At 35.7% G+C, this 288,358-nt stretch overlaps 2 long non-coding RNA genes across 2 annotated transcripts; one reads left to right on the top strand and one right to left on the bottom strand.

The window, feature by feature from the left end:
• Window positions 1–13,931: 13,931 nt before the first annotated feature.
• On the bottom strand, window positions 13,932–18,871 carry LOC139083115 (uncharacterized). The gene is made up of 3 exons (XR_011539683.1): window positions 18,655–18,871; window positions 17,722–17,966; window positions 13,932–16,502 (listed from the first exon to the last, which is right to left on the bottom strand). It is a non-coding gene; the product is annotated as an uncharacterized lncRNA (long non-coding RNA).
• Window positions 18,872–26,350: 7,479 nt separating this feature from the next.
• On the top strand, window positions 26,351–168,000 carry LOC139082804 (uncharacterized). Its single transcript, XR_011539056.1, has 4 exons — window positions 26,351–26,445; window positions 38,371–38,474; window positions 159,630–159,776; window positions 167,954–168,000. It is a non-coding gene; the product is annotated as an uncharacterized lncRNA (long non-coding RNA).
• The last annotated feature ends 120,358 nt before the right edge of the window (window positions 168,001–288,358 follow it).

Below are 288,358 nucleotides of genomic sequence, written 5' to 3' on the forward strand. Positions count from 1 at the left end.
CTAGTTATATGAAACTAAGCATTAATTGATAAATTCATAAGATTCCTAAAAAGGTCCTGATCTGATAAAGGTAAATGTTTTTGAAATGCTATCATCTGTACAAGTCAATTTTCTTGTAAATTTTTTTAGTGAATGCCACCAAGATGTGATTTACCAGATTACCAGACTGCTGGAATTTGAAATTATGGATAGTTATAGTTCTGACAACATTAAAATTTTCATTTTCCTTTGAGTGTTGAAGCCATGTTTCGAGCCTCAAAAGCAACTATTATTTTTCCTCTTCATTGTCTCTAGTCTCAGATTTCCATTTGTCATTTCCATCTTCCTCCTGAGGAATGGTAGGCTCTCAGCAGCATGATCATCATGGATGAACGAATTGAGGCACACTTCGTGGTCCCCTGCCCCAGCACCCAGGACCATTTCACTACAGTTGTCTTATCAGCCTTTGATAGAGCAGAAAGGACTGTTTACTATTTGGCTAGCCAGTGCTAGAGGCAAAAGAAGCCCTCATCCTTTCTGTATCTCTTTGAAATAAAGTAAATACATTAAAAGAGATGTTTCTAGGGGAATTGTTGCCCCAAAGTAGATGGGCGAGTAGAATAAACATTGCTAATATTCTTTCTTTGTACTTCGTTGAGAACTGATTTCTGATTTCTCTAGTGCTGAAATTAATGTTCAAAAATGATTATCTTGATCATTCTTGACATTCTTTCAAAGGATATATTTAATGACTGACCCTCAAACAAAACTTTCAAAGGGGACTGTCTTATCTTCCAGTAATAACGAAATAAACCCATCTTTGGATCTATCCCACTAATAAAGAAGATGCTTGGACATTGTACTTCTGTTTTCTGTGTGTAGTGCTTTTGAAACTTTTTGCTTATGCAATACCAAGCGAGTGGATGATTTTTAAAAATAACTTCTCTCTAAATGACCAATCCATACTATTTCAAATATTTAAGAAAATTCGAATTAATTTTATTTTAATTTTCTCCACTAAATGTTGTTATCCTCTAAGTTTTTATATCATAAAAACTGGAAACTGTCATAAAACTAAAATGAGAATACTTGGTTAGTTGTAGTTTTGTTTTGTAGATGCGAATTAAAGCTTGATTTAATTTTTTCCAGCTATGATATTTTTAAGAATTAAAACATCTGCCCTACCTCCCCTGCCTCTTCTTTCTTTAGCCCTCCACAGTATCTTTTCCACTGAACTCCCTTGCTCCCTCCAGCCTACCCACCTCCGACACATCCTCTCCATATAGTGAATCAGTGAACAGAAGCATTCACCACTCTGCAGTGGGTGTGTGTAGGGTGCACACAAGTGGATGTGTGAATTGGATGGGTTTTTAGAGAAGATCTGCTTAAAGACATGAAAGCTCAATTCAGAAACAGACAATACACGGAGACAGTGACAGTGATCTCTGATTCTTTTTAATTAAGTAATTTGTTTGATGTTTAGTGTGGGTAGTCTGTATCATTAGCATTTCTTTTGCACTCTGTTTTATGGATGTAGAAAAGTTATTTTTTTTTACTTAGAAGTAATTTTAATATAGAATATATACATTAAATCCATTTGAATCATAAAGATGCATATTTTTTTTTTTTTTAAAGATTTTATTTTTTCCTTTTTCTCCCCAAAGCCCCCCGGTACATAGTTGTGTATTCTTCGTTGTGGGTTCTTCTAGTTGTGGCATGTGGGACGCTGCCTCAGCGTGGTCTGATGAGCAGTGCCATGTCCGCGCCCAGGATTCGAACTAACGAAACACTGGGCCGCCTGCAGCGGAGCGCGCGAACTTAACCACTCGGCCACGGGGCCAGCCCCTAAAGATGCATATTTTTATTGAAATAGTTATATTGGCAAATATCAAGAAATATAAAGGTGAAAATAAAATTCTATTTTGAGAGAGCTGCTGTTGAATTTGTTGTTTTTCCTTCATATCATATGTATATATGTATCTCATTTAAAATCTTATTTGTGAGAATGTTCTCTTGTCACGTTTTAAAAATCACTTAATGCATTTAAAATATCATAGAAATGTATTACAATTTATATAATTGAGTATTTAAAGACACAACTTTAAATATTAAGTAGAAATTCCTTGAAAAAAATTTTTGAAGTTTCTGACTGCTTACTTAAGATAGTTTATTGTGGGTGGAATTACTTGGTCACAGGATATTATATTTTGAAAGATTTTGATAGATATTATCAAGTTATCCTCTTGAAATGGCTTACTAAAGCTCCAAGAGTAGAATATTAGTTTCTACTTAACTGTACCCTTGGCAGCGTTGGGTTATATACAGGATATATTGAAAATAATTACCACCTGGTGTAACATGGGCACTGGACAATGAGAACCAGTGTTGGCCATCAACAATGTACATGTACATATCCACTGAGTATCCTTCCCATCTCTATTTCTCCATATTCACATCACAAAAGTATATTTTGAAAACTTTGGTTTCCGATGATGGTGAACACTACTTCGTATATATTAGTTACTTGTTTTCTTCCTCCTTGAAGAAGTTTCATGATGATAAAATTTGAAGAGGAAAAAAGGAGAAAGTGACCCTTTAAAATAGCTACTATGGTTGGAGAGTACAAAGTAAATATCAAAGCAAGACATTTTCCTCGTTTGATGTACACTTTTCTCTCTTCATTCCCCTATTCTCTATTGCCACCTTACTTACTAATATTTTAAGAAGTCAGGAGGGATATTGTGACCTCATTACGTGGTTCGGTGCTTAGAGAGCTTTTGAACTAGGTAATCAAGACAGGAAGCCTTGAATTCTGGGCTGCTGGGAGACACGATAGAAGGTAGAATGAAGGTCAGTACAGATCCTATTTTTAACATAATTGTCGCAGTATTAATTTTGAAAGATTGATACTTATTTATTTCTGTTCAATCTATATCATTATTATAGGAAATCAATACACCAAACATTTACAATCTCAGAATTGTGGTAAATTGTATATTTTTAGTACCTCCATTAAAGTAAAGCATTATTTGGCTTGTTACATGAAAGATTGCTGTCTAGATGATTCTAGGAGAAAAAGATTGTAAATATATGTATAAATAAAATGCATTAGATATTAATATATTCTAATTCATTTATTCTGGCTCATGGAGAATTTTTGAAAGTAGTAAAATATATTTTAGAAAGGCAAAGGCATCTAAAGAAGCGATAAATGATGGAATTTTAAATAGTCAAGATATTAAAACATGCAAAATTGTTTAAGACCAAGCTATGGCTTATTGGGAAGTGATAGCATACATTCTGTATGCTGATTACACTTGGAAAATGCGCTATAGTTGGACGCTTAAGCAGTTTGTCACTTCCCATGCTTACCACAAGAATTGATTGTTGCCGAACAGGATTACAGATTCATTTATGAAAACTGACATCTGCTACTGGCAAAAATAATTGGGAAATAATGAAATTGACAGAATAATTTCATAGAATATTTTTGGGAGAGCAAACCAATGCACCCTATCATTACTTATTCAATTCCATATAAACTGCGAATGTATCATGTTTCACGGAAAGAGATTTAGAATGAGAATTGGGTCTGTCCCTTATTAGCTGTGAGGTCTTAAATTCTATAAATGATCTGTAGGTCAATTTCCTGATCTTTAAAGTCAAGATGAATACATTTACGTCATACAGTAGTTTTAGATTACAATGCATTGCCTCCCAAGTTTATTTGCTTATACTCAATAAACTTATGTAACTGAACTTGACTAGTGGAGTGAAAGTTGTGCCTGTGAAATGTACAAGTTATGTTAAAAGATTTTTAAGGTTCCTTCCAACTCTGACATTTGTGGTTCTCTCATGTAGGTGCTTCTCCTCCCTTTGCTTCTCTGATGGGGACCCATTCCTTAATATTTGAGTCTCATCCCGGTACTCACTGATCACGTCTCTTCCGTTTCTGCTCATGTATGACTTGGTGACTGAATGAATATTTTATCACTTCTCAAGAGCCCTGTACTCTAAATCAGTGTGCCTCAAACTATCTGTGGAGAAGGACCAGTTGGTTTTTGCCTTTGATACAGCAGAGAATAATACATTTATGAAATACAACAAAAATTAATTTTTAGAAAAGAAAAACTAAAACAAAAGACACTCAAAATACATCTTCAAACTGTCTATTGTTAAATATAGCAGACATAGAATTGCTCTATCAAATCGTGATAAACTTTTCTAAATTCTTATTCTGAATGTCGGTAATTATCTCATTACACATAAGTAATAACAGTCCAAAGACTGGCACAGTTCCGCGGGCCATAGTTTGAATAGCACTGCTCTCAAGCCTAGACTGGTGGTTCTCAAATTCTGATCCCTAAACACTCAGTGTCAACACCACCTGCGAACTTGTGAAAAATGCACATTTTCAGGCCCCTCCCAGAACTATTGAGTCTAAAACTCTGAGCCTGGTTTCCATCCCAGCTCCTTATGTTGAACAAGTCCTCCAGGAGAATCTGGTGCAGGCTAATGATCAAGAAATGTGTCTCTCCATTATATCTCTTCCATCACAATCCTTGAGAACTGCACTGCAATCCTGTGGGACTTGACTCCTGGGAATGTGGTAATCGTTTACTGCATTGTTCTTAGGAGTGAGAGTCAGGGTGAGGGGTACAACTGAGCATTTTGTAGACAATCAGCTCAAGAATCAGTTCAAGAGTTGATTCTAACATTGAGAATTTGAGTCACTGTGTTAGTACAACAGATGTAGTCAGTTTGCTATAGGCAGCTGCTTTATGCAGCTCTGATTCTCATCTTAGGTATAGCATTTTATTCTTATTTTAAGATTAACTTGACTTTTTTAAATATATATTTTTTTAAATTGAGATTCATAATAGTATACATCATTGTGAAATTTCAGCTGTACATTATTTCTTGTCTGTTACTACCTAGGTGCTCCCCTCCACCCCCTGTGCCCACTCTCCTAACTTGACTTTTTTGTTCAAGAAATATTGATATATCAAGTTTACAGTTAGTGAAGTATTTCCTGGAAAGTGTAAATATTTATGTATTGGAAAGTGGGAGAGGACTGTGATGAGGTGTAAGTCTTTCATCTATTATATGGTGTATTTTCTATTATTTGCTTTTGTATTTGCAGTGAGATGTACATCCTTGATAATTAAAATTAATAATTTAAAAATTTTATAATTCATTTCTCAAGTTTTTTCCTGAGGACATAGGAGGAAAAAAGTGCTTAATTTTTAACATATAGTTCTTAAAACTGCTGGGTTTTATATATATATATATTAAAGGAAAAAATAAAGGCTGACCAAGAAAAAAGGAAGAGAAATTATCAGAGACTAAAAACAAAGCAAAAGAGAGAATGAGAGAAGTAAGTGTCAAAAACACCTCTAAAGGCCAAACTCAGAGCCATATAAAATATTCTCCATAACAACTGAAGAATATTTATTCTTTTGAAGTATACAACATATCTACAAACATTGAACTTGTACCATGATGTGAATTAAGTCCCAAAGAATTTATATCATTGAGACAATCCAGGCAGAAGGCAAAATAAAAATAAATAAATAGCCATATTAAAAAAAAAAAAAAAAAAGCTTGTGTGCTAAGTATTTGTTGCTCAGAAAGCTGAGGCTGAGCCAGAGCCCTCACTGGCTGTGGTTTATCTGGGAGAGCGATTGAAACAGCAAGGAAGGATTACTATTACACACTATTTATTCTCCATCCCATGGGACCTTGTGAGAAGTCTCATAAAACGTGTTTCAAAGCTATCCTCTTTGCAGGCATGAACATCCCTGCACTGTGGGTGGCCTTGTCAGGGCCTCCCTTTCCACTCCAGGCAGTGGTGTCACATCTTCATGAAGCTGGACAAAGCCTCCAGTGTCAGGTGGCTAGGGGAAGAGGTGAGGCTGACGATTTGCAGTGGAGATTAACAGGGTCCAATGGTGGTGAACATTCAGAAGTTTTAAAAAATCACTTGATAAACTTCATGAATCAAAGACAAAATCACAATGGAAATTTGAAAATGCTTACAACTAGATAATAACAAAAGAGTTGTCTCAGAACTCTTTTTCCTCTTTTCACAGATTAATTCCACATCAACTTTACTACTACTTTGGTGAACTAAAAATATTTGTATTGGGATTTAATTGAGAGCGTATTGAACCTTATAATACATTCAGGAAAACCTGTCCCTTGTTTTCAAAAGCAGTGTCTTCCTTCTAATTGTTCGTGTCTGCTTTTATGTCCTTCAGGAGAGTCTTAAACTTTTCTTCAGATATATTCTCCACATTTCTTCATTTTTTCCTAGGAATTTGATAGCTGCTGTTATTGCAAGTGGAATTCATTAACTCATAATTTCAAACAGAAAGGCTTTGCATCTTGATATATTAGTTCTGTAATCAGCCATCAATCTGGATTCTCTTATTTTATTGATGACTACTTTTTCATTCAATTCACGATCAGCAATCATATCATGTTTTCTCAGTGGTAATTTTATGGAGGAAGATTTTATGCTTTTGGAAACAGCTACCTACTGAGATCGCAATTCTTTTGTCACTCAGGTAATCAAGGAGATGATCCACGGCCATCTGGGTGTGCTATACAGGAGAATCAGACTTCAAGGACGCGTTAGTGTAGATGACATAGGTCTTGAATTCTGAGATTCAACGATTCTAAGAGTACCCGGAAATAAAGTCTTCAGACAGTTTCTTAAGTAATGCTACCTTCTCTAACATAGAAAAGTGACACTGTAAATTTTGTTTACTTTCAATATTTTATGTAACTGTTCTGTCACATAAACAAAAGTGAAAATAAAAAGCTCTATAGTAAAACTTACAGTTGTACAAGAAACTGCACATTTCTCATTTGTTGGATGAAATTGGTCAAGGTTAATGTTACCCTTAGTTTCCACCATGACAAATGAGACAAGTACCAAACTATTTGAGAATAACCAGAAGCTTTGCTAAAACACAAATGCTTCAAAATCCATTACACTTCTTACTAAGCAAACTAGATATAAGGTGTCAGAAAATAAATTTCTACACAGAATGGAATTTTTAGACAAACAGTGGCATCAATGGATTATTTCTCTTTTTAACATTAAAAAATAGAAATTATTGAACATATATTTTCATCTAGTGGACTACATGTTGCTTTATACAAGAAGCCACTTAAGTGCAATAGAAACAAAGAGTGCATGTTATTGAGAAATTTGCTCAGTATCATCCACGATGACTTTGGAAGAATACTTAATTTCTTTGGACTTGTTGCTGCAATAAATTTACAGAAATAATGCTAATTGTAAATAAAGACAACCATATTGTGAAATTCACCCCATCACTGGGGGAGATTCAATAGATGCATGTGCCTTTGTTATGTAATGAAATCCGTCTGGGCACTTAACGTTGCCTTGGGATAAAATTGGATGGTCTTGGATACCTCACACCTAATTCGCAATAAATTGCATCATCATATTATGTCAGTATCACTGCCAAAAGATGATGGGAGATGTAAAATCAGATTAGAAGAGCAAATGAATAAAGAAGTCAAGAAACACGGCTTTCCAAGTTTTCTCCTAACTGTATTTCCTGGCAATTTCTCCAGGGGAAAGAGATCACATTGGACAAATTTGAACTCAATTTAACTTTCATTTTAGTCTCCAAATTCCGCTCAGAAGCTCTGATTTTAATAAATATAAATGCTGCCCTTAGAATTACAAACATATTTATGCTTCTATTGCAATTGCCATAATTTTGATTCTTTTTAATTTAAAAATAATTCAGACACAGCATACACTTTTAAGAAATCAGGCTTATGAACCACATGCTTGCTTAAATAGATGAATAGCGATTGCCTTACCACCTTTCGTTAAGATTGTTGAGAGCAACTGACCTGAATTTGTTTTTATACGAGCAGACATGGCACTGTGATTTGGTAAAGCTTGCAGCTCTGAACACTAACTTGAGATAGCTTACAGGTTGGAGGGGAAAAGTTCCTACAGTAGCCCGTCAGGATGTGTTGGGCCTAAGCAAGTTTCCAAAGGTTAAAGGACAAGTCTTCATCATGTGGTTGCATTTAAAAACATTACTCTTTTGCCAGTCATTTGGGAGTCATTGAAATAATAATTTAAGTCAATTAAACATTCCCTAAAATATAATCTAAAATCAGATTCAGATCTTATTTCAAATACATGTAACTCTGTGGCTTAGATATTCTGAATTTATTCTTGGAAAATTACTGAGAAATCATTTCACCTCCCAAACCACAGAGGATGTACAAGTGAATACAATTCCACACCCTAATGACTTTGAGTCTGAGGAATTCCTGTAGTGCGAGCTAAGTTTTCTCCAGTGCCTTTAACCTCAAAACTCCTTAGGTGTTTACTTTCCCTGGCACTACTGTAATGATTTTGCAAAGTGGAAGGAAGTACAAAAGGTGAAAACCTCTAACAGTGACAATATTGCTATACATGTTCTAAAAAGCTCTTAATGAGCTGTTGTTCAGCCCACACACACGCACGAGTGACACCCCACCAGTGGAGTAGAGGGGGTGTTCACAGTGGGAACAATCTTTTGCATTGGCTCCCAGTAAGTTCTCTGTTATTTTTAAAGTTGTTGAGTGAGTTTTAGACTTCTTCTTGTTCTGACATGTACGTATTATCTTCTCAACTTTTTTTGCTATTTTAAATAACATTCTCAAAGTTTTAATAAAAATAAACCATTCCATATAATCCTATCATTTTGCATATGAAAATGTCCTGTAAAAATAATTATTTCTTAATTATCTAGACAATACATTTTCTATTTGGTAAACTTTTTTCAATGTTGTCTTTGTCCAGTCTTAGGCTATTTCTCTCTGTATGTCCCACTAAGCAAATCTAACAAAAACACATCTGCAGTGTTATCTCTTAATTATTGAAATAGTCTAATCATTTTTTCCATTTATTCAGCTACTATTTATTAAGTGCCTACTATTTGCCAGGCAACATGCCAGGTGCTGATATTTAGTGAACTAAATACACATAGAGTCTGCTACTGTGAAATTATCATCCAATGAAACTAACGAAGCCCTATTTAAAAGATGAGGTGAATAGATTGTGAAGGTTTATTTTTCATTCATTCCACAAATATTTATTGGTATTAAAATGTGCTAGACACTGCGCTAGGTTACAAGGGATTACAGAAATAAGACATTGTAAACAACTTACAATTCAGAAGGAGATATTAAATTTAGGTACATAGGACAAAGAATGATGAAGTTCCAGAAAGGAGATCAAAACAAACTGGAAGACTGAACTGCTTATTTATTCATAGTAACAATATGGGGTGGGTCAAATGCTGTGCTAAGGAGATAGGAATTGAAATACACATTAAAGGATGAGGTTTGGAAGAAAAAGAAGGTTAGAGTCAAACTTTCTGGACAAATAGAACGAAACATGCCAGGGTACCAAGCTGTGAGAACAATGGCCAGTGTGCCCCAAGTGTATTTTGGTAGACTGAGGAATGAAGTCCATGGTCAGCAGATGTTATCAGGTACAATAAAAGTAGAAAAGGAGGTTAGGATTACATTGTTAACGATTGTACCTACTTCTATTGGTTGTGGACTGTTTCAAAATATTTTAAATCCATAATCTTAGTTGTACTTCAGTAATATTAATTTATCTGACTATTAAGATGATGATGCGGCTCTGCAATGAAGGAACGATTGAATGTGAATACAGCAAGTTCAGTTTTGAGCAGATCTAACTTGAGGTACCAGAGAGATATGTGTTAGGATAGGCCTGGAAAGCAGTTGTACATAAGGGGCCCTCTCTCTAGAGAGCGGTCGGAATTAGTGATTTGATTCGAAGTCAGCTGCATCTAGAAAAAGCCAAGGGGGTGCCCCCTCTCAGCCACAAAGATTGAAAGGGGTCTTGTGATTTAGCTCTTGCTGATTTTTATTTTTAAATAAACCTCAGCTCATGCTAGATTTCTGTTGATCTGACACTGATAATGTCAGGTGTTTTTTGTTTTTCATTTTTCTTATTTTTATGTTTCTTCTTAATGACCAAGATGGCCTTGAAGTTCCCCTCAGCTTGACTAAACTTTAAAGGGGTTTCTTCCTGACCCTGGGGTCCAGACGTCCCTTTTCTTAGAGCATTTACTCTAGAAAACATGCAATTATTAATTCTTTCTCTGCCCCTTTGAGTTGTGAGTCTTCTCCCAATCTCTTGCTAGCTTTACAACTCGGGAATGTCTTCCTCGGGAGCCTGTGAGTCACCACTTTGAAATGTAATCATCCAGAAAGATAGGGCTCCTGCCTCCCAATTTCTGTGGGAGGGTGGGAGCCTAACTTCCATTAGGGATAATTAGCAAACACAGATGGCCTACTGCACAGGTGATCTAAGCCAATCATTTTACATCTACCTCCCTTTCTCCAGTTCATAAATGTGCAAATGTGCACATAACTCAGACTTCAGTGAGTTAGTGGATGACATTTCCTTGGACACAGTGATTATTTCTAGGTGGGCATGACTTTGCCCAGTCAGAATGAGGCCCTAACCTTTATTCAATGATTGATTGGTATGGTGAAATGATATGATCCCCATGCCAAGGGAGTTTATCAGGGTATAAGAAATAGAATGTCCTAGGGCCAGCCCTGATGGCCTAGTTGTTAAGTTCTGCATGCTCCACTTTGGCCGCCTGGGTTCAGATCCTGGGAGTGGATCTATATCACTTGTCCGTTAGTGGCCATGCTGTGGTGGAAACTCACGTAAAAAAGAAAAAAAAAAGGAAGATTGGCAATGGGAGTTAGCTCAGGGCTAATTTGAGGTAATTAAGTTGTATGTGCTCATCTCTTAATAGAGAAGGAATTTCTAATTTTGCTTTTGTTCCTTTTAGCTATATGCAATATTGGTGAGAGTCATATAACAGTGAGTAGGGAAGAGGATTAACTGGTTACACCTACCTCATAGGTCTAAGGATCAAATGAAGTAATTTGGATAAAGTTCATAGCACCACGACTGGTGTTTTGCAATTATCATCAAGTGTTAACTATTGCTAATATTGTTTTTTTTTTTTTGTCTTACAGATCTTCTATATGACAAAAAAACACATTTTATACCTCTCTGCTTTTTGGGATTTTTTTTAACTTCTTGATTTTCTTCTGTTCTGATTTCCTCCATTTCTATACAAGAATTTTCTCCAATATGCATGAATATATAAAAAATTCTGTGAGCTTTCTTCCTTCCCAAATCAGAAAAAAAGAATTGTAATCCATTTGTTTACTAATCCAGTCAAAAATATTTATTGAACACTTTGGTAGATATTGGAAATACGAACTTGAAAAGTAAATATCATGGTCCAGCCCTCAAGGAGATGCTAATCGGCCTCAGGGTTGATGATTGACTTCAGCAGGATGACGGCACTCTCCCTGCAGAGGGCTAGGACAGACCTCTTGAGGTCAAGGTTTCTTGATAGTGTTAGGGTTCTTGATTATTATGTGGGGCTGAGAAAGGCACCGCTTTGTGTGTGTGTGTGTGTGTGTGTGTGTGTGTGTGTGTGTGTGTAGGGGAGTGGGGAGAAATCTGCAGGCTGGGGCAGGATGCCAGAGCCCTAATGGGATGAGGCAGATCTGCCTTAGGAAGGTGATTTATTCACAGAATGTGAGCTTAAACAAGCATAAAGAGAATTTAGGGTGAACAGTTTCTCTCTCAACTCTCTTCCACATTCTCCCCGGTCCCATTCCTTACCCCAACAAGTAACCACTATTCTTAGTCACTTTTTATCCTTCCATAGATGATTTTTATGCATACCCAAGCTAATAGTTATTTTTTCCCTTTGCAAAATAAATCATAATATATATGCCCATTCTTTTGCACCTTGCTTTTTTCCCGCTTAATACATCTTGAAGCTTCTTCCACATCAACACATAGAGTACTCTATATTCTTATATGTAGCTCCAATATGTTTCTTTATTTCATTATTTTCCAGAATTTTTAACAACTCCTCTGTAGACATTTAAGTTGTATAATTCTTTTGTTCTTATAAATAACACTCTAGTGAATATGAATAATCTGTAAATACATCTCATAGCTGTCCTTGTAAACCCCATACTTTTTTTGCCACCCGTACATTTTATTGTGAAATCATCCTGACCTACCCTTGGTGTTGGTTAACTAACTGCTTAGGATTCCACACAGGCCTAAGTCTTAAACTGAATGTGAGTGTTTGAGTTTGAAGCATAGAATTATAATCCCTAAAATGCAGCTCCTTATTGGTTTAAAGAAGAAAGAAAAAGTATTCTCTAGAAGGAGGAGGGTGTTTTTATCTTGCTTGAAATTTTTTCTTTTTTTTTGTAGTTTTTTAAAAACAAGTGCCTTTCTGAGTTCATAGTTTATATAATTTTTAAAGTTTCCTAGAAATAACTTAGAATTTTATGAAGATTGGGTTCATCCCTGGACATTTTCTTAAGTAGCTCTGTGGATTGCCTCTTTTATATTTCTAATTTACTACATGTCTATCCTTTACCACCTCAATAAGGATATAAGCTAATCAACAGAAGGGGCAATATCCCGTCATTATAGATATTCTCCAAAAAGTTCAGAAGAGTGCTTTGCAAATAATATATTTCCTTGAATACTTGTTGGATGCTCCAATGGTTTATCTTAACCTGTTCTTCAAATGCACAAAGAGTTTGCTTGCCTGTTCTACTGTTGAACCCACGTTATGGGAGCTTGGTATGAATAAGGTTAGCTGTGACTAGAACTCCACTCTGACAGTCTAATTACTGACTCCTACATGAACTGATTTTCATAACTCTCCTCTCTGTCACTAAATTTTGCAGTCATGAAGTATATAACCCTTGATTGATAAACACACATCTTTGTGTGAAAGAAACAAGAAGAGGGCTGGACGCAACGGTGAGCTGGAGCCTGCGTGACTGTTTTGTGGGAGCCAATTGTGCTCAACCTCTTCTCAGCTCTACTGTCAATGATGTCTCATGGGGAGCTTGAAATTACACCATGGAAATCAGTAAACACTGTAAATTGGGGTTCCCCATCCCTTGGGAGTGTCAGTGGTTAAACATTTAACAGCACACCACTGGCTTAGATGGTGGCCATAATTGCTACAACCACCTTCAGAGTGTTGTGGGTGATAAAAAGGCAGCTTAAGATGTTGCTTCTGCTTATTCAAAGAACTTATAAAAGGAGATGATGGTGACAATGATGTTGTTGGTTAACATTTTGTCTCCAGCTTCAGCTCTTTTCTAACTGTTTTAAATACATTAACCCATTTAATCCTCACACCAATCTAACGAAATAGATAGGTAGAGGAAAATCCTCCTGTTAATTCCATTTAATAGGTGGCTGAACAAGGCCTAGATGAGGAACACAGCGATAAAGAACGAGGAAACCAGGACAGTTGCTGTAAAGTTAGTTACAGAGGCAAATCATCCATTTGCTCAGAGCTAGTTACGTCATTATTAACCTTTTAATAAATATTGACAGTGATTATTGAGATAATGATTACCTCAAAATTCTTTCAATTTCTCCCTTATAATTCCTGTATAGAAAATATTTCTGAATACATCTCAATTTTATAAGTGATTTTTTCTTCAGTAAGTACTTGCGTATTTTACTATTTCGATAAATGCAGAACCCAACCTAACTTCTACTTACCTATTTTGGTTTCTAAATAGCACACTGCTGACAATTGCTGCACTGTGGTGGTTTGAGAGAACTTTATTGCTTTGTAAGCTGTGATTTATGGATAATGAGAATAATATCTTTTGAATTCCATAGCATGATATAAATTTGTGTACTGTTCATTTTTTCCTTTTCTTTTATACTTGACACTCCACCAATAACATTTATGTATTGCTCACAGTAGGTGGATTGTTTCATGAAGAATTTTGAGCCACAAATAATTTGTTATTCACTTTAGTTACTCACAGATACAATATTGTTCAAGGATGATTTTTTACTTCAATAAAATAATATATAAATACAAACTTGTAAATACAAGTTTTATTTGAAAAAAAGGAATGCCAAGTTCTCTACAGAAGTGATGACAGGGCCATTGAACAGAGATATTTTTAAAAATTACCTTTTCCCAGCCACTCAATAAAAATTTCCAGGCCTAGCTTTTCTTGAGCATGAATCAATATTGTCATCTCCTCTTTGGCTGGATCCCGGATGCCATGTTCCATTCCTGTCATTGAGAGGCTGCAGGGCTTATTTGAGCCTTGAGAACTGAGAATGTAGAATAGGCCCATAAACCTAAATGATCTAGTGTTATGAAAAGGAAGCTAACACAGAATATGGCTGCACTGTGAAGTCTCTAAGTAGTCCTGTGGGAAAAACCTATTTGAGTTTTTATACTAAAATTTCACAAATATTACTCAATATGTTAACTTAACTCATGGAATAGTAATGATCTGTTTATAATTGTTGGGAAATGCTAAGCTTACAATGAAAATGAAAACCTTCCTCTTTAGTATTGGAATATTAGCTATTTTACCCAGATAGTCATTGGGTTCTTATTTTTACTACATGGAAGATACAAATTGGTATTTTCTAGAGTCATTCAAGATATGATTACCATTACACAACTCAATATATACAAATTATCTAATTTCTTTGAAGTCAAGGAGCTGTGTGCTCCAATACCATCTATGTAATGACCTATTTTATAACATATTTAATAAATATTTTAATAGGCAGACAGCTGCAATCATCTAGATTTAAGCAACTGACTAAAGGGTTCTTCTAGTAGAAACAGCTCTTACTTCGTGTAACTAGGGCAGGAATTGGTAAGCTTCTTCTTTAAAGGGCAAGGTAGAAAATATTCTAAGCTTGGAGGGAAGGAGACAAATTCTTAGGATAGTATGTAGGTAAAACCATACCTACAAGTGGTTGTAGGTATAACTACTTAAATTTAACTGTTTAAAAATATTAAAAGTATTCTTAGCTCACAGGTCACACAGCAATAGGTAGCAGACCAGATTTAGTCCCTGGGTCAGAGTAGAGTGTTGGTCGCTGGAGAAGAGCACCCCTAAAAGTGGGATGAAAATAAGATTGCTCATTCAATCCTCAGAGTGTATTGCTGTGACGACATTGCTTGGTCATAACATGAAGTCCAGAAATCCAGTCTATTCCCCTCCAATGATCAAATGTTTTCCCTTTTAAATGCTTTGGGAGCCCATGTAGCTAAGTGTACCTTAACGGACTGAGGGTGAGACCAGTTCAGTCCTATGTTACGCCCCAAAAGGTGAAGGGGCTGTTAGTGCAGACTGCGATCTGGGGTTGATGGAGTGCGTTCTAATGGTGGAGAGCAGGATAAGCCTCAGGTCCCACTGTAGCTAGGATATCAGCTTCCCTGGTCAATCTGAGGGTAAACTGTCCAATGTTTCTCCCAGTGAAGATGCTCATCTGTATATACCAGGGCCTTCAGATTAATGCTCCTTTGACTCCCTCACTCTGCCATGTCCTGCAGATATTTCAATTCACACATATTGTCACTTTCCCACTTACAAGGTGGCCACAGGAGGCTATCTGAGCAGCTAAAGTTTCTGCCACAAAGGAGACCAAGAAATACTTCTGTTTTGATCTCCGTGCTTGGTGCTGCCGCTGTCCCTCATCATTTATTAGCCCTCCTAGCATCATCTATCGTTGCATTGGCCCTTTCTAACTTCGAAAGAGTGGGTGTAATCTTTCCACTGTAGAAGGCCAGAGCTTCCTATCAAATTGGTCCACTACCTCATTAGGCCACAATTTACAGAGCAAGGAATAAGGCACTGCTGGTAAATCCCTGCAGAAGGAATGATCTTTACGCACAATGGTTGCTGCTCCCCCTCTGTTTTCAGTGAGAGCATTAGAGTGATTCTTCATGGCGTATCTACTTAAGGAGATTTTCCATTCATTGTCTAAACTAAGAAAGCTGTGTGAAAAACTTATACATCCGTAATGGTGTCAGTGCAGAGTGAGGATTGAGGAAGCACAGTGAAAAGTTTTCTAGTGAAATTTGTTTAGAGGCCCAGAATTTATATTTGTAACAGTAGATTGATATCTTCTTGTAGTTTTCTTTGTGGAATCTCTAATTAAACAGATTTCAAGATTTTCTCAAGGCCAGGGAACATAAAATGTATGTTACAAAAAATGGTACTGATGAAACATGGCACATGCTAATGTGATCACAGAATTGTAGCTTCTGGAAATCTGCAAGCCAGTTATTGAGCAATCATTCCTCGCATAGTTGGATTCAAGATATTGTGACAAATGTGTTTTAACATCATTACTTCCTCTTTTGGCCTGATTAATATGTGAAAATAATTGGTTTCTGTGCTAGTTATCATTTTGGTGTGTGATCTTTAGAATGGAAATAAGCACCTTTGCTATTCTTTATAGGTCAGTTTAGGACAGAGCAATTAATTAGAAAATTGCTATGTTTGTCGTCAGAATTCATACCTTTTATGAAATTCTTTTCACCCAAATTACTCCGTTTTGCCAAATGCAGTGCTTCAGAACAAAATCAGCCCTATAAAAGAAGAGAATAAGAATGTTGTTTTACTTTGCTTGATAATTTGACTTCTCCTTAGTAGTGATATTATGTTGTTAACCTAAATTCTATTTGTCTTTCTCTTCAATGTATAATGAAATTGTTTTCTCAAGACTGCTGACTAGATGGTAATTCTTTAATTTGTAATTGTATAGTTACTTAACGATAATCACATTCTACAAGAACCACTTTACATTTATCTTTATTAAATCTCTCAATATGAATATATACATTGCTCTTTGATTTATCAAGGAAGAATAATAGATTCAACTATTTCATCAATTTTTCTATCACTATAAATTTGATTACTGCTTTACTCTGTTTTTCAACATCCACTTGGCTAACCTTTTTCCTGGTGGTATCTGAGGGGCTTAGATGAAGCTATTTAGAAAATTGCAGAAATAACATTGGCAAAGTAAATAGCACCCTGGTGAACCTAAACAGTTAACATATTTTCTCATTGTATTAATGCACGTGTAGGAAGTTCATTACCCGCTATTAACATTTTCTTAAGATAAAATAAAAGCTGTTGAACAAATTTATTTTATTAAATAAAAAACAAACCTAGAATGATCCGGGCATTGTTCCATTTTTTGGATTCCTTTTGTACATATTAATTCTGGAATCCTCATAACAACCCCAAAGTAGATACTATTATTATTATCATTTATAGCTGAAGGATATGAAAGCAAAGAGAATTTTAAGTAATTTGCTTAAAATCAGATAACTAAAAACTAGATGAGCCAAGGTTTGAGCCCAGGTTATCAGGCTCCAGAGTCAGTGTTCTTAGCCACCAATCACCCTGCGTGCTGAAAGACTGGAAATGGTAAATGAAAAGCGCGTCACCATTTAAGTCTGTGATCATCTAAATTTTGGAATGGATTCTCTTATAAAATTGCCATATTTCTCATTGTCTACACATGTTCTTTGGAGGCCGGTTCTAAATATGTATATAAGTCTTGACTAATGTTTTTCCGAATCATCTGTAATAGGAAAACCCAGTGTAAAATCCAGTATCTTTTATCAAATACTCTTTTATGGGATTTATGTCAGTAATGACTTCTCACAGTGTATTATTTGCTTCATTTTGCTACTCCATGTCACTTGTTGGCTAAAGGCAAAACAGCAGGTGCACATAACTAATATATAGTCCCATCAGCCCCTCATTAGAATTCATGTCATCGGCGTGCTGACTTACATCAGAATATTTCAAGATTGCCACCTGGCATAAGATCTAGGTTGCTTTGACTAGATCCTGCCCTTCAGAAAGGTTCACATGAGGCAGATCCGTCCAGACGATCATTCCACCTGTTAAGGGCTTTGGTTCATGCTTCTGAGCGATTTACTCTTCACTACATTATTAATCATACCATGTACCATGTTGACATTTTCACCATCACAGATGCAAGGGTAACAGTTGACTGTTGAAATATCAGAAGACACCTGCTTGAGACATTTATCAACTATGTTAAGGTGAGATGCTGTGAAAGTCAGAGCCAATAAACAGATCTAGCTGCCTTGACTAATTACCATTTAGAGATAAACTGTTCTCTAGAGACTGACTGGAGGAAAGGCATGCCTTTGGTAAAACTAAATTCACCGAGGATTTACTATGTTTCAGGTACCGTGCTAAATTCACTATGTTCAGGATTTCATTTAACCCCATGAGGTAGGTCCTGTATTTATCTCCATTTTACAGATGATAACTCAGAAAAGAAAGTTTAATTAACTGGAACAAGAGTCAGCAGGCTCCATTGCCTGCACCACGTTTGCTAAGAGCCCAGACGTTGCAATCACATTTAAACCAGGCTCTGCATTTCCTACCTGTTGGAGACTTGACCTTTTCTACGCCTGTTTCCTCATCCTTCAAGTGGAGAATAATAACTGTTTCAGGAGCTGCAGTGATGATCACGTCCATCAGTACATGAAACAGCCTTGGAACAATGACTGCTTGCTCTCACTCAACTAGCAAACGGCCAAGTTGAAATCTGAACCTATCGGATTTCAGAGCCTGGGTTTTAACTACTGTATCATTTTATTCGGTGCAGATTTTACCTTCTGTTGTTCTGCCAACCCCATACATATAATAACTCCCTTCTAGAAACAAAATTAATTTCTACCATGCTCTTACCCCATAAAGATGCTCTGCTTTGAGAAGGATTTTCAACATGATGAGCATGCTCCCCTAGCCCACATGGCGTCATCCAGGCTGAGGCCTCATGTATAGGTGCAAAGAAAGGGAGTCTGCAGCAGCTTGGGTTGTAGTTCTGCCTTTTTCTCAAAAACCTCTCATTGCAGAATTCATTCGCTTGAACAGCTGCGGAGTTTCTAAAGAGGGGAGTTCACTGGAAAGGCACAATGTGAAAAGGAATTCAGATAACTAATTCTGCTATGGATTCCATTTTGTGAGCTTAGGCATAGAAAAGGAAGACAAACTCATTCAGGGTTTTTTTTTTTTTTTTATCTGCACTCGTAAATACCAGCTCTGTTCTGTTCTTTACTCTGGGAGCTCATTCCTGTTCTCCGCAGAGACGGGGTTGTGCATTTCCTATTGTGAGTACTGGCTCTATTTGATGAAACAAATAACATTTCACACTAATGTAGGTCACAAAAGGATTGAGAAACCATTAAGAATGTATTTAAAATCTCACAATGGACTCTAACACTTAGTTCTCTGGCACAAATTATAGTTTCTGTCACAGGAAAATTATACCTTAAGAGAAGATTCTCTATGCATTTTTCCAAAGTAAGCATTTAGTATCTCACTGAAAAAAATAACAGAAAAGAGGGGAGAGCATTTTCTACGAAAGTCGCAGAAGAAAGAAATGCCCAATTTTCTATGTAGTGAATTATTTGGCTACTTCATTACCAAAATAACGCTAGATTAAAGTGTATTTAACTATTTCGCTTTCTGTATATTAAACAAAAGATTACCTTATTCAATTCTTTAATTCCTTTTAGGAATGTTAGAATCTAGCTTGTCAGAATCTAGTTTACAAGGTAGAACAGATGCTCTTAATGAATAAACAAATTAAATATTTTCAAAACATTCACAACTTCAGATTAGAAAAATGCAGCCCAAGACAAAATTTTAAGATAGTGCTATTCTGTCACTTTTGTTTCTTTTTGGTCACCGTCTTTTGTGTCCCCAAATCTATCCTGGGTCACTAGTGCTCTCCTGACTCTCCCTGTCCATCACTATGCCTAATGCAGCATCCCAAGAGAGCCTGCATTCTGTTTAATTTCCTCCCTTATCACCCAGTATCTGGACTATACTGGAATACTGGGGAGTTGAATATGTTGTCCCACATTTGTCTTTTCAGTAAGGTCTGGATCTAGAAGAGAATGCCAAAGTGGTGAATATTAGGGATTGTTTTCGAAAAACAAAACAACTAATAAGGAGCTAGTGAGGACTTTGTGGATTCCCCCAAATCACACAGTGAGCATCTGCTGGCTTAGTGTGTGCACCAGACAAGCCCGAATCTGCTGCTGGAAAAAAATGACTTTGCTCAGGCTGCTTTGATGGGGATTAATGAGCTCCGGATCCTGAAGAGGAAATAACCAATAATCAGTTCTCCCAAGTCTTTCCTCTGGGGAATGGCAAGAAATTACCCTCCAGGATTGCTAAGAAAGAGAAATTTGGGCCTCCTGAGAACAAATCTTGATTTTGGATCAGCTGAATAAGTGTAAGTGGAAAGAACAAGAATGGGGTGTTAATTTATCAAACTGATCTAATTAGAAAGCACTTTGGTGCAAACTAATAGAGACTAGTATCCAAGTACTACGATTCAGGCTGACGATGGGAAACATTTATTAGGTGGCAATTTACTCACACTGATTATTACATATAATTGAACCTGTCCTAGATTTAACTGCCTTAGGTGCTATTAAGTGACATATGAATGTAGAAAAATTTTAAAAAGCTCCAATCTTATAATATAGCCTAAGTCATAAATTTACCATCCCAAGGATCAAGCTAAACCTATGAGAAACCATAACGCCACATATAATTCCAAATGAATTCTTTTAACAGAGCTTTGTAATCCGTAGAGCTAGCGATGCTGTCCGATATGGGAACTCCTAGCCACATGTGGTGACTGAGCACTTGAAACATGACTAGTCTGAATTGAGATGCACTGAAAGGACAAAAGACACACTGGATTTTGGAGACTCAGGACAGAAAAAGAGAAAATATTCCAATAATTTTTGTATCGATTGTGTGTCACTAGTATAGAAACAAGTACCTCATTTCTTTAGAAAATATAAGAAAAAACACTAATTGTATACTATGCCTGTAACAGAAAATTCTTAGATTTTTATGATAATTTCATTCGATTTATTAAGCAGAAGAATATTCAGGATGAGCTTTATTAGCAGAAAGTTTAAGAATATTATCAATATTAAAGTCATATTAAAAATCTCTTTCCCCTAAGCTTAGAAATAACATAAAGAAAGAACCTTTATAATTATGGGAAGGGATAAAAGCAGAAAGAAATCTGTCTTGTTCCTTGGAGAATTACTTCTGGGCTGCCTTTCTGAACACCAACAACACAACCTCCCCACAAAAGTTGGGATGCATGCAGTACTCCAGGGAAACCAGCACAGGGACTGAGGTCGCATGGCTATCTACATCTGGTCTCCACTCTCTCTGCCCTGTTGGTGGTCCCTGGGGCAGCATTTATATCCATGAAAAGATACCTTTTTTTTTTTTGGTAAGGAAGATTGGCTCTGAGCTAACATCTGTTGCCAATCTTCCTCTTTTCGCTTGAGGAAGGTTGTCACTGAGCTGACATCTGTGCCGATCTTCGTCCGTCTTTGTATGTGGGATGCTGTCACATCATGGCTTGATGAGCGGTGCTAGGTCTGTGCCTGGGATCTGAACCAGCCAACCCTGAGGTGCCAAAGCAGGATGTGTGAATTTAATCACTACCCTACTGGGCTGGCCCCAGAAAATACTTTTTATAAGTACTTATATATCTTAATTTCTAGGCCTAATATGGGTGTGTGGGAGGAAAGACACACTACATTCATCTCACCTTCCCTTCTATAAAAAGCAGAAATATGGGCCAGCCTCGTGGTGTAGTGGTTGAGTTTGGTTCACTCCACATCAGTGGCCTGGGTTTGCAGGTTCAGATCCCAGACAGACCTACACCACTCTAGTCATGCTGTGGCAGTGACCCACATAAAAACAGAGGAAGGCTGACACAGATGTTAGCTCAGGGCAAATCTTCCTTAGCAAAAAAAAGAAGAAATACATTCCCTTGAAGATTTGTGAAAGTATGTTTTCCTCTATTTTCATTTTAACAAGGAAGTAGGTTAAAAGGGTTTCTCCAGAAATAATCAGAAGTTAAAGAAGTGGCCTCATTCATTAAGTATAAGCTGTCATTTGGGTGATAGAATAATTTAGGGATGTGTAGGTAATCAACCTTGCAATAAAACAGACTCATTTCAAGAATCTCTCTAGTTAATATCTACATGAACCCACTAAAATCAGGCAATGTGCTTAGTTAACAGCTTTTTATGCCTTTCCCAGTGTATTATTCTGACATTTTCTGCAAAATTGCTCTCTCATTTCCATGAGTCTGCCTGATTCTGAGAAATGAAAATGGAAAGAGATTATAATAAGGGATTCAAATATATTGAAGTATTCATGATCGATATTTTCCTATTTCTGATAAATATATTCAGAAAAAAACCCCTGCTTTGAATTTCTTCACTATGTGAGTGCACGCTCAGGGCAGGACTATGGGGAGTTGCTAACCTTAGTTGAGACTTGCAAACAGAGGTTTTCTCATTCTAGAGCTTTCAAGCTAGTGGGGGAAAGAGGTTCAAGTACACTGATAAAAACAGACAGTGGAAACGTGTTATGATAGACATTCTGACACAGCACAGCAAATGATAGATAAGGCTGTAAGTTAATTATGACCAGGGCATTTTGTGGTCAAGTTAAGGTTTGATTTGGTCTGTAGGAGACTATGTCTGTTTCTTCCATCCTCTTCCTAGTGCTCACCTCTTAAGGGAAAGAGGAGTTGCTACTCCTAACGATAAGAATCCAAGTCTGAAGCTGAGCTACATTTGCTAGTGGTTAAAAAGTGAGGGTAATAGGTTTTCTCTCCCATTCATTTTCTGCCTTCATGTAGGAAGCAGATGAAGGCCTCAGCCGACTTCACTCTCTTCTGTTCTGTTTCTAGCAGTAAAGTTGGTAGCCTGAGCTGGGGCCATCTCTTGGGGTGCAGCCTACTAGCCTTTCTTGGCACAGTAGTTGAATGCCTTGGAGATTGTTTCGACTTCCTGTAGTATGCAAGCCACCAAAGAAAAATAGAAGTCAAGAGTTCTGACTCAACTTCCCCCAGAGTTTTGCGTAGCAGTGCTGACCACTGACGGGACTAAAGATAAAAGGTTAGAGGCAAGTTTTGTCACATTGGGCAGGGAGTAGTACTAAAGTTGGTTTTTAAGCCTAAACTTCTTTATGGTCAAAATATGCCTGAAAACCTTTTAAGTTACCAAAAACTCTGCTTTTAGGGATGCAAAAGACAAACATAATTATCCCTTCTTTCTCTTTGCTTGTCATCTATGGCCTCCATTCCCTGGGACAGAGCAGCCCAAGGCCTAGTTTGAATGGGGGATGGCAAAGAGAAAATTAAAGAAGGATCCTCCTTTTAAATTCTCTGAATGGTCATAATGGAATATACAAAAAACAAACGCACGATTCATCTTCACTATGACTTTTTTGTTTTTGACCTCTTGTGTGTTCTGAAGATCACGTGAATGATTTGAATAAGATTTTGCCAGAGAGGATTGGGCATTACTTGGTGCAACAAAAGCCCATCTAATTCCCAACACTATATATGAGATACGAGGTGTATGCAAGCTGGTGAATGGTAACAGTCCTTTTGCTAATTGATAGAAAGATTAGCTCCCCCTCCCCACAGGCTGGACATCAGTTGATTATATCCCTACCGCCATTTTCTTCCCCTACAAACTTGGTGTGAGAGTTAGATAAAGGAGGTGGTTGGAGATATGGGCTTGGCTTTGTTAGTTTGTCTATGACAGGCATGTTCACGGCGAGTTGTTGCTATCTCTAGGAATTAGCTAGTCCTGGGATGGAAGTCCCTCCCTGGCCAGCAAGCCCTCCAAGATGTCACAGCATCATGAAATACAGAAAAATTTTAAAAACATGGTTAATATACCACCCTAGTGTAGGTAGTTTTATAAGACCCTCTTCTTAAAGTTAATACATTATTAACATTAAATCTTACCAAAGTAACTTTAAAACTTCATCATCATTTTTATATGATTCTTCATTTGTAATTGAAGGCTAAAAATATTAATTTCATGTTACAACATTTTTTAAATGTTTCCTCTTAGCTTTTGAGTACTTCTTCCCCTCTCTCTAACGCTGCGAACCCACTCCTCTTTTGCACACTCAGCCACCATTATCAGAGCTCCATTTTACTGTGAAATACAGGACATGACAATGATAATGACAAGCGATGTGGAAAGGGAAACAGAGATAATTGCAGTAGCATGTTAAAGAATATACTGCACCATCTGTGCTAATAGCAGTCTTATTAATAGACTATACAGTCTGATTTATTTAAAGACTATGTAAATCAAATCAATATAAAGGAGAGAATTAATATCCTATGGAGCTTTGGCTCTAATTTTTTTTTTTAATATCTAGAGGATATTACATAAAGACAATAAATATATATCTCTTTCACAAACCTACTTGCACATGCGCTCACACGCACAGGAACATACACATATTCCACAATGTCAGCTGTCTCTATTTCTAATTCACTGTTTTTAAATGTAGACACTGCAAAACATATTCTAGGACTAGGGTTGGTAGTGAATAGAATCAAGTAAAAAAAGTTTTGAAAACTGTTGTGGATTTGAATTCTAGGGAAAATAAATATCACACAATTAATTTATATGATATGTTAATATTTAATCATTATATTTTAGTTATTAATATATATGACTATTATATTTTGTAATAATTTTGTAATATACTCCACCATACACTGGCTAATGTTTTGACTTAAAACAAAGTACTTTTGGCAAATACAAAGTTTGGTTTGGATTTAACATGAGAGGATGCAATACAGAATTCCACATCAGAAGTTTTGTTAGAAATCTCCATTTGATGGACTTCCTCATGAAATATGTATCCATTTGCCATAAGTCATGAATCTTTTTTTGTTTTACTAAAAACAGAAAATATATGTTTATTGGCTTAATTTGAAGCACTTTTTGATGTTACAGTACATCCGTGCGGCTGTTGTGTCACGCTATATAATGCATGAAGACAGCTGTGTGAGAATTCACTCAAATTTACTAGGAAAATATTTTATTTCTAGTGCTTTCTAAAAGTTGAATAACTTAAAACTACTATTATGTGTGCTTATAGGAGAGGCAATGCATCCAACTTTTTTGAGGGGTGATGCTTTTCATCAAGAGACTCTCTTGTCAGTAGATCTTACTCTATATTAGTAATAGTTTTATACCTGAAATGTCTTTGGAGGGAATGTGGAGTTTAATGACCGTGTTTTCAAATTCAAGAATTTTGTCTACAGATAATTGAGCTAAATTAAATTGCTCTCATCTGCTCATCTGTTATTGTGGTAAAGCTACTTTATGACTGTCACAGATATCAAATGTAGAAATTTAGGTCAGAATTGGAACAATGGATTTTTTTTCTATCCCACCATTTTACTTGGGAAAAATGTGGTGGAAATGGTCAAGATTAAAACAAGTTTTGGACATCTTAATGAATAAAAAATCAGTTGGAGTATATCTGTTAATATTAAAAACTTTGGGGGCTATTTTTAACCATAACCAGGTCAAGCCCAGTTTAACAGAGAGAAATCTTTCTCATAGGGGTTTGGTGCGACAGTGTCAACTAGTGGTAAAGAACTAGTATTTGCTTATTCTGTATTTATAAGTTCCTGTGGGCCACAAAAGGAATAGCTGTGATGGGACAGGCTTTGGCAAATATTTGCCAAATATTATCTTCACTTATTTAGTATCTGGGGGTCATTTGAAATCCTGAACAACTCTGCCTCTCCCCAGCTTGAAAACAGAACTAAAGTCTGCCACCAATTTGCATATTGAAGTGGATATGAGTACAGATGGGTAGGTCTGGGGACTAAAATCTTGTGTGAAAAAACATGCCTCTCTTATTGTGAGGGCCCCTTTGCCAGTTCAGGCTTATTGGCTAGTATTCCATGTACAATGTACAGAAAAGACTCTTAGAAGTTAGAGGCAGTCACAATTTAGTAGTCAAAACCCCATGTGGGGAATATCTTCTACCCTCACAACTGCCTCTGGGTGGTATGGATCTAGTTCTAAAAATCATTTAGCTCCGGCTTAGCCCTAGCAGAAAACACAGAAAATCTCCAATGTGAAGGTTACTACTTTTTAATCGGTAATTCTAAGACACTTGTGGGTGACATCGAACCGGCTACCCCCAGAACATGTGATTGTGTTCTCCTTTACCTTTCTCTGAATGCTCTTTGCAATTTCATTCAGCGCTGAGAAAAGATAGCTCACGGGACTAAATTTGGGGATCCCTGTGGCCTATCTGCAGTCTTGCTGAGATACTGCAACCGCAAGCTTGTTTGATGTTGATGTTGTTCTTTATACAAGCAATAAATTCTGGACTAGTAGGCAGGAGCACATATGTGTGTCTTTCTGTGTGCATGTGTTCATAATCATGCACATGTGTATAAAGTCAAAGAGAAAAGCAAAATGACCAAGATATTTCAGTGCTGCTCTCTAAGGAAGAATCTTCAATAGCAATGTCTTTTGTTTATCTTCCTAGGTATGAAAATGATAGAACCATAGTTAGAATTTCTATTCCTGTGAAGAGGGATGAACTTTGGACAGATGACCTGTGTGTGGATAGCCACATACGGTAAGGGTTGAAATCAGAAAGTCCTTCCCTTTTTTTCTGTCTCTCCATTTCTCACAAAAATAAAGCATGGTCTCCTTTATAATCATTGACAGAGAATAACAATGTGGCTTGAGACTAGATTCTAAACTGTGTATGGAATTATGAGACCAGGAACCAATAAGATATTAATGCATGAGTATATACAGCCCCTCCCATTTCACATCCTTTTAGAAAAAAGATGCTGAGATTGTATTATTTTTGAAGACAATGCTATCTTAAGGTAGGCTGAGAGGCAGCTCAGATTTGTGGTAATTATAAGCGGTTTGGGGATACACTATTTTAGCTTGGAAAATATTCTATAATGGTCAAATAAGTCTGCAGAAAATAAATTGCTGCAGTAATCAAAATTGATTCTGGGATGTGCTTGTGTTTTCTAAAACTGATTGTGTAGAGCTGCTGCTGTGATTTCCTTGTGTTTCTTGTTATCCATATGGAACTTTGGAAAATTAGAACGTTAGAGATTTGCAGTTTGAATAATCTAGCTTTGGATATGCTTATAAAGCCACATAAGTTCCAGATGAAGAAAGCCCTGACTTCAAATACCAGCAAAAACCCTACACTCCAACTGAGTATCTTAATGGGATCCCTCTGGTTATATTTGAATAAAATAGAAAGAAATGCTTTAAAGTGATGTTTTTCTATATGTGGTGAGAATTTGATTTTTGCCTAGGATCAAGGTTTAACATGATTAAATTTTATTTGGAGTAAAAAATGCGGAATGTTAGCTTGTGGCAATTGGACTTCACTCTCCTTGTATTCTTTGTATCACTCTGTATATCAGTCAGAATAGCTGGGTTATGCAGACTAACAAACAATTCTGAAATCTCAGTGGATTAAAACAACACGTGTTTATTTCTCCATCATGCTATACATCCAAGGGGGAGTGCCAGGCAATTCTGCTCATTTTAGTCTCCAGTGTATAGGAATATAGTCTGATATGCAAGTTAGAATAGGGACGATTTCTTAGCCTCACATAGAATGCCATCTTCTAATATCCTGGAACAAATCGAAGAAAAAGTCTTTTCCTGACCTATTTCAGTAAGTTTTGGAGGAAACATCAAAGAAACATGTGTTAAAATCCCTAAGGAATAAACATTCTTATCTCATTTATTCCCACAGAGATTCATAGAAATATTTCCAAATTTTAAGAGTAGAAATTTTACTTTCTTTCCCTGGTTGACTATTTAGACCTAGATGTCCTTAGTGACTTAACAGAATAATAAAAATTGAGGCAGAATTTTCCACTATGAGATGCTCAAAGCTCTTAGCCCTACCCTCAAGAAAGAGAAGTGGTGCTAGAGATGGATTCAGTATGAGGCAATGCATTGGTCCATCATGAGAGGCAATGAAATTGTACTGTAATGAACAGAAGAGTCAAAATTTGTCATTCTTTGGCATTGGTCTATTTGTATTCCAATTTTTTAATAGGAATCTTCTTCTTGGACTTCACTCTCTCTAATGCTCCTCTCTTGGAATTTCATGCAACCAGTGTGGCAGGGGTTCGGCTTTTATTTAAAAATAACTGGCCCAGATGTTTCTCACTTCAATCTAGTTCAGCTTGCCTATGGATTATATAAAGTTTTAGGATCAAAGTCTCAGTTAATGATAATATATATATAATATATATATATAAAAACTTTATATATATGTTATCATTATCAATTATATATATATAATTTCCCATGCAAGTAAAGTGATGCTCAAGGTCCTACAATGAAGGCTTTTTACCTTATATGGAACAAGAAATGCCTGATGTCCAAGCTGGATTTCGAAAAGGGAGAGGCACACGAGATCTAATTGTGATTATTTGTTGGCTATTGGAGTGCTCCAAAGAATTTCGGAAGAAAGTTAGTCTTTGTTTTATAGACTGCCGCAAAGCCTTTGATGTGTGCGTCATGAAAGGGTATGGGCTGCTCTGAAAGAAACGGGCGTGCCTCAGCACTTGATTATCCTGATGTGCAACTTGTATTGTGGACAGGAAGCCACTGTCAGGACAAAATACGGAGAGACTGAATGTTTTCCTGTAGGCAAAGGTCTCAGACAAGGGTGTATTTTATCTCCCTATCTGTTTAATCTGTGCGCAAAACACATCATATGAAAAACTGGGCTGGACTCAGTTGAAGGAGGAGTGACAATTGGTGGGAGAAATATCAACAATCTAAGAGATGCAGATGACATCATCTTACTGGCAGAAGGCAGCAATGACTTGAAACGACTTCTGACAAAAGTGAAAGAAGAAAGTGCCAAAGCAGGACTGCATTTGAACATCAAGAAGACAAAAATCAGGAGCAGGCCTGGTGGCGCAGCGGTTAAGTTCATGCCTTCTGCATCAGCAGCCCAGGGTTCACTGGTTTGGATCCTGGGTGCGGACCTATGCACCACTTGTCAAGTCAAGCTGTGGCAGGCGTCCCACATATAAAGTAGAGGAAGATGGGCACGGATGTTAGCTCAGGGCCAGTCTTCTTTAGTGAAAAGAAGAGGATTGGCAGCAGATATTAACTCAGTGCTAATCTTCCTGGCAAAAAAAAGAAGACAAAAATCATGACTACAGAAGAACCAGACAACTTTAATGTAAACGTTGAAGATGTTAAGACTGTTAAAGATTTTGCTTAGGGGCTGGCCCCGTGGCCTAGTGGTTAAGTTCTTTGGAAAATACAATAATGCTTGGAAAAGCAGCAGGCAGCAGGAAAAGAGGAAGACCAAAGATGAGCTGGATTGGCTCCATAAAGAAAGCCATAGGCATGAGTCTATGGAAGCTGAATATGGCTGTTCAACACAGGACATTATGGACATCACCCATTCATAGAGTCGCCAGATTTGACGGCACGTAACAACAACATACATATATTTACCCATTTGTCTGAACTTGTTCCCCCAGCATATGTCTCTCTCGGGGACTTCATGCATGTGCGTGTTGGCTGGCCAAGGGCAGCCGAGGAACTGCAGCCACAATAGGAAACTCCCCAAGGGCTCGAGATATTTCGATTCCAGATCCTGATAGTCACTTTTTCTCTCATTCTTTCAGTCTTCACCATGGAGACAAAATTAAGAACTAATCTCTTTATGTTTAAAGGGGAAAAAATTTTTAAAGTTTCAGTATTTAATAAAGATGTTTTATTTAATCTATGTTGGTAGAATTAGTTTTAGCTTACTGAATTTATAATTGATTTTGAGATAAGATTTAGTCATAAAAGCTAGTAATCGCTAGCTAATACTCATGCTTTTTCCCGTGAAGAAAAAACAGATTCAAAAGGTCTGTCTTACCATTTCAGATATATTCTACAGTATCTTCAGTGACATATTTGCAAACTTGTAAGCGGATACATTTTGGTATGATGAAGTTAGACTATAAGCAAATCAATGCCTTCGTGTTTAACTGTTTCCAGGGAAATTCAGTAAGAGAAATATATTTAGATTTCATTTTCCTACAAGAGACATAATAGTTGTTGCAGTTTCAAAATCGTATAAGGCTTACATAATAAAAATAATGTGATTTTTCTGCTGGTGTTAGAGAAGTCTTGGTTAAATTTAGAACTATTGTAGGCGGTAAAATCCAGACCACCTGTTAAAATCACAGTTGCAGGAAGAACCTTTTGCATTAGTTTGTATTGGCTAGGTAATAGAAAAAGAGAGAGATTACTCAAAATGCAATTCAAATAGAAAGGTATTATTCAAAAGGTAAACTGATTTTCCGATAGCAGTTGTGTTTTTTAAAAATTTTATCACCTCTTAATGTTTCAAAATACACTACACCTTGGCCTCATGAAACACATCTGTGCAGTCTAAGTTATGTGCATTGAGGGGATCAAAGGAATAGTTTTATGGGCTCAGCCGCAATCATACTTCATCTTCAAAATAACGTATGTGGTTGATTCTTCCCATCTCACAGAATGAGAAAATGATGTTCAGAAAGTTAAAGTTCTGTGCCCAAAGTCACACAGCCAGTAAATTAAATCACCAGTGTTTTAATAAATGTGTGCCTGATATTAAATATCCATGCTCTGTATTACTTCCAACTTAACAAGTGGAGATAAATTTATTTAATCAAGTGAGCCATTTCATCCTAATGATTAACTAGCTTACTGGAAAAGGCTAAATGAAGAATTCTTTGGACAACTTACTAGTAATATCTTCTTCATGTTAGATTGTCAATAAATATAATTAAAAGTAATTTATTGACTACTGTTTTTTCCAGTGACAACCAAATTTCTAAAAATCAGCAAATTCTGTAAAAGTTGTCCAATTATCACCTTTTCACACTGGCTTTAGGTTTTATCCATCACTTGGACCAAATGGTTGAGGTTTTTAATGGGATAGTTCATTTTTAGTGAACAAAACATGCTCTGAATCTTATGTAGATAACATTTGTCATCAGTTCATTGAAGACTTCTTTATTTTTCCATATAAATTTACTAAAACATAATACTCCTGAGTAACATATGCTCCCCAGGTTATTATTAGAATACAATATGTAAGAAGAAGCAAAAAATGCAAGGCTAATACATTAACTGAGTGTTACATAAACACATAAATTGAGTGTCGAAGAATAGCAAAGTTGTAAATCTTTATATTAGGGTACAAGTATACTAATATGATGATACCCGTTAAGGGCTCTTGGCAAAGTCCCAATATAACAATTTCTAGTTGATGTTGCTTTCTGGTCAATAAGTAAATTCCCTCTTTGCTTTTCACTTTTTCTTTAGGAATGGCATCACCACATTCTTTTTAGTAAACACACATTTGCCTACATTCCTTTCTTTTGTGAACAACTCTTTTCTGATCTATGTAAATCTGGTAGAGATGTCAATCAAAAGGGCCCCGCTTTCTCCAACACTGTCTAGACAATTAGAGTTCACCATCCTCTTTTCTACCCAACACAGCTATTAATTGAGAGGAGGGCAGGTGACACAAGCAGTGCCAAGAGGGGATGTCTCTTTCTCTTGTATAAAGCTTTAAGTTCCTGAAGTAAGCCTATAGAAAACCTGGCAAGGATATAAAGGGGAAATATCAGAAGCAGAGCCAAGAGGAGGAAAGGGGTAAGGTAACGGGAGGGGGAGAGAGACGAGGGGAGGGAAGGGGAGACACTAACGACTTTGTTTGGATGCTTGGATCTAGTTGTCTTTGAATTCAGTAACTCTCTGAGTCTTCTTGGCTATTTATGTTAGTACATCCGTCATTTCTAACTGAAAAATGTTATGGCTAATTTTTCCTTCTGTCATATTTATTTTACATGGAATTTATCTTTGTGGTGTACAAAGCTATGCTGCTCCTCTGAAATGACAATCTGTTGAATTTTGCTTGAAATTAATAATAATAACAAAATTACAATTATATTTGTGGTGGCTACTATCATAGCTAACATTTATGCAGCATTTTGCAGTTTCACATGTATTATCTCATTCAATCCTTATAACAATCCTATAATTTTGATGCTATTATCTCCATTTTTCAAGATGAAGAAGATGAGGTACAGAGAGTTCAGTGAATTTTCCCAGGATCACCCAGCTGGTAAATGTCAAAACTGGGATACAAATGCAGACAGTTTGAATTTAAAATCTACTCTCTAAACCAATGAGCAATGCTCTTTTATAACAGTTTGTGTTTACAAAAAAAGTGAGAAAGAAAGAGAGAGATCTCTTCACTGATATTTAACTTCTATGTGTAATCATTACAAATTTTCTTTAGAGTACTGCTTATCCAACAGATTTCATGGCTTTTTATATCATAGATTTGTTCTTGGGGAAAATGTGGTTATACACACCTTAACCAAGTTGTTCTTTTCCCTCATGAAAAAAGCACAGCATGATGGACATTCCCTTGTCATTATAAAAACACGTTTTCTGGCAAACTTCATTTGAGTCTCAGTCAAAAAAATTTTTTTAATATCTTTAGCAGGAAATGAAAACTTTGAAGGGCGTATGATGAATAGTACATAGCGATGCTTCTCTCTGGAAGAGATATTTAGTAGATTCTTAAATTTCATCTAGTAATGCTTTTTTTTTTTGCATGATGAGTAACATAAACATCTGTGTGTGGGCCTAGATATTTAACGAAAGTGAATTTCCACCCCCACCTGAAGAAAGGGGTGAGGAGGAAGATTTCTATTTGTAATTAGTATGGTAGAAGAAGTTTTTCTCTTCCAGTCAGCTTCCTGGAGAATGTAGCTAGGTGAAATGCTTCATCATGCTTTAATTCCTCTGCTCTGAGCTAATCAAATCTAGGACCCCCTTGGCCGACTTTAGGGTTCATAAAGATTCATTTGAATTTCTCCTTTAAAGTTGAAGAAGGTTTTAGAAATGTGCTCCATTATCATTAAGGAGAAAAGAGTCACTACCTTTATGTCTCGTACAATCTACCAAAATTCCAGTAAAGAGAATCAGACATAGAGTACAGCCTCAGAGAATGAAAAATACAGCCTGGGCCACTGTTTATGGTCATGCCTGTTGTGCAAAGCCCTATGCAGGTGTTCTAAGCGTGGTCAAACCAACCTGGGATTTGACTGCTATTCAGGTCGCTAAGCCAAAAATTTAAGTCAATTAGGGTTCTCTCTTTGCCAGCTCTACCTACTGAGGATGCAGTAAACATAAAAATGTTTAGAATAAATTTGACAGGAGTCATGTAAGACCTCAACACTGCAATCATTGCTTACAGAAATTAACACCTAAAAAAATGGAAATTAAATATTACAAAACAAATTTATATTCTGGAAGACCCATTGTTATCAAATGTCAGTCCTCACCAAATTGATTTATAAATTCAACACATTCCCAGTTACTATTCCAGCAGGTTTTGTTTTTTTTCTTTTAGGTAGAATTTGAGAAGCTAAATCTGAAATTTATATGAAAATGCAAAGCACCTAGAATCCTTAAAAAGAAAAAAAAATACTTGGAACAGTTAAACAAACTGACTTCAGGAATTGCTATTAAGCTAGAGTAACCAACATAGCATAGTACTGGTATAAGGAACGACAGATAAATGGAACAGAAAAGCTCAGAAACAGTTCCACTTGTACAGTTATTTGATTTTTGACAAAGGAGTTGAGTCATTCCAATGGGGAAAGAAAAATCTTTTCAACAAATGGCACTGGAATATCCATAAAAAATAGAACGAATCTCAACTCCTACTTTATAACATCCAATCCTAGTGTTAGTAAAATGGTGTCTTTGCAAGGAAGATAAAGCAGTTGATCCAATAAAGACAAATTCTCTTCTTTCTCTGAATAACTCTAAAGAGTAAATGAAAAATAACTTCAGGTGTTACAGCCTTGGCAGAGATGGGTCAGAGAGAAGCAGATCCTGTTCTATTTGTCAAAAGAGGACTCAATTCTGTAAGACATTGAGCTACCCTCAGAGATGTCTATTAAATTATTGCCCATAGTCTTAACCCAGCCTTTTCATCTTTACTAGAACATTAAAGGCATAGACTCAGATGGGTCAGTTAGCCAAATCAATCTAGAGAGTAAAATGCCCTTATTTTGATTATGTCCTTCTCCAGATCCATTACTAGAAAAATACAGGTGACAATGCTTGCCGTTACTTCCAATTTACTTTATCCCCCATATCCAATAAAAAGGTTTCTTTCCTTTTTAAGTACCTGGTATTGAAAGGGCTTGCTGTGATTTGGCCAGATGAGTGAATTAGCAAGGATTAAGATAACTCATCTTCAATTGTTCTAGCAAATTTAGCGGCCTTCTTTGACAAAGTACATTTTCTCAAGACACGGTGAATTCCAGGTTGACTGTGTTGAAAGGGCCAGGCCAGCAGCATTTGGGACAAGGCCCTGAGACTTACTTGCAAAAGAAACAGACACTAGTCTTGAGGGGAAGTATTCTGAGAATCCGAATATGGAATTCAAAAGGAAGAGTAACAACAGCACATAATTCCAGGACAGATGTAACAAAATGTAGACTGAGTAGGACAAAGCAATTCCGTCAGTCTGGAAGGAATAAGACACTGAAGATTACAGCCAGATGACCTCACAGAGAATAGGGAGAGATGGAGAAAAATTAGGTAAGGTGCCGGTGCTAGGAAAATGTTGGTGCTAAAATAGATACTTCAAAAAGAACTCAGGCAGCAAACTAACTAAGGCACAGACGCAATTGTTATTTAGAGATCCAGTTTATATCGCAGGGAATTGAAACAGGGTGAGATGTGGGGCAGAAAGCCTAAGGTTTGGGATTAAAACTGAAGGCATGAGTGGAGAAGACCAAGGGCAATCTTGTCAGTCACTGAACCTGAAACCGTTCAGTTTCTCTTAGATCTCCAGGAATTACAAAGAATGCATAGTCTTAACAAATTTATTTTCCTTAATTCCAAACAGTGTTGCTGTCCTGGACTTCTACCTGCTCGTCTAGCCTAGTGAAGATGGATTAAATAAAATATTTCATGATTTTTCATGATTTCATGATTTTTTTGGCCTACCCTTAAACCTTAGAACTGTGTTTTTAAAAGTATGGTCCAAAGACAATATTCATCACGTTCACCTGTCCACGACATTCACTCCTTTTCTGGATCGTGCTTTTGGTATCAAGTCTGAGAACTCTGTTCAGTCCTAGGTTAAGATTCCCATGCAGTACCCCTGGCTGAATCAGAGTCTCTGGGGTTGCAGCCCAGGAATTGACATGGTAAAAAAAAGTGTCACAGGTGACATTTAGACATAACAAATTTTGAGGATATAACTAAGTGGCATCAGAGAAAATGGAGAGATATTGACAAAAACAAGGAAAACACAGCCTTAGGACAATCTAGAAAAATGGTCTAGAACCTGGGGCTAGCCTTTCAGTCAACTAACTTCTGGCTTTCTTTTTTTGGCTGCTCCCCTGATTTCTTTTACTATTTGACAGGCAGAGTTTCACTGAAACAGAAAGACCCCAAGGCCCAAATTACTCCTCCTAAGATTTACTTCTTAACATGCTATCTCACAAGGAGAAAAATGACCAAGAGAGAATGCCGGAAAACATTAAAAATCTGTCCACCGCCCCTTGGCCCCAGAGGGATCTTTCCAAACATGTAGATGTCAAGCTAGACCCAAGGGGAGAGGAACTCTTCCAGCCTCTCTTTCTCCATTGGGTACATGTTCCTCCCTGAAAGGTGCAGGGGAAAGAATGTGAGGTTTACAGGGAGTACTAAGGTAAGCGAAAGGAAGAATCCTGATTCTTCCAGCTGAGGCCAAGTCTAGAAAGAAATCATTGCGTTCACTTAAGACAACTGGATCCTCAGGGTCAGACTGTTGGGTGAAGTTGTTGAACTAACTTCTGTCTAAGGGAGGGGTCCATTGCCTAGGGTTATTCTAGCCCAGAGGCAATAATCCAGTATTCTGTAAACTGAGTCAGAATCAAGAACTTCTGACAGGAGTCTCAGCACCTGAATGGGAAAACTATCTTAAGGAGAAAGACAGTCTCCCCAGACTATTGTAAGAAAATCTTGCTTTTTGAAAGGAATGACTCTGTTCCTAGCAAAACCCAGTATTGGCAACATTTTTGTCAGTTACTTTCGATTCTTATAACATTCAACCATTTAAATGCTTTTCTATTTTAATAACACCAATGATTCATTCACTCGTTGCCATTAAATGACAAAAGCACAAGACCAAGCTTTAAATACAGAACAATAAATCATATGATCACGAAAAAAAGCTCTCGCCATGTGGTCGGTGTGGCTGGCTTTCAGTTCTGTGCTTTGATTCCAAATCTGGGTCGCAGCAAAGATAATTATAGCAGTGCCATTAGCCTACCTAGCAGTCAGGGGAAGGGGTAATCACAATGCATTAGAAAACAGTGACCCAGCACTTCCATTACTTCTGAGGGCCTTAGCTACACTAGGCTCACATGCATCACTACCAGTTTTGGAAGAGGATGCTCTAAGGAAAACACTCGTACTCATGAGCAGTAATTATGATTATTACAGTTCACAAAACAATTTTAATGCCATATTGTCAAAAAATGATCCTAGGAATCCTCTCTAACATCCCGTGTTAGGCTTCTAGCCAGACAAACACTATGGTTAAAAGTAACTGTGACAAAGAAGCTGTGTGGGTTGTAGAATTATAATCTTAATTTTTTGCCGGTTCCTTCTGACAGGGTCTTTATTTCAGAGTGTCTGTTGCCTAGAACATTTAGGAGGTGAAATCTGAACTCGTTTCACTTATAACTCAAGCCTGATTTGATTACAATAGGTTCGGTAGGATTGTTCAACTTTGCTAGTTGTAATGGAGTTTTATTTAATCAAGAGTTGTTTGAAATAAGTGAGCTAAAAGCATAAGCTCTGTGTGTCTGTTCATGTGTGTGTGTGTGTGTGTGTGTGTGTAGATTTTCATTACAACTGTGCTACTACAAATGAGACTTGACCTGTCTTTTATCATTTTTATTTGCCAACAGTATTTGCCAGTGTCTATAGTAACAAGCTAATTTGCTTTAGAAAAAAAAATTGAAAAGCACATAAAAACTATTTTCACATTCCAAATTAAAATGCCTGCTAATGAGGTTAAACTAAACTAGTGTGGCATCTACATGAAAGCAGCGAAAACAAAACACAGTCTAAAACAGTTGCTGTAAATCTCTCTGAAATTCTGGGATTAAAATAATTTTAAGCTCATCTTTTGTTAAATAATATCTGTTGGTATCTTTTAGATAATTTATTAGAATAGTAAAGCAGTTATATTATGGACAGTAATACTGAGCTAAACATACCAATGTATGTCGTAATAATATCTGGCTTTGAATAACGTAGACTGGGCCTGAAACTCAGCTCTAGTCTAGAGGGGAGAGAGAAAGAGAGAGAGAAAGAGAGAGAGAGAAGAGAGAGAGGGAGAGATGGATGGATTCCACAGCAATGGTGGAATCCAGCAAGAACAACCATGCAATCCAAGACAGTGTCCAAAGGACAGCAAATTGAGATGAAACTCAGGCAAATGCCATGGGCATGAGTTCGGTCTTAATTGTGGGAATAGCAGCTAGCAATAGCTAACCTGAGATTCACATAGATTTGCCTGAAGAGCTTTTTAAAAAACACTCATTCCCTTGGCTCCACTATAGACAACATAAATTAGACTCTCTGAGATGGACTGTTAGTTAGTTAGTTTGTGTGTTTTTTTTAAACTTTTATTTTGAGGTAATAGAAATTAATATGCAGTTGTCAGATATAGTACAGAAAGATCTCATATACCCCTCACTCAGTTTCTACCAAGTGTAACAACAGGCATAACTATAGTACAGTACTTTAACCAGGAAATTGATTTTGGTAGAATTCATCTACCTTATTCAGATTTCAGCAATTTCACATGCATTCATTTGTACGTGTGTGTATGTTTGTATGTATTTACTTCTAGGCAAATTATTACACATGTATATTTACGTGGCATCCACCACAGTCAAGATACAGCACAGTTCTACCATGAAGGTCTCTCACACTACCCTTTTAGAATCACAGCTACCTCCTTTCCTCCTCTGCCAAGCCCTGGCAACTACCAATCTGTCCCTCTGCTCTTTAATTTTGTCATTTCGAGAATGTTCTATAATTGGAGTCATAGTGTGTGTACTCTTTTGGGATTGGATTTTTTTCACTAAGCAGAATTATCTGGAGATACATCCAGGTGTTGTGTGTATCAATAGCTTGTTCCTTTTGCTTGCTAAGTAGTATTCCCTGGTACAACATCATACTACCAGTGGACCATGGTACCACGGTATGTTTAATCATTCACCCATTGAAGGACATGTGAGTTGTTTACTGTTTGGGGCTATTAAAAGCATATCTGCTAAGATCATTTGTGCACATATTTTTGTGTGAATATGTTTTCATGTCTAAGGCATAAATGCCCAAGTATATAACTGCTGGATTTTGTGGTATTTGCAAGTTCAGGCTGATAAGAAACTAACAAATTGTTTTCCAGAGTGGCTGCAATATATTACATTCTCAAGAAAAATGTGTGATTGATAAACCTCCACGTCCTTTGAAGATTTGGTGTTGTCACTATTATTTTAGCCATTCTGACAGGTATGTAGCGATATTTCATTGTTGTTTTAATATGCATTTTCCTAATGACTAATGATATTGTGCCTATTTTCCATCTCTTCAGTGGAATATCTGTGCACATTTTCTAATTGAATTGTTTGCCTTTTTACTATTGAGTTTTCAGAGTTATTTATTTATCCTAGATATAACTCCTTGTTGTATTTGTGGTTTGCAAATATTTTCTGCCACTTGATATTTTCTTTTCAATCTCTCTTCACAGGGTCATATGCAGCAAGAAAGTTTTTAATTTTAATGAAGTTCTGTTTATCAGATTTTCCTTTTAGGATCGTGTTTTTGGTATCGAGTCCAAGAACTCTTTGCTTATTTTTGGATTTTCTCCTATTTCTTCCACCTCTGAATGATTTTGTAGTTTTCATGATGCATTTCGAGGTAATGTGAGTTTCAGGCATGAGGTTAGGTGGGGATTCATATTTATGCCTGTGGATATCCTACTGCTCCAGCACCATTTGGTGAAAGCCTTGTCTTTCCTCCATTGAATTGCTTTTGCACCTGTGTCAAAAAATGCGCCCCAAAATATGTGGGGCAGAGTTTTGTGCCTCTCTTTTCTGAGTTCTTTATTCTGTTCAATTTATCTATGTGTCTATCTTTCTGCAAATACCAGCCTGTCTTGATTACTGTAGCTATATAGCAAGACTTGACATTGAGTAGAACGATTCCTCCCAATTTATTGTTTTTTATCAAAGTTGTTTTAGCTATTCTAGATCATGTGCTTTAAATGCAAATTTTAGAATAAACTTACCTATGTCTACAAAAACTTTGATGGGATTTTCATAGGAATTGCATTAACCTATAGATTAGTTTGAAGATAATATATATCTTCACTATGTTGGACCTACCAATCCATTGACATGATATGTCTATTTATTTAGGTCTTTTATTTCTTTCGTCAGCATTTTCTAATTTTCAGCTCATGGATCTTGGGTGTTTTGTTAGCTTGTAATTAAGTATTTCATTTTCTTGCATTAATTGTAAATGGTATTCTGTTGTTAATTTTCGTTCTCACATGTTCCTTGTTACTATATTGAAATATAATTGGATTTTGTGTATTGAGCTTTATTTTTGGGCAGTGAACTTGTATCCTGTGACCTTGCTGTGCTCATTTGTTTTCTGAGGATTTTATGTAGATTCCTTAGAATTTTCTAGGTAGATGATCCTGTAATCTGCAAATAGGGACAGTTTTACTTCTTTGTTTTTTATCAGCCTGGTTTTAATTTCTTTTTCTTGTTTTGTACTACCTAGAACTTTCAGTACTATGTTGAATAAGTGTGTTAAGACTGGAAATCCTTGACTTCTTACTAACTTAGGACAAAAACATTTAGTATTCACCATAAAGCAGGATGTAAATTTTAAGTTTTTTGTAGATGCTCTTTATCAAGTAGAAATACTTCTCCATTGATTCTAACTTACTGAGAGCTTTTGTCATGAATGTGCGTTGAGTTTTGTCAAATGCCTTTTCTTTGTAGCCTGATATGATTATGTGAATTTTCTTCTTTAGTTTGTTGATATGTCTTAGTCTTAGGCCGGGTAGCTTATATAAACAACAGGAATTTATTTCTCACTGTTCTAAAGAGTGGAAATCCAAGATAAGGGTGCCACCATGGGTAGTGAAGACCCTCTTTTAGGTTGCAGACTTCTCTTGTATCTTCACATGGCAGAAGGGGGCGAAGGAGCTCTTTGGGGCCTCTTTTATAAAGACACTACTCCCACACCATCTATGCGGGCTGAGCCCTCTTGACCTAATCACCACCCAAACGCCCCACCTCCTAATACCATCACCATGGTCACTAGGTTTTCAACACATGACTTTTGGGGAGAAACATTTAGACCATAACATGATATAATGGATTAGATAATATAATGGGTGATATAAAGTTGATCTTTGCATATTGATCCAGCTTTGCAAGCCTAGAATAAATCTCATTTGATCATGGTGTATAATTCTTTTTCTACATTGCTGGATTCAACTTGCCAATATTTTATTGAGTATTTTTGTGTCTAATTTAATAAGAGATATTGGTCTACAATTTCTCTCATTTTTATATTGTCTTTGTCTAATTTTGGTGTATGGTAATAATGTCCTCATAAAATGAATTAGGAAGTATTTTCTGTCTTGTGGAAAAGACTTTGTAAACTTGGTGTTTCATAGAATTTTCCATTGAAACTATCTGAGCAGCATTGGTATTTTTTAAAAGCTCCCTGATTGTCCTAATATGTAGCTAAGGCTGCACTAGCGATTCCTTTTGGCTAGTGATAAGATAGATAACATCAGTAGAGTTTCTCCAAGATTATATTAGTTAAGTCATTCACAGAAAGACCTAAGCTGAGGTTGGGATAGAAGAGTAAGATCTAGTTTCCTGAAAGATTGGGATTTGCAAGTGGTACAGGGATCAGTCAAGCCAATTAGTGCTCAGAGGTAGACCAGGTTCTAAAAAAGACTGAAACACAAGTATACATACAAGAAATAATACATATTGTTTTGCACGGGGTTCTTTTCATTCAACAATATATCAAGAGCCTTTTTCCATTTCAGTGAGACAAATCTGTTTCATTCTATTTGGAAAATAGAAAATAGTACATGATACAGATAAGCAAAACATATTCATCCCCTCTGTTATTGTTCAATGTTTATAATATCTCCATATTTTAAACAAATATTTTACTGGTTATATCTAAGTATTTTTATTTACGTTAAATAAATCTAAATGGCTTATGCAAGTTTGCAGTGCCCATCAGAGATCTTAATATGTTGTCTAAACTTTCAGAATTACAAGATTACCATCAGGCACACTTAGTATCATATTCCCTTAGAAGGATATAGAACAGGAAACCTAATTTGCCATGAGCAGAATCAGGTGTTTTTCTTCCATTAGAATTTCAACATGCAGGCTTCTTACTATTTATTTATAGTTCTACCAATCCAAAAGCATTTCATCAAAAAGGGCCATTTTACCATTAGCAATTTGGCCCAGTAACACTGCTGACATTCTACCTTTAACAAGTTTCTAGGGAAAGAGAGCTATGAAGCTAATTGAGCCCAAGTTCAGTTCTTTATGAAGAAGGGAATGGGCATTGTCAACTTTTACCCACAATTTTAAATTTGAATAAATTCTGCCAAATTTTGCTCTAAAAAGTTTGTATCAGTTTATACTTAAGCATGAGTAAATGAGTGCTATTTTCCTCACAACTTTTCCAACATGGTATATTATAAGTTATTATAAATATTTTATTGTTTGCTAATCTATTACACTATTATTTTTATTTGGATTCCCCTGATAATAGGTAATTTTTAACATACCTATGATGGTTATTTAAAACTTTTTAGTGATTTATCTGCTTACATGACATTTTTCTATTGGGTTGTCTTCTTATTACTAATTTAAAGCAGTTTTACATTTTAGGAAGATCACATTTTGTCTGTTATATGTAACGTATGTATGTTCCTCATGCTCTCATTTGTCTTTTACCCTTTTTTTTTTTTTGCTGGGAAAGATTAACTCTGAGTTAACGTATGTTGCCAGTCTTCCTCTCTCTTTTTCTTTTCTTTTCCTCCCCAAAGCCCCAGTACATAGTTGTACATTCTGGTTGTAAGTCCTTCTAGTTCTTCTATGTGAGCCACCACCACAACATGGCTACTGACAGAAGACTGGTGTAGTTCTGCACCTGGGAATGGAACCCAAGCCGTCAAAGTGAAGCACACTGAACTTTAACCACTAGGCCATCAGGGCTGGCTCTGTCTTATACCTCTTTTAGGATACAGTTGCTGAAGATGAAGGCAAAACTAATTATGTGGTCGAATATGCCAATCTTTCCTTTATGTCTTCCGAAATTTGTATTAGGCTTATGATGGATTTTTATCACCCAAAATTCTAAACATATTTACCACATTTTCTATTGAGATTTTTATGTTTTGTGCATAAATTATTTGTTTTGTTTCATTGATCCATTTGTAGGGACTCAGTGTCTACTCTGTAATGGAAGTTGACTAGGGCATTGCCCTACTTCTCTTCCTGGCACCAAGCCCACCCTGGGAGTTCCCTAAGGCAGATCCGCCATTAAATTTAGAGCTCACTGGCTTGTGCCTGAGAGCTGTATCCTTGCACAGCAGTTCAAGGCACTTTAATTAATTACCTTGCCAATTGCCCCAGTGACTGCTCTGACTCCCAAGCTAGAATTTCTCTGATCCTGGGGAGTTTTCTGGTGTTCTATTTGGAAAACTTTCTTTTTTCAGAAGTCCCTATTGAGTTGTCAGTTGCTCACCTCTGTGGGGTTTCTTTTCCAATTAAATCCCATCTGCTTTATATCTTTAAGAAAGTTTTCAATAATCATTGCCCTCTGAAGACATTCTTTCTGCTTTTCTAGGATAGTTTCTCCTGACATTTCAATGAGTTTTAGGGAGGGAAGTATGTTAAAGCTTACGTAGTCAGTCATCTTGACCTAGAAATAAATGATGGATTTTCAAAAAATCTTACTATATGCATACTGAAGCCTAAAACAAGGGATCGATTCCTAATTGGATTAGCATTCAAAAGAGAAAATATTTAATACAGAAGATTTGGATTAGATAAGCAAGAATAATCTTCTCACACATGAAAAATGTACTTTTTATACTTTCAAATATGCAATAATGGGGTCAAAAATTTGATTCAGTTAATATTAGTTTTTGGGAAAATGATTCAATCCTTAACATGATTCAATCAGCCTAATTTTTAATCAAGATAAAAGGAGCTTAAATTGTTAATAATAATGTTTAAAATATGCCAGTTAATGACATTATTGAATAAAATTATTATTAAAATACCATGCATTGAAAACTATGTCCACACAAAAACCTGCAGATGGTTGTTTATAGCAGCTTATTCATTATTGTCAAAACTTGAAGGTAACCAATATGCCCTTCAGTAGGTGAAGGATAAATAAATAGTTGCAAACCTGATTATATAATATTATGCAGCACTAAAATGAAATAAGCTATCAAGCCATGAAAAGTCATGTAGGGATCTTAAGTGAACATGGCCAATCTGAAAAGGCTACATACTGTATGATTCTAACTGTATGACATTCTGGAAAAGGCAGAACTATGGAGAAAGTAAAAAGATCAGCGGTTGCCAGGAGTTGGGACAGAGGATGAAAAGGAGAAGCACGGAGTATTTTTAAGCCAGTGAAAATATTCTGTATGATACCATAATGATGGTGCATGTCATTATTCATTTATCCAAGCTCATAGAATGTACAACAGCAAGAGTGAACCCTAATGTAAGCTATGAACTTTGGGTGATAATGATGTATCAATGTAGGTTCATCAGTTGTAACAATTGTACTAGTCCAGTGGGAGATTGTGATAATGGGGGAGGCTATGTACATGACGGCAGGGAGTATATGGTAAATCTCTGTTCCTTTTTCTCAATTTTATTGTGAATCTTGATCTGCTCTAAAAAAAGTAAAGTCTTAATTTAAAAAAATACCATGCAGGTTGTGAGTGAAAGCTTAATTTAGTGGGGTTTGGAATAATAATTTGAGACCTAACTTGAGATAAAATTTAATTCTGAATTTTTAATTCCTGTCTTATAACTGCAGTGACACAAGCTGACACCGTAGTGGCACAGGTAACTGGCCTGAAGCAATGGAAGCACATTTTATGGAAGGTATAGTAGGATCACAGGGCTCTGGGTAACTTTATTGGGCACCAATGACATAGCAGCAATGAGATGCTCCCGAGTCATGTAGGGAGCAGTGGAAGGTATTGCCCTTTGCACATTATCAGTAAGTGCATCAACAGTGGTGGTAGAAAAAGAGCCAGAACAAGACAGAAAGAAAATATCAGAAGCCACTAAGTCATTCAGAAGATTTCATCATGAACAGACGAGACACCTCTTGATTCTCATAAAGGACTTGGAAAGATCTGATTAAAAATTCTGTGTTAGGAAATAGTTTAAAATGCTCACTTGACTTCATTTAGGCTATGTCACAGAAAGAGTATATAAATGAATCCGGAATTCTAGCCAAATCAAACATGGAAATATTCATTGATAAAAAAGATATTTAAGTAATGGGACTAAAAGAGCTCACCTAGGGTAAACGTGCAAGTAGACAAGAAAAGATGGAGCCCAGGGACACTACATCCAGACTAGTGCTTATTAAATATAAAATTAAAATTGTAGATCACAAATCTTGTTTTAATCAAGTGCCTACACCAATTTATAGAAATTATTATGTCATTAAAATGTAACAAGTTGTTAAAACAAACTATGATGTTGACTTTTGGTCTGCAATTTTTTGGGTGTAACACTTTGGAGGAGAACTCGAATTGTATGAAATCACGTATTCCTGAACCAGCTTTACAGCTCTTTTGTTCCTGTGGGAAGGATGTTCACAGAGACTTACACCAATATTGAACTGAATTAATTTAATCTAATAAATATATATTGTGTTCCCAGGAGGAATAAGACATTGAGCTTGGTTCTTGTTTTGCATAAAATAACATTAAAAGCACAAATATTACCTTGAAAGACTTATAGCCTAAATGGAGAGAAAAATATATACAGGACTAACCATAAAAACAAAAGAAATGTTGCAAAATAACCATTAAAACAAAAAAAAAGTACAGAAAAGAGAAATTGAAACTTACTGTTAGAATTTGGAAAAGCTTCAGCAATGAGCTGGCATTTTAAATAGTTCTTTGAGAAGGAAGTTGATTTCAGTAAGTGGATAGGCAGAGATAACGTGTAAGGCAAAATGAAAGAAGATCATGAGTCAGAGAGACATTCCCAATAGAAAGCAAGTCAGGTAGTATTGTGGAATAAAAAGTGTTAGTTGAGTGTATTTGGGAGTAGGTGCAGGTGGGGAGTTGGTTTATGGAAATCATACTGGAGAGTGAGTATGTTTTAATTTGGCCTTGATAGCACTCTAAAGAATAGATACCGAGCATTTGTTTTCAAGTTTGGGGAAAATGGAATATTTTAACCTCCGAATTATAAATAATGTTGTATTCTGTAATGTTCCTGCATTTAATCTGAATTAATATTTCAAAGATTGTTTTAGGGAGATGTTATTACAGGTAGTGTTTCACCCCCCTTTCTACTTTTAAATAGTTTTCTAATTTTCTGTAGTACATATAAATTGCTATTTATAAAAAAGTATTTTCTCATTATGAAACTTAGTAAACATCTTTTTGTACTTACTTTTCCTTCATTTAAATTATTGCTCATGGAAAAGATATCCCATGCAATGGAAATCAAAAGAGCACAGGGGTAGCCATATTTATATCAAACAAATAGACTTTAAGTCAAAAATTGTAACAAGAGACAAAGAAGATTATTATATAAGGATAAGGGAGTCAATTCATCAAGAAGATATAACAATTATAAATATATATGCACCCAACAGATAACGTAAGTATATTAGGCCAATACTAACGTATCTGAAGGAAGAAATAGAAAAGAATACAACAATACTAGGGGAATTCAATACCCCACTTTCAACAGTGGATATATTATCCAGACAGCTAATCAGTAAGGAAACATTGGACTTGAACTATACCTTTAGTCAATGCCTTAGACCAAACAGGCCTAAGAGATATATAGAGAACATTTCATCCAACAGGAGCAGGATACACTATCTTCCAAGTGCAAATGGAATATTCTCCAGAATAGATCATATATAAGGTCACAAAACAAGCTTTAGCAAATGTAGGAAGATTGAAAACATACCATGTTCTTTTCCAACCACAATACTATGAAACTGGAAGTCAATAACAGGAGGAAAACTAAAAAAATTCTAAAATATGTGGAAATTCAACAATAAACTCCTGAGCAATCAATGGGTCAAAAAAGAAATCAAAGGGAAATTTTAAAAAATCTTGAAACAAGCAAAAAGGGAAACACAACATGCCAAAACTTATGCAATGCAGCAAGCACAGTTCTAAGAAGGGAGTTTATAGTGATAAATGCCAACATTTTTTTTAAAAAAAGAAAGATCTCAAATAAACAACTCACTTTACACCTCAAGGAACTAGAAAAAGATCTCAATAAACCACCTCACTTTACAACTCAAAGAACTGGAAATAAAAGAAAACTAAACCCAAAGTTAGCAGAAAGAAGGAAATAACAAAGATTGGAGTGGAAATAAAATAGAGATCAGAAAAACAATAGAAAAGATAAATGAAAATAAAAGCTTGTTTTTTTAAAGATAAACAAAATTGACAAACCTTTGGCTAGACTAAGAAAAAAAGAGAGGAAATTCAAATAAATAAAATTAGAAATAAAAGAGGAGACATTACAATTCACATAGCAGAAATACAAAGGATGATGAGACTACTATGAACAATTATATACCAACAAATTGGATAACCTAGAAAAATTGGATAAATTCCAAGAAACAGGCGACATACCAATACTGAATCAGGGAAAACTAGAAAATCTGAACAGATTGATTACTTGTAAGGAGATTGACTAAGTAATCAAAATCCTCCCAACAAAGAAAAGCACAGGTCCAAGTGGTTTCACTCGTGAGTCTCCCAAATATTTAAGGAAGAATTAACAGCAATCTTTCTCAAACTCTTCGAAAAAATTGAAAAGAAGAGAACAGTGCTCTCATTTTACAAGGCCAGCACCACCCTGATACCAAAGCCAGACAAGGACACTACAAGAAAAGAAAACTATAGGCCAATATACCTGAAAACTATAGGCCAATATACCTGATGAATATAGATGCAATAATTCTGAACAAAATTTTAGCAAACTGAATTCAACAGCACATTAAAAGCATCAAACAACATGATCAAGTGGGATTTATTGTTGGGATGAAAGGATGGTTCAACATACACACTTGAATTAATGTGATACACCACCTTAATAGAATAAAAGATGAAAATTATATAATCATCTCAACAGATGCAGGAAAAACATTTGACAAAATTCAACGTGCTTGCATGATACAAACTCTCAACACGTTGGATCAAGAAGTGATGTACCTCAACGTAATAAAGGCCACATCTCACAAACCCACAGCTAACACTATATGCCACAGTAAAAGTTTGAAAGCTTTCCCACTAAGATCAGGAACAAGACATGGGTGCCCACTCTTACCACTCCTATTCAGCATAGTACTGGAAGTCCTAGCCAGGGCAATTAGGAAGAAAAAGAAATAAAAGATATCCAAATTGGAAAAGCAGAAGTAAAATTGTCTCTGCAGATAATGATCTTATATGTAGAAAATCCTCAAATTCCGCCAAAAATCTGTTAGAACTAATAAACAAATTCAGTAAAGTTTCAGGATACAAAATTGATAGAGAAAAATCAAATACAATTCTATATACTAACAACAAACTATCTGAAAAGAAATGAATAGTATCAATAACAATAAAATATTTAGGAATAAATTTAACCAAAGATGTGCAAGATCTGTACACTGAAAACTATGATGTTGGTGAAAGAAATTGAAGAAAATACAAATAAATGAATATCTCATGTTCATGGATTAGAAGAATTAATAGTGTTAAAATGTATATACTACCCACAACTGTCTATGGATTCAATGCAATCTTTATCAAAAATTCCAATGGCATTTTTCGCAGAAGTAGAAAAACAATCTTAAAATTCATGCAGAACCACAAAATACCCTGAATAGCCAAAGCAATCTTGAGAAAGAAAATATCCCACTTCCTGATTTTCAAACTGTATTACAAAGCTGTAGCATCAAAACAGTATGGTACCAGCATAAAAACAGACACATAGGGCAATGAAACAGAATCAAAAGCTCAGAAATAAATCCACTCATTTAAAGTCAACTAATATTTGACAAGGGAGCCAAAAATACTCAGTGGGGAAAGGATAGTCTCTTCAATAAACGGTGTTGGAAAAGCAATAACCACATGCAGAAGAATAAAATTGGACGTGTATTTTACACCATTCACAAAAATTAACTTAAAATGGTTTAAAGACTTAAATAAAATACCTGAAACCTTGACCTCCTAGAAAAAAAAACACAGAGAAAAAGCTCCTTGATATTGTTCTTGCCAAGATGTTTTGGATATGACACCAAAAGCACAGGCAACAACAGCAGAAATGAAGTAGGACTACATAAAACTAAAAAGCTTCTGCACAGCAAAAGAAACAATCAACAAAGTGAAAAGGCAATCTGTGGGATGGGAGAAAATCTTTGCAAACCATCTATCTGATAAGGGGTTAATACCCAAAATATATAAGGAACTCATACAACTCAATAGCAAAAGATCCCAAATATCAGATTAAAAAGTGAACAGAGAACTTGAATAGATATTTCTTCAAAGAAGACATATGAATGGCCAACAGGTTCATGAAAAGATACTCAACATCACTTATCATCAGGCAAATGCAAGTCAAAACCACAATGAGATACCTCACACCTTTTATAGCGGCTGTTAACCAAAAAGACAACAGATAAAAAGTGTTGGTGAGGATGTGGAGAAAGGAGAACCCTGGTGCACTGTTGGTGGGACGACCACTGTGGAAACAGTATGGAGGTTCCTCAAAAAATTAAAAATAGGACTACCATATAATTCAGCAATCTCACTTCTGTGTATATATCCAAAAGAAATGAAATCACTCTCTTAAAGAGAGTGTATACTCCCATGTTCATTGCAGCTTTATTCACAATAGCCAAGACATAGAAACAACCTAAGTGTTCGTTGAAGGATGAAAGGATAAAGAAAATGTCACATACATAAAAAATATTTATGTAAATAAAATTATATATAAAATTTTAAATAAATATATATAATTAAAATGTTATATATATATATATATAATGGAATATTATTCAACCATTAACAAAAAAGGAAATCTTGCCTTGTGTGACGACGGGGATGGACTTCGAGGGCATTATGCTAAGTGAAATGAGTCAGACAGAGAAAGACAAGAACTGTTTGTTGTCACTTATATGTGGAATCTAAAAAGGCAAACTCATAGAAATAGAAAGTAGAATAGTGGTTACCAGGGCCTGGGGAATGGGGAAAATGGGGAGATGTTGGTCCAGTCACAAACTTCCAGTTATAAAATGAATAAGTTCTGGGAATTTCATCTGCAGCATGGTGACTATAATTAACAATATGGTATTTTACACTTGAAAGTGCTAATAGAGTAAATCTTAAATGTTATCACAAAAAATTAGCAATTGTATGAGATGATGCATATGTTAACTAACCTTGTTGTAGTAAGTATTTCACAAAATATACTTTTATCAAATTATCATGTTGTATACCCTTAAACTTATGTACGTTATATGTCAATTACATCTCAATAAAGACAAAAGCATAAATGCTATTATATGACTTTTTTGTGGTTCAATAAACATTCCAATTTAAATCCAATTTTAAGTATATGGATTTTATGATGGGAAATTTGTTTTTCCAAATTATTTTGTTTGATGGAAACATGGGCTAAGAAGAGTAGAGCATGACTCTTTATTCTCCAATTAAGATCTTCAGTTAAAAACATGCAGATGTGTGGATTTTCATTAATGCTCTGTTCATTCATGCATCCGTTCATAAATATCATCGATGACCTACGATATGCCAGTTATTACACTAAGTCCCAAGGATTCTATGATGAATACTTCACCTAGGGAGCTGGAGTCACAGACTGCACTGATGTCTGGAAAGAAGAATTTTTCTTTTCCTTTTTTATTTTCCCCATCAGGTGTAAACCACAGCCAAGGCATGAAGGGCAAATAAAGTTCAAATATTTGCCTTGAAATTATTTATTTTCATAGAAAACCATTTGTACTCACTGAGGGATCAGATATGGAATACTTTCCTCTCCTTTTGTACATCCTGGTGGGACAGTAAAAGTGTAATAATAAAACCCATAGAATACTCTCAAAAGACAAGTATTTTAGTTCTGGCTTTATTATGGTCTTATTGCTTCAAGACTATAAAAAGATAAATGGAAAAATTTTATAAGATACTCATGAAATTACTTTAGTAGCATAACAGAGTTCTGAAGGTGGATCTTCTGTAAAATGGATGCAGCTGTTTATTTCACGCTCTTGGCGTTCTTCAGCATTTTTGCCTTGCCATTTCTCTGCTCATGCATTTTTTCTTGGAATGTCCCCTCCCCCCAGTTTTGTGTACCTGGCAAATGTTTACATATTGCTGAAGTTCAAATACTGTATATTTTCACCTGTTCCTGTAAGCTCTTGATAGCCAGTTAAAATAATAATTTCTTAATTTGTGTTAACAGATTATAGAATATCTACCACTCTTATAGCATCTTCCATGCATCATATTATTTTGCTTAGTTTTCACTTAACTGAGAGTTGCTTGTGAGCAAGGACTACTCTAAATAATTAGTAGTAGTTTTAAAATTTCAGTTTATGATATAACGCCTTGCACATCATAGACATTACTTCTGTTTTCTTTAAAGCAAATCATAAAGTTTCTCATAGAAAAATAAGTAGTAATGATTCCGATGACTGACCTTTAGTATTATAAAATAAATCAAGCTACATTTATTTTTGGATTCCCTTCAGTGTGATGTACTTTGCTTTTCAAAAATAACTTTCTTCAAGAATTTTGAAGGCAAGGTTCCTAAGTTCCAAAGCCTGACTATTCTTGTCCTATCACCTCATTTCTGCCACATCTATGAGCCAATAGTTGGCCTCGCATGCTTTGCCTATTAAACTCTTAATGTGTTTAGAATGGGTTTTTTATTTATGAGTATAGTGTCGCACACAATCTTCTTTATACTGTCTTTTCAACAACACTATTTTAGGTAAAAATTATTCAAAGTTAATCTGAATGGACCAGAATGACCTAGCGAATGAAAAATAATAATTTAATCTAAGACAAAAAGTAAAATTTGACTATCCAAATTATTGTCATAACAGAATATGGATTATCATGATGACGATGATGATAACTGAAACTTTACAAGGAAAGTCTTCAAATATTAACGACCACTACCACCACCGACAGCAAAAACAGCACCAGAGAGAGAGGACAGTGCAAACAAACACTCTTTTAAAACATGTTTTAGTATAAAATTCCAAGGCATTCTGGTCGGATAGTAGCAATATACCTCTTAAATTGTAAATATAAGTTGCCTATATAGTATTTCTCACCCTCTTCAACAAATGGTGACAAATCATTGCAATTTACCATGCTTTAAATCTAGCCAGTACTTGAAAACTCAATTAATTTAGAAGGACAAAGAAGACGACCATTCTGAGAAGCTTCCTATCTTTTCAGTCAGATCATTAACAAAAGAAATAAATATTAAAATTGTTATTGAACATCTATTGTATGCCAGGCACTGGGTACAAAGTAGTAGATAACACAGCTCCCACCCACTGGAGAGAAATATAAGTAAATAGACAACTGCAATGCTGTGTGATAAAAACTACCCAAGCTGGGGAGTAGGCGTTATCAAATCATACACCTTTTGGAGACAACAGAGGCCATAAGAGAGTTTTATGTAATGAGTGACATGATCACATTGTTTGAGCGTATACCCCTGCTCCATCTTTAGCTTACCTTTTATACTAAGACTGGAAACCATTTGAAAACATTTCTTCCCAAATTCCAGACTTTCCAGATGTATATAAAATCATTTACTCACAAAATCTTTAGAGTAAAACTATATTAATGAAGAGAGCACGTTGATGACATTTAGGTTAGAATATTGAACAAAATAGTTAGGTATATTATAAGCGGTGTTGAGAGCCTTTCTAGGATATGAATTCCTTTCAGATTCAACTTGAGGCCAAGAAACCTCTGGGTGTTTGGAATAGGGAGGAGTTCAAATGTCAGCCTTGCAAAGGTGTTTTGGAGCCAGCTCAGACTAGCTCAGAAGAACTGATTCTGTGTGCCCCAAAAAATTTTTCTACTGTTTTCTGACTAGGCAGGTCCACTTTTCGTTCCGTTTAGGTGTCTTCTCCTCATTACTAAAACAGTGACAACAGAACCACCAATTTCCCCAAATTTCTTCCATACAAAATTTGGTTTCATGAAATTGAATTTTATCCTTGAAATACTTGTAAGTTTAGATTCATCCTCCATATATTATTTGCCATTCTTCCATTTATCCTCAAACCCAGAATGTGACACAGGGTGAATCTAATATTGAATATTTTCTTCCATGTCATGCTTAATAAGATTTTAGCAGTTATCCTGGCAAGAGAGCATTTCCAATATGACTATTATTATGTTATTTATGCTTTTATTAGCTTTTAAAAATCACAAACTGAATTGTTCCATGAACACTGGTTAATTTCAATAAGCATTCTATTAGTGTTGAATTACATAGAGTTAGTGATTGCTAAGCACATCTTTAATGATTCATGTCAAAGGCAGAATAACTTGGCTTTCTTTTTGTGTTTTCCAACATTTTGAACAATTCAGCCGAATATTAATACTGGTTTACTACATTGGACATTGTCTTTCACATCCAGTCACCAAATGATGAATATCAAAGTGTCTACGTAATTTCCTTATGATTCAGAACTCATAAATTAACGCTGTTCCAGCAAACAATTAAGTTTGCTATGGACACACAGGATATTCTTGGCAAAAGAGTTATCGAACAAGGAAATGATTAGAGGCCTTTTGAGAATTGCATGCTGGTCTGCACTTCATTTTTTATGCAAATTCAAAACCAAGATTATGCAAATATTCTTTTGAGGAACTTCTGTGCTGTTGTCTACCAAGCACATTTTTCAACTCTGGTTGGTGAAATAACATCTTGCCAAAAGCAAAACTAATTTATGTAGTAGGATTCTGCTCTATCCCCTGTCGACTCGTAAAATATCATTTCTTCTGTGCTATGAGCCTTTCAGGTGGTAAAGTGGTAGCAGCATGGTGGGGGGTGGGTGTTATATTTGCAACTGCCAATAAAAAATTTTGGAAAATCTTCCAGGCTCCAGGAATCCCATTTAAATATCCCCAGGTTGATATTTAAACAGCGATATGAATTCTTTGAGGACTTTTCTCTAGTCCACTGGAAATCTGAGTAATATAACATAAAACTACATCTTCTAGGTTTAAGAAAATCTGTTACTTATAGGCCATACATTCCAAAGTCAAGAATAATAATACAATTAAAGTCCTTCTCACATCTATGATCGAAATAATTACATGTGCTTGAAAGGATTTATTCTCCCAAATCTCATACTCATTCAAGGTGAAATTTCCCAATTATATTTTGGTCATGCCTTCTCATTTTAAGAAAGCTCCAAGCATTATGATTTAACTCTCATACATTCATGTGTGAAGTAAATTGCAATGTTATCCAGGTCAACTATTCTAAAATGCTTGCAAGTAATCAGAAACACAGTAAGGATGTTTCAAAAAATTAGAGACTGCCGAATCCCTCTAGGGAGATTTTAATTCAGTGAATGCTATAGACTGAATATTTGTGTGTCCCTCCCAAAATTCATTTGTTGAAACCTAATCCCCAATGTGATGGTATTTAGAAGTGGGGCCTTTGGGAGGTGATTAGGTCATGAGGGCAGAGCCCTTATAAAGAGACCCCAGGGAATTCCCTTTCCCCTTCTGCAGTGGGACAACCCAGGGAGAAGACAGCTGCCTAGGAACCAGGCAGCCGGCTCTTACCAGATACTGAATCTGCTGGCTACTTGATTTTGGACTTCCCAACCTCCAGAACCGTGAGAAATAAAATGTTTGTTGTTTACACCATCCAGTTTATGGTATTTTTGTAATAGCAGCCAGAATTAACTGGACCACAGATCTGTGGGATATGGGAAAAGGGAGTAGGGAGGGGGTTGTGTAGGAAGGGCTGCAGGTACAATATGGTATGTGTGTGTGTTTGTGTGTGTGTGAGGCACACAATCCTGCAAGTATGTTACATAATACTCTCCAGGTGATTTTGGGAAATAAGAATCTAAGATACTTTGGCACTGTACTTGTGGAAATCTGGCTGTAAAATATTAACAGGATATTTTGCCTGCAGAAGAAGATCAGAGAAGGGAACAGAACATAGTTTCTCTCATTTTTTTTTTTCCACATGGGAATACTGCAGGCGTCCTATAAAATCCAAAGAGAAAGATCAAACACTTGAATAGTAAAAGCAGCATACCTGTCTCTTCTAGGGCGCCTTGAGGAAAGACATAAAGAAGGAAAGTGTGGGCAGCCTCTCGAACTGTACGTTGTACAATATCTAGTGGTTTATTCTTTGCAGAGATTTATGTTTAAAAAAATGCTTTTTTTCTAACTATAAAAGAAAAAACCAAGTTTAAGGAGAAACAGGATATTGCATAGTTTCAAATTATCTCCTCCAAAATATTTATCATTACAGTGATTTTAACAAATGTCCACAAATTTTTCATACTTCTCCCTAAGGAGGTGGACCGTAACTAACCTCCCTTTGAGTGAGGGCTAGACTTAGTGACTCTCTTCCAACAAATAGAAGGAAAGGGAAAAATAGCAACTTTACTGTGGAGAAAACTGGCATCCATCACTTATCCACATGATTAAAATTAACACCACAGCAATAAGTCATGTTGATATCGTGTAATCACTGACACAATGAGGGCACTTCACCTTTGAGGTGTTCCTCCCTGAAATACATAAGCCCAGTCTAATGATGAGAAAACATCTGAGAAACCCAAATTGATAGATATCTACAGAATACTTGACCTGTACTCTTCAAAAATGTTAAGCCCGTTAGAAGCAAGGAAAAGGTGGGAAACTGTCACAGTTTAGAGAGACTGAGACACGGTGACCAAATGTAACATTGTATACTAGATTGAATCCTGGAACAGAAAAAGATAATCACTGGAAAAACTGTTTAAATCTGAATAAAGCCTGTTGTTAAAACAATAGTAACTAACTAAATGCTGCATCAACTCCCAGTAAAGAAGTAACACATTGTCACATATAGGAAAACACTTAGAAAAACGTGAATAATCCTTAGTATAATTATTCATATGTAACTACTTTTAATATTTTGATGACTTCTCTCACAAAGAAAATGTATATTTTACATAGCTGGAATCACAATAAGTATGAAATGTTAAATCCTCTTTTGCAATTCACAGATATCATAAATATTTTGTCCTCTATTCAAAGTTATCAAGAATATAATTTTAACGATTTTGAAATATTTATACATTAGTGCTTTAATATCATATTTATTTGTCCTTATAAATTTCTATGCTTTATTCATTATGGCCAGTGCATTTTGTTTTTTGTGGAGTTTTTATGCATCCTATATTAAGAATTTTTTTCCCAACCTGAAATTGACGTTATCTTAATTCAGGTTAATATTTCCCTTCCTGTATGCTGCAAATATATGTAATGGAAACAGTTATGATTTTTCTGTTACTCATCTTTGAACCAGAAGGTATATTTGCCAAGAAGTGAAGTGAGTGGATTACTCTTGATCTCTCTCTTTGTTCACTAGCATACTAACAGAATTCTCTTTCCAGATGTACACTAGAAAGGGAATGGATGTAAAGATTAACTGAAGTTCTACTGTTCAGTAGGCCTTTATTCTATTAGATATATTGAACTACATAAGCTCTTTCATTTCCTTTATCTCTCTGCCTAAAATTAAAATATACTTTTATACACTCTGAATACATCTCTATTTATGTAGCACCAGCTATAAAATGCTAAAATATAAATTGGTGAGCTAATACAGGCACTCACCTGCAGGAGCAAAGAATAATAGATATCTGAAATTTACTGTATCAATCTCTTTTTCATGTTTTCCCTTGAGTGTTGTCTTTAAAAAGATTGATTTGCCTCATAGTCACATACTCCCTCTAATTTTAGTGTGTTTAGTTCTCATTTACATGATTGTCCAATAATTGAGGAATTAGTAAATTGATGGAATCTAGAAGTTTGCTGGATAATTAGGGAGACAATGTCATTGAACATGAAATATGCACAAGAGCCTTGATCCATAAGAAATTTTTCTGAAGCAAGGGGCAGTGTATAACACAAGATGCCAGGAGTCCAGAAGAAAATAGATCATAGATGATACACTTAATGATAAACAGCCATGAGTGGTTGGAGGAGGTGGGAGCGGAGGGGTAATGGCACATTTGCCAGTGAACTCCCCGCATCCTTACTGTGATATTGTCTCTGATGCTTCAAGTAGAATGTCAGCTTTTTGGCACAAGAAGAGCTTCAATATTGAAGTAAGGAAGGACTCCATGTAGTAACATTAGAGGTAAGGATCTAATTTTTCTTCAACATGGCTACCTAATTGTTCCAATATTAATAATTAAATAATCATTCTTTCCCCCACTGATTTGATATACAAAATTCATCAGTTACTAAATTCCCATAAGTATTTGCATCTGCTTCTGGATTCCCTAGGCTGTCTTTTATGCCCCAGCACCATGCTGCAGCTGTACTATATACTTTCATGTATGGAATAGATTTCTTTCCTCAAAAGTTTTATGTTTTCTTGCATTTTAATATTTTTTCTCATGGAATTTAAAATTACTTAGCTTAGTTTCTCCCAACATATATTTTTAATATTTCCATTGTGATTGTATAAATTTGGAGAATAATTCTAAGACAATTCATGTTTCATATCCAGAAATCTGGTTGATGTTAGGTCCTTTTTATGTCCTCTAACAGCATTTTAATGCTTCTTCATAAAGATATTGCATATTTCTTGGTAAGCGTATTTGAGGCTATTTTATCCTTTTAGTTAGTTTCTATGGTAAAAGGAGTATTTTATTTCATCTTCTAAGTCATTATCGTGGATATAGAAATGACAAAGATAGATCAGATTGAATAAAAATTTAAAAAAACTAGTCATATGCTGTTTAAAAAATATACATATGATACAAAAGTTTGAAATCAAATACCAATTTTTTGGAGATTCTAAAATTAATAAAAACTAAAAAAGACTTCAAGGCACAAAAACTCCTTATTTAACAGCAAGGATGACTTTATTCATACATTTTTATGAAGATGTAATGCACCTGTCTAAGTTTCATTGACAGATAATTAAAATGATAATTTCTATGTTCAAAATGTTAAATCACACATATGAACCAAATTCCCAGGAAGTCTAGGCTTAATCAAGAATAGCTTTTCCAAGCATGCTACTTGCCTGGTGACTAATGCCAGGACAATTGCAAAGGTCTGTGTATAGACCTCTCCAATCATCTACTGCCTTTTGAATTCTCGTCCTTGTATTGTCTTGTAGTTCTCACTTCCACCCAACCCTGCATTCCTTCATTCCCCTCCCCCAAGCACTCTGTAATCTGCTCTTTGGTCTTTAAACTACTTTGCTTCCTAAAATATTTCTTCTCATTTACCTCTTCACCACCTCTCCCAAGATAGTTATCAGGCCTGGTGACACATAATCTTAAGGTCCTGTGCTTTTGGCAGCATTGGTGGGTGTGGCTTTGATTGGCAGCTTTTAGCGAGAGACTGTAAACCACATGGTCCCTAACAGGAAAGAGGAGCTCTGGCAGTGAAAGGCCTGAGGAATGCCTTTCAGTCCTCTGCACTGTGTTGGCCTTCTTCATGTGTCTCTGATTAGTGTTTAATCAGTAGGACTGGCATTGGTGCCGTGGTCATGATCAGCCAGAGGTACCCCACAGTCATACTGCCACCACTACTGTTTCTTAAAGTTTAGCTACTTCAGTTCAACTTAAGGTAGCCATTTTCCTCAAGGCCAGGATGCTCATCAGGAGGGATACTGTCATTATTCACAGCTCCAGATAAAATTGGTCTCCTCTCTGAAGGGCTAGACCCTGAAGTGGGTCCCTGGAGAATAGGGACCCAATTCAAACATTCTCCCTTATTTTTTAAGGGCCCTCCCATTCCAAATGTTCTTCAGTATAATTTGTTATTAATTGTGGTCAAGCCTGCTCATCATAAATATGTTCATAGCTTTGAACTTCAAAGGTCCACGTTTCAGTGTCTCTCTTCCAAGCAACCTACGCCACTGTTATGGAAGGTCTCTGACAATCCAGATATGCTCCTAGGCGCTCCACCTCGGAAGGGGAGGCAGTTCCTCCGTTATAGTTGGAGAAGCAAATGGGTCCATTCACTTTGTTTTACTGCAACAAAATATGATCTACCTTAAATTCTGTTTTTTGCTCTAAAAGAACAAATGTGTTTACAACTTTTAATAATCATAGTTTTTCTGGTTTCAAAATTTAACAAGTAGTTTTCATTAGTGACCCAGTATTATATACTGATGAAGAAACTATTTTAGCATAAAAGTCAAACTAAAAGGGATTTGCAATCCTTTTCAAAGGTTGTCTGTGCTATAAGAATGCTGTTAGATAATTTCATGCTAATTCACTTTTAACATTAAATCTAAGTTTCTCAAACTGTTTCAGAAATTAGTTGTATTTCCTAATGTAATGGATAAAGGCTATCTGCACATGAGGACTGTTAGAGATTTTAGGCCTCCATTTATTTGGATTATGTCCTTGTGTGGCATCATTTTATGTGATTGCTGTCCCCTTTTCTTTTTTCTCCCCTTCTCCCCCTCTTCCCTTCTCTTTCACTGATTCCACCAGACCTCCTTCCGCTCTCTTCCTCTTCTTTTCTCTGCTCCTCTAGCCTTTATCTATCCTCTTCTTCCCCTTCCTTCCCCTCCTCCCTTCTTTGCTAATCACTTGTTTTTTTCTTCTGTTCTATTTTCTCTTTACTTTCTTCCTATTTCCTCTTTTCCTCCCCATTCTCTAGCTCTTGTCACTTCCTATTCTTTCCCCTCCTCTTTCTCTTCTTCCTCATGTATCCTCCACCTCTTTCTGATCACTCTCTTCTTCATCTTTCTTTTCTTTCTAAATACTAGAATTTATCTTTTGTGCAGTCTATTTTTGAAAGCAAGAAGTAACTCAGTGCACAAGAGTAAAAATTAAATTAATTTTAACATCATAGAATATATTAAATGAACCTAAATATTAAAATGCATTTTCCAAAGAATACAATTCACTTAAAAATTATCTGTATGCCCTTAAAAATATACAGACCTATATTTATTAACTATATAAATTTAAACCTGCTTGGATGGAACATTTACTTTCTCCAAAACGCTACTCAAAGTACCATGGAAATACAGAGTAAAAAACACACAAATCAAAACAACAACTATTGTCCCTTAATAATACAATTTATCATTTGGTGGGAATGGATTTGCATAAATGTATCCAGATGGTCATACCAAGTTTTGTCTAGATGCTCCGTGTGTTTTATTTTGTATTTATATAGTCTACATTCCGTTCCAGAAAAGTATTAAGGAAATTTGATTCATCTATATCATCCTCATCACTCTATTGTATTCATTATTACAGTCTGTCCAAAAGGAAAGGCCATTTCTTGCGTATCTATGCAGCTCCTATGGTCTCAGCCCACTGCCTATACATACTACACAATTATTTACTAAAGAGTCCTAACGTGCTGTGAGCCATCACACCTGGGTTAGAATTTGTGTTGTGTAACTCCCGCACTTTCAACAAAAAGTCTTTTCACCGTATACAGGTAAAGGACAAAATTTAGGACCTCCTCTGGCTAGAGTTCAATTCTTTGTCACTTTGGAATTAACAAAGGAATACATTATCTTACCCGCCCCCCACCACACACACACACATATTATGCTCGTTGTGCTCATTAGGAGCACTTCCCAGTTTTCTCTCCCTTTGATATGCAGAATTTGAGTTAAATCTCTGAACAGAGAAAGTCCCCTTTAAATTTGTCTCTGAGGCACAATTGCCAGGTCCACTAGTAAACAGCTCCATTCTCCCTGCAGATGGAAGCACTTTTGGTGTCAAACCAGGTTGCCCTCCTTTGGGCACCAGCAGAAGCTGAGGCAGAGCCTGCAGATGGTAGCGCATCAAAGAGCTCAGCATTTAATTAGAGCAGTCTTCCAGACAATATCGTCCTGGTTTTCCCATGTCCACGCTGGACATCAGCTTACAATTTGAAATATTCTGTACATTTAAGACAAGGGAGCTTGATTAAATTATCTCCAAGGTCCATTCCATTTTGAAACTACTTTTTATGAATCTATGAATAGTTAAATGCATGAAATGAGTAACAAAAGTAATTGACTGAGAAAAATTTAGCTCGCATTCTGTTTGTGGCTTTTGTGACACAGTTAGTCACAATTGAGTGTTTATTGCCCAGATGGGTGTTATCAGCTACTCATTAGCATGTATGGTCATTGTTGAACTGAATGGGGAGCAAAAGAAGGTCCACTGATAATGCATTAATCCTTTTGATTTGTACTTAAAGGAGTGCCCATTCACTGCTGAATCCTAACGTTCTCTATGGAGAGAGAGCCAGATCTGTTCCAGTGTCTCTACTAATGCCGTCAAAATGTGCAAATACAGGGTTTTTTTGTTTATGTTTTGGTTTCTATTCTTGAAAGACTAACAGGCCTATGATCAGGGTAATTATGCCTAGTTGATGTTAGAAGGAAGTCAAAATTAAATCATCATTTTTCTCTCATTTCAATTCATTATTCTTCCTACTGTCATGTTTTGATGCATCCTTCCACGGGCTTTTCTTTACTGTACCAGTGCAGGCTTTCTTTCTTGACGTTCATGGCCTCTTTTTCTCTCTTTCCCTACTTACCCTTCCTGCCACTATCACCGCCAGTTTTCCTTAGACCAGAGTCTTCTTTAATTATTATCAGATACAAAATTCATCTGCCATTTTTCCTCCTTGTGAGAGGTTTTCATGCATTCTGAGAAATCAGCTACACTGAAGACAGAGCTGGGGATGGTGAAGCAGAAAGGAAAAGCCTGCTGCTTTATCTTAATGTCTCTGTTTTCCTTTAGAAACTAGAGAGGCAGAACAGAAAGAGGCTGAGAAAAAGAGATTGTTAAGTCCTGATGAAATGTTTGCTTTGGAGAAAATTGTTTAACCCGTTTGAGTCACTTTCTTGGCATATAAAATGAATAAGATAAGGCTAAATTTGCAATTATTGAGGTTAACTGAGATGCCACATATAAAGAGTCCATCAGTATACCAACATCCCCAAGTCGGCTAAGCATATATATTATTTGCCTTTCTTTCACTAGTCTTTAAGGGCTTGATCTAGTTCGAATAATATATCACTAAAAACTGAAATATAGACCTTGTTATATGTCAGGTACAATGTCCCTAGAAATGTGGGGGCACCTTGAGGTTAGAAAGAGTTTATCACTCTGTGTACAGCATTTGTGCTGCGTGTGGTAAGGGTGAAATAAATCTTTGTTAAACTAAATTAGTTATTTTTGTTGTTTGCCATTCAGGAAAAATAAAAAGGATGTAGTTTATATGGAGCAGAGACCAGTAAATCCTTCTCGATACTTATTTAAACAGAAATTGTTCATTCTTATACTCTTATTGTGTATTAAAGAATTATTTCAGCCAGTACAATTGTTTGGTTTTAACTGTCTTGTTCAATTAGTTTGTAAAAAGAAATTGAGCCACTTGAATGTACTTTATATATGTAACCAATTAATGTAAGTGTAGTTATTCACTGTCTCTTGAACTTTGATTAATACACTAATTAGAAAGATCTACAAATCTTTAATTGCCTTTCTCACAGCCCTTGATTTTAAAGTTACCATAAGAACTGGTGAACTCAATATATTTTAGTACTACTAAATTAAACATTATACAAGCAGTTTTATTAAAAATAAGCATGTACATTTCCTCTTATTTTGAATAGTCCTTAAGTCAGCAACTTTCCAATTGGGCAAATTAAAAATATTTTATTAAAAAATAACAGATTGTCAATGCCATCTCAATCAAAATCCTAACAAGTTGTTTTGAGGATATTGAAAAATTGGTTCTTTTTTTTTTTTTTTGAGGAAGATTAGCCCTGAGCTAACTACTGCCAGTCCTCCTCTTTTTTTGCTGAGGAAGCCTGGCCCTGAGCTAACATCCGTGCCCATCTTCCTCTACTTTATTTGTGGGATGCCTACCACAGCATGGCGTGCCAAGCAGTGGATGTCCACACCCGGGCTTCGAACCCAGGCTGCTGAGAAGCGGAACGTGCAAACTTAACCACGCCACTGGGCCGGCCTGCTGAAAACTTGGTTCTAAAGTTTTTATGGAGAGGCAAAATATTCAGAATAGCTAATTCCATATTTAAGAAGAACAAAGTTAGAAACCTGACAATAGCTAACTTCAAGACTCACTACAAAGGTACAGTAATCAAGGCAGTGTGGTAGGGGTGAACGAATAGGCAAATAGGTCAAAGGAACAGAAAAGAGAGCTCAGAACTTGACCCACATAAACATGGTCAAGTGATCTTTGACAATGGAGCAAAGGCAATATAATGGAGATAAGAGTCTTTTCAACAAATGTGCTGGAACAACTGGACATCTACGTGCAAAAAACGAATCTTAGACCCAGACCTTACAGCCTTCACAAAAATTACCTCAAAATGGATCACCAACCTAAAGGTAAAATGGAAAACTATAGAACTTCCAGAAAATAACAGAGGAAAAAACCCAGATGACCCTGGGTATTGCAATGACTTTTACATACAACACCAAAGGCATGATCCATGAAAGAAAGAATTGATAAGCTGGACTTCATTAAAATTAAAAACTTCTGCTCTGCCAAAGACACTGTCGAGAGACTGAGTAGACAAGCCACAGACTGGGTGGAAGTATTTGCAAAAGACTTATCTAATAAAGGACTCTTATCCAGAATATGCAAAGAACTCTTAAAACTCAACAATAAGAAAATGAACAACCTGATTTAAAAATGGGCAAAAGACTTGAAAAGACATCTCCCTAAAGAAGATATATAGATAGCAAATAAGTGTATGAAAATATGCTCCAATAATATGTCATTAAGGAAAGGCAAATTAAAACAACAGTGAGGTACCACTACACACCTATTAATATGGTCAAAATCCAGGATACTGCCAACAACAAATCCTGACAAGGATGTAGAGCATTGGGAACTCTTATGCATTGCTGGTGGAAATGCAAAATGGTACAGCCACTTTGGAAGACAGTTTGGCAGTTTCTTACAAAACTAAACATATTCTTAGTATATGATCCAGTAATCATGCTCCTTGGTATTTACTACACAAAACCCTGCAGAGGGATGTTTATAGCAGCTTTATTCATAATTGCCAAAACTTAGACAGCCATATGTCCTTGGGTAGATTAATGGATAAACTGTGATACATCCAGAAAATGGAATATTATGCAGCACTAAAAAATAAATAAGCTATCAAGCCATGAAAAGATGTGGAGGAATCTTAAATACGTATTACTAAGTGGAAAAGTCCAATCTGAAAAGACAACATACTGTATGGTTCTAACTACGTGACATTCTGGAAAATGCAAAACTATGGAGTTAGTAAAAACATCAGTGGTTGCCAGGTGTTTGTCAGGAGGCAGGGATAAATAGGCAAAGCACGGAGAATTTTTAGGGCAGTGAAATTTTTCTGTGTGATGCTCTAGCAGTAGGTACACATCATTATACATTTGTCAAAATCCATAGAATGCACAATATCAAGAGTCAACCCTAATGTAAACTACGGAGTTTGGGTGATAATGATGTGTCAATGTAGGCTCATGGATTGTAACAAACATACCATCCTGGTGAGGGATTTTGATAATGTGAGAGGCTGTGCACGTTGTGGGCTGGGGGTGTATGGAAAACTCTACTTTCTGTTCAATTTCACTGTGAAGCTGAAATTGCTCTTTAAAAAGTCTTAAAAGGAAAAATTTAAATTCGTAAAAATAATAGATTATAAATGCAAAAGGAAAAAATGATAAAAATAAGCTCTTTTTACATTTAAGAAAATATTTTATTTAGATCACTAAAGGTCGTATTTTTCATTTTTCTGTATTAATATTTAATTCACTTTGAGTATAGAAAAGTTGTGTGCTTATTGCTAACATCATTTTAAATAAAGAAAAGTACACATTTTAAAAATTTTCCAATATCCAACCACTGAGGAAACAGGCACTGTTAACATTTTGGTGAATTCTGTTCCTTGGTTGACCCTTGCCCTCTGAGCCCAGTGTCCATGTCCCATGCTGAGGGAGGTGAAAGATGCTGGCAGTGAGTCCATTCTCCAAGGAGCCAATAAAACAATTGCTTGCCATTTTGTACACCCTTTAATTATATGAGTGGTTTTCTTGGGGCCCCATCACAATCCTTGAACTTGAACACCTGTGGAAGAAGTTTCTCAACAAGGAGCCAATAAAACAATTGCTTGCCATTTTGTACACCCTTTAATTATATGAGTGGTTTTCTTGGGGCCCCATCACAATCCTTGAACTTGAACACCTGTGGAAGAAGTTTCTCAACAAGGAGCCAATAAAACAATTGCTTGCCATTTTGTACACCCTTTAATTATATGAGTGGTTTTCTTGGGGCCCCATCACAATCCTTGAACTTGAACACCTGTGGAAGAAGTTTCTCCATGTGGTACTACTGCACTCTCCACAGTTGGGGCCCCTTGACTTCTCCTTCATTTCTCCCCTTCGCTTCCTCACCATCCTCCTTTGGGAACAGAGAGGAGGCTAATTGGTGGCTAGTGGTAGTAGAGCCAGTTTTGAGCAGTCTGCTTCCAATTATTGGCAGTTCAGTTTGGAACATTGGGTTCCTGGCATCTAATTACCCTATGCGTTGAGTCGTAGTCAAAATTATAAGGCACAAGGGCAAAGTCTCCTCAACATCCTATGACAAGGTAATTCCAAATTACAAGATAAGAGTCTGATGTATTTATTCATTCATTCATTCATTCATTAGGGTTTCCCATGTGAAATATGATTAATTTGAATTTTTTCTGTACCTTCCATTCATTTCCTCAATACTTCCCATAGGTCAAGGTTATTGTTATCAAAGTATTATTTCCTTATTAATTTTAATTTTAAGAATAAATACAGTAAATATGAGCCTTTTGTCAGTTTTTCATATTTATATAAATTTTTGGAATTAATTCTGTTTTTAGCTGTTTTAAAAAGTTTTCCCATGATAGAGCTCTTCAATCATGGAAGTCTCTCATAGCTAGTCCCTTCCTCCTTTCCTTCCATTCTTATTCCTTCCGACCATCCCTTCCTTCCTTCCATTCTTCCTTCCTTCCTTCTTTCCTTTCTTTTTTTTCCCTCTCTCCCTCCCTCCCTTCTTCCTTCCTTCCTTAATATTTTTAATTTCCTGCTTGACAACTAAGAGTCACCTTCTGTAATAAATTTTTGGTTATAGAAGGAAAGTCTCCTAATTTTTCACTATTGCTTTCCTCGAAAAATCATAGCAAAGTTGTTACTGCCTTCCCTTCCTCCACGGAGATTCACTGAATACCAATGTCAGCATCTGGTACGTAGGAAAGAGAAGGCCCTTGATAATCCTCATGGTTTATGTATTACTTAATTAACTCATTCATTCCTTTCATTTCATTCAAAATGTACTTCCTGAGTGTTGACTATTTACAAAATAGATATAAAGTTCTCTTTGCTGACAAGGAGTGTGTAGTACATTAGAAGTAAAACAAATCGAAACTCAAAATCATTGCTATTATTTTAGATCCCAAAACACCCTCTTACTGACTTATTTGCCATCCAGTTACATAATGTATGCAGTAATAGATATTATAGTGTAAATCTCCTTCAGTACAGTAACAATTTGTTTCCAATGCTTTCCAAAAAAGGAAATTCAGGCAAAGAGAAAAACTAAAATGTGGGTAATTTTTTCTTAGTTATTTTATCATTTGAATTTTCATATTTTCTTTATATATACAAATACTGATTCTATAATTAGCGAACCTTTGATGAGAAGATTCAAAAATAAATGGTGCAAAAAAACCCCACTATCCGCACAGGTGCTAGTCTGGCTTGAACTCAATTTTAATCCCATCTGGGAAATTGAGATCAGGGACAAAAAGACAAAAAAGAAAGCTTCTCCCTTTTTACTTTCTGAACAGCATGGGAGAGGATTTAGGTCAATATGTAAATGCTTGTGTACGTGAAGAGGAAGCACTATGAACGGGTTCAGAACATCCATCCGCATCATAGACAGTGAGGAAATTACTATTTTATATAGCATAAGGCTATTGTATGGAAAAGGGAAGATGTGATGATATTAGATGTTATTTATTCCTTCTACACAATTTAGCAGCATCCTAGCAGTAACCTTATGAAGAATGTAAATTATTTTTCCACTTAGACATCTGTTTCAAAATATTTCCTTTCATTCAGCCACTGACTGCTAAATAGGACCATCAATTGGTTCCCTGTCTCCTAATTCTCCTTTTATCTGCTGGTGTATTCAGTTATTGATTAAAGGTGACTAATTGTAAGCAGCACAAGTTCAAAGTGTCCTTCTAGTATCAAAACTGGAAATGAATGCCTATGACTTCCAGGGCACTAAAGAGTAATTAGTTTGGCAGGAAATATGTTTGTATTGTTTGGCATATAGTGCTGAAAAGTAAGTGCTTGATTCTTCCTTGGGTACTGGCCCAAGGTATCCTTAGCCTGATTAGAAGCTTATAGTGCTCTAACAGTCTGGGAATTCTTGTCTCTAGTAGGCTTATACTTAAAACAATCTTGAAGCAAACTCTGTACAACAGAATATTAGTGACTCCATGCACAGCCCTTTTGGAGAAAGGTGCTCAGTGCTCAGTGAAGGGTACTGGAAGGAGCCATCAGTCTTTCTTGGTAGAAAAAGTAATTGTCTTGATCTTCAAATCATTTCTAGAAGCTGCTGCTCTGCTCATGAGTTCTCTTGTACTGAGTATGGCTCAGGCAGACACTCTAAGTGTATTTTAGGTGGTTCCTAAAATAAAGACTATCTCAAAAGTCTCCACTCTCCAGCCCCATCTGATTCTTCTAGGCTTATGTAAGTCCTCCTCCTTCTAAGTTGTCTTGTCCATACGAAAAGCATTGATCTCATACTATAAATATTTCCACATTTCTCTCCCCTCTGGAGTATAATCTTCTTGGAAAAAAGGAAGGCATTATGTTTTAATTTTTGGTGACACCAGGTCCAGAACACAGAAAGCATGCAGTAAATATTTGGTATATAAAAGAACAAACACTACCTTGATATCTACTTTAAATTAAATCCATTCCTTTCACGGAAGGTGTGTGCTCATTGCCCAGAGAATCTGGAGAGTTTGAAGCTAAAGGACATTTGATAGAGACTGAATTAATGTCTGAAAATTAAACCTGTGGGATGTTATGTATGTTATGATGTCACTATCACAAATACTATAATTTGACCTTGTGAATCTAGCATGACAAAAGTTTTTGGAAGTGAGTAAATTTTAAATGTAATATATAACATAATTAGAAAATAGCTTAATTTACGTAATGTAATTCATTCACAACTTTTAGTTTCTTTCTGTTTGCTCTGGCCTCCTTAAGAATCAGAGCTAACTACTCCTTGAGATCATATTTATAAAAATATCTAGTAATACTTTATAAAATCAACTCAAATATAGTCTTATCCTGACCCTTGGTTACTTATACATTTTTTTTCAGTATTAATCTTTATAAATTACTTTAAAGATTATGTAACATTTACTTTTTGGTCCATAATTTTTTGGTAACTTTGGCCAAAAACACATTTCTCTTACAATTTCTGAGTGTACCAGGTGATTATCCATGTTGCTTTTACAATAGGGCCACCATATTCTGTTTTAGGACTGGCTTAAAAGAGTGTTCTTCTTTTATTCTAATAGATATTTAGTTGTTAATTCCCCATAAGTAAAATGCTGTTCAAACAATGTATTTTATGTTCATTATCATCACATGAGATCTAAAATACTGGTTTGCATTTACATTACCAATCAAACAAATTATTCCCTACACTAAGCCTTTTTGGCTCTGTTAAATTCTTCATACACACAGTTTGATATCCAAGAGGTAAACGATGTAAACTAAAGGCTGTAGGAAGCCAGCTGCAGTGATGGAGTAAGGCCTAAGGGGATTATTCAGTTGAGAACCGTGATTATCACATCAACAATCTCTTTCATATTTTTGAAAGATTACTTGCAGAATAAAAATTGCTCAGGTTTTTGTTTGCTTATCATATCCCAAGAACATTTCTAAGTACTTTACTTTTGTTAATTCAATCAACCCTCCCAACATTCCTATGAGGGAGTTAATGTTATTATTCACATTAAAAGGAAATAAAGCACCAAGGTATTAATGTTATCGTCTAACTTCAAAACTGTAGAAAGCATATAGCAGGAATTTGGACTCACTGGCTCTACTCTACAGTCAAAAGTTGCAGGGCCACACAGTGGCGTCATTCTCAGAAGTTGAGCAGTACACAACCTGCACAGCTATACACTGAAGTCCTGAGTGCTTTTAACCACTCTGCTATTTTGTCTCTAAAAAAGAGACTGGCATATATTTTTCCAGTAGAAAATTAAGACATATCTGGGTATTTGTAAGTATACGCTTATATCAATTGAATTATATCAATTTATATGCAGTGTTTGAAACAAATCCTCAACCAAAGCCAGCCTGGTAGTGTAGTGGTTAGGTGTGTGTGCTCTGCTTCCATGGCCTGGGATTTGTGGGTTTGGATCCTGGGTCTGGACTTACATGCACTCATCAAGCCATGCTGTGGCAGCATCCCATGTACAAAATAGAGGAAGATTGGCACAGATGTTAGCTCAGGGACAATCTTCCTCAAGCAAAGAGAGGAAGATTGGCAGCAGATTTAGCTCAGGGTCAATCTTCCTCACCAAAAACAAAAACAAAACCCTCAACCCTAACTCTGCTAAAACAAAAAACAATTAGCTCAATGCTTTTTGTAAGTGCACTCAGGTTAATTTTTAGGGGAACAAGGGAATTTTTGTGGCCTGTGGGATGGTGTGTAATCTTTCAATGATTAGGCACTCAAAGCATGAAATGTGATACAGCTATAGATGACTGAACTAAAATAGAATCATCTTTTTAAATGATTTTCACTAATCATTTAAACAGGAAATGCGTACAGAACCACACCTTCTGGATAATAACTTTCAGGCTTTCATGGCCAGGTGCAGGGCCAGGTGCTGGTTTGGCCCTGGCGACAGAGGTTGCATTATTAGCCAACGTTAACGTGCCGAGTGAGGATTGCGGCCCCTCTCGGAGCAACAGAGGATGCTCCTGCTACTGCAAATGACCTTGCAAAACTGGGTTCATGGAAGTGTTGAATACGATAGCCATGCACGTAGTAAATTACTGGTTTCAAAACATGTGCCTTGGTCTAATCTGAGCTGATGATCTATGATTAGTAAGAGAAATCTTGGTTCTAATAAAACATTTTTCAAATCATACTTCTTAAAACCTGTAATGCTTTGTACTTTCCACCTATATGTAAGTGTGTGGAAAGGAGTATATTTTTATTCCTAGATTAATTCTGCTAAGCCATTGAAATCAGAGAGAAGATGAATTTTATATTTTAAAAAGCCTTTAAAATTTATCTATGAAGGCTTCTTATTGCCCAACATCATTAATAAAAAGTCTTTTAATTTCAGTATGGACATTTCTTTCAAGCTTGTCTACTGTCTCAAAATATCCATGATTAGTACAACTATGCAGAAAAGATACACTTTTATTTGTGTTTTTGCACACCCTCATTTGATTGCACGTTGTCAAAATAGAATGGAGAAAAGCTGTTAATTATCTCAACCACTCAAACACTTCAGTCTTTAAAAAATACTTTTGTTTTATTTAGATTCAATATGGAAAAATATGAAAAAATATCCATGAACATACAGATCACCTGGAAAATATTTCAGGAGATATCAATGCTCATATTTCCATTTGTTTTTTTCTCTATTGAAACGCTTTGCAATTTCTTTTTTTTCTGCTGGAAACTCTTTCCTCTGACATCCTCATGTCTCATTGCTGTTTTCCCCTCCTTCAAGTCTGTTCAGATGTCAACTTTTCAGTAATGCTTTCTCAGACCACTCATTGAAAATTGTGACACCATGCCCTCACTCTGTCACACTATCTGGTGCTGCCCCAGCCTTGTTTTTGTCCATAGCACTTATTACCACTTGATGTACCATGTGTGTACGTGTGCGTGTGTGTGTGTGTGTGCACCTGTATGTGATTTCTGATCTCCACTGCATAGAATAAAAGGTCCATAAAGGCAGGTGTGTTTGTCTCTATGGTTTATTGTTACGTCTTCAACACTTGAAACAGTACTTTTGCTACATCCTAAGTTCTCAGTAAATACCTATTTATAACTTTGTTTTTTAACTTAGTGCTATATCTTGAGAATTTCCCCATATCTTTAAATATCATTAGAAAATAAAAGTTTTAATATCTGAATATACATCTCTATCAGTCATATAATTTTGGACATAATCCCACATTTTTTAACATTTAGTTTGTTTTGCATTTTCCCCGATATAATTTCTATGACAGTGAACATTCTTGTTTGCTGTGGTCTGCATGTGTCCCCCCAAAATTCCTATGTTGATGTCCCAATGCCCAAAGTGAGGTAGGGCCTTTGGGAGACACTCAGGTCCTAAAGGCGGAGCCTCTATGAATGGGATTAGTGCTCTTATAATGGAGGGCCCAGATGCCCCTGCTCCTTTTCCATCGTGGGATGATACAATGCAAGAGAAGGCTGTGACGCAGGAGAGGGCCCTCACCCAAATATGCTGGCACCCTGATCTTGGACTTCCGCTCCCAACCATGAGAAGTAAATTTCTGTTATTATAAGCTACCCGGTCTGTGGTATTTTGTGGTAGCATCTGGAATGGACAAGATATTGCTCAGTTACATGTTTCTCTCTCACGATTTCCTTAAAACAAATTTGAAGAAGTGGCACTCCTGGTTCGAAGTGTATGAACACTTATAATGTACTGCCTATCGCATCCATAAATGTTTCACTAGTTTAAACAATCATGAGGCGTATATGACTGTTTTCACTTTCAAACATCCTCGCTAACACTTTGCATTAAGATTTCTTTTAAATGTTTTATAATTTGACGAATAAAAACGTTTTTTTTGGGCCAGCTCAGTGGTGTAGTGGTTAAGTTCACACACTCTTCCTCGGCAGCCCTGGGTTTGTGGGTTCGGATCCCAGGTGCAGACCTAGCACAGCTCATCAAGACACACTGTGGCGGCATCCCACATAAAGTAGAAGAGTGGCATGTATGTCAGCTCAGGGCCCATCTCCCTCACACAAAAAAACGCTTTTCATTGATATTTAAGCATGTTTCTCAACATTAATGTCTACGCCAATAGTGATTGCTGGAGAGAGCAGAGTGGATCCATGAGCTCACATTATTACCTCACCTAGAGATCTTAAATTTGTATTTATCATGCTTCTAACAGGCCCGACCATACTGAACCTAGGCCTATATTATATAGAATTGCCCATCAGTACCAGAAAGAAAAAAAAAACTATAGCTATTAAAGAATGTCTTGTCAGTTGAAAGGTAGCACCCGAAGTGACAGATAATAATTATCGTTTCACTTATTATGACTATTTTCTCTTTCCAAAGGAAGATTATTACATGTATCATTTTAGGTGATGGGGTCGATACACAAATACTCCATATGCCCAGAAATGTTATGAATTTCCTTTAAAAAATAGCACTTAAAATTAAAGCCTTGGGTACCAAGATATTCTTGGCCAATAACTATTGTTTTATAACATAATATTTTGAAAGATATTTCATCTACTAAAACTCTTGTATTTTAAAGCATGCCAAGCATGACTGTATTATAAGTTGTATTTTTGTAATCAATACAATTTGGTGATGGCCTTGCCTTGCACGAATGTTGCCTTTTTGGCTGTCCCCTCCCTATGTTGGACTAATTCCCTTCTCTATGGGTTTGGCAAGGGACAGGGTTCTCTTCCATTACAGAAGCCCAGACGTCCCAGTGCTCACTTTTCCTGTCCACTTCGATGATACCAGGCAGTAGGCATGTGGTAGAAACCCATTCTTGACTTTCTGTATTAGTTCGCTTGGTCTGCCATGACAAAATACCATAGAGTGGGTGGCTGGAATAAAAGAAATTTATTTTCTCACAGTTATGGAGGCTAGAAGTCCAAGATCAAGGTGCTATAGAGATTGGTTTCTGGTGAGAAATTCTTCCTGGTTTTTGCACACGCATTTTATTGCAGATAATCAAAATAACCTTCTCACTGGGTCCTTATATGAGCTCTTCTTTATGCAAACACAAAGAGAAGAAGGATGTCTGGTGCCTTTTCCTCTTCTTATAAGGACACCAGACCTATCAGATTAGGCCTCTATGACCTCATTTAACCTTAATTACCTCCCTAAAAACCCTGTCTCTAAGGACAGTCACATTGGGTGTTAGGAGTCCAACATATGAATTGCAGGGTGGGGGTGCACAATTCCGTCCATATCACCTTTTACTTAGCACCTGAATCTACGGTGGGTGATGGGTCATAGTAAAGGATTCCTCTTAGCTGCAGTGAGCATATCAGCAAGAGATTCTCATTCCCAGTGGTGACAGTGGTGATGACCTCAGCATACCATTACTGAGATGTAATTATAGCTTAGTTCTGACTGCTTAGCTCCTCAAATCATAGGCTAGAAAGCCAAGCTGTTTTTCCTGGGTATTTCCAAGCTGTTCTAGAAGGTACCTCATTGTCTTCCAATAATTTTGCTCTCAACTTTAATTAGGCTGAGTCAGTTTCTGTTGCCGCTGCTAATAACCCTAAGTGAAACAGAATTTTTCACTTAAAATTAAAATAAAACATCACTGCAAATACAATAGATGATTGAAGGTGTGTGTCTCTGATGAGCACTTTCATCTAATACAAGGTTAACTGCCTAAAGAGAACTCTGGTAAGTAGGGTAGTGAAAATAGGGTATCATACTAAAGGCATTAATTACAATGATAGTTGGAGGTCATAACTAAAATGACTAAGGATTAGTAGTTTGAATAATGGGAGTCATTTTGAAGGCTTGACAGGCATTCTAGTCACATTCATGTGTGTATGTGGGGGAGGCTAGAGATGGCAGTTCTCATATCATCTTATTTCTACAAAACATGTTTTGACTTTCCTGTTTCACCAGTACTTGACTGCTATATTCGTAGAGCATCTTATACTAACAATACATTGGTACAATAGAACAGAATCTCTTATACTGACAATACACACCTATAAGGTATATTAAAATTCTGTTCTTGATCTTGAGTGTTTGATATTTCTTCTTTTATCTAAGATATGAACTTTAGTAATTTATTCCATTTTTCCCTGTGCTTCATGAGGTATGTTTTGCTATAGTTTTTTGTTTGTTTGTTTGTGATTTTTCTTGCTGAGGAATATTCTCCCTGAGCTAACATCCATGCCAATCTTCCTCTATTTTTCAGTATGTGGGCCACCAGTTCAGCATGGACGATAACAGAGTGGTATAGGTCTGCACCTGGGATCCAAACCCGGGCTGCTGAAGCAGAGAGTGCCGAACTTAACCACTAAGCCACAGGGGCTGGCCCGCTGATGTCTTAATATCAAAATTTCCCCCTGCTTCAAAGAAGTTATTTATCTCAGTACCACTCATTTTGATGAGATGACATTGATCTCCAAATATTTCTCCTCTCTAGTGGATAAATTAGCATAGACTTGCCTATATAGACCTTTACATCAGAGTTTCTTAGATAGAGTTCTACAAAAGGGAGGATTTTCCTATAGATTCATTTGCAGCCTATGAGAAAGCCTGCATTGCCTGAGAAGTATTATTCATAGCAGCACTTCAGAAGATAAGAAAGAGAAATTCCCTTGACTTTTTTGACTGATGACATCTCCAATTTGTCAAAGTGTACTTTTGCCCCTGCGGGAGAGCAATTCTTACTGATAGACACTAAGCGCTCATTAAAATAGAGCTTACGATCTCTGTGACAGACTATATTTCTTGTTGTGTTTGGTTTACTATTTTTGAAATAGAAAGTTTATGGCAGATTATGTCATACTTCATCTATTTTTTGATTCCATATTTATTATGTAATAATAATAGTTAATGTTTTTTATTTGCTTATTTTCTTTCAGGCACTGTACTAAGTGTCATATGTAGAACATTTAATTCTTGAAATAACTGTGATATACAATATTATGGTCATTTGGAGATAAGAAAGTTGAAATTGAGGAAATTGGCCAAAGTTTAAAATTTGTGCCTTAAACATTATATTACATTGCTTTCTTCAAAGTGATCAGTGAAAGTAACCTGAAAATTTTAGCAGGTTATGGTGAAAGTCATGATTATACATTGGCAAAAGTCAGACATTTCAATGGATATATAGCATAAGACACATATATTGTGAATGGATGGCCAGCATTATGGCTATGATTTGGCAATCATCCTACACACCACTACCAAATGCATCTTAAGTATCACGTTAATTATTGTCTTCCCAAATGTTCCATTCCCAAAATGTTCCATTATCTGCTGAATGAAGTTCAGTCTCCTAAGCGTTATATCTAAAGGTATTCATATTTGATTCAAACCAATTTTTTTTTACCTACTGTTATCCCAACATGTACCCTATATTCCAGCCAAAACAGACTACTTGTTCTTTCTGAAAATGGCCTCTGTAAGTTGGCTTGGGTGAAATTGCCATCCTCCATTTTCCCTTTAATGATAACCTATTCTAAAATGTACAATGAAATCTTTTGTTATCTTTCCAAATGGAATTGACTTCTTCCTGCTTGAAACTTTAGTTTATATTCTATTGGCATTCCTTATGGCCAGTACTAAACTTAGTTATTTCTGTATTTTCTTCTGCCTCATACTAAGTTTTAAGCTTGTCTTTTTACCTCTTGCATTTTTTCTGGGCTATAGCTTGTATAGCTTGTGAGGCTATTTTCAAACTGATGAGCAAGGTCTGAACTTTGTATTTGAACAAAAATGTAGCCCCATTGAAGCCAAGACCACAAGAACTACTTTCCTAGCTCTCCTCTCGAAACGAAATGTGATCTGTAATAGTTATTACATCAAATGTCAACTTTCAAGATTTTTACATTTTCTCATATATCATGAAGGGAATACATGGTCAACAGAAATATATCAAAAAAAAAAAAAAGGAAAACTTTTTTCTCTTTCCTTTGTTTTCATTGTTCTCCACAAAGTACACAGTCTATCCCTCCTGCATTCTTCTCGAAAACTCTTCTTTAAGCCCTATTCCACAAATGACTTTCTTTCCCATCCCCCAGTCATCCTGATTTTGTCCCTTAAAACCAAAAAGAACTGTCTGACAGTAGCATAAGCTTTATCAAAGGGAACTAAATGGACTCCATGAAATCAGAATCTCCTTTGGGAAATTTAAGAAGAGGATACCCTGGGAACATGGTTATATTAATAAATATGATTATTCCCAGTAAATATCAAGAGACTCTTAGAACATTTAATTACCTCCTAAAACCTTAACAAGAAGAAAAAATGCTTTATGAACAAAAGGGCACACTTGGTGATTAAAAATAGATAAAAGTAATAAATACATTGGCACATTAGTTCCTACTAGAACTGATGGCCTTTACGTTCTTTTGAAACCATTTTTCAAGTTTTGAAAGTAGGGTCAGTGTTGACGTATTCAAAATTGCTAACTAGTATCATGAGAAGATATTAATAGCTGTCACTGAACTATTAGAATTTAAGCTTGATTCTTCTGGATCTATAGTGTTTCTCTAGAAACTAAAGAGATAATAGGATTTATCTGTGAGTAGTCACATTTGTAGTGCCCAAGCAAGTATAAATCCAGTTTCTCAAACTCAGGCCTACTCTCCTCATCCTAACCTCCTACCTCAGGTCATCCAGGCAACGGCCTTTTCTGCATGCATTTGGACAATTCAACCCACACATCTAAACTCCATCCACATCTCCTCAATCAGGCGCAAATCTCTTGGCTACCCCTTGTATCTTGAGTTATACACACTGGCAGCAAAGTATGCCTTCTCAAAAAGACAGACCAAAGAAAGAAGTTTGTACAGAATCTAGAATAGCCTAAAGGCCCTTGGGATGGGAACTCAAGGATCCCGTGTACCTGGAACATGAGCTAGAAAAGAAGGGGCCTCTGGCCAGGGATATCCTCTTAGACCTGCATTTTTCTCACTCCGTGGAAGACTGTGAAGGTTGTCAGTCCAAGAATAATCTAATATAAAACCAGGGGGATTTTAGAAGGAAAAAAAGAAACACTGACTTCAGTGTAAATTAGTTTTGCAGTTAAATTCCAATTGAATTATTTTTCCAGTTAAAATTGCAATTCAATTAGACCTTTCATCCTAGTCATTTGCATTGGGCATCTACATGGAAAAATTCTGTAAATTAGTTTATGTAAAATTTATTTTACAATCTTCTTGGACTCCTTCTGCTGCAATTATGTAGAGATAAATAGCTTCATACTTTATAGCTGCATCTTTCAAATTTAAAAACAGCTAACAGCTTTCATGACCTTTGCCAACTTGCTTAATACATCTGTGCCTGGGTTTCCTCATCAAAGTACTAAGCATTTCCTTCTAACCATAAATACTGTTAATAAGAGAAAATGGGCGAGGTAGGACAAGACCTCTGTAAAATATATTCGGCACCAAGCAGACATTCTTTATTTGATTAGATATCGATCTCAATTTAGAAAAAGAAAATATAAAATCAAATAATTTTGGACATGTTCTCACTGATGCTGATGAGACTGCTCTTAAACTGCTGGGCATAGTGACTGTGGAAAGAGCTTCCCTCAAACGAAAAACAGTAGTTAGCATGGAAGTAACCAAAGATCCCTAAATAGCTAGAATCATTCTTTTGAACACATATGTTTGATATATTCTTCCCTGTGCTTAATTCATTGCTAAATATAACTCTTCACCTGTCAACAGCTGGAATTGATTTATAAAGGGGAAATCCATTTATATTCTGTTGACAACAAGTATTTCTCTAATGCTCAAAGTTTAACCCAGGGTAAGTCATTTTCCTTCTCTTTGTTTCAGCTACCTATCCATAAAGCAGGACAAATGATGGCCATTCTGGACCTAATTTAAAAACTGTCATTAAGATAAATTTTAAGAAGCCCATGACAAACGTGAAAATTTTTGAGGGAAAAAAATGCATTTACAAATTTATTTCTTGAGTTTTACTTCTTTTTTTTTCTGTCTATTCCTCTTTTCCTGTCCTTTTTTTAATTACTGAAATGACATTTAGAATTTTAAGTTTTCTGTTCACTTTTTAGCACTTATTTTTTTGCATATTTTATAATGGTTTTCCAATGGTTTGTAATATGTATCACTAACATAAGGATAATCCTCGTAGTTAATAATGTTAATACTTCAAGCAAAATATAGAAACCTTGCAACCTTAATAGACATATATGTCCTATCCCTGTCCTTTATGTTGTGGTTGTTATCTATAATACACTCAAGAACATTATAAAACTCACAATCTAATAATTTTAGTTTTAAAGGACTATATCATTTGAAAGCAAATTTAAGTAAAGAACACAGAAATGGTTTCTTAAATCTACCCAGATAGTTACCATTTTCCAATATTCTTCATTCTTTTCTGAGGACCCGACTTTCTATCATCTATCATTTCCCTTCCAGCTGAAGAGCTTCCTCTGGTATTTCTTACAACACAGGTCTCTGGCAACAAAATCTCCTAGTTTTCTCTCATTTGAAATTGTCATTTTGCCTTCATTCTTCAGTGATTTTTTCATGAATATAGAATTTTTGGTCCACAGATTTTCTTCTTTCAGTGATTGAAGATTTTTTTACTCTCTTCTGGTCCCCTGGCTTTCTGGGGTTTTCTCCTTCTGATAGTCTGATTACAGAGACATTTGACTGCTCGATATCATTGAACATGTGCTCTACTCATTTTTCCCATCATTTTTCTGTGTTCCTCGCTTTGGATAATTTCTCTTGATCTACCTTCAAGTTTACTTACTCCTTCCTCCCTCCTGTCCATTTGGCTAAGTCTTCCAGATAATTTTCATTTCATTCAGAAGTTATATTCTTTAGTTCTAGAAATCCCATTTGGCTCGTTTCTGTTTTTTCTGTTTTTCTACTGAGACTTTCCATTCATCTGCTGGGATTTTCCTGCCTTCAAAAACTGCTGTTTTACTTCATTGAAGATAGTTTAAAATCGACTTAAAAATATTTTGTCTGTTAGTTTCTATATCTGTTTCCTCTCAAAGTCAGACATGGTTGATATCTTTGCTGCTAAAAATGTTTTCCATTTTCTTCGTAGTCTGTATGTCATATAACTTTGTATTGTATCCTGTTAAGTTGCGGAAATTCTGGATTCCATTATTTTTCTGTGATGAGTACTGCTTTCTTTGTTTTGTCAAGTAGTTTTCCTTAGGAGGTTGAACTGCATACTTTGTTTTTCATGCAATAGCTCTATTCCTTGTTCCGACTCTTGTCTCAAGCGAGGATCTTTAGCGTCTGTTCTGTAACATACGTGATTCAGTGTTCAGCAAGAGTGGTGGTATACAGTTTCAGAATCTCACTCTGACTCTGTCCCTTTCGTGATCCTCCTGTTCTCTCCAGTGTTCATGGCTTTTCTTTTCTAACTCCTCAGGACATAGTGACTGCAGTTTTTCCACATGCATACCCTCCTTGTTCTCCAAAGTTCCCACTTCCTGGACTGTGCTGAGCCCCAGGCTAAAAGTCAAAGATAGGAACTAAGTTCTCTGTCTGCCCTTATCCAAACGAGTGTGCATGCTGTCGTGGTCTCTCTACTTCTGTTCACTATCCCAGATCTTTCGGGTGGCATCTTCAGTCTAAATTTAGATATTTTTAATCTTTGGCTGAGCTGCTTTGAGTCTGTTCCATGCATGCCTGTTAGGCAATCAGTTGGAGATATTGGTAGAAAGAGTCTGAAGATATCATCCCCGGCTTTTTTCTATCCTAGATTTTCTCTCTTTCTTCAGCATCCATGGTTTCCCTGCTTCACTTTTCTGTTTTACCAGGCCAGTGAGATTGCGAACTCCCTCCCAGAGTCTCTATTATTTGTTCACTTTTCATTATCTACAAGTAATTACCCTAGGTAGTATGTCCAGGTGAGGTTACCTGGTAGGGTCTTAGCCATCAAACCCAGAGCCTTGATTTTTGTTTAACACTTTCGCTGATATGTGATTGACTCACATTAAACTTCACATAGTTAAAGTGTACTATTTTAAGTATGTGTTCACACCGATGAAATCATCACCACAATAAAAATAATGACCACATTCATCTTCCCCCAAATTTCCTCCTGCCCCTCTGAAATTGCTCCCTCCTGCCCATCCCTGCACTGCCCCTTTTCTGCCCTCCCCAGGCAACCACCGACCTGCCGTCTATCATTATAGATTAGTTTGCATTTTCTAAAATTTTATACAAATAGAATCATGGTGTATTCCTTTTTGTTTGACTTCATTTGTTCAGCATAATCTTTTTGAGATTCATCCATGTCGTGAGCTCATTTTTATGACTAAATAGTGTTCTATTGTATGGATGTCCTATTGTTGGTTTATCCATTCACCTGTTGATGAATATTTAGATTGTTCCTAGTTTTTAACTATTACAAATAATGCTTCAGTAAACATTTATATACAAGTCTTTTTATGATCATATGATTTCTTATTTTTGGGTAAAAACCTAGAAGTACGATGCCTGCGTCATATGATAGGATATGTAAAAAAGCTTTTTAAGAAATTGCCAGTCTGTCTTTCAAAGTGGTTGTACCACTAGCAGTGTATGAAAGTTCCAGTTCCTCCATATCCTCACCAAAACTTAGTATGCTGTCTTTTCATTTTTAGTTAATCTACTAGATTTGTAGTAGTGTCTCATTATGATTTTGTCCACATGAAATAACCAATAACCAGTCTATGGATCAGAGAGATAAGGTGAATTTTACTGAGCCAGGATGAGGATTATAACCCAGGAAGGTCTTTTGCAGAAAGGAAGAAAGTATTCCAAAGAAACATCGTTTTCAGTACAGACTTATACATTTTTTTTTTGAGGAAGATTAGCCGTGAGCTAACATCTGCTGCCAATCCTCCTCTTTTTGCTGCAGAAGACTGGCCCTGAGCTAACATCTGGGCCCATCTTCCTCTACTTTATATGTGGGACACCTACCACAGCATGGCTTGCCCAGCGGTGCCACGTCCGCATCCGGGATTCGAACCAGTGAACCCCAGAATGATGAAATGGAACACTCGAACTTAACCACTGTGCCACCAGGCTGGCCCCTAGTCTTATACTTTTTTAGAACAAAGAACATGCATTAAATATCCCATATGCATCAAAGTTCAAAGAGGTTTCAATTAACAGGTCAACATGACACTGATGTCTGGAAAAGGCCTAATACAGGTGTTACAGATGTTACCTACAGGGCGGCACCAATAGGGCTTGGGAAGGGAAGTAAGTATTCTTTTCTTTTTTTTTTTGAGGAAAATTAGCCCTGAGCTAACTACTGTGAATCGACTCCTCTTTTTTGCTGAGGAAGCCTAGCCCTGAGCTAACATCATGCCCATCTTCCTCTACTTTATACGTGGTACGCCTACCACAGCATGGCGTGCCAAACCGTGCCATGTCCGCACCCGGGATCCCAACCGGTGAACCCCGGGCCTTCGGGAAGCGGAATGTGTGAACTTAACCACTGTGCCACCCGGCTGGCCCCAGGAAGTAGGCATTCTTATCTTAAGAGAGTGCATTCTTTACTTTAATGGTTAAAGCAGATGTACAATGTGTGTTTGATAGGCCATAAGTCAGGCTTTTAGTTCAAGCCCAATCAGTTTTGAACACAAATAGTTACCCCATACACCTCAATATGTGAAAAATCTCTTGTCAATTTTAATTTGTGATTCCCTAATTACCATTAATGTTGAGAATCTTTTCATGAAGCTTATTTGTAATCCATATATCTTCTTCGTTGAAATATTTTGCCCTTTTTATTGCATTATTTGTTTTCTTATTATTGGGTATAGAGAATTCTTTATATATTCTGGATAAAACTCCCTTAGGAGATATAAGAGTTGCAAATATTTTCTTCCAGGCTGTAGCTTGTCTTTTCATTTTTTTATTAGCATCTTTCAAGGAATATATGCATTTTATTTTGATAAAGCCTAATATATCAACTTTTTCTTTTAGGGGTCATGCTTTAAGTGTTATAATTAGAAATCTTTGCCTAAACTAAGTTCGCAGATATTTTATCTCCTGTTTTCTTCTAAAAGTTCTAGAATTTTGTGTTTTATATTTAGGTCTATAGTATATATTCTCTTTTGTAAACAACAAAATTTCTTTCAAGTTACACCTTTGTTCAGATATTACAACAGTAACAGCTTAATGCAAAGGTAACTTGAGGCCTTGAACTTGAATATAATGAATTCTATGCAGATCTTTTTCCTGACCCAGAAAACTCCTTTAGTTCTTCAGAGAAAGAGTGTTTGTTGATTCTTTGCCCTTGAGTCCAGGGACACAAAATGGAAGTATCACGTTCCTCAGTTCTGTGTAAAAAAAGAATCACCCCCAAAGCCCCAAATCTAGAAACTGATGTAAAGACTGGAGCAATGTGGCATTGGGCAGTGGGGACAACGATTGAGCACGGGGCTTCAGGAAAAAGTAAATGAGAACTGACCTCTTTGGAATGCTCCAAATTTCAGGGCAAGTTTAGCGCTCTCATGAATGACAACTCCAACTGAGCTCCCAGATTTTAATTATAAAGCTCATGAGGAAATGTCCCCCCAGAAGAGGCTTCAGAGTCAAAAAATAAAAATTTTCTTACTTGAGGAATTATAACAAAATAGAACAGTCTAAGAGACTCAGGCCTCAGAGTTTTATACTCTTTGACTTTTATTGAATGAAAGGACTGAGTAGTTTATTAGAGTCGAACAAAAATAATACTAGGGTTTTATTTCACCTTGCCTTATAGATCAAGTTAAGAAAAGAGGAATGAGTTAATTAAGGATTTCATAAAATAATAATATTTTCTATGCCATTCCCTTTGATCAATCAACAGATTTTGATGCAACTTGTACACACACACACACACACACCCCTGTATACACACGTGTTTATATGGGGATAACTAACTATTGTAAATTTTTAAAAAGATATTTAGTTAAGGAAGACTTGTATATCAGATTATAGGCATAATAATTTTAAAGTGTGATATTTATTTCTATTTTCTTCCTCAGCTTGCGTATTTTTTTCTGTTTAATTACTAGTGACATGGTAAAATCTGTAAGGCTTTTTTCCCAGGACATCATAATTGTATGTCCTTAAGGATACTATATATGTCAGTTGACACAAAAATGAGCCTTAGGTCCATATTAATGTATATTAATATATATGAAGACAGTTCATATTGTATGCATCAATGCATATATTAATACATTATATACATTTATTCTTTGGAATATCAATTTCCTTTATGGCTGTACTTTCACAAACATATTTTGTGTGTGAATTGAATGAATGTATGTTTAAAACATACTTTTATTCTTCTAAATGTTAACCTCTTTTGTGGCTGCACTTTCACAAATATTCTCATAGCCATCCCTGCCCTTGGGAGATTTTTAAGAACATAATCAAGAACCAAATCAATCAGAATGAGAGTAACATTTTCTATTATAATTATATGTAAACAGAGACATCTCAATTGTATCCTCTAGTAAACCGCATTTAATATTAGTTTTTAAATGTCTCCTAAGCTTCTCTAAATTTTAATAGTTACCTCTTGTCTTGGAAAAAATGATGTTAATTTTGCTTCTCAAGGAAACAGTTAAGGTGCTAGAAAAATATAATCCCCAACTTTTCTTTGGAATCTTAGGAGGTCGTTTCAGTATTCCATTCTGAATACAAAACTGCACCCATGCGTATGCACCCATCAAGTAGGCTGCATAGTCTCTTCTCCAACTAATTTTACTTTAATCAGGCTGTGTGGTTTTGAGGAATGTTAGTAAAAGCACCCTTTTTTTGAAGAAAATGTGACTCAGTTTACCTGAAGCCTGAAGCATTGAGTGGAGTCCTACAAGAGACATTTTTCCATTCTCATGTGGCAGTCTCCTGGTTAGCCCCTTACATACCCATGTCTTCCTGCTTCACGAAATAATAGCAATATCTTTCATTCATATAGTATGTTTACCTCATAACTCCTTGTCACATGCACATCTCATTAAAGCTAAAAACAACCTGAGAGAAAGGTATTATGATTTTTATTGTTTCTATGGTTAAATTGAATGCATGGAGGGTATTTGGCTTGCTTGAGGTAAAGTAGCTAATTAGTTAACAGCCAAGCAGGACCTGGATGCATATGGCCTCATTTGATTCTCTAGAGGACTAAATAGGCTTGATGTGGTTTGGGGGCATCCTTTTGGGGGTCAATACCTTCAATTTTACATCCACATTTATTTGGCATTTTCCTTCTTGCAAAGCCAATTGAATGAATGCAAAAGAAGTCAATCAACTCTATATTCAAATTATACTCGTATATATTCATCAGTTTAAGAAAATATGCAGCCAATTTATAAATAAGGAGTATCAGGTCTTTATAGATAGCCATGATAGTAGAAAGTATCTAATTTGTATAACATATTTGAAGATGCAAGAAGGCGTCTCATAACAAACTCACAGTTGACACCATGTCATTTAACTTATTTTATCCACATCAGCCTGTCAAATTGTCAGAAACACATCAAGGCCTTCAGCTTCAATAAGCATAAGAAATTGTGTGATAATTTGTCAGCAGGGGAAAGGAAAGAAAGCAAGTAAGCAAAATGATAAGTAGAAGTTGCCACTTGAATGTGTCTCTAATATTTATTATTTAAATTTCAATAATACATTAAACCAAATGTTTCCTGATCACTGAAGTGGTTATGTTTTAGAAATTAAATATGTAAGAATAAGAAAATATTACTTAATACAAATATTAAGAATACTTAACATCCTCAAACAAAAGACTGTGAAATTGTCCGTAGACAATCTTTACCTTCTGCTCCCATGTGGTGCTAAGATTTGATGAATCATTTGTATTGCTTTCTACCTTAAATGCCCATCTAGGTACATACTAAGTCACTCATTGTCAAATCATGAAACATGTTCTTGAGAAAGCACAGTGCCTAAAAAGCATATGTCGAAGTAATTTTCCCGCAAGAAAAGAAAGTGAAGATAAGGTTAGGGTAGTTCAGCGCCAAGCAGAAACACTACCTACCCCATTGTATCCTGTAGCACATTCACAGAATGCTGTGCCATTTTAGGTGGTTGAAAGGAAAAGAGTGACAGACAGAGAGAAGGTAGAAGAGTTAGCTTTATCCCCCTCACAAGCAGTGTTGGGGATGGCTTCCTTAGCATTCTGTCATGTAGGTGGTTCCTGTCCCTTCTGTATTTGAGGGAGTCTAAAGTGTCAGTTGTGTAGCATTGGTTGTCATGAATTGGGTAGATCTTTCAAGCAGCAACTGAATTATAAGGTCACATAACATTTAATATTATAACACAGTTAAAAGTCCACTTAGCACAAAGATGATGCAAGAAATCCGACAATGGATATTAGGATAAAGAGAAAGAGTTATGATCTGTTATTATTCACTATGACTAATTTTGCCCTTTGTCATTTGGTAATATCCCTGTAATGTGATAGCTATAGTAGGTGGTGTTGGTGCCCAGCCCAGATCACCTTTTCCAGGCTGGTAAAGCCTTGTGATTCCCCTAACAGCTGTGAGCATTGTCTGCTACTGGTTCACAATTCCACTCTTTTCCTTGGTGAATTCCTTCAGCTGATGAGAGCCAGCTAGCTTAGAAATTCCTATGGAGTTCTGTACATCCCCTGGGGGTAGCCCACAGCCAGTGGTGACTAATGGGGGGAAGAAGTTTGTGGTGCATTTTCCCCTCACAATTCTCTGTGGGGATCAGGCTGAAATTAGACTTTACTTCATTGCTTCCCCTGTTCCATTCTGCTTCATTCACTTCCTTATGGGCTTCTCCTGAGAGCACTCCCTCAACCAAAAATTCCTTGAACAAAAATCCTTGTCTCAGGCTCTGTTTCTAGGGAACTTGTCTTATGACATTAGCCCATGGTAGGTCTTCTTACATCTATAGGACCAAACTACCCTTCACAATGGTGGATATATGTTGACCAAAAGTCTAAGTAAAGAATTTACAGAACTTCCAAATGTGCTTGAGGCAAATGTACCTAGAACAAGAAATGCCTGTGCTCTTTGGTGCTCAAAGGTGCCTGCCTAGCACTAATATTGTCATTTTCATTTCTAAGTTACAGCTCTTGTTTCCCTGGGGATTTTCACACAAGGTTTGCATAAATGCCTACTGTTCACTAAAAAAGAAAGTTTTCCAAATAGAAACACTGTATGTGTAGTGCTAACAATTACAGTCTTTCTCACTTTTGTTGCTTGTGCAGAACTTTTCAGAATAGTATGGCAGTAATTCGTTTTTCACAATATTAGATGTTTTAAATATCAGATTCTGGTGTAATGTTGAGAAGCATTGATATTTAGAGTACAATATTTGAAGTCCTTACTATGTTGCTCCTAAAAGTTTTCCTTTTAGGGGGTAAAAAATCCTAACAGTGCTATTAGACATAGTTATTAATGGTCAAGTGGTCCTTCTCTCAAAAAATATCCTAAATTTCCCAGTCCACTCCTTTTCTGACAATTATGGGAGATCCTCCAGCTGCTAAAGTTCATTCTGTGCAAATTTTGATAAAGGATCCTGGGCAGAATTTTAGCTTGTTTTTTATTCTATCTCAATAATAATAGCAAGTATTTATTGAGTGCTTACTCTGTGTCAGGCATTGTTCTGGGCTCTTTACAGGTATTAGTTCATTTAATAATCATAGAATTTTTCTAGGTTGATACAATTATTACCACAATTTTATAGATTGGAGTGATAATATGAATGAAATCCAAAATACAAAAATACTAGGCAACTTGTTCAAAGTCACATGGCTTATGAGTGGTAGAGCTGGAATCCAATACCAGTTAGTCTGATTCCAGAGAACGTACTTGTGACTCAAATGTTACATTATCTATGAAGAATCTTAGCTGGATCCTTCATCTAATAGTAACAGGGTTATGGCGTGTCCTAAAACCATGCTATTTAGTATGTGCTCTGCAATGGCGGCTGCCATGCAAACTCTTTACTACTCAGACACATGGCATCTTAGTCTGTTTGAGCTGATATAACAGAATACCATAGACTGTGTGGTTTAAACCAAAAAAATTTGCTTTTCACAGTTCTGGAGGCTAAGAAGTTCAAGATCAAGGCACTGGCAGGTTGAGAGTCAGGTGAGGGCCTGCCTCCTGATTCAGTGATGGCCATCTATCCCTGTGTCCTCATCTGGTGGAAGGGGTGAGGGAACTCTCTAAGGTCTCTTTTATAAGGGCACTAATCCTATTCATGAGGACTCCATCCTCATGCCCTAATCATCTCCCAAAGGCCCCACCTCCAAATACCACCACATTGGAGATTAGGTTTCAACACATGAATTTCGAAGGGACACAAATATTGAGTCGATAGCTCACAGCAAGTACAGAAATTTCAAGTTGGCAGTGAGAAACAGCTATAGCAATCTGATGTTGCCATGATGTTCTAGGGCATCCCCCTCCATTAAGGTTTTTGCTTACATTATCACAGCAAAATAAATTATTTAGCATTGAATGGGAAAGGCTGAGTGATTTAGCAAGTCAAATCTATACCTCCACTATGAGGAGTTTAATGCATTAATTAAATAATACCAAAATTGAGATTATTTCTCTTGGATTAAATTGCCACCTAATATTAAAAAGCACCACACACACACACCCCCACACACACATTGGTGAGGGAAGTTGGGAAAGAGGCAGTCAAGTATCTTAAGGAAGGTTCCGCGATGCAACACAAAGGTGCCAGGCACTTGGGGGTTTAGACTGGGTGACATGGAAAAACTATTGTGCATCTATGCTTGTGGAAAAAAAACAATTGTTTTTATTTAACACATACTTTAACTTTATGTTCAGGTAAATGGATATAACTTCAAAATTCAAAGTTCTCTGGAGGAATTCGGTATTTGGAACAAAAAATTGATGGAAATCAGACTGTCAGCCTAGCACTTGGGAGTTTTTCAAAGCTAAGTTTCTCCCCTTTTCTTTACCCCAAGTTTGGGCGATATTCACCTCTTTCCTTAGAATTGGTCAAAGACAGCTGGCTGGTGTGTCAGTTCTTTCTTTGCAAGGAAAGCAACTCCCTAGGGCTCGAAAAAGAGTCTTCACCCAAGTTGAGAGGGTACAGCCTTCAACGTCCAGGGAGAAGACATCATTATTCTCCCACTTCTTTATACTTGTTGCCTGACTTCCAGGAATGACCTGCTCTACCCTTTCGATCTTTCCAGGCTGTTGGCTACAGTGTGGCAGGAAGCGTAGGTAAAACATAAAAAGTCTTCTATTTGGGTCTCCTCTTTGCATAAGGGTTTAGCAAGAGCGAAAGTTTGACTAAGAGCCTCATTCATGCTGTGGGGTCTCTGATTGAAGTCACACTGCTGGCTGACTTGGTCTTCTCCCTCACGATGCCTGCCCTGCAACTTCCCTCAGGCAAGATCCATCTTAAAACTGCAGGCACCAAAGGGAAGCATCTTAAGGAGAGGATGCAGATTTAGATTTAATTATGCACGAACATATTCTGGACCCTGCAGCATTTGGAAGGGCTGAGAAGTGACATTCACCGAATTAGCTCCCTTAATTGTAAGGACACTCAAAAATAGCCCTAAGAAAGAGACGACAGAGCATATTTTATAATTCATAAAACAGGTTCATAGAAATAAAATGGTTTCTCTGAATCCTGCAGCCAGTGAATGGCAAAGGGGCACTTCTCTTCACATCCTAATCATGTCTACTTTGCAACAGTCGTTTCACTGTTAAAATGTAGTAAGTTTAGTGAGAGTATGTTGTGCCTGGCTTCCTTAGGCATCACCAGATGAAGCCAGGGGAGAAGGGGGCATGTATTTTTGGCCTTTATAACAAGTCAAGATTTTGAGATCCTTAACTGAAGCCCATAACTGAATTAAAATGCCTTTACCTTTTTACTTCAAAGAATGACCAGCACAGAGCTGGTACTAGTTCTTTCTCAGTATCGCCCATGCCTCTCACCAGATCATTTCCCCTCAGATTGGATGGAGCAGAGCAGCTTCCAGTTTTTAAAAGATAACGATTCCTTGGACACTTTATACAGCCTTATATGTATTAATGATGATTAATGATTATTAATGATGATTCCTGGACCTCTGTGAGTAGCTGAAAGACAGAAGTGCTGTAGAGGAAAATAGAAGATTTTTGATTCATTTATTCATTCAGGAAGTCTTTTTTTTCCTGTGTTCTTGGAGCAGGTGCCATAACAGATTTCCGACAATCAGCCTCGAGGGGCAGTAGTCCTGTAGAGATATACTGACACCTGGTGGAAGAATGAAAACACAAACATAGATCGTAAAGGAGCATGTCTAGTAAAATTTAGAAGTTTATTTAGCGTACTTCATGCTTTAAAACAAATTAAACTTTTGTCTTAAATGCAAAGTAGACAAGATAAACACAGATCTCCTGGTACCCAAGACACTCACTTTCTTGCAACCATTTTCTGTCTCTGTACACTACAGTTTTCAATTGCAGCCTAATCTTTGTCTTCTGATCTATAAAATGAATGTGTCCCAAACAGATGTGGTACTGTGAACATCAGCGATAGTGTATGTAAAATATGAGGTTTCAGCCACAACTGCCTCCACTCCCTGCCTGCCGACTTGCAAAGTGCTCAATTCTTTCTCCCTTCCTGTCAGTCATCATGGACACCCGTGATGGATAATCCCCCACTTTTTGCTTTGTCCTGGGACCAATTCTTCTCCTCTCTTGGCTGAATCATTCACCTTTTCTGCTTTCTGGCTTCTTCCTATCAGGATTTAAACATGCCCAGCTTTCCCTCATTTTAAAACATTTACAACATAAAAAATAACTACTATCGAAACAACAGACGCATCAAAGAAACCACCAGGGAGCCACTGCCTTTAACTGCCAGGTCCCGCTGCTTCTCTTCTCCGTTCCCTTTAGCACCACGCTTCTTAAAAGGAAGACCTGCGCGTACTTTTCTCCATGTTCTCTCTTCACATAGGCTTAATAACCCACTTCAGTCTAGATTTAGACCGCAGCCTCCTTAGAAACTGCTTTTTCCCCCCGAAGATCACCAGTGGCTTCCTCATTAGATGATCAACGGACACATTTTAAAACTGATCTTCCTTAATCAGTGGGCAATATATGAAATTTATAGCCATTATCTAATTCTCCAGACACAGACACTCTCTTACGTTTCCTAGAAGCCACACTTTTCTGAGTTTACTCCTGCGTCCCTTGATGCTCATTCTCATTCTTCCTCTCTTGCTGCATTCCTCTGCCTAACCCTTAAATGGTTTTTGTTCCTTAGTGTTCTCGTTCTGTCTGCTTTCCCTTGCTGAGCTCATCACATCTGATGACTCCAATTAGTATCAATAGATGCTCCTGACCTCAAATTTCCATTTTGTGCCTAAATTTCTATTTTTATACCCTGAGATCCATTCTTTCTTGAATTCAGTTATTCAATGACAATGTCACTTGTTTTATGGATACCATTTCCCTGGACTTAAACACTAGATTAGTGCACCTCTTGTTTAGTTTCCAATAGCATCATTTTCAAACCGTTATCATAGTGACATCTGTAACCATATTTTTCTCTTTTTAATATAATTTATTTCTCCTTTCCAAAGTTCCATTTTGTACATTATTACAGTCTCTTGTATGTGATTCAAACATTGCAGAGGTATACAGAGCAGAACGTGAAATATCATTTTCTGTCCCCTAATTACGCACACACACAACCACACACAAACTTTCTCCTTCTCAGAGGTAGAGAGTTTACAATGCACTTTGTTTTCTTATGTTTATTTTCTATGCATTTCCATATTCATGTCATTATGTTTTAACATAATTTGTTTCAACTATGTGCATCTGTGACTCTCCGTGATCATTGAAAAAGATGTCTTAGATAACTTTCCTAAGAGAGAGACACACAAGGGAGAAAGCTTTCTACCTACTTCTATTGATGTATATTTAGATTGTTTGCTTTTTTTCTGTGAAACTGTCATCCTTATACAAAAATCTCTGTGCACATGTTGGAATCCATATGGATACTCTCCTAGAAGCTGTGCCAAGAGTACATGAATTTTGATTGATACTGCCAAAATACCTTCCCGAAAGCCTACATATTGCCAATACGTTAATATTTCTATAATATCATAAGTAATAAATGAAATATCATAAGCCTACTTTATATTCTCTGATTACTAATGAGGCTGAGAATATTTTCATGTGTTTAAATATTATTTGTATTTTAAAATTGTGATTGCTGTCCAATTTTCCCACTGAGAGATTTATCTTTTCTCTTTTTAAAAAATTATGGGAGATCTTTATATATTATTTATTTATTGACTTATTTAGTCATTTATTCACTGATTGTAAGCTTCCTATTGACTAGACACTGTGTGGATGCTTGAGATTCAGTAGTGATCAATATAAATGAGGTCGTTCCTTTCATTCATGCTTTCCAAGGTTATATTCTAGAGAGAGGAGAAAGAATAATTTGATAAAAGTCTGATTGTGATAACTGCTATGAAGAAAACAAAACAATATGGTCTGAGAGATACTGAGTGGTTTGGGAAGTCATGTTTGAAGAAGAGACATTTTAGCTGGGAATTAAATCGTAAGAAGTCACCAGCCAGGTAAAACCAGAGAGAAAAACTCCCCAGGAGAGGGAACATTGTAGAAAGAAAAGATGGGTCAGGACCAAAATCCAGATATTCAAACATTTAGCGGTTGAGCACAAGAAGAAATCCAGAAAAGAGATTGAGAAGGAATAGTCAGGGGAACTTAGAGAAACCAGCAAAGTGTCATAGAAGTCATGGTGAGGACAAAAGAATCCCTAATTCTTTTGGAGAGCTGAAAAAGACCATTTCTGTAAAGGGCTATATTAGAGGTTTTTTGGAAGCAGGAGGTAGACAGAATGGAGGTGAAGAGAGGACACAGTGACTACAGACAACACATGTTGGAAAAAGAAACAGGAGATAAGCTGCTGGCTACAGGGAGTTGGGAGATGGTAGAATGCAGTCAAGTGGAATGATCCAACAGGAAGAGAGAAATTAACTTGCAGAACAGAGAAGAAATAATGACAAGAACTAAGTCCTTGGGATAACAAGAGGAATAGAGATGTGGGGCATAAGGAAAATGCTTGCAGCCTTTGAAAGAGCAGGAATATTGTGTTTATTTTAAGAGGAGGGTTATACATGTGTCAAAGATGGTGGATCGAGGATAGGAGAATAAGGAAATTCCATTTGACTGCTTCTACTCTCTCAGTGAAATCCATGAAGCAGGACTTCAGCATAGGGGATGTGAAGATGGGGTGAGTAGGGAGATGGGTATGATGTTTGAGAAGAAAAGAAAATGTGTAAAACTGCCATTTTTTGTGAGGAGAAGAATGGAAAACACAGGAAAATACTCTGGGCAGTGTGTGGGGACCATTTAAGAGTTACCATTATTATTGAATGTTCTTTTCCCCCTCATGCTTAAGTTTCCCTTTGGTTGAGTACAGAATTAAGTCAAAATTAATTAATTAAATTAAGTAAAAAAATGGAACAAAAATTATTGTTCCATTTTCTAGTCTTCTAGTTTGAGAAATCTTGTGTAAACCTGATTTTTGCTCTTTTGTAAGTAACTTTTCCTCTTACTTCTTAACTTCACTCCTCCACAACTAACATGTTCTTGATGTTTTCACAACAGTGAGTCTAACTGTGAATTTATTGTTTAAATTCATCTTGTTAGGTATTCAGTTTGTTTGAAGACCTATGTCTGTCTTCAGCTCTAAGGAATTTTCTTTTAATATTTCTTTCTCTTTTCTTTCTTTGCTCCTCCTAGACCCTTTACTCGATGGATGTTAGAAATTATAAATTTCAAATGTCCTAACACTTTTCTGTCACTTTTCCCCTTTTACATAGTTTTTGGGAGAATTCCTTGCCTCACACTTTCAGCACAGTACTGAATGTAGTCTAATTAACTTTTGTCTGCCAACCTCCTCATCACAGATTTGTTTTAGTAGCTCTGGGAGCACCAGTGTCTTCTTCAGCCCCAGAGAAAAGTGCTTTAACCTGTGGGCAAATGCCACAGCAGCCATTCCTCAGCACAAATGGAATCAGCAGAAAGGGCTTCAGGACTCAACTGATCCAGGTGCAGTTCTCTACTTAATTTCCCAAAGGTTGCTCACAGACCTTCTCCTGGTCCTTACAACCACTGATTCAGTGCTAGAAAATTTTACAGGACTATACCCACCTTTGTAGCTCTCATCTTCCATGCATGTTGGACTGTGGCTTCTTTTGTCACTCTTTCTCATATGCTTCTGTTCTTGTCTTCCTAAATAATAAAAGCTCCATGATAACAATGAGTATATCTAGTTTATTATTGAGAAGACTCTGTTCCTTTTGTTAATATAATGACTGACTTAGATATAGTAAGTACTGTAATAATCAGTATATTAGCTGTTGTCATTAATAAGATAAATCATCAAAATCGTATCACTATTAATAATATAAATCTTAAGCTTTCAAAATTGTTTGTGGAATTTAATTGCATTCAGATATCCTGATAAGTTTATGACAATGGTAGTCACTCATCTTGCCTAGTTATGTTTTTATAATTATAATAATAATAATTATTATTAACAGTGTAAGAGTATTGGCAGACTCTTTGAGATTTTATTTGTTTTTCGTGTCTTGATCCCTTGATATATGGAGTTATAGTCTTTGGGAAAGGCACCCACCAGACGAATCTAGCAATTTGAGGATCTGTCTTTGAACAATGGCAGCATGTGGCTATCTGATCTGCCTCCATTATGACAGTGCCCAAGGTAGATTCTAATTAGCTGAGATTGTCACCAAATTTTACCCTATCCAAGTATTTTTTGGGGAAAATCTTTTTATCTAGTAAATACAGCTTGGCCATATGTAGGCACTACAATGGTTAGCTGGGGCCTTGAGCTCCCCAAAAGTGTGGATATTGGGGGAATTATTTGTTCATATCATGCTTTGTTTAGAAAGATTTACGATGGCTTGCAATATATAAATGCATGAAGAGAACATAAGTTATAAACAGGTGAAGAAAGAAGAACAAAAACAAGAACTATAAATGCCAGGGCATAAAACAGAACCAGGAATTAGGCCAATACAGAAAGTGATCCTGTAGTATTATACTTACTAGAAGTGGGCCACCCATTTGGCTGCAAGCAAAATAGCAAATATTTCATAAAAGGAAAGATATCCCATTCCATCATGCAATTTAAAGTATCCATAAATTTACAAGCAATGAAAATTATTCACAACAATCACAGAGACAGTGTAAGTACCGAAGTATAACTTATCTTGGAAGAGTCAGAGACTGGAGGCAAATATACTCTCCCCCTTTTCTTGATATTGGTGCGTCATTCATGTGTAGATTGGCTTGATAGCCTCTATCTAAAATTCTCCTCAAATGCTCCCTGGTGATGTCTGGGGATTCTCAAGGCATGCTTCAGCATTTCCATAAAATTTCCACAATTTTTCTAATTGTTGACTTGTTGTCTTTGAAAATTGCCTCTCTCTAAACTGTTATTGCTGCTGAGCACCCTGTTAACTTCCTGCCGATTCCTCCTCTTGGTGGCTCTCCCTTGGAGCCCTGATTTACTAGAGGGTGGAGGTAGTTCCCGTAGGCGGTAGATCTCGTCCCAAGTGTCCATGACTCATTCTAACGGCTTCTCTACATGGTAACAAGCCTGGTCATGCCATCAAAGCAAACCTGAACCACCTGAGCCTCTTCAAAAGATTCTCTTCTTTAAATGAAGGGATCTTTAGGTTTTAATTAGTAATTAACATGCTAATATGTAAGTATATTTTTTATATTCCAATATTTTATAATGATTTACTTACTAATGTCTCAATAATAATGTGTTTTATTTAAAATGTACTTACAAGGAATCGTTGGATGAAACTTGAAGAAAGCCTAAACTTTTAATCCTCTCAGCTTAAATTTCTTCTCATTCTCTTGAAAATGCATTTATGTTCATTGGGGACAACAGTAACACCAAACGCCTTGACTTTAACATTCAAAACATAAAGTTTTCCAAGCTGAATATTTCCTGGCTCAGTTTCATGTGATTTTCAAGCTGGAAAGCACATTAGGAATTATGTAGTCCTGTCTCTTCTTGAACAGATGTGAAAAGTGAGGCCCAGAGTGGTTAACTGACTTGCCTAGTGTCATACAGGTGTATTTTTTTAGCCTAATTAGGCCCCAAATCTTAACTTTCAATCTAGAGTTCTTCCCGTATTTATCTCTACTTCTTCTTTTATCTATAATTAAAGAGGCCATACTCCATATTTCTAAAATCTCCTCACTCTCTAAAAAGGCTATTCAATGAGAATATGTATTAAATATAATTATATATAATATTGTATTTTAATACATTATTTATTTATAGAAGTTTTTATCCTGAACTTCTTCCAGTGTACTTTTGTTCTGGCAACGTATCTCTTCGAGTAAGAAAACATGAGTACAATATTTCTATTGTGGGAAGAAAAAATAATTCAAGGTTAAGGAAAATACGCTCTATTTCTCTTATTAGGAAGAATGGTTGTCATTTTGATTTGAAAAAAAAAAAAGCATAAAATCAAGCCAATCTCTACATTTGCTAGCTATTAATCACATAAAAAAGGGAAAGACAGAATAATTTTATGCCAGTGAAATTTCGTAACTGTAATTTATTTGAGAAATCATTTACACAAACAGTCTAGAAAATTTCTTCTGTGCTCTTTTTGCAGTCTGGATGTTGACAGTTCTTTACATACTTACTAATTTATCAAATACACTTTTCTTCTCTGTTTCAACTCAATTTTCACAGGTGCAAAGGAAGCATAACTATGAAATTTGAGGAGCACATATTCAATCTCTTATGCATAAAAAACCTTTATCCATAAAGAACGTTTTCAACTTTGAAGCTGGAGCAATTAAAATGATCAATAAATGTATGAAATATATGAAAACTGTTTAGATTATTTGTATTCTTCTAAATTAGGAATGAACTCTATGTACTTTTAGCCTTTTAAGTCGTATTTCCAGTCTATAACAACTAAGTGGCAAAAGCGTCTTTTTTTAAACATTTTATTTTGAGGTAATTGCAGATTCACATGCGATTGTGAGAAGTAATACAGAATAAACCTGGGTATTCTTTATGCAGCTTCTCCAAAAGTAACACCTTGCAAAACTGTAGTACAATATCACAACCAGGGTGTTAACTTTGATGCAATTCCCTTGTCAAAAATATGCACAAAAATATTCACATGTCCCCAGTTCTACTTGTACTTGTGTGTGTGCAGTGGGTTTCATACGATTTTTTTCACATGTATATGTTGCCACATCTGTCACCACAGTCCAATTACAAAGCTGTTCCATCAGCACATCTGTCTTTGTCCTTTCACAGCCACATCCATCTCGACCTCCCTTCCCCTACAACCTCACCATTTCTAACCCTGGACCACCACTAATCTGTTGATTATCCTACTCTATAATTTTGTCATTTCAAATGTTATATAAATGGAAGTATACAGTACAAAACATCTTCAGATCAACTTTCTTCACTCAGCACAATTTCCTGAAGATTCATCCAAGTCGTTGCAAATATAAACTTGTTATTGCTAAGTTGTGTTCCATGATATAGATGCAACATAATTTGTGTAGCCATTCCCCCGTTGAGATGTTTCCATTTTGGCTATTATGAATAAAGCTGCCGTGAACATTTGTAGACGGGTATTTATGTGAACATATGTTTACATTATTGACAGATCCATGTCTAAGAGTAAAATTGCAAGGTTGTATGATAGTTGCATGTTTAGGGTTCTAAGAAATGGCTAAACTGTTTCCCATAATGGCTCTACTATTTATGTTTCCACCAGCAATATATGAGTGATACAGTCTTTCCACATCCTTGCCAATATTTGTGTTGTCACTACTTTTTTATTTTAACCATTGTGATAAATGTATATGATATCTCATTGTGGTTTTAATTTGCATTTCCCTAATGGGGAATTTAACATATTTCATGTGCTTATTTGTCATCTTTATATCCTGATCAATGAAATGCCTGTTTGTGTCTTTTGCTTATTTTTTATCGGATTGCTTGCTTTTTTACTTTGGCTTCATAGAATTCTCTGAATATTCTAAACGATAGTCCTTTCTCAGATATGTGATTTGGAACTGTTTTCTCCAAGTCTGTATGTAACTTTTCTCTTTATTCTCTTAACAGGGTGAAACATCCTCTGTCTTTCACAAAGTAAAGATTTTTAATTATAATGAGGTCTGGTTTTTCAGTTTTTCCTTTTATGGATCATGCTTTTGGAGTCAAGTCTAAGAACTCTTTACCTAGCCCTAAATCCCAAATATTATCTCTTATTTTTTTTCCTAGAAGTGTTATAGTTTATGTTTTACATTTAAGTCCATGATATTTTTTGTTTGTTTTTTTTAAATAATGTGTAAGGTTTAGGTTATTGTTCATTAATTTTTTTGCCTAGGGATGCCCATATTCTCCAACCTCATTTCTTAATAAGGTTATCTTTCCTTCACTAAATTGTTTTGCACCCTTGTCAAAAATATGCACAACCAAATGTGCTTAGATTATTTGAATTGTCTTAAAATAAGAACTAACTGTACTTTTAACCTTTTAAATCATTTCTCATCTGTAACCACTAGGTGGCAATATTGGCTTTTATAAACTTCTGGTATGAGCGACAGGTCTCTAAAATCTTCGATAGGTACTCAGTAAAATTTATTTTATAGCCAGAGCCTCTAATATATTATAGGTATTTTAAAAACTTACAAAAAGAGCTATACATATTTAACTAGGGAGAAGCACAGTATTAGTGTGTTTTGGAATGTTAGAAATCCCTTTCAATTTTAGTGGTGAATTTAGAAAATGGGATAAAAATGAGATAAATGTTGACCATAAGGTAGATTACATGAGAATCCTAATACGCCAATTTTCAAGAACTGCATTCTTTTAAATTCACTGAAAAAAGAACAATATCATAGGTCTTTTTCAAGAATAAATTGTAAAGCATTTCTTACAATTATTTATGTATTGTAGAACTGATTTCCAGAGAACATCTCTTTCAATTAAAGAAGCGATTGTTGGCTTTGAGTACAAGGAGATGAATGACAAAGATTTTTCAAGTAAATAAAGTGCAAAAGAAATCTATCAGAAAACATTTGTGTTTTGAAACAGCTCTGTTAAATGTCTACAACTTTTCTCTTTTTCTTGAGGAAGATTTGCCCTGAGCTAACATCTGTGCCAATCTTCCTCTATTTTGTTTGTGGGTCATTGCCACAGAATGGCCACTGATGAGTGGTGTATATCCACCCCTGGGATCTTAACCCTGGCTGATGTAGTGGAGTGTGCCAAGTTTAACCACTAGGCCACAGGGCCAGCCACAATGGCTACAACTTTTTAATAAAATATTTTAATTCATTAAATTACTGTCAATGTTGTTAGCTACAATTATGTCAGTAAAATGAAGACACATATTAGAATGTTCCTCCAGGTTGTCATTCTCCAAAAAGAAGTATCAGACTGGTAGTTACCTGGTGTCTTGGAGTAGCATAGAGAAAAAAAACCTGGTTAACTTAAAACGAAAAAAATTCCAAATTTTTTTTAATAGGTCATCACACTGTCCTATATATTTGCTAATTTTCAACTAGGGTTTTTACTTTTCGACATGAAGAAAGTGTTTGTTTAACACTGCAGCTTATCTAGAGTGGTATTAAGAGAGAGAAACAGTGTTCTGACACATTTTCATATACTCTAGAGAAATATGAGATATACTACATATATATAACTATTATAATTAGGTACATATACATATTACATAGTTTTTTGAGATATAATTGACATTATAGTTTTTTTAATTTAGATTTTAGTCCAACTGGGAAAGAATAAATATTTCTTTGATTGTTAAAGCTCTATTTAATTTTTCTCCTCATTGCATAAGTTTTAGAGATCTCGTTATTAAGTCAGCAACTGCTCTAAGCCCTTTCTTTGCTCAGCTTTATGATTCTACCATTTTATCATGAAGTCTTAAGAAGATCAAAGTACAGTCATGCGGTACAATGCAAAATCTTGGTTTAAAACTTAGATTCAAGACCTAGTTCTTCCATGTTAATTTACTATGTAATGAACTAGCTTGTTTGTTTCGACATTCTTGTATGTCTCAGGCACTGTTATAAGCACTTATATGTATATCTTGCTTCATCTTAATAATCATGCTACTCTACAGGTAATGTTACATTTTATAGAACAGCAAATGCTGACTCAGGAGACTTAAGTCCCTGCCTGGGATAACAACGTCTATAAGTAACAGGTGGGAGCATTTGAAGCTAATTCTTGTTCTGAAGCTCACTTTCCCTCAAATTCATCCTTTATCTGCTCTGAGCAAGTTTCATATTTGTGAAATGGACAGATTAGGGAATATGAATTATGACATCTCTTTGGTTCTAAAACTGACTCTGGTTTTACCAGGGGACATTTTCAGCTCTTGCTGAGTCTGCTGTGATTCACCGTGGCATCCATTCTTCACTACAGCAACACTTACTGGATGAGCAAGGAAAACCCTTCAGAAATTTCCAGATAAAAATAATAGGCATTTATATTTGTGTGAAAATAGCAATGCCCTCTTATGATTTGGGATAGTGTTTAATATTTCTATGGATAAAGATGAAGCTTTTTCTTCTTCTTCTGGGATGAGAACTACTCTAAGGATGTATCAGTTAGTAGAAAATAAGGAGAGCTGAACTAGTAGAATGAAATGAAAAAGGACATTTTATTGGTGATGACGCAGAGAAAAGAAGAATGAGGTGCTCTCTGTCATAATATGGATCCAGGTAGAAAATGTCATACTCAATAAACAAGCAAACAAATAGTTGATCAGAACCATAACCAAGAACCTAGTTTCCAAGAGATATCTTTTATAATCCAGGAAGAAATTCTGTTCCCGGATTCAGTTCCATAATAAAAAGACACATTTACTAATATTATATATTACATTTATATGTTACGCTGCTTTATACCTTGTAGAAATCACTTTATATACAATATTCTCATTCATTCCTGTTTCACCAAGCAATTAAGGAACTGCTCCTCTCATCAGCAAGTTGCAGGTCCCAATTTCACATACAATTAATAGGACAGAGCCCTGATCCTCTTCACCAAAATAGCGTATAAGGCAGGAAAAAACCCCACTATCATATATACGTGATTTGTTTACTTTTTAAAAGATATATAAATGTATAAAACATCAGTAATAATGAGGTAGAATACTGTGAGCTTGCCAACCACTAGATGGAGAACTTACTTTGTGAAATAGTAGGTAAGGGTGGTGAAATCAAGCCAACTTAACTTTGCTGGCTGGGCAAAATTTGCTAATTTCGACCATATATTAGACTTTTCTGTTTTAGTGGTCAACGTGGCTCAATTTCAAGCTAGGGCATAATTTGCACGATAACTAAAGTTGAAATTAATACTCAGAAACAAACCATACCCTATTTAGAACTAAAATCCATTAAGTTGTCTGCATTAGAGGAAGAAGCTGACCGATGGAGATAAAACCAATTTGTTATATTGGAATAGCTGAACTGGTGAAAAAAATTAATATAGCACACAGCAATCGAAGGATAGGATTAAACTCCAGTGAGGTCACTTTGTTTTAATTTTAACTCTTAAGAAGAGCATAATTCAACCCATTTCAAACGGCACCTGGGTTAACACTATCGTGGATTTTCTTTTGACCCAGCAAACTTGAAAGAATAGTTTCAAATTTCTTAATTTCCAGCTTTTAAACAAATTCATCTGGTCCTTAAAATTAATGATCTGTATGAATGGTAGTGTGCCTATTTTACATATGCTTGCTCACCTTTCAACTAGTCAAAATCAGGCAGCATTATAATAATAAATGTATTAGAAATTACATGATATTATGTCAAAAAATGACAAAAACTTGCTACAGCAAAATAGAGATAATTCTTTCAAGATCTGCCTCTGGCCCTCTTAGTCAAGTGTTTATCTTGAGAGTCCATATTGGCAACTCAATTATACAGAAAAAAAATGAAAGAATCTCTATGAATAGATGGGCAGAGCGGTTCAGTTTTGATGCCAGGGGAGATGCTGCGTGTTTTGGGCAGTTTTTCCAGTGTTATTGTCCAAGAATGGAAAAGTAACTCTTGCCAAGATAATTCAATGTTCTACAAGCATAACACCATATGTATATGCCAGAGTCAAGTAGCTTCTGAGTCTCTAAAATATCCCATAGTCTTGTGTTGATTGCTATTTAGTAAAGGGCACCAATAACTTCTACAGCAAAAAACACTTGGAATGCTGAAAAATATACTTGAAAAAAACGAGTCTTAAAAAACTTAAATTACTTAAAAGTGATATTTTATTATCTTTCACTTGTATGGATTTTATATTATTATCTCTCAGGAAGATGACCACTCTGAAGCATTTGGCATGTATAAGAAAGTAAAGGAGACAAAAACTTGAGTGAATTATGGTAACTATTTCCCAAATGCTAAAGTTTAGTAAAAGGAGAGCATTTAATATTTTCTTCTGTTGCTGGACTGGAGAAAGATTTCATGATTAGAAAATTACAAAAATCATCTGGAACAATTTTTTTCTTCTTTTTTTTTTAATACCTTGGATAGGCCCCTAGAGATTGCAATTTACTATATCCAGGGAGTTTCTCAGGATGTTCCAGCTTAGAAACCCTACATTAGACCACATGCTTCTTCAGATCAGGGACTAGGCCTGGCCTGCCACTGTAGCCCCTGTGCCTAATGCAAGGCATGGCTTAAAGTGGGAACTTTGTGAAGAAGAGCTGAATGAATGGCTGAATGAGGATGCTCTCCACTGTAATAGCAAGCGGATATTGCATTAACTGTGTTAGTACTTCTCGTCTATATCCTTCATTTTCTCACTACTGTATCTCCAGTGACTTGTACATGGCCTACAATACAGAAAAAGCTAATGATTGTTTGTTTAATGAATAAGTAAACATTTAGAATGCCTTAAAATGCTAATTCTCCTGTCTGAGAACAGGGACTTACACCCCGTAAATCCATAATCAAGCTTTGTTTATTCAAGGCATCATGTTTGTCAACTCACAAGAACGATTTTCACCAACCCGAGCCCTCTCTCTCCTAACGGATTGACCCTCACCCAGAGTTCCTGTAAGAGCATAATGTTCCTCAACTGCAGGAACTGGACAGACTTTGGAATACAGAAACCCACACCCAATATACTGTTAGTAATTAGAGAAACACAGTTGTAAAATTAGATTTCAATCTTTCCGTTTTATTCATCTGCACTTACTTCACATTACAATGTGCTAAGGTAGAACAATATAATACCTTGTTACATTTGCTTGCAACAGAAAAGGATGAGACCTGTTAGATTTTTTCACCTACACAATCTTGTCTATGATTTGCTCAGATGATTGATGTCTCAAACGTAGAGAAGCTGGGATTGAAATATGGATCATTTTGTGACTGTGTGAGCAGAACACTTTACGACTCCAAATCTTTTTTTTTTTTTTTGAGGAAGAGTAGCCCTGAGCTAACGTCTGCCAATCCTCCTCTTTTTTCTGAGGAAGACTGGCCCTGAGCTAACATCTGTGCTCATCTTCCTCTACTTTATACGTGGGACGCCTACCACAGCCTGGTGTGCCAAGCCGTGCCGTGTCCACACCCGGGATCCGAACTGGCGAACCCCGGGCGGCCAAACAGAATGTGCGCACTTAACCACTGAGCCACCCAGCGGGCCCCTCCAAATATTCTTATTGGATGCATTGTGTAATTTTACATTTTGCTGTTCAAAATTAAACTCAGGAGTAAAGAAACTTACCTCCCTAATCAAGAAATGAGTCTTCATCCCAATTGAAGAGACATCAACTGATAACGGGCATGAAAGTTTATTTCTTTAACTACATAGCGCTATCTAAATGTAGTTTTGTTTCTTTTGAAAGCAATTAGGAAGTTCCAAAGTCACACTTTGGAAACATAGACCACGTTCTTAAAGATTAGATATGAAAGTTTTGAAATATAGGGAACTTAAAAGAAAGCCCCATGCATATGTGTAATATGGCTTTTCAGGGAAGTGGTGGTTAGTGAGGAAGAGATTCTGTCTGAAAGGAATCTGATGCTGGAGGGGACTTTTAAATATTGGGGCTTACATTTCAAAGGCAAAGAGGCTGATTGGAAATCAGGAGGCATGATGGTGAAAACATTAAGGAGAACCGGGGTCCCTCCTGTTTGTTTTTCTGTGAATATATTGAAGGCTTTGTCGCATCAGCCCTCTAGGGTTGCGGGGAGATGGGATTATAATTCACAGTTCCTCAGTCCCACTGCTCCTTCTCATAAAAGTCTCTGTCATTTTCTCAGGCCTAATATTCCTCCATGTCCTGCTCATATATTATTAGCTAGTATTTCTGACCTACTTACAATTCCCTAAAAGCACATAGATGTTACACACCAGTGTGTAGTTGCTCAAGCCATACCTTTTATCCCAAAGGTCCTTTGCCCCAGGCTTTTATTGACCATCTCAGTCTTCAATGCTCTGTGCAGGTACCACTTCTTCGGGTGTTTCCCTAACTCACCCTGCTTGAGTTACAATACACTCCCCTGTACTTTACTAGCATCCTAAGCATACTTAACAACAATGGTTCTCAACCTTGTGCATATATTAGAATCATGTAAGGAGCGCTAGCCCATAACCAAAGAGTGTATTAATTGAGCTGGGTTGCTACTCGGGCAACGGAATATTTAAAAACTTCCAAAGTGGTGCTAATGTAGAGTCAAGATTGAAAACCAACATTCCATTTTGAAACATTCTGTTTATATGTCTGGACTTTCCCTGTAGTCAAGAATTATGCCATGTTTATTTTATTTTCCTCAGAATCCAGCACAGAATTACCACAAGACAGCTTTTAAATGCTCAAAACAGTTGATTACACAAACCAAATTAATTGAGGAGAGCCTAGAAAGAACCCGATTTGAGGAAGACATGAGATTTCTCTAAGAGGTTGAATATGAATAAAAAGAGCAAAATATTAGTGAAGTCTATTTTGTAGAGAGAGATTGTTCCTTGAGTTATAAGGTGGATTGTATATATTTCTTTGCAGAAAGCAAGTGAGAAAGAAAGCAATGGAAATGGAAAGCTGCCAGGAAGAGTACAGTTATTTTAGTAGATAAGAGGAAGAGGAAAATCTGGACTTAGAAGGATTTGAACTCATAAAGGAAGCTGAAACCCGGCGTAGTTAAAGATTCTTTCAATTTGTAAGACCAACTTACCAGACACACCACTAACCCGATGCAAAGCAGTGTGTCTTAGGGGAGGAGCGTTGCCATCGTTGACTTTTCCCAGTACAAGCAAATCCGACAAAGTATAAGAATTTATAAGGATACTTATAAAGCTGCAATGAAAACAAGTGTGAACTGAAAACCTAAGGGATGAAATCCCTAAAAAGCTGTAACCGTGTGACCTCTTTTCTTTGTTTCGTAAAGGATTTTATTCTCCATTACCTCATTATGTCTTCTGTTTTCCCTATACTCTGATTCTGCTTTTTCCTCCTTTCTTTCTTTCTTTTTAAAAGAGTCCTCTGAGATATTTAATTTGTAGAGCACTGGAGAAAAGATTTAACTGAAAATTGAGGAAGTAAACTGAAATTTAAGCAATGACCTTCCCTTCCCTCAGACATACACACATGTAACAGATTTATATGCCTTATTGTAAACATTCTGCTACATCTTTCCTCCACCTGCTACAAAGAGTTAGAGAGTCTGCTTTTAACAAGAAAGATAAATGCACCAAATGTCACTGAGCCTCGAGAGGATCAGAGATGGTAAAACAAGTGGTTTAATGTTCTGATTTCCTTTTTCTAATGCATGTACTGTGTTATATTTTCAACCCAATCTCTGAAACCACACAGCTGAGTCTGGCCTCTGCGTGGGCTAAGGAACATTTGCACCGATGAATCAAGCAGATAAATAATCATCTTCTCATTTGTAGGTATGTGAATGGTTTGGAAGGAATGATGTCAACAGATAAGGATGCAACTTCATTGTATTGAGTAAGGACTATCTGTGCACAGTACAACAATAATATCTCCATGGTACTTTTATTACTTCTAAGCTGATTTCTTTTAAGCATTGGATATCTTTGTTGGTGGTGTTTTTCATAGCTGACCTTCAACATAATTGAACAGGCTACTAATGAGCACTAATAAGCTTTAAGACACTGTAGTTAGTGTGCCTTCACAGATCTCACTACTTTCTACCATAAATGGATATGAAATTACTTGAAAATGATGCAGATTTATAACAGTTATGAATGATATTGAGTCTGACAAGAAGAAGGAAGAAAACAGTAAAGTCAGAAAGTAAAAATTGAAGTCAGAAATCCAGAAAGCAAGCTAGAAAAACAAAAGAAAGAGAGAAAGGGAAATAGAAAGAGAGGGAGGGAGAGAGGGGAGGAAGACCAAGAACCAGATAGAGGGTGGAGGATTCAATTTTAATGCAGGGAGAATGGTGGAGGCGAAATTTGAAGGAGGCTTTGAAAGATTGTGGCAGCATTTTGACAGGTGAAGAAAAGTAAAGATCAATGGCACAAAGGTGATAAGCTCAGGAAACATCAAGATTTCAGTTGTAGGCAGTGTATATCGTGCATTTATATCATCTGATCAATGTCCTGAGTGCCTAGCATCGACACTTCGGGAGTTAATGGGAGAAGCGATGCCATTGGAGATGAACGTGACACGTGAGGATAGGCATATGCTTTAAAAACTCAAGTCTGAAGTTGTCTCTCCTTGATTACTGTGTCTAAATACCGAGGCTAGGATGGTGCCATTCCTTTCAACTTTATTCTTTATGCAATAAGAGGTTTTAAAACTGTATTTAAAGAAAATATTTCTGACAGCTATTCGATGAACAGATTAGAGAAGAAGTAGATAGAGGGATATCCGTTAGAACACTATAATAAATCATGAAAATGTTAATAAGGACAAAACACTTTTTTTTAATCTACCTTTTAAAAGTTCTCAAAGAAGATTGTTCTAAACAAAGTATTATAGCTAAGTGCTATAAGTAGATTTCCTTGATATTATAGTAAACTAAGTGTATTTGAAATATATTTAATATGTTGCAATATGTTGAATTATACTCAATGGGGATATATACACATATATACATGTGTGTATGCATGTGTGTATGCATGTGTGTCTGTAATTCATGTGTATATAAAATGTTTTAAGGGCTGGATATGGAAAATATTAGGCAGGCAGACTTAATAATAATTTAAAATCAAACTCACCACCACTAGTTCTTTAACATTTCAATGCTTGTCTCTCCATAAATTAAAATACTTCAACATTTCCTGATTGCTACCATCTGACTCATTTACCTAAATGATGCTGTCATCACTTCGTTCCACTACCTTCCATGCCTCCTCACTTATTTACCAGCAAATCCATATTCCATAACTCAAAATTCTTCTTAACCTTATATTAACCTATATAAACATCTACTCTTAAAATATTCCAACACAAACCTTAGGCAAACAAACAACGTAGAATATTCAGTACTTACAGAACATGACTTTTGCTTTCTTGCTCACCCTGTGCCTAGGCTCATGTAGTTTTTTGTGCCAGAAGCTCCTGCCCCATAGTCCTGCTTGTCTTGTGGCATTTTATCCGTTTGACCATCTACAGATAAAGTGACTCTTCTTACAGGATAACTTTCTGATTGCCCTAGACCATCTTTCATAATTCTGCACACTTTATTAGAAAATCCACAAACAGTACATTAATTTTAATTTATTTAAGCCAGGATATATGTGGTACCAAAAGAGCTTTTTATAGGATGATAACCAAAGCTTTGAAAAAGGAAAAAGTTGAAGTTTAGCTGTGCTTTCTAGCCTTTTATTATTGGTGAATATACTTTAGCAGTTTCTTTGATAAATGACATTAAGCCTATTATTCCATGAAGTGTGTGTGTGTCTTTATTTGGTTGAACAAGTGCCTTCCAATGTTAAATTGTGGAACTAAATTATTAGTAAACAACATCATTAGCTGAGGATAAATATCTTGAGATTGTCTATCCTGCCATTTTAAAAATGTGCTCAATTATTGTTACCACTTTTCTTACTATCCAGAATCAACTGAAGCTATAATTGTTCAAAGGAGTCATGTAGCCTGCCTCAGCCATCAGAATTTTCATACCCTGTGGAAGCCAAGGGTTCTGCCTGGCTGTTGGGTCCATGTCCTACTTGCCTAGCACGGAAACTCTGGCTCTACCGAATGCTGAAATAGCTGAAGGCAGTGTGAACTATCCAGTACCCAGGCTCAAAAAAGTTTCTTTCCTCAATAGTTCTCTGAGAGGAGATTTTCTGATAGCCATGAATAAAATGTAGAATTGTTAGGAAAACACTGCAAAAGTGAGAGATTCCTGGCCACTTAATAATCAGTCTGGTTTTGGTGATAAATGAGAGGAAAGAATAGGTGCACAATCACTGAAAAAATAGTTTGCCATTGAGTCAGCGACATTCCCAGTTTTCCTCATGAATCAGAAGCCTCCAGTCAGCAAGCAAATACAGAGATTTCGTTTCTTCCTCAACACCATCTCCTTCCTAAAAAGAGTTTTCGTTCTTCTTCTTTCATACTACACATATTAATTGAGTCGCTAGTTTGAATTCATCATTGTGCTCAGTACTTAGAGATAACAAAAACATAGAATGAAAAAACTGTTGCTATAGTCCTTGATTTTCAACCACTTCGTTTCATAATTATGTGTGTATTTATATCATCTCTGGCTGCTTCTAAATTACTGGACACCTGGGGACAAGAATTTTGTCTTAGTCGTATTTTTTTGGCTCCCAATATCTTTTATAGTACCTGGCACATGGAAATCCATTAATGTATGTCTGTTGAAGTGAATTGAATTGAGTGGATACAATGTCAGTTTTAAAGGGGGCTTAAAATGCTTACAGAAAACGTATTGGTGTCTACTGATATATGTCTACTAATTTGGGTCAATTTTCCACATCTCTCTTAGTGCATCTTTATATAGCATAGTATTATCTAGATGATAGAATTTAATTTCAGTTTTCATCTTCATATTTTAACTGAAACTCTGCCTGCATGAATGTTTTCTTTTGGTGCTGAATTGTATATTTGCTATTCTTAAGGGTATCGGCCCAAATATTTCACAAATCCTTTAATCTTATTTATTGAACTTACCAATATTCTATGTGGGCATTTTTATAAAGCAGTGGCCACCAGGACGCATTTCCTGACTGACTAGGTCAGAGATACTTGGGGAGACTTGTACACTAAGTTCAAGTGTTTCTTAGAACACACAATTTATATTTCAAATCAGTTTCCAGCTGTTTTATTGTTTTCTTGTTCATGGCCACATAAGGGAAAGTGAGTGATACTGAACAAATTATGAAATCATGTGTCACTCTACTGGTGATGAAAAATGGGCTAGACACAAAATGTCATCAACTCTACTGAGTACAGACATTCCATCAACTTTAAGAACTGAGTAAGTATTTCTAGGCAGCCAGACTTGCTTAATGGCTGTCAGGTGTGCACTGAAAATTTGGTACTCCCTGAGGGGGTTGATAATAATCTATCAAGATTTAAACTGGTATACCTTTCAACACGCATGGATCATTTGGCAACATCCCCAGCCTGGTATACTGTCAGTTCTGTATTCCCTGGATTACAGTGACTGAGCAAGGCTTTCCTTCTGGACCACAGGCCCTAGAGGAACTTGAGGGTCTTTTATACTCACCAAACCTCTTCATAGTGGATCAACGAAAAGAGTAAACAAATGGTTACAGGAGGAGCAAAATGATATCATCCTCTTGTGGGAAAAAGCCTAAAGATATTGAAAATAACTACAACACGGAAAAGCTTCCTGACCCAGTATGAAGGAGCAAAAGATGTCTTTGGAAATATCTGCCTGTGCTATCTAAGCTTTCGGCCACATTTTAATGCTCATGAGCCTCTCTGGAAGGCAGAGGTCTCTATTTTTCCACTTATAGTTGGGAGAAGGAAGAAAGGAAGATTTAAGATCAACCTGAGAAGTGGCAATGAGAAAAGAATTTGAGATTCTGTACAACATATAGTTGTGTTTATTTAATAAAGATAGAGAAAGAAAGAAACAATGTTTACAAAAAGGCTATTCTCATGCACATCTATAAAATAAGTATTTGTTGGAAGGCTTAAGACAAAATTTGAATCCTACGCTTGTTTTATCTAATCAGTCAGTTCTACAACTCTTTTTTGCACAATTCAGATGTGATCCAAAAATGTAAACTTTAAGTAGAAAAAATTATCATGAGGACAAATCTTCAAAAATGTATAATTTATTATGATCTCACTGATAATGTTAATAATATAAAACACTTGAATATATATTCTATGTTTCTGTCTCTATAATATGTGCTATTATATTCTGCATTATTAATTCTCACAACACTTTATGGAATAGGTGCTATTCTCCTCCCTATATCTTACAGATAAGCAAACTAGGGTTTGGAGGATGTAAGTAATTTGCCCAAGTTACTCAGATAACTAGATAAAGAAGGAATTTGAATCCAGGCCATGTAGGTCTGGAAACTGTGCTGCATCCTCAAAACATAGATCATGTCTTCTCATTAATAATAATGAGAAAATCCTATTTTCCTTTTCATGTGGAGACACAGAGTTGATTATAAAACCTCTTAAGTATGCATTAATTTTTATTCCCTTTCTTTGACAGAGACTTAGAACCTACACTAAATTTCTGATATTTAGCAGCTATGATTTAAAAAGCAAGTCAGTATTTTTCTTTCTTTTATTTAATTCAAGTGAAAAACAGTTGTTGAGTGGCAGGCAATCTAACAGGTGCTAGAGACACACTGATGAACTAGAGCTCAGTGTTCGTGGCATCTCCTGGGGAGGGCAGGCAAGAGCACACATTGAGGGAAGTGTTATACAGGAAAAGGTCTTTGAGAGAGAATAACACTTGAGCACATTTCAGTGAAAGGCTCTGCAGGAAAGGCCTCTCCAAAGAGACTGCATTTAAGCTGATGTTCAAAGGATAGGTTCGAGGTAGACAGGAATTTTGGTAGTTACATGAACAGAACAAACAACAGCGTCACCAGAAGTAATTTAGCTGCTTAATTCAGTGGATGCTTGATCCGTTGGTTTCCCTGACTTCTCCAGCATTGATCATCTTTGACCGTACCCTCATCTCCTCTTCCCAACCCAACACTCTGGTTGCTCCTTCTCAGTCTCCTTGTAAATGTTCTTTCCCTACAACCACACTTTAAATATTAGTGTTCCCTAGAGTTATCACTTAGGCCCTTTTCTCCTCTCATTCTGTTTTCCCAGGTGAGTTCATCCGCTCCTATAGCTTCAGTTATCATCTCTGTGTTGATGATACACTCATATAGTCTATGTTCCATTTCTTAAGGCATGTCATTACTCAATGGCTTAAACCAGAAATCTGAGCATCATCCTTGACTTCTATTTCTCCCTCTCCCTCACTCGTATCTAATCAGTCACCACGTCCTAAATAATAGCACTTTATATTTACATAAATATTACTACTTTTATTCCCAACTGCTATTACCTATCATCTCATAACTAGACTACCACACAGCATCAAACTGTTCTCTGTGGGTTTAGTATTTTATTGCCTAATCATTACTTTCCAAAAAATCCAGAGTATTCTTTTAAAAGGACAAATCTTTTGGGGTTGCCCCATGGCCTAGTGGTTGGGTTCACATGCTCTGCTTTGGTGGCCCAGCATTCACGGGTTTGGATCCTGGGAGCAGACCTACGCACCACTCATCAAGCCATGCTGTGGTGGCATCCCACATACAAAATAGAGGAGGATTAGCATAGATGTTAGCTCAGGGCCAATCTTGCTCACTAAAAAATAAGGAAAAAAAAAAGTAAAAGCACAGATCTTTTAATGTTACAACTTGCCTAAAATCTTTCGGAGGCTTTCCATGGACTAACACATTTTAAAACCAATCATAGCTATAATAATTAGAAATATTTCAGGTATAACCTATAGAAACCAACTCAAATTAGTTTCAGCATGGTGGGGGGGGGGGGCATTTGTTGCCTATTATAACTAAAATGTTCCAGAATGATTTTCAGCCATTACTAAATTTAGATGTTCACTCAGTTAATTTGGGTTTCTCTAATAGCTCTTTACTCTGTGCTATGCTTTATTCTCAAGAAGGTCCTTCCCCAAAGAGGATAAAGATGAACATGAAAATCTGCAACCTTTTAGTCAATCAGTTTAAAATGTGTAGCATAAACAGTTACTCTCCAACTGGTTCATAAAAGTCGATCTTAATTTATGCATATGTTTTTGACCAGGCTGGGGTAAGCACATACTCCAAAAATTGGGAATGAGGATCAACTCACTTGAAACCCATACACTGAGAATAGGAACAGATTGTTCACTGAAAATAAAGACATTGTTCCTAATACATGTGCATTAATATTCAATAGCAAAATTGCCAGATGTCCACTACAAAGACCTGCAGAATTCTTTATGACCTTGTGTCTCTCACCTGTTCAGCCTGTCTCCTACACTTACTTCCATTTATCTCTTGTTCCACCCATAATGAGCTATTTGCTCTTCCTCAAATATGTCTCTTGTATGCAGATATTCACAAACACATTAATACTTGTCAGAAACAATTTTTCCCATTCCCTCAAACTCCTAAACTTCCTTTATGTCACTGTTTTCACATCACTTCCTCCGAGAAGCATCCCTGGCCCTCTATTTCTGGATTAGCTGCTTCTCTATTGCCTAATTGCCTGTCTGCCTTCCCTTCATAGATATTAAGGTCAGGTCTAGTTTCTTATCTATTGCTGCATCCCCAGCACTCAGCATAGTTCTTGGACTCAAAAAATCTGCATAAATGATGTTGGAAAAATTACTACACATTCCAGAGTTTCTTTATCTACAACTTCACTGTAACAACACATTACTAACAAGGTCGTTTTGTGCTTTTAAAGAGACAATATTCATAAAGTATTTAATGCAGTGTTTCATGTAGCTAGAAGTTGTAAAACTATTTCCTTTCTTCCTTCCTTTAAAGTTGAAATAGCTCTATCAATTCATATTGTGCAGCTAAAATCCATCTAATATGATAAAGCTATAATTGTTCTTCTAGAACAGGGTTCTACTAACATAGGTAGAAATGCAGGCCTAATTGAGCACACTGCCGGTTTTTATTTTTACATTTTTTAAATGGTTACATTTTGAATAATTGTATGTTTATCTGTATAATATCCTTGATGTTGTCTCTTGTGTCCCAAAGCCTAAAATATTTGCTGTAACATCTCTTATGAGAAAGTTTGTTGACTCTGTCCAAGAGTATAGTTTCTATGTGGTTGAGAATTAGAATTCAGCAACCTTTAAAGGGTAGGACGTGAAGACTGCTAAAGTCCCTTTTATCTTTCAGTTTATGACTTTTTAATTCACCTTAACTTACATGAAAAGTCTTAGAAGTCAAATCATTAAAAGGATATAGAATTGGTAATTGTGCTTTGAAGCAGTGGTTCTCAACATTTGTACATCATGGATATTTTCAAAAATCTGGAATTTCTCTTCATATAAATGCATGTATGGAAACACATTGAAATTTTCATAGATTTCCATCAGAATCTAGCCTCCCTGTTTCCTAGTTATGGACCTTGTAAAGATTCAGGGACAATAAATTTAGAATTTTTACTCTGTTTCTGTTGCCAAAAATTTAGTTGTTTATCAAGAGTGGTAATGAATGCAAAATTCATAGAGACAGACTTTTTTTATGTGCTTTATCTGTCTGTTTTCCTTTTAGAGAGAGGAAGCAAGCTGCCTTCAATAAGAAATTGTTTGATAGACATTACTGACTCTGAAGTTGATTTTAGTTGCAACGGCAAGATATTTAAAAAAGTAAATTATAAATATGGGCTATATAGGAAGCAATATTATGATTTTCCAATTGGATTGCCATCCTTTATCTTTCATTTGAATACCGGGGAAGCAAAATATTCATGTCAAAGTAAAACTCTTGCTAAAGCTTTCAGGATTTTACTTAATGCACTCCAACCTCATAGGTTTGGCTCCATTCTCTGAAGCTGAAAATAGCTAACAAATGACTTTCCAGCACTGCCTGAGTTTTATTGTATTTCTGTTCTGTTTGTTGGCATGCATGATATAGAGAGCTGACATCATATCTATTAAATCATTCTCTCATTAAGAAGCTTATTCTAAGTTTTTCTTAGTCAGAGATAATTTCGTTTCATCTTATCTGCAATCTGGATATTATAGGATAAAAATACAAATTAAAAATCTGTTCAAAAATGAAAGTAGTAAAAAGGTAAAATATCTGGAAAAAGTGTTTGAAGTGTAACACACTTATATTGAAGTACAGGAATAAGTCTAGGTATGTCTGTACACGCCCTGGTAGATACATAAGTAAATTTCCCAATATTAGAGTTAGTTTAATGTCTACTTGAGGGAACCACGGGAATTCCAGAGGAATGTTTCAAAATGTAATTTGCCTTGAGTTCTCCCTATCCCATGGGAGAACGCAGGAAGACAGATTTTAGGTGAAAGAAGTTTTCTAGATATAAGAAGAGATCTTCGTGTTGCAATACCTTGGATGAATAGAATTTTGGAGGCTTTCAGTGAGCTACAGGAGGGCTAATGAACATTGCATTGGCTGCAGGTTAGAATAGGGTTCAAGAGAGCACCAGACTGTGGCTCTGTCGCATTGCTCACTCACTCCCTGTCTTAACACCGTTTTAAAGTTACGTTGCTGCCTTTGCAATTCAACACACATTTGTTTGAGTGAACTTTCAGTCAAGTATCGTGGAAGGTCCGTGGGAGACGTAAAGATAAAGAAATAAGCATTTGTTCTCAAGGTGCTAACGATGTAGAGGGTGAGAGAGAGGATGTTCGTGAATAATTCTAACAGAAGGCACGATAAAATTTCTGAAATTAAAAGCAGAAATCTGCCTCAATTTATAGTAGCAAATGTGTCCCAGAATGAAAGAAAGCCCTCTTTCTGAAGAATTTTTATTGCACTGACCATTTACTCCTCAGTGACTCCTGAAAAACTACATGGTTTGACCGTTATATTTAGGATTGCTTATTTTTATCCCGGAAGGTATCCAATTTATAGTAAAGTCAGTTTTTCAGCATTTTAATTCTCCTGTATATAATGCAAGTTGGAATCCCTGACCTGAAAGGCAATTCCTTACTTCTTAGGTTTTCCATCAGAGACTAGCTGAACATTACGTATAGGAACTTAGTTCCTGTTCTCCCACTTCGCAATAGATACAGTGCAAGAAAATGCAAATCTGCCTGACGATTGGCCCAGTGCAAACAAATTGTCAAATGGTATCCTCGAATGATGAGCGAAAAGACAGCAACTGAGACTAGAGACAGACTATATTACCAACTCCCCCTACAAAAGAACAGATTTTCATAAAAATAACCTTCAGTTTTTAAGAATAGATTAAATAATTTACATTATCTTAACATGATAACATGGGGCAAATACCTGATATATTATTGAGAGATATGTACCAAAATTTAATTTAAAATGCTTTAGGGACTGAAAAAGGAAAATCTTAATTATTTGCAAATTAATTTATCCAAACATTTTATAATCCATATGTGTCATATAAGGGTAGTGTCAGTGTACTAAAAAAACATATGTTAGAAAGCAGGATTAAAAAGAATGATCACAGGTGGTAGGTTCTTTGATGTAATCCTGTAGATAGCTCGAGTTGAATTTCCTGATGTAATTACCCTCCAAACCTAAAAAAAGTGCTAGCATTTTAAAATTCAGGCTCTGTTTGGTACTATTTTGAAACATACAAACAAACAAAGAGAACTAGTAAATCTTTGTCACGAAATTCAGTGCCTTTAATATAAGCAGTAAGTGGTTATGTTCCTAACCTGTATCTTATTTTCAAGGTGAAGAACTGTTTATATATTTATTCAAGAAATTCATGTTGAAAAGCAAAGTGGCCTTTTTGAGCATCAAAGAATATTGTATGAAGAGACGTGTTCCAGACTGTGGGTGTCTTTCGAGTATTCTCTTCACCAAAGCTTTTTATGCATTTTGATGTTTGCTAAGTTTATGACTGTAGCTGGGAAGTTGACTCCAGGCTGCAATAAGCTCAATGTCTTCCCACTATCATTTAAATATAGTTGTCATTTTTTAAATTCATAATTGTGATAGAAAAGTATATAGAATGTTTATTTTATAATGTTCGGGAATCATATAATAGATACTAAATAAAAAAATGTATATGCAAGTAAACACCAATCACTTTTTGTTCTCCAGAATGGCTGCAATCTTTAGATGCCACTGAAATTTAGTAAAGATATTAACAAATATAAATTACCTATTATTTCAAAAGCATTTTACAGTCACTTATATCTCTTAGAGTTTCTTCCATTGATATATGCACTTGTCCTGTGGTGACTGTGTGTGTGATAGGACACATGATTAACTCTGGATAGTTGGGAAACATCCTCCTTAAAATGTGATACTATTATTTGGGGCCGGTCCGGTGGTATAGTGGTTAAGTTCGTGCACTCCGCTTCAGTGGAACCGGGTTTGTGGGTTTGGATCCTGGGCACAGACCTAGCACAGCTCGTCAGGCCATGTTGTGTTGCCATTCCACATAAAATAGAGGAAGATTGGCACAAATGTTAGCTCAGCAACAATCTTCCTCAAACAAAAAGAAGAAGATTGGCTACAGATGTTAGCTCAGGGCCAATCTTTCTCACAACAAAAACCAAAATGTATACTATTTGAATATATCCAATGTGTGTATATGTTTTTGATGGGGATGTATTTCAATAATCTTGATGGTAAATAATTTAAATGTTAGTTTTATATGAGAGCTAGCATATGTTTGAAAACTTATTCACCCTCCCCAAATATTTATATGTGCCACCTTATCTCCCCATCTTCTCTCTCCCTCTCAGCAGATCAACTTTACTAGAAACAGTTTGGCAATTTCTTATAAAGATAAACATAGACTCACCACATAACCCAGCAATCTCATTCCTGAAATTTTATCGTAGTGGAATGAAAGCTTATGTTCACAAAAGAAAATTTCCATGAATGTTCATTGTAGCTTTATTTGTAATAGCCAAAACCTGGAAACAGCCCGTAAGTTCTTCAATGGGTGAATGGATAAACAAAGTATGGTTCTTTCACACAGTGGACTACTCTTCAACAATGAAAAAGAACATATTGCTGATAAGCACAACAACTTGGATGGATCTCTAGGGCATTGCGTTGAATGGAAAAAAAAAAATCTCAGAAGGTTACATATTGTATGATTCCATTTATCTAATATTCTTGATAAGACAAAATTAGAGTAACAGAGAGGAGACCAGTGACTGCCAGGGGTTAGGATGAGGAGAGGACTCTGTGACTGGGAAATGGTAGCCCGAGGGAGTTTCTTTGGGCTGATGGCTCAGTTTTGCTTCCTGGTTTGTGGTGGTATTTACATTAATCAGATGTGATAAAATTTGAATGAACTACACAACTCTTGAAACCTAAATAAGCCTGTAGTTTAGTTTAAAGTATCGTAGCAATACAAATTTCTTGGTTTTAATAATTGTACTTTGGTTAGGTAAGATGTCATCATTGGGAGAAGTTGGGTGAATGATACACAGGAGCTCTGCTATATTTTGCAACTACTATGCTAATCTACAATTATTTTAAAATAAACTTTTTTTTTAAATTAAAAGCTTTCACAAAGCACTGTCTCAACATCTCACTATCAGGCACAATATAAGTCTTCTGACACCAGCAGCATATATTTTCCTTCTATCCTGTTACAACAGAGGAGCACTCCTCTCCCCATCTAAGACCAGGCTCCTCAAATGGAATTTGCATCCCATCTCTTCACAACTTATCGGCAATCTTATCCTGTTATTATATATACAGTTGACTCTCAGCTGGATCCTTTCAGTGAGTTTGTAAACTTACTCAAAATATCTGCCATTAAAAAGAAAAAGTATTCCTTTCACTTGACCTCACATCCCTTTCTAGCTACATGCTATCAATTTCCTCCCATTTTTCAAAGCCAAACTTCCCAAATATGTGTAACTGTGTATACATTCATGGAACTCATCTCATCACCTCCTACTTTTACTTCAACCTACACTAGTGCTCTTGTGGGGATCTATGATCATGAGAGGAGAGACCGTTAGAGGACGATCATGAATAACACTCACACCACTAAATCCAACGGACTTCTTCACACTGCTTACCACAGGTCTCATTTTATACTTCTGTGTGTGATTATTTGATTAATATCTATCTCATCACTAACCTGACACTGGAGATTATCTTTTTTTATTATTACTGTACTCTTGAATGTAGTAGATGTCCAATTAACTAGTCCTAAAATTAGCATCTATACATAATTGTGCAAAAATACAATTCTGTAACTCAGAGTAATTTGTTACTCTAGTGATGTATATACACTATTTGAGATATCCACTTGGTAATATCAAATACCTCTCAAGATTATCACGTTCAAAAGTGAACTCAATATCTCTTCCCTAAAACTTATTCATGCCCAGTGCTCTCTATTTTAAGAAATAGCACCTCCATGCATCTAGTTATACAAGCATGAAATGTAGGCGTTATTCATATATTTATGAACTATAGCATCCAAACATCCTCAAGTCTTACAGATTTTATCTCCTAAATATTAATTGAATGCAATTTCCCGTTTTCTGAAGTGCTAATATATTATCTCATTTATTACTTTTCATTCAAATTGCAAGTTCCCCCTAATTAGTTTTTCCATTTCTACATAGTAGTATATATAAATTTATTAATACACATTATATTGTATGCATATCAACTTCATATATGATATATTATGATGCAATATATTATATAAAATATATGCAATATATTATAGAAAATATAACTATGTATTATATGTAATATATTAGCAGAATATCATATATTAACATATATTTTATTAGTAATATATAATACATCAATATATCAATACGTGTATATCATATATCCATACATATATTAGCATGTAGACGTGGAAAGATCAATTATTATTCAAAAATATATTCACATGTGATGTCTACCCCAATCAATCCTGAGGTCGCTTGGATTCTGTACATTCAACAAACAATGACCAAGTGCTGACTCTGTGTAAGGCATGGTCTAAGATATTTGAGATATCAAAATTGTCCATGGTAAATTTCCTGCCCTCAAAGCCTCACTCCTAAACTGTGTGCTATGTGATGTCTGACTGACTTTGCAGGGAATCTGTAGCCAGTTCACTTGCCACTTTCCTTTATCCCTGATAATCCTGACATTCTTTGTTACGGGCTGGATGTGTCCCCCCCAAATTCATATTTTGAAGTCCTAACACCCAGTACCTCAGAATGTGACTATATTTGGAGATACAGTATTTAAATGGACAATTAAGTTAAAATGAGGTTGCAAGGGTGGGCCCTAATCCAATAAGTCCTGTGTCTTATAAGATGAGATTAGGACACAGAGAGGTACACACACACAGGAAAAACCACGTGTAGACAGAGGGAGAAAATGGACATCTACAAGCCAAGGACAGCAGAAGAAACCAGCCCTGCCAACACCATGAACTTGGACTTCTAGACTCCAGAACTATGAGGAACTAACTTTTTGTGGTTTAAGCATCTGGTCTGTGGTACTTTGTTATAGTAGCCCTGGTAAATGAGTACATTCTCCCTCTCTCTATAGGTCTGTATTGTTGATATGTCAGCATGCTTTGCAACAAAGCTGTCTTACGACTATTAATAACAGTAACTAAAGCTTGATACAGGGTTTTAAAATTTAAATAATTGTGTATATAACACCTTATTTAATCTGCACACCATCCTGAGGACAGCAGTGTTTTATCTCCTTTTTTCACAAGTTACCTTTCCCTAAGGTCTCCCAGTTAGTAACTGATGGAGCCTGGACTAAAACCCAGGGTGTTTTTGATTCTCAAGTTTATGAGTGTTTAAACAATAGCTTGAATATTTCAGAAACTGTACAATGAGCAATGCGAAATTAGCTGTAATTGGCTTTCTTCACAAAAAGTCGTTAACACAATAGGCTTCTTTTCTTCGTTCTCATCAAGGAGTTCAGATGTGCATGTGTGGGGCTGTGTGTGAGTCTGTAGCCTCTGGTGACTAGCTGAAACATTTACAATCAATGGGAATCAAACACCTCGCAACAGTATTCTCCAAATGATGTTCATTAAGTGAAGCTTTTCTTCTCTCACAACCTAAAATAATCTTGCTTTGCAGAAATAAACAAGAACAGTGGCCTGGGGATATTCAGAGAAGATTCCACCACAGAAAACAGAATGTGGAAGTTGTTAGTCTTTTTGCCTCCATGAGCCGTTATGATATGTCGTGTTTAAAATCACATTCTGGCAAAAATCAGTGTAACCAGTAGCCTGGATAGTGAACTCAACGTCCTGATACCCTCCCTCTAAACAGCTCTTAGAAGCTACAGAACAATGACTTGAAGTTTACAAATATCCTATTTGTCATTAATGCAATTTTATCCATTCAAAGCAGGGCTTAAGTTTGAGATCTTCTAAGGTAAAAATTGTATTTCTAAGGTATTTTTATAGAAGAGTATAATTTCCAGTTCATTAATAAAAGGTATTTTCTCCAAATGGATAATTTTCTTTTCTGTTCATCTTTCCATGTTAACCTATTTATGAAAAAGTGATGTTTCCAAGATTTCTCCAAGTCTAAGAAATAAAAATCATCATGAAGATCAGTAAAGCTAATTAGGGTTTTACCAAACAGATCAAATACCCAGTGCTTGCTTTTTTTCATATTGGGAATATTATGAATGCTAGTCAATGATCTCATTATTCGTCAACATTTGTTCAAGTTTCTTGGGACCTTGCCACGTTTGTAGGTTTGTTGTGAAATAAAAGAATGAAACAGTTCAGCAGGTCCTCAAGGGGCTTATAGTCAATTTGTCGAAACAGTACACACGTGAAGAGGTTATGAGCACATAACTATATTTAGGTGTGTCAAATTAGGTACTATAGCATGGTATTTTCAAAATGAAGGTTAAAATGTAAAGCTTCAGGAGTTCAGAAAATGGTACTGTCAGCAACTGTCTGGTTTATAAATCAATTAATTTAGAGAAAATCTCACATTTTCAGCCTTTTTTATAATAAACATGGGTTATTTTGCAGAGTTTTGTAGACCTTTATTTGCAACACCATTAACTATGTTTATCAGTTAGCCAACAAAATCTTTAGCATGTGGCCTTAGTATATCAAAGTCCTAAGTCATTACATATCAATGATTATCCCCATATGGTCTTCAAGCAATGGTTCCGATTTCTCACCCAAGAAAGCACTGCCTGCCTGGTGAAGAAAAACAAAAAGCTATACATACAGAGTTTTGTTCCTATCCATACTTCATTTTTTCCTACATAAACCATTAATACACATGGGTAGGTAAATAGAAGTATGGTAGAATGGATGGATGGACAGATAGATAGAGGAATTTGCTAATCATGGAAATATGTTATCACTTAGAGAGGTTTGGAGTATGGTCGTTACCTGGTCTCAGGTCAAGGAAGCCCATGTCTCCCATCATGCATTTTATTCCTGCCATCAGTGTATAGCAGATGTCCACCTGGTGAGCTCTTATATCACATGTTCTGGCAGGAGAACAATTTTATCTAATATTTATCTAATGTATCTAATACATATGGTATATTAGATATATATGATATACCTTCATTATGAATAAGAAGAGAGAAAACTTCCTTTGTTTTGTGAAAAATTGCCCTCCATGTTGTTTCTGAAAGTTATGATGTCGTTATTCATTAGTATAGTTACAAAACTACAGACAAGGGCTTGCTGTGCAGGTGCTACCCAATTCTTCATTGCTTCAATAATCTTTACATATTGTAAACTCAAGTACAAAGTTTGCAGTTATCTGAAGAATTTAGTTATGAACCCACATTATTGAGTTTACAAGTTGACTTTTTTACTTAATTGTCCATTAATAAAAACACTTTTTTTTTACGTTATGGAAAATGGATCACAACAGCCACAATATGAGTTTTTACTTAGGGGTAAATTGTTGGAACTAATTACGTTTCGTATCAAGGAATACGTATGCACACATACACATCTATCAGTGAATATCACACATTTGTATACAGAAGTATATGTCAGAATGCTTTATGACCATTGTGGAAATTGTCTTGGATTTTTCAGTGAATATATTGCAGACAAAAAAATTTATATTTTACTGAATTTTTTTTTCAACTTTCACTTGAACATAATTTAGATCGTTGGTGACAGGAGCCTGCATTACTGGATTTCTCGCTACTATGTTTTCAGTTCTCTTCTCCTTTAAAAATACTGGGTTTCTAAAGGCAATTTGCACTTTCCTCTTTTACGCTTAGACTATACTCTGTGAATCTCAAAAGGGTGGCTCTGAATGGCACATGATTGACGGCTGCCGTATGATTAGGGTTTACCATTGGTAACGCTCTTGAAGAGCTCTCGATCTGAGAAGACCAAAGTGAATTCAGCCTAACTCTGGGCATCAAATCAAAACCAAACAACTAATTTATACCCACAATAGCTCCTTTGTGCCTCCCAAACTTTTCTTTCCTAAGCAAATCAATATATATCTTGTGTGGTTTTTCAGGAAAAAAAGATTTAGAAAGAATATTATCCAGCAATTGACACTACTAGTGCCTCTTACATTGATCTACAGGTTTTGCTACTTAATTTAGAGAGATAATAGAGAAAAAAGAACTAGTGGTTCTAAATGTTTGATGATGCTTCGTTTCAAAATTCTAGTTGAACTACTATATAACTTGTGCTTTTTGCTCTTGTTTAAAATGGCACAGTCTCAGAACTCAAGACTCTAGCATTGCGAAATATTTATTACACAGAATAAGAAGGAAGAAAATTCCTTATTTTATACTTTTAATCAGAAACATGTAATTTACTTTTTTAATAGTGAGGTAAAGATATGTCTTGGTGAAGTTCAAGTGCCTTTTGAACTGATCTATCCACTAAATGGAAATCACTCTCAATGGCAATATATAGCATTGTCTATCTAATTAAATGAAGTTTGGTCTGGCAAGCTAAACTAAGAGTTCAAGTAAGAAACCTGTCAAGTGAGAGTTATATCAGGGAAAAAAATGTTTAATTGATTGAAAATTGTGTTCAAAAGCTTAATATTTATCCAAATATTGAGAGAAAAAACAAACATTTTGCTTTGGACGTTTCAAGAATTTGGAGTAAAATGCACATACACATATGCATACACACACATGCCCTTGGGATTTCCATTCAAACTTTTAACAAAATTACTGTAACTCTCAATAAATGGCCTGGCAGGAGAAAATAGATAACAGGAATGAATGTTAGAAGACTTTTTTTTTTTTGGTTGGCTTTTGCTTGTGCTAGGGTTTCAGTACTTTGCCCTCACCTGGAAGTTCTCTTCCTGTAAATATTAACAGAGGTACACCAAAATTTCTCTACTCGTATTAAACTAAATATTCTTATAATCAACCTTCTCTCCACTATTCCCCCGAAATTTGTTTCTCGTCTATTGATCACTACCATTCTCGGAGGAGACTCCTGAATTCAAAGAATCTGACCGCTGTTTTCCACATCTAGAGAGTCTTGTGTTTCAGGAAGAACCTGATAGAGATGGAAAGAGCACAGGACTGGAAGGCAGGAATCGCTCAGTTCCAAATCTTCACTGCGTGTCTGAATCATCTGGTGAGCTTTTAGAAACCTCAAAGCCACGTCATACTTCATAACAACTAAATTAGAAGATCTGCAGAGTGGGAATCAGACATCAGCATTCCTTTTAGAGGTGTCCAGGGAATGTCTATTGCAACAAAATTTAGGACTCACTCTTCTAGTTTTAGTTGTACCTTTATTGTCTTGATGAACTTGAAAAAATCAATTCACGCCTTTAGGCCCCAGGTTCCTTGTCTATAAAATGAGGGTGAATATGTTTAATAGTGGTGGTGATAGAAGGTACTAATGTTTTCCATTCCAAATACAACCTACTTTATGTTAATAGAACATGGATTACAAAACTAGAAAGAACACATTCCTAATCTTTATTCCAGCTTAGAGGTGGGAACTGAACTTCCATCTCTAAAATATTCATGTGGATCCTGCTTCTTTACTTAAAAATCTTTCTCATTACTCAACTATAATTGCTCATCTCTACCATTCCTCAAATTATTTTCCACCCACTGTCATTTGCTATTTTTATTGTTCCTTTTTCTTCTTCATAACTCGTCGCATTCCTTGATAGTATCCATATGTTTGTTCATTTAATGAATCTATTGTCTAGTTACAATGTAAGTTCCATGACAGTAAGGACGTCATTGCTTTGTCCACTGTTTGAACCCAGTTTCAGAGTAGTGTTCGATACACGATAGAAAATTATTAAATACTTATTGGATGAACAAACCAAACTTAACACTCATATTTAATGTTACAAAATTAGCATATCCTCCAGGAGTGCAAATTTTACTAAAATATTGCTATAAAAGAAAAAACAAAATTGCACTTTTATATTAAAACAAGCAAATATATTGTGGAATAAGTGAAAAATTCACATGAAATGAGATAAAACTTCAAACTAATTTAGAAAATGTGCTATTTAATTCGATTTAGTCCCCCACAAGTCTAGATGCACATATTCATTTATATGTACCCTGGAAACAATAAGTAAGGTGGACAAGGTGGCAAACAATGTGATAGAAGTACATATCAGAGTGGTACAGGCAGCATTGACACCTCATATTGCTGCCAGTGGTACAGGGTCACATATTTTGTATTCATTGTGTTTATTTTAATGTGCTTAAAAAAAGAATAATTTACGTATCAAAACAATACCTTTATGGTTATTATTGCTTAGAACAAAATAAAGTTAAACAAAAATCATATTTAAAATTTATTTCAATATTAAAGATAGTATACAGATTTGGCAAAGTCATGGAGGTACGTTTCAAATGTCTGAAGTGGGGGGACATGGAATAAAATAAATGCCAGAAGCAAGGTGTTGACTTCAAGGATATGAAGGTAATGCAACTGGTCTAAAGACTTTCTTAACGAAGTTTACATCCTCTAAGATTGATTTAGGGGAAGCAATTTAAGCCTTGCAGCTGAAAGAACAAAATGGTGGGTTAACTCTTGCATGGGAGAGCTTTCAACACGTGAAGTGCAGAGGAGGTGAATCAGCTTTGAATGTCCCAGGACCCAGCTCTTTGGGCATCAGTAGATTTAGGGCTCACCAGGGAAGGCTGTGGATTTCATATGGAACTGATTATGTTATCAATCCGAGGGAAAGCTTCAAAACCTTCTACTTTGCCTCATACATGAAATGGGATACGAAGAGACTACGTAGAAAATGTCATGATATTTTTTTTCTCTGAAGAAGTAAAGCTTCTTATAGAGAAGACTTCTGAGTCCTTAAAGGAAGCATCTCTCCAGTTTTATTAGTTTAAATGCAAACGTTCCCTAGCACCATGACAGCTACCAACAAAGTACATGCATTATATAGAAATTATCTATGGGGAGATCTTCATTTTCACGTCATTTTCCCCATCCAAGTAAAGAGGAATTCAATTCCTGAACCATATGTGAGTCTAACAGTAGTTTCTTTTGACTAAAAGGTTATGCAAAAAGTGGATAAAATGGTTTAAGTGTTTTACTTTATCAAAATATTTATATACTCATATATTAAATCTTTCAAAAATAATGGGTTATTAAATTAAATATTTAATGTGTATTCTCTTCTTCTTAACACTGACAGGGTCAAACTAATTTCTCAACAAAATTGTTTAGTATTCTTAAATATATTTACTATCCTATGTGTTGAAATTTTTGTTAATAAACACTAAAGTTTAATCACACAGTCTCTTGTCATTTATAAACAATAACTAAGTACCCAAATTGGTGTAACACTAATCTCTGAAATATGGAATATGAAACAAGTACTCTAGCCTTTCTTCTTCCCAATCAAAAAATCTAGGGAAGAAAATATACAGTTAAAACAGGTAAGTGTGTAAATAGTTTTAAATTATCAAATAGAGCACCCAAGGCAGGTAAAATAGAAATTCTTCTGCCTCTTGTTTTCCATTTTATGCTTTTAATTTCCTTTTTCTTTTTGTAGTGAACTTTTAAGGTGTATTTCAAACAGCTATGCCCTCACCTTCCCCATACCCAACAACCCAAGTCCACAGTTTCTTTATTTCTCTCTTCTCTTTTTTTATTGCAGCAACATTGGATTATAACATTATATAGCTTTCAGATATACATCATAATGTATTTTGAATTCTGTGTAGATTACATCAAGTTCACCACCCAAAAACTAATTATAGTCCATCCCCACACGCGTCATTTTCTAGTTTTAATGTCTGGTATCTGCAAGGAAAGGTCACATGGTAGTAGAGGCAACAGAGTATTTGTATCGTTTCTGACTTTAGTGAGGATGTCTCATTTGTGTCTACACTAAGTAGAATGTTGGCTGTTGGCTGAAGATTGTATTATCTCTGTTAAGATCTATCAATCAATTCTTATTTTATTGAGGGTTTTATAACATAAATGGATTTTGGATTTTATCAAAGAAATTGTCTAATTCAGTCCCTTCATACTCTTCACAGACCTCGCCACTCACTTGCGAACCTCTCCCGGTTTAAAAGCTGTTCATCTCAAGTTGAACCCTTGAAATTTTCTGATAGTAACCGTTGTCTCTTTTCAGGTTTTATTGTTATTATGTCCATCAGATCTTCTGTTGTTTCCCTCTGTTCTTTTGACAAAAAGGTTAATGTCACTAACTACTGGGATTATTGTGACATGTAGCTTTTGGTAGATATTTTCCAAGGGTTTTTTGACCAACTATCCTAGTGGATCTCTAAGTTTTTATAGGGGAACTTGAGGAGATTGAATTGTATCTTGCTACTATTGCCATCTTTCACTAATTCTTCCTAATATTTTTTTACTTGTTCTTTTAATTTTATCAGGCCCTGTAGTGATGCTTAAACACAAGGGTGCAGAGTTTATATAAAAGTTCAACAACGGTGAATATATATACATATACAACGTTCTGAAAGATAAGAAAATTGTGCCATATCTCAAAAGACGAGAGGGACAGGAGAAGCAGACACAATCTGAAAGAACACTAGTTGAGGGGAATGGCATCTACAAAAGCAGGAATACTCCTCAGAGTCGTGAGGACAATACTCCCTTTTGAGTGAAAGCCCAGTTTCGGGGGAAAAGCCCTTGGAAGAGAAATGTAGGGATGGAAGCAAAAGAGTTGTATTTGACATTTATTTCTTTTGAAAGAATTTTGGTTTTGCTTTCATATTCTTTTCTGGAGGTAATAAAACTTAAAATGATGGACAGCAAGCTATGTCATTTTATCAGTGGTATAATATGAACGGGCAGATTAACAAATGTGCCCCAATATTTTGAAACATTAAATAATACTTTTTGATGTGAAATGAAATTGAATGATATTGTATAAATGATACCACATGATAAATGATGAGGAAATATCAACATAAAATAAAAGAGAGTAATTTATTAGCAAGTAATCTGAAGTCCAAATGCATAAAAACTACTTCAACTTGGCATATGCCTTCCTTCAAATTCTGTACTACTTTAACAGAAAATAAGTAGTGTTAGGATTTATAGACTAAATCTACTGACATTTGAGGTAAAAAATAATTTTATTTAATATCCTCGCTATTTCCTTTTGCCATCAATTACCATACAACTTTAACTTTGTGAATCTTTGCAGATTTTTTACAAGTGAAGCACTTGCTGCTTTGAGACTGATTATTTTGTAATCTGATTATTCACAGCTTGCTAATTTGTAATTGGGCTTTTACAAGTAGAAAACCTCCAGATTTCAGAAAAAACTAATTTATTTTTCCTTCGGTTAATTGTAGTGTTCACACAAAACAGTGGAGTGAGATGACTTCTAGTGGGTTTTGTGCAGTGTTCTGGAACCAATAAAATATCTTATTGATTGCCTAATGAAAAGCACCATGTTCACACAAATTTACTGTGTCTGGGCAGGGATACAACTGCTACTTTTATTCTGTTTAGAGAATCACCGGACATTTTCCAAGGGTCTATTGCTACATATCAAGCGTGACTTAAATTAGGTTGGGGTTACCTACAGGGCACTTTGTAAGCTGCCCTTATCCTTTTCCTTTCCTGCAGAGCTGCCCATTGCTTCTAATTTAGACAAAGATCATCAAAATTAAGTATAATTGAGTGGTATTAAAACGGAAACAAAGTACAAGTCAAGCACCTTTGTCTTGAAATCATGGAATAGAATCATATGTTTTCCCATACTACTGTTAAAGTCTTAAGCAAACTGACTATATAGGTAGATTGGATTTGCTGATTTTAAAATCAGAATTCAAAGGAAACACTTAGAAGAGAGAGAATGCAAAGAAAGCTGGACTTGCCAAAATCAAATGACAAGTTATTATAAAATGAAAATATTCTTATTTTATGAAAATTTTTGGCCAATGATCTCAAAAATGGGCACAGTTGAAAGAATAAAAGCAAAGTGTGTGATTTTATCATCGACTCTCATAAATACATAACTCAGTAGCCTTTTTATGATGTTAGATACAGTCAAGTATCTACATTTGTATCAGTGAGAAAAGTGTCCGTTATTCTATGGTAACAAATATCACTCATATCTCTGTGAAGTTAACAACAAAGAGTTATTGTTCACTTATGCTACACATCTAATGCAGGTTGGCAGGAGCCTCTGCTCGTCATAGTGAATCCAGATCCCAGGCTGTGTAAGAATGAAAGAGAGCACTGAAAGTTGTCGTACTCCAATTAAATGTTCCTATCCAGAAGTGACACATATCTCTTCTGCCCACAAGTCATCAACATGGCCCTATCCAATCACAGGGACCAGTAATTTCAATCCTTCTGTGTGCCAGAAGTGGGGAGAACAATTAATAGTTACTGAAGAACATTAATGACTACCAGAGTACTTAAGGATTAAATTGAGTGGGACATACCAACTGCTTTTTGGGAAAAGACAGAGTTGAAACATTAAATTCTCTTGTTATTCTTTAATAAAAAACTGATCGGCATCTATGTTGCCCCAGATACTGCCTTCCGCTACTTTAAAATGGGCCAGCCCCAGTGGCCTAGTGGTTAAGTTTGGCCTGCTCTTCTTCAGTGGCCTGGGTTCGGTCCCCAGGCACAGACCTACACCACTTGTCAGTGGCCATGTTGTGGTGGTGACTCACATATAAAAAGAGGAAGATTGGCAGTGGATGTTAGCTCAGGGTGAATCTTCCTCAGCCAAGAAACCAAAAAAACAAAAAAAAAACTTTAAATAAATAAGAAGATATATATAGCAGGCAAGGAGAAAACAACGTATCTCTTATATGTTGAGAATTGAAAAATTTCAGTATATTGGACTATTTATACCTACATCAGTTCACAAATACTGCTGAAAGTAACTTGTTCTTAAATTATACAACTGTGGTGATGCTTTCATGGGCAATGGCATTCATTGTTCTAGCTTGTGGTGACAAGAGCATATCTCCCAATGCTCTAGATTTTGGAGGAGACAAAACAGAATTTTACACAGCTCCATGTCAAAAATGAGAGAATTTTAAAGGGTGGACGTGGGAGGGGGAAAGTCAAGAATGTGGGTGGGAGGGTTAAATTTGTTAAACTTTTCCTAGCATTACACTAAAAATTAACATGTCACAGTACTGTAGTCAGTGAAAACTCAAGTGATTCTCTTCAGAGATCAGCCCGAGATCACATCATAAACCACTAGAATTGCTTAACACATGGTGGTTACCTATATGGATTGGTATATGTGTTTACTTGTTTTTAAATAAACAAACATGATTTTCATCCCAGGGTATATCTCTTTTTCTTTCATCTGCCACTGTCTGGTTTTCCTCTCTATCTATAATCACTATACAGAGTGCACAAGTCTTTGACTAAGTAAAGTAGCTATCAAAGAATGATTTGGTTGGATCTTAAACATGTCTATTGATTTACTGTTGTGTATGCTGAGTAGCTTTGAAAATTCATTTATGTTGAGCAGGAGGAGGTCTTCACAGTCATTGGGATTTGGGGAAAAATAAATTTGTGGAAGGTAAAGAAGTGGAGATTCAAAATGGAGTGTGTTGGGACAACAAAAAGGTGCTATCAGAGACAGCTTCTTTCTCTCTTTCCTTCTCCATTCTCCTTTACCTATGATGTGATTGCTTAGTACCTCTATGTAACACCCTAGACCAGTAAGATTAAAAAGAACTCTGTAACTGAGAGGGTTCCAATGCCTCCTGAGATAAGGGGGGGAAGGAGGTCCTATATTAGGGTATTGTGGAAGGAAGAGGGGATTTCTACAAGTAACAAGCAAGGGTCGTATACTGGGATGAATAGTGGCCCCCAAAATTCATGTCCACCTTGAACCTCAGAATTTGATCTTATTTGGAAATAAGGTCTTTGCAGATGTAATTAGTTAAATTAAGGTGAGGTTACACTGGATTTGAATGGGCTCAAAATCCAATATGATTGGTCTCCTTATAAAGAGGTCCAGACAAAGACACCCAGGGAAGAAGTCCATGTAATGCTATAGGAAAAGATTGGAGTTAGGCTGCCACAAGTCAAGGAACTCCCAAAGTCACAAAGAAGCTAGAAATAGGCAGGGAAGCTTTCTTCCCTAGAGCCTTCAGAGGGAGCATGGCCCTGCCTACATCTTGATTTTCGACTTCTAGCCTCCAGAACTATGAGAGCATAATGTCTGTTACAGTAAGCCACCCAGGTTGTAAAACTCTGTTATGGCAGCCTTAGGAACCTAATATAGGTGGGTATTTCTGGTTATGTGGTTTGTGTAAATCAGTAGGTAATTCTATTTTTTTTATAAGCTATTTATCTGAATTTCTTTATCTATTTTTCTACGTTCTAATGATGATTTGGCTCACTTATTGACTTATTTAGATAGTAAATGGACTATTGCTGTATGCGTGTGTTTCTTGTGCATGTTTGGAAGCCAATGTATAAATTTGCATACTACATCTAAATAAGAGGCTTCGTGTACCATTGGATAAAGAATCTATCAATGGTACAAAGGAGCCTTATGAAACAAAGATTTAACATCTTAACAATAAAAACAGAATGGCACGACAGAAGGGGTACTAGAGTAAGAGTCAAAAGACTTGGTTTCCAGTGTTGCCCCTGCGATTTATGAGCTGACCCCAGGAAAGCCACTACATTTTTCCAGATCTGTAATCAGATAATAAAAATGTCGGGCTTTCTATCTCATAGGATTTGGGGGGAATAAATTAACATACTTGAACTACTTTATTAAAGTTTATTATTTACAGTAATATGAAGCATAGTATATTTTTAGGAAATTGTTTAAGAAGATACTCAATAAACTGTGTGAAAATCACATTTGCAAACCATATTTTCCAGTATGATAGCCAATCACTGTTTAACACAATGTGCATCTTAGTGGCTTAGAGAGAAGCTTATTAGGGACAAAATTTATTTTAATAATTCAGGGTGTCATTTTCACAAAGTCATCTAGAGCCATTCTGCAGATCTGAGGGCAAGAGGATGAGTGGCATCTGGCCTGTAATTTGTAACTGATTGGCATCACAATCCACAGACACAGAACCAATGATTCACAAAATCTGCACGTCTTTGGTGCACTTTACAGAAATATCTCTCAAAAGTTCTGTATCGATAATGAGAGTTCGTCTTTCCGATCTGCTTTTTAGGAAGAATGAAGGTAGTGGTGGTGCCATGCAGGCATTTCCTAGGAGAATTGATGAGATGACAGCTTGGTCATCTGATTGCTCTGTTGATCACAGAGAGAGCAATTGTTATTGTTCATTTTTAGACTTTTATAAAACTCCATATACAATGTGATGAGGGGGGAAAAAGGCTCATGATATCTGCATGCATGCAGAATTAACAAAATTTGGGAATATTGGTACTTTTCAAAAGATAATTTCTCTCCATTTCCATCATTCTGTGTGTTCTACTGGCATTTGACACCTGCAGATTTTGGCTGGGCCTCTGTTGAGCAGATGCGCTCTCCATCGCACATGGGTGTGGTTTGCAGGCTCTGCACTTCCCTTCATTAGCATTTTTTTCCCCTGGGAAAGAGCTAAATATTGTCACTTATCCTGTGTACTTCTTTCAAAACATATTCTGTGTGTCGTTTCTGTTTATTGACATGATAGTTAGAAAATTTATCCTGTCAACCCCACTCTTTTTAAATCTAGGATTTGATATTATTTATTTCTCTTATTTTCCCCAGTTGTTCCTTTTTATTTTTCATCAATAGGGAGTTGTAAAATATGACCGAATGGGTGAGAAATACATGAAATACCTTATTGGTTAAAATTTCCATTATGGTTCTTTAGTATATTTAATAACACGGAGATAATTAAGTGCCATTTAATGTCAACAGATGTTATCTAAAATATAATTCTTTATGTTTTCCTAACTTGTTTCGAACTTTATAGACACTATTTGCTTCATGTTTTATGACTTTTAAACTTATACTTAAAACTAATGATAATTCATTATTAAAATATAGAAATATTGATACTATTAGCTAAACTTTAGTATCCACTAGGAGGAGCTGAGTGCTTTATCAAGAATATATAAGATTATTGTCTTAAAATATTTAATAAAATTTTGTCAGTATGTTGAGATTAATATTGATAAAAGTAAAATTAAGTTGAGATAAATTGAATGTCATTATGATTATATAATAATGCGGGAGCTAGAAGTAGAAAATAAATACCATTGTATGCATTCAGCTAATTAAATTACTAAGGGCTTTGAAATAACTAAAACAAAACAGTATATCCATGATATTTTGCATCAAAGATTTATGTAAATTTGTCTTCTTTCTTGAAAATTAAGTTGATTTTATAGCCAGTGTGGTAAAAAGTGGATCTGAAAGTAGGATGTAGAGAAATACAAAGCAAACTTTTGGGATAAGAAATATAGTATCTATCAAAGAAACTACATAAGTATGAGGATATGAAGATAGGACCAAGAACTAGTTTTATCTGGGATGGTGGGAGTAAGTGGAAATACCTCACTTTGTTGTATTTCCTATCTCAGTTGCAAAAATGTGGCATGGTATGTGGGAGCAGTGGTCAATCATGATGACAACAAGTGAATAATACTTTAAACAAAAATATAGTTTTCAGTGACTTGCTTATACTCAAGAGCAGGCTTGGAGATGGTAAGGTTATCAGTCACTTTTAGAGTTCCTCAGGGACTCAGCTCAAGGATTTGATCTGAAGTGCACTTAACATCATCAACAGGGTCTCCTTTTGATTGTCCTTGATTCTGAAATCCTTTGGTAGCACAGAAATGGCACAGAAGGTAGAGATGGCACATGCTCTGACTGTGTATTCTGAATTAAGGTGACTATTGACTATGCCTAGGACAGACCGAGGCAGTAAGGCTGAATGATTGAAAAAGTCAGCTCTGGAGTCAGACGGGCTTAAGATGACATGCCTGTTCCTCTGCTTACTACCTGTGTGACCTTGGGCAGTTTAATAACCTGACCACTCTCTAGCATAAGGTCATTGCAAGAACTAAATGCTTACTTTAGTATTTAGCATAAAGAAAATTCTCAAAAAACATCGGCTTTTACTATTACTGTTTTTGTTATTATCTGATATTAAACTCTCTACAAATATTTATTTATTAATCAGCTCATTCATTCAGGGTAACCATATGTTAAGGATCAACTCTATGTTCTGCATTATACTAGGTATTGTGCTAGTTATTAACTAGGCAGAGAGCTAGCTGCTCTTAAGTTTGCCTACACTTTTGTAAGGTCCTTAAAATTTCAAAATTCCAAGGTTACTTAACACTAAGCATGAAAGATTCATGGCCCGGATCACAGCTATTAAATGCTACGTTTATAAACCCTGAATTAAAGCAACGAAAGAACTGATTTCTCTTACTGAAGCTTTGTGTTCCAGGGAAACAGACAAACAGGACTCCTATAAAAGGATTGTTTGGGTTGCCAGGATTTATACTTGAGACACTAACCAGAAAAAATATTGTGTATATATATGTATATGTGTATACATATATACACATATGCATGTATATTGTATATATACATATACACAAATATCTATATGTAGTCATAAGATATTTTAATTCCAAATATTCTAATTTACAAATAATTTATTAAAAGATTATACCCATAAGACTGACAAATAATGAACACATAGAAGTTACATTTGTTTAATATTTTTACAAATGTTTAGTGATAGCCTGCTATGTGTCAGGCATTCCTCTAATGACCTGAAAATATAGCAGTGAACAAAACAAACTCCATGCTCTCATGAGGTTTATGTTCTAATGGAGGATGGAGAGACCACAAGGAAACAAATACATATATAGGCTCAGGTGAGTGCTTGTAGGAAAATGCATCATGAGAGGAGATAGGGAATGGTAGAGGGGTGAGGCAGGTTGCTAACTTATTTAGGAAGGCATCTATGATAAGGTGAAATTTGGACAGACAACTGAAAGAAATGAGGAACCAGGTATCCATGAGGATATCTGGGAGAAGGACATTTCAGGTAGAGGAAAGAGCCAGTGAATATCTTGAGGGAGGAGCCAAATGAGAACAGCAGTGGATGAGGTCAGAGTGGTTAGATGACATTGAGATCATGTAGGGCCTTGTAGGGCAGTGGAAAGACTATGGCTTTTATTCTAATTGAAATGGTGAACCCATGAAGGCTAAAGCATTGGGATATCATAACGTGACTTACTATTTACCATTTGTGTATTTTCACTTTTGTCCTTTTTTTCCTGTTTATTAAGGTATTATTTACATATAAAAATCATAAATTATAAGGATATAGATTTATTAATTTTGATCACTTTAAAGATTTTATTTTTTTTCCTTTTTCTCCCCAAAGCCCCCTGATACATAGTTGTTTATTCTTAGTTGTGGGTCCTTCCAGTTGCGGCATGTGGGACGCCACCTCAGCGTGACTTAATGAGTGGCGCCATGTCGGCGCCCAGGATTCGAACTGAGGAAGCACTGGGCCGCCTGCAGCAGAGTGCACCAACTTAACCACTCGGCCGCGGGGCCAGCCCCATAATTTTGGTCACTTTAGATGAATGTGTAACTACCACCATAACCATCACATAGAAGAGTTCCCCCAAAAACCAAAATCAAACTAAACAAGTAGCTACTGGTTTACGTTCTTCTCTCAAACTTGTGAACTAATAGTCATAGCTAGAATACATAAAGAACTCTCAAAATTCAACAATAAAGATCACCTAGTAAAATATGCATTAAAAATTTGAACACATGGTTCATCAAAGAAGTTATACAAACTGAAAATAAGCACAAAAATAGAAGCTCAAGTTCCTTAGTTATCAGGGAAATGCAAATTAAAACCACAAGAAAAAACGTCTACACTTCTTATTAGTAGTTTGTTCCTGTTTGCTGGTGAATAGTATTCCAGTTTGTTTATCAATTCATCAGTTTATGGACATTTGGATTTTTCCAATTTGGGGCTATTATGAATAATGTTTCTAGAAATATTCACATATAAATATTTGTAAGGACATAAGTTTCAATTCTCTCGGGTAGATACTTAGGAGGGAATTATTAGGTCATATGGTAAATTTCTATTTAACTCTTAAAGAAAGTTCTAAACTGTTTTTCCAAAGTGACTGAACCATTTTACAATCCAACCAGGAATGTATGAAGGTTCCAATTTTTTCACATCCTTGCGAACACTGGTTAATCTGTTTTTTAAATTATAGGCTATAATAGTTTTGTATAGCTGCATAACAAATTATCACAAACTTAAAGCTTTAAAATAACACTCATTTATTAGCTTGTATTCCTATAGGTCAGAAGTACAAGCAAGCTCATGTGCATTCTCTGCTCGTGGCCAAAGTCAAGACGTCCACCAGCTTGGCCTCTTATCTGGAGGCTCTGAGAAGAATACACTTCCAGGCTTATTCAGATTGTGGGCAGAATCCACTTCCAGTTCCTTATAATTGTAGGTCTGAGGTCCCTGTTTTCCTTACTGTGTCCTTGCTATTAGCCAGGGGACCGTCTCTGCTCTCGAAGGCTACTCACATGCCCTCTCATGTGACCCACTTCAATCTTCAAATCAGCAATGGTGTATTGAGTCCTTACATTTCAAATCTTATTGATTTCCGTTTTTATTTTACCTTTTTGACTGGTAGTAGAAAATCCTCTGCTATTAAAAGACTCATGTGATTAGATTCAGCATAAGGGGATAATCTCTTTTATTTTGCCATATAATGTAACATAAGCACTGGAGTAATACTTTATTATATTCACGGGTTCTACTCACACTCAAAGGGAAGAGGATTATACAAAGATGAGGGTCACCGGTAGTCATTCTTAGAATTCTGCCTAATATCTAGGCATCTTAGTGGGAAAGAAGAAATACTGCTGGGTTTTTGATAGAGATAGTGTTGCCTATATAGATCAACTTGGTTGATCTTTACAAGTTGAGTCTTCTAATCCATGAACACAGAATGTGTCTTTATTTAGATCATCTTTAATTTTTCTCATCAAAGTTTTGAGGTTTGCAATGTTCAATTTAAATTTATTCCCAAATATTTAATTTATAATGCCATGTGAATGAAACTCTTGTCTGAATTTCTCTTTTCTGAATTTCACTTTTGAATTATTCGTTGCTACCTTATAGAACTACAAATGATTTCCCCCCACCTTGAGGAAGAATTGCTTTTTGACAACATCTATTGCCAATCTTCCTCTCTTCTTCTTTTATTTACCTATTTATTTTTTGCTGGAGGAAGATTAGCCCTCAGCCAACATCTGTGCCAATCTTCCTCTATTTTGCATGTGGGATACTGCCACAGCATGGCTGATGAACGATGCAGGGCCATGCCCAGGATCTGAACCCACAAACCCAGGCCACTGAAGTGGAGCATGCAGAACTTTAACCAGTAGGCCATGGTGTGGGCCCCTAACAATGATTTTTTTATATTGAATTTTTATTCTGTCACTTTGCTGTACACATTTATCAATTTATTAGATTTTTAAACATTTTTTACGTATAGAGTTGTGTTGTTTACAAATCAAGACAGTTGCATTTCTTCCATTCCATACTAGATGCCACTTATTTCTTTTGCTTGTCTGATTGCACTGTTAGAACTCCCAGTATATTGTTGAATAAAGGTAACAAGAGCAGACATTTCTGTCTTATTCCTAGTGTTAGTGACAGAGCATTTACTCTTTTGGCATTAAATATGATGTTATTTGAAGGTTTTTCATAGATGCCCCTTATCAGATTGGGGAATTTTCCTTCTGTTTTTGGTTTGTTGAGAGATTTTTTTGTTTTAAATCACAGATGTGTGTTGGATTTGTTAAAATGCTTTTTCTGTGTTTATTGAGATAAGCCTGTGGATTTTTCCTTTAATTTGTTAATATCTTATTCCATTAACTGTTCTTTGAACATTAAAGTAAACCTGTATTTATGGAATATATTCCATTTGGTCATGGTGTATATTTTTATATGCTGCTTAACTTTGAATTGCTAATATTTTGTTGATTTTTTGGTCAATATTCATGAGAAACATTGGTATTAGTTTTCTTCTGTTGTGATCTCTTTATCTGACTTTAGCATTGGCCAACAACATCAGCCACACAGAATGAGTTGAGAAGTGTTCTAGCCTCTGAATTTTGTAAGCGTTTGTGAATGATTTAAATCTGTTTTTTAGATTTTCCTGTAAAACCATCTGCCCTGAGTTTTTCAAGGCATTTTAAATACTAGTTTAATTCCTCTACTTTCTATAGGTCTATCCATATTTTTCATTTCTTCTTTTGTTAATTTAGATAACTTAGTTCTTTCTAGAACTTTGTCTATTTCATTTAAATTTTCTGCTTTTTCAGCATAAAGTTCTTCGTATTCTTTGATAACCATTTTACTTTATGTAAAATTCATACTGATATGTCCTCTTTCAGTTCTGATTTTAATAACTTGTGTATCTCATTTTCTCTTGGCCAGTGTAAATAAAGTTTTGTCAATTTTTTTTGATTTTTCCAATGAGCCACCTTTTAGTTTCATTGATTTTCTCTTTTTTCTACTTCACTAATTTCTGTTCTAATATTTATTATTTCTTTCATTCTGCTTTTTTGAGGTTTAATTTTCTCTTCTTTTTAAGGTAGAAATTTATTGATTTGCAATCATCTTTTCTAATATAGGCATTTAATGCTAAAAGTTTCTCTCTAAATACATCTTTAGTATATTACATAACTTTTTATATTGTGATACCATTTTCAGTTACTCCAAGATATTTCCTAATTTTCACTGTGAATTCTTCTTTGAATCATAGTTTACTTAGTAGTGTGTGATTTATTTTCCAAAATTTGGAATTTCCCTGATTTCCCCTGTTGTTGATTTCTAATATAATTTATTTGAGACATTTTATTTTATTTCATTCATTTTGAAATTACTGATTTCCATGCAATGGCCTAGCACATGATTTATAATGGAGAATTTTCTATATGTTCTTGAAAAGAATGTATATTCTGTTGCTGCTGGATGTATTTTTCCATAGATTTCAATTAGACAGAGATTTTTTTGGAGGAGATGGGTGTTATTTCTATTTCTTCTCATTTTTGAGGCATAGTGTTTCTGGTTATAGAATTATTGGTTGACATCTTTATTTTCTTCAGATATTTGAATATGTCATCTCTTTGCATTCTGACCTTCATCAATTCTGATGAGAAGTCAGCTGTTAATTTTATTATGATTCTCTTTTATGTGCCAAGTAATTTTTAATCTCATTGTTTTGAAGACTCTTCTTATCGCTTCGGCTTTCAACAGTTTAACTCTGATGTGTCTACCTGTAAATCCCTTTATATATCCTATTAGGAGTTTGATGAACTTCATGGGTATATATATGAATGTTTTTCATCAAATTTGACATGTTTTTAGCTGTTATGTCTTCCAAAACTTCTGTGCCTCTTTTTTTCTCTCCTCTACTTCTATGCAAGAGTATACAGCACTAAGCAACTAACTCTGCCAGGGGTAGTCAAGAAAGGTTTCATTTAAGAATGACTACCATGTGTATTAAGCCAAACTATAATACACTGGATGCTTGGAGACACTTATTAAAGAAGAGAGGTGAAAGTTACTCTTAGGTGTCTAATAATTTATTCAGAAAAACAAGTAAATGACATATATATTACAAGTAAAATCCAAGGGAAACAACACATTGAATAACAGTGCATGAGATAAATAGAAGAAATCTTTTTTTTTTTTTTTTGCTGAGGGGGATTCACCCTGAGCTAACATCCCCTGACAATCTTCCTCTTTTTTCTGAGGAAGATTTGCCCTGGACTAACATCTGTTGTCAATCTTCCTCTTTTTGTATGTGAGCTGCCACCACAGCATGGCCACTGACAGATAAGTGGCGTAGAACTATGCCCAGGAACCAAACCCAGGCCACCGAAGTGGAATGCACCGAACTTAACCACTAGGCCACTGGAAGTGACCCTGAAGAGATCTCTAATGAGGCAGATTTTTAATAGGAACATTAATAAAATACATTAAAAATATCTACTAAATCTATGACATTTTGCGAGTTTTAAACTTATTAAGTAAATACCACTAAATATATATTTATTCAGGCTCATAATAAATTTAACTGATTCACAATGTTTTATTGAAAATGTTAACTCTGGGGGCCAGCCTGGTGGCATAGCAGTTAACTTTGCATGCTCCATTTCAGCAGCCTGAAGTTCCCCAGTTTGGATCCTGGGCGTGGACCCACACACTCCTTATTGAGCCATGCTGTGGCAGGCGTCCTACTTATAAAGTAAAGGAAAGTGGGCACAGATATTAGCTCAGTGCCAGTCTTCCTAGCAAAAAGAGGAGGATTGGTGGCAGATGTTAGTTCAGGGCTAATCTTCCTTAAAAAAAGAAGTTAACTCTGATGATAGATGTATAACCTAAACACTAAAGAAGTTCCAAATTACCCTTCCCTTTTTTAGACTAGGATATATCATAATCTGAACACCAACTTTAATATCATCAATTTATTTGTATAAATATATTTAAAATTTTTTTTTTAAAAGATTTTATTTTTTCCTTTTTCTCCCCAAAGCCCCCCGGCACATAGTTGTATATTCTTCCCTGTGGGTCCTTCTAGTTGTGGCATGTGGGACGCTGCCTCAGCGTGGTTTGATGAGCAGTGCCATGTCTGCGCCCAGGATTGGAACCAACGAAACACTGGGCCGCCTGCAGCGGAGCGCGCGGACTTAACCACTCAGCCACGGGGCCAGCCCCTATTTAAAATTTTTTTATAAAAGGATCTTCCAGATTTCATAACGTGGAGACATGTTCGGTCCTGACTAAGAGGAGGATTAAAATATTTCCAGGGCTTATTAAAAGTGAGGGAGAAATCCTTTTTGCATACGGTAGAGGTACTTTTGTATAGTCATTTAAGATAACCAGATTCTTAATTTAAATTTATCAGAACATTCTTCTTGATTTTTAGTTAGTCTGAAACATAATTTGACACTTGCTTATTTGAGAAGTTAGTCTTTTCCATACTATAGGACAGAGATAATAAGCCTTCCCATTCTCTCCCAATTTCAATGCCACACGGTCCTGTATAATTTTTTCAGAGAAAAGATCAGCCAAAAGGAGGATATTGGCTAAAAAGCTTCAACTCCGCTTTTCTTAATGGAGCCACTGTCAAATATAGCCTTCAACTTTAAGTCTCAGGTTTATAAAATCATTACTCCCCATTTAACATCTTCTCATGCTTTAAAAAAATGAAATAATAATTCCACGACCATGATTGCTCCAAGGTTGACTAATGGACTTGAACAACATAGTGCTGTAAAATACTGATGATTCAAAAATAGAATGACAAAATATGGGTTTGAAATTAGTACTACCTGTTCCAGCTTTCAATAAAGTATCCCTCCGAACACATTTTTATTTGATATGTATATGTTGATTTCAAAAATGAAATGAAAATTTTTATTGATGTTGATGATGGTTGTGTAGTTCATTGTATATTTTCAGAATGATAAAATTGGACTTACCCTTGATAGAATACATCCACCAGACTTATTCTGATTAATCTCAATAAAATGTCTCAAGAAAATGGTGCTGATCATAAATCAAGTTACATCTTAATGAAATAAACAGAATAAGGGAGACAGTTTGATGTGTACGTTTAGAGATGAATGACATTCTAGTTGACTAAACAGGAATGAAAGATGACTTCAAACCTTCCAGAGAAAGATTGTTCAAGGCAAGTGGATGCTTTGAGCTCTAATACCTATGAGTTCCACTGGGCAGGTTAATTTGTTTAGGTGTTTATAGACGTCAAAAACATGGTTTTATTCCCAGGCCTTTCATGATACATCTTCAAGAGAAGATCAGATAAAGTATTTAGACGATATTCTCAGATCCATAATTTGCTGTAAAAATTCTAGTACTTTGGAAGTGCTCCACAGCCAATGGTATTGAAAACTACAGGAAGTAGAAATCACATCTTCAATTAAATTGATAGCCTCATCATGAAAATTCTGCTACATAACTAGTGGCTGAGATGTATAAGAGTTTGATGAAGTCAAATTAATTATTATCAACAATTCATAAATAATGAGATCTAATATTAATTGAAATCAAATAATTTTATGGATCTTCTCTTAAAAAATACACTAAACTCAGTGATGAGTGAACATTACTACCACTGCTAAACAATTTTTGATGGCAGATATTTAGGCATTAAATTCTCTATCTCTGCATTAACATATAATCTAACATATTATGGGATTGATAATTATTTATATAATTGAGTAAATATGTTCACTAAGGAATTTAAATTCTTATGGTCAATCATAAATTAGAAATTATTCAACAATAATAAATAGACAAAGCTAGTACTAGAGACTCATAGGAATTAGATTCGAATTATGTCATTCATTCATTCAATAAAAATTTATTTAATATCTTCTATGTGCCAAATTTTGTGATATTTGTGTAGGAATAAATTATGTTTACCTCCTAAAGGCCTTTGACCAGCCTATTCATGGTCACAGTTTAGGTCAGACCTAGATTACTTATGTATTTCCTAAGAAGAAAGTGACTTATAAGATCAGTTTTTAAATTTTCTTCTGATTCCATTTAATAATTTAGCTAAAGTCATCCTATATTCTGTCTACTAATGATGAGTGACTATGAAAGGTATAATCATGTCAAATAAATGACAGTATCTCAAAGGTACAGAAGCCATGGATAGGTTAGGTATGGCCGTAGAGGAATTTCTTTCCAGGAACAATGGAGGCATAGTAAATTGGCCAGGATTTCCATCACGTAATCCTCTTAGCTAAAGTCAACACTTAATTCAGAAAAGTTCAATCGAATCAAATGAAAGAAATGTTTTTGTATGCACACTCTACAGATTATTCTTCTACAATCTATGATGGGCATGTGTCATATCTTACAAAGTCCTTAATATCTGTTAATTACAGCATTTAATAAAAGCTAGTATTTTCTGAGCATAAAACTTTTAGAATCTGTTCTAGTTACTTTGCATTTATTATCTCTGAAACCTCACATAATCCTGAAAAGATGGATGCGTTTCATCCCTGATTGACAGATGAGAATTAGCATTCACTCATTAAGAGTCAAATCCAGACTGACTCCAATGTCTTTCCTCCCAAACTTTATGGACAAGAGTACCATATATAACAAACACATCAATTAAAAAGCAAATAATCGCAACAGAAAAAAAAAACCCCGTAAAGTAGCATATGAACAAATAACAAAATGAATAGTAATAATTACTGTGGGAGAAATCAATAAGGATTGCAATGGTCAGAGGAGGCTTCAAGGAATAATTAATAGAGAAGTGTTTAGGTTAGAGACAAGTGGTTGGGAAGTCAGTAAAATCTAAGCAGACATGATATTAGCATAGACTGGGACACAGTAGAGGCCAACTTTTTGAAAGTTCAGAAGATGTTGTGGATATATTTTGTGGAGAACTTTGCATGACAAGCTGTGGATCTCAGACGTATTCTTGTAGCTAAATGGAGCCAATGAAGGTTATTAAGCAGACAACTGATAGAATTTTAGAGGACTAATGAGACACTGTTATTTAAGTTTATGAAAACATGAGAAGGCAGACCAGTTAGACGACAATTGCAACCCTCTAGCCATGCAATCATGAGGTCAGACTGAGCACAAATGAATACAAGGGGGAGAAATATATCTATGGAAGGATCAGTGGTACTTGGGAACTGGAGGTGGGTGGGAGGAGTGTGATGTAGTTCAGAAGCCATTCATCCAATGTGGCTATGAGTCCTGAATCTTTCAAAAGATTAAATGTTTTTTTTCCCCCTAATTGGCTATGACATCCTGCCAGCTGCTCCCTGGCTAGCTAGGAAATCTGCCAACATTCCTATCTACTGAAGAAGCAGCCATGAATTTGTCCCAGGTGTTTGGGGAGTATGATAGAGTGGGAGTAAGGGTTTGGAGAATGTAATCTAGGATCCTCAGACTTAGTGGAATGATCCCCTGTGGTTTTGATATGATAGGAAGCTTTCCTCTGACTGGAGATGGAGTGAAATAAGGGGCGATGGGCTTGCCATCACATTAGCTAAGTGCAGGCCAAATGAATGTGCATCAAGATTGTTAAAATATTATCTAGATTCCATGCCCCTTTATAGATTCTATTCCTCAGGAGAATGGGAGTAAAAACAAATGTGACTAAATTTCCTTTTCCTTTGCTAAGATGGTTCTCCACATGTTCGGTGTGATTGATGCGTAAGTTAGGAAGACATACTAATGGGAACTAGATGCGCTGCTTGTTTGGGTCATAGCTCAGGATGCAATTTTATTTTCCCTTTTCGCTAATTGTGACATAACATTCTCATATTCATCTGTCTCTAGATTTAAATTCTCTCTCACTCTCTCTCTCAATCTCTCGCTTTCCACAAACACACACACCCCATAGAAAGTCTCAGTCTTGTTGAGTCTAGCAAAGAGGAGGTGCATGTCCTACATAGTCCATCGTTCAGCATCCACACATTTCACTGGAACCAGGAGATGGTAGCAATCATCACTCACGACATGGGCTGGACAGGGTTCTCCAAGTCCTGACCATAAGTTAGTGAATCACTTTGAATGCTGAGAGTGGCTGCGAGTACTTCAGAAAATTGCTGGTGTTCAATGAAGAACGGCTACCTCAGGTCATGGACATTCTACCCTCTAAAAGTGTGGTCCACGGACCAGCTGCTTTGAAATTACCACATAGAAACTTGTCAAAATGCAAAATCTCAGGCCCCACCCCAGAACTACTGAATCAGAACCTGCGTTTGTCAAGATCCCTGGTGATTCATGTACATATCAAAAACTGAAAAGTATAGCATTCCCTAAGTTACTTTGATCATCATTTTTTCAGCCTATTTTTCAACAAATACTCAGTGATATCAGTGCTCTCTCTGATTTAGTTCACTTCTCAGTCACTCAGGAGACTTCTTGAGGCAATGTAGAAACTTACAACAGATTTTATAACACCATTGCTTGTAGTAATTCGATACTATCAAGGAAAATGCATTAATTGCTTTTCTTCACACCCTAAAAGATAGCTCAAACCACTTTGAAGAGAAGAACTAGGCACATATTGCATAAGATTTTCAAAACACTTTATTTGCAAATCTGGATCTTTAACACAGCACTGTCTCATGGCTGATAAAAATAGGAATTTATTTGACATAACTGCTAGTTTCAGTGAAGTCAGCCAAAGATATTTCTTCAGAAATGTGTCTCAAAGGTGAGACATTTAATCTAAAAATATTTATGGAAAATGTATATTCTTGTGGAACTAGATGAATATTGATTGTGACTAAATTAAGCCTCTTTTAACTACTGGAGGAAAAATACTTAAACATTGCTTTGTGACATCACCTTAACAATGAATAATTCAGCTGGATTCAATGTACAAAAGACATTTAATTTGAAGCTTTTGCCATTTGAAACAAAAATATGCGTCAAGGAAGTCACCTTCAAGTAGGAAACATCAAAAATTACCTTTATCCCTATATTAAAAAGAACTAGTGGAATTAGAAGGTGAAAAGGTAAAATACTGAAATATATCAAATATTTAATTATATACCAATTACACATATTCTTCTTACATATCTGTTAAAATATCAAGTTGTGTGTAGAATCAATGTTTAAAGAAATATGTAGGTCACAGAATGGCCAACTCTAGAGCAGGATTCCAAATCGTAATATCCCACATTTCAAAACCAGCTGCTGGTAATTTGACCAGTTTATATTTCTTTGGCATCAGCGGCAGTTCTGCTAAGTCAAAGTAAATGTCATAAAATGTTTTGTTTTCCAGCAGCCACTGGCAAATAATTGGCATCTGTTTTCTGTTGTCTGGCTGCAGTTGTGTTTTCTGAAGCAGAAGCTTCCATTCCTCATCTAATCACTTGTTGATTTAGGACCCTCTAGGGACCAAAAAAAAAACTTGTTGGAAGGAAAAAACCCAACAACCTGAAAACGTGGCTTTCAGAAACAGGGACTGATTCATACATAGTGCATTCCATCAGAAGATTGTTTGGACCCATCTGTGTCTCCAAAAATAAACAAGAACAGGAAATAAGTAACTATTTTTTTGGTTGAACCTAAAACAGTGGAGTTTCTATACTGCAAAGTTGAAAAGAGACAAAAGATCTTTAAAAAAAATAATTTTATTCTCATTCGCCTTCAACTATGCTTTTGACAAAAACCAAATCTGTTAGTTGTTCTAAAGAAAAGGAAGGGAGCAAAACCTCTAGAGTGGAGAAATTGGGTCTGCCTTGAATTTCAACATTTTTAAAAGCTCAGTGAAGTGGGGGATGTGATTATTTGTAGAGCAGGAAAGACACTTACAAATGTAACTGTACGAGGCTCTCTGTTTTTAATGCTTAAGAGCAGGTAAAATGCCACTTTCACTGACTTCAGGCATTCTTCTGGCTGAGGACTAGGCCATTAATAGTCATTAACACTCTTTCAAATGTATTGCCAGAGTGGCAATGAAATCAACACCTTCTAATTTTTATACTGAAGCTCTGCCAAAGCACATTTGGTCTTGTCACTACATAGCGATGTGTGATGTGCTTGCTACTTAAGATACCAACATAAACACTGAATAAAAACATAAATCTTTTATGATGTCGGGACATGTTGCTATTTTATTGTAAATCAATAGAGATCAATTATTCAAACCTAGCCCATTGTTCACTGAATGAAGGGAGGACAAGCCAGTGGCAGTATATTTTGGGGTCTCTTTTCCTATTCTGAGTCAACCATCAATTTAGGTTTCTCAAACAAACCACTAGCTGAAATGCTATCCTTAGAAATCTGATTCTATGCCATGTTCCCACCATTTGTCACCTAGAGAAATGTCTCAAATGATCAGTTAACCCAGTGAGCATCTTTTTTCCCATGAAACAATGTCTAACCTAATCTTAAGTGCTGGTGATCCGAAGTTTTACTTTAAAGCAAATGGATACCTTTGGCAGTTGATGTCCCACTCCATCCTCCTTTGTAATTATTTAACAGGAATAATTTATCATGAATTTGTTCATATAGAATATTCTTTCTGACAGAAGAGAAAGATACATTGACAGATGGACAGAAGGAAGGGAGGAAGGAAGGAAGGACAGAAAGAAAGTTTTCCTTCTTAACTAACTTCATTTAGAATTTTATAATCATTTCTTTTCTTCTTGACTTTTCTTTATTATTGAAGCATAATTGCAGGGTGGAAATACACCTTCCCTTCCCTAAGTCCCACCCCTAAGCTGTGACTTGTGGAGAAGATAAACAAGTTAGCAAGGCAGATGGGGACACCTGTGTCCACCCCTTCCCAGCATAGACCACAGCTGCTTACTCAGTATCCATGCGCTGGTATCCCTGCCTTACTTAATCTTATTTCTTTGTGACCTCTTGTTCCTGCCCACCCCACCAAGGACACTGGCCCACCTCCTTCTAGCAACAAATGTCTAGGAGACTCAATGTCTGTGTAGTCTTCAGAAGAGATGTATCTTATTTCTAAAGCCCATGTTTTCAAAGACTAATCATTACAACTCAGAGGGCATTATGCTTTTTCATAGGGGGTCCAGAGATTGAAGGACATAAAATATACATTTTACCCTCATCTATTACCCGTTGTGACTACCAGCAATAGCCTCGGAGAAGTGTTTGCTTATTTTATAGGCCAGTTAGATTGGGAAGCTCTACGTATTCATTCTGTTTTGCTTTGGCTAGAGAACTATTTATTTATTCATGTATTCCTTCAACAGGACATATATTTACTCAGTTGTTCCTGAGTTCCAAGCAGTATGATAGATACTGGATATACCAATATTAACAAGATGTGGTCTTTGTCCTGAGAATTCTACATTCTAGGGGAAAAGAAAAATATATTCATAAACAATAGACTATAATATTTTGAAATTAAGTAATATGATATGTGGTATATTCAAAATAATATGGAACACAGTGCTACAGGAGCAGTAAGACCGAGATAAAAGGCCTTATGTAACCAAAAGCCGTTTAACGATTCTTCTACTGCCACTATACAGATCAATGCTTGCATTGGCAGAGAGAATGAAGATAGAGAGCAGTCAGCTTTAAGAGTGGGAATAAAACTGGAGAATTGGCAAGCTAGAGCCAACATTTTGAGGACTGTCATTGAGTAAAGCAAAGCCTTAAATGCAGAGGACCTGGTAAAGACTCTGAATCACGTACTGTGGTTTGAAATTGTACACAAAGCCTCTTTGCCAGGAAATCAGCAATTGAGCCAAGGAGGGGCTAGAATTGAGAACCCAGGAAAGATGAGTTAACAAATTACCACCATCTTTTCAGTACAGGCAAATGAGATGGATATCCAAACTCACTCTATATCCTTACTTCCTGGAGGGCCTGTGATCACTACTATATGTGGATGTCTTTAGGATTTATCATCTTAGAAGCCAAGAATGATTCAATTTTAAAAGGGTTTCAGGATTTATACTAAAATGAACTAATTCCATTTCAGATGGGTTACATAAATAACCATAAAATTAATTGCTACTATTGACTGGTCAACAGTGTTGGAAGATCTCATAGAAAAGATTGTCCATTTAATAGTTTTCAAAGTCTGTATCGTTCTCTCATTGATAATATTTTTTACCTCTTTTATAATTGTCATTTTCATATGAAGAGCTCATATTTTCAGAAACTTCTAGCTTCTAACACTGAAATATCTTCCAGCTTTGCTCTAAATCTTATCAAAAGATTTTCCCCCCTAATTTTCACTTGTTCTATATAGAAGTGATAAACCAAGTTTTGTTTTTATTGTCAAAGAAAGGGATAATATTAAGAAAATATCCTAACAAAAGCACTTTAAGATCTGGTAGGACATGAAAATTATAAGAGAAATACAGGCAAAATTAACATGAATTACTATTTTATAGAATTTTTATTGTTTCCTTGTTAAATAAAATAGATTTGTCCAAATGAGCCCTCCCCACAGACATTTCTCCTGACTCCTCTTATTTTTGATTTCAAGTATGTGCACTCTACCTTGGAGTTCTTCCTTTTCTTGAGCTGCCTAAGTGAACACATTTTAAAGAAAAGAGTCCTTCAGGATAATCTTAGAGGATATCTACTTAAGTATGAAAAAAAGAATACAGTAACTCTAATATATTTCCTGTAATTATTAATAAATGACTGAAAACTCAAGGATTGGCATAATGATGCTCTTTCCCCCATCACAATATTCTTGCATGAATGTTGGGTATATTGTATATTGAAGTGTATCTCAGACAGCTGTCTGTGGCAAGTGAACATTTGTATAATCACCGTGAGTTACGCATATGCTTATTTTTCTAAAACATTGCTTTATGGGGGCATTTTTAACTCTTTTTTCATCGAAAACTATATTTTAATTTCATAATCATATTTATCCTAGAGCTTGTAATCATAATCCAGGGGTTAGTTTCAGTTAAAACATTCATTTTCCAAATGTTATTATTCAAGGGAATGGTACATTTAGAAAAGACATGTGGATTTTTAATAATTCTTTGTGAAAGACATCAAGTATCGACTTACCTAAACATGCCAATCACATATCAGAAATTAATGATACATTTAGATATGGAAGAACATAGAAAATAGCTATTTTTCTACACAATGGACTACCAAGATTATTTCGGTACATGTGCCTGGGAGGATCTCTGACTTCATTTTATAGTTGGCAACGTTAAGAACCAGGGAAAGCTATAGCACTCCCATGGCCACCTGGCTAGTTAAAGGAGTGCCAGGAATAAAACCTGGCTTATGTGTATTCTTTCTACAGTTACCCATCTCTGAAAAGTGATAAAGTCTATTTAAAACTACTCACTTCAAAATTTATTTGGTATGTTGACATACTCAGGTCTTTTACCATTTTTGTGTAAAATTATTTTTAATAGTCATTAATATTATAAGGAAAATATAATAATTAGACTGAGGATAACCTATACTTTTAATATTTATCAAGAGATTATATAAATAAGGTAAAGCAATTATATGTATTATAATTTTTACATGTCTGCTGATTTTAAGTGGTCACATAACTTTGAAAATCCCAAATATTTATGTATTCCTTGAAGTTGGTTTTACTTTTTAGTGCAATTCGGTTATTTTTTCTCATAAAATCCAAGCAGATAAGTTATTATAAGTCTAAATAATATTGAGAGTATAATGGCAATAATGCATGGCATAGAAAAAGTGAGGATCTATGTCAAATTTTGGTTCAAGAAACAAAAAAATTTCATTTGTGAACAATCCCAGTATTTCCATAGAGGTTCTGAAAATTTTGTATATAAGATCGGGCCAGTTACTTTGTCAAAATAAAAAAAAATTGCTCTTCAATAGTTATGTTTAAGAAAATTAACAAGTAAGCCAGGAACTGGGAGAAAATATTTGTGATACATATTTCTATCAAAAGACTCATCGAGAACAGGTAAAGAACTACTAAAATAATAGTAACAATAACAACAACAATATTGAAAAGCTCAAAAAAAAAAATGGGCAGAGGACTTGAAGAAAAGGTATAGGAATGACCAGAAAGCATATCAAAAATGTTCAACAGTATCAGTCAACAATACCAAGGAAATGCAAATTAAAACCACCATGTGATAACACTTCATTCACTGGAAGAGCTAAGAAATAAACAAAAAGAACGACATTACGAAGTGTTGGTGTGGATATAGAGAAACTGGAACTCTCACATATTTCTGCTGAGAGAGTAACATGGTACAACCACTTTGGAAGAAAAGGTTGATACTTTCTTATATAGTGAAACATACACCTAGCATATGACTCAACAATTCCACTCCTTGGTTTTCACCCAAGAGTAAACATATGTTCACACGAAGACTTACACACAAATGTTCACATTTGTTTTTATTCATAATAGTCACAACTGGAAACAACCTATATGTCCACAAATTGGTGAATGGATAAACAATGGAGTTCTAATCAGCGATAAAAAGAAATGAACTATTGACATACAACAACGTGGATGCATCTCAAAATTATTAGTTGTGTGAAAGAGCACACACAAAGAGTAGTACAAAAACATACATACTCTATGATTTAATTTATATGGACTTCCAGAACAGATAAATTAAACTGTATGATATAATCCAGACTTTTGTGAGGGTGGCCACAGAATAGAAAGGGGCACAAGGAAATTTCTCAGGACGGTAAAAATGTTTTATATTTTAATTATAAGGGTATATCCATTTGTCAAAACTCATTGATCTGTGCACTTAAAATTTCCATATTTTATTGTATGTAAATTAAACCTCAATATACAAAAAAAAAACAAGAACAGAAATACAATGTGAAAAAAAGGTAGAGCCAGGGTACGGTTTGGGATAATTGTTTTCATCAGGTATTTACTAGGTTTTTACGTTGGCCAATGTACACCTTCAAAATTATGACTTCTGCATCTCATTTATTGATATTCAAATGTAAAAGCAAATAGCATTCTTGCCACCTAAAAGAGTAATTCCAATTTTAATCAGAATTTTAAGATTATGCTATAATTTGTATGAACATGAGAGTTTTTACCTTCCACCTTCTACTTTTATTTTTTGTGTCTTCTCATTGTGTAGACATTATAGTAGGGGAGGAATAATTTTCCCTTCTAGGTTCTTTGGCTGGACTAATAATCTAAATTGCCATAAAACAGATTAACAGAAGAAAAAAATAATTTTTTACATACAGGAACCCCATAAAAGTATGAGACTCAAAGGCGTTAGGCAATTGTGGCCTATATGCCATCTTGAGCTAAGGAGAAGAGGGGAGCGGTTTGGGACTGCAAAGGGGAGGAAGACAATTCACAGGAAGATGAGAAGACCAAATGTTTGCCCTGCCATGTAGATAAGTCTTTCTGATGAAAAAGTTATCTCTGGTAATACTCTCTTCTTGGTATAGGCCCCTTTTCTGTGTTCTTTTAGGCAGTTAAGGGAGAGGGATAAAGCTTTTCCTGAGTCTGCTGGGTCTTGATTGCCTTCAGCTCAAAATAATCCACATGCCAAAGTGGCACATTTTGGGGTGGCTATTCTGCTCCCCTTCATTACGTAAAATAAAAGCACTGAGAAAAATAAAGTGACAAAGTTTTCTTTCAAATCAGCTAATTCTCTCACTTATTTATACAATGATAAGCACTAAATATTTAATCATATTCCAGAATAAGAAACATGCATTCTCTTTGACGGGGTTACATAGTTAGAGAGGCAAATAAGCGAACAGAGAATTATAAGAAAGTAAGCGGTGTGACGTGATTATTTTAAATAAAACATGGTATGGTGGAAGGGTTTAAGGAAGATATTAGATATTGTAAGGTCATGTACAATGCCATGTTGACTACTGTGGAATTTATTCTGAGGCTTTTGGCAAAGTGTTGATAGGTTCTAGTTAGAGACTAACATGATTTGGTTTGTGTTTAGAAAGATCTCTGCTGTCAGCGTGTTGAAAAGAAATTGACTGAATCACAACCACAAGCTGACAGTGTGGGTATAAGTCCGGGCACCTCTCCAGGCATAGATAACAGTGGCTTGCAATGATGATAGTAGGTAGAGTAGGGAAAACAGAAGGAAGATTTGGCAAATATTTTTGATGTGACCTGTGTCTATCTCAAATACTTCATTTGAAAAAGAGGATGCAGATATTATTATTATGAGGGCTTTTAGGGGTTGTGGATAACCAAGTGTTACTGCATAGGCTTAGTTTCTCAGAAAATACCCAGAACCCTCATTGATTTTTTCTTTTAGGTATGCTTTTTGATGAGGAAGATTAGCCCTAAGCTAACATCTATTGCCAATCTTCCTCTTTTTTTCTTTTCTCCCCAAAGCCCCAGTACATAGTTGTAAGTCCTTCTTGTTCTTCTATGTGGGATGCCACCACAGTATGGCTTGATGAGCACTGTGTAGGTCTGCACCCAGGATCTGAACCTGTGAACCCTGGGCTGCAAAAGGGGAGCGTGCAAACTTAACCACTACACCACTGGCTGGCCTCTCATTGATCTTGTCACATTTTTGTTTTTTCTACATTTCAATGTTAATAGAAATTTATATACCAAAGCTGAAGGATTAGGAATTTTGTATAGGAGCAATCCAGACCCTGAAAGATGAGCCTTTAGTTTAAGATTTTCATACCCAATGTTTCAATTTCACATTTTATTTAATACTAAACTCAAAGCCTTGGTTGATGCTTTATAAATTTTAGAGGAAGAATCATTGGAAATATTGCTTCTGAGGAAAAGTAAAACAATGCTGCTTTGCCATAAAAGAAATGTTTTAATGTGGTCTTTTCAATATTTCAGGAATGTATCTCTTTACATGTTGACTTTTAAATGTAAACTTAAGTCTACCTAATTTTATGTTCTAGAAGATTTTTCCATAGAGAGGTCTCATTGTATTTTATATATTTTTAAGATTTCTTTGAAATGTGGTCTTTCAGCTTTTCTTTTCTCTTACTTTAATATTGCTTTTCCCACATATTTTCGAACTTGATGAACTTGAGGATTCATAATTTGTTCTTAAATAGTAACTGAACAAGCTTTATACTTGTTACAACTCTGGAAATATTGTGAGTTGAATATAAGCTGGATATAACACTTCTTTATGATTTTTTTCTTAGATAGGAAATTCAATATTTCATTTCAGTATTTATTTACTAGATTTAAAGCTTAATTGTAAATAATATGTTGACTCTCAAGGAAGCCGCTAATGATCTATTTCTCAGTATGTACATTTTAGCCTGGACAATTTCCCTATACCAACACTTTAAAACTCAGATCAAATACTTACTGTTTTATGAAATGTTTCCCAAATCTACTCACTGAATTATTTATTTTCTGTTTGATTACATGTAGTTCATTTGTGTCTTTGATAAAAAAACTTATTCACCTATCTATTATTTTATTTGTTAATTCAACAAGCTGCTTGAGCATCTTCTATTCGTCAGGCACTAGAACTGGCACTAGATGTACGGGACTGAGTAAAACAACGCTCTTGCTTTAAGGCCACTTAGACTCTTGTCTATCACATTACTGAAATATTTCACTGTTTCAACAAATGTTTATTTTCATCAGTGATATGAGCTTTTAGAGATATTTGCCCTTATGGAGCTTACATTCTACCAGGAGGAGATAGTAAGTAAACAATAAACATAATAAATATATAAATTATAATAAGTTAGATGGTGATAGGTGCTAAGGAATAAAGAAAAGATAGAACAGGTTTAGTGGACTTGAACATACCTGGGAATTGGGCAGAAAGAGAGGGCAGGATACAGTATTAAAAAGGGTGAGTGGGGTCAGCCTCATTGGGATGAGATTTGAGCAAATACTTGCAAGATGTAAGAGTGTTGGGAAGTGGATATCTGAGGGAAGAGCGTTCCAAGCAGAGAGAATAGCCAATGCAAAGGCCTTAATGCAGGAATACGTGGCATGTTAGGGCTACAGCAAGAAATTCAGTTTGCTTGGGGGAGAGTAAGCAAGGGAAGAGTAGAGGAAGAGCTTGCCAGCAATGTGGAAATTTATAGATCAACATATGTCTGTCTCTCCTCTAGAATCTTCCAAGATGTTTTTATATCTGTTATTTCTGTGTCTTATGCTGTAGTGAGGAAAGTTTCCATGTCTCATGTTGTGTTGTGTGTGTCTTCCGTTTTCTCCTTTATCCTCAGTATGATGTACACAACTATCCTCTTTAAAAATAACATGCTTGAATAAATTTCCAAACTTTTCTGTGGTATGTAGTGGAACATGAGGACATAAAGTCACCATTCTAATACTGCATACCTTCTTGGTAAATCAGAAAAAATTAGTAGGAAGGAAATGAAATCCACCTGATTTCGTTTTTAGTAGTGTTCTAAACACAAAATAGTTGTTGGGCCTTAGGGTGAGCCTGCTATTTTTGTTGCACTTTTTTTTTTAAGTTCCATGGGTCTCGAGAAAGGCCTGCCACAAAGACCAGTGACTTTCAATTAGTTGCAAGACAAGGTAGATACTTGGTTTTTAAAGCCAATGGCTTTAGAGCCTTGCTTTTAGTCTGAGCCAACAACACACAAAGGTATAAAAGATATAATCTGAAAACCTAAGTAACTTATTTTTTTGGTTGGTCTTAAAAGAAATTTTTCAACTGATCATTTGTGAGAATAAAGTAAACTTTGGAGGGTTTAAATTCTATTTAATAGAGCGTCAATTTCCCTGCAGCTACTGGAAGGAGACCTACCAGCAACAATGCTCATGGACAAAAGCTCTAAGTCTATAACTCATTCCCTCTTGTAGTGAGCAAAGCAGAATAACACACTGGAGGAAATCAAACTGACCTTTGCTCCAGGCTCTATGTCTGGCTCTGGTTGCCATCAGTTTAGGCCTAAGTGTTGACCCAGCTTGGTTTTTAACTCTGACTTCCTCATGAGCTCTTCGAACCCGACTCCCTCCTTCAGTGTATACTGCAGTTCCTTCCGAAGGCCCTGACATTTCCACTGAGGGTCACTGTATTTATTCAGTGCCAATAACTGAAGAATAAATTCTTACATGTTGAATAGGATCTTCACTATTGTTTTGCAAATTAATCAACTGAAGCAAAATAGTGATAATGTGTTATCATGGTTAAGGTTAATAAGCTGTTGATTACCTCTAGAGGATACAATTGCAGACACATTATTTAAAAGGCCTATTTTGTTGAGCTAACTGATAAATGAGCAAAACATTTACTGCATGGTGTATTAACGTGAGCATGGAATTTTGAGCCATGTTGGGCTAGCTCAGTTTCTTTCTCACACTCCTCTCTGCTCTCTCCCCAGTGTCAGCTTCATCCTGAGGCCTGGTCCTTGTGTTGTTGCGGACTATGTGCCATTTATAATCCATGAGATATCCATCAAGTTACTTTACCTCTTTGAGTTTCAGTCAACTTGGTTACACAGTTTGATAGTATCCACCTGCCCATTGCTCTTAGGAGAGGTTGCTGTTTAAAAAGACTTGTTCTCTATCTGGGTTTATTTGTGATAATTTTCCCACATTCTCAAGAGCCATTTATAAAAGCCAAATTTAATTCCTGTTCACTAAAAACAAGGTTTATTCATCTTAACCAACATGATATTATTGCCACAGGAATACTGTCTCTTAGATGTAGTCAAAGCTTTGCTTGTAAGCTGTGCTGAACTTCCCTGGAATTTCTATTTTGTTATATTGCACAGACTTTCACTGATCTATTCCTCGGGAAAGCAACAATGTAATGGATAGATATCTGGTCTCTACCAGGTGAAAAATGCGTTCTTCAATTCCCCCAAAACAGTAACTTTGGGTGTTTTATAAGTTCCATTTTACAGCTACTGAAAAACTAGCTGGACATTTCTCTGTTCAAAATTGCCAATGACTCTCATTAACATCCTGTTTTGAATATGTGATGCCATTGCTGATCCAATAATTAAAAAGCAAAGAATTTAAAATCTATGAATGTAAAGCATCAAAAGTGGCCATACCTAGCATTGACTACCACTAGGCTTTGGCAGGCAAGGATTTAAAAGAAGAAATCCAATGTGTTGGAGGTAGATGTAACTGTCAATTTGGGCTCCCTGTTGTGTGGGAAGATTCAGTAACCTAGGGAGATGCTGGAGGAAAATTTCATAACAAGCTACTTGTGTTTCTCCCTTTCTTTGATCCTGAAAGTAGTTTCTCTGGGATAATGGATGTTGTTGAATCCATTCTACCCTGTAGAGGAGGAAGACATTTCCTCAACCCCCTCTGGGTCCTTCTGGCCATAAAATGAATTAAATTTACATGAGACAGAATAACAGGAGAAAATTAAACAAAGCTTTATAGCATGTATACATGGGAGAGGCTCAGGCAACCTGAGCAACTTTCCAAAATGGCTGAAGCCACCACCTTAAATATCATCTTCAGCTAAAGACAAAGGAGGATGTTGGGGGTTGGGGGAGTCAGTTATGGGAGATTACCAGAAAAGCACAGTAAACAAGGGTAAGGTTATTATGCAGATTTAAGTCCTTGCCTTCCTCATTGATAAGAGTTTCTAGAGATAAGGTCATTCCCCCCTCTTCCCCCATACAGAGAGGGAGACAACTTTACAGATGGAGATTTCCTTTACAAATGTAAATGTCTCTTAACAAAGAATAAGTAAATTCTACTTTTCAGAGCTTCTTTCCTGTCTGCAGTTTCTAAAAGTAACCAGCCCAAAATAATCCTCATGCCAAAGAGACATATCTTGAGGTGGTCAATTCCAGTCCCCCACAAACCCCTCCTCTTTTCTAACAGCACTCGGGTTTCCCTTGAGGTTTGCATCTTCCCCAGGCAGCCTCTGCATTTCTGAAGGGGGGCTGGATGCCTTAAACCAATCAGCACATCTCACTCCCCAGGACAGACATTGGCATCTGATCTGATCCATTAGAGTAGGAATCCTTGCTTGTTTGTGTGAGGCAGAAAAACTACCTTTCTATCAGGAACTGAGGAAAGAATATAAAGCTCTGATCACTCCTGGAAGACAGCCTAAAGCAACCCAAGGAACCAACCTTAGGAAGAAACAAATATGGGGGAGGGGAAGGGCATGGAGAAGTGATTGGAGTAGAAACTGAGTTCCATAGCTTTCTTGAACCTCTGGACCAGCCTTGCCTGTAGCACACTAGATTTCTGGAATTCAGTTAGGAAATCCCTTTAAATTGCCTTGATATATCTGGACACATTTACTGGGGCAAGAAAACAAAGCTTTATGTGCAATGTGCTTGTGCACGTGTGTGTGGGGTACTGGAAAGCTGGACGGCTGTGCAGTTTATGTACTGAAACAGGGTCTTCCATATCTGATCTACCTACGGTTTAGGGGGAATCAATTTGGAAAAATTATAGTGATTCATTCGCAACTTAAATACTTACTGGATTGGGAATCACATAGCATGTTTCTCCTGGAAGTTTCCACGTGAAGAGGGAGAATGAACTCTCAAACATTTTATAGAATCTTCCAAATCACTAAAGTGATGCTATTCACTCAATCATCATATAATTCTGATGAACATGAATGACATCAGTAATTACGGTCTTTATTGAAAATTCTTCTTGTAAAAATAAGCAATGGCGTCATGGCTCACACCTTCAAGCTGACCTGTGGCTCCTGATACAGCTGATGTGTCTTCATTCACATGGTTTAACTGTTTTATAACAACAGCGGCAACATCTGGTTTAAGGCTTGACCCAGCTCTGATACACTCTGTTAGTAGAAAGATATAGGGATAATGAGATTTAAACAGTAATTTGAGCATAATAACCACCAATTTTGGAAAGCCTCCGGTGACTTCTCAATAGGTCAATTTCCTCTAACATTTGTTATTACAGCACCATGTATGATTCTTTCTTAGCATGTGTTTTGTGTAATTGTGGGAATAATTGGTTAATGCCTGTTTTATTAAATAATTTCTTATCCCCAAAAGGTAAAGGCCATTGTCTGGAAATATTCACTATTGGCTTCCCAAATCCTAGCACAGTGTATGGCATTTAATAGGCTCAATAAACATACAGATTGCATAAATGGGGAGAGAGAGAGCTTATCTAAATAGGGTAAGAGATAGTCAGACGACAAAGTAACAACAAAAAGCAAAGTCAATTGATATCCCCACACCTCCAACCTGAGCACTTTTGTTTAATGACCATTACAACAACTAAGAATGTAAGGGAATATATTTTAATCCACAGTCTAGGTACAATTTGGAGGCAGTAAATACATTCTGTTAATCTATTTAAAAAAAATTTTTAAAGCATAATTTCACGTGGATTCTGTTTTTCCATTTCACATGTAAATCATTTCAAATATTAGCTCCAGATGGTGCAGTCTCAAAGGTTTCATATTTACACACAGTTCAATATTCTTTTGCAAATCAAATGTGAAAGGAGCGTTTTATATCAAAACCAGTCCTGAAACTGACCAGGGTGTGACAGTACTCAAACCTAAAGACTATAAGGCCTTCCTTGGTTGTTTCAGGATGCAAAAGATGCCTAATTCTATGCATATTTCATCTATCCTTCTCAGCTCCTCCCTCCCACCCCTTCTCTTCCCTTCAATCCCCAGAAAAAGTCAAAACTAGACAATGAGTTAGTGGAAAAGGTTTTCTTATGCTAATCCTTTATTTACCACCCCCAGTACATACAAAGAGAGAGAAGAGAGAAAAGAAAAATGTGAAATGAGTTTTGAAATGTGATTAGTAGTAAGTGAAAAATGTTTCATTTCTCTTTGAATTAAAACTTCTCATTGCTTCTTCTTCTTTGTATGTTTACAAAATATTCTACTCATGGTGATGACTATCTGTGTATGTGAGCAGTGCTCAAATCCAATTACTGCCCAGTATCCCTAACCACACTGTACACAAGAAGTTTGCTCTTTGATTTGGTGCAGTAGCTAATGTTTTTCAGGACCTGTCCTTGTGCAGATCTGCTTTTTAGGCATTTAGGAAGTCCATGGATATTGTTCAAAAAAAGTTGTTGCCAATTCCATGGGGCCAGCCCAGTGGCATAGTGGTTAAGTTCACATGCTCCACTTCAGTGGCCTGGGGTTTGCTGATTCGGATCCCGTCCTGGACCTATGCACCACTTATCAAGCCATGCTGTGGCAGATGTCCCACATACAGAGTAGAGGAAGATGGGCACAGATGTTAGCTCAGGGCCAGTCTTCCTCAGCAAAAAAGAGGAGCATGGATTGGCAGTGGATGTTAGCTCAGGGCTAATGTTCCTCAAAAAAAAAAATTATTGCCAATTCCTTACACCCTCATGCCATATTCTCTTGCAACTACTATTTGTCTCTCAATGCAGATTGTGGCTACATTGCATTATTGGAAATTGAATTTTAAAACGTCCTCGTGGGTCCACGTTTCACCTTACCCGGTAACTGTCATTACTATTTGTAAGGATTCTCAGCTTAGAATTTTGGTTTCTGTATGAAATATTGCTTTAACATTTGATTCAAGTGGTTAGCTCATTTACTTTCATTGGTATATTTCATAGTTTTTTCTCTTTACTCTGTTGTATTTTTTCTTTCCATGTTTATTCTTCTTTGTTGCCTCTTCTCCTTTCTCCTTGTTTTAATTTTGAATTGGAAGAAAGTGAGACTTAGTTTCTTCAAATAATGGAGGAATTTTATTAACACGAGGTGGAACAATCTGACGTACCAAAGCGTGAGGACTGTAATAGAGAGGGACCTTGCAGATGGTTCTTCATTCAGAATTTGAGGCAATTCTCTGATCTCAGAACTTTGTGACTCTTCACTTGTGGGTTCCAACACCTATATAAATAAATAAAAATGAAGTTTCACCATATTTGTCATGTCTCCATAACAATCTCTTTATGTGCCAGTTTTCCTATTTCTTCCACTCTTCTCATTACCTATGGGGCTAATACTTTCCTTACTCCTGAAATAGACATTCTTATTAGCTCAGCTAATAAATATCCTCAAAATTTTTTGGTCCAGACCGCATCATGGGTAGCTGGCTTGCCTGTGGATTGGCTACTTTTGTGCCAAGTCCTCACCCATCATGCCAAGTGAGAGGGAGGTCAGGGTCCCCTGGCTCCTTTAGGTTCATCTCGCAGAGAAGATTGTGAAAGGGCTGCTTCTTCTGCGTCTCTTGGAGTGACCTTTGGTATGATGGACATATCTAGTGCAATGGTCTTTGACTTCTAGCATTTAAGCCCTATATCCGTGTATACAATTGCTGTACGAAATAATCCAATTAACAAATGAAAATCCATGAAGGTATATACTCTGGTTTGCTTAAATTTTAGTCTCAGTGGCTGTAACTCAAATTATGAGTGCCCTTAAAAAGATGGAAGTTTATATCCTTCTTATGTAAAACCTTATTTGCTACTGTGTCTCTTCCCGTATCTTCCTATTTCATTTTCTTTCTTCTTTTATTGTAAAGTATGCTCCTTAGTCATAGCCAATGTTATTTTCACTTAACATTCTGCACTGGGAATGTGATATTCAGTTAAGTCCAGGGATGACGATATTGGCAGGGACATGATAAAAAAAGAAGAAAAAGCCGAATCCATAATAATTGCCTATTACTGGTAGGGCTAGTATAATTGCCCTACTTCTATTAAGTACTATACCAAGGGATAATGACTGATAAATATTTTCTGAAAAATATATGTCTTTTTTGAAATTTTTATGTAGAAATTTGAATATCTCCATCTTATAATTCTATTAGGCTTTTCCTTTACGTTTAAGAAATAATATTCCATGTTCTATTTCTTTAATTATCAACATGATGAATGATTCCATATTTATTGATTCCCACTTATGCAAAAGAAGGAAATTAGTACTCTTGTACTTCTACCTCTCTTGCCACTTTCCAGGTTTTTTGTTGATATTGTGGTATTCTGGATTCATAGTATTATAAATATTCTTTTATTATGTATCTTCTCTTTTAAGATTCATTAAAAAGAGAAGAAGGATTCTGGAAATATGGCGACCTGTTCTGCATCCATCTTCTATGCTCCCATATCTGATTGCCCACCACTACTCAACTGGGTGGGTCTGGTCAACCTGAGATGTGTGATCATCGTAGGAACCACTGGTGTGAGTATGGGAGTTGTGGGGCTCTCACCTTTTAGAGAAAGGTCTAGAGATACAGTAGTCTATGAGAAGTTCCAATATTAGGATCTAAACATAGTACTAGAAGAGCTAGGTGCTCAATGATTTGAGAACCACCAAATCCAAATGACCTCTGTCTTTCTCTCACACACACATAACACCTTAGATGTATATTGCCTGTGCATAAAAATTTATAGGCTCCCAGGAACTCAAAAGACAGAGCAGGAGCTGAATTTGTGTGATGAATTTCCCTGTTCTCCAGACTAGGAGAAAGAAGGAACACAGGGCCCTTGCAGGTTGTCTCCAGCTAAGGTAGGCTAGGGATCAAGGAAGATAAGCATCTGCCAAAGGGACAGGGAGTGCACCTCCCTCCATCATTTGAGGGATATTCCTATCAAGATAGTTCCAGGTAGCAGAACTCAGCCTCAGAAGCCAACAAAAATGATAACATCAAAAGTAACAACAAATAACAAAACAACTCAGGAAAACTTGGAAAGACAACAAATAAACTTAAGCACCAAGAAAGACATAACACCATCATTCTAGACCTGAATACTATTGGTGTTGAATTAAAAGAAACTAGTAAACAAATTAAAAGAAAAGATGGCCACTGAAGAGCAGAGTGAAATTAGTGTTGTGGAGAGGTACACGTAGAAGAAATATTTAAAGCCTAGAAAGCATTTGGACCTTGGTCTCCATGGCAGTAATTAATGGAAAAGTACCACGCTAAAAAAGAAATCCAAAATAACTTGATCCCTCTGTTTTCTCACCAATAAAATGATGATAATAATATCTCATAAGATTATGATAAATAATTAAAAGAGATAATATTTTTAAAGTGCTTAAAACAGTTCTTAGCCCAGAATAAAAGTTGTATAAGTGTTTACTAAATAAATAAATAAAACTGAAATAATGACTAAGTCCAAACACTGGGCATTTGGAAAAGCCAATAAAATAGATAAACACTTCCGGAGGATGGTTTTTGAAAAGGAGAAAGAGAGGAAAAACAAAAATTTTGGAATATAAAAGCAAACACTTCTAATATGAAGACACTTAAAAGAATTATGTCCGGGGGCAGGCCTGGTGGCATAGTGTTTAGGTCCAGCTCCCTTTCTTCGGAGGCCCATGTTTGTAGGTTCAGATCCCAGGTGCGGACTTACACCACTCATCGAGCCATGCCATGGTGGTGACCCATGTACAAAATAGAGGAAGATTGGCACAGATGTTAGCTCAGGGACAATCTTTCTTAAGCAAAAACAAGAGGAAGATTGGTAACAGATGTTAACTCAGAGCAAAACTTCCTCACACACACACACACAAATTATGACTGAACATTATGTGCAAACCTATGTCAATTTGAAAACCAAGAGAAATGTATCATTTTCCATTTAAATGTAAATTATCAATGTTGACTTAACAAGAAGGTAAAAATCTAAATGGATCTATTACCACAGTAAAAATTGCTAAAGGATCAGATGAATTTCTAGCTAAGTTCTGTTTAATCTTAAAAGACAGATAATTTCAAGATTATTGCAATTATTTCAGATCAAGACTGGAAAGCCTTCAAATTTGTTTTATGAAGGCAATATAACTTCAAAATCAGAACCTGATTAAAATAGAATAAAACTGAAAATAAAGACAATCTCCTTTTTTTTGATTTTTGTAACATTTTTATGGAACACTCAAATTTGAAATATTATTATTTCAAATTGTAATCTGCATCAGAATGATAAATAAGATACGTTATATCCTTTTCTTCTTTATGAGCCTTGAAACACAGTGTGTTCCACAGTTACAGGACATCTCAATTCAAAAGTTAAATTTGATCAGGTATGTTTGATCTGTATCAAGATTTCAGAAGATTTACATTTGTAAGAGAAGATTAACACAGCCAAGTTGTCAAAACATACCTTAAAATATTCCATTTACTGAATCAAGTATCAGGTTTTAGAGTTGAATTTACACTAGTTTGAAGTGAATCAAATAAAAAAAAAATCCCATCCCATTTAATGTTGAGTAGTATCCCATTGTATGGATGGCTCATTTATCTATCCAGTTACCCTTTGAAGGACATTGGTGTTCAATCTAGCTTTTGACAATTATTATTATGGCTATAGGTGCTATAAATATTCACATTTATTGTTTTGTGAATGTAAGTTTTAATTTCTCTAGGCTAAATTATCTCAGAGGGCAGTCTCACTTTCGATGAAAATCTTCAAAGTAAAATGAATAGAATTCAACCAAAACATTAGGGCCAATGGGTTTTCTTCCATGATTGGCAAGGGTGTTACAAAATCAAGATACCAGAGTTACATAAATATTAAGTAACTTGCCTAGTTAGTTCCCTAGCTAGTGAGTGACGAAACAATTTGCACCCTTACTTGTTGTTGTTGACTTACAGCCATAACGATAGTAATAGTAACAATGAAAATGGTATCATTTAAATTTATTGAAACTTTTCCAATTGCTTTATGTTTTATTTCTTAGAAGTTAAAAGAATCATCTTTTAATTTTGCCTTTAGATATTGTAATGTGAGGAGAAACAGGAACTGCTATATTGGGGGGAAGCCATTTTTGAGATTAAATGTAAAATAAAATCTTTGCTTTTGAAATAGATGGAATAAGTGAGAAGAAAACGAACTAAAAGAGATAGAGTTTTTAGATTTTGGCTAGACTAAGACAAGGAAGGATACTCATGATCTACTCTCAGCAAAAGTGATAGAGGAAGAAAATATACAGGAAAAGGTTTCCCAAAAAGTCAAGGGCTAGGCTAAAGAGAAGCAGAAGTGGCAGTATTATCACTGTGGAAGATGAATGTAGTGGCACTTCTAATTTATTTAGTATTCAGGATTTCAACCTTAATTAGGATTCCTTTGTCACATCATTCATCAAATATACTTGAAGAAATGGAAATTAACCTCAAAGTTTCTGTCGCCTCAGGCATGCTTTTAATACTTTTACTCATTTCAGTGTATTGTGAAGTACAGTGAGTTGACTTGGAGATGTTTTAGTCGGAATAAGTAACATCCAAATGAAATCACACATTATAAGCAATTCTGGCAGGGATATCAAAAGCAACCAGTTAAATGGCTACTAACTTGTGTTTCTTTCAGCCAGTGCTAAGAAGAGTAAGTTTTTGTTTGAAAATATTCTGCTCTTGCCACCCAAAGGTTTGCAAAGGTCCTTTTAAAAAACTGCTTTAAGAAGGATTCTTGCTTATGATATTCCACAACATTTGTTTTGTTAACACTGTGACTGCATTTCCAAAGGAATTTGTATATTTACGATTATAATTTGCCAAGTCAGGTATAGAAAATATAGAATTATTAATTCAAAAAGCATGTTAAACATATGCAGAACTACTTCAGACACCAAGATAATTCTTTTTCAACTTTCTCTCTGTAACAAAGTTCTACTCATCCCTCAAAGCATTGTCCTATATATGATGTCCTTACCTTGTCCTTACCTATATGTGATGCCTTCTTTGACAACTGGGACCAGGTAGAAAGGATTACTCTCTCCACTTAGTACCTGTAGCCCTTGGCATACACAGCTTATATGAATCCTTCTTTGAATCTTATATAAATCAGAGGAATGCATAAATGTATGATACATACATACCATGTATGTCTCCGTATAGAATATAAACATTAAAAAGACAGGGGCACCACTGGATCTCCAAAAATTAGAACTCGATGGGTATTTAACATATTACCATCTTTTATGTTCAAAAGGAAATAAGTGAATAAATGAATATGATTAAACTCTAAGTCACAGTTTAATCATTATTAGATACAGTAATACTGTACTAGTTTTATTGGGTGATTATGAGATCAAATGGTTTTGAAGTCTTTTTAAAGTGATTTAGGATGTGACATTTTGTTGTTGGTCTCATTGTGAATGCTCTTGAATTTATATCCTAATAGAGTAATTGATGCAATAGTTGTATTGAGATTAAGCACTAGGCTTGGAAACTAGTTTGAGCCCCCATTTTACTGTTCCCAGCTGTAGTGTGACCTTGGCCATGTTTCTACACTTGGTTTCCTCATCTAAAAAGTGTGATCAATAATGTCATCTATTTCATAGGGCCATTTACTAAAATTAAATGGGGGAAATAAGAAGCATGCCCCAAAGAGGAATGTGTTAGTCACAAAACAAGTCCTCAATAACTATTAGTTGTTACTGTTATTAACATTGTTTGACAATTTATAAAGACAGCTAATTCTGTTGAGCAGATCTCCCTTTTTCCACCTATATTTTAAAACAAGAGATTGGATTACTAATGCTTGAATTATAAAACTTTCCATACCATTTTTGGGAGCCCTATGGATTCCCTTTCCCTAGTGAATTCTTGCATTTTACCCCCAAATACTAATGTAATCATGAAGACAAAGAATTTCATTAATTTTCTTGAAGGAGCTCTATGAGACCGTATGGCATTTTCCAAAATAGAATAAAAGCTCTCTATATTTGAATGTCAGTGGAGAGAAGTTTCGTGCATTTCTTAAACCAACTTCAAGTGTTGGCTTAAGAAACCCTGAGAATATTCTCACCCCTCTGAGAATATTCTCTGTGTCTTATACTTCAGAGCTGTCAGTCAGTATTTTTGATCATTAGCCATCTGTGATTATTTTAATTTTTGCCAGCAGGAGAAAAAACTCTTTTCCACCCAGGAGCTCTGTTATTACAATATAATTTATATGTAAAGAGCTCATTTCATCAGTGAGAGAAACTTTCACACAGTGTTTTTTTTTTTAAGGTTTGAAAGAAACTCATGGCTTCTTGTTTTTCTCTTTCTCCAACTCTGCACCACTGTTTCTCTGCCATACTTCACGTTTATTCTAGCATCTCTCCCTACAGAAACTCTCTAGCACCTGGTCAGCAGTGTTAAGAACACGATAAAGTTAAGCTGATTTCGCGTATTTTAAATATAAAACCTCGTATTTACTGTAACTGCTATATTAAAATTTAAAACTTTTAAAGAAAAACATAATTTTAATTTGCAATGAGGTTTAGTATTGAAGAGGAAGCCTCTAGTTGAGATTTCCTTATTAACAGTTTATTAAAGTGGCATGATGACATTTTAACCATAATTATGTAGGAAGGGCAAGTTTTGAGGGAGGCAAATAGAGAATTTGAAAAAAAACTTGGCCTTTCTAAGTAATACCGTGAATTAGGATTTGAAGTCGTGGAACCAGATTCATACCTCATCCCCTTCTGCTTCCGATGCCAGTTTGACCTTCAGCAAGTCAAAAACGCCCCTCAATCACCTTACCTACAATGTGGGATAATAATGTTGAACTGAAGATGGTTATTGCAAAGATTAATGAATTATTGGTCAGAAAATGTAATCCATATATGAAAAGTCTCTGTGCGAAGAGAGGGCTGAATCCCTGGGTCACTATTGCAGAGTAGTTTTTTGAAGTGAAGTAGATTATTGATCAACTAGGCAAAATTTTAGGTCTGGAAATTTATGAAGTAAGTTTCAAATCTTAGGATCGATGCTACTAGAAATTAGTGCCTTTCGATGTCTTATACCATTTCTTGCAGAATCAGAAAATATATTGTTGTTTCCTTTCTTGGTGAAAGGGCACATTATATTCTTAGCAGAGTTGACTCCTAAGGAAACTACTGATGATCTGAGGACACTCCTATATTTTTCTTCTTTCTTTTCCATTTGCTTTCTCTTCTCCCATTTTCTAACCCTAATTCTATTTTTTGCTTTCCTGTCTCTGCTTTCTTTAAGAAAATGAACTTAGAGCACTTTCGTAACTTACATAGAGGAAGCATACAATCTCAGTGTGCCCGGAGGAACACGGCAGCAACAGCAACAAGGACACAGTACTTCCTCTCTCTGGGCACTTAGGTGCCTAGTTTAAAAAATAATTGAAAAGGGATCATCTCTTCATTCAGACAGTTTTTACCGAGAGCTTTTGCAACAATACTAAGAATAAATGCAAAGATTTCCTTGTTGTTCATTTGTTTTTAATTAGGAGTGGGGAATGGGGAGGATGGTGTATAACACACACACACACACACACACACACACACACACACACACAGTGGAGGCATGGGGAAGGTTACTTCCTGAAATAGTGATCAGCTTGATGAGGAAGCAGCAGCTTCTTCTGAGAAATAGCAGGGAAGGTAGCCAAGTGCCTAAATAACCCTGAGTCACTAGGTCCGGGCCCATTGAAAACTAACCTAATCTGTATCCAATTTAACATCTGAACTTAATTTTCTTGGCTGTAATCAAGCCAGAGCATCTTCCCCATAGAAGTCTTGAGATTAGTCATGATCGACAGAAATGTCAAGAGTAATGACAAATAATTGCCACATGTACCTTCATGCATCTTGCCTCTTAGAGGTGGCTTTTTAATTTTAAAAAGTTTCAAAGCATGGAGCTTTATGATGCAAACAGAATCTATTTCTGTATGCCAATCATTTTTTTAAAGAATGGTGGAATGGGGTGAGCGCCATTGTAGAGATAATTTTGCCCCAATAGCAAAGCTAAAAGAGTTACTGTATAGATTTTAAAAAACATACAAACAAACAAACTATAGTTTATTCACCATGGCTGCCGAAACATTCAGACAGTTTTATCCACTCTAGCATGAGTTTTCTTGACCCTGACCAGGACTGCTAACTCATGTGACTCTCACGCATTGTCTAGCTGTCTAGCCCAGGAAACAATGTGATACATTGCTTTCCCATAGCAACTTGGGTTTGTGGACTGGAAAGCAATTCTACCCAGAAGTTGCCAGAATTATAAGAACAGCTCAGTTAAATCTCCTCTCCTAGCCAGAGGTGAGAGACAATCAGGTCAAATATCAAGTAAACTATAATTAAGCTTTGGAAAATTTAAAAAACAAATGAGCTAATGATTTTATTTCTATGCAAATAGCAAATCTTTGGGACAGATCAAATGCATTTTTTTACTTCCATATTGCCAAACTTTGATTTGATTGATTCTATATTTATCCCCATGTGGCAGCTGGAGCACTCACTTTAGAGGGAAACTGTCCTAATTCCAGTCTATCAAGGAAAATCTGCAAGTTAAAAACTCACTTTTATCAGCAGGCATTCGGAGGATGGCAGGTGGCAAATAAGCTCTTAGTGGATTATTGTAATTGCATTTTCTTTTACCTTCATAACTTAAAAAGTTTTAAGAAAAAGGAAAGGCCAACTTTCTATGGTTTTGACAGTTGTGCTTACCTCATTCTCTAATGAACACTGTGTTTGAAGTTTTCACAGACTCGAAGTGTGAAGCTAGTTTAAGAGTGTCTGTAACATGTATAATGGAGATATAGAAAAAAGAACTAGAATAATTGGATGCATTAGATACATAAAAGGTTGACTAATGTTATTACAAATTACTTTTATGACTTCCTCCACTTTTATTTTCACAGTTTTCTTTACTGATTTATTACTATATATTGAGGACAGAAGAAAAAAAAACAAAATAATAGAACATAAAATTTAAATAAAGAATGAAAAATTAAGGGGCTGGCCCCGTGGCCGAGTGGTTAAGTTCGCGCGCTCCGCTGCAGGTGGCTCAGTGTTTCGTCGGTTCGAATCCTGGGCGCGGACATGGCACTGCTCGTCAGACCACGCTGAGGCAGCGTCCCACATGCCACAACTAGAGGAACCCACAACGAAGAATACACAACTATGTACCGGGGGGCTTTGGGTAGAAAAAGAAAAAAATAAAATCTTTAAAAAAAAAAAAAAAAAGAATGAAAAATTAAGATGAGGCAAAATTAAGGGATCTAGATGAAGCAATGATGGTACTAACTTGCATCTTCTTTTTAAAACAAAATCTATTTTATTATAAATCAAAATCCCCTAAATCTCAGTTTAAACTGTTACTTTAGATTTTACAGAATATCTGAAAGGAATTAATTGTCACAGATATTAACTGCTTAAATGAATGTCTGAGTATTTCTGAGAACCCAGTTTCAATATAAGGCAATGATAATATTTGTCTAACAATTTCATATTTTTTTAAACAATTGAAACAAAGATGCTTGAAGTTTTATCTAGGTGATAAACTTTATAATGACCACCTATCCAGTAAATGTAATTCCTATTAAGGTTTTTAAAGCAAATATGCATATATCGTGTATTGAGAAATGCGCAAACACCTATATTTTCCCTCGTAGGTGGGAGAACCTGATGGAGAAATGAGTTAATATGATTAGCTCAAGGTAAGAAGTGGAACAAGAGCATGCGCTTCTCATCTGACCTTTCTACCTACCTCACGGTGTATTATGGCTTTATATATTTAACCTGCCCTTCCAAAATATACTTTAAATTTGCTTAGAGTGTAAGCATTCACTCCTCATTAGTAACCAAGTGCCTATATTTGCAGATCTTCCAAATTTATCTTTTCTTCATAATCCTCCAAAACAATATCACTTTTCTCAAAGGGTTACAAAGCAAAATTGCCTCAATGGTGGTAAATATGGCTTGTGATTGAAATATAAGTAAAAGCACCCATGTCCAACTAAACAAGTTAAGAAAAGCTTCAAGAAGGTTGCATTTTTGCTGACACTTGACAGTATATTTAAAGGTTGACAGAAAGCCTCATTGGGAAAATGTACAGAAAGATAAGCGAGGATAATGTGTTCTGGGAACTATGAGTAGTTTTTTATTATTGGATTTAAATTATTCTATTTGTGTTCATTAAGCGTCTTGAAACCTTGCAAAAATGTCTAAAGAAGTTTGTGGTCAGAGGTGAGTCTAACAGGTAGCTGGAACTAGATTTAAAAAAAAAGGCCTTGTGCAATTTGTAAAGGGATTTAGAGTTATCTATTCTCATTTCAATCCTTCCTTCTATCGTGCCCTTCATGTTTAAAAACCAACAAAGATTCCATATCAGTTAAGTCTCATTCAAGTGACTCGAAGTCTCTCTCCTCAACAAAACTTACCCTGTTAAACAAATATGCAATTTATTGTCCTAATGTGTCTGGCTTATTTCACTGAGCATATCACCTTCATCCACATTGCAGCAATTGGCAGGATTTCCTTCTTTATTAAGGCTGAGTAATATTCCATCATATAGATATACATTGCATTTTCTTTATCCATTTGTCTGTCAATGAACATTTAGGTTGCTTCACGTTTGGTCAAAGTGAATAATACTGCTATGAACATGAAAGTGCAACTATCTCTTTGAGATCCCGATTTCAATTTCTCTGCATATCTACCTAGAAGTAGGATTGCTGGATTATATAGTAGTTCTCTTTTTAATTTTTTGAGGAAACTCAATACTGTTTTCTATAATGGTTGTATCAATTTACATTCTTAGCAACAGTTTACAAGGATTGCCTTTTCTCCACATTCTTACCAATGGTTGTTATCTTTTGGGTTTTTTGTTTGTTTGTTTTATAATAGCCATTCTAACAGATGTGAGGTGACATATCATCATGGCTTTGATTTGCATTTCCCTGGTGATTAGTGATGCTGAGCACCTTTTCATATACCTCTTGGCCACATGTGTGTCTTCTCTGGAAAAATGACTATTCAGTCCTTCTGCCCATTTTTTAATCAGATTGTGTGTTTTCTTGCTATTGAGCTATAGGAGTTCCTTATATATTTTAGATCTTAACTCCTTATCAGATGTATGGTTTGTATATATTTTCTTCCACGTCATAAACTTTCCTTTCATTTGTTGATGGTTTCTTTGCTGTGCAGAAGCTTTTTAGTTTAACGAACTCCCACTTGTCTGTTTTTGCTTTTGTTGCCTGTGCTGTGTTGTCATGTTCAGGAAATCATTGCCAAGACCTTTTTTGTCAAGGAGCTTTTTCGATATGTTTTTTCCTATGAGTTTTAAATTTTCTGGTCTTACATTTAAGTCTTTAATCCATTTTGTGTTAGTTTTTAAATAGGATGTAAGATAATGGTCCGATTTCATTCTTTTGCATGGATATCCAGTTTTCCTACAACATTCCACTTATTTTACAGACTATCCTTTTCCTATTGTGTACTCTCGGTGCCTTGTCAAAATTTAGTTGACCGTATACTTGTGGGTTTATTTCTGGGTTCTCTAACATATTCCATTGATCTACGTGTCTATTTTTATGCCAGTACCATACTGTTTTGATTAATATAGCTTTATAATATAGTTTGAAATCAAAAAGTATGATGCCTCCAGTTTTATTCTTCTCTCAAGATTGCTTTCACTACCAGGGGTCTTTTGTCATTCCATACAAATTTTAAGATTGTTTTTTCTATTTCTGTGACAATGCCATTGAAAGTTTAATAGAGATTGCACTGAATCCAGATTGCTTTGGGTAGTACGAACATTTTAACAATATTAATTCTTCTATGAGCTTGGGATATCTTTCTATTTATTTGTGTCTGCTTTAATTTCTTTCATTAGTGTTTTAGTTTTCAGTGTAAAAGTCTTTCACCTCCTTGGTTAAGTTTATTCCTAAATGTTTTATTCTTTTTGATGCTATTACAAATGAGATTGTTTTCTTAATTTCCTTTTTGCATAGTTTGTTATTGGTGTATGGAAACCCAATTGACTTATGTGTATTGATTTTGTATCTTGAAACATTACTGAATTTGTTTATTAGTTCTAATAGTTTCTTTGTGGAGTCTTTAGGGTTCTCTAAATATAAGATCAACTTGTCTACAAACAGAAATAATTTTACTTTTTTTTTCTGATTTGGGTGCCTTTTATTTCCTTTTCTTGCCTAATTGCTCTGGCTAGGACTCTTACTATGTTTAATAGCAGTAGTAAGAGTTGACATCCTTGTCTTGTTCCAAACGTCAGAGAAAACCCTTCCAGTTTTTCACTGTTGAGTATGAGTTAGCTGTGGCCTTGTCATATATGGCCTTTATTGTGTTGAGGTACTTTCTTTCTGTACCTAATTTGCTAAGAGTTTTTATCATGAAAAGGTGTTGCATTTTGTTAAATAGTTTTTCTGCATCTATTGAGATGGTCGTGTGATTTTTATTCTTCATTCTGTTAATGTGGTTAATATTGATTTGCATGTGTTATACTATCCTTGAATCCCAACGATACATCCCACTTGGTCATGGAGTGTGATCCTTTTAATATACTATTTGATTAGATCTGCTAGTGTTTTGGTTATATACTTATTAACATATATTGTTTAATATTGAAATATATCTAATGAATAATAATACATAAACTTCATGTTAAATATATCTAAATTCCCAAAAGTTTAGAAGATCAGAAACAGGAGGGAGTAGAAAAATAAACATACAAAGCATTATTGACTATGCATTTACTTAAAGCACAGAGTAATGACAGATAAAATACGTAGTGAAAAATAGGAAAATATTGCTTGGAACAGCAGGTAATAATCTTCATATCCCAGAAACAGAGAAGAAATCATGAGTGAAACTAAGGCCATTGACCAGGAGAGTTCCAGAGTTGTGAGCAGCCATCAATTCCCACAAGTGGGAAAGGTGACTTGAAGGACTGCCCTGGAGAAGAGGAGTCAGAGCTAGCCTCACTGTCTGAGCCAGAGGAGGAGAAGGGGTGGGTAATTTCTTTGTGAAGATAAGGCTAAAAAAGGTATGACTAGTGTCCACTTAGAGCTATGACTCAAAATAGTGAAAGGACACAATCTCACTCTTGCAACCAGGAGACTATATCCCTAGGAGCCGGGAAAAGCTGAAAATGGGCCAGTTTTAACTGGATCAGGAGATTTTCCTGCTATTATCTTCCTGACAAAAGAAAATTAACTCCTCTGTGCAGTAATATAACGTCAGCCAGTGCCTCTACATGTATTTTTGTAAACAGTATCCAACATTAAGTAAGAAATTATCAGGCATGCCAGGGGCTAGGCCAAAATATTAGGAAATTAAGAGAAAAAAAGTCAATAGAAACAGATCCAAAGATGCTCTATATGTTGGAGTCATCAGTCACCATTTTCCAATGAAATAAGTTTACTATGTTCAAAAATAGATGACACTATGACAAGATATGATAAAATATAATAATCTTCACCAGATTTTCACCAAAGAACTGGAATGTATAAAATTTTCAAATGGAAATTTTAAAAAATGCAGCAGTAGTTAAGTAAAAGAATTTATTTGTTAGTGCCATTGAGTCAATTTTGATTCCTAGTGACCCTGTGTACAGCAGAATGGAACCCTATCTGGTATTTTTGTGTCATCTTCTCACTGTCCAGTGCTACATCAGACAATCCTCTGATGCTATTCAAAGGGTTTTCATGGCCAACTTTTTAAAAAGTGGCTGGCTGGACCTTCCTCTCTATCTGTCTATGTCTGGAAGCTCCACTGACAGCTGTCCATCATAGGTGATATTGCAGGTATTTGAAGTACCAGTGAATAGCTTTCAGCATCACAGCAACATGCAGCTACCACAGTGTAACAACTAACAGACAGGTGGTATGGTTCCTGACTGGGAAACAAACATGGGCCGCAGTGGTGAGAGCCCCAAATCTTAACCACTAGACCACCAGAGCTGGCAAGTAAAATCACAGATAATACAAAAAGAGAATTAGTGATCTGGAAGATAGCCCAGGATAAAATAATCATTGAAACAGAGGAAAAAACGATGGAAAATATATGAGAACACAAAGGGTATACAAGTGACACATATGACATGCAATGAAGACACTAACCTACGTGTCCACAATTGGAGTACAAAATGTAGTAGAAAGAGAGAGACAGAGACAGAGACAGAGAGAGAAAAAGAAAAAGGGAAGTAAAGAGAGAGAGAGAAGAGTAAGAGAAAGAGAGGCAGAAGTAATATTTGAAGAGCTAATATCTGAGAATTATCTTAAACTCAGAAATGACATCAAGCAAAAGATTCAAAATCATTATAAATCTCAAGTACCAAAAAAAGAAAAGCCAAACAAATCCCCACGTAAACATATCATAGATAAAATGTTAAAATCAAATGCAGAGAAAAATTTTAAAGCAACCAGATGAAAAAACATACATCATCTTCAAATGAGCAATTATAATTCTGATGGAAGATTTATCAACAGAAATGATGAAAGTCTGTAGACAATGGAATGATACAATTAAAATGCTTAAAGAAAATAAGAACCAAACTACTTTTCAACACCCAGTTAAAGCATGCTTCACACATGAAGATAAAATAAGGATGTTTGAGGGAAACAGAAATGAAAACATTAGTCACTAGTGGACTCACCTAAAACAGGTTCTAGAGGAAGATTTACGGACAGAAGAAAAATGTTTCTAGATAAAAGCAAAGTAATGCGTAAATTCCACAAAAATATCCACATTAAGTGTTTAAGTGTAAAAACGGACTAGTAAATAAAATAATAATGTTGTCTGTATTTGTCCAAGAGACATATATAATAATATTTATGGCTACGTTAGTATAGTTTACAGTATATACTGTCATAATAAACAATAATAAAACTGAGTTTCTATTATAATTTCAGACAAAATATAATTTATGGATAAAAACATTAATGATAAGACACTGCAAATAACAATAGAATGAATTTTCCACTTATGTCTAAAAATCACAGTCATTCATAAAATTAATAAATCTAAAATTGTATATCTATATATGTAAGACATTTAAGAGAAAGTGATGAGTCACAAGTTGAATAGAGAACTGAACATAACACAAAAAAGCCCATATAACAATGAGACAAGCAATTTGTAAATAAAAATTTGAACAACACAATTAAGAAGCTTTATCTAACACATACACACAGACCCTGGCATCCCAATAAATAAATATACGTTTATTTTCATGAATACATAGACAATTTGCAAAAATTGATCACTTAAGTTACAAAGGAAGTATCCAAATAATTGAAGTATTTGATATAGAATAAAATTAATATTAATGAGACCAAATTCTATCAACTCAATTAAATTCAAAATCAACACTCAACAGATAGTAAAACACAATAAAACAAATAAAATAAAAATAAACCTTCTTGAAAACTTAAAAATGAAGTCAACTTATGCATTTGTGAACAAGTTAATCACAAAAGTCATTATAGAATTTAGAAATAAAATAGAAAAACGTACCACATATTAAGTCTTATAGAATGGTACTAAATTGATCCTCAGAGGTAAATACATAACCTTGGGTGGATAAAAAGACAAAATCAGATAATATTCTTCAATTCAAATAAAAATTATGGGAGTTAAAGGAAGTTTACAAGATAAAGAATAACTCTGACAATTTTAAAGAAGAAAAACAAGAGGGAGAAACTTGCTTTACCAAATATTAAGATTTATTTTAAGGTAGAGTGATTAAGACATTATTCTATTGATATATGGGTAGACAAATGAGAATTAGAACAGAAATTAGTTATTATTAAATATATACTAAGAGAATGAATGAGAAAAGAAAAATTATCCAAATAAATGCCAAAAATCAAATCAATCATCCATTCAATAAAAGTCAATAGTCATTTATTAAACAAAAAAAAAAAGGAGGAAAGAAGAAAAACTATGGAAACCAGAAGTAGAGGGGAACTATCTTCACTTTATAAACAGAAGAATGATGAAAATATATATGTATTAGCTCCAATGTCTAGAGTAAGGTAATGATGATTGTTCTCACCATTTAGAAATAGAACTTGTAAGATCTGGAAAGGAGCTTGCAAAACTGTACATGCTATGCAAGCATGGATCCACTTAAGAAACAAAAGTCACATGTAGAAATGCATAAGGGATCACTATTACGTTGTCGAGAAAGCAAGAGCAGAAAGCAGTTGGCACAATTAAGATTGGAGAAAATAAGGAGTGAAGTTAATTTTTTTTCTTTTTTTTTTAGAAGTGAATATTGAATTGTGTGGATCTTTTTTTTTTGAGGAAGATTGGCCCTGAGCTAACATCTGTTGCCAATCTTCCTCTTTTTTCTACCCAAAGCCCCCCAATACACAGTTGTATATCCTAGTCGTAGGTTCTTCTAGTTCCTCTATGTGGGACGCCGCCTCAGCATGGCCTGATGAGCAGTGCTAGGTCTGTGCCCAGGACTTGAACTGGCGAACCCTGGGCTGCCAAAGCAGAGCGCGGGAACTTTAACCACTCGGCCTCGGGGCCAGCCCCTTTCTTTTTTTTTAATGTAGAAATTTGAGGAGTACTGTAGGACTGGGTTTCCAAGTTCTGAGAAAAGCGTCCTGCTCGGCTGCTACTACTCTATCCTGAACTCAGAGGAGAGAGCCTGTGGGAATTAGACAAAGTCCTCTGAAAAGAGATCCAGAAGTGTTAGAAAACTGCAAATTGGAACCAGCTGTGGCCACTGGTAAGGCTAACTGCTGCTGAGGTGATGAAGCATTGATATAGGAATAAACGAAAATAAAAATGGGAACAAAATAAGAATAGCAAACATACACAAAGGAGCATATTCCTTCTTCCTGTGCCAGTTTCCTGGCCTCTTTCCAGCACCCTCTATTGGCAGAGCCAAGTAGGGAGTCAACTGCCAAAGGAGAAATATTCAAAGTTCCTCCCAAGCCTCACACAGCAGAGGATAGTTGGGTGGATTAGAAGCTGGCATACAATAGCTTAATAACTGGAAGATTTGCCAAATACATAACTGTTTACATACAAAGTCTAAGAATACTAACAGTTTTTTCAACTAATGTAATCATGATGATGTAAGCATAATGTACAAAAATCGACAGTATTCTATGATAAGTGATATCCAATTAGATAGAACATCTAGAAGGCATAAAGAATCAGATTGTTTAATAAATAACTCTGGGACTAATCATAATAGTATTATATGTAATATACAATAATTACATATAATATATAGCAAGAATAATATATAACAAATATATTATATATAATACATAGCAGAAATATATATACATATAGAGAGATCTATGTATATGTTTGTGTCTATTGCATGTTCTAATGATAGATAGGAACCGTATATAATTAATTATAAAACTCTATGAAAGAATATAAAGAAGATCTAATAAAGAATAGCGACACGCATTGGAAGGCACTAAATTATAAAACTGTCAATTTTCTGTAAGGTGATCAAAAAATGTAATGTTATTGCAACCAAATTCTTTACAGATTTTTTTCAAGAATGTAAAAAGCAAGTCAAAAAATTTACGGTACAAAGAAAAATCTAACAATTTTAAAGAAAGAAAATAAGATGGGAAAACTTGCTTTATCAAATATCAAAATATGTTTTAAGGCAAAATGATTAAGATATTATGGTACTGACATATGGGTAGACAAATAGCAAACAGAACAGAATGGAAAATCTAAAATGAGATCCATGCATATTTGGATACTTGATATATGTCAGAGGCAGTACTACAAATGAGGAGGAAAGAGATTTATTATGGAGTAAATGCTGCTGGGACGACTGGTTGTTCAGATGGGGAAAATTAAAATTGGATCACTATTTTAGAGCATACACAATGACTAATTTTAGGGGGAAATGAAAAATTTTTAAATTTTAGAAGAAAATATCAAATAATATTTTCAATGGCATCAGATCAAGTGAAAACATATTGACACATTTGATCATAGTAAGATAGCAATTTATTACCACAAATTACCATTAAAAAGGTTAAAAGGCAATCTATAGAATTTTAGAAAGACAATCTGTAGAATTTTCGAAAATATTTGCAAAAACATATAATGGTAAAATGATTAGCATCTTGAACATAAATGATCACAAATGTAAAATGTAATAAGCCAATAAATAAATGGGCTAATGTACTAATGCATAAAGGAGGAAATACAAATGGCCAGTAAACATGTGGAAAGCTATTCAACAATTTCATGCGCGTGAAACATAGTTTTCTTTAAAAAAAATTACAGTATGATGTATTGTTGAGCATGTGGAATAATAAAACCTCTTGGGGCCAGTCCCGTGGCCGAGTGGTTGAGTTCACACGCTCTGCTTTGGCTGCCCAGGGTTTCTCTGGTGTGGATCCCGGGTGTGGACATGGCACCACTCATCAGGCTACATTGAGGCGGTATCCCACATGCCACAACTAGAAAGATCCACAACTAAAATATACAACTATGTGCTGGAGGGATTTGGGGAGAAAAAGCAGGAAAAAAGAAAAAACAACTCTTATACCCTTGTGGTGAGATGATAAATTGCTACATTGATCTTGGAAAGTAATGTGCCAACATCAAGTAAAATTCAACATATTCATACTACACACCCAGAATTTCCAATTTCAGGTATATAAACTAGATAAAATCCTGCAAATGTGAACAAGGCGACATGTACAAAAACACTCCTTACCATTCTGTCTCTTGGCAAAAAATTATAAACAACCTAAATAAATATGCGTCAATAAGAGGATAGATAAATACATTGTGGTATAGCAGTAAAATCAAAGAAGTAGGTCTGTACGTAACAGCCTGATTTAATCTCATCTGTTCAGCAAAATAAATGAAAACTGCAGAATGACAGCATAATATTACTCACAGTTTTAAAATATGCAAAAATAGTACTTTATAAATACATACTTATGTATAAAATATTAAAAAATCATTAGATTGATAAAAATAGATTCAGAAAGGTGATCACCTCTCAGGAAATGGGATTGAGAACAGAAAAATAGTAACTTGAACTTCATCTGTAAAATGTGTATCTTCAGTAAATAAAGGCTCCGAAACAAACATCACGTGAGGTTAAGATGGGCTAAGTCTGTATTATGGGAATGAAAATTCAGCTATTTGTCATATGTGTTTCTTCCTATCTCTTTATACATTTGAAGTATTTAACTACACACCCAAATGGACACTCATATTAATAAAAAGACTGCTGAACCCATACCTCGGAACTTACACAAAATTAACTCAAAATAGATCACCTAAATGTGAAACCTAAAACCTAAAATTTATAGGGAAAAATGGAATAAAATCTTTATGACTTTGTGTCAAAGATTTCTTAGATATGAGCCAAAAGAACAAAACACATGATCCATAAAAGAAAAAAAATGATAAAATGGATTACATAAAATTTATAAACTTCTGCTGTGTGAAGATGCTAAAAGAGAATAAAAAGATAAGCAAACCTCAAACTGGGAGAGAATATTTGCAAATCACATATCAATAAGGGATTTTGTATCCAGAAATGTAAAGAAAATTTCAAAGCTCAACAGTTATCAAACAACCCAATAAATTATAGGCAATAGACATATGTAGACTCTTCATCATAGAAGATTTACAGATGACAAATAAACACATGAAAAGATTATCTTTATCATTAGTCATTAGAAAAATGCAAATAAAAGCACAATGAGATACCGCTACATGCTTGTTAGAATGAAAAAATACAAATGACAGTGGCAAGTCCTGGCACAGATAGGGAACAGCTGGAACTCTTACACATTGCTGGTTGGAATGTAAGATGGTATAGGAAAAATCAAAAGAGCTTGGTAGTTTCTTATGAAATTAAATAGGATTATAATATGACAGAGTAGCCTCACTCCTAGGTGTTTATCCAAGAGAAATGAAAACATTTGTTCATACAGAAACGTCAGCAAGTATGTTTATAGCAGCTCTATTTTAACACCAAAAACTAGAAACAACTCAAATATGTTATACATTGATGAACACATTGTAATATGCACATACACTGGAATATTACTCAGTGATGAAATGGAATTAACTACAGATACATGCAACAACACTGATGAATCTCAAATGTATTGTGCTAGGTGAAAGAATCCAGGCTCAAAAGGCCACATACTTTATGATAATCTTTGTATCGCATTTTGGAAAAGGCAAAATTATGGGAACAGAAAATGGATCAATGGTTGCCAGGGGCTGGAGCCGCCCTTAAAAAGGGGCAGCAGAATAGTGTTTTGAGGGGTGAGGGACCTGTTCTGAATCTTGATTGTGGTGGTGTATACCTTGGTCTCAACTCATAGAACCGAGCACCAAAAAAGTGCATGTTATTATATAGTATAACTAAAAAGTGAATAAGCAAGAATAAATGCGTGTGTGCATGCACACGTGTGTGAGTGTCACAATGTGTTAGAATAAATGACAGATTCAGCAGCTAATCAGTTAAAGCTGCAGAGGGAGACAGGTGCATTGGAGATAAAATAGCAAGGGGAAGAACAAATGTTAGGAAAAGGATTTTTCTCATCCTTAGGACTGCCACATACAATTTGCAGGTTAGAAAATCCGTTATGGTTGGGGGAAACATTTACCTCGCAGTCTATGAGAGGGGTGTACGAAGACCTGTGCACATGACAGCATGTGGAATCTTTCATAGCAGCCCTGTGCAAGACTATCTTAAACATATAGGTTATTTTCCAAATTACATGCACCAGAATACATAGCAGTGATTTTAAATATAAAAAATGCACTACAAAAATATTAGATATTAATCATTTAATTGACTAAATTCTTACCACGTTGAGAAATCTTATTTGCATGATGTCAGTTTTAGAAGAATAGACAATTTGGGTGTATGGCTCACATAATGTCTTCTTATCATTTTTTTCCCCTTATTGGTCATTCATTAAATGTTTTGGTGTCGACTAATTGTTTCCTTTGCCTAGAGGCAAAAAACATGATTTACTGTAGGTATGTGTCAACTTAGACGTCCTGGGAGATGTGTTCAATGGAGAAGCAATTCCGATATTGAATCAATTACAATGGACTGGAATTTTTTTTCCCTGTCACTGGTTTGCTATAGAATCTAGGACAAGTCACTTGCCCCATTGTCAAGAAATTTGCTTGAAGTCCATAATTCCTAATTTTCTTTCCTATCCTAAATAATCGAATGTCCTTCATTCCTAACTATGTTGCCTGTTTTAAAAAGGGTGAGTAGGCAAAAGTCTATTTGAAATAACTATTTAGTTTTAAACCAGTGTCTTGTCAAAACGAATTTATTGATTGTGGCTATATACTCAGTGTGGCTTTTTCTGGCTCCATCTACATATAAAGGACAAATAACGTAAAATTTGATTTAATATTTTTCAGTCACATTATAGGAGATCTCCTGTATTCTGAGTTTCCATAATATAACGACCGCTTTTCTGCCAATTCAGGGAGGAAAATGATGTTGTGAATAATTGAAATCTGGTAAAAATATTGGGGTTATCAGAAGGCTTTCAGAAGAAAAAAAAGAAAAAATGTATAATTGTCCATGTGATTCACTTGTCTTCAATATACACTGTTTCTAAAATACAGGTTTACAGGGGGCTCTGGGTTTAATGATTTGAAGCAACCGTCACAAAATCCTACACGTTTTTTGGAAGGTGAGGGTGAAAGTAAAGTGCGGTCCTGAGCCAAATGGCAGAAACTAAGGAAGCCGTGGAGCAGATGAATGCTAAATGTTAATGAATGACTGATATGCGCATCCAGACTCTTCTGTGTATATTAATTGATAAAGTTAATTAAAAGTAGATATAATATGATAATGAATTTCAAAAAAGAACACTGTGCATATTTCTCCCTGTATCATTGCCCAAAATCTACTATCTTGGACACGTTACTTTTTTATTTGTTTTTTTTTTAAACAAATACTGTTTTTGATAGACATTCAAGCATCTTTCTGAAAAGACAGAGACTGTTTCTTCATATGCAAACCTAAAGGGAATTTGGAATAATTTTCTTGCTCTGTAGGAAGATGTTCCTTAGGGAAAGCATATTTAATAGAGGAAATGTGTTGATTTCAGTAATCACAGATGTTTATTCTAGTCTATTTATATTTAACTCTACATTTTTTATAACGTATAAATAAATTTCATAAAATTTGGTGCTAATGAGTGTGTGATGCTGATAATCTTGGCTACAGTTAGAGAAAGTGCATATGGCTATACTCCAGGTTTATTCACACATCTCTACCCACACACACCTTCATATCAAATCTATAACACCCCTGCTATTCAATTACTTGGCATCTATTGTGCAAAGACTGCCAACCTTACAAAATTATGTAGTACTTTGGGAAGCAAGACAAGTTTCCATCAAGGAATAACTTGAGATCACTGGGCTTCAAACCTATTAGAGGGTTGTTTGCTTCCTTTAAAAGGTAAAATGTGTCAGTGGCAAGCCATGGTTACATTCTGATGCTGTTCTGCATGAGATTTCATTTCCTTGAATCTAAAATAATATTAGCTAGACTTGCATATAGCCATTTTAAACCTTGAAATTTCTTAAGCAGCTAAGGCATACTCTTTATAGAAATTTTGAAATGGGAAGTCTGATGTGTATGAGTGTGTGTATAGTCATCTATAATCATATACATTACAAACACACAAATACACACACACACACGTATTTTCTTAAAGGTTTGCTAGTATAGGAGAAAGAGAAAAACAGGTATTTATTGACCACCCATTTAGCAAGGCTGTATGCTATCATTATTTCCCTAAGCTTTATCTGATCATAAGAATTATCTCAGGTACATGTTTAAACACAAAATTGTGATACTTGCCTAAGACCTACTGAATCAGACTCTAGGAGTAAATGCTTAGAAATTTGTAATTTAGCAATTACAAGGTGAGTCTTGGATCAAGAAAGTTTGAGAAAAACTAAAAAAAGTTCATTTAAACTTCAACTTCTGCTATAGATATGGTACTGTTTTATAAATAAACTAAAGCACAAATATATTTAAAAAATTGGCTCATGTTAATTCTTGAGGGCTGGGATCTGGGATGTGAAAGAAATCTGTAATTCAAAAGCCCACATTTTCCTACCCTCGCTGTACTTGCTTTAAAAAAACAAACAGTTCTACTGATATATAATTTACATACCATAAAATTCATGCTTTTAGAGAGTGTACAATTGGTTTTATTATATTCACAGAGTTGTCAACCATCACCACTATCACATTTTGGCACATTTCATCACCCCCAAAAAGAAACCCATGCCTATTAGCAGTTATTCCTCGTTTCCTCCTTCACTCGACCTGGCAATTACTTAGGTACTTTCTATTTCTATGGATTTACCTATTTTGGATATTTTATATAAATGGAATCACACAATATGTAACCTTTTGTGTCTGGTTTCTTAAACTGGTACTGGTGTCCAAGCTCCTCCACGTTGTATCAGTATTTCATTGCTTTTCTATGATGGATTAACATTCCATTTTATGGATACATCACATTTTGTTTATTCGCTTGTCAGTTGATGGACATTTGGATTGTATCCACTTTTTGGCTGTCATGAATAATATTGCCGTGAACATTTGTGTAGAGATTTTTTGTATTTTCAATTCTCTTGAATATCTAGGAGTGGATTTTCTGGGTAATATAACTCTGTTTATTATTTTGAAGAATTCCCAACAATTTTTCAAAGTGCCTACACCATTTTATAGTTCCATCAGCAATATATGAGGGTTCTAGCTTCTCCCCATATTGATAAACTTGATATTTTCTTTTTTATTTTGCCATCCCAGTCCGTGCAAAACGATATTTCACGGTTTTGATTTGCAATTTTTTAACAGCTTTACTAAGGTATACTTGAGATACAGAAGAAAAAACATGGCACAAGTTTAAGATATGCAATTTGATGGTTTTGGACATATGCGTACACCCATGATATTATCACCATAATCAAGATAATAAAAATATCCATCACCTCTAAAAGTTTTCTTGGGTTCTTTTTTTTTTTGGTAAGACTACTTAACATGAGATCTACCCTCTAACCAGACTTTTGGATTTACAATTTCTTAATGAATAATGATGCTGAGCATTGTTTCTTACATTTATTAGCTATTTATGTATCTGCTCTGTAGAAACATCTATCTAAAGTTTTGCCCATTTTTAAATAGGATTACTTATATTGTTATTATTAAGTTGTAAGTGTTCTTTATACATTCTAGATATAAGTCCCTTATCAAATATATGACTTGCAAATATTTTGTTTCACTCTGTAGAATGTCTTTCCACTTTATTGATGATACCCTTTGAAACACAAAACTTTTTTATTTTGATAAAGATCAATTTATCTATTCTTTTCTCTTTTTGCTTTTGTTGTCATTTCTAAGAAACCATTGCCTAATCCAAGGTCATAGTGATTTACCCCAATATTTTCTTCTGGGAGTTTTATAGTTTTAATTCTTCTGTTAAATCCCTGATCCATTTTGAGTTAATTTTTGATTGTGGTGTGAGGTAGGGTCCAACTTCATTTTTGTGTATGTGTTAGGCAAACACGATAAATACTACACTATGGAAACCCACCTTGTGTATGTGAATATCCGGTTGTCTCAGTACCATTTGTTCAAAAGACTATTATTTACCCTATTGAATTATCTTGGCATTTTTGTCAGAAACCATTTGACCATAAATGTAAGTGTTTATTTCTGGACTTTCGGTCTATTCCATCTATATGTCTATTCTCATACTAGTATTGCTCTGTCTTGATTGTTGTAGCTTTGTAGATAGCTTTGAAATTGGGAAGTACAAATCATCCAAGTTTGTTCTTCTTGTTCAATATTGTTTGAATTTCCCAGATGGCTTGCATTTCTATAAGAATTTTATAACCAGCTTGTTAATTTCTACAGCATAAACATCTGGAATTTTGATAGGAATTGTGTTGACTCTATAGATTAATTTGGGTAGTAGTGGCACCATGAGATTACTTAGTCATCCAATCAGTGAACCTGACTTGCTTCCCACCCCACATTTCATTTTGTTTTACCTCTTTTGATTATTACATGGTATTGCTATCTTTCCATCTCTCCCAAGAATATTTGGTTTTCAATGGTGTAAAATACAATTCATAATGCAAGTATTACAGGTTCTCTGTAAAAGGTATAAAATGTCATTTGGTCAAAGTGACTTATAGTACAATATGTAGTATCTTTATAAAGGAAAGCAAGAGTATAACACAGGAAAAATCTGTGCATAAACCAGGAGAACAGAAAAATGATATAATTCTACATTTATAGGAAGAGCATTTACACTTGTAAGAAATACACAGTATTTTTTCTATTCCTAGGTTATTAAAAATCAAATATTTACATTTAAAATGAAAACCATTATAATATAAAGACATTTGTTTTTCTGAGGAAGACTGGCCCTGAGCTAACATCCTTGCCCATCGTCCTCTACTTTTTATATGTGGGACACCTGCCACAGCATGGCTTGACAAGCGGTGCGTAGATCTGCACCTGGGATCCAAACTGATGAACCCTGGGCCGCCAAAACAGAATGTGAGAACTTAACCACTGCGCTACTGGGCCAGCCCCAATAGTAGAGACATTTATAAAGATTCGCTGTTTTTATGCACTATATGTTATCCTTTTCAAATATGTATCTTTCATACCAACCACAAACACCATTTTAAAGAGGAAAAATTAGGCTGAAAGTGATTAAACAATATACTTGAATTATACAATTATGAAATATAGATCTGATATTTGAATGCAATTCTGATTTAAAGATCCTGCTCATTTCACTGTAATAACTAATAGTAAAGTGAGCATAGAATTAAGAAACAAATTTATGTTTTTGTGCCATCCCTCAGCCACTGACTGGTAAATCATTTCATATCCTTGATTTTCAATTTTTGCTTATGTGAAATGAGACTAATAATATTTCACAACCTAATCATATATCTTCTAGAAATGCAGGGTTATTTGAACATTCAAAATTAGTAAATGTAATTATCTACACCAACTGAATAAAGGAGAAAATCAGTACATCTTACTGGATGCAGAATAAAAGCATTTTATTAAAGCCAATATCTTTCATGAAAAGCTTCTTCTTTTTTTTTTCCTCCCCAAATCCCCCCAGTATATAGTTGTATATTTGTTTAATTGTGAGTCCTTCTAGTTGTTACATGTGGGAGGCCACCTTAACATGGCCTGATGAGAAGTGCCATGTGGGCACCCAGGATACGAACCAGTGAAACCCTGGGCCACCAAAGCAGAGTGCACGAACTTAACCACTTGTCCATGGGGCTGAATCCCTGAAAAGCATCTTATTAAACTAAGAATAGACAGGAAATTTGATGTAAAAAGAGGATTTTTTAAAGGCCTTCTCATTAACATAATTAATGGTGAATTATTAAAATCTTTCTTTTGAAATTAAACAGAAGGCAACCATATCTGCTATTATCACTTACGGGCAAAATTTTACTGGGGATGCTACCCAGTGCAATAAGGTAAGAAAAAAGAAACAAATGGTAAAATAATTGAAAAGGAATAAATGGGATTTTCATCATATGCATAGGACATTATTATGTTCACATAAGACCCCCAAAATATCAATAGGTAAAGTATTTAAACTGAGTATATTTGTCTTAATTGCTGCTTACAAGTTCAGGATAAAAAGGAAATTGCATTTCTATCTACCAGCAACAGAAAATTGCATTTTAAAAAGGCAAACATTTGAAATAATATACAAATATATAATACATGTGGAAAAATAAATTGTACATAAACATAAGGATTAAACATAAAATATTGAGCTAAATTAAGGAAAATCCATATAAGTGACAGATATCCTATATATATGTATATTTGAAAATGCAATATTATCTTTAAACATTTTTTGAACTTAAGAAGTGATTTTAAAATATATATGAAAATTAAAATCACCAAGAACACCAACTTACTTTTGAACAAGAACAAAGTGAGAGGTCTTGTTTTACTTAACACCAAGACTTTTTATGAATACAATTTTTAAGACAGTACAAGAATTAAAAAATAGGTCATGGAAATAGAAAAAATTCCGAAAACAGGCCCCAAATATAAGCACCTTTGATTTATGACAAAGCAGTGTTGCAGATTTGTGAGGAAACGATGGTTTTTTCAATGCATGCTACTGAAGAATTTGGATATTCATATGAAAAATATGAAATATGCTCTCTTCTTCACATCATAGAAAATTTAATTCTAGTGAGATTATTAATGATAGTGTAAAAGAAAGAACAGTAACCTTTTCAGAGAAAGATTTTCGAAACATGACACTGAAAACACTACTCTAAAGATAATGATTATAAATTTCTTTTCATTAAAATCAAAAGTTTCTGTTCACAATAGACACCATTAAAATAATGAAGAGGCCAGCAGCAGATAGAGTGAAGACATTTCCAAAACATATACCCAAGAAAAGGTTTCTACCAAGAATACATAAAGATCACATACAAATTAATAAAAAAGAGATTAGTCAGCAGAATACTGGTGAAAGACTTGATCAGGTACTTCACAAAGGAAGATATCAATATGAACAATAAACATATGGAAAGATCTTCAACACCATTAGTTTTCAGGGAAACCCAAAAAGGCTACAGTGAGATACCACAACATAGCCTCCTAAATAATTAAATTAATAGACCGGCAATATCGATGTTGGCAAGTGATCTGGCACAAAGATAGAAGAAAACTAATTTGTTTTCCTAAAGAAATTATATTAGCTGTGCTCTCCCTAACCTTATAAACGCTGTGAAATGTTGCTCAGAATAGTAAGAAGTTTTGAAAGTTTAATAAAAAGTCTTGAGGACATTTCACATTGCACTAATTAGATTCAGAAAGCAAAGTTATGTCAATTATTAGAAGTATAAATAGGGACCAGCCCCATGGCCTAGTGGTTAAGTTTGGCACGATCTGCTTCGGCAGATAGGGTCTCGTTTCTGGGCATGAACCTACACCACTCATTGGCAGACCTGCTGTGGCGCCAACCCACACACAAAATAAAGGAAAATTGGCACAGATGTTAGCTCAGGGGTAATCATCCTTGGCAAAAAAAAAAAAAAAGTATAAATATTGTGTTATAATTATAAATTACCAAAGTAAGACAAACAGTTGTAATTTTTCTCTAGAGCCAAATATCCAGTATCACCTCCAACTATTGCCACGACTGAAAGAAGTCAATTACACAAATTCTGATTGATTTACCAAACTTAGCAATTTGCTCAGATTAGGCTATCCTAAATAATGCTCTCTAAGCAATAGAATGTTTCAATAGAGTGTATGTCATTCTCAAATTGTTATTTGGTACTCACCACCATCCAGGATTGGGATAGTTTCCAGAAAAGTAGCATTATCTCTGCTATCAGTTTGAGTTTCTTTTGTTCAAATCTTAAAACGGAAAATTAATCTGCCATTAAGTTATATAATGTAGTACCTACAGATTCTCTCTGGGTCCACCATATAAATATTAAAATATGGTACTGGAATTGGATGAAACATAACCAAGCATCAATTAGTATTGCCATTGTAAGGAAACATGCATTTTCTTGGATGAGCAACGGATACCTAGTCACCCAAAGTAAAACGAATATTGATGGTTTCTTCTCACTTTAATTTCAGTAATGAGTCTATGAATCATATAGAAAAATTCTAGAAAGTGGGCATTATGCTCAGTGAAATAAGTCAGATAGAGAAAGCCAAATACTGTACGATTTCACTCATATGTGGAAGATAAACAACAACAACAAACAAACATATAGATTTAGAGAATAGATTGGTGGTTACCAGAGACGAAGCAGGGAGAAAGGAGGGTGAAAGGGGTGACAGGGCACATACGTACAGTGATGGGTGGTAATTAGACTGAGTGGTAAATATGATGAGTCTACACAGAAATTGAAATATTATGATGTACACCTGAAATTTACATAATGGTATAAGCCAATGTTACCTCAATAAAAAAATAAAAGGGCATTACCAAAAAAAAAAAATGTGGAGCTTTTAAAATTATAGTCTATTTCTAAAAGTGATAAATCAGCTTTTCCAATCATATTTTTGGGGTAAAAGATTTTGTGGGCTTTTTATCATGGTGTATGAATGAAGTATGTTTCTAGGGTTGTAGCAGTATTCCCCACGTGGCAGGCTCAGACTGACCTATCTTGTTGTTCAGAAAAGCTCAGGAAGGAGTCAGCGGCCTTGGGTGTCCAATCGGCCTCATAATCTAATTTTCATATTTCCACTTTAATCAGAAAGAGTTAAATATCCATCTTTTTTAAAAAATACGCTTTTCCAAATTTCTTTTGAATATTTTCTCTTACCCCACTGTTTCTTCTCTATTTACTCATAAAAATGTAATTTGGCAAACTCCTAAGAGAAAGTGGAATTGAAATTATTGTAGAAAGTTGAGAAAATAAAATCATCATTAAAAGACAGTACTCGAAGACTTATGTTCAATTCATTTGTCATTGTGTGCCATAGCAGAAAATGTTTACTTTAGAGCATAAACTCTGTATTCGCTCAAGTTTCCCTTTATTTTGTGTTTTCCGCATGACAATAGCTCAGCACTGTTTGTATTTTTTCTGCTGTTGCTTTTTTTTCATAATAGAGTCCTTCCGTACCAGGCTGGACAAATGTCGTGTCCCCTGGCCCTTTCCAACACGTAATGAAAATAGATCAGTTCCCAGCTACACTTTGCTGATTGCTTCCTACTGGCTGCTCAGGATAATTTGTTCGGTGAAAATGAAGACTTCAGCAGTTATTGAAGGAAACAGGTACAAAAGGAGACTGTTGACAGCATCTACGTGAAGCAGCTTGTGTAAGAACAGCTCTGATTGAGCCAGTGTGTCCAAAGTGTGTGTGAGCTCTTCAGGGTTGCACAATTCTAACTAGAGCACCCACCCTAAACAGTTGCTACAATCTAGAAAATCAACCATAGCTGACAAATTAAAATTCATTTAATTTGCCTGATTTAGTGCTAGTGCGTAATGCACTTTCCTCTTTCACTTTCTTTATCAAGGAACCTAAAATGCTGTTGATTATTGTGAAAATACTGTGGAAATTGAATTTGTTTTAAAAAATAATCCCTAAAAGTGATCTAACTTAAATGATAAGGATAATCATTGAGTTGATAAATTCTTGAAAATATCAGAAAAAAAAGCAAAGCAATTCTAAGCCTTGATGGCAATAAACAGCATAAAGTTATTTAGTCAGATTCCATGAGATGATCTGTATATCAACATCGGAATCTCCGTGTGGAAGATAAATATAATTTTTCTCTCTCTCTCCTGTTCTCTCCCTCACCCTCACTTTCAGGAAGTAAAGAAGATAATTGTTGACATTTCAAGAATAAACATGAAGGCATGATTACAGCCCAGAAAATTTTTTACATTTCCAGCCCGTAAAACACTACCTACACAATGGTGTTTAAATAGAATATTTGTGATTTCAATTTTGCTTTAATTTTAATAATCAATATTATTTACTATACCAAAAAAATTAAAACAAAAATTTTTGAAAACTCATTTTTAAAAAGTCAGTGTAATCAGAAAGTCCCCAAACAAGCATTATCTGGTTTAAGTGAATAATCTGAAGAGGGAATTCCTAGAGCATATATGGAGCCATGCTGTGATATTTGTAACCCAATAGAAAGTATCCTTACCCTAAATCCACTGACGCTCATTGTGAGCTGTAGATAGAGAGCATTCCTCTTTACATATACAGCTTAAGTTTCCTACTTAACTTTCAACATATTTGATTTAATGTGCGAATGTACCTTTAACGCTTTCACTAGTGGAGTTGAAGACTATGTAAATTTTTCTGACACTAAGAAATCTCTTTTTTTAATAAAATTAATCTTTTGTCTTTGAAATGTATCAATAGGAGCACAATCATGTTGTTTCATAATAGTCTTTGACTATATTTTAAGTCAAACATGAATAACCTCACTCCCTTCCAGTCTCCTGCTCTCATTACTTTCGTAATTATTTAGAAAACGTAGCTCAAGCTCAAGATAATTAACGGGTTTTTTTAAGAAAAAATATCACCCTGTTTTGGAGTATAATTTGGAATAGTATAAGTCTAACAATTTCATAAAAACACACAATTCATCCAATTTTAAAACCAAAAAATGGGACCTAATCTTTATCTAATTCTAAGGTAGCAAAATTCATGTCTATTGACAGAATGTTTTTAAAGACCATTTTTGGTCTACATATTCTTTTTCCATTTCTATGCTTGCTTATTGTTATTGTCTTATTGTGATTTTGAGTACCTGCAGATTTCCACATATAATAGACCCCACTAATCTCAATTATCTATGTATCTTTAGTTTCCAACCCGTGATCTTATCCAACTACTTCATTTTGAAATTAAAGACACTAAAGACAGAAAAATTAAATGAACTTTCCAAAACCACACAGGTAGTGACAATAGCAGATAAGTATTAGTGGTTGACTTCTCCACCAATGTGTATGGACATATAATGGAGAAAAAAAGAGAGCAGAGACAGACGAGAGGCGGGTGCATAGTTGATGAGACGAGGAGGAAGGAATGGGAGGATATTCTCCAAATGTAACTACATCACCACCGTCTCACCCTTGCCCTTGTCTGATTGACTTCAGTCTCTGCATCCATCACTTCTTACTTTCCCTCAAAAGAAGAAAGTAATGAAGTCTAAATTTACATTAGGACAATATTAGTTACACTATTTCTAATTTGGGGAAAAGGGGTCCTCAAATTTGAAATGGCATTTAAAAGACTTTTGACTATAGAATAATGTTTTTAAGTTTCTTGCCACTTTTAGAAACCTGCTTAAGGAGAAGAAAATGAAAAGAGGAAAGGTTATTAGTTAATTGGTATGAAAAAGAAAAGCAAACTATAGAGTTGTCTTATCGAACAGGAAGAGTTCATCAGAGTCTTTATTATGCCATTCATATGCTAGCCATTAGCTATGTGTGGCTTTTTAATTTCTAAAAAATTAAAATTTAAAAGTATTAAAGATTTTATTTCTCAGGCACACTAGCCACATTTTAAGTCCCCAATAGCTACATGTGGCTAGAGGACACCATATTAGACAGAGCCGAACCGGTGGAACAATCTATTGCTGTGAGCCAACTTAAGGAAGAGAAAATGTACTTGTTTTTTGTTTAGCACTGTTAATCCAGATTCCCAAGGGCTTTATGATTCTTTTATCTTCACATATACTATGAGAGGTAGCAAAAAAGTGACTCTTGGAAAAGCCTTGTTCTATTAGCCACGCTGTTCTTTTGGATTTTGTGAACATATAGCTTCCCCTACGTGTTTTAGAGATTGGCACCTGAGCTAACAACTGTTGCCAATCTTTATTTTTTTTCTCTTCTCCCCAAAGCCCCCCAGTACATAGTTGCACATTTTTTTGGTTTTAGTTGTGGGTCCTTCTAGTTGTGGCATGTGGGATGCCCCCTCAGCATGGCCGGACAAGTGATGCCATGTCCACTCCCAGGATCCGAATCAGTGAAACCCTGGGAAGCCGAAGCAGACTTCGTGAATTTAACCATTCAGTCACGGGGGCTGGCCCTCCCCTAAGTATTTTAATAACGTGTGTTCATTTTTGATAAAAGGTAACATATAAATCCAGTTTTCTTTTTCATTTTTATCTTCTTCACTAGTCAGCTGAGTATTTGTATGCAATTTTAAAAAGTTGACACTCACTTTGCTGAGATGTGCCTTTGCTTTGGCTGATTTTATGTCTCACTATTCTTTTCAGCATAGGCTTTGCCAACATGAATTGAATGACAAAACTCCCTCTTCTGTGTGTTCATTTCTCAAGTTTCGAAATATCTGAAATACAAGCTTCATTTTTATGAAGCTTCTTGAAGTCATTCTGAATTAAGAAAATTCGCCTTCCTTCTAATCTCTCATATCCTTCTCTCATCCAATTTGATGACACTACATCTTGTTTTGTTGAAGGTATGAGAGGGATCTATTCCATCAAGGAAGGATATGTAATCTTGTTTATTCTCACAATAGTGTAAAGTGGTTGGCAGAACCAGTGTGACTTATTATTAGAATGTTGTCTATCTCAATACATATCTCGTTTGCTATTTTAGGGTTAAAGGTGTTGTAATATAAGCAGTGTCAACCTTCCTGTAGAAGTATGGTACCATGAAAAATATCTTAAGTAACAAATTAATGTTACATTTATAACAATATAAATATGTATGATGGTATGTATCGTTTATTTTTGTTTTTTGGGTTTTTTGTCAGGAAGATTGGCCCTAAGTCAAACATCTATGCCCATCTTCTTCTATTTTATGTGGGATGCTGCCACAGTGTGGCTTGACAAATGGTACCAGGTGCATACCCAGGATCTGAACCTGCGAACCCCGGGTGGCTGAAGCGGAACATGAGAACAACCACTACGCCATGGAACCAGTTCCTGTATTAAGTTTTAGTTCCAAAAAATTCTTGACCTGTGACATCTAACAGCTAACAGTATTGTATTCTAGCTAAATACTTCTGATATTCATATTCTCAACTTCAATGTTTTTCCAATTCTATTCCTTTCAGATTTTTAATGAAAATTATAGCTAAATTACCTATAACACAATTCCCTATTTTCTGATTTTTAAAATATTAAAAATTATTCCTTCTACTCTATTTAACGTTATTTAGGAAAGAAAACAATGGAGTCATTTCAGAAGAAAAAAGTTCAGTGAAAAAAACAGGAGGCAATAGACACGTCCTTATCATGTAGCCTTAAATTGCCGGCAAAGTGAAAATAATAGATGTATGTCCTTAGTACCTTACGAGGACTTTGTGGGAATCAAATGGAGCAATTCAAGTAAAATAATTGTGAAGACTATACAGATATAAGATTGGAAATACTGAGGGAATATTTTTGTGAAGTCAGTGGTTCTTCCTAAGTTAGGTTAAACATAGTATCAAGAGAGTTCCAAAAATAAAAAACATATGATCTTCACTTCAAATTTAAGAACAGTAGTTGAATGTTACTTAGTGTGTGTCAATTCTATGAGTCTGTTAAGAACTCCGACATGGCCCTGACATCTTAAACCTGCATTTACCTTTATATCAAGTCAATTGGATTTGTAGTCTCAACTTAGAAATAACAGATACAAGTTCAATATCATTAGCTGTACTTAATTTTGTTTTTAACTGACTGGCTTACAGAAAAATATGATAATCTTGCTCCCTTACTGGCTAAAGTGTATACCATTAGCAAAGCCAAAATGCCTGCTAAATCCTAATTAAATATGAATTTAATTAGGAAATAAATAGGAATCAAGTATTAAATTCCAAGGTTTAAGTTATTGATCTTCCAAGTGGCCCTTGATGTCATTCTCCCTCACTATACCTCATCTTCTGCTTTTCAAAAATGCATATAAATACTCATACAATCTAAACCTCAAAACGTGAAAGAACGTTAGAAGATATAAGTATACTATCTTATCTATGTACTCTGTGTACTAAAATAAATTAGAATTGATGACACATTTTTGGCCTGAAATAATTATTGAATTTTGTTTAATGAGGAACTAAATTTTATTACAATATCTTTAATAAAAAGTGCACTTCAGATTTAAAAATAATGCTATATTGATTTCAAATAATTAAAACTCTAAAGTACGAGTCATTGTTACATAAAATCATTGTCCAACTTCGTGCCTAATTAAGGAAAAAATGCTCATGTATTTTAAGCTTTAGAAAAAGATGGATCGTAAACTGTTTATTCATCTGAGTAATTCTAGACTATAAGATCTGGCCACCCAAAGAAGACATAAAGAAAAGTTTAGATTTCAGGTTACGAAACAAGAATTCCTGGAACTAATGCTGGCAAATGGGGGAGACAGAAACTACCCTATCCTTCAAGGAGATTCAAAGTTAGTTGGGTGGGAGCAGAGTAGGAAACAGATCAAATGCTTGTTCTAAGATCCTACCTGAAGATACCATCAATAAAGAGTAGGGCAAAAAATATTTGGAAACCCAAAGAGCCACTATTACCATTCAAGGCCACCCATTTAAAGTGAGACCTAAATGTTGGTTGCAAGTGCTGACATAACAGTGCTGAAGCCCCCGACATTTCCAAAGATGGTTGAATTGCTAGGGACTAGGATGGGGAAACAGCTTTTCAAGACAGCGTGTAAAAACATCAACACAGTCATGGTAAGAAAGAGTCTTGCTGAGCTTTGATCCTCTTCAGGAAGCGTGGGAAATCTGAGGGTACAAGGCTTAAGTTTGTTAAGAAAATTTACATTAGCTTTTAAAGTTATGATCTCCTTCGTCCTCTGAGTGCCCAGATCCGTTTTGCTCTACGGTTTCTCGTGCTTGTAAGATGGGGCTACAAATGTGCTTTTTTTTTTTCAAAGATTTTATTTTTTCCTTTTTCTCCCCAAAGCCCCCCCGTACATAGTTGTATATTCTTACTTGTGGGTCCTTCTAGTTGTGGCACGTGGGACGTCACCTCAGCATGGTTTGATGAGCAGTGCCATATCTGCGCCCAGGATTCGAACCAACGAAACACTGGGCCTCCTGCAGCGGAGTGCGCGAACTTAACCACTCGGCCATGGGGCCAGCCCCCAAATGTGCTTTTTTGCGACGATATAATCAACACTTCTTTTCTTACTATAAAATACACATACATATTCCTGTGAAAACACTAAATTGTTATCTAAAATAAAGAGAAGGTTCTTTGTATTTTAAGGCAGGGGTTTGTAAACTTTGTAAACTAGGCAGATAGTCAATATTTTAGGCTTTGTAGAACTACATTGGGTCTCTACTCATTCTCCTTCTCCTCTTCCTTTTCCTCTTCCTCCTCTTCCTCTTCTTCTTCCTTCTCCTCCTCCTTTTCTTGCTCCCCTCCTTCTTATTCTTTTTTACTTTAAGAAAGGTAAAAACCATTCTCTGCTTTAAAGGCCCAGTAAAGTTCTCTCAGACTTAATGGCTGAATGTCTTCTGCTGACCATTGTTTTTGATACCCTACTATGTAAGATTTTAATAGATCCTGTATCCAATGGTAGAATGTACTCATTCATAGAGCCACTAAGCAGACTCTCATTTATAGGCATTTTACTTATAATTAAGTCATACATATGTAGTAAGGATAAATATTGGTCCACAAATTCAGCTACACCGGAAATAAAACATTTTAGTAATATGGTTTATAGTGGGTCTCATCTGGGACCCGCAAATTGTTTAGAACAACTTGCACCATGTCGCAGGGCATGAACAAAGCATTTGGCTCTGTTAGGGAAAAGGAAAGCTCATAGGGCCAAGTTCAGAAAGATAGAGACCCATCAAAACTCCAGGCTGTTACTATTTCATAGGGAGCCAAGAAGACATGGACTGAGCATTGATTTTCTTCCAGGTGGACCCCTCCAATCTTTGCTATTTGTTTTTGTAATGCAAGCATAGAAACAACCTTTTCATGCAAGAATCATCAAATTGTTTCTTGCCAGGCTTCTGGTGCCAGTTATTTATAAGAGTTATTTGGAAAAGGTAGTTGGTTTGTAATTTGAAGAATCTGGGGACATTGGAGCTTATGGGATGATATAGGCCCATTTCCAGTGGGTGAAAGTCTTTGGCTCCATGGGAAGCTAAGCTGAGGTGCCATCCCTCCAGATAGGAAAAAGGGAAGCCCCACACCTTTCAATCATTGTGCAGAAAACATGGACTGAGTACCCTGGGCCATTGTTGGAAAATTCTGCTTTTTGCAGGGCAAGAATTTTGTTTAAATCCGTTGAAATTGGACTTCAAGCATCCTCAGACGCTGGCAAAAAAGTCTTTCAACTTTCACTGAGGCTTCTTTCTGATTATGCTAAATAGAGTCTCAGGATATTCTGCAGTGCTAAGCATTGGGCAGGCCCTCTGGCGGTCAGTCCTCACTACTTGGTGCTGAAATGTCTATTGTCATAGGCTAGTGTTTTGGCAGCGGTGTGCCCTGCCTGATTCGTGGACTCTTACTTAACCTAGGGTTCACCCTCCTTGGTTCAGCCTGCCGTTTGAAGTCTTGCCAACTGGCCAACATTCTAGGACAAAGCGGCATGTGATGTCCTCTAATCATGGATCCCAGTCTCTGAAAACATTCCCTTGCCTTCTTCTCCCAGACATATTTTCTCATTACACACCCTCAGCATCCCTATACACACACTAGGTGTGATCTTTTCAGTGAGTTTAAGCTTTTACAAGGTTAAAAGTTACCCCCTTGTGAAATAGGCCCTACCAAAAATCTACAAGGCAAAGAAATACAAAGGACAGCGCTATCCAGAGAGAACACGTCCAAAATTTCAGTAAGAATACCATTCATGGAGGCAAGTACCAGAAAAGCCTGAATTGAGAGCTCCATCCTACACAGAAGCAACTGACCTTTCTTCCCTGAAGAAAATATGGTAATACACAAATATGTTATGTAATAGAGATGTAAGGTAGAGATAGGAATAATGTAATAAAAATGGTTATGGATAGTGAAAATCAGTTCTGTACCCCAGGCATATTTAGCTTAAATTGGCTTTTTGGCTCACCCCGGGAATGTAGATGTAGAAAAACAGGCAGTTTTGAGTTGCACATAGTTGTCCTCTAAGCGGATGACTAGAATGCAACTAGTTTGTAACATCAGAACTGCGAGTCTACATATGGATGGGTGAGCAACATGGACACAAAAGCGCACTCTTTTATTTATTTTTCCTACTTCTGAAGCTGTTTAAGCTAAGAAATGTACTGTTCAAAATGTCATAATTCTTGTGGAGAGTGATATCAAGTTAAGTACATAGATATGGAGAATTGTGCTCAGAAACTTAGAGCAAGGATAGAGGGGGGGACAAAGAAGGAGAGGGGAAGGAAGAAAATAACTGAAACAAAATAATTGCACAAATAGAGTTATGCAACTCTTTCTGTAAATATTAGGGGCATTTTTATGTGTAATTTCTACAAAAAGTAAAAATTTAAAAAGGAGGGTGTTAAACCTGAGAAAAAGACTTGTGTTTCCAAAAGAACAGATGATCAAAGAAGCAAAACATAAAGATGAATTATTATATTACATATAATATATATATTATACTATATTATATTATATTAAAACATTAGATATTGTAATGAAATGGGTATACTTACAGGACTTCAGAATAGGAAGACTGTTTAGTAGAAACATCACTAAAACAAGAAGGAATTAATCATAAGTTAAAATAATAATCATTTGCATGTTTTTGTAGTTTGTTTCTTTCCAGTATCCATGGTTTTTAATAGCCGAAAATAATAAAAATGAAGCCACAAATATAAAAGTTTAAACATTCTTTGTTGTTTCATTTTTGTATGAGCTAAATTCTGTTCTTGGATGAGTTTTAGATCTTCCCTCTGAAGTCAGTAGGGGTGACGAGTGCCCAGCCAAAGACTTCCCTGGCCTCCTGATTCTAGTGGGGAAGCAGATGTCCACGTGAGCCTTTAATAAAACTGACTACATTTGTAGAAAATATTCCAAAACTTACATAAATTATATGGCTCAACATACTAAAAAAACACACATAGGTGTCTAAATTATGTACAGCACGTTTATTGTAGAAAGAGACTATATCTATGTACAGACAATGAAAAAGAAATACTAGCAAAAAAGAAAAAAAAATCTGAGAGTCACAGATTAGCGACATTTGTGTGAAAAGCCTCACTGGAAGCCAAGACAATCAAATCAGTTGACATTAAAATTGTCGCAGAAAATATTTTTGCACAATTAAAAATTCAGCTACAAATGAAAATTGTATTGATTAAGTTCTGAAATGGTATTTCTAAATATGTATTATTTTATACCACAAGTTCCCACTAGAGTAAAAAGGCTCCAGGTTAGTGGGTGGGAAAGCAAAAACACATTGTTAAGATATTTGAAAGTCATATCATAACCTCTTTTATAAATTAATCTCTTCCAAAACCTAATTACCATGTAATGAAACATATACTTCATCTGTCCATTTCTTCCCATTCTGTCATTGTCAGAAATAGAGAACAACTGATTATTATGCACCGATTCATACTTAAATTAATTTAAATAAGATTTAAGTAAAAATATTTAAATTTAAGCACTTAAATGTTCTTGTATCCTATCTTTTTTCCTACATGCCTAAATATATTTTAATAATACAATGATTAATGTATAATGGAAGCAGTGTAATTAACTCATATTTTCTAAGTATAGAAACTTACAAAGCAACAAATATATTGGAGATTTATCTGGAATGATGTCAAATTGATAAAAGACTTTATTATTAAATTTACAAGAGATATAAATAAAACAATGATAGAAGAGAAAATATAACTAATAGAAAAGTGTAGAGAAAGGTCTTCAATGTTACTACAAATCAAACTAATGTAAATTAAAAAGTTATTCTTTTATGCCTATTACATGTGTCAGAGCCCTTCCCCTTTGTATCAGCCTCAAGTGGTTTGTGTCCACTGGAATAAACACTTCCATAATTTGCTGGTAGGAAGTATAAACTAATACAATTCTTTTTTCAATTCAGTGTAATATTTATCAAGAGACTAAAAAATGTTCATTACCATTAATCCAGTAATTCTTTTTCCAGCACTTACTCTAAGGGAACAATTCTAAATAAACAAATGAACAAAAGCCCCAAACAAAACATTCTGCAAAATATTTGAGGTCCTTCTCCTGGCCTGAAATCTAGCCAGCTACATCAACGCATGTTGCTCCACAATGCAACAAGTAATAGGGGATCTATACCCAGTGATGTTCCTGTTTCCATGGTTGTTTTCTGGTATATGCCATTACAGAAGACGTGGTTAATGTGTTCTCAAATCATTTGAATCTTGACAGTTGATGCAGTAAGCAGAGCATCTACAGGATTACTAAACAGTGTCTTATAAAAGTGAACAAAAGGCAGAATTTCTAGAATGGTGGAAGAAGGAACACAGATGACCCTCTCTCCAAAAGGTAACAGTAAATTAAAGTGTCACAAACAACCATTTCAAGACTCTGGGTATTGAGCTAAAGTATAGAACAAATGGAGAAGCACTTATCTAAGAACATCTATTGAACTTCCTGTAATAACAATGGGACCCTGTGACATGTTAAGATGGGACTGTTCCCATTCCCCTCCCATTCACCCTAGCTCTGTCAGCTGCACCAGGGTGCCCCCTATCAGAGCAGGGCAAGCTGTGAAAACTGGAGAACCAATGCTAGAGGGAGCTGAAATGAATTTGAGCATAACATGGAGAAACTCTGCATCCCTGGGCACTGTCAGAAATAGTTGTGATCTCAGTGCAAACAAACAGAGAAGTCCAACATTGTAGTTAGCTGACACTGAAAATCTGGGTGGAGCAAACAATAAATTGGAAGACTAGCCAGAAATTTAATCAGGTTATCTGGGAAATGAGACCAGCAAAGTGGGACTTGATAACCTCCCAATATCTGTAGTGGTCTGGAAGACTATATGGCACACTCAGTAGAGAAAGGAGAGAGCCCTAGCTCTCCATACCTCCCTGGCTAAATGTGAGGCCTTCTATAGGCGCATATGAGACATGAAAGGACCTGACGCAAAGTGAAAGCTGGAGATGTGTCAATTTCTTGAGTTATGAATGTCTTCTCACACACAGATCCATGAAGAAAGAGTGGATACCTTAATGTTTTCCTATGTTTGAACACAGTGTCTGGCCAATTATAAGCCATACATTCAACACTAAGCTCTGTTGAAAGAGAGGAACAACCTTGGAATCTAGGCTTAAAAATAAACATGAGAATCAAAAAATAGACCAAAGAGGGACTTCAGATGCTGCAAATCATGATTTTGCTGTGCACCGCAAGAGATATCAACATCACAGAATTAGTCTAAGCAATTTATTACAAAACAAACAAAAAACAGCAACAACAACTCCTAAGAGTAATCAGAATTCAAAGTTGCTGCAATATATTGTATAAAATGTCCAGTTTTCAACAAAATACTACAAGACCTACTATCCATACTAAAGAAAAAAAGCAAACATAGAAACTGTCTCTGAGTGGGCTCATATGTTGAACATGGCGAAGACTTCGACATTATTTTTATAAATACTTCAAAAAGTAAAGGAAATCATTTTTAAAGAATTAAATGATAGTATGACAACGATGAATCATCAATAAAATTCTCAATAAAGAAATAGAAATTATAAAATAGAATCAAATGGAAAATCTGGAGTTGAAAAGTACAATAACTGTAACATAGAATTCATTAGAGGGGCTTAAATGTACTTAAAGATGGCTGAAGAAGTCATCAATCTTTAAGATACTTCAATAGAAATTACCTAATCTGAACAAGAGACAGAAAAAAAGAATAAAAAATTGAACAAAACCATAGAGACCTGTGAGGCACCATTAGCATACTAACATTGTAAGAATGAGAGTACCAGAAAGAAGGGAAGGGAAAAAGGGGGCCTATACGACATTTGAAAACAAAATGTTTGAAAATCTGCCAAATTTCGTGAAAAACATTAATCTATACATTCAAGAAATTAAATACATGTCTTAAGTGGAATAAACATAAAAACACCCACACCTAAATACATCGTAGTCAAACTGTTGAAAGAAAAGTCAGAGGCAAAACTTAGCAGTAAGAAAGCTGGTTGAACTTTTTGCCTGATACCATGCAAGCCAAATACAACAGTATCATTAAAGTTCCCTTCTGCTTGCAGTCATTTCTTAACAGTTGTGCAGGATACAGTTGCAGTGCTGGGACACAGAATTTTTTCTTTGGTACCTCTTTTTTCTTTCCTCTATTCCAGAACTCTTTGGAAGTCTGGAAGTCCACTCTGTCAAGTGTGGAGATAGAAATCTGGAGTCAGTGCTCTGGACGGCAATTGTTGGCCAACTCAACCACTAAATTTAGTTTATCCAACACCAGTGATAATGCACTTCTGTATCCAGATGACATAACAGTTGGAACAGTGTTGTCCATCCTATACCTGGGAAAGGTGCCAATGAATGCACTCCAACTGCACAGGACCATGGTGGGTGGAAGAGTTTAGTAGGGATGGAACAACTCCAGGATCTTTGCCAAGGAGATAATTCCTGGCATGGGCCAGATGTTACGGCTATTTCTGGAATAAGAAAAAAAATAGGGCCTGTTCCCCTGTGGGGAGAGCACACCTGAAACTACTAGAGGAGTCAGATAGGTGTACACTACTGTCTTGCCATGAGATCCCTTCAGAAGGATCATCACCCAGGATTCTCTGAATTCTGTGGCGGATCTTTCACAGATGGTGGCTTCTTTGGGTAATCTTTCAGGCTCCTAAAGCTGCCGTTCAGCAGTGGATGTTACAGAGGGAAAGTTGTTAACCATCAGTGTGTCCTGTGATATCACACTGCTCATGGTGTCTCTGGGCCTTCAGATGTACTCTTCTGAGCATCTCTACCAAGTATCTGCTAAAGAAAATAACTGGTCTTAATGGAGTCTAGGACCTAAGGTTGAGTAAGCCACACAGGACTTCTTCTGTCCCTAGGCTCCCTGAACCTACGAAGTCTCTAATCATTGGAGGACATTTGAGAACAATGCTGTAGGTCCTTACTAGAATTTTCTTGATCCCTGCCCTAGAGTTGGGCTGCCAGCCATGGTCAACTCCATACATGCTTGTGCTCACTAGTGGGGAGAATAGCCACCAAGCAAAATATTTCCCCCAGGCTGCTTTTCCTACAAGGGCAAACCACGTTCCCCTGTCTGCCTCAGATAAACACGAGCATAACCTGGAGGTGGTCACCTGACCACCTCTCACTACTTTTCAGTGCCTCTTGCTTCATTGTTAGGGATTAGCCTCAACCCTTATGGTATGGGTCCATTTCCAACACAGAGGCATATGAAACGGGTATATAATCCTTTTCCTTTCTCTTCTCCAGTGAGAGCTGAACAAGAATGCCTGGTTTGCGTCTGTTCATTCAACCTTGTCCGTGTAATTCTCATCATACTAAGTAAGAAAACAAGATACAATATTGGACATACAATTTTTGTTATGACTGTCCATGTCTCCTTTGCTGTTGTGGCCCCTGGCTTCTGAGATAATACATATGAAAGCTGAGACTTCTGTCTAACAGAATCTCAGGACAGTTTATTTACTATGCCATGGATTCTCAGAGTATTCCAGACCAAAAGCTCCTCAGAGATGGAAGGTTTCACAAAGGTTATAGAAGTTCCCATATTGAAATACTTTCCCAAGTGGCTTCTTAGCTGTTCTATTTTGATGTATGTCAGCCGCTTTCACTCAAAAGACAAAGAGAAGGAGAGTTTGGATTTAGACATCATCGGGAGAGGTCTCCGCCCTCATCTTTTGTCCTAGGAGCGCACACATCCTATCTAGCCCTGTGAGTTCTTGATATTTTATGATTTTCAAACTATATGCTTTAATCTCAAAATCTCAAAAATTCTGAACTGACATAGAGCAAAAAACTGAATTTTTCACTTTCTCACCAATAAGATCTATATATTTAAATGGAGATTTAACTATAGTCTACTTCTGAAAGGCTGGCAATCTGAAATGGTTTTATTTAATAAGAAAAAGTAAAACTATTATCTAGAAATATTCTAGCAGTAAGTGAGAGAGGCAGGAAAGTTTTAAATTTCTCTACACCCCTGAGATTTCTGCTAAGCATAGTTAATATTTGAGCTCTGTATGAGTAAAAGAACATAATAATAAAATGTGCCTTTTGATAGACATAATATAGCTATGTAAAAATATTATAAGAAGAATACTTTGCATAGAAAATAATTAATGGATTTAACATACAAAATTGTTAAAAGTAGTCACCTTTGGGAGGTCAGAATACAGGCTTTTCTTCTCCATTGTATTTCTATAAATTTTCTAGAGTAAGCATATCATATTGTTAATAAGTATTTTTGGACCTGAGAAACTACATTTCCAAAATTCTTTATTGCATTCACATATACTGTTTCCTGCAATCAGAAACAGTCTAGAAATTTTGACAAAAAATAAAAGCTATAAGGAGTCACTTCACAAATCTTCATATGCATATATTATTTTAATGCTTTTATTATATTTACAAGATAATATTTCAACTTTCAACTTTGTAACCAATTTACTGTAATCCCTAGAGATTTTTTCTTCTTTTGTCTTAAAGTGTTTGCTTTTGGCTGAAATCTTGCATCATGATTTTTTTTTCTTGAGGAAGTTTAACCCTGAGCTAACATCTGCTGCCAATCCTTCTCTTTGTGCTGAGGAAGATTGGCCCTGAGCTAACATCTGTGCCCATCTTACTCTACTTTATATGTAGGACACCTGCCACAGCGTGGCTTGATAAGTGGTGCATAGGTCTATGTCCAAGATCCAAACTGGTGAACCCCAGTCCACCAAAGTGGAACGCAGGAACATAACCTCTGTGCCTCTGGGCTGGCCCCTCGCATCATGGTATTTTTGGAGTACGGTTTCATTTGACAACCTGTACTTACTCTGCATTTAATTCTTTCATGTGTTGGGCTTCTCTGGAAGGCATAATTCTACTATAGGGAGAAAGTAACCAAGTTTGACACAGAGAGAGAGAGTGAGAATGTGTACAGTGTCTAAAAAACAAAAACAAAAAACAAAACATTTGCAGCTTGTTTGGGGTGTTCTGGTTGCTGGGAAATTCTCAGAGTCGCCCAGAAGCAATGTGCCAACACTGGGGCTGGCACTTACTACTAAGTTAGTGGTATGATCATTTTATCCTTATTTTTCTGAATAGTGGCATTTTACTTTTTTGAGCAAGAGCAAAGATAGGGCATGTGCTTTGATTCAGCTTGTGCTGTGAGCCCAGTACAGTGCCTTTCCTAACAGGAGCTCATGAATATTGAGACTAAGGGATTCCGAATTAGGAACTAGCCTTCCAAATTAGGGCACACCACTTCAGTGACAGAATGGAGAATCACGCAGTATGAAAAAGGAGCTCAAATGCTAACTGAGAAGCCTGGTAAACACATCATTGTATGGTAAACACACTGAAAGATATGCACCAGCCATGCTGTGATAGAGGTATACCTGTGATACTACTGAAACATGTTATAACTCATTTAATAACTTCTGTATCAAGAGAGCATGCTTCCCGGATGAAGCGATGCACAAACCAAAGCTGAAGGATAGGCCAGATTTGGCCTGGGGAGGAAGGGGAGAAAAAAGACCATGACAAGAGAATAACAAGCATAAAGGAGACCTCATTTAATGCTCATAATTCCAAACTTTAATCTTACAATAACCACGTGGCATCTGTACCAAATTCCACTTCTTGGGGGCCACTGACTGCTACAAGATGCCCATTAAGGTAGACATAAAAGTAATGACATATATCTTTTAACCATACCCCCAAAAATATCCTATGAAGTCAAAGTTTTTAACCAAATGCACAGATGATGAAAGTAAAATTAGAAAAAATGTCACAAGGTACTTAGTTTATATAAGTCCCTGTTGAAATTGTCCCAAGGCCTTAGATTATACATCCTTAAAAATATTTGTACTAGTTACTGATATTAATTTCCAAAATTTAATTTTCTTGAAAATTATTTATAATCACTGGCAAAAAGGATTACTTATACTCAATTTGATACCTTTAGAATCACATGAAGAAAGTAAACTTTAGTTAAAAAATTATTGAATTTAACGATTATAATGAGGGGAAACATACAAGAAAGACAGGAGAATTTGAAATACACAAATGTATAATACAACATAATTTGGCAAAATAAATTGTCAACCTGTTTTTTATGGTACTGCTGCACAAAAATATATTATCATGTTAATGTAGCTATGCTGAGCCTAATGCACTTATTAGCTTCAGATATTTTAATATCCTATCTATATTATACACATAGTCATTTCTCTGTAAATTTGAAATTATGTAAAAATAAAATTACAAACCGTATAGATCTACAAAAAGATATGTGTATATACAAAAAAATGAGAAAATTCTGATTTTTATGTGCTAATTCTGCTCCACACACAACAAAAAATTCTGGCTTTTGTTTTCCAACTTGTCATTGTCACATGATCAATATCAATATATAAAATTTGACTTTTGTAATAATTTTCTTGCTGTCTAATGGTATCTAAAAGCAACTTTCATTATTTAATTTGTTCACTGTGTTTAAATAACAGGGAAGTGAATTCAAATGACCGGTTGCTCCTTCCCCTTTACAATTATGCAAACACCATCTTAGTGAGCTATCGAGTCTGGGGCCTGCAGAGCAGTGTAGAAGAATCATTCCTTGTTTCCCAGAAAGGTTTAAACGTGTCCTAAACCCTTCATTAAGAACCTCCTATTGTCAAGGGGGAGTGCAAGAGCTACCCCAAGTCTTGGGGAAGTAAACTAATGTGTCCTGGGATAACCAGTGAATGCCTTTGGGATTGTGTGCTCTATGGTAAACCTGATGTGATTTTGGCAATTTCTACTACATACCTTGGGGACTGACACTGTGAAAAGCATCAGGCTCTTCTATTTTAACATATATTGTCTCAAAAAACACTCAAAATCCACATGTCAAATTAAATCAGTTTTTAATTCCTCCTCCTCTAAATCCCCTTTACGCTATGGTGAAAATTTGTCCCAGTTTCCTCAGGGCTTTCCTGTTGTCCCAACACAGTTATTAATAACACTCCTTTCACTCTCCAGTCTGCCTCAGTCTGGATGGCGTCCCTGCGTACAGCCCACTGGGGAAGAAGGTAAAGGCTGTAGAATTGTAGTGACAAGAAATTTCGCTTCATCACGATCATAGTCATCATAATACCAGGGTCTGACTGGTCACTCTAAAGGGATGGGCAGAAACATCAAGATAGACCTTCCCAACGGCATCAGTGGAGGTCCTACCAGACGCTCAGAGGCCTGGCAATGCCCAATTTTTCTTTGCTTAGGGACAACTGTAGTTTGAGAGCATGTTCACTAAGTTTTTTGAGAAAGAAATGAGAGGACAAAGTTGCACAGAACCCAAAGAGTTATTTTATGATGAACTGACACAGGGCTGTCTCAGTCATGGAGAGAACTTTGATTTTATTACTTACACATTAAGCCTAAGTTAAAAACAGTGTGTGGATTTATTTACCTGGTGTCCAATCACAGAGATAAGAATTTAGCATTTGATGGCGGCATTTCACTAATACACTGTGGGCATCATATCTATGCTAACTTCAATCTGAAATAGTATTTTAAATCAATTACCAATTAACTTACCAGTATATTTTACTTTCTGATGCCCCAAGGCTACAGCCCACATTTACCCTGTGGATCTGTATATGACTCAGCACAATATTGGATATCCCAGGGGCTGTACGGATCCCAGGTTTTCAATACTTATTTTTAAAATATGTAAACATTGATGTATATGTCCACTGTGCCGTTTTAATCCTGGTTCTCAGGTCAGGTTTTCTTTCTCAATCAAAATGTGTCTTTCTTGGTTTTCTTCTGGGAGAACAAAAGGCTTCTTTCCAGAAGCAGTGCTGCTACTTTTGTGGAAGCCAAGACATTAACATGAAACTTTCCCCCCCAGGATATGAAAATAGCTAGGAAATGAAGGTAAACAGATGCACATCTGGTCACCTTATGCTTTTTAAACAGTTGAACCAGTTTGTTAAAGATCTATTCCAGTTTTACTGTCAAATGGAAGGAAATTTCTCACACGGTTTGACCCTTGACCCATATTATCTGCGTGTAAAAGTTGAAGGGCTCCTGGCACATTAACTGCTTTTCATTTCTTTCCAACTGAAGCTTTCTATTGTACCTGTGCAGGCTTAGGTGGGAGGACTTCTGGGCATTGTTTAGGGAAATTGCCAAGACCAACAGACAGTTTGTAGGGAATTGGATGTCAGCCAATTCTCTGAAAATATAAAAAGATTATAAAAATGAGCCAATTTTTGTGTTTTCTCTTGGCATAATACAGCTCGGTTGGGTGAATCAGGAAAAGAAATAAGAATAGGAGGAGGTGCTTCTGTGAGTAACGTGGACAGAATTAGCGCAGAAAAGATGAAGCAGCATGTGAAGACTTAGACAATATGTAAATCACCTTTCTGAAAGAGTTTCCCTAGTTCCAAAGCCTAGAACATGGGGAAATTCTGGTTGGGTGTGGTGGGAAGGAAAGGAGCTGTGGGCACATTTTATTGAGGGTCTTTCTGTTTTGTGCCGTGTTATTCTCCAGGTCACGGATGTTAACAAGAAGAAAGGAGTTTATGCCATTTTCCTCACTAAAAAAAGCTAAGCATGACAAGAAAATCTTAAATAAAAAAACATATTAAAAACCTTAGAATAAATATATTTCTTGGGATATGATAAGCTAAATAGAGAGAACCAAATTCTTTCAAAGCAAAAAAAACCTGTATCTTTCTTATTCTACCCATGAGTATTTTTTGAAAAAGTAGTACAAGTTAGCACTTTGGATTAAAAAAAAAAAAGGGTGAAAAAGATAAGGTACTTGTCTTCTAAAAAGAAATAGAACTAAAACACTTCAAGAACTTGAAAGTTTCTGTAAACATATGAGTTGTTCCTAAATAATAGATCCACTAAGTTGCTATGCATGTAAAAATCTCATAGAGCAAATAAATGCCCACAAATAAACACAATACACACTACTACGTGGAAAGCGCTACTAGAGTTACAAAATATCAGAGGAAATTGAAGCAGAGAAGAGCAAAGGAAAATACTGATGAAGAGAAAGAAGAGAAAGTTGTAAGAACAGAATATTTGAGAACATCTAATATGAGCTGGAGAAAAATATAGAGTATGTGAAAGAGAGATGAAATCATTCGAGATGTAAACGAAAAAATAAGATAACATCATAACAGCTATTTTGAGAGAAGTTTTCAGTGAAGGTAGGAAAGTAGCCATGTCAAGCTTTAGACGGACTTAGGAGGATATGGGTATATATCTATTTGCTGTTGTATTTGGGAATTAGAAGGGTATTAGGACTTTAAGGAGATAATTCAATAGTTGCTTCTGACATGAAACTGTAAAGCACTAAAGAATAGCGACGAAATAAGCACAGCGAATGCACACATCTTTTAAAGGAAATTTGTAAATTAAAAAATAAAAAATTAGCCTTGAGATAATGATATCCAGTTAATAAATTTGCAAATTATATGTGTCAGTTCTGCGCGTTTTTAATTTTAATCCGACAATGCTGAACAATTCTAATGAATTTCATATTACTAGTGGCAATGACAATGACTTCAACATAAGTTAAAAAAAGACCACAAGTTTCCCCATTCACATTACTGACTCATTTTAAGATATGATTTAAAAAGAATTTTATCTTAACACATGTATATTAACTCATGCTAGTTTGCATTAATTTGCATCATATTTGCAATTGAAAATTAACTTCTCCTCTTTTATTTCACAAATATTTTTATACTAAAGATATTAACTTTTAGAAATGCTGTGGCTTGTTAGACAGTGATGAAATACAGTACATTTCTATTATATCTGAAACACGACATGTCAAGTATTGTGAATTTAACCTTGCGTAATGCACTATCTTTTCTTCCACACAGCACCAGAAACAACACATCACGAGTCATGCCTAACACTCATTTAAATGCGACCTCAGAGTCACACTGCATGTTACAAATATCTGGGAGCTGTGTGATTAGTTAACATCTTGTGCATAACCCTTAAAATTATAGCAAGTTCTCAGGAGATAATTAGTTTACTCTGTTTCTATAATAAAATGAACTATGTTTTAGCAATGACTCTCAGGAATTGTAGCAGGAAAATGCCTTTAATTCAGATAAATTCAAGAATGGCAAATATAAAAATGGAAGAGAATCTTATTGTCATGGAATATTTTCTTTTCCTGATACAGCTGGGCTCGAAGTTAGCAGAGAAGCGAGCTGCTGAATATGAAGCATGCCACTCACTGTCACTAACACATACTTGACTCCACTAGAGTGTATTTTGCTCCAGGATGAGAAAGCTAAGAAATACATGAGAGCTTAAATTCTTCTGCTCTTTGTAGAACTCAGCAATGTTAGGCTTCTGCATGGGACAGAAACCTCAAAGCTGAATGATGCTTTAAGTTCACGAAAGGGTCTGACTCCAATCAAAATGAAGTAGAATCTACGTAGGAAACACGCTTCAGGTTCCACTCCATTGCTACATCTCGAGAGCGAGATAGAGATTGTGTTGTCATAAGAATTGAAACAACACTTGAACGGGTCAAGAAGATAGTTGACTATTCAGCTGTCATTCTTACCAGCATCTTATTTTGTCAGTTTGAGATCTCAAAATCTCATGACCCAGAAGGCACACACAACAACAACAAAAACAAAGCAAAGGTAGACAAGATCCTTGTGTCACATATTATGCAAGTAGATATTAGAAGCATGTGAGGCCAGGATGAGATATTTGCGCATATCTGCTTCAGTCTCATGACTCAAGAAAAATTTGTGACTTTTCCCTAACCCCAGGGTAAACTCTCTAAAGAAAGAGAGGGGTCGGCATAAAATTTATGGATTAAAGGCTCAGTGCCATGCCTCCTGGTCTGGTATCTCATTTTTAAGCAGGTAACAAGAATTCATCATAGTGTCTTTTAGCATTAGAAGGGTGAATAAAATTTACACTTAATGGCATAACACACTTACTAGTGTGAGATTCATCCACAACAAACAAGTGAATAGATAACCCTGATCTAAGGGCTCAAGTTACATCAGAAATCAAGCTCCCACACAGGCTAATTGCAAAACTCTCACTCCTAGGACAAAATTGTCAGGATTCAGGGTACTTAATTTTTAATCAAAAGCATGCTATTTGTGTATTGACCTCCCTCAGCCTTCCAAAAAAGATTTGGGACTACCTTATCATTAGATATATATCCAATCCTTAAAAAGAGAAAACAGCCATGAGTATTTGGGGAGAAGAAAATAGAACACTGTCCCCAAACTCAGACCAAGGAAAGTTGTCAACTTGCAGTAAAAATTAATTTTAAGCTTTGTAAAAATAAAGGCAAACACTGACATTTGTCATCTAAGAAAAAATATATTCCACTTATTCCACTTCATTATTTGCTAACTCTGAGAGAAATATGTTATGACAGAATTTAAAGAATATTGAGCATCATGTTGGAAAATGCACTTGATAGTAACTTTATAACAACATACAAGGTCCTCTATTAATCGGTAAAGGCAAAGACAAATAATTAAAGATGAGTTTAGTTAAGATGATTTCATAGATGGCCAGAGTAGTACATTCAGATACCTAGCTTTCTGGTAATGAGGCGTAATAAAAAGGGAAGAATTGGAGAATTTTGAGCAGTGACTATCATATCTCTTGGTCTGATCATTCTCCAAAATTTGTGAAAGAATTCTGTGTCCCTGTGATGATATTTTCAATCGTCTACATCATGTGAGAAAAATAAGGACTGTTTAGTATTTATTCCTAGACGCAGTTTGTTTAATTTAAGATGATATTTTCCTTTGAGACAATTATCTAAATTATTCACATTAAAATGTATTTTTTTGTTGTTTAATTACAGTGATAGTATATTGTAATTTTGCTTTTTGTTTGCTTTTTTGTTTTTAAAAGTGCTTTCTCGGAAAAATTGTGAAGAACACTTGATGATCTCATCTTAGTATCCTTTGTTCCCCAATTATCTTTTGAAATTTCATCATGGAAGAAATCCAACATTCTAGGAAACATTGCTTTAGCCTTTTCATCTTGAACCTAAACTTACCAACCAGGTTTGGAGTAAACTGTAACTCTCAAAGAAGAGATATGTTATGTCATTCATTGAAAGACAATTTGTGTACTCTGGGCTTGAGAATTTTACACAGTAATAATGATTTTTTTAAGTGAGCAGCTTGATTTGTATTTTTTTTTTTGAGGAAGATTGGCCCTGAGCTAACATCTGTGCCCATCTTCCTCTATTTTCTATATGGGATGCCTCCACAGCATGGTTTGATAAGCTGTGGGTAGGTCCACACCTGGGATCCAAACCAGTGAACCCTGGGCCACCGAAGCAGAGTGCGCGAACTTAACTGCTGCCCCACCAGGCCGGCCCCTGTATTCTTTTGTTAAACTGATAGGCCACCACTTTTGCAAAAAGAAGAATCTTATGTGACTTAATTGTTTCTCAAAGGGTCACTTTAGTTCTATTGAAATGTTGTAATTAGTTATCAGCTAAAAGTCCAGAATTCAGTTTTATGTGGTATCAAAGCAATCTTTATCTTGGTATTATAAAGGCTTTAAAAGAATGACTGAAAGCTGTCGACAACATGGTTCCTATAAAATTCAACTTTGGACATAAATAAAATATAAATTAAAATAATAATAATAAATTCTTCATATCTTACAGATAAATTTGTCATACATAACTAAATATGAGAACTTGGATGTTTGCTTAGTATATTTCATCTGGACGCTAGGATTCATTTTCCTACAAGTGATACTTTTAATAAAAGTAGTGCTAACTCTTCTTTATCATGGCTGTCGAGTATGTTCAGTTACTTCCTAAGGTTAATTCTGGAATACGGTCAGTACCATATGAAAAGATACTTGCTTCCTAGCTGCTATGTATATGCGCGTAAATAATTACATAAGCTGGGCAAGTATTATTTAAACAGTACAGAGAAGGGACTAGGATACTTGCTTGATCAGGAGATAATTCCTGACCATCACAATTCTAAGGGCAATAAAGAAATAACAATTCTAAATAAATGTTCAAAGATGCAGATCAATATTGAGGTTCCACATCTGGTCTCACATACAGTTCCTAATTCAAAGACACGACCAGTTCAACAAGTATGGAATATCGTCAAATTCTTGAATACACTTTTTCTTATGTGATATAGACAACAAAAAAGGAGAACGGTAGTTCAAACTAAAATCTTATCCCTCATGTAAAACACCTGATTGAAATTCTATGAAATTTAATTTAGATAAAGTTGGTACTGAGTTTTGAAGAATTAGATGAAACGTTGTTTTTGTAACTTCAAGTTACTAAGGGTTGCTATTTAGGGAGATGAGCTAAGCCTTTGTTTTCCATGTTGTGGATGTCTAAGAAATATGCAAGTAATAAAGCGATTTTGAAAATACTGTATTTAAGCTTAGTAAAAGCTGAGGTTACCCATAATGTCAACCATAATGACTAAAGTCAAAATTCCTTTTTCATCAGAATAGCCTTCTTTTCCTCAGTGATTAACTCTATTTTTGAACAGTAGAAAAACTGTTACCTAGAATTCAGGAGAATGGAGAATGTTAAATATCCCAGAATCATCATCAGTAACAAATAGTATATTATGTCCAAGAGAAGCCTTTAAACTCTTTAATCTACTCATGATCTACACAGAGAAAAGTAAGGCAGATATAATTCCTTATAACTAGGGCACTAAATAAATTCTAGTTCAAAACAAACATTTTTCAGAGTAAAAGAAGACACAGTGAGTAATTTGACAGGACAACAGGCAAAAATTAGGATTTTCCTAGGCATACCAAAAAGACAGGTCCCTCTACTTATACTCAGTTTTAGGTTACTGAGGTGAATTAAGCTCAGAATGGCTAATTAGAAAATAATAAATTATCCATTAATACTTATTTAGAAAAATTCATTGTCAATAAATTAACATTAATTAAACAACATGCATGTTCTCCTGTGAATATGTTCCTTTTTGAGGTGATTATTCTGAGAGTTATGCTTCTTTAATAAATCTTTCCCAAAAGAAAATCTTAGATAGTGTTTTAACAAGATCCTAGCATTTATGACATCTGAATAGTCAGAAGGTATACTGAATAAAGTCTAAAAGCCCACTGATTGAGAAAATCAATAATAGTAGTTCCTTTTTGGTATGAAGCTTCTAATGGTCAATAAAATGGGATGTCCAATTTGCCCAACTTTCCCTTCCTCATTGTGAAATAGGTAAATATGGACAAGGTAGGGCAGAATTTCAAAACATTAACTTTTTTACTCTTTATTTTTCCTTAATGCTGTCCCACCTAGGAAGCTAGACCACGAGATATACACTGTGTCAGTGAAAGATTATTAGAGGTTAGGAAGCCAAAAATGCTTCTGGTTGTCAATAGCTAGCCTAGACCCCCCAGTTGGTACTCGAACTATTGAGAATATGGGGTAACTCAGACATCAGGCTGGATAAAAACTAGTCAGGATGGATGGAGAAAATGTAGTCATATGGAATAAAGAATATTAAATCCATGAGCAAAAGTGGCTTGGATCCTATGCATGATGTAATAGGGATATGAGTTATAAAACCCCAAAAGATCTTAATATCAAGATGACTTGCTTGCACTGCAATGTTCTGAAGAAAGCCCAGAAAATTACCAAGACATCAGAGCAGCAAAGTTCACTGGTATGTACAGGCAGATGGGTCAGAAACAGCCTTACGTAATTTGCCCTAACCTGAGTGCAGTAAAATAATGTTTAGGCCTTGAAGAATGTCACGTGGGCCCTCATGACACAGGATCAGGGTCTTGTTGATGTAGCATCCCACTGGAACCTGTTAGAGGGTAAGGCACAGGTGCAAACTGAGAAAGACTTAGATCTGAAAGAGTGTAAAGGCTGATGTAATCAAGACCCATGTGGAAAGCTCAGACGGGAAGGACTTTGATCAGGGCCAGCAGTCATAGATGATAGACCTCGGCCGGGTATTCCACCCCAGCAGTTTGGCACTAAGCTATTTTTTACCTACCTCAGAATAACCCTTTGAAGAGATGTGGAGGACCTCTAAGCTTATTGAAATTGAATTTCAGTCATATGGCAAAATGATGATTTATAATGAAAATTAGAGTCGGTTATAGAAAAAAAATTGTTATAGTTTTATAGCATAAGGTTCATCTCTACTGCCAAAGAAATGTAAAATAAAAGAGTGCATATACAGAGAATGGTAGTGGCGTGCTGCCCAACTAATAGCCAGATTTCACAATCAAGTTGGACAGAAGAAAACCACCTGCTGGTACAGAAAACCAAAACTGCCCATAATGCATCAAATATAGGAACCAGCAATACCACCTATCAACGAAGTATACAGATATTAGAACTTTGATACTTTTACTTTCCTATTCTAAAATTTTAATTTTGAAAGTGACTAAAACTCAACTATTCAAATTCCCAAATTTATAAGTAAGGAAATTGAAACTCAGAAATAAGAAAAATGATGACTTGTGTTAACATTAACTTTCACAGTTTGTTCCTCGAAGTGACTGACTCACTTCCCAGGTTGTTTCTTACAGCTTCTAACAATAACAGTCACTAACCGGGCTAAATTCAGCAACATTTATACCCAGTGTGTGCAACAAAAATAGTCCTTAGTGAGTCTCTAATGTGTGAGAAATACCACTAATTACACGCATACTAGTTGACAGAAAATTTGGATTTAATCCTGCTTCTGCCATTTACTATCTGTGCACATGTCTCTGAGTCTTAACTCTTGTTAAAATGATGGAGCTCGAGAATAGTTTGCGCATGTCTCATTACATTCCTTCTAAGAAGAATCCTAGAAGAAGTTCCTAAACAAATGTTTTATTATATTCAGACATTCAATGTGTCTAATATAGAATCCTATATAATGACTTCAAACTTACTTGATAATCAACAATTTTTATGGATCAGTTGAACTGATTGATCATTTGCTTTCCCCAAACATAGTCCGTTGTTTGATGTATCATGCCTACGTACTGCCATTCTATGTTAAGATATAAGTATGTTAAAATATGTATGGAATACTCTAAAAATAGAAGCGGTAACACAGAGAAGAAAAAATTGAATCAATCAAAATAGTTGGCTTATTCCCTAGCATTTCAAGCTTTTAAGTCTGGTATAGCGCTCTATTAAAATATTTGGCTCATGTGGTTTAGAGTACATTGCTATATTGTCGCCTTATAAATGATTTCATATAAATAAAAATATTTTATGCATCTATATATAGTCTTATGAAATTCGGTTTTTTGGCAATTCAATTCATGTGCTTAACGTATCCTTTTGTTAAAAAAAATGCATGCTCGCTAATTTCCTTCTCGTTATGGCTAATCATATTTTTTTAAAAAACAGATACAAAAGTTCAGATATGTGGGAATTTCATTCTCTTCTCAGACCTCATATTTTAGAGAATATGGCCTTAATGTCTTATTTTTTAAAACATAATTTTAAAGGGGTAACAATGACCAGTATTTACCTATTTTTACTTTGTTATTTTCTTGAATTCCATTCCATGGACAACTGTATATAAAATACTAGTGGACTTCAAATATAGATAAATATCATTAGAAAACAATGAAAAATGCATACACTTAGCTAAGTCACAGAAACAGACCAAGCATCTATAAAGAAATACTCCTGTTGTAATTTCATCACCATTTCATCAAAGAAACTTGAGTTCACACTTAATTAGAATGAAAGACTCAAGTCAGTCACTTACTTAGAGAGAAGCCTCAATTTTTACACAGCTGAGTAAAATTGAAGGGTCTTTCTTCCCTACTCTCTCAGCAAAGGAATACTGATTTCAATCCTTCAGTCTAAGGCCCTCCAGTGGTTAACAATGGTCAGTGCAGCTGGGGTAGTTTATTTCCTAGGCAGACTTAGGAATTACTTCTCAGCAAAAAATTTCTGCTTTGTGTTGGGGGAGTTTTTTGTTTATTTTTAAATAAACTAAGCATAATTAAAATTGTGCTGAAAAAAACCCCAAGACTACGTCCATGTTTATTCTACTGTCTACTTCAAATTCTCCCCACCCACAAACTGAGAATTTTTAGTTATGACGTGTTCCAGAGTCCTAATGGAAGAGGCAAGGGTTTTGCTAATTGCTGGAGTAGGGATTGTATCTGGAAAGGAGGGCCAAGAGTCAAAAGCAAAGCCACTGGGGAGCAGAGGGAGAGTGGTGGGAAGATGGCAGCATTCTTCCCAGCTAGAAGTTTGACTGAGGAAGTCTCATTTCTTGTGTGGTCAGGTTCAATGACTAGCAAGTAATATGCCCCTACATGACACCCACTTTTCTTTCATTGACTCTGTACAATTTGTATTTTATTATTGGGAATTTCAAGTACATGTTTCATTGGAGTTGCGAGTTCTTACATAAATTCTATCCCCACACAAGGGGCACCCCATTCCCATTATCTCTGCTCTGTTCAAGGTCTGTGCTGAAATATTTACATTTCATTTCACGGTGAAGGGATCGCTAGTGGTTCATCGGGCAGAAAATGAAACATAAGGAAGATTGCTTTTCTCAATAGGAGAATCACAGATTTTCCCTGAGGTCCAAGGACTAGGTGTCAAGTTTCCAGGTCACATATGTAAATTATTGAATTTTCTCCCCTTAAACCTCCAACTTTCCCAATCATCAATTTTTCCCTAGTAACTTTTCAAAATTCAAGACAGCTTTCACTTCCTAAACCTGCTATTACACTTTATTTGGAAGTATTTCCATATGCTTTGCATCATTAAGCCATTTTCACAAACCCCAGGACGAATGTATCATTTTTCCATTTCTAAGTGGCCATAAGAAGAAAAATAGATTGACAGCTTCTATTATGACCTGGAACAGAACCAGACAGAAGTAGAAAGAGAGACACTACCCCTTGTAGTTAAAAAACCAAATCAGATTCATTAAGAAAAATAATATGACGAAAATACGTACTCATAAGTAATATATTCCTATGCAAACATTATGCAAATGATTTACCAGTAAACAATGTGTCCACTTCTATCACTGGTTGTTTCATATTTCTTTCCTGTGATTCTTGTCTGGGAAATGAATTTCAAGACATTATGTCTTTGAATGTATTCTGCTCTGTAATCATCAATGAAGAAAAGAGAAGGAGAATTTGCCCTTTGTCAGTTTTCGTCTTTACTGTGTGACATTTCTTTACTAAGAGGCTTTTGCTGGAGAGAGGACTCTGTGCCCTTTTCTGCTCAGAATCTCTTATTACTCTCCTAAAGCAAAGCCAAGCTGATATGGGGGAAATATCCATATATGATATTCCTAGAGAGGGATAAAAATGCATCAGCTTGTTTTCAAATACATCCGGATATATTTGTGGTCAAGCCCATTTGAAGAAGCACCATTGACCTTTATTTTCTGGATCTACAAAATCAGTCTAATGGCTTTTCGTCACTCATTCGTTAGCCTGCATTGAGAAAGTTGCTTAACATTTGTCTTTTGTTCTTTAGTGTGCATTAGATAACCATCTCCTCTCTGCATTTTTACCCTTAACACTTTTAAATGATGTTCTTGTCTTCCTGACCAGATAGAATTTTTTTTGGTTTATAAAGAAAACAGACTTTTGGAGCAACTGGGAAATTTAACCAAATCTGTCAACACAATTTTTAAACATTCAGAGAAATATTAAAGTCATATTTTGTGGTTGAGTATATATAGTTAAAATATCTGTGTAATTGATTTGTAAATTTTCATTGGAGAATGGTTTGTACAGTTGTCTAGATTAATATAAAAAATTACCCATGTGAATCTTTTGCCTTCCCCAATGTTCACACAATCAATTAAACTTGTACAAATGATTTACTTCCCTCAAATCATTAAAACAGGCCCAGAGATTTTATTCAGCATGTTACAACAACAATGACAGCAACAACATTAATAAACCTTTGGCATTTACTGAGCATTTTCTGTGTTCCACACTGTGCTACATGCTTTTCTGAACTATCCCTTTCATTTCATTTTAACAATAGTTAAATGAATTACATTCCATTCTTTTCCCATTTCTCTGAAAACAGTTTATAGCTGTAAAGTAATTTGGTCAAGATCACACGGGTATAGTGATAGTAGTCATTAGAGATTTTTTAAAAATGGCTGGAACGAAATTTCTGATCGGTGTATTTTGTGGACTAAAATTGAAATAATTTAATGCATATTCAAATTAAAATAATACAGAGAAGGAAACAAACATTACACAGGCACATGCAACAGAAATGCATGGATGTTTGGTACAAACACATTAAGCAACAAGGTAGCATTACGTTGTAAAGTTGAACATTCACATGTACCATGATTTGGCAAATCCACTTGTAGGATGTGCCTTAGAGAAATTCTTGCACTTGTGCATCAGGATATGTATAAACTGTTCATAGCAGTCCTGGTCATAAAAAAAATCATAAAAATATCTCAAATGTACACTAAAAAGAATAGAAAAATAAACTGAGGCACTTTCCCACAATGACATGTTATACAGCAGCAGACATGAATAAACTCAGTTCATACAATCACAAAGGTGAGTCTTAGATACATAATGTCGCCAGAAAATAACAAATCCAAGAAGGCTAATAAATTATGATACCATTTTAAACATTCTCCTAATAGTTATTTACTATTTATGTGTACTATACACTAAATAAAGGGAATGATAAATACCAACTTCAAAATAGTGGCTACTTCTTATTTGAAGGCAGGGTGGTGGGATATAGGAAAATACACAGCACAAGGAGATGCATTTTTATCTATAATCGTCTAGCTCTTAGGACAAATCTTAAATTCAGGGTGATTATTATATTATTCTTATTCATAATATTGCATCTATTCTTTATATGAATCAAACATGACATTCAGTGGTGAGGTAGGTGTGGGTCAGGATGCAAAAATTCTACAATTTATATAAGGAAAATAAAATTTGGGGATAAAAAAGAGGAAGAGTAAAGGATGAGAAACTTGTCCTGCTGTGTCTTAAAATTTATCATAAAGCTTCTGAAATTAAAAGTTTAAAATATTAGCAAAGAAATAACATATAGATGAGAGAAACAGGGTAGAGAGTTCAGAAACAGATAGATGCATAGATGGGAATTCAATATACGATGAGATTTGCAAATAAATCTAGTGATTTATGCATGGGATAATTGCTGTTGAAAACATTGTCTGTCTACTCAAAAGAATATAAAATTAGATTACTACCTCTCATCATATTTTAAAAAAATTCCAAATGGATTAAGTCTACAAATATTAAGATGGAAATACAAAGCATTGGGATAAAACAAAACAAAGTAATATTTTTCTACCCTTCAGGTGGAGAAATTCTAAGAAAGCTAGAAACTCAGCAGTTATTAAAAAAATAAAAGAATTATGCAAACATTTAAAAACATACTTCTATTAACAAAAGAGAAGGTAGAGATGTAGTGGAATTTAAAGAAATACTTTTGGACACTAAAACAAATGACAGTAAATCTTTCTACTGAAACATTTAAAAATAGTGGCTATTCAGACAGGATTTTTATTTCTACTAATACATACATATGTGTATTGACCTCATTAATTAAAAGAAATTTAAATCCATAAAATTGAGCATTTTTAGTATTGAGAAGGAATGTTTCTGAGTGTAAGAATGTGCCATTTTTAATGACTGAAATGTAGTTAGCTGAATTTTCATAGATTTAATCAAGTGAGCTCTTACAGTAGTTTAAAAAGGCATAACGTAGAAAATATCCCAAACTGGGTACCAACTGGTTCTTTTAAACAACCACTGTGGAGAATCCAGTCACTGTAGACTGGGTCAGTCTTAAAGGGACCGATTTCTAGCAGATAATCATCTGTAATGTTAGGGGAAAGCATAAGAAGATGGGGAGGTCCATCTGAGATCAGAACCAGAATAATGAAAATTTTCAACCAAAAATTACTGCTTGATTTTGGAAGGGCAGCATAAAAACAAGTAGTCTAGACAATGACACCATCAGCTCAAGCTGTGCTCTTACAAGGAATACCCAAATTTCTAACACCTTCTTTTTCACAAGTCAGCTGTTTAAGAATTAGGATCGAAGTCTTTTACTTGCAATGATTTTGCTGCTGTAAATTAATGATCAAAGTGATTTATTATTCAGTTGTTCAACTGCTGCTTTATTTCTGTTGATCTTTGTTTTTCTGCTTAATTTCTATAAATTACTGTACAGTTTTCCATAAGGTATAATTAAGCAGAATTGCTTAAGTTTTAATTATTGTGTATTATAGATGTTGAAAGCAACATTAGCGCTTGGCTTTTAAAAATGTGATCGTATATTTATAAGAGAGCATTTATAAACACATTTACATATAGTTAAGATGAAAAAGGTATTTGAATTGTAGTCATTAGCATTTCTTCAAACATATGGCAGAGCAGCGGAGGCCATGGGCCATGCCTTCATTAACTGAACACTGTTTCATCAGTGTCTCAGCTTCCTGCTGTGCCACCCTGTGGCGTCCCCTTCTGTCCCCGAGGCTTCAGTGACAAGGGACAATATGTCCCCAAGGTGAAAATCTGGAAAATATAGCAGATTAGCCCTTAGAGAAGTTCTTATGATTATTTAATCATACTTAGAGAAGAAACACACAGCACCATTAAACCAGTTTCAACGTTTTCCTGTCAGTCCCCATTTCTCAATTGCAGGGGTCGGGGCTGTCGGCAATGCACAGTGAACACAAGGAAGGTAAAATTCCACACGTTTTTGCTGCCATTATAAGGCTGACCTGTTTCAAATTTGCTGGTGTAATGACCAAAGCCGACATAGGTACTTATAAGTATCATGAGTTAATTGTGATTTGTTAGATGTAATGTTTTTCAGAAAAAAAGATGAAGATAAAACTTTCCTTAATGATATTACACATGACAATTTCACTTTATTCCCTATAAAAAACTAGAAAATTAATAAAACCAGTGTCTTGTAAATGTCATGGTCATGTTTTATTTGTACATAAAGAGTACTCGGGTACCTAAAGAGTACTAAATATGAGAGACAAAGGCATCAGTTTCAAGGTGTTAGCCACCTTTATGTCATGTCTGCTAAATATCTCACTTTAATATAGTGTTAGTACCTATAACATCTCTGATCATAGAATATATATTAAAAAACAAGCCTATTAGCTTTTAATTTGAGATTAAAAATTTTAATAAACTCCTACTACACTTGAAAAAGATATATTTTAAACATGAATATTTTGGTCACATATTTATGTTGTTGAACAATTGTCATTAGTTTTAAATGGTTGGGAACCTAAAATCTTAAAAAATTACCCTACTTTTTCTTTAATGAATGACTACACATATTTCACTTGGGAAATTCTTGAGGAAACTGAAATAACAGCAACAAATGATATAATTCAGAGGTATTCCCAAGATCAGAGCCTTGAAAAATAAAGGGAGAAAAGAAATATTGATCCTCTACTTCTGATTATATAGGTCTTTAGGAAAGGAATTACTAGTAACTATCTAATCTTAAATTCACGAAACCTTCTAAGGTTATTTTAATTAACAATCCCATCAAAAATACTGCTAATGGCATGAACAGATTACAGTTGTGTGCAAGATATGCTTAGACCTTCAATTGAATAGCTATCGCTTACAAGAAATTGTCACATTATAAAAGGAATTATTGTCTTGTTCATTTCACATTTTACTTTCCCCAAAACATAACTGTATATTATGAAATATTTTTTTAATTTTCCTTCAGATCTGTAAATTTTCCTTACTGTTATGATCACTGTATTTCATTTTTTAAGGTAGCTTATTGTACTGAAGAGAAAACGAAAGAGATAGAAAGACAAATAATAAAACAGAATCACTTTCTTCGAGGAGGTCATACTCTTCTATAAGATGCTAAACCAAATACATGCCTTTGTTGATAGAAGTCAGATGATAACAATTACTGCTCTGCCCTTCCTTTCAGAGGTGGGTTCTCTGCTTTCTTGTCTCGAGTGTAGTAGTTAGAGCACAGACTCTGAAGTCAAACTGCCTCAGTTTGAAACCCAACTCCACCACAAACCGAGTCTGAGAACTTGAGCAAGTTATTTAATGGTTCTGCACCTCAAGTTTCCTCACAGAAACATTATTAGCTCTTCCCTCATTGGTTTATTCAAAGAATTAAATAAATAACTTGTGTAAAGTGTCCAGACGAGTGCCTGGAACACAGTAAATGCTTTATTGGTATTTACAGGCTTATTGTCCCATTAAAACAAAAAAATCGTCCTATGTCCTTCCCTCTTCTATTCTCCCCACTGTGCACCCCAATTTTGACCCCATCTTCTTCCTCTTTTCTAAAGCCAAACGTTTTGACAGAAGCCACTTTGCAGCTGCAGGCAGTGTGAGGGAGAGAGAATGTAGAGAGAAAAGTATGATAGTAGCCTCTCCGTCAGCAAGAACGAATTCCAGAACATAGGATCAAACAGAAGAGTCATTTTAGACTCATCAGATGAGAATTTCATCAAAGTCCACTTTTGACACAGCAAACTCCACCCATCCTCTTTGGTTGCCATAATTGTTGGTGTCCTATGTGAGAGTGCAAGTTGCTAGCACTAAGATTGTTCTATCTGCATATACTGAACAAAGATGAGGACAAAGAAGGTAGAAACAACCAATGGGCTTATGATATTGTTAAGTACCAGTGTTCAAAAAGTTTCTTCAATGGTACTCCTAATATTTGCCAGAATATGCTTAAGTAAAATATTAGTTAAATGGGATATATATCTCTTTCTGATGAATCAGTGAGATACAGTATCAAATCATATAATAAATATATTTGCTTTGGGGAATTCCCTTTTGGACCCTTTTGTTTTTCATCGTCTCATAGCATATCACAAGTCCCCAGAAATATGCCATGCTAATATTGCCAACTGAGTTCTTCCAAGCAGAGATGACATCAGCCATCTGTCACACAGTACTAATGCTGGGAAGCAAAGCCAACTATAGAGAAAATAAATACCTTTCATATCGATTAGCCAAATATTTATGTTGAGAATGAAATGATTAAAATCTCACTATTCAAGCTAATTACCCTAAGTGAATATTTGCCTCCAAGTGAACAATATACCAGCAATGTGCTTGCCTTCTTACTTTCCTAAAACCAGATTTCATTGTGAACATGTGTAGTGCATGAGGGGCTTGTGCTAGACTTTGCAAGGTGTTGCAATATACCACCGTGGTGATCTTTCAGCCTGCAGGTATGTCTCCTGCTGCCTCGGTAGATTCGATCTATACGCTGTGCCGCACTGGTTTCCAGATGGCTGCTCTCTTGTTCTATTTTAAGTTCCTCAGTCTTTTCAAGTCTGCTACTTTGGAGCTGGGCATTGCAGGGTCAAACCATCGGAGTTCGCTAACTCTGACTTGATGTTGAAGCATTTACCTTTCTAGAAGTGCTTATTTAAAGAGGCTAAATAGCTACCTGGCTTGATTACAATAGATGATTACATTATTTGCTAAATCGGGTAACCCTATTCAGAGACATGAGAAGTTTTCCAAATTCAGTTACTCCTTTTGTGGTTACACTGAGTCATTTGGTGTCAATAGGGAAGACATTGGCTGAACTGCCATGTCAGCTGTTACAGAATACAGACCTATATATCAGGGGACAGAATTTGTTCTGAATTACATCTAAGTCTATGGAGAGATTAGCTATTTAATAATAGTGTTATTGTATATATTCCTTCTGGGAAAGAAGTGAAATTCAGTGTTTTATAATTTGATTAAGCAGTAAAAGGTGCTTTGAGTCCTCTTCCAGGTGACTTAAAGGTCACAGTGTAGAATGCTTCTGTAAACTCAAGTATTTCCATTTCGTTTGGCTTGAAACAGCATCCTTTTCTAAAATAAATGAATCACGATGTTACAAAAATATTTGGGGAAAGTCTGCAGCTTTATATAGTAACCAAAGTCAAAGGGTTATGTGACCAATCTAAAAGATCAATTACACTTAAGTCACTCTGGCTTGCTATTCTGTGTGGTTTCCAGGAGAGCCCAAAATACAATTGAATTACATAAACACTTATTTCATCTACTATTTCTTTCTAAAAATTAAATTCTTCAGATATACAAAGAATGTGAGTAAATGGATCACCTGCTTAGATATTTGTCCTGGCCACTGAACATTTCAGAGAAAAAAATTAATGAAGACCTCCCTAGATATATTTGAAAAATCACTAACAAAATATTATACCATTTTGCCTAGCAGGACACTGCTAATTTTCACAAAAAGAACATTAACCTATTATAGAACAAATTTGCAAACTATACAATTTTCATTTTATTAAATTATTATACAATGTCTATTATAACAAAATATATATTTCTGAACCAATTGAGAAACAAAGCAATATTGCAATAGTGGCCAAGTAATCACCGTTTTCATTACTGTTAGAGAACATGGCTTTTCTGTACTGAACTGTTGCATTAGGCAGAGCCAACTACCCAGTCCTGGAGCACAGCTAGAGCAGGTTTCCCACTTGCTGCTCTGTCACTAACAGGGGCAGAATCTGCCTCTGGTGTGCAGATTGGCACAGGGGCTGCTGCTGCAAGTCAGCTAACTTCAAGGATGGAAAATGGAAACTACCTGCTGATCAGACCTGTTCATTCTTCAGATAACTTCCAGATACCTGGGAAGAATAAGTAAACAGGGGGCAAAAGGAGGGTCCCACTATTTGAGCACGTCCATAGGGAGGGAAGAGTGAAAATGGCCAGTAAGCATTCCCTCCTCACATAGTACTTTTTAAAACATGTTAATACTTTTCTCTTTCATATGGAGATGAAATAATTTCTTCTTCCTTTAATTAGCCGGTATAAAGTTTGATGTTTATGTTTTCTCATCTTTCCCTAGGCAAATATAAATATATATTGTAGCAGTTATCTCTTGCTGCATAACAACCTACACTAAAAATAGATGGCTTAAATCAGTAACTGTTCATATGTTCATAAGAAGATAAATTGGCAGTTTGGATAGGAGCTCTCTGGGATATCTCCTCTGTGCATCACGTGGTTCTGGCCGGCCTCAGTCATGCAATTTTGGTCAGTAGAGGTGTCAACTTGAGCTGGATTGTCCCGGACAGTCCCGTGCACATGCCTAGTTGATCCCTGGGTTTATCCTCCATATAATGTCTCATCTTCCAGAGGTTAAAGCAAACTTCTTTATACCATCATGGAAACATTCCAAGAAGGTGAAAACAAGAAACGAGAGAGAGAGAGAGAGAGAGAGAGAAAGAGAGAGAGAGACTGGTATATTGTTTAATCTTTGAAATTGTAGACTCTGAAGCCACACTGCTTAAATTTGAATTTTAGCTCTAGTACTTACTTGATGCATTATATTTTGAGCAAGCTGTTTATGTTCTCTTATTTCAAATGAAATAAAATGAACTGACTAATAATTCTATCTATGAAAGAAGCCTATGAAATGAACTATCATATTATAATTATATTATTATTCATATAGTATTGTATATAATGCAATATATAATATAAATAGAATATGTAATTATAAATTGTAATACAAGTATTATATATTATATCTATATCATTATAATAATAAAAATGTAAGTGAAAAGCAGAGATGTACAGGTAATCAGAAAATGTAAAATTATAAAACTATGAAAAGAAACTGAAGACTAAATAAATCATAGACTATAGAGTATAATGAGCAAAAGTAGAGTAAGTGATAGTAAGAGAGAGAGAGGATCAAATTGAAAAGTGCTAAAAAAGTCAAACCAAAATAAAGAGAGAAGAAAAAAGAAGGACAAAATAATCCAATAAATGTAAAATTCATTTTTTTCTTAAATAAGAAAATCTACATGTGGAGAGAGTATACCTTATATCTGAGAAAATTGATCTAGTCAACTGAAGAATTATCCCAGTAAAATGAAGATTTAAAGAAAAAGTTCCCAGAGCCTCTGGGCACAAAGACTAAGTAACTTACAAAGGAAAGAAAATCAGTTTGATGTCAAACATTTCTACCACAACACAGAATCTAAGAAAAGAGCAAAACAATATTTATAAGATAATCAACTGTGATCTCAGGATTTCATACTCAGCCAAATTGTCACTCATGATCAAATATATACATGTACAACTGATGAAGAAGTCAGTTTCAAGGAATATTTTATGCATGAGTATTTTTGAGGAATCCACTAAAGGGTTCATTCAATAAAGAGACAATTGGGAAATTTTAGTAAAGTACTATTGGTGATTATTGGATAAGTTTAAAAATAGATGCATTAGTAAAACAAATGTGGAATAAAGATGAGAAGTTTTTTTTTTTCTTGATGAGGAAGATTTGCCCTGAGCAAACATCTGTGCCAATCTTCCCCTATTTTGAATGTAGGTCCTCACCACAGCATGGCCACCAGTGAGTGGCGTAGGTCGACACCTGGGAACCGAACCTGGGCCACTAAGGTGGAGTGAACCAAACATAACCACTAGGCCACGGAGCCAGCCAGAGAAGTTTTTTTTTTGTTGAATCCCTCTGTGAAATTGAGTTAAACCTCTAAAACAATATCTGTATATTTTCTGCATGTATGAAAATAAAGGTTTTTTTAGACATATATGAATAAATAGAGCATGTTCATAGGATTTAGGATATTTATTATATTATTGGATTAGTATTATAAAATTATATATTTAGAAAATATTTTATAATTGATTATAAGATGGCCAAAGATTTAGAAAATCTTAGCTAATAGAAATATTACAATGTTGAGTTTTAGTGGCAAATAGGCTAATAGATTCTTAAATTGATAAAAATAAACATGATGAGAGATCAATAGCAATTAAGCTGTAAAAGCCTGCAGTGATGTTCTCTTCCCCAGGCTTTTTCAAAAGAACAGACTCTGTTGAAATGAGAGAGAGAGTGGGAAGAGATAGTTTAAAAGTCTTATAAATGCCATATATTATGCAATATGGAACAGCCTAATAATATTTAAGTATTGCTCTTTTTTCCCCTTTTTTTGTGTTTTCCAATATTTCTCTACTCACATACAAAAGGAATTAAATAAAATATATTATAAATAAAAACATTAAAATGGTATGTATAGCAGGTAATAAGAAACATCCCAAATTATAACAGTTTTTATTTTTGGGTTATAAGATATTGGCAATTTAACTTTTTTCCTTCTGTTCACTTGTCTAAGTTTTCAGAATGAGCATGTTTTAATTTTATAAAGAAAGAATAACGCCAATGTTATTAACTTGAATTTTTCCAGAATTCACTAATGAAAGCTTGCTTAAATGAACATTTATTTATTTTGAATTTTCCGCTCATTTGGGATAAACATCCTATTAATTTTGAAATAGGGCTTTAAGGGCTTACAACATAGGATGTAGTCCAAAGGAAGTCAAATAGAGATTTTTTTTTTTTTTTAAGATTGGCACCTGAGGGGCTTGCCCCGTGGCACAGAGGTTAAGTTGGCATGTTCTGCTTCGGCAGCCTGGGGTTCTCCAGTTTGGATCCCGGGTGTGGACATAGCACCACTTGGCAAGCCATGCTGTGGTAGGCGTCCCACATATAAAGTAGAGGAAGATGGGCCCAGATGTTAGCTCAGGGCCAGTCTTCCTCAGCAAAAAGAGGAGGAGTGGTGGCAGCTGTTTGCTCAGGGCTAATCTTCCTTAAAAAAAAAAAAAACAAAAAAAAAGATTGGCACCTGAGCTAACAACTGTTGCCAATATTTTTTTTTCTGCTTTTTCTCCCCGAATCCCCCCAGTACATAGTTGTATATTTTTTTAGTTGCGGGTCTTTCTAGTTGTGGCATGTGGGACACCATCTCAGCGTGGCCTAATGAGGGGTGCCACGTCCTTACCCAGGATCTGAACTGGCAAAACCCCAGGGCCTCTTGCAAACTTAACCACTCAGCCATGAGGCAAGCCCCCAAATAGAGATTTTTAAAAGAACAAGGGAGAGAGAACGAGAGAGAGAGAAGCCACAGGAATCTAAAATAAAGAATTAGAGGGGGCTGGCCCTGTGGCCGAGTGGTTAAAGTTCTGCATGCTCCACTTCAGTGCCCTGAGTTCAGGGGTTTGGATCCAGGTGTGGCCCTACTCTGCTCAGCAGCCATGCTGTGGAGGCATCCCACATACAAAATGGAGAAAGATTGGCACAGATGTTAGCTCAGGGCGAAACTTCCTCAAGCAAAAAAAAAAGAGGAGATGTGGTTTCAGATGTTGGCCCAGGGAAAATCTTCCTGACACACACCAAAAATAAATAAAATAAAATAAAATAAAAGTAAATACTACCAAGAGCCTTCCTTTCTGTAATTACATACTAAATTTGGTTTCAAGAGCTGAAAGCTAAGGTAGTCAGGGATATATAGTCTTATTTAATTTTTGCTGCCTCCTAAAAGAAAGCAAACATTTTTGTCAACACACGCAAACTTTTCCTGGAATTAATCTCAAGTAAGAATTACTAAATCCTTATATAAGAAAGAATCATGTATAATACATTCCATCAAAAAACATCCATAAAACAGAGAAATGCTTTCCTGCAAGTCTTGCATTGGCCTGGAAACACAGAGCAATTACTACTGAGCTAAACCTCGTGGCAGAAGCTGCTCTTTAGGGTACTAAGATAACAGAGGCCTAGACATTTACTTTCAAATGACTTAAGAATATGAAGAAAAAGCCTGGAAAGGCCAGATATTTTTCCTATAGCATGTCTTTGTCAGCATTATTTTAAGTCAGTTATTATATTATGATCTGTTTGTCACTGATTTATATTACACGTAACTGTAAAATAAACAGTTTATCTCTCTTGGTTAAAATGATTGCTGCATGTTTTAAATATTATATGTGGCCTGGCTTTGACTCCAGGTTGCCGTTGACAACCCTGAGCTAATAACATGCCTGCACCGTGACCCTGCTTCCACTGCTATAAAATAGGAATCATGTATTCATTCATTCAACACGTATTTATTGATTATTACACCTGTCAAGATAAGCTGGGTTATGCTATGGTGATAAAGTCCCTAACTCTTAGTGGCTGCACACCACAAGTTTACTTCCCGGTCCTGCAGATCCACTCTGGGCTTGGGCACTTCTCCAGGACAGCTGTCCTCCGTGTGTACACTCGGCATTCCAGGCTGCTGCAATCGTTTGGCACCTCCATGTCAACAGGAGCTTCCAAGATCTTCACACAAGGAGGAAAAAGAGGGCTGAAGAGTCAAGAGTCAACAGCTAAATGCGGCCATTGAGAAGTAACATTCAGTATTTTAATTCACATTTCTTGGCAAAATGTGTGCTATGTCTGCCCTTAACTTCAGAGTTTTAGGAAAGAGAGCCCCCCATGTGACAGAAGAAGAATAGATTGGCTCTCATTGGGCAGTAAAAGTGCTCACCATGATAGGTGTCAGATGCTGTTCTTAACACAGAGATAAAACAGTGGACAGAAAACTCCAAATCTTTGGAACTCATGCATCTTAAATTGTAGCAACGGTGATGGAGGCGGGGCTATGCAGACAATAAACAAGTAAAATAGATAATACACCCAGAGTGCTAAGTGTTATAGGGAAAAAGAAAGTAGGCTAACCGGGATAGCAAATGAAATGATGAACATGGCAATGGGTGCTTATAATTTTGATCTTTTTTATGTAGTGGCAAGGCGTAGAAGATTGTGCTGATCAGGTGGTGCTAGTAGGGACCTAAAATAAGCGAGGCAGCGAACTATGCAATTATTTGGAAGAGGGAACAGCAAACAGAAAGGTCATGAGGCAGGTAAGGGTGTAGCTTAGAATACCAAGAAGCAACTACGTGGCCACTGTGACTAGAAACAAGTGAGTGGGAAAGTGAAAAATGAAGCATCAGAGTGGCAGGAGGAGGTGAGACCTTGTATGGCCTTCTAAGACTTGGCAAGTACATTGCTTGATTTTCCTTTTTGAGGAAGATTAGCCCTGAGCTAACATCCATCACCATTCCTTACTTTTTTTGCTGAGGAAGATTGGCCCTGAGCTAACATCCTTGCCTATCTTCCTCCACTTTATATCTGCGATGCCTGCCACAGCATGGCTTGATAAGCCCGGTCTGCTCCTGGGAACCAAATTGACAAACCCTGGGCCACTGAAGTGGCCACTATACCACTAGGCTGGCCCTGCAAGTACATTGCTTTTGCTTTGAGTATAATCAAGAATTGGGGGAGAGAAATTACATCATTTGACTTAGATTTTAAAAGGATTACTCTTGCTGTGTGGAGTATAGATTTGGGCAGCAAGAGTAGAGGCTGGAATAGGAATCTGTCGTAGTAATTCACGTAAGAAGTGATGATGACTTATTCTAAGATGAATGGTGCTGGTGAGTGTAGGGCAGGTGACTACTTCTGAATTTATTTAGATGCTAATGACCACAAAATTTCCAGATGCATCAGGATGTTCAAGTAGGAGAATAATGAAAAATGACTTGAAGTTTTGTAATAAGATAAACCAGAAAAACAGAGTTGTCTTTTATTGAGATGGAGAAAACTGCAAAAGCAGATTAAGGGAGCTGGAAATCAAAAGTTCCTTTCTGGACTTGTGCTGTTTGAAATGCCTATTAGCTATCTAAGTGAACAATTTGAGTAAGTCACTGGATCTACAAGTCTGAAGTTAAAATGGAAGGGCTATTCTGAAATAAATACCTGGGAATCACTCGCATTTCCAATATATTTAAAGCCATGAGACTGAATAAGATCACCTAGGAAGTGATTGAAAAATAGGGAAAATATTTGATAAGCAAACCCTTAAACACTCTGAAGTATCACAGTATAAGAAGAAATTAGCAAAAGGAGACAGAGAGAGAGAATGTATTTTAGTAAGGAAGAAATGAAACGAACAGATAGCAGTATCAGGAAGTCAAATGCAAAAGACGCTTCGAGGAGGAGGTTGTGTCCTGTGTCTATGAGTCTGTTTCTATTTTGTTTTGTTTTATAGATTCCACATATAAGTGAAATCATACAGTATTTTTTTTCTCTGTCTGACTTATTTCACTTAGCACAATACCCTCTAGGTCCATATTTTGTTGTTACAAATGGCAAGATTTTATTCTTTTTTATGGTTGAGTATTATCCTATTGTGTGTGTGTGTGTATATATGTATGTATATATATATCACATCTTCTTTATCCATTTATCTATTAATGGACACTTCAATCGCTTCCATATCTTGGCTATTGTAAATAATGCTGCAATGAACATAGGGGTGCATATATCTCTTCAAATAAGTGTTTCTGTGTTCTTCAGATGAAGGTATATCCATCTACTTTTTCAAGACTTCCCTTTGGCATCGACAAGCTTATTCCATGTGTCAAAAATTAGAAGTGGATTTTCTTGTTGGCTGTGGTAGGAGGATGCTTATTGAACTTACTACAGAATGATGCTGGATACACCGGACGTCACTACTATAAGAATAGCTACGTGGACTTGAAGAATAATGCAGAAAAAGAAGAGACAAGTGTGATTTTAGCTGTTAAATTGATTTTTTTTTTTTTTTTGCACTATATTGAACTGTCACTTTGGGAAATGCAAATGTGTAGGACTTCAATGAATGTTGGGTAGTCAAAGGGGTGGAACGGTCCTCTCTCTCTCTCTCTCTCTCTCTCTCACACACACGCACGCACACACACACACACACATATACATTTCAAACCAATCAGAATATCAGTTCATCCAGAGAGCAGGACATGCCACGGGTTAAGCCCACTGGACAGCTTTTACCAGAATTAGGGACATGATGTAAAGGCAAAATAAACAGTTGCCTTTCAGGCTGTCAGTCTTCACATACTCAGTTCTCACCAAGTTATTTGTTCTGTGAGCTCATTGTTGTGGTTCACACTGACTAAGTTTCCAGATGTCCCCTGTGTTTTGACCACCTTTTAGTTGGGGGTTCAATTGGTTTGTGAGTCAACGACATCCTCCTATTAGGTACCTTTTGCTTGAGTTAGTCAATGTTTCTCTCTGTTACTTGAAATTGAGACTTATAGCTAAATATCATACAGCTAAACTTTCAAGTTATTTAATGCTCTATGATTGTAAATTAAAAACGATGCATATATAATATGAAAATAAATTTTAAAAAGAGGTACATTCTTAAAAATTACATTCCCTAATATTCCTTTCTGCTCAATTTGCTTCAAGGTGAAAAAAGAGGGCACCCATTACTTCCTTCAGCGTAAATGTAGATTGCTTGTTTATTTTTACCATTTCAGAAACTAAATAGGTATTAAATAATAAAGCAAATAGGCCAGCCACTACCATTCAGTTGTAAAGAAGCTATGCTTTCAAAACGCGTTTCCTGACATTAATCGTTATTTTGCTGCTCTCTGTGAAGATCGGCTTTATTTGGAATCAGTTGCATCACTGAGGTTCTGATTGCTTTGGAGCATCAGAGGTTCCCTGGCTATTTACAAAAGTCTCAGAGCGTTTACTTTGCAGAGCTAGGCAGATTTGGTAAAGAGAATGTATCTAAATCCAAAGGATTTTCTAGAGACTTTTCTGAACTTTCCCTTTGGATAAGGACTTTTTTTCACCTAATTTTTGAAGCCAAATTGAGCTACAAAGGAATTAAATGGTATTGCATACGTTACCATTCATGAGAATTGACTTTAAATAGTGACTATTTTTGTGGAGACAAGTTATCCATTCAGTTTCCTGATGAGCCTCAGATTTATAAACTCTAAAGATAGCCTACAAAATACCTTTTGGACTAGTTGCCTTGAGAAGTAATTTTCACCCCTGTCTTTGAGCTTAAAACTTTTACTTCCTAGGGTGGGTCTTTAGGGATGGAGATGGATTTTACTGTTTTCACCTAGAAGCAGCATTTTTCATAATGGAGTAAAAGGATTATATTATTTTCTTCAAGGCCAATATACTACTATACCTATAAGAAAACGGTTTTTTTCAGCTTTATTCACACAGCTGTGGAGGTCACATCAGAAAACTTCTGATAACATTGTATTTGCAAGTGCAGTTTACTTCTTTCATTTACTCATTAAAAAAATAAAGCTCATCATGGTGCACCCTTAGATCTGTATTTATTTGGAGAAGACAGTTCATCTTGAGTGGAAAGTAACTGAAACATACAGAATTCCTCTTTGTTGTGATGACCTGCTCTCAGTTTGGGCGATCTGGCGAATTTCAGCAGGTCTCTGAGCAACACGGGCTGTATGTGGAGATCAGCTTTGAACGACACCATCTTTATTGACAATTAAGAATAAATTTTAAAACATATTCCAGCTTTTATTGCACTCCTAACTCAAAAAATTATTTTTGTTTTAATTTTTTTTAAGTGTAATTTAACATGCACTTAACTACAATCTCTGAAAAGAACTAAAATCAGCTTTTAAATGGTTCATAAAAGTCATCAACTTCTCAAAAATATAAATTTTACAAAGCTAAGCCACTGTTGACACCAAGGTAGTTAGCTACTACAGTAATCAAACTCTAAAACCTTAGTGGCTCAACTTCCTTCCTGAGATGAGGTCTGTTACGGGTAGCCGGTCCTCCTCCTCCTTGTAGCCATGTCATCTGAAATCCATGGCCGTCGCAGCTCCAGGAGAGCCTAGTGAATGAGGCACAGTTGCTCTTAATTGAATTAGTCCTGAAGTGACACACATCCCTTCTGCTCACTCTTTATTGGTCAAAAGTACTCATATGACCCCAAACGAGCTCTAAGCTTGCTGGAAAATGCAAAGGAATGCACGTAATTTTTTATGAGAACACGAACATTAAGAAAGGCTCGGGGCAGGCCCTGTGGCCGAGTGGTTAAGTTTGCGTGCTCTGCTCTGGCAGCCCAGGGTTTCACCGGTTCGGATCCTGGACGCGGACATGGCGCCACTCGTCAGGCCACGCTGAGGCGGCATCCCACATGCCACAACTAGAAGGACCCATAACTAAAATATACAACTACGTACTGGGGGGACTTGGGGGTATAAAAGCAGAGGAAAAAAAAGAAGATTGGCAACAGTTGTTAGCTCAGGTACCAATCTTAAAAAAAAAAGTCTATTTCTTCACCAAAGCTATACCATTGATTGAAAAGTTTCATGGAAAAAGGATTTGGTACCTAATTCCACAAATGCAACTAAAACATTGTCAATTGTTAGGGCAAATAGGAGAGAGATGGAAATACTGAATTCAAAATTTTGAAGATATTGCGATCACAAGTTTTATCTTCATCAGGCTGGAAGAGCATCCTGTCAGTGCCTAAAGTCAACACATGAGTGATTAATAAATACAATTTACACTACAAAGCTCAGCTCTTTTAGAATTTGACATGCTACTCAATTGTTTCCAGCCATTCTGAAATAAGACAGTAAGATTGGGAAACTAAAAAACACAAAACAAAACAAAACTGGAAAATTTGGCAAATCTTTTTTTTTTCCCTAAATATAATTATCTTTCCTTTGGGAGGAAAATATTAGCTCAGGACTACCCAATGACATTGTAACTCAGGCAAGGAACAGTGATTTATCCAAAGCAGGAATTCAATGATATTTGAGAATTTTGATCAATTATAAGGATATTGTGTAGACACAATTCTCTTTAATTATCTATGGCTTCTCCAACTAATTCTTATATAGGATAATGCAAATAAATATGTAGATAATTTATTTTTCTCGAAAGGAGAGAAAAGTAAGCTAACATTTACTGGAGTCTTAATATATGCAGGGCACAAAACACAAATCTCACGTAAACGTCACAAAAAGTAGTACTGTTATTATTATCTTTCTTTTAAAAATAAATGAGGAAATTGAGCCTCAGAATAAGTAATCCGACTTGAATCATTTAGTTAATAAGTGAAAAAGCCTGAATTATAACCCCAATTTGGCTCCAAATTATCTGTTCTTTCCACAATAACTTTAAACCAGAAATCTATAATTATTTTCATGGCACACCCATAATAGTGAAAAGATAATTTTAATCAAGAATGCCCAATATATATGCACTTCTAAATTTGCATATATATTTTACAGTGCATTATGTATTGTAAAATATAAATAAACACAAAACTAGAAATTTAGAATGAGTAAAGAAAAAAAGATAGAAATACAGGTTCTAATTTTTTTTCTTTATGTCAGTAAAATATCTTATGCACTTTCCTATAGAGACACTGTAGGAAACAAACTCTCTTTTAAACTTTTTATTTTGAAATAATTGTCAACTTACAAGAAGTTGCAGAAAATAGTAGTGAGAAGTTCCATGTACCCTTCTGGCTTCTCCTAATGGTAACATCCTACATATCAAAATGAGGAAATGACACAGACACACTGCGCTCAACTAGACTAGAGACTTATTCAGATATCCACCCAAAATGTAGATTTTTATGAACAGAGTGATTTCATCATTTAGAAGAATAATAAAATAACGCATGATACATTTGAAACGTGCTTTTCAATTCACCAAGCCCTTTGTAATTCACTAAGCCTTAAAATATATAATCAACAACCAAGCAAAAGTTAGCTCAGCCAGGATGACACTACTTCATGGTGTCTAAGAGCACATGCTCTGCTTTAGAAGGAAACCTGGTGTCAACCTTATTTTGTGCCTCAGTTTATTCATCTGTGTAATGGAGCTACTAATAGTATCTGCTTCATGGGAGATTAGCTATTATTAGTAGTAGTATTCTCCAAGTTACAAATAAGAAATGTACTTAGAGAGTTCAATCCAGTTACCTGAAATCCAATTAATTAAATACAAGTTGGACTTCAATTCAGTTCTTCCCACCTCGTGTTATTTCTACCATGTTATGTGTCTCCTACCCAGGCAAGGAGGAAGAGAGAATAGAAAATACTACAGCATCACTGTCATTTCACCTTCTCTGAATATTTTTAGACCTTCAATTCATAGTTTATTGCCTACTTCTTTGTTAACTATCGTCACTGAAAACCGCAAGATTTCTCTACATATTCAAAGGTCACTTTTAGTCAATTATTAATAAAATATATGATTGTAAATAGTATCCTGCTGATCTAAAAATTACCCATATTATAAAAGTAATCAGATATCAAAAACATTTTAATATCTGGGACTAATTATATCCTGAGAAATCTGATTTTCCATTTAGGTAAAAGATTCTGAACTGTAGTCATTTACATTCTGATCTAATTCTGTTTTTAAATGTTAATCTTATACAACCTTTCTGTCTTTAGCAACAACAATGAATCATGCATGCAAAACAAAACACCAATCCATTATTATTTATCTAAGGCGTTGCCTACGCTTGCCAGGGTAATAGTAGATAGTGCTAAGTTAAACACAAATTGGTTGCTACAGATCAATATGTAAACCAGAACATTCAGCATCAATTTTTCTTGTACAAACTTACTCAACCCCAAGTTTTAGGAAAACATCCATATTAAACATAGACTTGTTCTGTTTAAAGCCACAGTACGAAACTACAGCCAATTTCAGTTTAAAATCACATGTTGAATATTTTTTCCAGTCATATGGGAAATTTTAATTTAATTTTCTAGCATTTTCTTAAAGTAATCCTCACATGTGTTTCGATAAATGTCAACATTAACTGTTGCTATTATCCTAGTTTTATTTTAAAAGAATTATATTTACTATACCTACAAATAGTTCACACGAAGCAAGAAACCTAATATTTATATTTTACAATAAATATTATGAATAGCTCTCTCAGGGAAAGAAACTGTTTAGATAATCTGCTTTTCACAGAAAATCTTGTTTCTAAATCTTAGAGACTATAGTTTTTCGTTTTAACTTTTTTCATATTAGAGACAGTTTTGACTGTAAAAGTAAAATAGTGCCTTTTAGCTATAGTTAAGAAACTTTTTCTTTTTTTGCAAAGGGGCAAAATTATGGAAGCCATAAATAAGTAATGATTGCCAAAGATCAGAGGAATTTTACATAAGACCAAAGCAATTTAATCTGGTGCTTTGATAAAAGTTTGTAAATAATTCAGCATGATGATAATAATGGCATCTTGAGAATTCCTAGCAACTGAATTGCCCTGGAAGGTATTCAAAGATGATTAGAAATTGAATAGTTTTAAGTCATGAGTTAATTTTTGATTTCTATGTGGGGGTGAAGTGTATTCTTTTAAGCAGGTGCTACCCAATCTTTTTAGTGTAAATACAAAAAATGTTAATGTACTGGTCCTTAGTGTAGTAGAATCCACTTAGCCAGAGGCAGGATAGCATGGTTATTTCCCTAAGAGTCAAGATTTTAAAATCAGTAGGTGTTTTTTTTTTTTAAATTTCTACTTCACCAACATTGTCTTTATCTAATTTTTCCTCATCTCCTTAGAAATAGGCCTGCAGATGTGTGGCCCAAAGAGGCCTGAAGAGTTTGCCACTCTTCCAACTAGTTTAATCTTAGGAGGGTTAATCTTTTTTTTTGAGGAGCTTGGATTTCCTCATGGGTAAAATAAAGAAATTGGACTCTGTGATCTCAATGATCTCCTTCAGCTCTGAAATGCTCTGAGAATATTGCTTTCTAAATAATTTCTAAAAGGAGAAGGCCCTTCATTACTGCCTCTTCCTACTTGTCCAGCCAGCCGGAGAATTACTAACAGTTCTGTAGACCCCAGGCTGCTTGGTAAGCCCATGCTGATGCTTGTGTAAATGGAAAACCCTATCTGCTTTGCTTCAGAAACGAAACATCTACTCATCCTTCAACACCTTGTTCAATTGCCTTCCCTCTGAAAAATCTCCTTACTCCAGCCTCGGAGAGTTCGTTACTTCCTCCCTGAAACTTTCCCTTTCACTGGTGCATTTCTCTATTTTCACACCAATCATTCCAGTTGTTAATATTATTTTAATATCAGTGTCCCCAAATAAATTTTGATTTCTTTAAAGGTAAGAATCATGGTTTATCTTTGTATCTCCAGAAGCAATGGATTACACTGTGAATACTCAATAAATTCTTGGTAAATGAAAGACAACTAAGTAGTTACTAAGGCAAGAGCAAATTAATGAAAAAACAGTCTGGAATACATGAGATGGAGATTATGGTATCAGTTCTATTAAGGATTAATTTTGTATCCTTATATAAATCACTTCAACTTTCTGAGCCTCTTTGGTCAAGTATCACTAATAACGCAAACATTGCCTATCTTATTGGATTGATTTCATGACTATGCAGCATAATAATTCAAATTAAATTACATAAGTAGATATGTTATTAATTAAAATTTTATGTATATGTAAACTACTTTAAAACTGCAAAGAGAAATACAATTGTAAGGAATTATTACTATATCTCGTCAACCACCAAAATCCAATATAGTAGTAAAAATTCCCTGTTCTTGATCTATCAGTTGTAGACTTTTTCTTTAATCATCAAAAATGCCTTTTAGAAGAACTAGATAGGAAAGCCAGATTCAAAGTTCCAGCTAACAGATGAGTCAATAGTAACTGAAAAGTCATAATATTTTCCCAAATATCAAGATGTCCTCTGCAATGTACTTTCCAGCTGGGTCAGTTAACATTCTGTTCTTTATTAAGAAATTATCTTCTGCATGATATGAAATTGAGCTTTAGAAACGCTTGATTTTACATTACTAATGAGCCATATGCCAGAACAAACTTTTTTAAACTTATTTACATACTAAACTCCAAAAAATATATTCTTTTTGAGAAAGTGTTATTTTCTCCTTATTTTTATAAAAAACTGAAGAATGAAAAACTTGAACATGGTTTGTTCAGTTGTCTCACACTGGTTAATGGAAGATATACAGCTCCACAATTGACTGTCTCACTAACAGCAAGCAGCACAAATGGTCAGAATGCCAGTGCCCAGGAGGTCCAGCCCAAAGACATCTGTACCTTAGGGTGCAAGACTCACTGTGCTGACTAATCATGCGGTGTGTTTGCCATTAAAATAGCACTACTTAAACTGCCAGTGTGAGCTTCCCAATATTTCATATCCAACTAAAGTGAAAAAATGAGTATAGATATAGTGAAATGAACCAGGTGATCGTAACACATGCGACTTTACTGAGCAGCAACTTCAAGGTAATATTAATAACCTGAACAACAGGAACAACTAAGGAGTTACATAAATCCATACTTTCTCATTGAAAAAACAAAATATGTGCCATTTTGAGGTAACGATTTTTTCCTCACTAAGATGCAAAATCTTACGTGAATTTTAGATGTGTTTACTTTACATCTAATGAGAAAAACCATTTTTATAATGCCGTTTAAAGTGAAAGTACAAAAAAGCCCAATAACTCTCAAGTTTGGAAATATACCTGCATATGTGCAAAATATAGATATCTAGATAAATAACTATGAGTGTAGACGTCAATGTACTTACAGAAATAAATATGAACATAGATATACACCCAGATATCCATTACTGAATCAATACATAAATTTAGAAATAGTATTAAACTCCAAGATTCATCTCTTGTAACACTTTACAGAGTCTCAAATGCCATGTGACTTTCCAACAGTGCCTCCTTCTCATCCTGATCCCACTGTTCAGTTCACTTCAATTGCACTCATCTATTCCCATATAGACAAAACTCTTGCTGATACATTTTGGGTATTCGTTTTCTCTAGTATTGTTAAACTAATGATGGATTACATACCAAGGACAGTGTCACTGTACTTGACTCTGTCTGAAAGCCCACTCAACCTTTATTTCCTTCTCCTTGAAAACTTTTATAGATGGTGTAGGTTTTCTAAACACCCAGTCTTACCACCTAAAAAGTATTACATGGCTGTCTTACTCACTACATGAGAAATAACATATCGGAGAGAAAATCATTTTTTTATTTCTATTTCGTTGAAGTGTTACAAGATCTAAATTATAACCCTGAGATGCTTCAAGGTATTTTTCATTACATCCCAGTATTTCTGTTGATGGTCTGAGAAAACTCCAGGTTATCAATTTTTAATTTACTTGAGAATATAGTCATGCTTATTCTCATTTAATAATCAAATATTTTAACCAACAGCATTGTCTACCTAAATTATTCAAAGGAATAAGAGCAAGACAGTTATGGAACAGCAAATAAAAAATAGTAAATGAATTAAATTATGTATTTAACTTTGAACTCAGTGTATTTTTTCAGCAGATTTGTCTTTCCAATTAGGAATTACTTAGGTTAAAATTAAGCCTAATTCCTCCCTTGGAAAGGAAAATGATGTAACAGGAGACAAATAATGAAATATACTCCACATAAAATTTCAAAGACCTCGTTTTTCCCAGAATGTTGTGTATGTACACATGAGTTAATGTATCAGGACTATGAGCAGCTAAGCATATAAATTATATACCCATTCCAATTAAAGAAAGTCCCCAAATAAAGATCCATTGGTGTATGATTGTGGGTCAAGCGAGGGGAGTCAGCACATCTTTTCCTCCCTTCATGATTCTCTCCGCAGGGAACAAACTCTGCTTGCTTAATCTTCCAGTTCTCTTTGCTCTCCTCACTTCCGTCTGTCCAGGAGAGCCTGAGTGACTTAATCTGCTGGCTAGTTTGGAAGGAGAAAGAAGCATGACCAGCCTCGCCCTTTCTTCTCGGCTCTTTGCAGGGAAGGCACACACTCTACTCTGCTCTCCCATGCCCTCAATCTCATGGGGGCCATCTCTGCCCCTATGGTGGAGAGTCCATACAGGACTGCGTGGGTAACTCTTTCTAATTTTGGGGTTTAGTTTTAGGAAGTTCAGTTGCCTGCACATATAATCCACCTTTCCCAAGGTCTTACTCCTTCCTCTTACTGCCTTGCATAATTTGTCTTATTTTTTCCAGATAGTTCTGCATTCAGATATGAAGAGTAAGAGTGACCATTTTTGAACTCCCAAATCCTGAGAATTAAGAGCCTTTATTTATTTTTTAGGCAACTTGTTTGCATTTAGGTCATGAATAAAAAAAATCATTGAATCAAAGACTGACTTAACTCTAAACCGTATGGACATTTATTTAGAGAACCACTCTAACGTGCAGAACCTCATATTCTCTACAAATGTAACAGATACAGTCAATGAAAATACTGAGGTCTCGAGCCTCATATTCTGCTTCAGTTCTTTAGTTTTCTTTCTTTTCTTTGCCAAACCCTAGGGTGAGCAAGACAGCCTTAATGGTCCCATCAGTTTGACTAAACTTTAGACAGACTTCTTCTTAACTCTAGGCCTCTGACCTTCCTTTTCTCAGAACATTTGCTTTAGAAAACTTATAATTGCACATTCTTTCTCTGCCCCTTTGAGATGTAAATCTTCTCACAGCCTCTTGCCCATTTTACCAGTCGGGAGTATCCTTCTCAAGGACCTGGCATCCATCCCTTTAAAATGTAATTATCCAAGATGATAAGTTGAGTTCAATGTCTCTCCCCTACTGCAACAATCTTGAACATAGTCTTCCTGGCCTGTTTAACTGGTCCTGTGCAATTTCTCTTTTCCAAGTGTCACCGGGAGTATTCAGCTCTCCAGAGAGGCTAACATTGGAGCACTGTAATAGACAATTACAGGTAAATTTCTCGGAGGTTTGCAGAAACCACCTGCAAAATAGACGTGGCTAAAATCAAACTTTGCCAGAAAAAGGACATTGTGAGATAAACACCTTTCCAGTACGAGACAATGCATCCTCTGACAGCCCTAGGCAAAGCCAGCAGCTCTGTTAAAACCTGGAATCCAGGAGTTATTTGTTAAGCTTAGCTTATTTTATGTAAGAGTTAAACGATCTGATAGGAACCTTGATTTTTCTCTTGGGTAGGAGAAAAACAGCTCTCAGAATGGAAGAAAAATTTAGTGATAAATCACTCAGGGATTTATATATGTACATAGACCTCCTTTGTGTATATGACAGAATGGATTAGTATTCCAGCTCTTTACTCCCTCCCTGCTAATAGGATTATAGATACAGTCCTTTTGCTATGTAACTGTGAGGGGTCCTACCTTTGTAGGCAGAGTATCCTCACTAGTCCCTTGACTTTGGCTGGGCCCAAGTTAACAGATGTGAAGCTAGTGGAGGCTTGAACTTTGCCTGTGCAATTAGGCTTGTTCTCTTTCACCTCTGCCACCACCATAAGAGGAACACCTCTCAGGTAGACAGCTTGTACAAAGACAATGAGAAGCACGTGGAACAGAGCTACTCAATCGTCTCCATTAATCATCAGTGAAAAGAACAGCTGTCCAATTGAGATCAGCCTGGATCGGTTGAGCCTCAGCTGACATAAATAAACGACAATTAATAAATCCTACAGATCTGGAGGTTGATAACTATGTACCCAGCCACATAATTATAACAATAACTTACCAACAAAATTTACTTCAGAGATCATTGCATAATAACTACAGGATCTTTCAATTCTTTTCCAAGAGGACTGTTTTTCATTCTGCAGCTGACGTTAATATGCTGAACCTCCATATTTTGCACTGAAATGGAGATGTCTCATGTGGTTGACTTTTCTCAACGTGATGATGCAAAATGAATACACTAGTTCTGGCTACAACTTTGAAAAACCATAAACAACTAAGGGTTTAGAGAAAAAGAATGAACCTCATAACAGTTTTTAGTGGCATTTGAAAACAAGAAATGAACAGAATAAAGAGCACCAGGCGGGGATGGAGAAATTATGTTTCCGGTGCTGATTTTGCTACAGCAGAGGGACCCTGAATGCCTGACTTAACCTCTCTAGATCATTCTGAGTTCTATCACCTTTTATCATTCAATCCTAGAGACTTGCAAATGAAGGATTCTTAAATATCTACTCATATTTTCTCCAAAAAATATATATATGTGGGTACATATCTGGTACAATATTTGCTCACATTTTCCCAAATATATTAAGCGTGAGTCTCTCTGTCTCTCTCTCTCTTCGTATGCAAAATACATATGCTGCCTATAGCTATTATATATATATGTATATAAAGAGACAGACGGACAGATAATCATATATAGATTTATTCATGATGCCACAGCAGAGGTCCAAAGACAAGATGACAGAGTTACAAGAGGGGTGAAACTAGAGTTTATAAAACTTAAACTATGTTCTTGCTTTAATCATATATGAGGTTGTGACCTTTGGCACACCTTAATCTCAGTTTACTCTTCTGTAAAAATGACACTAATCAAAACTGCTCAGACCATCTCATTGTCTGCTTTGAAAGTAACCAAAGCAACATTTGTTAACGAAATCAAAGGCAGTAAACTGGTGTTATTGTTTTTTAATAAAGAGAACGCAATATAGCTCAGATACGCAGTATCGTTGGCAAATTTTTCCGTAATCATTTTTTTCTAAGAAAAATCAAATTTTCCTGTCTTTCTATATTCAAGGGAAAAAAATAAATCGTGCAGAAAATAGTTTGCTAAGAAGGAAGATTCTTCCCTTCTTATATATTTCTGCAAACAACAGTACTCACGGTAAAAATTGTATATATAATATTGGACTTAAGTCTTCCATCCTTGAAACCGCAGCCACATTCATTTAGGCTAAAAAGAATCCAATCGAAAATAAAAAAACTAGAGACTTCACAAACAAGACTAATATGCATTATGAGATTTTCTTTTTCTCAATTTAATCAGAATTCAACAGATTGCACTCTAAAACCCACAACCTTGTTTTCCAATCAGAGCTACTGGTTATAAATATTTGCCAATGCTTTGATTAGAAATAATTCTCTGTTCATGGAGAAGTTTATAATATAATCACTATCCAATTTATAAAAGACCAATGAATTCAAGTTACAAGCAAGGACTCTTTCACTGAGATGATGCAGACAAATTTGGTCTATTCTCTAATCTTACATTTTCATTTTCACTCAGAACTTAAAAATATTTAAAAGCTAAACTTTTAAAATTAATCTTTATTGAGTGCCATATGAATTTTCCTCTTTTGGAAATTTACAACGAACATGTGGTTATATAAACGTTTCCTCTGGAAATGCATTTCAACGTAATCCTGCATGAGTTACAGGAGATTTAGATTGTCACGTAAGCCTGTGATGCAACCACAGATTTCAGAGATAAACATGAATTCTTAGGTGGTTATTTTCACTGTGACATATTTTATATACATAAGTGGACAAATTCAACTTGTTTCCAGGAATCTATTAAGAATTATCCTGTGATATGTTTTAAAGTTTTAAACTAAGTTCTTGATGTGTTTAATATTTGGAATGGAGGATATAGGAGATTAATGATAGCACCAATCTCCAAATTTTGAATAGATATCTTTGAGAACTTGGTGCTAGCACCTGTTATGATTGGCTAATACTTTAGTAAACTGTTTTTTTATTTATTTTTATTTACTTATTTTTATTTATTTATTGTTTTTTTGAGGAAGATTAGGTCTGAGCTAATATCTGCTGCCAATCCTCCTCTTTTTGCTGAGGAAGACTGGCCCTGAGCTAACATCCATGCCCATCTTCCTCTACTTTCTATGTTTATTAATATCTCCTCTACAGAAAAGAAAGGAGTTGAACTTCAAGTCAATCAAATTTTATATAGCAATTATCTGTCTGAGGTATTTCTTGCCCAATGTTAACCTGTCATTTTGGCTGATTTGGCTGTCTCCCTCAATATGCCTTGTGAGTTCCTTTAAGATCTACCTGCTCAGCCAAAGGAAATGGCCTTTAGGATAGAAAAAGATAACTTTTTGATCAAAGTTCTAGAATTAGTTAATTGCTTTTCTCTACCAGAAAAAAAGAAATGTTGATATGAATAAGGGCTGCTCTTCTGATACCTTCAGGATGATTCCTCAGTTAGACTAATGTCCTTACAGGATCACGGAACTGCTCAAAAAAGAAGTCACACTAAAAGTTTGCCATTAACACAATGTCTACTTCAACGTGGTCCTCTTTGACCAGTTCAAGCTTCAAACAGTCCTCTTCAAACAGCTACAATATCACATCTATGTGACTCTTAAATATACATTTTTGTGATCAATCCCCAAAAAAGAGAGAACAAAAGAAAGCCTCTCACTTGTGGGAGATAGTAGACAAGACAGATAGTCTGCAAGGCAGACAAGAGAGAGAGAAATAGACATCAAGGAAGGAGAAAGACAGATGCCAGGGGTTTGGGAGTTTTTGTTCTTCCTACCTCCCACTCCTACTTCCCATTCTGCCCCTTGTTCACTCCATGCTTGTGAAGCCAAGCTCTAGTTAGATAATAGGAGACGTTTACAACTATCCAGATATATCCAAGTCAGGGCACTCTTGCTCTCCCACATTTGACACTCTGGAGGAGATCCTCTCTTAGGCCGTCAGCCTGAGGCAAAGCCTTATCTGGGAAAATCCCGCAAGCAGCTTGGGGCCAGAGAGAGGCCTTTTTTTTTCTTTTTTTTTAAAGATTTTATTTTTTTCCTTTTTCTCCCCAAAGCCCCCCTGTACATAGCTGTATATTCTTCATTGTGGGTCCTTCCAGTTGTGGCATGTGGGACGCTGCCCACGCGTGGTTTGATGAGCAGTGCCATGTCTGCGCCCAGGATTCGAACCAACGAAACACTGGGCCGCCTGCAGCAGAGTGTGCGAACTTAACCACTCGGCCACAGGGCTAGCCCTGAGAGAGGCCTTCTTGTGTAGTTTTACTGAGGTACTCTTAGATCTGGTGGGCATGGATTGGAATTACACCAACCTGTCTCTCTCCAGGGACTCATATTGAGGGCTTTCTCGACAGTTCTGGAGAAACAGCAGAGAGTCCCTGTGGTCTGCCTCATAGGCAGCCATCTCTCACTCCAAGCCTTCTCTGCCCACCTCTCAGTGGTTGGGCTTGGCACTTAGAGAGCTATAGCAGCCTCTTCTTGGGACGGCGCAGTTAGCACCCTGTCCAAAGTATCAGTCTCTTCACATGTTGATATGTTGCAGCTCTTAATAAGGCCCAAGCATCCTGGCTGGGAGTCCTGCACTATTTAAGCAATTGGGTAACTTTGGCATGTTTGGGGGAGGAAAGGAGGGAATGAAAGGATGAAATTTTCAATCTCTTGCCCCAGAGGCCCCCTTTGGATTAACACTGGGTTATTGGTCTCCAAGCATGTGACCCACAGTCCCCCAGGGTTTGGGGAGCATGAAGTTTTCTGGTGATAGCAGCAAAGTGTGCAGCAGCAATGAGGACAGGTAGGCCACCACCGCCACTTGAACAAAGACCAGGGTACCATTTCTCTACTGTGGGGAGCCCAACCAACATTTTCCTTCATAGGGATTGCCCTAAACAGGTGGACGTACCAGGGTTCCATGCCAAAGAATGATAAAGACTATCGCTGATGAAATGAGGTCCCCTGGAATAGGCTTCTGCCAAACACAGACTATGACCGGAAGTACACTGGAATGCCTGACCCCAGGAAGTGTGGCTCAAGTGGCCTATCACTCCTATTGCTGTAAGGTGGGCCCCGACCTGGCCCATATCTAGTCCCCGGAGTTTGCCCACTTAGCACTGTTTGTTCTGAATATTCTGACGCCAAGGAAATTTAGGTATGGAGAGACATGGCAATCACAGGCAGACACAGCAGCAAACACCACCAGCTAAAAGTCAAGCTTTCCAACAGGCTACAGTTCTGTCCAAAGCTGCTCTCATGGTGGTTTGGAACCAATTACTAAGCTGAGAGCAGTCCTCTAGAAAGCTATCCAAGAGTCAGTGGTCATGGCCGCACCATCCCTCACTGTGCCAATTGTTTTATAAGATTTAAAGTTTTTTGTGGGACACAATATGACACTGGGATAGATGAGAGGCAGAACTCTTCATTACAACTCCAAACCAGGGAAGGTAGCCCCAAAGGGCCACATGGGAGGTGGCAGCCCAAGACAGGGTAACAGCAAGCTGGAGCCATAAGAGGCAGCTTATGTATGGCAAGCAGAGTGAGGTTAGTTAGGTTTCATGGTTCCCTGTAGACTGGCTGATTTGAGTAATTTTGCAGGCTCTTGGGCATAGAGACCCTCCTTAGTTGTCTGCTACCTGACGCTGAGGCAATTAGTGCAGCACATAGTGGCCAGGAGTGTGTGAGTCTGATAAAGGAAGTGGTTGGATGTGGACTTAACTTCTCCAGAAGAGAAACTGACTGGCCTCTAGCCAGGTCCTCAAAATTGTGTCAAGCCAGCATTAAAAAAAAAAAAAAATCGCTACATTACAAAGGGCTGCCATAGAGGGGCTAGGATGACCCTGGCTGCAGGCCAGGCAAAGGGGAAGTCATGGCCAGAACCCAGCAGGTCTTTAGCACCAGAGAGACTGGTTCACCATTGATACTTTCTGGCTGACTTCATCCTTAAATGCCAACAGAACAGACAGCAACTGGGTTGGCATTGTCCACAGTCATGGAGCTGAGAGGAGCCAGACAACACGGTGGGAGTTCAAGAACCTCTTCCCACTGTGGCAGATCACATACGTTCTACCTCAATCCACATCCTCCCCAGCCACCAACCCTCTCCCCAGCTGAGTATCTGAGAGGTAAAGGAGAGGGATGAAAAATCAAAGGAATGATAATTTTACATTAAAAAAAATCAAAAGAATGACAGTGACATACAGACCATTGAAATTACTGGATTAGGTGGGAATTACTGGTTAGGCCTAAAGATGTAACTTTTTTCCCTGCATTCTCTGCTGGTAAATTTTTGCCAAACCAAATAAAATGGATTGGCAGGCTGATTTTGGTTTGCAGACAGCCAGGTCACATTCCATCTCTGACTCAGTCTATGTTCATGGAGTTGATTGTTTTCCTCTTTCCTTTAGTCAGTCTGCAGCACTCCCTAGACTCAGGGATACACATGCACCCATTCCATCCTTCTTCAGGGAGCGAGGCACTCTCGGTTCCTTCAAGCTATAGCCTCCAGGTCTCACAAAGCATAGATACATAGCTTGCAAATACTGTTTGCATCACATTACAAACTTCCCTGACTTATTCATTTTCTCCTCTCTACTAGACAATATATCTCATCCTACTAAAAATGTTAACCCTTCACTTCCTAAATTCCTTAGTGACACCCGTGTTTCTCTGCTCATCCTTAGAGCTAAATTTCACGAACATGGTCTTCATACTCATTTCTATGTCTCTATTTCTATTTTTAATTTATTTTAAAATACATTATAAAGCATGTATACAAAAGAGTACATGTAAAGTGTGTGTATGGCTTATAAAACAAACTAAAATGAACGTCAACATAGCCACTGCTCAGCCGAAGAATTAGAATATTGCTACCATCTTTGAAGTCCCCCAGATATAAGCCTCCCAAAGCCATTCTCCCCCCTTTTCCAAATATATTTTTAAACATTCTAATGTTGATTTTTATTTTAGAGTATGTGCATGTACACATGCAATATACTTTTCAGTTATTCTTGCTTTTATTTTATATAAATAAAATCAGACTCTATACATTCTTCTGTGGCTTGGTTTTGTTATTCAATATTATGTTTTTAAACTTCATGCATGTTGATTCTAGTATCTGTAGCTCATTGTATTTTACTGTTGTAAACCATTCCATTGTTGAACAATATTATAAATTGTCTCCATTCCACTGTTTATAAATAGAAAGATTATTTTTATTTTTTTCTTATTACTAGAGGAAAATTGCTATAATAATTAGAATTAAATTAAAATTCTGTTGAAAGTGATAGAAGATGTAAAATAAATGTGCCTAAGCAAAACCAAAATTTACGTCTCTTCCCACAAAGGTCGCAGTAGATTGTTCAGAGCCTGTGATGTGCTCCGCATAATCAAGAACCTAAGCACCCTTTGTATTAATCGTTCATCTTGTTTGACCCGCAATCCTAATTTCCCCTCCCTATTCACAATTGCCGGTGCAGTTTTGACCATCATGGTGGTAGTCTAGCCAGCAGGAAGAAGGAAGAGGAGAGTCAGCACACACCATCCTTTTAAAGAACACTGGCCAGAAGGTACACTCACCATCCCTGCCCAAATCCCACTGGATAGAACCAAATCTCTTGGCAGTCCTAAGTCAACCAGAACTAAGCTGTAATCTTAGTTCTGGTTGACTATGGACACAGCTAATGTCAAGGGGCTTTGGTATTGAGAGAGTGGTAAAAATGGATATTGGGAATGGCTGACAATCTCTGCTAAAGCTACTATGGATATTCTCATATATGATTCTTGGTGCACATGTGGAAGGATTTCTCCAAGAGAATAGTGCCAGTCAAAGGACATGCACATATTCAGATTGATGGGTAATGCACAAAACTCTCTCTAGTGATTGTTCAGCTAATACCTCTACTTGAAGTGCTATCTTCCCCAACACTTGCTATTTTAAATTTACTATTATTATTATTTTGCATTGTGACAATCTTATATAAAATGTTACCAAATTGTAATTTTAATTGCATTTTCCTGATAATTACTAATGAAGTTGAGCACCTTTTCATAGGTTTATAGGTCAGTAGTGTTTCCTCTTTTAATTAAATGCCTGTTTATGTCTTTTGCCTGTTTTTCAATTTGGTTGTGTTTTCCTTAATTATGTAGGAATTATTCATATATTTCATTTATTAATCCTTTATTTGGCTACATGTGATGCAAACATCTTCTCCTACTCTATGGCTTTTTTAATGATGTCTTGTAATAAAATAAGGTTTTTATTTTAATTTTTCTCACTAAAAATTTCCTTTTCATTAAAAGATCATTAGGTTATTTTCTAATGATTTAAAGATCTGGATTTCATATTTAGGTCTCTAATTAATCTTTAGTTAATTTTATCGCATGATACAATTTGGGAACATTTTTCATCATTTTTCTTTATGAGAGCCAGTTATCCCACATCATGTATTGTAACAATTATAACTTTGTTTTAGATCAGGATATGTGTGTGTGTGTGTGTGTGTGTGTGTGTGTGTGTGTATGAGTATTTCCTGGATTCATTCTCTTTCAATGATCTATTTGTAGGTCTCTCAGTCAGTACCGCACTGTCTGAAGACTTGTATTGAATCTTGATACGGCAAAAAGCAAGTAAGTTCCACTTGATTCTTCTGTAGAAATGTCACTTTTTATTCTTGGCCCTTTGCTACTGAATATAAACTTTGTAAACAACATTTCAAGTTCCATAAAAAAGTTATTGCAATTTTTATTTCAATTGCATTGAATCTTGGTCCAATTATCTACTGAATATTAGTCCAATTATCTATGGTTTGCTCTAAAACTTAGCTGCTTAAAACAACCATTTATTATAGCTCACAATTGTGGGTCAGGGATTTAAGAAGGACTGTCTTAGGTGATTCTTCCATTCCTTGTGGGCTTGACGTGCCACTGGTGGTATTCAGCTTGTGGATGGGCTGTCAGGAAGGTCCAAGAAGACTTCATTCGTATGTCCAGCATCATGGTGAGGTTGGCCAGAAGGCTGGATTTAGCTATCACCATTGACAAAAACACTCATATGGGCTTCTCCAGGAGAGGAGTAAAGGGTAGTAGAACTTCTTACGTGGCACATCAGGGAGTCCAGAGTATTCCAAGGGGGGACATGGAAACTATGAGATTCTTAAAACCCGGGCCCAAAAGCTGCCTCCAGGTCTCTTCCACCATAATTGTTCAGTCAAAGAAGTTGCAAAGCCAACCCAGATTTAAAGTGAGGGAACATAAACCTCACCTCTCCAAGGAAGGAGTGTCAAAGAATGTGTGGTCATTTTTAACCTGCCACAAATCTAAAGATTGAGAATTGGCTTCTTTGTGACACTTATTTCCTATCTATGAACATGACTGCAATGGACTGAATATCTATGTCCCCCCAAAATTTGTATATTGAAACCTGAATCTCAATGCAATGGTATTTGGAGATAGGGCTTTTGGAAGGTAATTAGGTCGTGAGAGTAGAGCCCTCATGAATGGGATTGGTGCTCTTATAAGAGGCCAGAGAGCTAGCTATTTCTTACCTGCATATGAGGATAAAATAAGAAGTAGGCAGTCTGCAACCCAGAAGCGGGCTTTCACCGGAACCTGACCATGCTAGCATTCTGATCTTGGACTTCCGGCCTCCAGAACTGGGAGAAATAAATTTCTGTTGTTTATAAGCCACCCAGTCTGTGGAACTTCTTTATAACAGCCTGAGCTGACCAGGATAATGACCTATCTCTGCATTTACTAGGTCTTACTTAATGTATTTAAATGAAGTTAAAAAATTGTTCATAAGGACCTTTACCTTCTCATTAGCTTTACAGTTTTGGTAACATATATTTCTTACTATTATTTATATTTAAAGTTTATTTTTCTTGTTGATGTATAGAAAGGCAATTAATATTTTTGTTGTTCCTATAGCTGGACCTTGTGTTTCAGATAAACTCTTATTAATTAATTAATTATTTATCTGTAGATTCTTTTGTGTTACCTATTTAGACAATTATTTCTCATACAAACGATGATAGTTTTGTGTTCTCCTTTCCAATACTTAAAACTTTTGTTTTACTTTCTTATTTTATTTTACTGGCTGGGATAGTCTGTATACTGCCAAACAGAAGAATTGTTAATAAGCATGCTTATAAAAGTCATGATTCTACAGAAAATGCTGCAAACATTTTCAGGATTGATTCTATTTTTTATGACTACACTTTTTAAATTAAAGTAGTCCTCTCATATTCATATTTTAAGTTTTTTTGGTTAGTGAATGATTGCAAATATATTGAATAATTTGCTGCATTTCTTGACATACAATAGTTTCCTCCTTTAGTTAAATGAATTACATTATTAGATTTTCTAATGAGGTAACAATTTTGATTCCTGAATGAAATTCCATTAATAATTTTAACTTTCTTTTTAATTCATTGAAAGATTTATCTTCCATATTACTAATATTTTATTTAGGATTTTTTTCCATCTAAGTCCATATATCGTATTATTTTATTTTATTTTTTCTCACATTGTTTTCATGTGATTTAGTATCAAAGTTATATTAGGCTCATAAAATAAATTGGGGTATATATTTTTTTTGGGGGGTGAGGAAGATTGGCCCTGAGCTAACATCTGTGCCAATCTTCCTCTATTTGGTATGTGAGACACAACCACAGCATGGCTTGATGAGTGGTGTGTAGGTCCACACCTGGGATGTGAACTCATGAATCCCAGGCTGCTGAAGTAGAGCATACAAATTAACCACTATGCCACTGGGCCAGCCTCAGCGTATTCTTTCATTTCCTAGTTTTTGGAATACTTTGCATAAGACTTAACTATTGGTGCATGGAATATTTTGTAGAATTTGTCTATAAAATTATTAGGACTTGGTATTTACTTTGTGGGTAGCTTTTAAATTTCTGGTTCAATTTCTCCACTGATTATACAAAATTTCAGATATAGTATTTCTTCATGAGTCAGTTTTGATTATTTGTAATTTTCTGCAATTTTTCTTTTATCTGTCTTTGTTTCTTTTAAACAATAGTATGCTATTTATATTAAATGTCCCCTGCTACTATAATATGTCACATCTTTCTTCAAATCTCTTCTTCCCCCTTCTTTTTCTTTCATCGTTCTTGATCAATTTTTACACATTATTGTCAACTTCACTAGTCTCTTAAGAGATTCTTCTTTTGGTTTGTAGATTGTCAATTATACCTTCATTTTGTATTTATTTATTTAATTAATTAATTTACTATTTTTTTTGGTGAGGAAGATTGGCCCTGAGCTAACATTTGTTGCCAACCTTCCTCTTTTTGCTTGAGGAAGATTGTTGCTGAGCTAACATTTGTGCCAATCTCCCTCTATTTTTTATGTGGGACACTGCTACAGCATTGCTTGATGAGTGGTGTGTAGATCTGTGCCTAGGATCTGAACCTGTGAACCCCAAGCCACTGAAGAGGATTGCGTGAACTTAACCACTAAGCCACCAGGCCAGCCCCTATACGTTTATTTTTTATATATTAATTCCTGCTATTATCTTTCTTTTGTCTACCTACTTTATTCAGATTTATGAATAAGAATACCAAGCATGTGAAATATACTTGCCTTATTATTTTAAGTTTATACGAAATAAGCTTAACTCACTAGTTTTTCAGCTTTTTGTTTTATTCTAGTACACAGCATTTAAAGCTACAAATTTTTCTCCACCTCACAAATTATAAGTAATGTTTTTACTCTGATTTGAATCTAAATATGTTCCAATGTCCACTATGATTTCTTAATTAACTTTAGAAATGTGTTTTTATATTTGTAAGTGAGAGATTTATTACTACTTATTATTTGACTATTTTTTTTATTACATGAGGTTAGAGATAGTGGGCTGTATCAAACTAACTCTTTGAAATATTTTGAAACTTGTCTTTGGTTTAGAATATGATCAGTTTTTCAGTAATGACCCATGTAGTCTCAAAAAAATCTTTTTTTAATTTTGAGGAAGAGTTTTCAAAAAACAATTATTAGGTCAAGATTTTTCATTGTAATTTAAAATATTCTATGTTCTTACTGAATTTGCGATTGCATGATTTGTTAATTACAGAGAGAATGTTGTCAAGATCTCCCACCATGTTGAATAACAAAGATGGGGGGTCCAAAGACTGTTTCAAGTTTCACATATTCAGTCTCTTTTAATCAGTTTGGTGACTTCTAGAAATATAACTGTCTCAAAAACCTATTTGACCCTTTCTCTACTTCATTGCAGTCAGCTCCATGTACCAATGGCTCCATTCACAGTTTTTTTTTTTCAAAACGTGCTTCTCGTTTAGAGTTGATTACAGCTGCGTTGAATGTACAAGCATCCTCAGAAGACTTCTGCTTTTAATCTCTTATTCCTGAGCCATTTTTTTGCAACTAACAGAATTTAATAGAGGCCAACATCTTCCTTTCAGAGATTTTAACAAAAAATTTGACAGGCCCATCCTTGGTTTAATCTTTTTACCAGGCTGAGTCTTAGTCAGCTTTTGTACTTAAAGCATTTTTCAGGTGAGAAATGAGAAACAGTTACATTCCAAAATTTCTGGATTCTCTCTTTTTCATTCATCTATATTTTCAAATTAGCCCATTCTTTCTGTGTTAATCTCCTTCTCTTGGTACCTGGTCAAATGCAGAAAAAGTAACCAAAGCAGACCAGTAGCATTCTGTTCCTCAACTCTTCCCCTGAAGCCAAAGGTCATATGATCCATTTTCTATCTTCATTCTTACATGAGGCAGTTTTAACTAATGTTTTCTGTCAGTCCCCATAATTGTTTCCTCACTTTTTGCCACCTAGCCCTGAAGCCAATGCATGATAATTTAACTTTTGTTATGATACCATCTGTATCAGTCAGCCTAGGCCACCATATCAAAATTACACAGACTGGGTGACTTGAAAAGCAGAGATTTATTTTCTCACAGTTCTGGAGTCTAGAAGTCCATGATCAAGGTCTTGGAAAATTCAGTTTCTGGTAACGTCTCTCTTCCTGGCTTGTGTATGGCCACCTTCTCACTGTGGCCTCACATGGCCTTTCCTCTGTGCATACAAGGAAAGAGAGAGAGCTCTCTACTGTCTCTTCCTCCTTGGATAAGAACACCAATCACATCGGATTAGAGCTTCACTCTTATGACCTCATTTAAACCTAATTACCCCCCAAAGGTCCCATGTCCAAATAACATCACATTTGGGGGTCAGGACTTCAACATATGAACTTTTGGAGGGCACAATTCAGTCCATAACAACAGTCCACTTCTAAACATCAATTTTTATATCAGTGATATCTACAGTTTATATCATAATAACAGCTCCCAAATCTCAGTTGCTTATCACAACAAAAGCTTATTTCTCATTCATGTTACTTATTGACCACTGTACAAATGTGGTCCTACCACAAGTCTCTACTCTGTGTGTCATTTTCATACGGAATCCAGTCTAAAATAGTTATTCTTACAGCAGAGGTAAAAGTCAATGGTAGTACAACACGATGACTCTTAAAGCTTTGGCTCAGATACCACATCCTGTCACCTCCAGTCACACTCAGCTGGCCCAAGCAAGGTAAGTTAATTAGCATAATGTCAGGTGGGTGAGAAATATGAACACACTCTTTCTTTGTTCTTGAATTGACTAATATTCTTTGTATTTTAAGTATAGTTCATTTACGTTGATTATGATCTTTGTATATTTGGATTACATTTGGCCATTCTACTGTCTATTATTTGTCCTAATATATTTTTAACGCATTTTTCATTTTTTATGACTAAGTTGAATATTTTCTTTATTCCCTTTTTTTCATCATTTATTTCTAATAGAGTATTTTTGTCTTATCAGCAGCTTTGCTGAAAATGTTAACATGAATATTTAATCTAAATTTAATATTAATCAATATTATACTCTTTGTGATAAAATCTAAGGACCTTAGAATGCTTTAATTCTGCTTACCTCCCTCCCAAATTTAACACTTTTGTGTACAGGATTTTAGTTTGATCTTGATTTTTTATCATAAAAAATAAATATTACTAAATATTGTTCTTGTTTTAAACAGTTAATGTTTATTTAGATTTACTATTGAGTTTATGATTATTTTTGCTAATATCCCTTTTTGCATCTCAGAACAGCCTTTGTGTCCATTTCCATCTCCCTGAAATATAACCTTTAATGGTCTCTTTGGTTTACCTGTTGGTAATACATTCCTTCAATTTCATTGTCCTGAAGAATCTTGATTTTTTTACATCATTCATGAAAAATTATCTGACAAGCTTTACAATTTTTCAATGGCAGTTATTTTCTCTTGGTCCCCTATCTTCAAACATACATAGCTATTAAAATGCTTCTCAGTGTAATTTCCATTCTTCTGTTGGAAATCCACTTTTGTCATCAGATTGCTTTTAAGATCTTCTCTTTGTCTTTGGATTTCAGGAGTTTCACTATAATCTGACTAAGTGTGGGTTTCTTTTTTAAATAATAGTTGAATTTTATAGGTTTTCCTCAATTCGTGATCTAGCATGATTCACCAATTCTGGAACGTTTTCAGCCGTATCTCTTCAAATATTGCTTACCCCATTTTCTCTACAATCACCTTCAGAACTCTGATTAGACATATGTTAGGCCTTTTAAATCTATCCTCTGTTTAAATAGTATTCCCTGTCGCATTAACTATTTCTTTATTTCTTTTGCAACTGTAGGGGAGCAGAATTTGCCACCCCAAAATGTGTCTCTTTGGCTTGATTATTTTGGGCTGATTATTTTTGAGAACAAAAGATCTTCCTCCTGAATGTCTAAAAGAATATAAGATGGAAGGCCTGTTCCAGGAAGGCGGTATCACCATAGATAACTATAGTATAATATGAACTAGGTATGGTAGACAGGAAGGAACCTAGCAGGTCCCCTTTGATCAGAGTCCTCCCCATGTCCCATTGTCTTTGCATGGCCTGGCAAACCTTTGTTTACTAAACATTTGCTTTTCCATCTCCATGTGAATTACCTTCCCCTCCTTCGAAGTCCCAAACCACTATCCCCAATATCCTCCTTTGTCTTTAGCTGAAGATGGTATTTAAGCTGGTGGCTTTGGCCATTTTGGCAAGTTATTCAGTTTTCCTGGGTCTTTGCCACGTGTACATGTATTAAACTTTGTTTGATTTTCTCCTGTTATTCTGTCTCACGTCAATTTGATTCTTAGACCAGCCAGGAGAACCTAGAGGGCAGAGGAAAATTTCTTCCTCCCCTATGCTACATTCTGAGTATTTCTTTTACCTGTGTCTTTCAGATCATTATTTACGTCTTCAGCTATGTCTAACATGCTGCATGGCTCTCCTTCTGTTTTTTTAATTTCATTTGTTATTGCCCTCATTATTGGCAGGCTTAATTGGTTATTTTTCAAATTCCCTGGCCAATTTGATATTAAACTGATGGTTTCAGGATTCTTCATTTGAAATGTATCAAAAAATGAGACAATTAATTCATTTATTCAAACAAGATTTTTTTCTAGGCTAGAAAGACAGCCAAAACAATAAAATAATCAAAGAAATAACAAGTAAAATCCTTTAAAACTAGAATTAATTAGTTAAATTGAAGTTGAATTAAATGTTTCAGAGATATATTTCCCAATTTTTAATCATATTTAATTTTTTGTAATGAAAATAACACTTATGACAACATCTGGTTCTAATCAGCCTTTCCTTGTATCTTTGAAAAGAGACTACCTCTTTGGTTAACTAGAAAGCGGAGCACATATAACAGGAGCTTTTTGGTTTCCTCTCTTCAATACCTTCCTTGATTTTTATAAAATGATCATTTAAACAACTATATAGAGATTGCTGATACATTTACAAATAAAAACATTTCTAAACATTAAATAACTTTGAAAGCCAAAGTAGACTGTTTCTCCTACCTCTGGTCCTACAAAAACAGGTGACTTGTCAAATGGGTTAAGATTCTAAGTTAAGAATGCCAGAGGCTGTTTTTAATGTCGATTAGTCAGTAAGGAGTATGATTGAAATATAAAATAAAAATATAAATTTCTCTATATGAGCAAGGAAGACTTTCATATTTTTAAAAACATGTTCCAAAGGAGAGAAAGCAACACATTTCTTGAGTCTCAAAAAATACTAACAGAAGTTTAAGCATTATTCAAATTTTATTCAAAATATTCAATATTAAATTAAATCACTTTTAAAAAATCATTGAAAATAATGTCATTGATGCATAATTAGAAGGATGTAAATGTTCCCTTGATGCATGTTAAGGAGAGAACTAGTGAAGGTAAGAGCCAACGCACGTGAATTTGAGAGATTGACACGTGACGTATAGTCTTTTCCGCATAGTGCACATGGGTTTGCAGCTGCAGCTGTTATTTGTAGAGCCTGGCACTATTTATGCCTCTGCCTCGCGTTCTCTTCAGAGCCCTTGTTCTCAAACAGTCACCCAGCACTGATTGCCAAATGCCAGGTTGAGCTGTCTGCTGCTGCTGTTTCTCCTAGCCACTCACATCTCTGCCCTGTCTTTGAAGTCGTACTTAATGTGCCTTTGAACGAATTCCTTCCCTAACTTCTTTTCTGTCATGACACTTCAACTCATCATGCGGCAGCTACCAGGTCATCTTGTTGTCATCTGTCCCATGTACTTGTCCTGCCCACATCCATGAGTTAACAGCATTTTATTTAATATGAAATTGGGAATAACTGCACTTTTCCTTCATACGGTAGTTTACCCTGCATGAACTATTTTCAGATATATTATTATCATTATTTTTAGTTTGATTCCACAAATTTGTAATGTTAACAAGGAATGGTAAGTTTTCTAACATTTATTGAATATGCAGCCAGATGCCGTGGAAGGTAATTTCGATGTAGTATGATATCACACTGCATTTAGTTTTCTCAATATATGACCCCCCACTTAACTAGTAAAGAGCCAAGAGAATACAGAGACTTACCTAAGTTCGTGCAGTAAGGAGCTAGAATCCAGATATTCTGTCACCAACTTAAGGGCTTTTCCTCTACTCCAGACCACGTTCTATGTCCTGTACGTGATTTGCATAAACAAGCCAGTTATAGAATTTGCACTGCTGAGTTTCATAACAATTTACCTGCCTTTTCTATAGCACTTACAACAATACATAATCATTATTTGGGGACTAAACTACGTCCTTCTTTGAGTTTTGGAGTATAGCATAGTTTTTATCAGTAGCACCCAGAATGTGCACAATAAATATTTGAAGGGTGAATGAAAGAATGACACTGACACATAGAACACATGGAACAATATTTAATGACAGTCTACATACTTTATTTAGGAAGGGAATTTAAGGTCACACTGACAATGCAATTTTTTTTTTTTAAAAAAAGAATGTATTGATCTCTGTATTAGTATGAGTCAAATCAGGACGGAGAAACCACATAGTAATTTGAAAAGGGAAAGTTTAATATAAAAAATTATTGACTGTAACAGGGGAACAGAGTTATGAGAGATTCACTTTTAGGAAGTAGGAAAAAATCTAAAGAATATAGGAATAGTGGAATATAAGGAGCAGACATTCCTAGATAATGGCCTCTCCCCACCCTGCCTCGGGCTGAGATCAAGACCTTGCATAGAGGGCACAGTCTTGCCTTCCTGGCAACAGAGAAATTTCTGTGGTGCCACACTAACAGGACTTGCTGGAAATCTGCCCTCTGCAACATAGAGCAAATCAGCCCTCTAGGGTACAGGAAAAGGACTCACAGGGAGAGGTTTCACAAGAGGCACTCCACAACAAAACCTTCTAAAGGAAGTGACTGGGAAACTTCTGGAATCTGGGTGTCGTTGGCTGGCATGCACTGCTGGAGCTGGGCACTGGGGAAGCTGCAAGAGCTTGAGGCTGGGGAGCTCCCTCATCCTGTCAAGGGACGGAGCTGGAGAAGCCAAACTACAGGGCCTTCCTAGGGAGCGCTCCAGAACCAGAAAGAAAAACTTCCTTCCTTCAGCGTCTCTCTATCGCCCTCTACTGAAAAACTTACCATTGTGCCAGTTGGCAATGGAAAAACTTTTAAAGGGCCCAAATCCATTTTCACAGAGCAGACAAACAGGATGAATTTGGAGCTGAGAGGAAATAAATTGATAATTAGTACACTTCCTGATATTTTAAATTGTGATCACTTTTTATTATGGTTTTCTGTTCTTACTACTAAAAAAAAAGAACGGTGAGAAAGATTTCCACTTTATTATGTTAGTCCTGATAAAGCTTATTCAATAAAATGAGAAAAAAGAAAGCTTATGTGATGTGGATTCAAGGAAACTTAGGTTCCTTCTTGACTACCATCTACAGCATCTCTGACTTTGAATCAGTTAACCTCGTTGAATGACAAAGCTTTTATGTCCTGGATAACAATTTATTCATAGTTCGTGGGGAGATTTAAATTGACTAATCTTTATAAAGGCCATACCTAACATCTGGCACGTAATATTCCCTTTCCTAAGTGGTTCATAATGATATTTCTCTTGTTTTTACAAGAGGAGTGACGTTCTGTGTAGTCTCTCAAGGACTTTGTTTTTTTTTTTAACTTTTTATTAAGATTATGATAGTTTACAACCTTGTGAAATTTCAGTGGTACATTATTGTTAGTCATGTTGTAAGTACACCACTTCACCCTTTGTGCTCTCCCCCCAACCTCCTTTCCCCTGGTAACCACCAATCAGTTCTGTTTGTCTACATGTCTAACTTCCACCTATGAGTGGAGTCATAGAGAGTTTGTCTTTCTCTATCTGGCTTATTTCACTTAACATAATACCCTCAAGGTCCATCCATGTTGTTGTGAATGGCACAATTTTATCCTTTTTTATGGCTGAGTAGTATTCCATTGTGTGTGTGTGTGTGTGTGTGTGTGTATACACCATATCTTCTTTATCCAATCATCAGTTGATGGGCACTTAGGTTGCTTTCACATCCTGGCTATTGTGAATAATGCTGCGATGAACGTAGGGGTGCATGGGACTTTTGGAATTGCTGATTTCAAGTTCTTTAGATAGATACCCAGCCATGGGATGGCTGGGTCATATGGCATTTCTATTTTTAATTTTTTGAGAAATCTCCATACTGTTTGCCATAGTGGCTGCACTAGTTTGCATTCCCACCAACAGTCTATGAGGTTTCCTTTTTCTCCACAACCTCTCCAACATTTGTCACTTTTTGTTTTGGTTATTTTTGCCGTTCTAACAGGCGTAAGGTGATATCTTAGTGTAGTTTTGATTTGCATTTCCCTGATGATTAGTGATGGTGAGCATCTTGTCATGTGTCTATTGGCCATCCATGTATCTTCTTTGGAGAAATGTCTGTTCATGTCCCCTGCCCATTTGTTGATTGGGTTGTTTGATTTTTTGTTGTTGAGCTGTGTGAGTTCTTTATATATTATGGAGATTAACCCTTTGTCAGATAAATAACTTGTAAATATTTTTTCCCAACTAGTGGGTTGCTTTTTATTTCAATCCTGTTTTCCCTTGCCTTGAAGAAACTCTTTAGTCTGATGAAGTCCCATTTGTTAATTCTTTCTATTATTTCCCTCATCTGAGGAGTTATGGTGTCCAAAAAGATCTTTTTGATACTGATGTCAAAGAGTGTACTGCCGATATTCTCTTCTAGAAGACTTATTGTTTCAGGTCTAATCTTTAGGTCTTTGATCCATTTTGAGTTTATTTTTGTGAATGGTGAAAAAGAATGGTCAATTTTCATTCTTTTACATGTGATTTTCCAGTTTTTCCAGCACCATTTGTTGAAGAGACATTCTTTTCTCCATTGTAGGCACTCAGCTCCTTTTTCAAAGATTAGCTGTCCATGGATGTGTGGTTTTATATCTGGGCTTTCAATTCTGTTCCATTGATCTGTGCACCTGTTTTTGTACCAGGACTACGCTGTTTTGATTACTGTAGCTTTGTAGTGTGCTTTGAAGTCAGGGATTGTGATGCCTGCAACTTTGTTCTTTTTCCTCAGGATTGCTTTAGCAATTCCGGGTCTTTTGTTGCCCCATATGAATTTTAGGATTCTTTGTTCAATTTCTGTAAAGAATGTCATTGGGATTCTGACTGGGATAACGTTGAATCTGTAGATTGCTTTAGGTAGTATGGACATTTTAACTGTGTTTAGTCTTCCAATCCATGTGCATGGAATGTCTTTGCATCTCTTTATGTTGTCACCAATTTCTTTCAGGAAAGCCTTGTAGTTTTCATTGTATAGGTCTTTCACCTCCTTGGTTAAATTTACCCCAAGGTATTTTATTCTTTTTGTTGTAATTGTGACTGGGATTGAGTTCTTGAGTTCTTTTTCTGTTAGTTTGTTGTTAGAGTATAGAAATGCTACTGATTTATGTATGTTGATTTTATACCCTGCAACTTTGCTATAGCTGTTGATTATTTCTAATAGTTTTCCTATGGATTCTTTGGGGTTTTCTATATATAAGATCATGTCATCTGCAAACAGCAAGAGTTTCACTTCTTCATTGCCTATTTGGATTCCTTTTATTTCTTTTTCCTGCCAAATTGCTCTGGCCAAAACCTCCAGTGCTATGTTGAATAAGAGTGGTGAGAGTGGACACGCTTATCTCGTTCCTGTTCTCAGAGGGATGTCTTTCAGTTTTTGCCCATTGAGTATGATGTTGGCTGTGGCTTTGTCATATATGACCTTTATTATGTTGAGGTACTTTCCTTCTATACCCATTTTATTGAGAGTTTTTATCATAAATGCATTGTGGATCTTGTCAAATGCTTTGTCTGCATCTATTGAGATGATCATGTGGTTTTTGTTTCTCATTTTGTTAATGTAGTGTACCACATTGATTGACTTGCAGATGTTGAACCATTCCTGTGTCCCCAGTATAAATCCCACTTGATCATGGTGTATAATCTTTTTAATGTATCGCTGTATTCAGTTTGCCAAAATTTTGTTGAGGATTTTTGCATCTATGTTCATCAGTGATATTGGCCTGTAGTTTTCCTTCTTTGTGTTGTCTTTGTCAGGTTTTGGGGTCAGGGTGATGTTGGCTTCATAGAACATATTAGGGAGTGCTCCATCTTCCTCAATTTTCTGGAATAGTTTGAGAAGGATAGGTATTAAATCTTCTTTGAACATTTGGTAGAATTCTCCAGAGAAGCCGTCTGGTACTGGACTTTTGGTTTTGGGGAGGTTTTTGATCACTGTTTCGATTTCTTTACTTGTGATTGGTCTATTCAGATTCTCTATTTCTTCCTGCTTCAGTTTTGGGAGGTTGTAAGAGTCTAAGAATTTATCCATTTCTTCTAGGTAGTCCAATTTGTTGGCATATAGTTTTTCATAATATTCTCTTATGATCCTATGTATTTCTGTGATATTCATTGTGATTTCTCCTCTCTCATTTCTAATTTTATTTATTTGAGTCTTCTCTCTTTTTTTTTTAGTGAGTCTGGCTAAGGGTTTGTCAATTTTGTTTATTTTTTCAAAGAACAAACTCTTTGTTTCATTGATCCTTTCTAGTATCTTTTTTGTTTCAATATCATTTATTTCTGCTCTAATTTTTATTATTTCCCTCCTTCTACTGACTTTGGCCTTTGTTCTTCTTTTTCTAATTCTGTTAGGTGTTGTTTGAGATTGCTTATCTGAGATTTTTCTTGTTTATTGAGGTGAGCCTGTATTGCAATGAATTTACCTCTTAGGACAACTTTTGTTGCGTCCCAAATGAGTTGATATGGTGTGTTTTCATTTTCATTTGTTTCCAGATAGTTGGAATGGCATGTTTTCATTTTCATTTGTTTCCAGATAATATTTGATTTCTTCTTTAATGTCTTCGATAATCCATTGTTTGTTAAGTAGCATGTTGTTTAGTCTCCACATTTTTGCCCCTTTCCCAGGTTTATTCTTGTAGTTGATTTCTAGTTTCATAGCATTATGATCAGAAAAGATGATTGATATTATTTCAGTCCTCTTGAATTTACTGAGGCTTGCTTTGTTTCCCAAGATATGGTTTATCCTTGAGAATGTTCCATGTGCACTTGAGAAGAATGTATAACCTGCTGTTTTTGGATGAAGTGTTCTATATATGCCTATAAAGTCCATCTGGTCTAATTTTTCATTTAATTCTATAATTCCCTCATTGACTTTCTGTCTGGATGATCTATCCCTTGGTGTTAATGGGGTGTTGAAGTCCCCTACTATTATTGTATTGTTGTTGATGTCTCCTTTTAGTTTTGTTAATAGTTGCTTTACAAATTTTGGTGCTCCTGTGTTGAGTGCATATATATTTATAAGTGTTATGTCACCTTGGTGGAGTGTCCCTTTTATCATTATAAACTGTCCCTCTTTGTCTTTCTTTATCTGTTTCTCAAGGACTTTTTAAATTTACTTCTGCTGTTTGTTATTCAGAAAACTCAAAATATATTTATTACCAAATCTCTGTCTTCTAGCCAAAAATAGATTACCCAGATTGAATTAATTTGGGCTTTCTTCATTCCTTCATTAATGAAAAAAAGTCAGAGATATGTTGGGATCATGGCTCCTTCAGGTCAGCCAAATCTGTTAGGCAACTGGCAGTGTTCAGCATATCAATGGGCCCACATGATCAGTAACTACACCTCTGAGATTGATATGTTGTTCCTTGCATCTTTGTTGTAATTGACATAAAACATGTCTGTGATACCACTTTGTTCCCTAAAGTCATATATCTGAACCACGTCAACATTTGGTGATTTATGCTACTTGGGAACTCTTCCAGAAGGGAGAAAATTAAAATGTTTGCAACTAATGGAAAAGGATGTGCTACTATTTGCATATGGGTTGAGTCAGATAAACCTGATTTGGAGAAATGGATTTGGAGCTGAACATGTGACTTCAGAAAATTTGCGTATACTCTGAATTTTCTCATCTGTAAAAAAAGGATAATAATATTACCTCATGGTATTGTTATGATTTATACATGAAATAACATGTGAGGCATTTGTAGATTGAGTGTCAGATCATGATAGCTCAATAAATGGAATTTATGTGTGTTCTTTCTCATCCTAGATTTTTACATGCTTAAAATTCTCTGTCTTACATGTGTGTCTGTCTTTCTGTCTCTGTCTCTTTCTACATATACATAATCTATACATATATATAATCTATAGCTAGCATATATAACTATACATTGTATGTATAAATATATATTATATATAATATATATTGTTATTATATAATCTCATATAAACTGATCCCTGCTTCCTCTTTTTACTTCATTTTCAACACTCTCAGTCACTTATTTTCTCCAGCCGCCACACTGACTTGTTTCTTCATGCACTGAATTCATTCTCCCCTCCAGGCCTTTGCTCTTATTGTCCCACGTATTCACCGACCAGATAATCCCATGGTTGGCCCCTTTCTCATTATTGAGATCTAAATTCAAAGGTTGACTCTTCAAAAACTCCTCCCCGACCATATCTTCTGCTACCTTACCTAGCTCTCCCTCAGTTGCCAGTCATCCTATGTTTAATCACTTTTATTTCCTTTGTAGTTATTACCACTGTTTGAAATTATCTCATTTGCATGTTTGTTCACTGTTAAAAATGTCTGTCTCTCCCAGTAAACGTAAAGTCTCATTCATTCTTGTATTCACAATGTCTAGAAGAAGATTTGGCATAAAACAGATGATGTAAAAATGTCTCAAATGAGTGGAGGATTGAGGCATCCCTGAAATCTTGTGAAATTCCTCACAGCCCTTCTCAAAGAAAAAATCCATTTGGACAGCTATTGGAGAAATTAAGCTTTTACGAATATACGGAAAAAATGAGCCACATTTATCCACTGGAAGTTCTTGGTTTAAATAGCTATAGATTCGGGGGCTGGCTCCATGGCCGAGTGGTTAAGTTCGCGGGCTCCGCTGCGGCAGCCCAGGGTTCGGATCCTGCGCGCGGACATGGCACCGCTCGTCAGGCAACGTTGAGGCCACGTCCCACATCCCACAACCAGAAGGACCTGCAACTAAGATATACAACTATGTACCAGGGGGGTTTGGGAAATAAAGCAGAAAAAAAAAAAAAAAAAGATTGGCAACAGCTGTTAGGCAAGGTGCCCATCCTCAAAAAAAAAAAAAGGAAGATTGGCAACAGTTGTTAGCCCAGGTGCCAATCTTTGAAAAAAAAAATAGCTATAGATTCACACTATCATCAAAAGTGAAGTAGCCACTTCTCTACTGGTTGTCTATTGCTGGCTAGCAAGCCTTCCCCAAATTTAGTGATTTTCTACAGCAACAAAAGATATTATTTCTCACAATTCTGTGGATTGGCTGGGCTCTGATGCATGATCTCGTGATGGACATTACTCATGAATACAAATAAAGATTTCATCTTCAAGGATCTAGCCAGATTTCTTCTTATGGCAGCTGGCGATGTTTTGATAGAGCAAACCTAAACATGTAAGCCTCTGCTTATAACACGTTTGCTAATCTCTCATTGGCCAAACAAGTCACACGACTGACCAAGCACAGTGTCCACCAGGATATGCATATCAGGAAGTGTGACTACAAGTGGCAGGAGAAAAAGCAACCTATCTTACTATAGTTTTTCTTGATGTCAGATCTAACATGGATAGTAGCTGGTATTGCAAGGTAGGGTCTCGCTGGGTCTGGCATGCTAAATTCTTGCTAAACCACTGCCTTTTTTCTTCAGGATTATGCCACCATTCCTGAAAAATTTACGGTATATAATCTATGAGCTTCCATTTAAGGGAGTGATTAAAAATGTTAGGCTCTCAGGGCTGGCCCAGTGGCATAGTGGTTAAATTCACATACTCCACTTCGGCAGCCTGGGGTTTGTGGGTTTGGATTCTGGGCATGGACCTACATACCACTCATCAAGCCATGCTGTAGCAGTGTTACACATACAAAGTAGAGGAAGATTGGCACAGATATTAACTCAGGGACAATCTTCCACGAGCAAAAAGAGGACGATGGGCAACAGATGTTAGCTCAGGGCCAATCTTCTTCACCAAAAAAAAATTTAGCCTCTCCTAGTTCACGAAAGAAATATACCATTAGTGGAACTGTGTCCTCAGGGAGTCAGGGATAAAGGACTACAAAGAAGAGTAGATTCAGTGGTTGAGTACCTTTGGACAAGAACTCTATGTCTAGTTTTCCAACACCTGGAAAACCGATTACCCACATTTATTTTCCATACAATTATAGTAGGTATACAGACCATACATTGACAATAAAATTCATATTGTTGCAGTTTGGCAGGTTTTCTATGTTTAAAATGAACAGTCATCTGCACAATGACAAATGAAATATCCAAGATCATGAAAGTATTTTTTTCCAAGTTAAGATTTCCTTTTAGTCAACTCATTAACCTGGTTAAGTGTCTGGTAAATGCACCAAGCATAATGAATAAAAACAGCCTCTGGTCTCAGGATCATAAGTCTAGCTTCTTAGCCATAAGTGGGAGAATGAATTGAGAGATTGGGACAAAATAGGACAGGAGGCCCCCAAGGTCTTGCTATGAACAGTGCCAGGAAGAGGGAATTATTGAAAAAGAGAGTCTTCAAACAGTGTCACAAATCAGTATTATTGCTCTGTTAGCAGCTTTCATGACTTCCTCTGTTTACTGAAACTCTTCCCTGAAAATTTAATGGTTCCCTCCATTTTATTTCCAAATGAAATGATCTTTCAATTCCTGTCTTCTTTTATTAGTTTGTTGCATTTGGCTGTTAATCCTCCCTTCTACCTTTAAAATAATGTTTTATTCTTTTTTTTTTCCTGTGAAAGTGGGTACTTCTGTTTTTTCTTCCTTTCTGACCAATACTCTTTTGACTTCTCTTGCTCCCTGCATTTCCCAGCTAAAGGTTCCCAAGGTTAATCCTCATTCTTTTCTCCTTTATCTTTACTTTTATTTCCTTGACATATTCTGGCTTATTATTGATAATTGTTGACATCCTACAACATACAATCACAGTTCCTATGATTTTACTTGCAACATCGTTGCATCCTGGATTTGTGGGCATGTAGGGCAATTTCTTGGATACCTAGTTGTTTGGAAGAAACATACTAAGTAGAAACTCACTTAAGAAGAAACACACTTAGGAGATATTTAAGAGGTTTAAAAGGTTTAAGATCAGTTCTCACTTAGTCAACCATTTCTGTAGCTATAAGCTCTCCAAACCCCTGTTTCCTACCTGCCCAATTAGCTGCTTCTGGGCTCCAAATGCTTAATATATAAAAAGCACTCAATACATATTTTATGAATGAATGAGCTCTATTTCTCTCCATGTCGCTATCCCACTCAAGAGCTGACAATGACTCCCTAGTATTTACTGACACTTTTATGACTTTAAAATTACTCTAGAATATAGTTTCAATATGCTTACTTTCCTTATCAATTTCATTATAGTCCCTCTGCTAGTCTGTCTGGTCTCCTTTTTGCATTTTATAGATCATATTCTCACTCTACACTAACAATTTTACAGATATAATTTGTGCTACCTCCACTCTTCTTTCCTTTTACATAGTCATTTTGAGGATAAAAACAATTGCTAACCTGAAGAAGTGTTTACCATCTGCCAGGCTCTATGCTAAGAGACTTAGTACCTCAGCACCTTTCATCTTCGAGACAACTTGATGAGGTAAGCATTTTATTTTTCCTGCTTTATTGACCAGGAAATTGAGACAAAAGAGGTTTGATGCCTAGTCCAAGGTTATGTAGTGTGTATATAGTAGAGCATGTGAACTCAGGCAAGAACATCTCGAAACCCTTTACTCTTCCCCACCGTTCTACCAGACTTCAAAGATCAACCCAAAGTCCACCTCCCCTTTGAACTTTAGTCCACACGAATGTGGCCCCTTTTTCATCTTCTTTCCTAGTGTCAAGGGGCTGTGTGTTCCCACAGTATTTATTGTGAGCAAAAATATAAGTCTTGAAGAATCAATTCAAATCTGTGTGAAGGTTAACGAGAAAAGAAAGAAAGAAAAAGAAACCCTGTCGTGTTTGAACAAATGGACCTATTGATTCTGAGTACTTCAGTACTGTTGGTCAAGATTAGTAATGCCAAGAAGGTGATATAAGGGTATGAAAAGTCTTCCTGTCACTAGGTCCCAATTTAGATGATCTTCTCATAAAGTCTTCATTGTTATTGTGACATACCATTGTAACATTCAGTATTGTGCTCCCCTGTCATTGCTCTGCAGTGAACTATAACACTAAAATGTCGTGTAAATTCTATCTTTCCTTTTCTTCCCTCTTTCTATCACCTGGTTGACTGATGTTGAGATTGATGAAGTCTGTTTACGTGTGCTTTTCCCATTTGGGCTTCCTTGGGCTGGCCTTTTATTTCCTTTTGGATGCTGTCTGGGACTCTTCCCCAGCTTCCCCCTGTTTCTGTGTTGCCTTTCCTTGCTAGATGCTCACTGAGAGCACGGCTCTGACATTTCCTCAAGCACTGCTCAGGAGCTTGGCTGGAGAAGCAAGAGCAGTTCATGTGAGAATCAAATCTCCAATCGATTTTCAAATGAGTTTAGGCAGGAGCTATTGGTTAGCTTCGTAATTATTGTTATTACGTCAAGCGTCTGTCTCCTAAACTCTTCTAGAAACCCCTTGAGAATATAAAAGGATGCTTTGTTTATTTACCTGGACTCTCCATACCTAGTACATAATAGACTTTTAATAAATGTGTAATGGTATGAAAAAAAGTAAATTAAAAATTACTTGGTTTTGCCAGTGCAAGAACAACTATTCCATTAGCTCTATAGAAGGTTTAAAAAGAAAAAAATAAAATAAATTAACCTACATTTTCTAAACCCTTTGTGGGGTTGGATTCTTTGATCAGAAAATCTTTGAGTTGCCATATGTTGGACGTTCTGGAGCCTGAGAAAGCCTATTTTCTAAATTAAATAAATAAATATTTTATAGTTAGCCCACAAGTATTACCAAAAGTTGTAATTAAGGAACGTTACAAAATATGCCATTAAAATAATTTACAAAATACTCATGTAGACCAATAGGAAGTGAACGAAAACAGCTTTCAGCTCAAGAATGACTCTCATGTCCTGAGACTCTTCCCAAAGCAAGATGTGAGGAATGCTGTTGAAGAGCGTGGGTTTGTGGAGTCAGAAGTTGGCTTAAATCCTGTCTCCTTCTCTTACTAACTATAAATTTGGCTGAGTTACAGGACCTTCCTGTGTCCCTGTTTCTATATAACATAGGAATTATAACAGCCATCTCACAGGCTGTTGTAAAGATCAAATCAGAAAATATATGTAAAGCATTTAGCACAACCCTAGCAAATAATAAAGACATTAATTGATAGTTATTATTAAAATTAATATTATATTGTTTCAGACAATTCAAAATAAACTAGCCTTTCATGAGTCCAGAGAGTGGAGGTTGACTTCTGATCCTGACAATCTTCATTTTAGTTTTCTTTCCTTCCAGTTCTGTTGTATAAGAAGTGTTTGAGGTCTACTTGCTGACTCTGTTATTAATAATCAGGGCCTGTTCAGCCACTTTTCCAGGAAGGAAACCTGATTTAGCTTTCATTTGTCACCACATACAAAATGGTAGCTTGAATGCTTCCTTCAAACCAAAACGACCTCTTGATTTTTTTAGTGTATGTGTGTGTGTGTGTATGCGTGTGTGTTTTGTTGTTGTTGTTGTTAGTTTGATTTCAGCTGGGTAGACATTCTTCTTCTAAAAATATTCTATTACAGGGGCCAGCCCGGTGGTGCAGTGGTTAAGTTCGCATGTTCCGCTTTGGGAGCCTGGGGTTCACCAGTTTGGATCCCGGGTAAGGACCTATGCACCACTTGGCAAGCAATGCTGTGGCAGGCGTCCCACATATCAAGTAGAGGAAGATGGGCATGGATGTGAGCTCAGGGCCAGTCTTCCTCAGAAAAATCAGGAGGATTGGCAGCAGATGTTAGCTCAGGGCTAATCTTCCTCAAAAAAATAACATTAAATTAAAAAAATATATTCTATTACAATGGTGGATCTGATTTTGTCTTAATTAACTTCAGGACCATTATATTAATTTTTTTGGGTACCCTTTCCTTTCCCACTCCATGAACATTATCATATAAAAACCCTTCCTTTGAAGCAAAGAGAAACTTTTACATAGCCACACAGTGGTCTGCTCCCCATCAACCAAGTTCCCTGTGAGCATTGTGCAGGTATTCGTCATGCATCTGTCCTTAATATTATGGAAGTCATTTTAAAAGCAACTGAAGAAATGGAAGAAATGTAAATATCAGTCTTGCTTTCAAGAAGGTCACAATCTGCTTGAGGTCACAATACTGACACAGACAAGACGATTCACTCACTGCATGTCTGTAATAATTGTATGTTGTATGTAATTATGTTCACTAATTGTCTTCTCTGTCATCATTTTGGGAGATGAGCCTCTGCACCTACCCCCTAAGGACTGCAGGTAGGAATGCTTCTCTGATAAGTCACATGCACTTTACATTTATACAAATGCGTTCATGTGTTTATTCAGCAAATATTTATCAAGCCTTTCTAGGGCTTGTTCCAGAAAGACTTTTCTGCTACGTCACATGTTACATTTATTTTATAACAACTTTTTTAACTTCTCCCGCCTTCTGAAGACAAGTGAAGCCTCCTACAGAATCTAGCATTTTATCACTCAACTTGGTGTTACCTTCTCTAGAAAGCTTTCCCTAACAGCCACCTGGGTTTTTTTTAAGATCTGAGTTGGGTTTTCCAACTGTAAGTTACAGCAATGTACTTGCCTCCCGACAGACACTGTGTGGTGAATTCCACTGAAGTGTCTGTCTCTTTCACCGGACTTTCAAATCAGTAAGGGAAGTTTCTGTGTTCTTATGATCATTGTATTCCCAGAGCCTAGTACAGGGCCCAGGATGTACTGAGCTGCCAAAAACACCTGATAAATTATACTAAGTGAGGCCTTTTTCTTTCTGAGGGTAGATTTCAGGTCAGGCACTACTCTTTCTTTATGATAATAGATGATAGTTAAGACCAACCTTCATCTCAGCTGCATCTGCAGCCACCAAAAAGTTCAAACTGATAGAATCTGGCCGCATAAACCATATTTATGCCTTTGTTTGCTAAGTCCACTTTGCCATTCTAAAGTTAATTCCTTGATTTTAGGCTGTTTTATTTTCTCACTTTTATACTCCTGAATATGTATGCCCCTGTATGCTCTGATAACTTGAAATGAGAGTGACACAAAACTCTTGTCTTTATATACTTGACAGCAAAGGTACTTTTCTTCCTTTCCTAAATCATAGTTGAGCTTTTAAAGCTTTTACTAGAAATTTCTCTTTCTGCTTATTTGTGTTTTTGTCTTGTCAATGACTCAGGATGAAAAGCACATCTATTTTTTGTATGATTGTGTCAGAGAAACCTGTGTACACCCTTCAGGTTAGGTTAACAATTGAATCAACATTTTAAGTTTACCCTTATTTCAATTTGATAATATTCTTGTACATCTTAAGTGACAAATAAAGAGTGAAAATATTGGGCATTTTCTGAATAATCTCTATCTGCTTTAGAGTTAGCAAGTCTGCTTTAGAGTTTCCTTGAGGCACTTCACACAGTCATTTTGTCACTGTTGTTAAGAACTCCACCTCCTTTCTTTTTAATCCCAGAGATGCCAAAGAGACAAGCTTTTTAGGACAAAAAGAATCACTGACTTGTTTTCTCTGGTTCTTGGCTGTGACTTTAGCCATGGCTTTGTTTTATTGTAATCGGATACGTTGGCATGAAAGTTGAAGTAGATTCCAAGTATATGCTGGGCTTTTTATTGGCATATCAAACAGGGAATCATTCAGGCCATACATTAGCAAGCAGCCAAGTAATTAATAATAACACACGTGGAAGAAAATGAATGTTTTGGTTAAGAAGAAGAATGAGAAGTCAGACAAAGGCCTGGGCTTCATGTCCTTGCCCTCAGCAGCAGCAAAAATAATGTTATGAATAGCATTTCACTTGAATTTGCAGCAAACTGCTGCTTTTATCATAAACAATTGCCAGATGGTATACATTATCTTTCTTTTTTCTCCTTTCACAAAAGCGGCATTAATTGCAGAGCAGCCCAGGGCTCCACTCAGCTCATCAGTGTGATAACACTTCATGACCCTGATTAGCCGTCAGTCTACTCAATTAAAAAGATCATTTAGACATTCACCCAATCATTTGCCTATCGAGCCACCTGGGCCTCAACCAGGGGCTCCATTTTTAACATTCTCCTGCCCTCTCTCATCTTGCCGGGCTTTTTTACATATCTCCAAAAGACGTAATTGAATTAAATAAAGCGTCTCAGGGGCAGCTGCAACATCTGCTGTTTGTGGTATGTCAAGCCTTCAGCATTAAAAACAGTTACATATGCTCCAAATTAGCAGGTCGCAGAGATGAAACAGTCGATGATAGTGTTTTTGTGCCAGCGTGAGAAGCAGCTCACAGCTGTGTGCAATTTACAATTAAAGGCTTTATCAGAGCTCAATTGTACTAGTGAATCAAGTGGTGAGAGGTCAGTTAGTGAATTAGACCAATTAGAGCTTGTACAGTTAAATTATCTGTCTTATTACCTACTGATAAACAGCCTTGTCATATCTTTACTGGAATGATGAAGCTGAATGAGTTTTATGAAGTGATAATACACGTTCACTACAGTGGAACTTAGTGGTTTGTGCATTTAAAATCTATAGCGACAAAACAGCTTTAAATCACCTTTTAAAACAGCTATAAAATAAGAAACTTGGAATCGGTTAAAGCACTTCAAATTAAGTCGGTTATATCTACTTGTGAATTCATCTCCAAGGACAAGGTTTTTAAAAAGCATTTTGGAGAAGAATGATAAACGGATCCCCAAATTTTATTTTTATTTAATATCAATTTTTTATTTTAAGAATTAACTTCAATGTGAATAAAGGAGAGAGTGAAACTGTGTCTGGAAAATTTAATGACCAAGCATTTCAAAATAATCCATGGAGATCAGACAGTTTCATGGAGGTAATAATTTATTTCCTTTTGGAAATACAAATTCGTTAATCATTTTCATAATCAGAAGAAATATGCATAATTCAGAAATGGCAAATCTTATGTAAGGACAAGCCACCCCCATCTTTATGCTTCCGTGTAGCAAGGATGGGAATTCATGAATAAAAGACTGTGTTTAGATGTTCTATGGCAAAGTCGTTGGTGAATTATCTGTATTATGATTTCTGTTAAGTGAATGCTCATCCTTTATCTGTTTAGACAGTCTCATGATTACCAAATAATGGGCAGTTTTCTTTAATAGAGGTATCATTGTCGAGGCAGAACACTGATTTTGATGAGACTAGAAGAGCTAGACCAAGAATCATCCTTGAATCAATGGTCAGAAAGTTGTCTGGAGAATACTTTTTCCCAGAGTAAGAATTCAAAATTTTTAATATTGGGAAAAACTCATGAGAGGTATTTTAAACAATATTTGTGAACTCATTAACTCTTTCCTTAACAATCACATTTTGAAATTCTTTGATTTATTTTATTAATTTTAGTTTTATTAAAGGTGTAGAACAATTATATTCTTCAAAAAATGGTACAATTGTTTTGCTTTCTAACAGGCTTCTGTTTGGCAACAAATTCACTAAATCCAATATTAAGGATCGTAATGAACATGTTCAATAATACACATGAGCCAAAAGTAGATCCTTCTTTAAAAAAAGTCTTTCAAAGTTATTTAGTAATTAGGAATCAATATCCTATTTATAAAGTATGTTTATAAAGAAGCATGTTCAATTCTCTCCTCTGAGAAGACAAAACATTATAAAAATATCAATTTATTTCAAGTCAATCTATGAATATATTATAACACCAGTTAAAATCATCAAATGTACTAGAATAACTTTAAAATTTATCTGGAGGAAAAAAACGTGCAAAAAGCATCAAACAAATTTTGAAAAGGAGACTTGAGAAGGGACATATCTTAATCCCTACAAGCATGAAAACAGTAGATGTCTATGTTGACACAGGCTTAGACAGAGCAAGAGAATTAATTTCAAAGGTAGAAAATCAGATGAAAGTTAATTTAAATATTCTATTGTAAGAAATTGTAGTCTTTCAAATTCATTGCAAAATATGATTTTGAATATGACATTAGAATAATGATTGACAATTTTAGCAACAAAGAATCATCTATATACCAAAATATGATGTATTTATCACATTCATACAATTAAGATACCAAAAATCTCTTAGGTGGAAAAGGATTTAACTATTAAGAAAGAAATAATAAACTCATTGGAAGAAAATTTAAGGACTTCAATATCTTGGATTGGATTCGAGTGCCTTTCCAAGTATGACAACAAAGGTAAACGTATTCTAAGAAAACATTATCAGAAGTGGCTGGGTAAAATACACTCACGTTTCTACATTTAAACGGTAGAGCTTGGATTTGAACCCAGGCAGCCAGTTCCGGAGGCAGCATACTTAATCACGACGCCATGCTACCTCTCTCATGTTTCCACATTTAAAGATTTTTTTTGAATACATATAAAAGCAAAGAGAAAGGGAAACTCCTTTTAAAAACATACAGCAGAAAACTTCAATATCATTAACAAAAAGATATGCATTGTAAACCATATAAATTTCCTATTGAACAAAGAAGCTAATGCAAAGAGAAAAAATTAATTTGAAAATAAATACATATATAAACATAGGAAAATAAGCATGTAAAAATCTCCTCACTAGTAATCGTAGAAATGCCAATTACGACAAAGATTAGATGTCATATTTTACTTCATGTAAGGCTCAATGTCTGTGGATTTGTGAAAATCCATGTCCTGAATCAGCAGAGAAAACCTACTGGAGCAAGAATAAAAAACAGTGAATTTGTAGTAAAACTTAAAAAGAATAGCAAATTTTTTGTTGAAAATGGTGCAAAGCACATGGCATGTATTATCTTGTCTTCACAACAATTCCAAAACAATGAGATATTAATAATTAGTCTTCACATTTTACAAATAAGGAAACTGAGGCTCTAAGAGATGCAGCTTGCCTAAGATTGCACAGCTAGCAAGGAACAAAGCTACTTTCAGGTATTAAGGCACTCTCCAAAAAAATATGCACTTAAACAGTACACAATGTTATAAGTGACTTCCACGCTTACCACCACAGACTCTCAGAGGTCTGTCTTAGAAAATCCCTTTATGTAACTTCTGAGATGACTGAAGTCCTCCATAAGGGCAATAAGGTTATATATAATAGATCAGACAAAAACAATGAAAAAGCAATGTAATTGTTTGGTTTTCAATTTTTTATATCAAAATGAAGAAATATACAATAACATTAATCAAATCCTGTTAAAGGCCCCATATGATTCCACTCACTCTGCAAGGCACTGGGAGCATAATGCAAATAAGACAAAACCTTGCCCTCATGGACCTTATTGTCTTTTCTGGCATATAGGAAAAATTCTAATGTTTGTGCTTTGAAAGAGCTGTGTGTGCTTCCTAAAAATTACTCACACACACACACATATATATATGCATATGGGGATTTTATTTTCCATGGATATGTATGTGTGTGTTTATATTTTTCTTGCTTGGAAAATAGGGATATTTTTCAGTTCAATATACAAAGCTAGAACTGTGTTTCAAGAACCCTCCTCTAGTACATTTCAGGTACGCACACACGTTCCTAGGGCTAAATAACAGAGACAAGGGTTTGCAAAATACAATAATACACCAATCATTAGTTTTAGTCAAAATGTGATTTCGACTACATAGTTGAAAAAATTTGAGCTTGTTTTCAACATCTTTCTTGCCTCCTTTAAGAATCTTGGGAAATAGACGCTATATTGGAAAGATCTAAGATTCAATAAAGCATGATAGAGTAAATTGCTCAAGAGCAAACTAGTGTTAATGTGATGATCCTTTTGTACTTATTGTTCCATGTTTTATAAATTTGTAAAAGTCATTGTTCTGAACCATTTCAATAATTTGCCTTCACCAATAAATTGTTTGAAATTATATTACATATTTTCTATTATTAGTTTTGCCTCCAAACTCTTGGCTGGCTTAGATGAAGTCATTTGCTTCTTGGGAGGTACAAGATCAAGGATTCATATTGCACATAAAAAATTAATTCTTGGTCCATTATTATTTTCAGACTGTGTGAATAATGTATTAGATGGGCTTATTGCATAGATATGGATGTATAGATGGGCATACTTTGGGTTAGGCTGGTCAGATGTGATTCTGAGATCACTCTTATTCCAAACCAAATCTAATGCTTATTGGTTTAATGTTTTAAGAAATATGACTCAGTTCATAAAAGAGGTTTATTCAAAGTGTACTTATCAAAACACCGCCCCAGTAGAGACTGTATTTCTGATATTGATCAAGCCATCTTCCCCTGGTGTACAAATGATTAATTCACTATTAAATCTTATGATATGAGTAAGCCACAAGACAACTTTTTAAAAACTACCAAAGTACAAGTACAATTGCATAAAAAAGACTTAAAAACCTCATATACATCTTTCCTATTATTATGTCTATTTTCACCGTATATAAAATAAATACTTCTTAAGATCTAACATGTTGCACCTGAATAATTATGTCCAAGAAGACATTTAGTCTATCTACCATATACAACAATACTTTCAATTCTTTTCAAGAAAACATAAATCTTTTATTCCAAGGAATAAAGTCATAGATTAAAAATAAAGTACAAGGAAATCTCTAAGTTCTTTAATAATAAACTTGTCATTCCTAAAAATTTATTTTAAATAAATCACATATAAAGAAATATTTTACTTTCTCCACTGAGTTACTTTATAATTTGATCAGTCTAAAACACATGATATTGGGGCTGGCCCTGTGGCATAGTGGTTAAGTCCAGCGCCCTCTGCTTCTGTGGCCTGGGTACACAGGTTCAGATCCTCAGCGCAGACATACACCACTTGTCAAGCCATGCTGTGATGGGAACCCACAGACAAAAAAATAGAGGAAGATTGGCACAGATGTTAGCTTGGGCTAATCTTCCTCAAGGAAAGCAACAGGAATATTGGCAACACATTTTAGCTCAGAGGGACTCTTCCTCACCAAAAATAGTAAAAAACAAAACACATGATATTAAAATTATATTCTCAAATTTAAGCGCTTCTGGTAACCACTTTTTAGAATTTTAAAATTTAAAGATTATTAGAACAAGTGTAAATCATTTTTGAATATAACTCTCTCCTTCATATCTAGACTACTGAGTGTTGTGAAGAAAAAGTCGTACATCCATGAAGATTAATATATCTCCATACTCGCCATCTCCATGAGCCCTTCACACTAGCACAGCAGCACCAAGCCTTCTCTGTTCCCTACTGAACCTCTCTTCTTTCTTCCATAAGGTCTATTTCAAATATATTTCCCTCTCCTAAAATGCTCAAGGCCACTAGAATGATACTGATTTCACAATTCCTTAATAAGTTTTTGTGTCTCACTTCCAGAAATTTACCTATGATTTATTTCTGGCCAGAGAGCACACTATAATCTCCTTATTTATCCTTCAACTTCAAGCTAATTTAATTTAGAAAGTCTTTAAATCACTCAATCATTCAACAACTAATTCCTGAGCACCTATAGTGTGCCAGATATTGTTGTAGTTTTTGGTTATACAATGATGGTCAAAGTATCCACAGTCTCTACTCTCATTGAGTTTATCATCTGGTAAGGAATATAGCAGAGTCCCTATTTGCCACTGTGGAGTTTTCTGGAAATACTATCTCATAAAAGCTGAGCTGACTGTCTGTGGGCTTCATTTGTGGGGAATTCAACTTGATAGTAACCAACAGAATATTGGTGGACAGTTATGCCTTTGAATCCCTCCCAGCTGTCTCCCATTTTACCAAACATGACTGTGTGTTCTTTCTATTCTCTTTACTAGAAGATTAAGAATCTCTACTTGTGTGCAACTATGTCTATGACAGCTGGCTGGGACATAGTAGTATAAGTGGATGGGTACCAGATTTCCAAAGTGGAGGCTTTTCAATAACTCTGATTCTCCCACTAACCACAAGTAATGTGAAATGATCTTTTGACTTGGCTTGAAATTACCAGTCAAGTCTTCATCTTCCACTAAACTCTGCCTAGGACTTTACAATCCAGCAATGTGGAGGTTTTTAATATGCTGGTGTCACACATTTGACACTTACAGGGCCTGTAATCATGTGTCCCCACTTCCTGAAATTGTTTCTTTCTTTGTTGATATATGCCTCAAGATTAACATTTTGTTAGGAGATATTAAGTTTAACTCAAGCCCTGTACATCTTCTCTATGTCCACTCTTCCAGGATGTCTTTTGCGAGTCCTCCGTTAGAGATCAGTTGTCCCGTGGCGTAATAGCCAAAGACTTTGTCTCACTACTTGCTGCACTGTAGTTAAATGATCCCTTTTGAAAGAACCCCCCAGGGCAAGGACATGGCGTTATTTACCCCTATGCCCTCATTGCCTAGAGCAGTGGACACTCATAGATATATGGTGAACTGAAATTAGAGTACATAACTAAAGCCAGCCTCTATTTTGGCCAAATAATAATGGAGTCAGTTTCTCTAATAAAAACAACTGTGTAACAACTGTGTATTTCTGGAGCTATAACATGGAGACTTTATCCTTCAGGAAATGTGTTTGGTGTGTCAGAATTTGAAATTATTCCCTTGATCAGATAATGCATTTACTTTCTATAATCTAAAAATAGGAACCTACTTCTTAGCAGGGCTATAGGTTTCCGAAATGTAACTAAACCATTATCCTTTATCTAGAATATTCAATTTCTTGTCTCTATCTCCCCTCTCTGAGCCAATTGATGATGGAGCCATTCAACACCAAAAACCTGTCCTCAGCAATTTTGCAGTGATTCCTATGTGGTCACCCATGTTCTTTCCAGGAGGGGTGTCCCGCTGAATCAGTCGGCTTTCACTGCACTCTCAGCTTTGAGTGGCTTCATTGTGAAGGTGTTCTCGGGCACCTTTACGGCAGGGTTGCCAACTTCTTTTCTGCTTTTTGAGGACACTGATTTAAGAGAAACAGTGGGCTTCTGTCCCAAATCATTGTTTGGCACAGGGTTATGAAGCTTTAGTTTCAGATATTTGGCAAATCTAAGCGACATTTTAGAAATGCAGGATTATAATTACCAATGAGTCTCTCCCTTGCCTTAGGCAGAGAATAAATTTACTGAGAACCTTGTGACATTTTGTAGCCAAGTGGAAGGCTAACTATTTCTTCGTCTATTGTTGAATAACTTCACTGTAATTTTTTGTCGAAAATGAAGGACAAACTATATGAAAATTAAATTATGTTACTTTGTATAGTTATAGTCCAATGTCGTGTTAAGATTTCCATAGGTATGTGAAAATTCATTTTTTTTTCCTGCTTTATCTTCCCCAAATCCCCCCAGTACATAGTTGTATATCTTAGTTGTATGTCCTTCTACTTGTGGCATGTAGGATGCCGCCTCAACTTGGCCCGACAAGCAGTGCCATGTCTGCGCCCAGGATCCGAACCAACGAAACCCTGGGCCGCCACTGTGGAATGCGGGAACTTAACCACTCGGCCATGAGGCCAGCCCCATGAAAATTCCTATTTTATGCTATATATAACTTCAGAAATCACTACTTATCATTAATTGTTCCTTTAAAAAAAAAAACCTACTTTTTGCCTATCTACACTAAGCCAGGAATTTCTCTGGACGCTGAGGACACATCAACGAATAAGTTCTTGCCTTCACAGAACCTGCATTTTAGTGTGGAAGAGAGATTATATGCAAGTGTATACGTTTTTGAAAAGTCATGCCTGAGAGAATGACGGTACTATGAAGAGAACACTCTAAGTGGATGGAGAACAACTCGGATAGAGGGTGGTCAAAGAAGCTCCTTTTAAGCAGATGACATTTGCCCAGAGATATGGATGAATAATGAAGAGCAGCCAGCAATTAGCATATCTGGGAAAAACAAATCCAGGCAGAGAGAAATAGCAAATGGAAAAGCCCTGAGGAAGGAACGGGTTTGATCTGTCAAAGGAACAGCAAGGAGGCCAGTGAGGCTACAGAGTGGGTGAAGGGGCAGAACTAGAAACGAGGTCAGAGGAGGGAGCAAAGATCATGGAGGAAGTTGCAAGTCATGAAAAGAAGTTTGGAATTTACGTAAGTAAAATTAAAAACAGTTGGAGACTGTTAAGTGAGGGAGTGTTGTGATGTGGTTTGCGCTTTCACAGGTAACGGGCTGATCTACAGAAAATGGACTGCAGCGGGATCAGAGCTGAAACAGGGATCCCAGGGAGGAGGCTATTCCAGCAGATGCACAGCAATGACGGGTCTCAGAATAGGGCGGCAGTGACTTAGGTGGTAAGGAGTATTGATTCCAATTACACATGTTGAAGATAGAGACCACGTGACTTCCTGATGGACTGAGTGTAGGGAGTGGTGAACATAAGGAGTAAAGGTGTACAGTTAAGTTTCTGGCCTGAGAAATTGGATCAATAATAATGATGGGAGAGGCTAAAGGAGGAAGAGATTAAGGATAGGGCAAGGCAGGGTTGAGAGTCCTGCAGGGGACATGTTAAGTGTTCATAACCATTGTACTGAACACAAAGGTTCATAAGATGTCTCAGAAAGAAATTTCATTTTCCCACAACTGCCTCCATCAAAAAAACTGCCTTTTCAAACACACTCCAAGACTTTCCTTTTACTCACTATTTGGATAAAAACTAGTGAGGGGGCAGCCCAGTGGCACAGCGGTTAAGTGTGCACGTTCTGCTTTGGCGGCCTGGGGTTCACCAGTTCAGATCCTGGGTGCAGGCATGGCACCACTTGGCACGCCATGCTGTGGTAGTCATCCTACATATAAAGTAGAGGAAGATGGGCACGGATGTTAGCTTAGGGCCAGTCTTCCTCAGCAAAAAGAGGAGGATAGGCAGCAGTTAGCTCAGGACTAATCTTCCTCAAACAAAAAACAAAACACTAGTGAAAACTTTTTAAGACATTGCTAGTCATTCTTAGATTTAAAAACTAATCTTCTAATTACTTCATAGACACACACATGCACACACACACACACCACTACAGGATAATAATCAAAACCCTAAACTTCCTTCAAACTTATAACTTCTTGCTTCCCCAAATCAGCTCAGCAATGAGAGAATGAATGTGTGGTTAACTTCACTCTTTCCATTGCTCACTCCTCTTCGCCAGTTGTAGCTTCTCACATATTCAAGATCACAGAGAAGCTGTTACATCACCCATCAACTCTGTGAAACTGATCACCCACCCAAACTCTCTGGCTGTTGGAGGGCCAATCAACAGCCAGCCAACCTCCTGGCCTCTTCACTTCACCCCTTTTAAATCCTTTACAACACTGAGTTAGTAAGAGACATAAAACTGGTTTTTGGATGCTTGGTTTATCATTACCACATGGGTGTCCAGTGCCTTGCTTTGCAGTGAAGGAGGTGTTGGTACCTATTTTCTTGAGAGTTTATCAAAACTGAAACTAAAAGAGGTCTATTTTAATACCCTATTACACCTAGTGGGCTCTCATGTTTGATATATGAAGAGATCGGGTAAAGGGGTAAGGGTGAGTTTCCTCTCATCTTGACTAGTCCACACGTTGCCCGGATGGCAGGCCCTGCCCAATGTCCGTTGGATTCCCTTCATCAAGGCTCACAGCACAAGCAGCTGGAAACACCAGAGTGTCAGGGGGTATGAGTGCTACTCTGGTTTCACCACTTCCTAATACTGTCACTGTGGACAGATTGACATTTCTGACTTGGTTTCCTTGGTGGTACTCTGGGCCAATAAGCTCTGCTTTCCTCAAAATGTTGTTTAGATCAAACAAGATTAAGTGTTCAAAAGCGTTTTATAAGTATGAAGTATTACTCAAATATAAGCATACTAAATTCTTTGCTTTCCTTCACTCAGAGCAGAAATTTGCTATAGAAAGTAGCTTTATTCCTCTCCTTACCCGTAAGTATGATTATGTTTCATATTTTTTGCCTGGACTCATGGCTGGCAATTAGTTCTTTATGCAGTTCTCAAATCATGACGTTCACTATCATTTCTTCTAGTAAGATCATTGTAATGCTGTCAATAGTCACTAAAATATTTTTAAAAAGATGTTTCAGTGAAGAATTTATTGTTTTTACTGTGTTTTCATATTGAATGGTTTGATCTACCACAAATGAGGAAGGTCCTTTGTTCCCCAAAAGGGACACAATGAATGTTCAGTTGGTTGATGCTGTCTGAAAATGCTCAAATTCCATGATTTGATTGCCTGAAAATGTTCAGTTTGATAGACATCTTAGAGAATGAATAGCTGCAAACTAAAACATACAATTGTGCATATCTTAAGAGTTCTAGTTGTGTAGAGATTCATACTAGAAATTTTAATATGATGTTTATTTTAGGTTAATATGCTTAGTTTTATCCAAGGACCCCCTTAAAAGGTTTGTGAACCAGGGGTTAAAACCACTGGCCTAGAAGATTTTTTAATTGCATCTCTTCCTCTTTTTAAAAAACTTAGCTTGTGTATATTTGGCCTTACTTTTTCACTTTCTCCTTTCTACTGTTCTTAATACCCTCTAGAGGTACTTTGATATTTCACTAGACTGTTACCTCAGAGAGAGCAGTATTTCTGTATGATATTACACAGTAGTTCTAAAGAGTGCTGAAATGCAAAACCCCAAGATACCAACCAGTGAATTAACACATTCACATTTGTTTACAAAGTAAATGAGCTACATTTCATAAAGATGGTATTTATGTTCATCCAAATACACTTACGCATAATATTATTTTCAAATGAGATACACAAAATGATAAACTGATGTTCTTTTGTTAGATATTATTTATGACTTTGTGTGTGTGTGTGTGAGGCAGAGTGGTCCTCAGCTAACATCTGTTGCCAGTCTTCCTCTTTTTGTTTGAGGAAGATTGTCCCTGAGCTAACATCTGTGCTAATCTTCCTCTATTTTATATGGGATGCCGCCACAGCAAGGCTTGATGAGTGGTGCTAGGTCTGCACTAGGGATCCAAACCTGCGAACCCCAGGCCGCTGAAGCAGAGCGTGTGCGCTCAACCACTACACCACCAGGACAGCCCCTATTTACAATTATGTTTTACTCTAACTCAAAGCCTCCATTTTCTCAAAATCCTGAAGACCCTACTTATCTACTTGATTTTCTGTTGTTAATTTTGATTCCACATTGCTCTGGTATCTAGAGAAATTTTGTTACCACTTTTTTAAGGTATTTTCAAATTTATAGAATAATAAGAAATACGCAAGAAAAGATTAGTTCATGTTGTCTTTACAAGCAATGATTTAGTTGAATGTCAAAGTTTTATACCTTTTTTCGTTTCATTTTTATAGCACAAATATCAATAAATACAGTATTTTTTCTAAAGATGTAAAGAAAAAAATGTATATAAAGCATAACCTAATTTTTCTTTGAATATCTCTGGCCCCACTCGACAGGCACCCACCCTCAGTACTCTGTAGTGCATCCGTCTAGTCATCCTTTTATGGACCATAGATATTTTTTCAAAAATCGGATGATGTTTTGTCATCTTTTTCCTTTTTGTTTAACACTATGAATAGGAAATAATTCATATCATTTTATTCATTCAGATCATTTTATTCTTTTTACTGATGCATAGATTTCTATAATATATGCACATAAAAACCTAAAAAAATAATTTTGCACCAACCACCCAATGTATTTGTTTTTTTAGTATTACTTTAGGAGATAGCTCTAAACGCAGAATTTATTTATCAAAGGAATTAACACTTAAACATTAGAAAATTCTACCCAAACCTTTTCCAAAAACATTTCACCACTTTTTAGTTCCCTGGTATACGAAGACCTCTTATTTCCCTGAATTTTTGCTAACACTGATAGTATAATTTTCTTAAACTTAAAGACAATCTCCTATGTGAAAAATGACTGAATGCTTTTAATCTGCATTTCTTTCATTGATACTGAGGTTGAGCATGATTTTATGTATTGTATATAATTTTACCTGTTTCCCAGAAGTTTTTTTTCTTAATCTGTCCTTATATCTTTTGCCTATTTTTCCTATTTATGATTGTCTTTTTAAGGTTCTTTTTAAAAGCTCTTGAAGTACTTTGTTTATTAATTCTTTGTTCTTTTAGCCCAACATTTCAATTGGCTTTTATGTTTTTAGTGGTAGTTTTTTTGAATCTTTTTGTTTTTATTTATTTTGTTTTTTTCTAATTTGAAACATCTTTCTCACTGCAAAAGAAAGAGAAAATTCCTGTATTTTCTTCTAATATTTTTAAGGGTTATTTTTAAATGGTTTTAACCTACTTAAGAAATGTGGAGTAAATCTTTGTGCATGACATGAGGTTATCTATTCATGTATCCATCAAATTGCCCTAGACCTTTTACTGGATAATCCATTCATTCACTCTGAATTATAAAGCCAAGTTTATCAAAAACTAAATTACCTTACATACAGAGAAATTAGTTCCTATCCACTTTATTGATCCTTTGCCTATCGTTTTCACATGTATCTAAAGTACACATTTTAATTGTTATTTTTATGTACTATGCTTGATATATTTGATATCTGGTAGGATAAATTATTGTTCTTTTACACATCTATATTTTTACATTATTGCATACTTTCTCCCTCTATCAAATTTAGAGTTAGCTTGTAAGTTTCTAATAAAATCCTCCATACTTGTTTTAATACAGGACTTGAATGTTTCTTATTAGGTTTATATCTAGATATTGCATGGTTTTTATTGCTATTACAAATAACATAGTTTTTCCATGATATTGTCTGACTGGTTATACTGCTATATTAAAAAGCTATTGCTTTTAGGATTTTATTTTGCATATAGCCAAGATATTGAATCATAAATAGTTTAAAACTTTTTAGAGTTGATTGCCCCAGGAGACAATTGGATTGTCTATAGAGTGATAACATTTGTGCCCTTTTCAGGATTTTTTTGTGTTTTATTAGCCTTGGCAAGGACTTCTTATACAATGTGAAATAGTAACAGTTATGGCAGTCTTAATTATGTATTACATTTCATAGGAATGGGTTTAATATTTTATCACTTAGTGTGATAGCTAATCTATGAGCCTATACATATTCTTTATCCAGGTAGTAATTGTCTAACCATTTCTAGCTTACATTTTATTTTATCAGTAATGCTGAATTAACAATTATGTTTTAGCTATTAAAATTATACTTTTCTCTTTAAATCTTTTTAATTTAATTAATTATACCATCGTGTATCCTAATTTCATGCTATAATTAAATTACGTGAATGATACTGTTGTTGTTCTAATAATTCAAGCCATACTACTGTTTTGCATGCCCTGATTTCCATTTAGCAATTTTCATCCAGGGCTTTGTCTTCGTATTTAGATGCAAGGTTAGATAGAAACTAATGCATATGCAGGTTTTTTTAACGGGTGTGATGCTAAGAAGATAAACATGGGAGTATGTCAACTTTTTCTCTCTTCTAGATATGTATACATGAAGTTTTTTTAATTACTCAAAATGTTGCTGGAAATAATCAGTGAGATTATTTCTTTTTCTTGACTACTTTTGTTTTGTTTTTACTTCTTCAATTAATCCATTGACATATTTATTATGTTGGGGTTGTTATTTTTTCTCTTTCTAGGACAATTTAGATAACTCATATTTTGCAACATAATTATCCATATCATTTAGATTCTTAAATATATGCACATAAAATTAGAATTTTCTGACAAAAATTTCAGCATATTTTTACCTATGGTTATGTCTTCTTATTTATCTCTGCTCTGCATTTCTTTTTTAAATTGTAAGAGATATATTAAATTAGTCATGTTTTAAATGCATGTTTTAATTTATTTTTCTTGTTTTAATTTTTCCTGGATTTGTTTTGTTATTTTTCATCTTCAATTATATGCTTACATTATTTACTTGTTACCGCAGTCCTTGGTACAAAATGTATGTTGAAACATAAATTTTGCTATGACTACAGATCTGTTTGTTTTCATGATTTTCAAATATGGCACGCTCTTACACTTTCCTAAATTATTTATGATTTCAATTTTAATATTACCTTAACTCTGAGATTTATAAATGTTTCACATTTTTTAAGTAGACAATTTTAGTAATTTTGCTTTTGTAATCTCTAAAAATAATTTTTATTAAATTGAATTTGATTAAATAAGGTCATGTATTATTTTCTGATTTTTTGAATCTATTGAAATTCTCTTTCTTTTATAATGCCTGGTCAGCATTGGGGCTATTGCATTAATATTTGATAAATTGTATACTTAGTATGTTAGAAATAAAATTCTCTCTCTTTCATTCTCTCTCTCTTTCTCTCTGTGCTCTCTCTCTCCCCCACTATTTCTGTCTCTCTACACATACACAGCTAAACAGATATGTCCCAAACATGTAAACCACCTCACACTCTAGAGTAGATACATCAAGCTTATCAATTCTGATATCCATATTATTAATATTCCTTTTTGGGGAAGATTTTTATATCTGCCCATTGCTGAAAGAAGTGTGGAAAAAGTGTCTCAATGGATTTGGTCATTTTTCTTCATTAATTTCTATTTTTGATTTATATATTTAAAAATAATGCTATTAGGAGCATTAAAGTTTCTTATCTTTATATATTCTTAGTGATCTCCTTTTATCAAAATAAATGAAGTACAGATGAGATATTTAGCTTTTCTGCAATTCTTTCACAATATGTTTAATTGAGAAATTATTTATTCTTTTTAAAAGTATAATGTATGATATTTTAGCCAGGATAATCATGTCTTTTCTTAATTCCTGAAAATTCTCAACCACTTTTCTGTTTCAAAATTGCCTCTCTATTCATCCTACTGTCTTCTTCTGAAAATCCTATTAAAATGCATCAGAACGTCTTATTTTATTTCCCATGGGTATAGTAATTTTTCATATATTTCATCTCATTTATCTTTCTGTTCTGTATCTTATGTATTTCCTCAGATTTATATTCTAGTTTGCATATGTTTTCTTCTACTCTAATAGGCTATCTAATCCATTGTTTAATAACAATGACTATGCTTTTAATTTCTAGGATTTTGCACTGCTTTTTTTCAAATTTACCTGTCCTTTTTTCCATACTTCCTATTGTTTATCATTTCTATTCTCTTTGATGTATTTTCATACTTTTAAGAATAATTTTTAATAATCTCTTTCTAAACTATATTCCTTTAGCATGTATATTACCTTTGTTGGATTTTCTGACTTTCCCTCATAGTGATAGATTTTATGACAGTTAATTCATTATTGTAAATTCCTCCTCAACAGAGATTTTTCATTTCTGAAGAATTCCAGCAAGAGACGTAGGAATGGGTCTCTATAAAGAAAGTTTGTATTGGTGCCTAAGAAAAAATTAGGGTTTTAACAGTCTTGAACTAGTGTTTAATATCTCAGTTTGGAATCTCCTTTTCATACTTGAAAGTACATTTTTACCCTACAAACATGTATGAAGCATGTCTAGCTTTTTGTTTCTTGAAAGCAATCCAAGGACCGAGACAGATGCTGTTTTTCCTGATCAGTGAAAAGAGTGATTCTAGTCTCTTTCATAGAAAGGACAGCTCCTTGAGTCCCCTGAAGGGACAGCTACTAGAGTCTCCTGGTCACTGCATTCGCTTCCCTCATGAGGCCAGAGACCACATCTCCTGCATATCTTCAGTTCCCAGCCCCTTCCAAGACTGTATTTGTGTCTAAAATTCCCAGAGTCTTCCAAAGTATCAGCTAAAATGTATCATTTTGGTTTTCATTATTCTCCTCAATTCTTTAATCTGAGAGTTGCTTGTTTTTGTAAACTTATATAGCCATTTTTAAATTACTGTATATTCTATAATATTCCTATGTTGGGGGGTTGGAGAGATGTTCATGTGAGTTAGCTCAGTCCACTGTATTGCCAAAAATTAAAAACTTACTTTTTTAAAAAAGCATCTAGTAACATCCTCAGAGGTGTACAATAATACGCTTTGACTAATATAAGAGAAACTCATGAGCTTAAGTATTATTAACAACTTTCTGAAAAATCTAATTTTATTCATGAGAATTTTTACTTTACATTTTATTGTATTTTTGATTTTTACATGTTAATTATAAAGCAACTTGCATTTAATCAAAAATCACTGCAAACCTCCCCTCCATTTAATCTGGGAAACACAGAGACATATGATTTCTATGACACATTTGGCCCCAATTTTATTCTATTACAAGATTTATTTTTTATTTATTTTTTATTTTTTTGAGGAAGATTAGCCCTGAGCTAACTACTGCCAGTCCTCCTGTTTTTTCTGAGGAAGCCTGGCTCTGAGCTAACATCTGTGCCCATCTTCCTCTACTTTATACGTGGGACACCCACCACAGCATGGTGTGACAAGCGGTGCCATGTCCGCACCCGGGATCCCAACTGGCAAACCCCTGGCCACCGAAGTGGAACGTGTGCACTTAACCACTGTGCCACCGGGCCGGCCCCAAGATTTATTTTTTTTAAGTTAAGATAGACAAATGGATAGATATTGCAAATAGAAAAAAGTTATATTCTATTTTCACAGGATTTGAAACATATATAAAAGCCATATGAACTACAATAAGTTAGGTTATAGCTCTCTTATTTACAAACAAAATATCTACATCCCATTTTCCAGCTGTTGGAACCTAATGAGTTTTACTTACAGCTGTGGAATATTGAAAGCTTACCACTTCCAATTATGCTAACAAATTTTAGGATGTATCTCGGGCTGTGGCAGCTTATCATTAGCTGAATCCAAGGGAAAGAGCAGAATGTCAGTGGGAGAAACAACTCTTGTGCTTGAGCTTTGACTAGAGAAAGCATTTACTTTGATTAGAATGATTTATGAGTGAAACTAAGAAAAGTTAGAAGCTGTTTAAAGGGCAGAAATAAACACATTCAACTTAAAATAACTTGTGTTACTATTCATTAGAGAAATCCTAGAATATTCATCTCCTCTATTTCGCATTTGTGTATGTAAAATTGAAAGTAGTTATGCTTTATCTTCAAAATTTTAATGAAAACCCCTTTATCCATAAAATTTTCTGATTCTCTATATCAAATTAATTTCTGCTTTTTATGTACTCATTGAGTAACATTTATTACTCTCCCCTAGCAACATTTATTAC

Source organism: Equus przewalskii, chromosome 4 (assembly GCF_037783145.1).
Source record: "Equus przewalskii isolate Varuska chromosome 4, EquPr2, whole genome shotgun sequence".
NCBI lineage: Eukaryota > Metazoa > Chordata > Mammalia > Perissodactyla > Equidae > Equus > Equus przewalskii.